The sequence below is a fragment of the Rhinolophus hipposideros genome, assembly GCF_964194185.1.
Source record: "Rhinolophus hipposideros genome assembly, chromosome: 1".
NCBI lineage: Eukaryota > Metazoa > Chordata > Mammalia > Chiroptera > Rhinolophidae > Rhinolophus > Rhinolophus hipposideros.
This window is the reverse complement of record NC_138047.1, coordinates 46742074-47030431: the sequence shown is the minus strand read 5'-3', so window position 1 is coordinate 47030431 and position 288358 is coordinate 46742074. Positions and strand designations below refer to the sequence as shown.

The 288358-nt window shown below is 32.4% G+C and overlaps 1 protein-coding gene across 4 annotated transcripts; it reads left to right on the top strand.

Annotated features, from left to right (window-relative positions):
* The first annotated feature begins 163089 nt into the window (after positions 1–163089).
* Positions 163090–271082, top strand: TECRL (trans-2,3-enoyl-CoA reductase like). 4 transcript variants are annotated; one of them, XM_081042316.1, is made up of 14 exons: positions 163119–163408; positions 183182–183307; positions 196076–196127; positions 224392–224436; positions 230810–230913; positions 238526–238641; positions 243017–243122; positions 244627–244699; positions 245530–245573; positions 250290–250347; positions 255863–255948; positions 256484–256529; positions 257369–257492; positions 269987–271082. In XM_081042316.1, exons 1-14 carry the CDS (start codon positions 163175–163177, stop codon positions 270045–270047), a joined length of 1275 nt encoding a protein of 424 aa, XP_080898442.1. In that variant the 5' UTR covers positions 163119–163174; the 3' UTR covers positions 270048–271082. The 4 variants fall into 4 exon arrangements, with proteins under 4 accessions (XP_080898443.1, XP_080898444.1, XP_080898442.1 ...); XM_081042317.1 differs by lacking the exon at positions 183182–183307 and having other exon boundaries at positions 163090–163408; XM_081042318.1 differs by lacking the exon at positions 269987–271082 and having other exon boundaries at positions 163103–163408; positions 230810–230898; positions 257369–258158.
* The last annotated feature ends 17276 nt before the right edge of the window (positions 271083–288358 follow it).

Below are 288358 nucleotides of genomic sequence, written 5' to 3'. Positions count from 1 at the left end.
AGCAGAAAGTGCACTGTCACCCTGCCATTGGGAGACCCAATAGGACAACTACTAGACACCCAAACAAAATCAATTTCTGAATTTGATGTCTCTTTCTTTTCACAGTTTTCGTAGAAGACTGTGTCCCAGGGACCAACAAAATTGTGCCTAGTCAGTAGTGGTAAGAGGAACAATGGCTGATGCAATTCTATAGCATGGCAGGGAACTTTGGAAAAGGAGGCGGTTTCTGGTGAAGACTTCTAAAATTTAGGCACTCATGTTCCTACGTCCCTACACTCGATCTGCTAACGGGTGTAGAAGGCCATTTGTTTATATCAGCATGGGTTAATGGGTTTTACAAGTGATCTTAGAACTGAGGTTTTTTGTTTTTTTTTTTTTTATCTCATAGTTCAATTTTTGTCCTCTACACATGACTCTCAAAATACATTGTTTTAAATTTTTATTTAAAAGTGAAATTATCATCAGTTACATGAAGTGTGTCCTATTAATGCTTGTCGTTGACAAGTGATAAATATACCTGTGTCAGATTACCATTGCCACATATATTCTGCATAATTAGAACATTATGGTCCATTAACAAACTCATTTTTTATATAATTGTTTACTAATTTATAACAGTTATTTAGCCATACATATACATGCCATACACTTATGCTCAAATTAAGATAAAATAACAGAACTGGAATTTATATTACTTTAATGGAAAAAACAATGTGATAATTAATAAAATATTTCAATAATTAGTATAAATCATTATGGACACATTAAAAATATCAGAACTGAATTAGAATATACCTATTCTATTCTCTTAAATGACTTCTAAGACAGTGACCCAGGAATCCATCCGAAACAAGAATGAAAGCAACCATTCCAAAACTACGAACAGTAGTAGTTTAATAGCTCACAGTAATGCCTCTTTGGAGCAAGGCAATTAAATATTGCATCCAATGAAAACTGCCATGAGAATTTAGATAGGTAAAGTGTAATTAACTAATTTAGATGTAATGAAAATGTTGCACTTAAATAGTAGAAGATTGTATAGAGACTTGATATACTATAGTGGTTTGTGGTCCATTTGAACTCCTAGATACAATTAAAAGACATTTCCTCTAAAAAGATCAAGGGATTTTTATCAGGGAAAATTGCTGCTGCTTGCCAGCTTTTTCCTAATGAACTTTAAAAATGCCCATATTGTACATGTGCCAATTGGCCCCATTTTGTCCTCAGGCAGGTGGTCGATGACATACTCATGTCACTGTTCTCTGAATGGTTACAGTGATTCAGTGGGAAGGAAGCACAATGTCCTTCTAATCAGGTTTCACATTAAAACCCTTGCAGTTAGTAAATATCCAACATTTCCAAATAAAAAATATTCAGGGTCTAGTTAGACAGTGATAGGTATGATATTAAATTAATACCATCCGTTATAATTTCAACTAACAGTCAATAAAATAAGCATATATATTTTTAGCTGTCCTTCAGGGTAAAAATTGTAAAACTATTACCTGTAAATGATTGCCTTTAAATTGATATTTAATGAAACCCATAATAAAAATGCATCTATTTATGCAGCTGCTATATTATAAAAAATACAAAAACTTGTATTATATTTATGGGGTTTTTATTGAGAATAATTTCACTTAAACTTTTACCTATTACCTGGTCAAAAATGTAGATATTTCAACTATCTCCTCATACTCCCCCCCTTCTACAGGGTTACTAAAACACGTCATACAGACTAAGTTTGGATGCATAATGTTGCCTGAATTTTAAGCTAATTTTTCCAAATCTTGACTATATATTGCAATCATACTAAAACATCCGGCCAGACTGTATTCTTCAGGAGACTGTTTGTCTGTTGGTAAAGTGAAGAAAAAGCCATGAGATCATATTTTTTAAAAAAATATATAGTTCTGCCTGTTTCTTAACTAACATAATTAATGGAATATGTATTGCTCAAAACATATGAAACATAAAAGAAAAAAAATAAAAATCAACATATTATTGTTTCATCCACAAACACACAATTTTTTGTTTTTATTTTAAACGGTATTTTATTTATTGCCCATCTAGTAACTCTCCATTATACTACATTTGTGGAAGAAACCATATAACCTCAGACTATCACCTATGCCTATACATGATAAAACTCTTCAAGAAAAACACTAACTATTCCTAACTACTTTTGTTTTAAATCTGAAATATTCCTTTTGTTGGTGTTGCTGTTAATGTGCTTATTGTCTATCTTTTACCTTTGGATGTTAAACATTGAAATAAGAGACAGTGGGTTATATACTGCTGTTTGTTTCAGTGTTTAACAGTGCCTGGAATGTAATATCTGGCATTCAGTAAACATTAATTAAATAAAAAAGTGTTTACCTTATCATCCAAAATTATATTTTAGTTAGAGATTAAATGATCAATTCATTTTTATTGTTAATGATATTTTTAGTTTCATTTTCTCTTGAAATTTTTAATACAGTAATTATGATGAATAAAATCAGTTTTAATACATTAATAGGAACATATCAATTTGAACAACCATACAATTAAAGTTGTATTATTTTGCTAAAAGATTACTAACAGAAATAATAAAATATTAATCAACATTTTAAATTTGGAATAAATTCAGATTCAAAAATAGTTTTCACAGGATTTTTAAAAAACTTATTTTTTCATGAAAAATATTTAAAACTGTACAAGATCTGACAATTCATTTTGCAAACTTGTTGCAATAATGTTGCTAAACTTTTCTGATATCAGAGGGATTATTCAATATGAATCTGTACCCACTGGACAAACAGTTAACTAAGTTTACTATTTGAAAGTGCTGTAAAGGCTGTATGAAACAGTTAGACGACCCGAACTTTTCGCCAACAATTCATGGCTCTTGCATCATGACAATGAACCAGCTCACACAGCACTGTCTGTGAGGGAGTTTTTAACATGTAAACAAATAACTGTATTGGAATACCCTCCCTACTCACTTATTTTTTTTTAATCCAAAAGTAAAGGAAATATTAAGAGGAAGACATTTTGAGGATATTCCGGACATCAAGGGTAATATGACAGCTCTGATGACCATCCCAGAAAAAGAGTTCCAAAATTGCTTTGAAGGGTGGATTAGGCACTGGCATCAGTGCATAGCTTCCCAAGGGGAGTACTTCAAAGGTTACCATAGTGATATTCAATAATGAGGTATGTAGTACTTTTTCCTAGGATGAATTCGTAAACTTAATCAATCGTCAAACCTCACATATCTATTAGTCAGAATTTTTGTGAGTTTTTGTGAATTTTTGTGAAATACAAATCTTTCAGAGAAAGAGAATGTGCTTTTATCTGAAAGAACTGAGTATTAATAGATGACTGAGTTAACAGACTTCTTATCTACAATATTGAAAGGTAAGAGAGCATATACAAATATTTCCAAAAGCCTGAGGAATATAAACTACGACCTTAGATTTTTTTACCTGACTATATTTATGAGAGAAAAGACAATTTTTGGACTGGTAAAGTTTTCATAAAATGTTACCTATAATGTTTCATAAAAATATAAAAGTATTTACCCATTGAGGTACTTAACTGAAATGAAAAAAAATTGATTTTGTGCTAAACAAATGTTAATTTAATTGTACACCCAAACCACTGCATTTGTGTATTTTCTAAACACAAAACACTGTATCAATGTAATAGTAAAGTGACTAAGAAGTAAAAGTTAAATCACACTCTTTGGGATTACTGAATGCTCAGAAATTCATAAGCAACAGAACCTGAAGGACTGTAGGACCAACATTTACCTCTCTTTTCCAAAAATAATTATGTAGCATATAAATTCTAAGTGCTATGATCTGGCAATGCCAAAAATATTGACAAGCACATTGGTGCTTCCAAAAGAACACTTCTCGTCATTGTACTTTTTAAACCTTGAAACTTACAGCTGGAAAATTAAAGAGAAAGAATCCTTCAAATTTACTATTTCTGGGATAAGCATATCCCCACTAACTTATATATGTGTCACATATTCTGCAGTTAAATATAAAGCCATCATTTTGCTCTGGCTAATTCTACTTCCAACCCTTTGTTACTACATAAATTTCAGTGAGATTTGTTACATAAAATGTGCTGCATGTGATGGAATTTTATTTATTCAGTAATCTATATCCACTAGGCAATTTCGCCTTCTTTCTATGTAGTCAAAAAGCAAAGGGGAGGGGGAGTTTCTTTCAAAATAAATTAATGCAGCAATTATAACTACCTACTCACGAGACTCAAAATATGTGCTATGACCATGTTTTGTTTTTGAGATGGTTGAGTAAAGAACTATCATATCCAGGAGGCTTTTATGAGCCAAACATTACTAGAAGCTTTGAACATTTAATATAAATAAACAAGTATATAACATATATTCCTTTTTTGGTTTCAAATATGACCAAGTAAGCTTAACCTAAATCCTAAAATAAGCATTTAATCATTTACATTAAACATAGCCAAACTATGTATTCTATAAACATAAAGTACACATAAGGCTTCTATAAAATTGCAAAAACAAAAAGTAGCTAGTTTAAAGAAATATTTTGGAAAATTCATGTGTTTGTGAAAATCACTAGGAATAATTAATTCTGTTTTCAAAGTATATAGAAGAATTTAGAAGTGCTGTGATGAGCCTAACAGTTTCAATTTAAATAACTTTTGTAAGGGTACGATACATCTGTGTCAGATCTTAACACATTGTCAGCTTCCAATTTTTTCTACCATATTGTCCTGCATATAGTAAGTTTTCAATAAATATGTGTGTATACTTAATTAAAAAATATAAAGCTATTCATTTATAATGGACAACAGGTATAGAATGCTAGGTTTCTCTGTACCATTACTTTGTTTGGGTAACGTATCAAGTAGTTACTCTGATCTCTTCTTACAAGTATAAAGGATTGACATAAAAAAAATGTAACTCTTTGTAACGTGTATCATTCAGGCATATATTTATCTCTTAAGTACCCATCACTTGCAAATGCTACATTTAAATTATTCATATCTATAAACATTCAGAACCTGGAGCTCTAGTACATCGTTAAGAAAATAAATGTCTCCTCTTTGAATTTTTAATATAACTTTAAGATTAAATTATTTTACATGTGTTGAAAGAAATAGTTCTCATTTAGCAGACATAATTAACATGAGTTTTGAAGTTCAAAAAAGCACTCAAGGTTTTTTTGGAATAAAATAATCATTTATATTTGTTGTATTTTTTCTAAAAGCAATAGACTTTCTGTGGAAAGTGGATTTCATAAAGTTTGTAGATTATTAAAAACCTGCTGAGTTGATCACTTTGAAAGTGATCATGAAGCAATCATCTTAAATGTAAATGCAGCAAGGGTTGGTAATATCCAAGGATGACACTTTAATAAAAATGATGTAATTTGCATCATAAACTAATGTAAAATGTACATTTGTATGTTCAATATTTTACTGTTACATATTCTAAACATCTATATTCCTACATATTAAAAATTAAAAAAAAGAACTTTTTAATCCAAGATTACATTTTAAGAAGAACAGCCAAGGAAGGAATAATGAAAATGTCAGATTTTGGATTTTATGAAAATAATTAAAATTACAAAAGTGATATTTAATTGAGCCGATTTTACAGAGTAGCTTGGAAGATGGACAGAGATAGAATTCATGCAACATAATACAGTATTTTGAAACACGAACAGATGTGGGAATTGACAAAAAGAACTGGTATGGAAAAGATACCTATTAGTATGGATGAAGAATTGACAGGACTTGGTATTTCAAAAGTGAGAAATAAATTTAAAATTACTTTTCAGATTTTATATGCTAGAGACTGTGATAATGGTGATGCAAATTATTGACAGTGGGATATCAGTTAAATGGGAAGATCATGTTTTTGTTTTAGACATTAATTGGCAATGCGGTTTGAGTTAAAATTTCACAAAAAACAATGTTTGGTTTCTCTTGTTTTAGTATGGGGTATAAGGAAATTCATTTTTGAACTCTAAAAACCAGATATGGATAAATAACCATGTAGAAATGTAGAATACCAAATAAGAACTTAGATTTTTGAGTGACTGTAGAACGTATTTATGTGAGGTCTTTCATTTAACAGGAAGCTGGAAGGTCACAGAGTTTAAGTGATGCTTCTCACATCCACACAGAGAGATGTTTAGAGAACTAGGAATGTAATACAAAAATCTCATGTTCTTGAAATTCAGAACTGTTTCCCCACTACCATGCTGCCTTCCAATCAATATCAGTTAGTGTCTCTGTTTGTATTCGACTCAGTCTTATGTAAATTAGATTTTAGAAAGCATACAGCAATAGCTATGGATAATATTTTATATCTTATAGGTGCTTTGTGATTTATCATAAAGCACTAAATTAGGCATGTGGTATAGCTTGAAAAATAGACATCCAAACTCAGTTATCAAGTCCGAGAGTAAAGGATAAATGAAGCCTTAGCTATATAAATATATCTATTTTAATAATGTAAGAACAAAAACAATTCAATTTGATGAATATATTATTTTAATTAGAAACTGTTATATTAAATAGCCTGTTATCACTATTCAAGCAGTTATTTTTGTAACTTAAAGGCTATCAGTTTTTAGTATAATTATGAACTAGAGTATTTAGATTTAGAATATCATATTCTTCAAAAATTGGTATGACATAATTGCATAGCATGATGGGGCAAAAATATGTGCTTTGAATAGCTATTTTCTTCTTTACCAGGATGATCAGTGTACACCTATTAAAATCAATTCCAATTAAGATATTCTCTCTGGAAACTGTAGGCACACAGTAAAAATACACAACAGAAATATATTTCCCCCCAAGGAAGTTAAGACATCCGCAACATGTTCCATATTTCAGTATGGCACAAAAAGTAACAGTAGCAAAGTCACTGCCAATTTCCAGTATGCCCTGTTATCATTCACATTTCAATATAACAACAGGATTTTGTGTCTCCATTAATATACTTTAAAACTTTAGAAAGCTAGTTAAAAACAGAATCTGCTATCTCTGGAGCCAAACCATCTGGATTTGAGTCATGCCTCTGTCATTCTCAAATTCTGTGACCTTGGGGAAATTACGTTAGCTCTGTCTGTCTCCATTTCCTCATCTATTAGTAGAATTGATAATTTGATAATACTATTGCTATCCCAATGGGATTTCTGTGAGATTTAAGCAAATTAATACATGCTAAGTGCTTGGAATGGTACCAGGCACATAGCAAGTATTTTCTTAATATTAGCTATTATTATAATTTAAAATGTTGATTACATATTGATGCCAAGTTTTCATCTTGTTAGTGGTACAGAGAAAATGTGGAAGGAGAGTGTGATAGGTTTTAATGTAAGCAATTGAAAATATGTATAAGACCATTTCCAGAGTCACTCATGATTTTCCAAAAATGATCCAAGTTGGCCTTGACCAAAATAATAGTTTAAACTTTCTGAATATAAACAAAAAAAGGAAAAGAAGTAAGAATCACATCCTTTAACAATCAGTCCATCATTAACAAACCCATTAACAAGCAAGTATTAAGGCTTTGCTAATGTGCATAATGATCTGAATTTGTATTTTAACATGTGAAAATACTTAAGAAGTGATGGCCAGTTTTTTTCAGTCTCATAGAATATTATCTAGATTAATTGTATTATTTGAGTCTACTTTATATAGAATTATTTCTGCAACATAAGAGCATTATATAGAATAGGAAAATAAAAATTGAATTGAATGTCAAATGTCAAAACAAAATTTGCCATTTCCCTCAACCCCCCAAAAATTCTTTGTTATTGCCCAGAATTGAAATATAAATTGCAGGGTGGCAGGAACAATTATGGCATTTGATTTAAAGAAAACATATCACATAAACTAAATAAAGATAAAAATCTCACAGATTACAAAGAAACACGAGTATATGTAGACAGATATACTATTTTTTATTTGCCTCAGAATGACTTTGAGCATATGTGTGTGGTATTTACATAAGAAAGGCAGAATCATAAATAAAATGTGCAATGTGTATATCACTGAAAAATCAGTAAGTCAAAGCACACTGTTGAAATTCTAAATTGTGTTTAACAAATATCGTAGAAAAAATTATCAACAGCAAAAATAATATAGGTGATGACAAACTTTATGATTGAAAAGTAAACCACCTTGTATATTTGTGTCAATCCATAAATTAGATTCATGAAATTAATTATATTTCTATTCTTAATGTTAGCTTGTTATTTATTTACTTTTCATTCCTTTGATTCAGTACTAATATCAATTTAAAGCATATTTGTGAGTGATATATCATGTTGCAGATTAAAACAGGAATTTTCAATGTTCTAAATATATCAACTATATCAAATATATCTAAAGATTTCATGAAAGCTTAATTTAAATCCCAAGGAATTTTTATGGTGAAATTTTATATCTCTAATTTAAAGTTTACATTGAAATGCAGATCACTAAAAATAGCTATTAATAGCAATATCTTGAAAAAATATGAACAAAAGTAAGGGACTTACCCTATCACATACCAAGACTTATTTTAAAGCTGGTTTTATTTTAAAGTGCAATATTATTAGGCAATTTTTTTTCTTAATCACTTGATTACACATATGGTACCAAGGAATCAGATTTATAAAAGTAACAAGCAATTAAGGTAACACTGCAATCAACATGATATAATTGGATGAGATCAAATTTTAAGTTGTGAAAGTGATAGAAAAGGAAAACCTTAGAGAATGCTATTATATTGTCAGCCTAAATTAGAATAAATTTCAAAAAGATATGTCATGACCTCTAAAGGTTTTTTAGAATAAACACTCATTTTCCTCCAACATTTTATTCTGGACATTTTCAAGCATACAAAAAAGATGAAGAATTGTTCAGTAAAAGCTCATTATCTATCAAATAGAATCTATAATTAACAAATTAACATTTTCTATATCTGCTTTATCTCAGATGTATCCATCTATCTCTCTATCCAGTCAGGTATTTACCTATCAATTTATCTTATTTTTGATGCATTTCAAAATAAGTGCAGACATCAGCACATTTCACTCCTAAACACTTTAGCACACACATCGTTACCTAGGGTTCAATATTTTGTAATGGTTCTTTTACATATCTGTCTACTTTGAACCACTATCAAGATTATTCGTAGCATTCCACTAATTTTCCTCATGACCCCCTGCCCCCTCCTATCGATACTCACATCTACTCACAAAGGCAACTACTGTTGTGGATGTTTGTTATTTTGCATAGTTTTGTCTGTTCTAAAACTTCATAAAAATAGAACTATACAATATGTAAATAAAAAATACATAAAATTAAGTGCAATGATAGGCAGTAGGGCTGTGAGAAAGAATATAGGGCACAGAAGTAAATGTATATGTACAATGACACCTGATTTATGATGGAGAATAGGGGAAAAAAAAATTTTCTCAATAAATGACATCGCATAGTACGCAGAACACATTAAGGTGGAAGGAAGATCTAAATGTAAGAAAATAAATAATAAAATTTTGAGAAGAAAAATACTTTCAAGGAATCAATGCAGTAAAAAAAAGGTCTTATAAGACACAAAAGCGGTAGAATACAGGGAGAAAAAGATAAATTGAACTTATTAAAATGTGAAACATTTATTAATTAAAGACAGATTGAGAGTAGAAAAGAAAACCACAGAGTGGAAGATGCTATTTCTAACGTATATAACCAACACGATGCCTGTATTCAGCAAATATAAAGATCTTCACTAAATAAATATGAAAACAGAGACAACCCAACAAAAAGTAGGCACGATACTTTCACAACAGAGTACCCAAACGGCTAACAAACATAGTAATAAAAGGTAGTCCACACATTAGTTTCCTTTTGAGATTCCATTTACACATTTATTTAGGCCTATTAGATATAGTACCTCAGGTCTCTAAGGATCTGTATTTTTTGTTCAAACATTTTTTTCTCTCTGTCCTTCAGATTGTTTAATGTCTATTGATCTATAATCAACCTCACCAATTCTTTCTTTAGTCATCTCAATTTGCTATTAAGCACACCAGTTAATTTTTAAAATTTTATATATTGAATTTCTCAGGTTTACATTTTTCATTTGGTTGTTTTATAGAGTTTTCATTTCTCAGCTTAGGGTCCCTGTCTGTTCTTTTATAATAGTCATTTATCAATTTGAATCCTTGAATATATTTATAATAGCTGCTTTAAATCATTGTCTAGATAGACAGCTACCTCAGGATGAGATAAAATAATAGGTACTAAATATATACTGCAGCCTGAAACAAATACAAAATAGACACAATATATAAAACAACCATGTTCCAAACACTAGACAAGAGGGAATGAAGAACAGTTATGACTGACAGGCAGTAGATAAATAAAGTGATCCCGTCCAAAAAGAAGTCAGAGAAAAGGGAACAACAAATTGTTGGAAATTAGAAAACAAATGGAAACTTAAATTTAAACTCAACTACATTATCAACAATCACATTTAATGTACATGACATAAACATAATTAAGAGTCAGAGATTTTCAGATAAGGTTTTAAAAGAAAAACATCCAAATGTATGTTGCTACAGGAAAACTGTTTTAAAAAATAAAGCCGTAAATGTGATAAAAGTCAAAAAATGAAAAAGGTGTACTATGGTAATATCTAATGGAAAGAAGCTACAGAGGCTGTATTAATATCAGATGAGATAGATTTCAGGAAAAAACTAAAATTATCATGGATAAAGTGGTTACTTGCACATTGGATTTGATGGAATTTTACTGTTTCCGTTGGGGAGGAGATGTGGTAAGTTTGTACTGTGGCAGTGCAGCAAACCACAAAATTGTGAGAATTCCCATCCCGGCAAAGTATCCGGTTAGGTTAGCTTTTGTTACAAGAGGCATTTTATATGAAATTTGAAAGGAAACATGAATTAATAGGCATCCCACGCTCAGAATGTTCATTCAGGGCATTGGGTACTGCTGTGGCTCACACGTCACTAAACTATGGGTGTGAGCAGCAGCCATCCAGAGGCTTCTCCAGCTCCTGCCAAGTCTTCTTCAGCTTCTTCGATTGTTAGGCCTGCTGTGTGTACAGCTCCATGACAATGGATTCCAGCTGTGCCTACAGACCACAATGTCAAAGTTCATAGCTTGGAAGTAGTGAGAGGATGACACAGGATCCAGCTTGTCCTCAGAATCTCCAGTTCGGTCTTTGGATCCTAATTTTAGGTCCATCTTTCTTTCCCTGCTATTTGCCCTCCTGACTTTTGAAGCCCAGCATTCCATCCCAGAGTAATGGTTGTATAAAATAAGCTGTTTTATATACATGGTTAATTGCCTACAAAAGGAGGCAATAATTGTCCATGAAAAAAGGTGTTTCATCAGGAGAACCTAAGAATCCTAAAGGACTTTGCTTCTATAACAGAGTTTTGAAGTACATGAAGCATAAACTGGAAGAACTGTAGGAAGATGTAGAGAAATCTGTAGTGACAGTCAGAGATTTCAACAGCTCTGTCTCAAAAATTGATACAATAGGTAGATAGAGATTTGGTAAATACATAAGACTAAGCAACACTACCAACCAACTTGATTGAATGAAATTTGTAGAATACTCCACATACATCATGCACATAAATATATACATTGTTCTACTCCACACTGAATGATTGCTAAGATAGACCACGTACTGGTCAATGAAGCTGGTGTCAATAATTTTAAAGACTAAAGTCATGCAAAGTATGTTCTCTGACCACAATGAGCTTAAATGAGAAATCAGTAACAGAAAGATGCAAGATTCCGAAATATTTGGAAATTAAACAACACACTTCTAAATAACCTATGTGTATTAGCTTGCTAGGTTTGCCATAATATAATACCAAAAACTGTATAACCTAAAAAACAATATATATATATATATATATACATATATATATATATATATGTATATATATACATATATATGTGTATATATACATATATATATATATATATATATATATATATATATATATATATATATATATATATATATTAGTTTTGTATGCTAGAAATCCAAGATCAAGGTTTTGGCAAATTTGGTGCCTTCTGAGGACTGACTGTCTCCATGGCTTGCAGATGGCCATCTAGTCACTGTGTCCTCACATAGCCTTTACTTTGCACGCACATATCCCTGTTGTATCTTTGTGTGTACACATTTTCTTCTTGTAAGGACACCTTCAAGATTGCAATAGGGCCAACACATCTGAGCTCATTTAATGGTAAAGGCTCTTTAAAATCTCTGTCATAAAATGTAGTCACCACATTCTTAGTTATTGGGGGTTAGGATTTCAACATATAAAGTGAGGGAGGCTGGATACAATTCAACCCATGAATATTATGCATCTAAGAAGAAATCTAAAAAGACAATTAGCAGTACATTGAACTGAATGAAAATGAAAATGAAACATACCAAAATTCAGTGCTTAGTGGGGATTTATAGCGCTGAATGCCTTTATTAGAAAAGAAGAAAGGTTTAAACCAACAACCTCAGTTTCCACTTTAGAAAGTAAAGAAGAGCAAAAGAAACCCAAATTCACCAAAAAAATAATAATTAATATTAAGAAACAGAATGACAATCAATAAGACAGACAACAAATAATGAAGAAAACCAATTTGGAAAATAAAGCCTATAAATGAGATAAAAATCCATAAACATCTAGCTAGACATAAAAAGGAAAAAAAAGAATATACAAATTGCCTATGCCAGAAATAAGAGAGGTGCCATTAGTATAGATTCTACAGATACAAAAAGAGAAGAAAAATTATGTACAATTTTATAAATTTTATAAATTCATCAACTTACATGAAATAGTAATATTACTTGAAAAATATGAACTACCAAATCTCACTCGAGAGATTTGAGTGAGGCAATAGATAATATAAAAAGGCCATTATTTATTAAAGAAATTAAACTTATAATTAAAAACCTTGGTATAGAAGAAAGAAATGCAGGTGCTGATGGCCTCACTTGTTGAAGTATTTAATAATGAAATAATACAAATACTATACACACACTTCATAAATTGAAGTAGAGGGCACATTTCTCTTATTTTCTGTTGCCAGCAATACTATGATATCTAAGACAAAAATTTAAAAAAAAACTACATTCTAAAATATTTCAAGATCACAGATGCAATATTATTTTTTAAAATAGCAAATAAAATCCAAAAAAAGGAGAGAAAATTACAAACAGTGAATTCTCATTTTTCATGGATTTTTGTATCTACTTATTTGTCTATTGCTCAAATTTATTTATAACCCACAAATCAATATTCATGGCATTTTCACAGTAATTTTCAGAAATGCACAGTTAGCAAACAATTGAGTCACCTGACACATTCCATCTAAGATTAAATTAGGAGATGCTTTGCCTTCTTGTTTTAGTTCTCATGCTGTAAACAAATGTCCTCTTGTTTTGTCTATTTAGTGCCACATTTTTAACATTTTTTGTTGATGATTTTACTGTTTAAAATGACCCTAAAGTATAGGACTGAAGTGCTTTCCTGAGTTCTTAACTACAAAAAGTTTGTGATGGAAACTATACATGTGTTAGATGAGTTTCATCAAGGTACAAGTTGGGCATGTGTTCAATGTTACTAGATCAACAATATGTATTAATTAGGGAGTCTTTAAATAGAAACACACATAAAACAATGTTATATACTGCTCAGTTAATGAATATGTTGTGGCCAGAGACTCACAGGAAATTATAATACCTCTGCAATTTCCCCGGAAACAATGATTCAGTATCTGCTTATTCAGTGTTCACGTTGACTTTATAGAAAATAACTACCAAAATCAACTGTACATTTTTGCTAAATAGGTATTATCCCATAAAGGCAAGGTTGGTTTATCACTTAAAAATAACTTCCTATAATTCACCACATTATCAGACTATAAAAGAACTTCTACGTATATGATCATCTTTGTATGTACAGTTGATCCTATGCCCATTCCTGATAAATAAATAAACAAACAAATAAATGAAACAAAAAGCTCTTAGCAAATTTGGAATAGAAGTAAATTTCCTCAGGCTATGAAAATCAATGTTTAACATTATACTTTAAAATGAAAGCTAGATATTTTCTACCTAAAAAAAAACAACAAGGCATAGGTATCTGTTGATAGGTCTTTTCTGTATTATACTGGAGGATCTAACTATTGCAATAAAGAAAAAAAAAATCAACAACAGGAAAAAAAACAACACTGTTTTGATTAGAAAGAAATAAGTAAAACTATATTTACAGATTAAAAATCCAAAGGTACTGACAAAAAAATCCACAAGAACTAAAGAAGTTAGCAAATTTATAAAGTTTATCAATATATAAGCATAAGTTGTATGTTTATGTACTAGCTGTAAACACATTAAAGGATGAGATTTAAAAGCAGCTAATAATTTATATTAGCATTAAAAATATATAATATTTAGGAAATAATCTGAAAAAGTTGTCTAAGATCTGTGAACTGAAAACTACAGAAAAGTCTGAAGAAACATTAAAGACCTAAATAAGTAAAGAGACATACCATGATAAAGGATCAGAAGGATCAATATTCTGTCAATTCTCCAAAATATGATCTGTAAATTTAGTTCAGTCATAAAGTTCTACCTGACTTTTTTCTTTTTTCTTATTTTTTAGAAACTAATACGCTGATCCTAAAATGACACAAATATTCAAATATTTAGAACAGGTGACTCATATTTCCAAATGAAAAACAAATGCTGTTGACTTGTATTACCTTTTTTTTTTCTCTCATTATAAAGCAGTGCAAGTTTATTGTAAAATATTTGAAAACTATAAACAAGAATAAGTACATATCTATGTATTTACTAAATAAAGGTCTTCTTTTTTTTTTTTTTTTTACCTTTTTGTTTTCCTAAAGCTACAGTAATAAATGTAGTGTGGTATTGGTATCAAAATAGACAAACAGATCAAGGATTCACAACTGAGGTAAAATATTTACAAATCATATATATAATAAACAACTTGTATGTAGAATATATGCAGAACATGTCAAAACTTAACAAAAATATAAAAATTTAGTAACAGAAAAACAAACATGGATTTTAAGAAATGGGCAAATGATTTGAATGTAAAGTAAATGGGGTCTATGCATATGGTTAAATACTATTCAGCGTGAAATAACATGGAAATTCTGCCATTTGTGACATGGATGGATCTGGAAGACATTATGCTAGATGAAATAAGACAGACACAGAAAGAAACATACTACATGTCCTTACTTATATGTGGATCCTAAAATAGTCAAATTCATAAAAGTAGAGAGGAGAATGGGGGGTTTACCAGCAGCTGGGGGAAGGAGAAAATGGGGACATGATGACTAAAAGATAAAAACATTCAGTTATGGAAAATAATGTTTTGGAGATACAGAATAGTGCTTATGGCTAATGATACTGTATTGTATATTAAAAATGTTTGTTGAAGTTATATTTTATATTAATAAAATATTTTATACAATAAAATAATAATAGTAACAATAATAATGGGAGGCAACTTTGGAAGGTGATGAATATGTTTACAGCTTTGATGGTGGTGATGTTTTCATAGTGTATACTTATCCCCAAACTCATTGATTTGTATACATAAATACGTGCAGCTTTTTACTTCAATGAACTAGGTAAAAGTCATACTTCAATAAGCTAGTTTAAAAATGCTATAAATATGGCAAATAAACACATGTAAACATGCTCAATATTATTAATCATTAGAACTATGAAATAAAACTGCAATTAGCTATTACTACATGTATACTAGAAGGGCTGAAATTAAAGAGTGAGTATACCAAGGATGGGTGAGGTTGTAGAGCAACCAGAGGCCCATACACTGCTAGTTAGAATTAAAATGCTACACACTTTTTGAAAAACAATTGGGCAGGTTCTTGTAGCGTCTGCATGAGGAGGGTTGTGGGGAGCGAGGACGGCATCGCAGGGTTAAGAAATACTATAGTCGAGAATAGTGTGCAAGAGGGGTCAAGGGACTTCAGCCTCAAGGACTGAGCCATGAATCCGGCCTATGCATAGCTTTTATTAGTTAGGTGAGGAAGTAAGGAGATAAAGCTTGTCAATTTCAAGATCTGTGAATCCCATACATTATAATTAGAAACTGATTCAAGTTAATCACCCTTGCCTGCAGGCAGCAGAACCCAAAGTCTCAGGATGTATGTACTTCCCCAAGGGACAAAACCTTTATGCCTATGAATAGATGGAGAGCACATCATTGAATCTCTTCCCCTGCAGGTTGTGGGAAGGAATGCAGCCACAGAGGTAGAGGCTCTCCTTAGCCGGGGGAAGGTGGGGGGCTGTGCCCACCTCTATCAATCCTGTGGGTTCTCCTGTTGGTCCCCACTCTGCTGTGCCTGGCTTGAGTTGTTCTCCTCCACACCCCTGTGGGGAATCTTACTAATCACTGGCTAACCAGCCATCTTTCTGGGGCCAAACAGGGAGACATAAGATGCAAGCAAAAAGGTGAAGCAAAGTCCCTGAAAGGATCTGTCTCACAAACTCTCTTTAGGGGCAGGTATGAGGAGACCGATGGGTAGGCTGCTGCGTGGCAGCAGGTTCTTATTTAAAATACCACATGACTCAAAAATTCCATGTCCAGATGCTTATCCATGAGAAATAAAAGTATAGGCTTATATAATAATTTGTACATAAATGTTCATAGAAGTTTATTTGCAATTGACTAAAACCTGGAAGCAACCCAAATGTCCATCAGTGGTTAATGGATACATATATTTTGATATATGAATACAATAGAATATTTGTCATTAATAAATACAAATTAATTTGGCACAGATACCAAGATGAATGTATCTCAAAATAATTATGATGAGTGAAAAAGCTAGACCAAAAAAGAGCTCATGCACTATGATCTCATTTTCATTAAATTCTAGACTATGTACCCCTATGTCTAGTAATAAAAAGCATTGGTTGTTGCCTGGAGATGGAAATTTGAGAGAAGCAAGAGGGAGCAAGTGCAAATGTGTATTAGAATATGTCAAAACTTATAAAGTTGTGTGCCTTACTATATGCAATTTCTTAATGTCAATTTTACTCCCATGAAGCTATAACAAGTATTTTGTTGAGGCATAGAAATTATATACAAAAATTACTGAGTATGATTTGATTTATTTGAAGGAAGTTCTATAGTACGCAAACCAATAGCTGCCTCGTATGGGAGGGTGTCGAGGTGGAAATTATTGGGAAGGTGCATGAGGGAACTTTCTGGAGTGATTGCACTCTTCTATATCTATATAGTATTTTGACTTACAACTGGATTTGTCAAAACTCATCCACTGATAAATTTAAGATTTGTGGGTTTTATTTATTTTCACTTTTCTTTCCAAAAAGAATGTAAAGAAATAGCAAACTCTAGTTTATGACAGGCATCCTGAAGTGTTTACTGGTTTTATGATGATGTCTGTAACTTACTTTGAGTCACATTAAAATTTCAAGATCAGTTGATGGATGCCTAGATGGACTCATTGATGGATAAAATGGTTTGGAAAAAAACCTGTAAAATATTAATTGTAGACTCTATATGGTGACTATGTAGGAGTTAATTGCACAGTTATTTCCAATTTTCTGAATGTTTGAAAATTTTATTTAAAATGTTCTTAAAAACCTCATACAGAAATGAGACTATATACTTACCAGAACATCTAAAATTAAAATACAATCTGTGGGACACTTTGAATTCTCGTAGACTCCTTGTGAGAACATAAGTTGATATTACAACATTGGAAGACTCTCACACTTTCTAACAAAATTGAACATATGCAATATGCTATAGATATAGAAATTTCACCTTTAGGTGAACAAACAGAAATTCAGAAAATTAGTTATCAGATTGTACATGGCAGCCTTATTCACAGCAGCCCCAAACTTGAAACAACTTAAATTTCTACAGAATGAATATAAATGTTGTAGTCTCTTAACACACTGCTATACACCAGTGTAATGAGATGGATTATAGCTATACAAAACCAAGATGAATCAGATGAACATTATGTTGACTAAAAAGAGCCAGATATAAAAGGTTAAGCAAGTGTATGATTCCATTTATATGAAGTTCCAAAATGACAAAACTAATCTATACCTTAAAAACTCAGTAATGATTACTTTTGGGGAGGAGGGAAGGTATAAAATTTGGACAAACCATGAAGTATGCTAGCGGAGCAATTTTTTATTTCCATATTGGCAGTGATTATATATTTGTGTTCGTTTTATGGTAATTCCTTGAGCTGAATTAATTTTATGTATGTATATGGGTCATATTTCAATAAATGGTATTAAACAATATTTGGGGTTTTATCCAATAAATAAACAGACACATATACCTCTAAGCTCAGCATTACATAAGTATATTTTACATTTTACCTGACTATGTCTGATAGAACAGGAGTACGCAAAATTGTTTCCTTAATATTTGTCAACACTATGGACATATAGGTGAATTAGGACGATTTAATAATAAAACAAACAAAAACAGGTCTACTTTTTCTCAAAAATTGTAAGATTGACTGAATGTAATGGAAAAGGAGAAAGGAAGTCAGCAGTGTTCTCAGAGTAACAAGTGGTCAACAGCAATGAAAAGATAAATGCAGATAAATGGTAAAGACTTGACCAAAACCAATCTGAGAAGGCTCTGTGATAACAACACATTGGAACCTACATGATTAGACCAATAACTCAGATAGAATGGAGGAATGAGTTGGAGGAATGGCAATCACACAAATAGTGGGGTTGTCAGGGGGAACAATGCGATGAATTTTGCCACAAAAATCTTATAGGAATTTAATAATATTTGCTGAAAAGATTTGAGACTGATAGAAATTGCATCAATGTGTGTGTATTCTGTGAACTCACATCAAGTGTTAATGGCAATGACAATAATAATATCTATATGCCATTTGTTTCTCAAGGTTGTCCTGAATGGTAGATCCTATTACTTCCATATTTTAGATGTGGAAACTAAGGCTTAGAAAGTATATGTAACATTCCTACAGTGAAGAAGCCACCATTTTTACATGGGTCTAGCTGATGCCAATGACTGTGCTGTGTGATTTCACTTATTTTTATATTCTATGAAAATCTGAAAACAAAGTATATATATATATTTTTTTTTTTTCTGTTTTTGTTTCATAGAATTTAGTCTAGCTGTTGAAATTGTGAAAATAAACTATAAAAAATAAACTGTGAAAAATAGATTCAAGAATTTACTCTCTTTCAAACAGCTTGCATGAGAGAGGAAGGATAAGAAGCTCTTTTTCGTTTCACCACCTCATAAAAACACACACAAATCAGTAGAAAAGAAATTGGTACAAGAAAAAATCATGGCATTTAAGCTGCCTCCCTGAGGCTTAATATATTATATTTACATCAAGTTTTTCTACTTTTCTGAGCATTTTCTATCTTTAGGCCTGACTCCCATATTTTAAGGTATTATTTGGAAACTCAATGCTTTTATTCTGTTTTATGAATGGCAGGCAGTAGTAACATTAATGGTTCATTACTGCCATCTTGTGAGTGCTCGAATTTCTACTATTTCTTTGAAAGAGCTTTTGCCAAATGGGATAAGCTGATGGATTGTACAAATCTGCAAATTACCTTTGATGATATCATACGATTGCAATTAAATAGTGCTTTGCAACCAGTAGTCATGCTTAATTACAAAGAGCTTTAAATAATTTCAATATGAATTTCACGTGGAATCACTCTTAGCTACTTAACTATATAATTTTAGTTATTTGTATATATACATACATAAAATATAAATTAGTCTAAATTAATACACATTAGATAAGACTTTTAAATGCATCATCTATTTTTTTAAGCTTTAAAAAAAGAGAACAAAATAATCCTGTTTTCTAATTGTCTCTTTATCTTTTCTAGTTGGCTACAATGAACAAATTTTGGTCAATGGTGATATAAAACTATTTATTGTTAGAAATTGTGTTTTAAGTACTGTAAAGAGTGGGATTCCATTGGAACCGGAATTGTTCATTTTATTTGGAGGTGATTTAAGAAAAATTTTCAAGGGATAGCTGTTAAGAAACAATAACACAGCAGTCTTTCTTCTCCCCCCACCCCGAAAGCTGTATTTTCTCTTGGAGTATTTGAACTGAATTGAATTAATAACATGTATCCTTTCAGATCTCTGAAATGTCTAATGATTCTTATTTTAATATATTCTCAATTTGAACAGAAGACATATCTTCTACATTCTTATTAATGCTTCACAGAGAATAGCATGCTTTATTTAAGAAAAATGTGTTAAGATATGTAGAATAATCTTTCCTTAGCATAGATAACACCAAATGAATAAAATGTGTGCAATTATATTATATACTGGCATTTTGACAAGAAAATCCAGAAAATTCAGAAATCTGAATTTTCACTTTATCAATACTTGGTCAAAAATCCTGACTGAATGATTAGAATCTTTGGATGCTTGCCCATCATTGCGATCATGGTGTCAACTTACACTAAGAAATCCTCAGTTATGTATTAATAACTTTACAAATTATTTTCCTGTATTGAAAATCAAATATACATACACATTAGTTCTTACCCATATTCTGTTTGTCTCAAATATTTAAGTGTCATTTTAAAACAGACCTCAATACATACAAAAAGGAAATTGGTGTCTTTAGAACATAAATCAAATTTAGTATGTGGTTTAACCTAAATAAAAATGTTGATCTTTAGAATAGAGAAATGACTAACAAATACTAAAATACTAAATCAAGTACATCTACAAATTTAGGCAAGATGGAGAGAGATTGTTTAGGCTTGCAGGAAGGAAGAAAGAGAAAGAAAAAAAGTAAAGTTGAAAAAAAGAAATGAGGAAAGAAGGAAGAGGGAGGAGAGAGAAAGAAAGAAAAAATAGGAAGCCTTTTAAACCTTTAACAGAGAGAAACGCATTTGCTTTTTGCAATTTACCTTTAGAATCCATTTAATTTTCAAAAACTACATCTAAGTCACATTTTTACTTCATAAAGGCAATGACATTTTTTTCAGCACAACATTTAGAGGAGTCAGAATGAAAAAGTGCTTTTCCAGGGCAGATTACTGTAAATCAGCTTTGAATCAAATGACTTTCGAGTGAAAAGCAAAGCCAATGATGACTATTTTAAATAAACGACTTAGTACAAGAGTGAACATAAGCCTTAAACTGTTACTACCATTGGAAAAGTTAAGAAAATTAAATGCTATATAATTTCCTGTATGAAAGAGTGCAACAACAGCAAAGAATGAAATAAAAGTGGCTATCAATGATATGCCTAAGTGCAAAATTACCAGAATGTATCTTTTTTTTTCCCCTCTATGCAGGTTGTTTTCTTTTTCTGTTAAATCAGCTAAAATTTCCTTCAATTTTTCCTTTTGTTAGGTCATGAAAAATAATGAATGTAGATTTCTGGTTCTCTTATTAAATTGTCTTGTATTGCAGAACTCCTGGAAAGATGTAAATGAATACATCATTTTAAAGATAGTTACAAATCCTTTTTTACATTCACATAGAAATATACAAAATTGTTAACTTATAACCAGTAATATAACACACACAAAAAAAAGAAAAAAAAAACTGGAATACCTCTAAACACCTAGTAAATAAACAACACTGGAAAAAAACATGTCACTACGTATAACTAGGGCTAAATAAAATTTAATTAGGGAGGACAACTTTACTTTGGGATATTTTCAATTCTATATCAACTATTTCCATTATATTTCAAATAAATCCCTTCTTAGTTAACATCAGCTAAAATTGAGTTTTGTCAATTTTAAATTTAGAAATCCTGATTATGACATACTTCTACATATAAAGTGAATATTTCTTTTACATATTTTTCTATAATACTATTATATTTTTCTACAATACTATTATCATTAAAGATTATTTGTGAGACAGCCAATTAACCAAATAGCTTTCTTGGTAGATTTGAGCTCACCTAAGCACTACTCTCCTGCTGGTTTATTTTCACAAATTTAAACAATTTCCAAGGAATCATATTTACCTGTTGAAATGACTCCATGTAAATAGCCACTTTTTCTAGCTATTATATTCACTTCTCAATATATGAAAATCTCCCAATTTGGTGATTTGACCTGTAAAATTACACTGAGGGATTAGGAAAATAATTGGAAGGGATGATTTATGTAAGATGGAGTTTTAGTTTCATTAGAGCTTTTGAAACTATCTGAAAATATTTGAATTAGGCAAAAATCCTTCTTATAGTAAATTACAGAATCTATTACTGTTCCTATGATTGAGCAGGCCAGAGTTTTATCTATGCTCTGCCTGATAAGTTTCTCGAATGAAATTTTATCTTATTTTTGCAAAAGGCCTGAAATTACTTGTAATATGTGAGACTCATCAGTTTCTATTTATAACTCTCTAATATTTAAGCCTGCAATGGGCATCAGTGCACTGAATACCCTACAGAGATTCACAATCTCATTTACATGTTGACCCAGCCTGGGCTGGCATTTGTGATAATGATCCAAAGACCTTTATATTCTTTACAAGACTCCCTAATAAAACACTGGCATTTGTTTGTTTGGAAGGCTGCACTTTATGGTGTTTTAAATATTGCTGTACATTACTGCTTTTTAAATAGCATGAGAGCATATTTGCTAAACATGCTATGGTTCTTCTTTAAAAAACTGAAAGAAAAATACAAAACGGTGATTATCCTTGTTACTCAAACATTGTAGACATGGATCTGTAATATAATTTACTACCTCCATTACTGGAAATTATTTTGCAAATCATTTACAGCCACTGTAATTATTTCAATTTTGTCCAAAACAGGTAATATATTACTTGTGCCATTTTATATTTTGTGTACTGTGGGGAACTATCACAGTGGTCACAAATTGCTTAAAATAGTAATAAATAAAAGTAGTTCTTTATGAATGATGTACCCTGACTTCTGAAAGATTTTCTATAATGTAATTTCTGTACTAATTAGATAGATCAATAAAGATGTTAGGCTTGCTTTTTTTGGATACAATTATTACAGTAGTAATACAAAGATAGGGAAAATAGCAAAATTATGTTTCCAATATAGGCAAATTAAGTGTTTAAATATAAGTCTTAGTGAGGGCATCAATATAGTATTACTGCTGAAATCTCACCAAAGAAATAGAAAACAGACAGAATAGTTGGACCATCTAAATCACATAACTAACATTTTTTTAAAAATTTTTTTATCGATAGCACTTCATTTAGATTTCTATATTTAGGAAGCAAAATCCTCATTAAAAGAAAAGATAGATTACAAGGTAGCAGTGATAGTACTGTAAAGAGTTATGGAATATTGAGACTCTCTATGTCCAACCCAAAATCAATAATTCACAACAAAGGATTCTGGAGACATCAAATGCTACCAGAATTCTCTGCTCAGCTCTTTTGGTCAACAGCTTTACAGAGTTGCCACACGTACTGCAAAGCATGTAGTTCTGGAATCATAGTGGTGTTTTATATACAACTTAGAATAACAAACAACATAACTATAACATGTGTTATTAGAAACTTCAAGTTCCATTTCTATCTAACCACTGAAAGTTCCTAGCTAAATTCTGTAATCCTTGAATGCACCATTTCCTTGTGAAATGGCACTGTTATTAGGAGTTCAGAAATTAAGGTTCTAATGGATTTTTAATGAAGTGAAACATCTACCATTATTATATGATCATTTTTCCTCTGCCGACATTCTTTATCTTGAAGTCTGTTTTTATTTATTGTCAATACCGCCACTGAAGTTTTCTCATGATTAGTGTTTGCATGGTACATTTTTTACCCTTTTACTTTCAACCTATCTAGGTATTTATATTGAAAATGGATCTCTAATATAGGACAAATTACCAGCCTATTAAAACAGACATTGATCTTAGTCCTGGAGCAGGTTCTACTTGTTGAAACATGCCTCAGGCAAGGCTAGCAAGGTTGAGGAAGCAGGAACTTGGACCTGTGGAATTTCCTGTTGCTAGTCTATCAGAAGAGGCCAGAAGGAGAACAAGTCCTTTATTCCTCTTCCTAAAAAAAGATGAGTTTCTAGAATCATGTTGCGGAATTCTGTATGTGCATTATCATAGAAATAATATTAGATTCATAAACTGCTTTTTTCCCCATAAATTACTGATCCATTATTTTATATAACCTATTTCAAGAATCTCTGATATTAATTGGAGTGTTCTTTCATTTACCTTTAATATAGTTTTTGATGTGGTTATGCTTCAGTCTGCCATTTTGCTATGTGTTTTCTGTTATCCCATCTTTTGTTCTTGTATCTTTTTCTCCTAATTCCTTCTGAATCAATGAAGTATTATACCATTATTGCTTCTTTTATGTTACACACATTTAATTTTTAGTTATTTATGTTTGTTTTATTTGTACATATTTATCTAGTTATTAATTATATCATAGATAAGAATATACATCCTTAATTTATCGCTCTACCTTGACTTAGTATCATACCTCTTCATCCATATTGCAAGAATTTAAAACAATATTCTTCCACTCACGCTACTCTTCTCTTTTGTTCCTTATCATCATCTACTTTACCTCTTATATTTTACAACATGAAATTCATTGCTATCATATTTTCTTTAAATTGTCAATTTTCTTTTAAAGAAATTTTTAAACTTAAAAGAAATCACATTTACCCAATTATTCTCCCAACCCCTCTCCCCCCCACCTTTTTTCGGTGTTTTTATTCCTTTGTGCAGCTCCAGGTATTTGTCAATAATCATCACTTCCCTTCATCTTGAATATTTTTCATTAGCATTTCTGGAAGTGTAAATCTGCCATTGATGAATTTCCTTTTCCTTTTTTATTTTTCAGATAAAATATTTTTATCTCATAATAATTTTTGAAGGAGACCTACTGCATTCAACTTGTAGATTGATAGTTATTGTTTTCTTTTTCTTAGTATTTCCAAGATGTGGATATGTCCAATATCCACAACTCTGTCACATCTAAGATTTTGATATAGATTTCAAAAATTCCCTCCTAAGTAATCGCCCTGAAGGTTGTGAATGAAGTTTCCAACTTATGCAAACCCTTCTAAGAAGTTAAATATTTTAAAATGCAGATCCAAACATGTCATTCTCATATATAGGATCATTCAGTAGCATATTATGAACTTCAATATAACATTCAATTACTTTTGTTTATTACTCAAGTTTCTTTCATAATTTACCTCTACCTTTTAAGCTATGTTATTCATCCTCTGACACAAAATATACATTAAAATCATATCAACAAATGTGTCATAAGCCAATGTTACCTGAATTAAAAATAATCATGTCAACCAATAAAATAACATAATTGCTAAATAAGTGTTGTAACAGCATAAAAAAAGGACTGAGGGATATAATTTTTCAGGAGAGAGTAATCAACTAAGGTGTTCCTTATGAGTGGAGTCTTTAACAAAAAAGTAGCTATGTTTCCATTGGGAAAATAGGGAAAGAACATATCAGAATGGTACAAAGAGCCATGGATGGAAAAAGGAATTTAAAGGAAAAATATAATGACATACTAAACTTAAACAATGGAAGAGCAAATTTAGAGGAAGAAATCAATAATAAACTTATCTGGCTTGGTAACTGATTAGAATTTTGAGGTGTGAGGGATATGAAAAATCTCAGATGATTCTCCTAGCATGTCCAATTATGTAAATAGAAAAGACAATCAAAATAAAAAATATAATAGAAGAACATTTCATGAGTTTAATAAGATTAACTTTCATCATGTTTTTCAAGTCTTGAGGGGTCTGTCAAGTACGAATTTAAAAACTTCACCTAGGGTATAGGAATGAGATTTGAAAGGTAGATAGAGTTTAGGGAATGCATGAGTATGTAGAGATACAGATTTCTCAAGATTAGATGTATAAAAAAAGATAAAAGATCCAACAAATATGTAAACCATGAGGAACATTATTATTCATTTGGATGATAGAGTAAAAAGATTCAGGACTTAACCTGGAATGAAATGACAGGAATAAAGGTGAAAAGATTCAGGACTTAACCTGGAATGAAATGACAGGAATAAAGGTGAAAACCTAAGAGAAGCCACTGGCAGATGCGAAAAGATTCTCTAAAGGAAAGCTATAATAATCTCTATCAAATAAAAAGAAATGCTTAAATAAAAAGAAAGAGTGGTGGCTGGATAGCTCAGGTGGTTAGAGTGCAATGCTCTTTAACAACAAGGTTGTCGGTTCGAACCCCACATGGGCCACTGTGACCTGTGCCCTCCACAACAATATTGAAAAAACCTACTTGACTTGGAGCTGATGAGTCCTGGAAAAGCACACTTAAATAAATAAAAGTTAAAGAGAGAGAGAGAGAGAGAGAGAGAGAGAGAGAGAGAGAGAGAGAGAGAGAGAGAGAGAGAGACCTATAAAAAAATGAAAGAGAAGTATTCTTTGTACATGGCACTTAGAAGGTTTTTAGTCATTATATCAAGATTTGTACATTATAGTAAAAAACAGTAGATTAATCTGCCACCAGGGGAAAAAAAAAGAGTATATTACATTATTTCAAGGAGTTTGGCAGGGAGAAAGGGAGAATTATCATGTGCTACTTAGGGAAGGATTCACAATTTAATAATTGCTATAGACTGAATGGCTGTGTTCTCCAAAACTCCTCATGTTAAATCCTAATGCCCAATGTGATGGTAGCAGGAGATGGAGCCTTTGAGGGCAATTATATTATGAGGGTGGAACCCTCAAGAGTTCAATCAGTGCCATTATAAGAGCGACCCCAGAGAGTCCCCTTGCCTGTTCCATCTTATGAGGACACACGAGACAGCTGTAAATGAACCAGGGAGCAGGTTCTCACTGGACATCAAATCTGCTAATGCCTTGCTCTTGGACTTCCCAGCCTCTAGAACTGTGAGAAATAAATATTTGTTGATTATAAGCCATCTAGTCTATGCAATTCTGTCATAACATCCCAAAGGGATTAAAGCAATAACTAATATTTGTAGTTGTAGTGCAGGTTGATACAGAAAATGTGGAAACAAATTGACAATAAAGGCTATAATTAAATAAGTGAAGCTTCCATGAGAAAAGAAGCATGGCTGAAAATATAAATGTTAAATAGGTCAAAAGGGAATGACTAAGAGCTTCCAGGAAGACTCAGATAGCACAGTTTTTAGCTATGCTCTTAAACCTTTCACTCATTGTTCTGGCTCCTTTTTTTTTTTTTTTTTTTTTTTTTTTTTTTTGTCCACATCTGAAAGCTCAGCCTCACTAGACTCAGCCCATTTCCCTAGTCATGTTCCTTGAAACATCCCCTAAGCAATATTAAGAAGCTAACCATGACTGGACTTGAGGAAATGCCAGTTCCTACAATGTCAGGAAGGAAAGGTCAGATGAGGAGGACTTCCTTTTTCCACATCAATAGAAAGATATGAGTTTCTCATATCTCAATGTGGGATTCTGTATGTACTTTACTAAAGAGGTAATATTAGACTCCCAAACTGCTCCCTTATATAGGAAAAATTATCAATACCTACATTGAATGTTGTAAACAAAAACCAACATAATATGTACTGAACCTATCATTTGTACATTCCTAAAGGGTATAAGACATTTCCGCTGTAGTAATATCTTAAGTTTTAGACATTTATACCTATGTGTATGAGGTCAGACAATTAAGATTGTGAACTCATCCTAGAAAAAGTGCTACATAACTGAATATCACTATGGTCACCTTCAAAATACTCTCCTTGGGAGGCTATGCACTGATGCCGGTGCCTAGTCCACCCTTCAAAGCAATTTTGGAACTCTTTTTCTGGAATGGCTATCAGAGCTGTCGTATTACCTTGATGTTCTGAATGTCATCCAAATGTCTTCATTTCAATATTTCCTTTATCTTTGGATAAAGAAAGAAGTCACTGGGGGCCAGATCAGGTGAGTAGGGAGGGTGTTCTAATACAGTTATTTGTTTACTGGCTAAAAACTTCCTCACAGACAGTGCTGTGTGAGCTGGTGCATTGTCATGATGCAAGAGTCATGAATTATTAACAAAAAGTTCAGGTCCTCTTTTTCACATAGCCTTTTCAGCACTTCCAAATAGTAAACTTGGTTCACTGTTTGTCCAATTGGTACAAATTCATAATGAATAATCCCTCTGATATGAAAAAAGGTTAGCGACATGGTTGCAACAAGTTCTTGAACTTAATTGTCAGACCTCGTATAGTTTGTTTATACATATATTACTAGAATATATATTACTGTGTATACACACCTTAATGTATATATATATACATATATATTTATATATACATATATATATTTATTTTTATAAATATATTTATAAAATAATATAAATATTTATATATTATTTATAAATAATTTATAAATTTATAAAATTATTTATTATTTATTTATTTTATTTATAAAATAATATAAATATTTATATATTATTTATATTTATATACATATATATTTATATATCTGTACACATACTCTCTCTTTCTCTTTCCCTCTCTCCACCACCCTCCTACCCCTCTCTCTCTTCCTCCTTCAACATGAATATATTATTTTACAGTTCTGGAGGTCAGTAGTCTAAAATGGCTCAGCAGGGCTATATTCTTTCTAGACCCTCTAGGGAGAATCTGTTTACTTACCTTTTCTAGCTTGCCGAGGCTGCCAGCATCCCTGTGCTTGTGACCGCACATTTCTCTGACCTCTACTGTCCTTGTCACATCCCCTTCTCTGATCCTCCAGCTTTATTCGTATAGGGACACTTGTGAATACATTAGGCCAGGCCAGAAAATCCAGAATAATGTCCCTATCTCAACATCCTTAATGTAATCATATTTTCAAAGTCTCTTTGCCATGTAAGGTATCCTCAGGATTCAGGGATTAGGATGTGGATTTTGGAGCACAGGTACATATTTCTGCCACCACATATTCAAAAAGGTAGAAAGGTAATATCAAAATTTTTATACTTAGATATGTTTGAAACACTTTTTAGTTGTTTTTCTCTAATCCATTAAAGTAATTAGGCATTAAGCCAGACTCTTATAGAGATCTGCAGTTTTTAGGAATTTCCATATAAAAGCCATCTTCAAATATATGATATACATATTAGTATGTTAATAAAGTCTATTTTTCTTTTTTAGATGTGTACCTAATTGAATGTTTATTTTTAAAATTCATTATGTTAATATTGGTAAGACCCATCAAATGTATTATTTCATTACCTTGAAATGACTCATTTTCCTCTAGGTGGTTTGTAAAGCCCCATTGCACAGTAATAGGAATTTAATGGCAGAACTCCTCAATTAAATCTCCGTGATCTCAGGAATATTCTTATCTTACCTTGCAAATGTTATTATCTGCAGATGTGCTTATTGGCTCAAGATTATTTTAAAGGTGGAAAGATCCTCATTATAAAGCCATAGGTTAAGAGGATAGCCATCAACCTGCTCCTAAAGTAATTTGAAGTAAGTGATTATGTATCCACATGCATGACCTTAATGATGCCATATACCAAAGTAGTTTGGTCTTCAAGCTTTTATTAGAAACTTGCTTTCTATCTAAAATGAGTTTTATACTTTCTTTGATTGTATCCTTTATATTTTGCAGAGGTTAAGCCACTCTTAGGATCATTAGTGCTATTTTGCATATTTATCCCACCAGTACCTTCTCCCTTGTATTATTTTCATCTGAATGACTTAGTCTCAGATATGAATATAATTCCCCATTAAACTGCAAGTCAAATTCTGGGCATCTATGTTAACCAGTTCAAGCCAGAAAATATGGACCAAAAAAACCCCACAAAAAACAAACAAACAAAAAATGCACTGAAAGGCAATGATTAAACATCTTTTGAAAGAGAAGGAATAAAATGTCAAAGATGGTATGACTTTTTATCAGAAAGAACATTTGAAGGGTAAAAATTCTTCATAATGCTATGTTTTTCTTTATCTTTACCAGAAATGTGCAACAAGCATAGATATTTGTGTTGAAATACCACGTAGGTGGTCAGACAAAAGACAATGCTATTTTAAGATTATATGACCTTGACTTATTATGATTCATAAAGAAAACGTAGTAAACACTTCCAAATGGCATGCCATTACAGTTTAGAATATCTAAGTAAGACTTACCAGCCTCTATTATGGTACACCACAGACTAACCTATAGTTGAGAAATGGTATTCAACAATCCTTCCACTAGACTGAATTCCTTGAAAGCAGGAAGAATTTCTTTAAACTTTTTATCTCCAGAATATAACAAAGTACCTGGTATCTACTTGATTTTAAAAATATTAAATGGTTAAATAAATAAAATGTATAAAATATTAATTTTATACTAAGAAAAGAGAAATACATATAATATATTTAAAAAATAACACAATAAGAAATTATATTTTCTAGTTCTGATGGTTAAAGAAACTTTGTCTTCTAAAAATATTTCATTTTATCAGTATTTTTTTTTCTCCTCATTTTAGGTATAAACATTTCTTTAGAACACAGGCTTCCAGCTCTGGCTTTGGACCAGGAAACGCTCATTGCAGGGGTTCAATTTCAGCAGGTCTGTAACTGACCCCATACATATTAATTATTTTAATGTTTTACAGGTGATTCTAGTGAGGACATTTTAAACTCTTGCTACAGTAGTTACCAAAAACTCTGGCTTTGAAACTGAAAAATGAATAATTTTTATTAGGTCCAAATTATTTGCAAGGGGTGCAGGCAACCTAGATTAGGGAGTCATATCCATTAGTAGGTAATCCCTTTATGAAAGTCTCTTTATATGAATCATTCGGGTGAACTCTTCCTTGTTGACATCATTTCCAATTGAAGTATCTTTGAAATTCAGAATATTGAAAAGCTGCTGTTGTCTATTAACCATCATACCTATAGAAGATTGTGCTGGTAGAAGGAATGATACGTATAGTCTGCCAGAATCCGTAATTTCTCATCACTGGCATTGTATAAATTTCTCCCTTCTGTTGCATCAGTAAGATAAAATTTTGGATTAAAAATTGAGACAGAAGTATTAAAAACATTTTAAATGTTTCATCGATGCAATTTTCAAACATTAAGTTGAATGTTTCATTTGAACCAAATGTTACATTCCTCCCTCGCATCATACCAAAGAGAAATTATTCATACACAGACTTTCATAAATAGATTCTATAGTGACAATAAATTTTCTTTATTTGATGTCCTCTTAAAATATACTAAATATTAATGAATTCCTATAAAGCACAAGAATGGACTAATTTGTGAGAAAGTAGGAAGCTATGGGAAGGTCCATGTCACTGGGAGAGATCAAAGCAAAACAAGGAGAGAAAGTCATTGGATACCACATAACACAGGAAGCAGTTGGTCTTCAGTAAGTACTAACATAATAGAGGGGACTCCTCTTAGTGGTTGTTTAAAAGCAGAGCCTTTTCTGACTCCCTGGGCATTCTAGTCAGTGTTTATCACTCTCTTAACATAATTGCTCTGAAGTGTCCCTACCACAGTGTGAATCATCTTGTTTGATTAGAAGCATTATGTCCGTTTTCTCTTTCTTTTTCCCGTAGCTGTTCAGACATATGTGCCACCCAGTAGTTACCAGAAGAGAATAAAATCTTCAGAGAGTACAAACCTAGATGCTACTCAATTACTGAATGTTTACAATGGTCCTTTTTACTTTGTACTTGTACTTTGGATTTTTCAGGACTGGATTTATCTTCATCCAATTTTTGTTCTGTGCAATAAATATCAATGGGTTTTAGTATGGTAAGGTACAGTACATTACCATAGTCTTACCTTCAGAATTTGTTTTGCATTTTGTTGGAATCATACAATAATAAATGCATTTATTTCTATTTAAAGTATTGTATAACAATTGTACATATTAAATATATACATATTAATGAGTTTGGACATATCTATACACCCTACCATCGCCGCGATCAAGGCATTAAACATATTGATCACCACCACAATTTTCTTCTGTTATTTGTTTGTTTTTGTGATAACATATTCTTTTAACATATTTTATAGTGTACAAAACCGTATTGTGAACTATATGTGCTATGTTATACAGCAGCTTTCTAGAACTTATTCATCTTATGTAACTGGAATGTTATAGACATGAAGCAAAAGCTCCCCGCTTCCTCTCCCCCCCGGCCACGGGGAACCCCATTCTATTCTCTGCCTCTATTAGTTTTACTATTTTAGGTATCTCCTGTAAGTGGAATCATATAGTATTTGTCCTTTTGTGTCTGGCTTATATCACTTAGCATGATATTTGTCTGGGTTCATCCATGTTGTTGCAAATGATAGGATTTCCTTCTTTCTAAAGGCTGAGTAATATTTCATTGTCTGTATATGCTACATTTTATTTAACCATTCATCTACTGATGAATCATTGGGCTGTATATAATAAAAATATTTATTGACTGATCGTTTTCCAACCAAATTTCAGTAGAGTAAGCAACATAATTAATAAATATAAAGCATAGACTAAAGTAACAAGTTAATCTGATAAATAAAAGTAATTATAAACGGAACCAGAAATAGCACAAGAATCCTCAATATGTCCCTAAGTAACATGTCAGTGTAATAATATCTTATGCTAAAAGATATATTAAACTAGTTTATGTTAATTGAGTTTTAAAAGATTTAACTTAGAAAAAGGAGGATGTTCTGCATCTTTCTCTTAAAACACAAACTTTTCTTTCCTAAAAATCAGTTAACTAGTAACTCACCTGTGATTCATTTGAATAACAAACTTCAAAATTAGTTTAAAATATCTGTTGATACACGTCACTTTAGACACTAGAAGATATCATAAATCTACTACAACTAATAAGAAGCATTTTTCTCAGTTCCCTGGTCATTTTATCTTATGAAATTATAGAAAAAAATGTTATAAACACATATTCTCTCTCTGTATGAATACCAATGTTTGTGTTTTTGCATGAAAATCACATTAGAATTGTTAAATATTTTTAAAAGTTGGGAATATTTCCAAGAAATTCTTGCAAAAATATTGTTTCTAACATCAAAAGAATTCAGATATAAAAGAATAGGGAGAAAAGTCATCTATAGATGTTTTAGTTATGTACTTTATTCCTGGATAATTCTAGCAATTTTTCCCTGTCTTTTTTCCACATTTACATTCTTTACCACTTTTGGGTCTTTTAGCATCTATATTGGATTGCCAGGCACTTAGTTCTAATTACATTTTCTTAAGCCTATCATAGTCCTCCTCTCCCACGGTTAGTTATATTCTTGCTGGTCATGCTAGTGCCTATATTATACTACTATAAATATCTCACTTTCAGGGTGTTAATCTCCTACACGCAACTCATAAACAGAGGATACAAAAAAAAAGTATACACATTTTAAGAAAGGAAAACTGTATTAAAATGGTAATACTCAATATATACTAATAACAAAGATGAATACAGATTAAATTTGAACTCTACAATTACAAGGGAGCCTCAAAGTGGTTACCATCAGCATCCAGACATTTCTGATTACTGTGAACTACTGCTTGAGCTATGTTGATCAAAATGTCATCTTGTATACACTTTTTTGTGCCCTCATATACTAGCATTATCATTCTAGTATTTCCTTTACTTTAAGACGGGGTGTCCAAACTGAGGCCCGCGGGCCAACTGCGGCCTGTGATCCATTTTTAATTGGCCCGCAGCAAATTCCAAAAATATATTTAGTTTACTTAAATAAACCAGATGAGGCAATACGTACTTCACCTCAAGTGAGTGGCCTGGCTGTTTGTGTATTTTACCACATATGGCCCTTGGTGGAAAATGTTGAAAAAATTTAGGATACCCCTGCTTTAAGACATTGAACACACTGACTCATCACTTTTTTCTATTATAAAGCATCTACACTTTTCTTCTTGATTAGACTTAGCTACAATTAATTTCATGGCAAATACTTATTTTCAGTCTCTACTTTTCTTGCTATACAGCTTTATTGTATGTTATTTTCTCTGTAAGATATATACTTTTGCTGTTACCCAACACACCTTCAGTACATCATCCAATCACAGCAACAAGCTCAAGCTATAGAATCTCATGAAAATCCCTACATCATGAAAGGTCCAAACACAACTTTCTGTTTCTCACACAGCTATTAGTTAAAAATACATGTTATCAATTTCCTATACACCAATTATATGATGGCAGAAGAGGAATAGGAAAACAAGAAATATTGTAATTTATAAGATAAAGAATAGGGGGCACAGAGCGGTAAGTAATCCACAGCATATGTAAAATTCTGCTCATCCCCTGTTCCTTGGTTCTGCTTCTAAGGTATTACTATTTCATCCATTGTCTCCATAGCTATTTTTCTGCTACTTGAGGGTGGGGAAAATATGTCTTTTCTTTTCCATGTAATCCCTTATAAATAAGGAATAGAACAATAGCACCCTTCCCCCACTTTGGTACAGTCTAGTAGCTTTTTCAGATAGTTTCCTGTCCATAGAAATTTGGATCCAGAAATCATTTTTTATATCTCGAACAATCTTTATATCTCGAACAATGTTTCCTATATTCCAGACTAGAGGTGATTTGTTAATACCATTATCTCAAACAAATTGTGGATATTTTATGAACTTTATTGCAGCTGATTATATGTACAAATAGTCCCATCCACCATTCATATGAAACATATCTCTATCTATCTATCTATCTATCTATCTATCTATCTATCTATCTATCTATCTAATCTATCTATCTATCTGTCTATCTATCTACACTCACTGTAATATGTATTTTTAATGAATTAGCTTTTGTGGGACCATGTTAAGCTTTGTAGGAGCCCTTTCCTTTTAATTGAAAATATTTAATAGACATAATTTTGATCTTTCCAGAATTCTTCTAAAAGTGTAGCTAGGCTCTACACTGAGGCCATGTTTTACAGTGGCAGCTTGCATTTGGCCTGTTTCCTAAGTCTGTGTTGTAATGGCCACACTTTTGATTTAGTGAAAAAGAGCTTCTTTTCAACCTTGCAATTTTTGAACTCTCTATATTCTCTCTAAATTTTGCTGACAATGGTGTCATATTTTTCTTATAGTATTTTATCAAATACAGTCAGTTAGGGACCAATAAAACTTTCAACATTCTGCCACACATTTTTCCTCTAGCACTAAATGTTTTAAGACTGCTTTTCTCTTCTTCCAAGTTAAGGTAGGTGAGTCTTACCAAATGTTTTGCCACTACTTAAAATGAAGCACCATTTTCCAAATTTCTAAAACAGTTGCCATGATGCCTACCACTGGTTCATTATGACAATATCACATATTATCAATATTTGTGACAACTTCTGTATAATTAAGATATATTCACAATAATGATTTTTAATAAACCATTCAGAAACCTGTGAGTTGCAGCTATAAGCACAAATTTATTTCTCCTGTCTTTCTTATTTGGCTGTTTAAAACAGCAAAGATTTTTTATTTCTTATTATTCTGTGGGTTGCCTGAGGTGTTTCTCAGCTGATTTTGCTTGGGCTCAATTAGGTTACTGGATGGACTCAGTGCTGCACTAAGTAGAAACAGCTAGGACGGGCGGGTCTCTTACTTATCCTGGAGCTCGTCAAAATGTGACAAATTTAGGGTAGAATTCCATGAAGGCAAAGATGGAAACTTCAATAGTCTTTAAAGCCTAGATTTATCATTTCTACATTATTTTATTGCTCAAAGGAAGAAAAAAAAAAGAGAGTTCAAATTTAAGAGAAAGGAAAATAGACCTACATATTGAGAGAGAAAAGGCAAAGCCACATATCAAACAAAGATGGAAGAAACTGATCTAACCATATTTGAAAACAATTTACTACAGTTATCCTTGTTTCATTTTATTTCCATAACCTTGTCAATTTCAAAACCATACACCTGGGTGCTGATGTATGTAAAAAAGACACACACACACACACACACTCACTGGTGCTAATATATGTGTTGCTGGTCTATGTATCAGCGTTACACTGAATCTATCAACTGGGGGATAATTGATTTATTTAAGTATTAGTTGTTCAATTCATGAACATGACACACCTTATGTATTTAGGCTGTTTTAAAATTCCATGTAACAATGTTTGAAATTTTAGTATGGGGTTTAGCAGACATTTTCTAAATATATTCTTCAAGATGTCCAATGAATAATTAAATTGATTTCATTGCTAGTGTATTTTCCTAATTTTTACAATATTATTTTATAAGTATTGGTACATTGTTTTATTTGAAGTATTAGTCCATATCATCAATATTCATATACGATAGTAGATCATACACAATATCCTCTTGCTATAATTTATATTTTTGTAAATGCTTTTCCTTCTTTTTATCCCGATACATTCTTGTCTTTCTGTCTCAGTCTCTGTCTCTATTTGTCTCTCCCCCCCTTCCTCCTATCCCTTGTTCTTTGTTTAAATCAAATTTGCTAAGTAATTATCTATTTATTAAACTTTTCAAGGTACCAACTTTGGCTATGTCAATTTTCTCTATTGCATGTTTATTTCTTATATTTTGACTTCTCCCCATGTCTTTTATATTATTTTCCTTCTCATCTTGCTTTGCTCTGCTTCTCTTTTTTAGTATATTGAGATGGAATATTTGTAGCCTTTCATTTTTTTAATAGATGAACTTATTGCTATAAATATCCTTTTATACACTGTTGTATCTTTATTTTAAATGTTTTGCATTAGCACACATTCATTACCTTTCACTAAAATATTTTAAAATGTTTAAGTTTATTTTTGTTTGATCCATAGCTTATTCGTAAATGTATCAGTATTAGCAAGAATTTGAAGATTTTCTAAGCATAAATTTAAAATTGCTTTAAATTTGTAGCTTAATTTCAATCTCTTGACAGTACTCTGAAATATTTCAATATTTTGAAATTTGTTGAGAAATTTTAATATCCCAATACATAGTTTATTATGGTAAATGTCCCATGTGCATTTGAGAACTATAAATCCTGCCATTCTTAAGTGTAATTTGATATATTTCAATTAGGCAGTTTTAAATTCTATTCATCAGATTTATATCATTATTAGTAATGTTGTCCCTGCTTCTTCAGTCAGCTATTGAATGCTGAAGTCTCCCACTATAATTGTGAATTTGTCTATTTTTCTTTGTAGTACTTTAAATTGCTTCTTTTTATTATGTGTTAAAGCTAAGCTATTGGTTCCGTTATAGTACATATACAAGATGAGAGTGATATATCTCTTGGAATGCCATAAAGTGAAAAAGGAGTTTAAAAAAATTTAAAAAAAAGGATAAGGGTGTAGCTAAGAAAAACAGGAGTCCAACCAAAAATATTCACAATGGAAAAGCTGGGGAAACTTGAGAAGTAAATAAAGAGATAATGTAGCATTAGAGTATATCTTCAATTGTAAAGTACGTATCCATGAGTTCATGCTAATATAAATAAAGAAATAAATACATGGAGAAATAGACACAAATCTGTCCAAAAAAGTTCTAAATGATTTATATTAATACTCTCTTTCTGGGGAGGTGGAGCTTAACTTCTTTATTTTTACATGTAGGCCGTCTATAGTGACTTGCTTCCAAATAGTAAAGTATGAGGCTTCAGTTGTGTTTAACAGTCCATATGAATCCAATTTGGCTAAAGGTACATGAGTGATTCTCTATCTTACTTAGATTTTTTTTTTTCCATTTATCCCTCAGTGGTGAAGGCAGGCTGTCTTGACTCTAGAAAAGCTCCTATATAGATCATTGCTTTTCACTGGTATGCAATGCTCTTCTCTTCACCCTAATCCTAAATCTTAGTTTTTAGCTACTGAGATTTAGTATTTAAGTACTTCACTTAAACATCCTCTTCTCTACAACTTTCAAATCTGTTCTCAATTGTTACTCTCCTTTTCTGCTTCCAAGTAGCAAATGTCCTGGTGAACTACTCTGATTTCCCTTTAGAATGGAAGCAACCACCCAGAAAAAGCTGACCTAATAAAATGGAATGGCCTATAAAACAATGGAATGGACTAAAGTTATATTACAAGTTCAAAAGAAACCCCATGAAAATACAGAGTTTTATCTTGAAAAATGTATACTTCAAAGCAGCAACAAATATATAGCACTATTTAACCCATAACTGGAATACATGAAACTGAGAATCAACGGATGAGAGGAAGAATAGATCTTCTCACTGTTAAACCTATCAACAATCCACACAACTGTTTCTTCCAGCCCTCAAAACTTATAGTTCTTCTTATCAGAAAATTGTGGTTTCCAAAGAAGGCATGTCTCCATCAGGGACCACAAGTAGAATTACACTGAACTGGAAGTCGAAATTGGCACCTTGACATTTTGTGCTTTTGTTACATTGAAGCAACAGGCACAAAAGGAGGTTATTCTACTCACTGGAGTATTTGATTATAATTAGCAAGGGAAAGTCTGGTTGCTACTTATTTATAGGGTCAGGAAGGACCATATCTGAATTTCAAGGGATTTTCTGGGTTTCTACTAATTCAATTTCTGAAAACATAAGTTAAGAAAAAAATTACAGCAAATAAGAATAGACAGGAACATGGAGGAGTCAGACTTCACTAACAAAATTTGGGGGTCTCCTTGACAGAGGAGGGGGACCAAATACATTCCTGAATGAGAACAAATAAAACATAGAATGGACTGTGAAAGAAGGAAGTTATAAATGACAACTATAGCCTTATTCACTTACAATAATGAATTCTATAGCAGAAATTTGTAGTTTTGTAGTAGACTGATTTTTCTAATAGATTGTTATATTAGTGGCTTCAAATGGCCCACACCTCTGAGTATTCACACCTTTCACTAGTTTCCTTTTCACTGACTGTGGGTTTCGCTCTGTGATTACCTTTGAACAAATGAGATATATTCAATGGGATGCAGGCAGAGCCTTGATAAATGCTTTTAATAGAGGGCTCCTTCGCTTAAAAAACTTTCTTCTTTTCTTTATCACTACCAACTCCCTGGATGATCTTATTTAATTTCTATGTTTCCATTTCTATCTATGTGTAAAGTAACATCAACTAAGCTACTCTAACCAGGATATCTTTCAGAAATATAGTATTTATTCTTAATTTTACCATTTACCCTAACAAATTACTTTAAAATATTTTCAATTTCTTTTTTCCTGGGAAAAGAATGATCACAAAAAAGTTTGCTTCAACAGTCTCATAGCTGATCTTTCCACCTGGTTTGTTATGTTGGTATCCCATCCAACAAACTCTCTGAAACAATCAAATCAAACCATCTATTGTGTAAATCTGATATCTCAGTAGAGAACAAGAAACAAATAGCACTATCAGAATTTTCAAGAAATTAATCTGGACAGGAGATAAAACAATTAAAGAAAAAAAGAGAAAATATTAGTTGAGGTTTCTAATCACACTAAAAATTATATAACCTGGTGAATTAAAAATTATTTTTGTTTTTTTGTGCATATAACTTAAGCATGTCATGAAAATATCAGTTTCTCATATACAGGAGATATTGAATAATTGTTACATTCTAAATTTAAATAATATTGCTTTAGGATTATATACTTTTTCTAAAATCAATGCATTTCTAATTTTTACTAAAAGTGACTATAAGAGTTATTTTCCACAGGTTATCTTTAAATTATTATATCACCATTATTATTATTGTTATTCACAAATTCAACTGTACTTATATAGCTTATATGTAAAGGTTATTTGTTTTTACATGTTTTTAAAGATCATATTTATACTGTTTCAATGATGTGTACACTATATCTTTTCATGTATTAGACTAAATTGTGCAATTTCAATCCAACAAAAAGATATAATCCTTGTAAATATTTATGCACTCAACATAGGAGCACCTAAATATACAAAGCAAATATTGATCAACTTAAAGAGAGAGATGAACAGTAATACAATCATAGTAGGGGATTTTAATATTCCATTGACACCAATGGACAGATCTTCCAGACAGAAAATCAACAAGGAAACAGTAGCCTTAAATGACACAGTGGACCAGATGGATTTAATTAATAATTTTAGAGAATTTCACCCTGAAACAGCAGAATATACATTCTTTTCAAGTGCACATGGACCATTTTGCAAGATACACCACAGGTTAGGATGCAAAGAAAGTCTCAATACATTTAAGAAGACTGAAATCATATCAAGTGTCTTCTCTGATCACAATGATATGAAAATAGAAATCAATTATTAAAAAAAAAACCTGAAAAATGCACAAACACATGAAGCCTAAATAACATGATCCTAAATAATAAATGGGTCAACAAGATCAGCAAAAATAAATAAATAAATAAAAATCTTCAGACAAATGAAATGACAATTACCCAAAATCTACAGGACACAGAAAAAGTAGTCCTAAGAGGAAAATTCATAGCAATACAGGCATACCTCAAGAAATAAGAAAAATAAAACAAAGAAACAAAACAAAACAAAACAAAAAACATCTAATGATACACCTAAAGGAAGTAGAAAAATTACAGCAAAGAAATCCCAAATTAGTAGAAAGAAGGAAATAATGAAGATCAAATTGGAAATAAACAAAATAGATTCTTAAAAAATACAAAAGATCAATGAAACCAAGAGCTGGTTCTTCAAAAAATAAATAAATAAATAAACAAAATTGATAAACCTTAACCAGACTTATCAAGAACAGAGAGAGAGAGAGAGAGAGAGAGAGAGAGAGAGAGAGAGAGAGAGAGAGAGAGAAATAGGTACAATCAAAAGTGAAAGAGTAGAAGTGACAATGGACACCACAGAAATATAAAGGATTATACAAAAATATTATGAACAATTGCACGTCAACAAATTGGACACTTTGGAAAAAATGGAAGAAGAAAATGAAAATCTGTACCAACAAATTACTACTAACAAAATTGAGTCAATAATCAAAAATCTCCCAACAAACAAATGTCCTGGATGAGATGGCTTCCCAGGTGAATTTTGCCAAATATTCAAAGAAGAATTAACGCCTATCCTTTTTAAACTATTCTAAAAATTTGAAAAGGGTGGAAACACACAAGCTCATTTTATAAGGCAACCATTATCCTGATTGTAAAACTAGACAAAGAATTACAAAAAAAAAAAAAAAAAAGAATTATAGGCTGATATCTCTGGTGAATATAGATGCAAAAATCCTGAACAAAATATTAGCAAACCAAATTTAGAATTACATTAAAAAGATTATAAACCATGACCAAGTGGGATTTATAACTGTGATGCAAGTTTGGTTCAATATCTGAAAATAATTTAATGAGATACACCACATTAGCAAAATTAAAGATAAAAATCATATGATAATGTCAATAGAGGCAAAAAAAGCATTTGACAAAATGCATCATCTATTTTTTGTAAAAGTAGGAATAGAGGGAACATACCTCAATATAACAAAGGCTATATATGACAAACCCACAGCTAATATCATACTCAACAGGGAAAAGCTAAAAGCATTCTCCTTAAGATCTGGAACACAACAAAAATTCCCACTTTCACCACTCCTATTCAAAATAATATCGGAAGTCCTACCCACAGTAATCAGACAAGAAAGAGAAATAAACGGCATCCAAGGCATCCAAATCAGAAAGAAAGAAATAAAGCTGTAATTATTTGCAGATGGCATGATACTGTAAATCCCTAATGATTCCACCGAAAAAGAAAAAAAATATATACATATTAGAACAAATAAATGAAGTCAGTAAAGTAGCAGGATACAAAATTAACATTCAGAAATAGTTGCATTTTTATATAATAATAATGAACTATCAGAAAGAGTACTTAAGAAAGCAATTAAAACTACAATTGCATAAAAAATAATAAAATAACTAGGAATAAATTTAATCATGTTGGTAAAAGACCTGTTCAGAAAACTATAAGACACTGAAGAAAGAAATTGATGATACAAAAAAATGGAAGCATATACCATGCTCATTAATAGGAAGAATTAACACTGTTAAAACGTTTGTACTACTTAAAGCAATCTATGCATTCAATGAAATACTATCCAAATACCAATGGCATTTTTCACAGAAGTAGAACAAATAATCTTAACATTTATATGGAACCACAAAAGACCCCAAATAGACACAACAATTTTGATAAAGAAGAACAAAATTGCAGTCATAATGCTGCCTGATATCAAATATATGACAAGGCCAGAATAAACAAAACAGCATGATACTGGCAAAACAGAGATGCATAAATCAATGAAAGAGAACAGAGAGCCCAGAAATAAATCCATGCCTATGTGGTCATTTAAGTCATTTAAACTATGAAAATGTTTGCAAGAATTTACACTGGGGTAAAGACAATCTATTCAATAAATAGTGCTGGGAAAACTGGAAAGATATATGCCAAAAAAATAAAAATAGACTATCTTCTTACGCCATGTACAAGAATAACCCCCCCCCAAATGTATTACAGACTTAAACGTAAGACTCAAAATCATAACATTCCTAGAAGAATACATAGGCAGTAAACTCTCTAACATTGCTCTTGGGATATTATTTTTCTGATCTGTCTCTTTGGGCAAGGGAAACAAAAGAAAAAAATAAACAAATGGGACAGCATCAAACTAAAAAGTTTTTGCACAGCAAAGGACACCATTATCAAAATGAAAAGAAAGACTATTGAATAGAAGATATTGACAATGATAAATCTGATTAGTGGCTAATATCTAAAATTTATTAAGAACTCATACAATTCAACATACAAAAACACTCAAACAATCCAACTAAAAATGGGTAGAGGACCTGAATAGACACGTCTAGAAAAAAGGACATATACATGGCCAACAGATATACAAAAAGATGCTCAATGTCGCTAATCATCAGAGAAAAACAAATTAATTCCACAATGAGATATCACCTCACACCTGTCAGAAAGGCTGTCATCAATAAATCAACAAACAACAAATGTTGGCAAGGATGTGGAGAAAACGGAACCCACGTGTACTGCTGGTGGGATTGCAAATTGGTGCAGACACTATGGGAAATGGTTTGGAGGTTCTTCAAAAAATTAAAAATAGAAGTACCTGAGACCCAGCACTTCCACTTCTGGATATTTATCAGAAGAAATCCAAAACACTAATTTGAAAAGATATATGCACCCCTATGTTCACTGCAGAACTATTTACAACAGCCAAGATATGAAAGCAACCCAAGTGTCTATCAACAGACGTTTGTATAAAGAAGATGTAGTACATATACTCAGTGGAATATGACTCGATCATAAAAAAGAAATGAAACTTTACCTTTTGTGATAACATGGATGGACCTATAGGGTATTATAGTAAGTGAAATAAGTCAGACTGAGGTAGATAAATACCATATGATCTCAGTTATATATGGAATCTAAAGAACAAGATAAACAAACAGACAAACAAAACAGAAACAAAACATAAACAAAACAGAAACAAACTTATATATACAGAGAACAAAATAATGGTTCCCAGAGGAGAGGGGGCTTGGGGAGATGGGTGAAAAGGTGCAGGATTCAAGAAATACAAATTGGTAGTTAAAAAATAGTCATGGGGGTGTAACATACAGCATAGAAAATATAACCAATAATGTTACAACAACTATGTATAGTGCCAGGTGGGTACTAGACTAATCAGAGGGATCACTACATAAATTTTATACATGTCTAATCACTATGCTATACACCTGAAATTAATATGAAATAATATTGAATCTAAACTGTAATTGAAAAAATAATTTTAAAAAAGGTTGTGGACTCCAAAAGTCTCAGCAAGAGTTAGATTGTCTGTAAAGAAGCATTTTATCCCAATGAGAATGTGGTTACATGTTTACAACATTCATAGATGGATCTAAAATAGAAAAAAAAAAACATCATAGTGATTAAACTAGATGTACTTCCGTATCTTATTAAAAATCAGAATAAGTATTACGTCAAATACAATGAGTAAAGTTATTACTGAAATCTGACTATGCATAAACAAGAAAAATATATCATCGAAGTGTTTTATACTTTTCAAATAATTTTATATCAGTTTCTTTGAGGATATAAACAAGTACAATAGAGTCTTAGCTAAAGAAATAATTTGTTTTTGAATCAAACACATTGTAGATTATGTTTTTTATTATTTGTTTACCTAAGTTAATTGCTGTGATAAAAAGTATCTATATTGTTAAAATACCTCATACATTCATTCTGTTTCATTGTAAAACTCAATGCAAGAGTATTTGATGATAGAGAGCTGATAAACCGGCTTTACAAATGGGCCATAAACCAAATCTGCTGTAGATGCTCTGTATCCAGAACTTCCTAGCTCTATACTTAATATCAATATCTATTTTTTTTTCTTAAACCTTCTAAGCTTTAGTTTCCTCATCTGAAAAATGGGATGAATACCATCTATTTCAAAGACCTATATTGAGGATGAATGTATCCATGTACAACACACTCCTTAGAACACTGCCTTGAAGTAGTAATATTCATTAAGTGTCAACTTTTACTATTGGGTTTGGTCAATGTATGATGAGGTTTTGTTTACAGATATTTCCACAGTAAAAGTAAATCCTGGGTAGTATTTTCATTTTACACTGAGCGTGGTAATATGTTTAATCTGTTTAGATAGGGCCCTAAGAAATATGCCTTATTTTAGCTCCTGCTATCCTGACATGCTGCAATCATCACAGATTAAGGAACACTGGTAGAAAAACTGAGCTATTTGTAATGAAACTGCTTTTTAAATGGTATTTTTGTTATTTTGGGGGAACTTTGTTACTGAAAAGTTTTCAGCATTTGTAAACAACAATGATATTGTCATATCTCTACGAGGAAAATAAGGGAAAAAGCACTACCTTGATTTTGAAAATAACTGTTTTTTTATTTTATTTTATTGGGGTGACAATTGTTAGTGAAATTACATAGATTTCAGGTGTAAAATTCTGTATTACATCATCTATAAATCCCATTGTGTGTTCACCACACAAAGGCCTGGGATTTCAGTTAATTAGTCCATAGTCATTCTATTTAGGAAAATATTTCTCAGATTTGATTAAATATAATAGCAAAATAAACAATAATAACTATAAATAACTAAAATACAGTAAGAATTTCACCATGCATTATTTATTTAGGTAGGCATTTTTTCAAATTCTGGTATGTTAATTATTGTGGTCTGAATGTTTGTGTCCCCCAAAGTGCATATGTTGAAATCCTAACCCTTAAAGATGATTGCATTAGGAGGTGGGGCTTTCAAGAGGTGCTTAAGTCAGGAGGGTAGAACCCTCTTGAAAAGGACCAGTGCCAAGTAAAACAGACCATTCAGAAATCCCCAGCCACCTGCATTATGTGAGGAAACATCAAAAAGATGGCCATCTATGATCTTGAACTTTGTAACCTTCAGAACTGTGAAAAATAAATTTGTGTTGTTTATAAGCTACCCAAGTCTGTAGTATTTTGTTACAGCAACCCAAAGACTAAAACATTATTGAACATCATACTAGGTTTGAATCTATAAGCATGATTATGATAGATACCCTTTTCCTGGGCCTTTACAAATGATTCTCATTTCTCACGTTTATGAATTATGATTTAAGGTTTTTTTGTGTTGACAGTGACTAAGTATCTTTTGGGAATTGGACCAGGGGCTGAACTAGATCATTTGTATGTATTACATCATTTAATCCTCATAACAATCTTGTAAAATTAATATTATCAACATTTCATAAAAACAAACAAACAAAGTTCAGTGGTCAAGTAACTTGTCCAAAGACATTCAGTTAAAAAGTAGCAAAACATGTCCTCATTGCTCTAAGTCTTATATTTCTGTATGTTTCATACATTACATATTTTCTTCAAATATATTCCACTTCATGTCTATGTATTTAATTTGTATATTTAAGTCATATTGCACTCTATTTAAATTGTCAAACTCTGAGGCTTAATTTTTAAAGAAGTGACTTAAGGTATAATTATTAAAATGGAAATGTGTCTCTTATGAAGGAGCATGCATTAAATCCATTAAAAATAGTATAATTATTGCCCTCAGATAAAATAGCAGAGCTCTCAAAATATGAGATGCAGGTTAATCAATGTTGCCTCATGGAGAGAACAACTATAAAATTTCCTGTAGGTAGTACGTTTCTACTAGAGTACGCGTAAGTGATTCATAGAACCAGGATTGGGAAAATATATGGGATAAGAGTAAGGCTGAGGGAATGAGTACAACAGAAAAGTATAGAATAGATTAAAACTGTCATATAATCATTTATTACTTTTATATAAATTAACTTATTCAGTGAAGTAAATATTGATGTGTATGTACATATATATGTATATATACTTATATATTTATATATGTATATATTTATATATGTATATATACATATATATACTACTTTAGATTTAAAATTAAATAAAAGGAAGAAATATTTTGTATTTTACAGAATTCAAATAGATTCAACTGAAATAAAACACTCATATCTTCAATAAAAAATGTTTCAACTATGAGCCGAAAGAAGTAAAAACCTACTTCTATCCACCAGAGGGGAGTATTGTAACACTGTAGTATCTCAAATATCCAGGCATCAGAAAAATTCTCAGCACATACATGTCTCAAATAATTTTATTTTTCTTTCTGAAAATTGGATAATGAAATACACTCAATTTAATTTATTTACTTCCACTTATATTTCATATTTTTGTAAATGTTTCTATGGTATTATTGAACTGAAAAATATTTAAAATCAGTAAATAAGAGATACATACATGCAAATATTTACTATGTTATAGGAACTTGTTTCTAAATGTCTTGGATGATTATTGCAGGAAACAATTGAAATGCCAGATAGAATGTAAAAATCTTATTGCAGGGCTAACATCATAGTAAGTATTTTACTTTGGCTAAAAATTAGAAGCAATAATTTAAAAGGCATGTTAAGTGCGATAGTTTCTTTAACTCTGAAAATTCATTATACACTCTGGAAGCCATGATCTTCACTTTCTTGCTTTGTGGGATTGGGTGACAAGACATATTGCCTACGTTTGCCCAGAGATAAAGAGAACTGTTAAATATCCCTCCCTCAACTATACAAAGCTAAGGGACATTTTTTGTATAAGCATAAGCAAAAAATTAATCTGACCTTCATAAGGGAGAACAATAATATACAATTCTTTCAAATTTGTAGTTGACAGGGAAAAAAGGAATATATCCTAAATGTTTGCATTTACAACACAGCCATGAGATAAGTTTTTAGTATGAATTGATACCCGTTTATCCCAGAAATCCCATGAGGACATTTTAATGTAAAGCGGTCTTTACATGCAGAAGTTAATTCAGATTCTTTTTGTAGGAACACAAACTAATCCAGGTTTAAAGTACTCTCATACTAAAAATATGAAAAATATTAGCTTGCAAATATATACAAAAATATAAAAAAAAACAAAAGAAAATAGAATATTAAAAGTGAAAGTGAAGAAAGGACAGATGACAGAATCAGAACAACTTGCTTTCAAATGGCGAGATTATCAGACATTATCAGAATATAAGGTACTCATATTTATTATGTTTATATCCTAACTCTGCTACTTATGAGATATGTGATCCTGGAGAAAACACACTCAGATTCTCACATTTATCATCCATAAGTCTCAGTCGTGATCCTAGCTCATGAGTGTTTTGTGAGGATTAAAAAGTTTATCAATGTGACACACCTAACACAATATCTGGCACATGGTAAAGGATGTGTAAGAGTTGCTATTATTATGTTCGTTTAAATAAAAAATAAGATTGGCAATATGAAGAAGATATAGAAACTGTAAAGAACAACAAAAGTAAATTTCAAAAACCAAGGAGAACATTTTACAAATAAAAGCTAAAAGAAGCAAAAGATCTCTGAGGATGGATCAAATCACTATTTAGAAAAAAAATGGAGACTAGTAAATTTGAAGATAGCTTTAAACTTGATGATGGAATGAAAGAATTTATACAGAATGAAGTAAAATGAGGCAAAGCAATATAAACATAAACAGACAATAGTTCATATTTTCATGAAGATTTTTAATCTACTTGGGAAATACAATAAACACGATGAATAAATAAATTGTGTGGTCTATTAGAACATAAAAAATCTATAAAAGGGAATAAAGAAAAATAGAGTATAAGGAAAACATGGACATGATGTATATAAGTTTTCAAAATATGGACAGGGAAGACTTCACTGAGAAGGAAACATTTGAAAAAAAAGGAAGTAGAACAAGAATGAGCTGTGTGGATATGGTGGGTGGAAAGCACATAGACTATTCCAGGTAAAGGGAACAGCAGTGAAATAACCTTTCTCAGCTATGAACAAGGGTTAGGAATCTGTGAGGAACCCCAACTAGGTAAGTTGGCCTGGAGTGGAGTGAATAGATCTGGGAGAAGTAAGAGAAGAGGTCAGTGACATAAGGGGACAGTTCAGAAAGGGCCTTGTAAGTCATTGTAAAGACCTAAGTTTTCATTCTGAAGATGGGACTGCGTTGAAGAGAAATGAATAAGTTGCATACTCAAAATTGCATATTCTATTGAGGCTATGTTGGAGGTAACAAGTAAAAGTATGTGACTTGTCTTTTCATTTTTATAACAGTGTCTTTTGAAGCACAAGGGCTTTTAATTTTGATGAAGTCTAACGTATCATTTTTTATTTTATTGTTCATGCATTGTGGCTATATGTAAAAAATGTTGCCTACCCCACGATCAGGAAGGTCTTATGCATAGATTCTTTTAGTTTTATTTTGTTCCATTTAGATCTATGACAGATTTTGAATTATTTATTTATGAGTGGTGTGAGGTATGGGTCTACGTTCATCATTTTGTATGTGGATATAAAACGTCACAGCACAATTTATGGAAAAGACTATCCTTTCCCCATTGTTTGCCTTGGTAGCTTTATAAAAATTAATTGAACTTAAGTGTAAGGGTTTATTTCTGGACTCTCAATTCAGTTCCATTGATCTATATGTCTATCTTATGTCATACTGTCTTGATTACTTTAGCTTTATAATAAGCTTTAAAATCAAGTCATGAAATTCCTTCAATTATGCTCTCCTTTATCAAATTATTTTGGCTATGCAGATGCCTTTAACTGTAGAGGGTAGGCATGAGCCACAGGAGGGGTGGGAAATAATGTAACTGGTGCATTGCACCACCCAAGTCTATTCCCAAGGACCACCCACGTCCAAACCCCTGGGACTAATTTTGTGGTTAGAACATCCTGATAAAAGGGAAGTAAAATCCAATCAGAATTATCTGCTTTTTGAAGCCTCTGAAGAATGTTAAAGCTTACCCTTGACTTAACATTAGCCTCATTGTAAGATAGTTACAATATATGAACATTGCAGTTTTTACCCCACCATTTGTGGCTTCTTCTGTACCTATTATGGGTAAGGGCATGCTCAGAAAGGAATGGGTTTTACTATAATCTACACATATCAGTCAAATGACCCAAGTCTGCAGGTCACTTACACAACTGGCCCAGAGCCAATAATACAAAGCGCAAGCCCAAAACCCTTCGCATCTATTGTCTCTCTTGACTTGGCCTGCACTTTCCTTAGAATATATCCTAATAAACTTTCCTTATCTATATCTTCATGCTTGCTGATCTGTAATTCATTACGGCATTGGCAAAAGGATCTGGCAGTTACCCCAGTAACTCTTGCATATACATTTCAGGACAATCTTGTCAAATTGTGTTGGGGGAAAAAAAAAAAAAGCTCAGTAAGATGGTGATAGATATTGCTTGCATTTGAACTACAGAATAATTTGGAGAGAATTACTATCTTACTAATATTGAATCTTCCAATTGATAAACATAAAACACCTCTCCATTTACTTAGATTATTTTTAATTTCTATTAGTATTATTCAGAACTGAGATTTTCAGAGTTCTTGAACCTATTTTATTAATTTTATTCCTTAATATTTTATACATTTTGGGACTATTGTGAATTAAATTATTTTCTGAATTTAATTTTTTGATTTTTCATTGTTAGTCTATAGAAATACGACTGATTTTTATCTGTTGATCTTATATTCCTTGACCTTGCATAACTTGTTTATTAGTTATTATAGGGGTGTGTGTGTGTGTGTGTGTGTGTGAGTGTGTGTGTTCCTAAGGTTTTCTACATTAGCATCGTATTATTTGAAAATTAAAATATATGTATATTTTTCTTGCTTAATTTAGATTTTTTTTGCCAATATTGCTGTAAGTTCCACATAATTTAGAATAAAACTTTTTTATTAAAGTTTACTGACAATTGTTAGTAAAGCTATATAGATTTCAGGTGTACAATTCTGTATTACATCATCTATAAATTCCATTGTGTGTTCACCATGCAGAGTCAGTTCTCCTTCCATCACCATGTATTTGATCCCCTTTACCCTCATCTACCACCCTCCTTCTTCCTTACTCTCTGGTAACCACTAAACTATTGTCTGTGTCTATGAATTTTTGTTTCTCATTTGCTTGTCTTGTTCTTTTGTTGTTTTTAGTTTATATCCCACATATCAGTGAAATCTGCTGGTGGTTCTCTGCTTTTTCTGTCTGATTTATTTCACTTAGCATTATAATCTCAAGATCCATCCATGTTGTCACAAATGGTCCTATTTCATCTTTTCTTACCCCAAATAGTATTTCATTGTGTGTATATACCACAACTTCGTTATCCATTCCTCTATTGAAGGACGTTTTGGTTGTTTCCATGTCTTGGCCACGGTAAACAAAACTGCAATGAACATTGGAGCACACGTGTCTTTATGGATAAATGTTTTCAGATTTTTTGGGGGTAGATATCTAGGAGAGGGACTGCTGAGTCATATGGTAATTCTATTCTTAATTTTTTGAGGAACCTCCACGCTGCCTTCCATAGTGGCTGCACCAATCTGTATTCCCACCAACAGTGCATGAGGGTTTCTTTTTCTCCACAGCCTCTCCAACAGTTGTTACTATTTGTCCTGTTGATGATAGCTATTCTGACTGGGGTGAGGTGATATCTCATTGTGGTTTTTATTTGCATTTCTCTGATGATTAGTGATGTTGAGCATTCTTTTCATATGTCTATTTGCCATTTGTATGTCCTCTTTGGAGAAATGTCTCTTCAGGTCCTCTACTCATTTTTCAATTGGGTTGTTTGTTTTTTTGTCGTTGAGTTGCATGGGTTCCTTGTATATTTTGGATATTGTCTGCTTATCAGAGGCACTGTTTGCAAAACTCTTCTCCCATTCAGTTGGTTGCCTCTTTATTTTGTTGATGGTTTCTTTTGCTGTGAAGAAGCTTTTAAGTTTGATATAGTGTCATTCATTTATTTTAGCTTTTACTTCCCTTGAGTTTGGAGTCAAATTCATAAAATGCTCTTTGAACCCAAGGTCCACAAGTTTGGTACCTATGTTTTCTTCTATGCAGTTTATTGTTTCAGTTTTTATGCTTAAGTCTTTGATCCATTTTGAATTAATTTTGGTACATGGTGACAGATAGTATTCTACTTTCATTTTTTTGCATGTGGTTTTCCAATTCTCCCAGCACCATTTATTGAAGAGGCTGTCTTTTCTCCATTGTATGTTTTTTGCTTTTTTGTCAAAAATTATCTCTTCATATTTATGTGGTTTTATTTCTGAGTTCTCAATTCTATTCCATTGGTCTACTTATGAAGCAGATATGCTTGTTTTGTTAGCCATCTTAGGGGCAAAGAATTCAGTCATTCACCATTAAATCTGATGTTAGTATACGTTTTTCTCTACATATCTTTTTTTTTTATCAGGTTCAGAGATTTCCTGGCTATTCTGAGCTTGTTGAGAGCTTTCATTATAAATATGTATTTTTATCAAATATTTTATCTGCATCACAGTGTCCATTGGATGATCAAATAGTTTTTGTTCTATTAATGTGGTGTTTTGCATTAATATATTTTCAAAGACATTACTGGACAAAATTTATCTTGGTCGTAGTGTATAATACTTTTTGTACATAACTGAATTCAGTTTGCTTTTATTTTATGAACTTTTTTATGGTCTATATCCATGAGGACTTTTATTTTGCAGTATCGTTCAGTATGATGACCTCTAGTTTTAGTATCAGTGTAATACTGGCTTCATAGAGTAGGTTGGGAAATATTCTCTACTCTATTTTCAGAAGAAGATTGTGAATAATTAGCAATTTTTCTTCTTTAAATGTTTGGTAGAATTCATGTGGGTTTGGGAGATCTTTGTAAAACAATTTTAATTATTAATTTAATTTCTTCATTTGTTAGAAGTCTATTCAGATTTTCTTCATGAATTATCTTTGCTATTTTGTGACTTTTAAGAAATTTTTTCCTTTCATTTAAGCTGTCTAATTTGTTGGAGTAAAGTTGTCATGGAATTCCCTTATAATCATTTTTTAAAGAGTAGTTAGCAACTTTCCCCTTTTCTCTTATAAATTCATTAATTTGTATCTGTCTCTTTTTTAATCAGTTTAATTAAATTATTTTTTATCATCATGTTATCATATGTGTCAATCAGTATTCTTATGGGTCTAAGATTTTACACTAATTGCAAGCTAACAAGTTAGCCTGCCAGAATATCCTAGGTGTGTACCATGGCAGGACAAACGAATACTGGGTGAGTAACAAAATTTATTTCCCAGGGCATAACAGACCTCATGTAGTTTATGTTTGCATCAGTTCACATTGTCCCATAAATCCTATGGAGACAAGGAAGAGTCATGTTCGTATGTATGGATGTCATGTACATAGTTGGCTGTGTCACAGCTGAGGTAACCCATGTTTAGGAAATCCTCCATCTGGTTGCTAGCAAGACTACTAATCTCTTCTAAGAGGCACATGTTGTGTTTATAATCCAGAACAGCACAAATTCTGCCCCCTGTGCCAGAGGCTGAAACTATCTCTATCTCCCAAGGTTGTTTGTCACGCGAACATTCTTGGAACAATAGTGTAGAACAAAGGTGATATAAGACATACAGAAAATCCATAAAGAATTATCTCTACTTTGCAAAAATAAATTACTGGGACTACTACATCAAACCAAAAATGCTTCTGCACTTTGGCTTTCTCATTCCCCATCTTCTTGCTAACCTTCTGGTCTATGGTTTGTCCCAATGGGTATCCAGATGCCAGACAAGCAGTGATGTTGGCCTTCTCTCATTACTTACCACTGAAAATGCTGCTGTTTTTTACAATGTCCCTGCCCATAGAATTTCCAGCATAATGTTCCAAATTAAGATAGCTCCCTCCCACCGTGATTATACTTGGGTGTTTAGACCATTCACATTTAATTGTATTGTTGATACGGTTACTATGGTAGGGAGCATTGTAAGACAGTCCCAAGATTTCTGTATCTATTGTACATGTCTTGTATATATTTTTGAATGTGAGAGTACTTATTAATATGATGATATTTCACTGCTATGATTAGATTATGTTTCATGACACAGTTTACTAAGGGATATTTTCCTGGATGGTTCTGATCAAATCACCAATGCCCTTAAAATGAACTGGCTTATTCTTGAAGAGAAGAATTGAACATAAGGGAGATTGTCTACTTCTAGCTTTGGGGATTGCCATGTGGCAAAAATCTCTAGGAGCTAACACTGATACCTAACCAACAAGTGCTCATGTTCAAGTAATCCTTATTTTACTTAATAATGGCCCCAAAACTCAAGAGTAGTGATGCTGTCAATCGGATGAGCCAAAAGGGGAGCTGTAAAGTGCTTCCTGTAAGTAAAAAGGTACGTGTGTGTATAGGTAAAAACAATGTATATAAAGTTCAGTACTAGCCACAGTTTCAGGCATCTACTGGAGGGCTTAGAATATATTCCCTGCAGATAAGGGGGGGCTACTATGTTAATTATAGCTGATTCCCCAATAGCCTGCATAAAACAATACATTCAAATACCACCATACGAGTATTCAAAAGTATGAATTACTAAACAGAGTCTGTTGACAGCAGCTGGAATCCATATTTTAGCATTAAAATAGTGTACTTTAAAGAGGTAAAGGAAGAGGATTGTTTTGGAGATGGTTTATAAGAGTCTATGTTTTCTTTAATACTTCTCATTCCCATGATGGGGATATAGGTCCTTCAAATCAAACCAAGTGAGAAAATCTTAATCTAAGCTACCTCTGGGAAGTATTAATATCTACCTGTCCTGTTTTTAAGGGGGCTTAGCATCTAGTGTTAAGAAAAGACCTCAAACGATGACAAGTGAAGGCTATGGCTTAGCTGCCAGGCTTTGCACTTTGAGTGCTGTATTTCCTCTAAAAATGGGGTGAAAATGCAGGTTTCTTGAATTCATTTTCTTTTGAGAAAGTCCACAGGTCCAGAAGGGCTTCCCACCAGGAGGTGACTGGTGATCAACTATCACGTGCAAAAGCTGAGAGGGATGTTTAAAGAAGCCAGCTCAAGGGCAGCATTACCCACATAAAACAAAGCTACCACTAGAGGACCCAGAGGGGTTGGCTCAGAAGAGCCCATGGAATCAGTTTAAAGGGAAAAGAATTATCTTTGAGAATTTGCCTCACCCAGAAAGAAACCATGCCAGACTACATACAAATTGCTAGGCAGCATAGCAGTTAATTTCTTTCCTACCTTTTATCTTCTCTTCTTGTTACCCCAGAGAAACCAGAAAGAGCCTCTGGTATTACAATAAGGAGAAGTATGTATCTGCCAGGACAATAAAGAAGCTGCCCACATTCTTATCTACCACTTCTGGTTTTCCAGCCTTAAGCCTGCCACAGTAGGAGGACAAAGGAAGCTTACATTAGATCAGTGCATGAAATTATGTTACTAAGATGCTTCATCGGACATTTCAATTATTAAAATGAGACTGTTCTTTGCTCTCAAAATGATCATAGTACTTTTATTATCTAAGAGGCCGTAAATCCAGTGATGTTTCCATCACTTCCTACAGTTCCCTTATGTTTCTTTATAGTTCACTCTCTCCTTGTTGGCAGCAGGCAACTACTGATCTGCTTTTTTTTTTTTTTATTATATGGTAGTTTGCATTGTTTTGAACCATATAAAAATGGAATTGTATGTTATATAGACTTTTATTTCTGACATCTGTTACTCCACATAATAATTTTGAGATGAATCCATGTTGTAGCATGGGTCAATAGTTGTTTTGTGTCATTGCTTTGGTTTTTTTAAAAAATATGTATTTAAAAAAATAGTATTTTATTGTGTGGATATACTACATATTTTAAAAATCTTTTTTTCCTTATTGGACAATTACATTGTCTTCAGTTTTTGCTATCATAAAAAAGATATGTTAAATATTAATGTATACATATTTTGTGTAAATATATCACTTCATTTATTTTGGCTAAGTACCCAGGAATAGAAAATTGGGTTTTATTTTAGGTGAACTTTTAATTTTATAAGAAAGTGCCAAATCGTTTCCCAAAATAGTTTTATCATTTTACATACTCACCAGTAGCATATGAGAGTTCACTTTTTCTATATCCTGGCCAGTGCCTAACATTACAAAACTTTTTAATTTTAGTAATTTTCATGGCTATTTTCTGGCATTTATCACTTTGATTTTCATTTCCTTGATAGTTAGTGGTGTTGAGCACTTTTTGTACTGGCCATTTACATACATATATTCTCTAATAAAACACCTGTTCAAAATGTCGCCTATTATTAAGATTTATTTGTATTATTATTGAGTTTTAAGAACTGCATACAATTTCTTATCAGATATCTGTTTTGCAAATATTTTGTAGCATATATTCTCAACATGTGTTTTGAAGAAAAAATGTTCTTAAATATCAATCTTAAATATCAATCTTAAATATCAATACAATTTATCAGTTTTTGCTTTCATGTTTTATAATTGTTCCTATAAACAAAGTTTTGCCTGTGGTAATATCAAGAGATTGTATACTATGCTATCTTCTGTGAGCTCTACAGTTTTGGCTTTTACATTTATACTTATAACTTATTTGGGTTACTTCTGTGATAGCTGTAAAGTAAGGGTAAATGTTATTTTTTTAAAATATGGGTATCACATTTTTCCAGCATCATTTCTTGAAAAAGATTTGTTGAAATACCTATAAATTGCAATACACCCAAACTTTGGGCCTCTTATTGTTGCTCATTTCTTTCTTTATTGCAAGTAAAACAACATTTAAATCAGCCTACTGAGAATTTTTTCTTACTTTCTTCCATCAGTTGGTCATAGTGCCATGGTTTTCAGACAGCATGCTGTCTGTCCACCTTGGAATTTTCATCCATAAACCAAAATAATTTTGTTGGTAAATAGAGAGCAGTCCATAGGTCACCACCCATTCCTCAGTAGGTTCCATGAGCTCTTCAGATGGTTCCAAAGTCAGTCCTACATGAAAATAGACTACCTGCTCTTGAATGTAATGAGTGCATCCTTTCATTCTTCCAGTAGCATGTTTGACCATGAACCATTTCCATTTTATTATGGAAATCTTCTGGACACTGCCTTCCTTATTAGAGTATTACTTTATCACCAGTCAAGGCATTATGGATATTTCAGATTTCAAGATTTTTTAAGATCTTCAGCATAGGTACAGTTGCAAATAATACCCAATAACAAACCAATAATTGTTTCTCAAACAGTGTGTACTATATACCACATCTGGAAATTCTCTGGTCCAATATTCCAGAGGTCACTTTGAGCTTTTTACATAAGTTCCAGTCTGCCTAAGTGCTAGTTGCAGATACTTCTAAAATTACATTTGAATAAGGATGATACAGACTGAAAGGCACTGGTTGAGTCACTACTTTTTCTAACTCAGAGATAGGTTGCTGTTGTTCACGCTCCATTCATATATGCTTTTTTGGGGGTGTGTGTGGGAGGGAAGTCTTATAGAAGCTAGCAATATTCTGAGATGTGGAACATAAATCCTCCAAAATCCAAAAAAAATAAAAAAAAATAAAATAAAACATCCTGATCAGCCTCTGTACTCTTGCTTAGTCCCAGGGGCTGGCAACGGTAGCAATTTACTTTTAGTTGCCTGTGAAAATCATGATAGGTTTTTGTCTAAGTCGTTTTAAAAATTCCATTTGGGCAAGCCCTTTATCTTTTTGCTGGATTTATTAACCAGCTTCTGTTAGTCATGTGTCTCTTCACTTTGTTAAAGTCAGTCCTAGCTTGCTTTTCAGTTTCTGATATTATCATAATATCATCTTTGTGGTTTATGATTACACTCATGAGTTGCATCAAGTCCAAATCCCTCCAAACCAAATTTTGACAATAATCTAATAAAATCAGATAACCCTGTGGTAATTCAATAAATGTGAATTGTATCTTTTCATATGAAAGCAAATCAAGCGACTTTTCCCAAATTCGTATGGAGAAAAAAGCATCTACAATACACCCAATTACCAGTCTCTTTTAACTTGTTAGATTTTTGCACTGAAGCCATTGCCAGGACTGATGGTACAATGCGTGGTATATGCTCAAGAGCTTAGCTGGGCTGGGAGAATTGAGCTGTCAGGTGTCTGTCATAGTAGCCAATTAAAGCAACAAGCCAAAAGTGAAAGAGTTAAAACTTTTAATCATTTGCTGTGATTGTAAAAGCAAGAGTCTAAAGCCCAAAAGAGGACACAAACTCTCCCTGGTTTCATTTTCTCCTATGGAACGGTGTGCCATTTGAGGGTCAGATGGATCAGCACAGATGTGGAGGTCATCACCATCGAGGGAGCCCTGAACAAAAAAGCTCTGCCATGTTTATGACACTGAGATGGAAGAAGTGGAGGGAGAGGAGGAGGAGTGGAAAAGCACTGGGTTCTGAGTCAGAGTGGGGAAAAGCGTCTTCGAGGTGTTCCTATCTATCCATCATAAGGGGGTCTCTACAGGGGTACCTAAAGAGGTTCTCTGCCCAAGAGATGAGATAAAAGCCTCAGAAATGAATTTGCTGTCAGGGATGGGAATGTAAATATGGGAAGAGCATGACCGGCCTTGGGACATCAGTCCTTTATTGCAACTCTCCTCAGAGACTCGGATGCCCTGGTTATGCCCCAAGTCTGGTGTGGGAACAGCAGATTCTTCCCTACGAGGTCTACCCTTTGCAAATCCTTTGTAATTGCTTTCCATCAGGCCTGGAAAAAAAATCACATACAGGTTTTTAACCAGGAGCTGAAATCTTTTAGTATGCTTTACTCACAACTCAGTAGTCTACTATTAGGTATTTATGAGACATCCACCTGTTTTATGTTCCACTTGGGGCTACTGTACAGAGAATTTGTTGGTACTATAGCTCCAACTTTGAATATGCCATTAATTAAAATGACAATCTCCTTTTGTCCAGCAGGTATTTTCTACTGTTTCAATTTCATGACCCGTGTGGGTTTAGGTAGTTCTATAGTTCTCTTTTAACATGTCCAATTAACACAGTACTTACCAAAGGGCAAACTTACATGCCTTATGTTTTACCACACTTGTTAGGGGCTCTGCTATCTAAGCAGATATGATACCAATGCCAACATTACCTTCAGTTAAAGAAGATACAACCACTTCATATAAAGTCTATTCAAACTCTCCCCCTGCCATCCATATTTGCTTTCTAATTCCATCAATGTTACATCCCATACCCCCCTTATCTAACTTTAGCCCCTATTAAGTCACACCAACAGTATTTGGAATCCCATGTCAAGGAATCCTAGAATTATTTTGTCTCCATCCACGGGCCATATTATCCACACTCATCCAAATGATCTGTGGTCTAGTCAAGGGACACTTTCCCCTCCCTCTATCTCCACCCTGATGAATTTACTGATCTATTGTCCCCAACAATTTGAAGTCAGTTCTCTCATCATCCTCTTTGCCTTCCAGCTTTTTAAATTATTCCAAAGTAGGGTAAATACAGTGGATTTGATTAGGGCCACTTTGTATTGAGAGAACAGAAGGGGATCACATTCATTCAGCAAACCACTAACTGTGTTGCATTAGATGTTTGTTTCAAACCCATCGATGACCACATTAAGTTTTGCATTTCTTAACAATCATTTAACAATTTCCACCATGATGGAACAAAACCTCATTCTCTCATAAATCACTCTACTTTTCTTAGCCTATAAAATAACCAGAAGTGGAAGCAGAGACAACAAAGATGATATGGCTTCTCAGACAGTGGCTTGATATTGCAGTCCTAACACCCATGGTGTTATAGGTTGCATTGTGTCTCCTCCAAAACTGGTATGTTTCCGTCCTAACCACAGAATGTGATCTTATTTGAACATAGGGTCTTCACAGAGGTAATCAAGTTAAAATTAGGTAATTAGAGTTGGTATTAATCCACCCTACTGACGTAATATGACTGATGACCTTATAAAAAGGGAAAATTTGGATTTAGAGATAAATATAGAGGGAAAACAATGTGAATACACAGAGTTAGAAGACAGCCATCTACAATCCAGGGAGAGAAGCCTGCAACAGATCATTTCCTCATAGCCCTTAGAATAAACCAACCCTGTCAAGTAGCTTGATTTTGCACTTCTAGCCTCCAGAACTGTGAAACAATACATTTCTGTTTGCACCATGCCGTCTGTGGTACTTTGTCACGGCATCCCTTGCGAACTACTACACATTGGATACCCCTACAAAGGGTTAACCATAGCATTTGCCATAAGTGCGTGAACATTTTGATCATCATAAAGCCAGTCCTGCCTGGCTTGCTTACACAGCATGTCGGCTGCTTCACCCAGGAATTTCCAGTTGGCTTTTAAAGGTGGGAAAGTTTAATTTCCCTTCTCAAGGTGGGGAAAAAAAAAAAAAGTTTACATAAACATTTATCCAGGCTACCAGGCCACTGTCCCCGGAGGAATACCTGCCACGTGTCTGGATCCTGTGTAGACATCTATGGTAGGTCAATAGTAATCTGTGTGTTCTGCCTTACCCTAAACATGCACCTCCATTCGGCAGCATTCAACACCAAGGAGAGTGCTTTTACGTTAGTCACTCTCAAAATCCACGTTAGTAAGTTTCTTTAGCAAGCTGATTACATTGATTCACAAAATAAGACAACTCCTTTACACTGTATCCCCTGGAATCAGGTTTTCAGGTTCAGGGTTTCATGGTGTTTCTGAGCCCCACCACTCAGAATACATTCTTGGTGACTAGAGGTACTGTGTTGTTCCAGTTTCATTTCCCCCTTTAGTAGCAGGTCTAAGGCGGAGAGCCCTCGTATGGACTCGAGGAAATATGAGCTCACCACAGTGCTATCCTTTAATTTTATTTTAGCTATTAGAGATAACAATAACTAAGTGATTCCCTGTTTAGCTTGTGTCTTGTTATTTCACATTTCCTTATGTATCCAATGAGCCAACTCCTGAGAGCTGGGTCTGTCATTCTTCAATTCCATTGCTTACTTTTTTCCCCCTTATTTTATTGACTTTGGTCACATTAAAATACCCCCTCCCCCATTGGTTGCTTTTATGTGCAGTGACTAATGTCAGTGCAGTTGCTGTCTCATGCCTGGTGATGGTGACTTGGTAACCATCCAAGTATCAAAAATTCATCATTCCTCACCCACTCAGCCTTCCTTTTCCTAAACAATGCTTTTATCTTGTTTCAGTGAGTCAGTGATGCTCATTTCATTTCAGCCTTTTTCCTTTGTTTTATGTTTGATAATTTATAATGTCTTCAACATCACTAATCTTTTTCTAAAGGATTTAATGTGCAATTAATCTCTTTCAGTGTATTTTGCTTCTCAGACATTAGAGATTTTATCTCTAGAATTTCAATTGGGTCTTTTTATAAATTCTTTTCACTGAACACATTCAAAGTTTCATCTAATCTCTTGAACATTTTGAATAGAGTTGTAATACTGCTTTAGAGTTTTTTCTAATAATTCTAACATATCAGTCAGCCCTGGATCTATTTCATTTGATTATTTTTTTCTACATGGGTCTATAATGGGTCATATTTTTCTGCTTTGTTATGTCTAATGATTTCTTATTGGATTCAAGCATTTGTAGATTTTTCTTTGTCGACTGCTAGATATTTTTTGTATTTATATAAATATTTTTGAAGTTTGTACAGGTATGCTCTTACATTACCTACAAATTGAGATGAGAGAATGACTGTCTTCCCAAATGTCTATGTCCTAATCTCCACAACCTGTAAATATGTTATCTTATATGGCAGCACAAACTTTGCATGTGTAATTAAATTAAGGATTGAGAAGGTAAGATTATTCTGGTGGCCCAATATAATCAACAGAGTCTTTGAGAGAGAGGCAGGAAGATCAAAGTAGAAGCGGTGTTGTTAAGGATGCGGAACCACATATATGTGTACCTTGGCAAAATTTCAAAATCCACTGTATAAAAAGACACTTAAAAAATTGCCCTGAATCTAAGCCTCATTATTCCTCAAGTTAGTAAAACTCCAATGTTCCAGCAATTAAAATCAGGATGCAGCCTCCCTAAGCTACTGTCCCTGGGAAGGTGGTTGTTACTCTGAAATTCAAGGCTTCTCTGTCTTGCAGAGTCCATGGAAGCCCGGGGAAATATTTGTCTGTTTTTTTTTTTTGTTTTTTTTTTGTTTTGGTGTTTTGTTTTGTTTTTTTCCTTCTCAGGTCAGCTGGGTAGTGTCTGCTAACAGTTTCTCTCAGTTCTCAGCTCTACCCTTCACTACTGATTTTGCAGGATACAGATTTCCTAACTACTGACGTAGCGCAGTACCTGATGATTCTAACCAACTCCACTCCAACTCCTGACATTAAATCCCCATCTCACTCCTAACACTGACCATTGTCCTTATATATAGCTGCCAGAAATTGAATTGGAGTTTACTAATGTTTCTGCAACTCAATTATCGTGAACAGTTATGTTAGAATATTCTCCTTTTATTCGTTCTTTGTCATAATTTGATTCTTTATTTTCAGATATTTTGCTGCTGCCTCTACAAGAGCATGGTTCAAAAAAACAGCTGACTCTAAATTTGTGGTAGGAAACCAATAATCATAATTTTGTTTTGAATGGACTTTCTAGTGTCAATTTTACCATTTACCTATTTATTATGTTTTCTTGGGGTGGCTATGAACATGCACTGTTCAGCTCTCCTGCTGTGAAGCATAGATGACTGGAGACTCCAGCTGTTGCCCCTCTAGATCCACAGTGTCATTCATTCCCTCTAAGCCTGCAGATTCCCTAGGCCATTCCCAGCCAGTAACATAGCACAGCTGCAGTGTTAGCATCAGCTCATCCTGAAGGGCTGTGAGACGTGAATAACGGATACCTTAGGCTCTGGTCTCTGCATTAGCCTAGCCAAAATTTTCATAATTGTGCTGAAGTCTTACTCTTTCTACACAATTGCCATTCTTTTATACTGTCCTGTTACACATGTGAGACATGCATTAGAGTCTGAAGACTATCCTGACCTACTCCTTCTCTCTGTTCTTTATTCTTCACAGTAGTTTCCTGCAATAAATCTCTTTCAGTACCATACTACCTTGGTGTTTGTCTCTTAGAGGACCCAAACAAGAAATCTGTCATAGAAGAAAGGTGTTAGTGTTATCTACATGAGTGAGTGTGTTAGTGTTATTGCTATTAAAATTTATACCATATATGAAAATAAACCACACTTCTTTTGACAGGTCAACAATATAAAGGCTGCCAAATAAGAATAAAAATTAAGCTAATATAATTCAACCATTTACAACAATTCAAATCATTTTAAAATTAAAAATAAGGAAACAAAGAACTTAATAAGAGAGATAAAAATAAATACCAAAGAAAAATGAAGGGAAATAGTAATCTAACATTTTGTTTTTTCCCAACATTTTGCCATCTCCTACACATATTAATTATCTGAGGAATGTGTGTAGCTACAAATAGTACCATATTCTAGAGACATATGCACTTTCTGTATGACCTGAAAAAGGCCAATATCACTCCTGCTTCCCTTCTGAAACCATTCATACTTCCTCAAACTTTCAATTATTCCACTTTCTTAACTATTTTGTGTTCTGTTCTATAGTAAATGCCTGCTGGAATCAAATTACCACAGTTCTTTACTAAGTAGAATTTGTTCTTTTTTTTTCTTCTAACTTTACCTTTGGAGTTTTCATCAAAATGATATATTCTTCTTAACAAAAGTTACATTGTAGGGGATTTCCAGTCAAGAAGGGGGAGTGGGTAAATGCTGTGCTCACTTCCTCATAGGACCACATCTATTACTACTAAACTACAGGGAAAACAAAACAAAACAAAACAAAACAAAACAAAACAAAAAACAAACAAACAAAAAAAAACAAACAAAAAAACAAAAAACAATGAGAATCGCCTGAAGTCTAGCTGAACTGAAGCCCTGAAGCCCTACAACTGTGGACAAACAGAAGAAGCCACCTCAAGACTGGTAGGAGGGGAAGAGACACAGAACAGGCAGGTCCCACATCCACCTGTGACCATTAAAAATCACAAGGGATATCTTGGCTGTGGAGGTACTTCCCTGAGGAGCGAAGGGTCCCAGCCACAACCCAGTCCATAGTTTCAGTGCTGGGAAGAGAAGTCCCCATAAATTCTGGCTGTGAAAACCAGCAGAGATTGTGGCTGAATGTGACAAAGGGCAGCTGCACTCCTAGGTGCTTTTCTTAAATGACCCGTGCACAGACTTGATGGTTGATGGAATCACTTGCTCTGAGCTCCAGAGCTATGGCAGCAGCTTGAAAGGCACCAAGGACATACAGGGATAAATGAATTGTCTGACATGGGGTAAGGGCTGGAGGGGCAGCTCCTCCCCTGTGGAGGAACTGGCAGAAGCCATTGTTTCTCTGTTGAGCCCTCCTACTCCCTGGATGTAGAAGCACACAGACACTGTATTTGTGTCTCCATCAAACTGGCTATCACCTTTCATCTGCCCTGTCCTACTAAGTCCCTGAGACCGCACCACAGCCAATGTTTGGGCACACCGAAACCACTTCCACTGGCTTTTCCATATAAACAACTTGCCTTGGCTCATGTGGCAGACTTTCCTAAAATCTCTCAAAGGTTCACAAAACCCAATTAAGCAGCATCTGGCTTTGGTGTGTCTCATACTACCGGCTGAGCAGCTCTAAGTCCAGCACTAGCTACAGACAGGCTTGGTTCAGTTTGGCCTCTCAAAGAACCTCCAAATAAAGTGCAGGTGGTGGCTATCTCTGAATTGCTTTGTGGCTCATGTCAGGTGGCCCTGGATAGGGCACAGACTGTGGCTGATCATGGAGTGCAGTACGTTCCCTTCCAGGATGCCCTGGGGCTGGCAAGCCCAGTGGCCAGCTTTGGACTGGGCCAGAGCATTACCTGGCTACCTTCAAGGATGACACCCAAAGGGCAGACTGGGAAGGCATCAGAGCCCTGTAAGGTCAGCCCTAGCTCAATAGCTCCTCCACTGTAGCCACAGCCTGTCCTCACAACCAATCAGCCTGAGGGTCAGTGCCTCCCACTGATGTGCAAACAAGTCTTAACTCCAATAGAAGTGAGGATCACCCAGCTCTGGAGACCAGGGTGACTGCACCATTGGGTCCTACAGGACACCTAATATGTAAGGCCACTCTACTAAGACCAGCAGGCATAGCAATGCTACATAGAAACAACACAGAGTGGCAGCCAAAATGGGGAGATAAAGGAACATTTCCCAAATAAAAGAACAGAACAAAGCTCTAGAAAAGGAACTAAACAAAATGGAGACGAGCAATCTATCAGAGAAAGAGTTCCATACACTAGTTGTAAGGATGCTCAATGATTACAAGGAGAACTTGAACAAAGAGGTAGGAAATGTGAAAAAGAACCAGTCAGAAATAAAGAATATATTAACTGAAATGAAGAATACGAGGTCAGACAATTAAGTTTGCAAACTCATCTTAGAAACAGTGCTATATACCTCATTGCTGAATATCACGATGGTCACCTTAGAAGTACTTCCCTTGGTAAGCTATGCACCGACACCAGAGCCTAGTCCACTTTTCAAAGCAATTTTGGAACTCTTTCAGGAATGGCCATCAGAGCTGTTGTTGTATTACCATTGATGTCCTGAATGTCATAAAAATTCCTTCCTTTCAATATTTCCTTTATCTTTGGGTAAATAAAGAAGTTATTGGGGGCCAGATCAGGTGAGTAGGGAGGGTGTTCCAATACAGTTATTTGTTTACTGGCTAAAAACTCCCTCACAGACAGTGCCCTGGGAGCTGGTGTATTGTGATGCAAGAGCCATGAATTGTTGGTGAAAAGTTCAGGTCATCTAACTTTTCACACATCCTTTTCAGCACTTCTGAATAGTAAACTTGGTTAACTCTTTGTCCAGTTGGTACAAATTCATAATTAATAATACCTCTGATATCAAAATAGGTTAGCAACATTGTTGCAACAAGCTCGAGAAATTAATTGTCAGACCTCGTGCATTATAGGGAATCACCAGTAGATTAGATGGATCAGAGGATCAAATCAGTGATTTAGAATATAAGGCTGCAGAAAACACCCAATCATAACAGCAAAAAGCAAAAATAATCCCCCCAAATGATGACAGTTTAAGGGGTCTCTGGGACAATATAAAGCATACCAACATTCGCATGATAGGAGTACCAGAAGGAGAAGAGAAAGAGAACCAGGAATTAAAAAAATTATTTGAAGAAGTAATGACTGAAAACTTTCCTAAACTGGTGAAGGAAATCGACATACAAGCTAAGGAAACTCAGAGCGTCCCAAACAAGATGAACACAAGTAGGCCCACACCAAGATACATCATAATTAAATACACAAGGTTAGACAGAAAGATAATCTTAAAAGCAGCAAGAGAAAGGCAGATAGTTACCCGCAAGGGAGCTTCTATTCTGTAAGATTATCACCTGATTTCTCAACAGAAACTTTGCAACCCAGAAGTGATTAGTACAAAATATTCAATGTGACAAAAAGCATGGATCTATAATCAAGATTATTCTACCCAGCAAAGCTAACATTTAGAGTTAAAGACCAGATAGTTAAAGCCCAGACAAGAAAAAGCTGAAGGAGTTCATCACCACCAAACTAATATTATGAGGAATATTAGAGGGACTTCTTTAAAACAACAACAACAACAACAACAACAATAATAATAATTAAATAAAATTATGAATAATATTATAAAATGGCTATAACTACATATCTATCAAAATTACTTTAAATGTAAGTGGATTAAATGTTCCAATCAAAATTTAGGTTCAATGAAAGCATAAGAAAACAAGCCCCTGACACATGCTGCCAACAAGAGACTCACTTCAGATCAGAAGACACAAATAGTCTGAAAGTAAAAGGATCAGAAAAGGATATTTCATGAACATGGAAATGAAAAAAAAAAATCTGTGGTAGCAGTACTTATACCAGACAAGATAGACTTTAAAATAAAGACTATAACAAGAAACAAAGAAGGACCAGTAATCCCACTTCAGAGTATTTGAAGAAATCCAAACTCTGCTTTGAGGGGGTGTGTGCATTCATATGTTCATTGCAGTACTGTTTACAATGGCCAAGATGTGGAGTCAGCCTGGGTGTCTATCGATGGATGAATAGATGAAGAGGAGGTGGTACATATATACAACGGAATATTGCTTGGACATGGAAGGGAATGCATTCTTGCCATATGTGGTTGCTTGGATGGACCTGAAGGATATTGTGCTGAGTACAGTATATCAGACAGAGAAAGACAGATGAAATGTGATTTTGCTTATATGTGGAATCTAAAAAACAAAATAAACAAACAAACAAAATAGAAACAAGCTCAGAGATACAGAGTACATTTTGATGGTTGCCAGATGGAAGTCGGGTGGTGTTCGGTGAAAAAGGGAAAAGGATTAAGAAGTACACATTACTTGTTAGAAAGTAGTCATGGGGATGTAGGGTATAACATAAGGATGATATCAATAATATTGCAATAACTATATAGGAGTCAGATGAGGACTAGATTTATTGAGGTGACAGAGGTTTGAGGGACAGGGTGGAAAAGGTGAAGGGATTAAGAAGTACAAATTGGTAGTTAGAAAATAGTCATGGTGCTATAAATTAAAGTATAGGGAATATAGTCTATGATATGGTAATAACTATGTATTTAGGTGAGTGGGTACTAACTAGTCAAGAGGATCACTTCTTAAATTATATAAATGTCTAACCAATGTATTGTATACCTGAAATTAATATAAAATATTATTGAATGACAACTGTTATTGAAAATTTTAAAAAGGAGGAAAATGTTGAAGGAAGTAAGAGGTTCAAATTTCCAGGTATAAAACAAATAAGTCATAGGGATGTAATGTATAGCATAGGAAATATAGTCAATAATATTGTGATAGCATGGTACTGTGTCAGATGGTTGCTGGACTTATGGTGATCACTTGTTTAGGTATATAAATATTGAATAACTATTCTGTGCACCTGAAACTAATATAACATTCCATATTAGCTATATTTTAATAAAAATATTGAAAAAATAAAAATAAATAAAACAAAATTACATTGTAATTTAAGATAAATTTTGTTAAGTATATATTTGATACTAAAAAAGGTGAGGTCATCACAAAACAAGAATTTATTTTATGCATTTGCTCATTTTCCTTTATGCTTACGTTTGCTACTTGAGGTGTTATTAGAAGCAATACTATACATGGACTATATATGAAGAATGTTGAAATCATTGAAAATAGTTACTGGTAAATCCAGTTTTCCATATATTCCTGTATTCTATGCTGTTGTCCATTCTGCTCTATCTGTTGAAAAATTCTCACCTATCTTCTCTATCTGGAAAACAAAACAAAAAGCAGCTAATCCTCTATGGCAGCTCTTATTCTCCAGGATTCCGACAATCCAACTGTTTCATGGCACAGGCCATTTTTACAATGAGATGATATGCTCCTCCTACAGAGAGCTAAATCTGCTGGATTCCATTTGCGTGTGGGTAGGCTTGTGCCTACAGTTAAGTATATTATGTAACTTCTAAGGTCACATCACAAAATCAACACCATCCACCTGCCTGTCTTTGGATGCTCACTCTTGAATCCTAGCTACCATGCTGAAGGTAGGTAAGAACAGCTTGCAAACAATGTGAGCGAGTCATCTTCAAAGTGGTTCCTCCAGTTCCCAGTCAAGCTACCCCAACTCAGGCCATATGCAGCTGAGATGAGCCTTCCTTGCTGAGTGTTTCCCAAATTACAGGTTTAAGATCTTAATTCTTTGTTATTATTTTTTGTTGATAATTGTTAAACTTTTATTTAAGGCGGTAGCTTTTGAGGTTGCTTTTTATGCAGCGACATTATATGGAACACCACTATTTAAGTCTGTTCAATCTGCTAGAACAAAATACCACAGACTAAATGATGAACAAATAATAGAAATTCATTTTTCACTGTTCTGGGTCTTAAAGTCTAAGATCAGGGTGCCAGCTTCGCTGGTTTCTGGTGAAGGCCCTCTTCCAGGTTGGAGACTACCAGCTTCTTGCTGTGGTCTAATGTGGTGGAGGGCCAGGGATCTCTCTAGGACCTCTTTTATAAGGGCACTAACCCCATTCATGAGAGCTCTATCCTCATGACTTAATCACATCCCAAAGGTCTCCCTTCCTAATCATCACATCAGGCATTAGGTTTTTAACATATGAATTTTGCGGGAGCACACATATTCAAACTATAGAAATTGCCCTTTAATATCCAACTCAAATTCCTCATTTGTGAACACTTTGTCAAATTCTCCATACCCCGGTATGTCATTGTTTTTTGTGTATTAAAACATAATTTCCACATCTGTATCATAATACTCGTTTACGTGTAGCTCTCTTACTATACTAGTATATCTTCCAAAGCATGTACGAGTATGATGCCTCATATATTATAGTTTTGCCACTCGGGTGCAAATCTCAGTGCAGGCAAGATTTACAAATCTGTATTTCCAAATCATACAGGGATTTGTAAAATGCATGTTAAATGAATAAATCTAAGAATATGTTAACAAAGGCATAAATTTTTGAAACAAGGAATAATTGAATAATTGTCAGACTTTGAACATCTTAATGTATCTGAATGTTAAAACAATAAACATATTTCCGTATTTTGCTTAACTATTTTTTTATATTTATCTCTGCTCTACTCTATGGCCTTGGCCCATTTTATGCCTTCATTTCCTGACTTCATATTAGAGTGTTAGGATTTAGAAATACATTCTGAATGACCTTAGACCTCATGAAATTGTTTTTAATTAAAAAAATCATACAGAGATAATAACAACTTATCCAGGACTATATACTTAATAAGCAGGAAAACTGGAGTATACTTCCTTACCCTAAGCCCATATACTTTTTTTGTAAAATTGTATTTCAACTCTCATATTTTATTGATGAGAAAACCATAACCCCACGAAGTTCAATATTTTGCGTTAGATCACAATGGTAGTAAGTGGCAAAAAAGATCTAATGAGTGTTAGAAATCAGAATCTGGTCTCCAAATTACAAATCAGTATCTCTTATACTCCCATGCATCCTATCTGCTTGTGGCTAACAATTTGTTTCAAATCCCAAATTAAGGAAGTTCATCAAAACTTGATAACTCAATATAGTCATAAATCTCATTTATTTAGAAAATTATAGCACTGTTCTATTTCCCCAACCCCTTTTATTTCACTGGTCATTGAAGCACTAGTAAGTCACACAATTTTTCTTGAGAATATGGTGCTTCAGTTGATTTATAACACTAAATATATACATTCCCTCAGCATATAAGTAAAAGGACAAGCCATAAGTTTGCTCCCCAAGTTAAATTTAAAATTTCACCTACATAAACTCACAAGGACTCATTTTATCACTACAGCACACATATTATACACCATATTAAATAATGTGCTGGCATCAGTAATGTGTTTTAAACATCTTTGGCTCTTTATTTACTTAGTTAACAATAGTTGATGAATTTCGTATATCTAAAATTCTACCTTAAATATTTTTGATAAACTTTCCTACGCTTGTAGAAGTTGTATGATCTGAATCATCTATTTCCTGCTATATATTTCACTTTATTGTTCAGCATATGATATATAGAGCAAAACTTCCAATTTTTGCTGTCCTATTTGGCTTTTATGCCACAAATTACTTTTCATAACATAGAAAATGTCTTGTAACCTTTGCGTGTTTTGCTTGTGGTGAGAATTTATCATTATTCTCTCAGAAAGTATTTTATGCTTACCCTATCATATTGTTTTAACTGTTGCTCTGTGCACTCTCTATCCTATTAAACATGAGTTATGGCCTTCTTTACACAGTGATGATGAAATAATTTTAAGCCTATACATAATAAACCATGTTTTGCCCATCATCTTGATCTTAAATAAATTCTGAAAGTTTGAAAAGCTGATTTTGTGGAAGTACTTTCACAAGAAACCTTGAAACAATATGGAAAAAAAATGATAAAACAAGAAAAACTAGCCATATTTCCATCACTCCAACATGAAACACAGTTTTAGTTTAGAGTCTTTCTTTTCTAGCCCTCCTCCATATCCACAGCTAAATTTTATGTAATAATCAATCTATACTTATTTTGAAGAAAGTAGAATATTATATTTGTTTGAAATTATATTTTATGTGACTATTGTATAAGATCTGTTCCATATATTAACTCTGTAAATTTCAATATAAAAGGAAAAAAAAAAAGAATCTCTGACCAGTCCTGATCTGTGGAATACCTATGAGAGGTAAAGTGACATTGAAAATAACATAAAATAACAGAAAAAAGCCAATACACTTTCCTGAGATAATCATTTGTGGAAAGAATATCCTTTCTTTATTAAATTGCCTTTGTCAAGATGAGCTGACTAACATTCATTTTTTTAAATGTTTGATAGACCTAAGTTGTGAAATAAATTGGCTTCGGGATTTTCTTCATGGAAATATTTTTGAGAACAAAAACAAATTCTATTGAAAATACATAAATATTTTCATTGTCTCAAGTTAGTTGCTGCAAATTTGTTCTTGTCAAACGTGTCATTTTTATAACATTACAATATTTAGCATAAAGTTATTTATAATATCCTATTATCATTTTAATATTTGAATAGTTTTTCATTTTCTTATTTCTGATTTACTCTGCCTTAGCTAGTGTGCTCTTGTTGGCATATATTTTACTTCTACATATATTTGGTCATCAGCTGATCTACCAAGTAAGACAGAATGTCACATACCCTGGCATCGAATCCGAGAGATAGGGCCTCATGGGAGCCCTTATTGCCCATTTATTTGCATTTAATTCTTTTCAAAACATATTTATTGATCTACCATTCTGTGACAAAGAAGTATAGTCAATCAACTTTTTCAGGCTTTAGGTAACCACATGTTAAGTATTCTTAACAGTTCTCTAAGTATTCCTATTAGCCAATATTCCTATTAGCCAACTAGGATGCATTTAAAAAATTTTTTTTCTCAGACCACATTGTTTGGGGAATGGTAAAATAATTAGCTATGGATATTTCAGCTCTTTTCCCCAGAATCTCTCAGTTCCAAAGGTTGACAAATTATTTTAAAATGGGATGGTAGGATTTTAAGTGTACAACCAAAGTTTTCATCATCAAGTTTTAATCAGTTGCAAATTTTTTCATGAATTTATTGTTCTTATTGGCATAAAATAACTGGCATTATTATAAATGTGTTAATTAAATTTAAAGGTCACAATGATTTGATACCATAATCATCCATTTAAACAAAGTTTGTACAATTCCCCTATCTAAATGTTCTCATCACTTTTCTCCCGAATTTATTTATATTTGTCCTTCTCCAAATACTAAGGAAAAAATACTTCAGTTAAAGTTTTAATATTTGAATTATTTGTTTTTAATTCTAGTGACCAGGTTGTTTTATGTGTTAAAAATATTTTAGATTATTATCTTATATATTGTTAATATACAGCTAATAAACATATCATATAATACAAATAATGGAAAACTGATTAAACTTAAAGTGGCAACTAAATGATAACTATTTTTCTTTCTTTTAGAGTTAACTTTTCTAGTAAGTCTGAAATTAGCTGAAAATAGATATTTAGAAAAATAAATTTAGATAACAAAATAGCCTTATAAAATTGAAAAAAAAAGTATTTAGCATTTTTATTCCTGTGGACTATGAAAAAAAGCCTATATGTTTATGTCTAATTTAAAATGCTCGGTATATGAGAAAAATTGTTTTATAAAGGCACATTAGATAGATATATGTACATCTAAGGATTGTTATACATAGAAGAGCAACTTTATTTCATGATTCAAAAGTAAGTTCTGAGTTACATATTTGGCAAAATTTGGTAGAATGCCAATATCTGAAAGGGATCAGTTAATGCTAATTAAATGAAGCTCCTTCCCTAAAGTTCAAGGCATTATGCCTTGAATGGAATTTGGTAACACTTGTATTGCCTCATACGTAACAAAGATATCCTACTGTTAAAAGTGCAATTCAAATGGCATTATGAAAGTCACCAACAAAAAAGAAAGAAATATTGGGTCACTGTAAATATGGGAATTAAATATTTTGAATTAACAGTATTTTGAAGTGCATTATTTATAGAGGAATTACTAAACTATTCCTTTTAAGTTAAGCTAAACCTAATAAGCACATGTTAAGAATGAATAAATATTGCAGCCGATAAAAGACAGGGAATAAGATGTTTATCCCAAAGTTAAAAAAATGTAATTGGAATATTCAATAAAGTTAATCAAATGCCCATAAATAATTATTTGTCACTCTAAATAAAAGAAATACGAGCGCTTTCAACCTGAAGATGTAATGTTGCTTTGATTTAATTAAATATGGAATTTCTCTTTCTTCTTCTTTCAGTCAAGCATGCATGCAAATGAGAAAGACGAGGACACAAGTGTATGATGGCAATTGTTAGGTTTTCATGTTATTGAGGATGTTGAAAGTGAAGAGAAATATTCTTAATAGCAAATCATTGTTTTCCAGTGTATTCTTTTACATATCTAGATTATGATTTTAAGATAGATAAATAGATTGGTAGATAGATGATAGCTGGATTGATAAATAGATGTCAAAATTTTTGGTAAGATGAAATAGAGCATGACATCTTTAATATTTCTTATTGCTATTTCATGAGTAATGTATTCAAGACTATAATTGGGATGGAAGAGGTAAGCTTCTTAAATTAAAAAAAACAAAAAAACACTCATTTTTCTTCCAAATGAGTGCAGCAATGTATTAAAACTACCTTTGTTGTATTTTTTTGGGGGGGAATCAAATTATATTTTTGTGGGCTGGCTCTTCAGAGTGGCTGTCATGACATATTTTTGGAAATATAAGCCCAAAGCACAATTTTAATCTAATATAATTCTCTACCATGTAATACATATAGCAAATTTTATCTTCACTTCGAATTTGAGCATAGTCATAGAACTGTAGAAATGTATCGACATTCATACACTAGTGTATAGACTAGCCGCCCATAAAATTTGAATTGTCAGTTTGCAGCTGAGTCCTCACCCAAAAATAGAAAATAAATATCAATATATTATGATCCACACTGATGTCTCAAAAGCCCTAGCAAATCCTAAAAGTTGCCCAGCTGTAGAAATGTAAGTACGCATGGCTGGGAAGATACACAAAACAATAAGACATTTCTCAGTTGTTTTGATAACAAAATATATTGATGTCAAATGGAATTTTGAAAACAACCTCATTATGTTTGAGGACTAATATAAGTCCTCATGTATAAAACCATCAAAGGGGCAACATTTTTTACCCTAGTTGTTACCAAGATATTCTTCTACCGCTAGTCTACCATCTCTTTATTAACAAGCTGAATGTTGAGTAAGCATAGATATTTGAGTGGCCAAAGGCCACCACAGATAGAATATTTTGTTTCCTGCACTTTATTAATAATGTTTACAACAGTGAGTCAATTATCTTTTTTTTTATTATTAGATGCGGGATTTGAATTTGTCTATAGTCTGTCTATAGTTCAAGTACCAGATTTGCCTGGTGCATTGTTTTGAAAGTATTTTTTCAATTCTTGAGTTGGTTTCTTCCATTTTGAATCCAAGATCTAAGATAATTGTCTCCAAACTAATGCTAATCGGAACCATTAGTTACAGAAATTAAACGTGTTTTCATGATTTTAACTGCCTTGAAATTCATACACTCATATTATCTCTAATGTTTTCTGAGAATTACTAAATAACAATACGTAGTGTGATATAATCTTACGAAGTTTAATTCCGCTGCCCAGTGAAATAATATAGATTGTATTATCCATCTTTACTCACTGTTTTAATTGCAGTTACTTTTTGAGAATTGACTAAATTTTAATACATATAATATAGGATAATTATTCTTTTTACTGCTGATAAGAATATTGCTGTGATATGTACAGCTTATATCCATTAGAATAAGAAACTGATAAACCAAAGTGGTGAAAGATAAAACAAAATTTCCATGACCTGTTTTTGCTTGCCAGTGTCAAATAAATAATATTTGTTCTTCCATAGAGCAGAGCTAGATGATTTATTTTCTACCTCAGATACTGACATTGAACCACAGTCCTGGCATATTATTTTTTTTTTCTTTTCTCTCTCTACTTTCTTCCAGCCTTTTTATTTTTCTTTCTTCCTTTTATTTTGATAAATAGGATTTAGTCCTATTAAGTGACATTTCTAGATATTGTGAAACTCAGAACTAAAGAACTTGCTGATCTTATCAGAGATCATTATGTGATAAATTAACAAGGTCAGGGACTAACTGAATAGTTACTTCCTGCACTCAATACTTTAACCACGGCTAGAAATTATTAATACTCATATATCAAGTTGTTTCAAAACTGCAGTTAATTGTTTAATTGTTGTGCATTTTTCATGTGAATTTACTTTTAGTCCTTATATTAGTAAATATATATCTTCTGCTCTCCTTAGGAGTGTTGATAACACATTAGTCTTATATGATTTAGAGAAATCTTTTTCAAAATAAAGTGGATTTATTTCCCACAACTCAGTAAGCTTCACCGATGTGTCTTACGTGAAAGACTATTCCATACTATTTTTCTATTTTTCTTCTTTGATACTGTTAAACATGCTGTCATTCTGAGGACAAACTTTGATGGTTTTTATAATTGCACAGTGCTCTCATTCCTCATTCTAAACCTTCTTCTTCCTGGATTCTTTTCCTTTTCCTGACATATCGCTGTGAAACATGGTTAGATATTACCTTGTTATCTCCACTCTACTTCTAACTCCAGTTCCAGACCAACGCTTTCAAGATAATTCTATTTATTTATCAAAGTGACATATAAAACTCAAAGTATCCCAATCCTGATTTTATTTTTAAATTTCCAAATTCTTCTTAGTCCCAAACTTCCAAAACACCCTGAATGTGAGGTCAGCTTACTTACATCCTCTTCTGTCATGCATGGATCAAGTCTTGACTCATAGAGACTGCAGTGGACTGCAGTCACCTTCCACAGCACTCCCTAATACAGGAGTGTTTCCTTTCACATTCTCAGTGTTTTCATTACTACCACCCTAGCCGTGGCCCCCATCATTCAATGTGGAATATCAGAGTAATTGCCTTCTGGAAGGCCTATATGACTCCAGGTTCTCTATTTTTCCCTCAGATGTCATACTTTATTTTACCCAAGTTTATACTGAACTGATTTCTATATTTGAATCTCACTTACTGACCCTCATTTACTCTTGGAGCTTCTGTTTTAGAAAATAAGCAGATTGTGCATCGTGGCTTTAGGGTTAAGTTCAAAATGTGTGCCTATTATTTTTGTGTATATATTCTTATGGTAAAAGGGAGGCGATTAAAATAGATTGTTTTAAATTTATTTTAGCACATAATATATGTTAAGAAATGTGCCAAATGTTTGGTGATTATACTTTCTTCAAATTGATAGTAGCTCGGTAAAATATTTGCACAGGTAACTTTTTGGATAGTACTTCCAAAGGATAAAGTGAAATCCAGGGTTCACCTGGAGATAAGGCTATTGGGGATGATTTTTATACTGTCCAGTTGTATTTATGGTACCTTGATTAAGTGGTTGGCCCGAGTACAATTTGTGGTAAGACTCTAGTGAAGGAGTAATGTGGGTCTTATTGTTTTTATATGGCTGTATTATAGAAGTATATAATGAATATAATGTATAATTATGTTCATACATTAGAATAAAGTGGAAGTCATGCCACAAGAATAACAATAATAATAATAATAGTAGCAGTATATTCCACATGGCCTTTACTACGCAGCAGGCACTATTCTCAGTTGTTGTTTATGTATAACCTGATTGAATTTGTACAACCATCCTCCAAAATAATATCAACATTTGTAAGATGAGAAAACTGAGTCACATAAAGGTCACGTAACTTGCACAAGGTCATATAGCAAGGAGCTGGTAGAACCATGATTCTAACATAAGCCAAGTAACAGCAAAGCTTTTACTCTCAGCTTCTAGGCATACAGCCACAGAGACTAGTGTGAAGAATTAATGGATAATGGCCTTTTCACTCTTTCACCTGGGATATGGTACTTTATACCCATGATATGTTTTATGGAGGCACCACACAATTGCCTGAGGACACCCTTCAATGGGATTGCAGATTAACCACAAGGAAAAGAATCGTTATTCAGTTTTCCAAATTCAAAAGAAGGAAATTTAGACTAAAGAGCCAAATGTTTCCAGAAGAAAAACTGTCCAATATGGAGGATTCTCAAGTTATACAAAATAATACCCACTGTTAGGTTTCAAGTATTATCTGCTGTGTGCCATGCTATATTCTTGGGATTTCTCCTGAGTAATCAGGGAGATAGCTAGGAGTGATTGATTGACTAGCCTTGTAGTAGGTATAAATGAGGTGAGGATTTTACCTGTAATAATTGAAACATTGTCGCTCATTGAACAATAATTATTTAGTCTACTTGTACATTTGATCTTTGAAAGAAAATTCAAAATAAATATAATTTAAGAACCATAGAGATAACTTAAATATAAAGTGATAGATCATACCTAGGACACTAACATATTCTTTTTATAGTTGTTGCATCTAAGGGGCAAGATGGCAAATGTGATAGTGAGACAATAACAAAATTAATTTTTTCTATATTGTTTTCTGTTCATTTGTTCAAATTTTAAATTCATTTTATAACTAAGTATTCCTTGGATATTTTTAAGTGTAAATTATTTTGTAGTAAATTGTTACTAAATTGCATCCTTCTATGAATCAAATATTTGTGTCCACTCAAAATTCATATGTTGAAACTCAAATCCTCAATATGATGGTTTTTGGAGGTGGGGCCTTTGGGAGGTAATTAGATCAAGACAGCAGAGCCCTCATGAATGGAATTAGTGCCTTTATAAGAAGAGATAATAGAGAGATAACTTCCTCTTGGCCACTTGAAGATAGAGCAAGAAGGGGGCCATCTGCAAATCAGGAAGAAGGCTCTCACCAGACGTCAAATGTACGAATCACTTGATCATGAACCTCCCAGCCTCAAGAACTGTAAGAAATAAATGTTTGTTGTTTAAACCATCAATCTATGATATTTTTGTTATAGCAGCCCAAGCACATATCCCTTATTATTGTAGAAGATGTGATTTTTAGACATTATCATTTATATTTGAATATATGGTTTAATAATATTTCCAAAAAGTACCAAAATGGTATGAATTCTTCTATAAAAAGATAAGGAGCTGTAGGGAAGATGCTGAGGAAAATTTGTCTTCATTAGCTGGTGTTAACTTCTATCTATTAGCTTTTGTCTGTTCCTGCATATGAGGTGATTTCTGTGCTGTGATGAGGGGTTGAATAAATTTCCGCTTTGGTCTCATTCTCCCGGGGCAAGGGAGACATGAGATGAGGTAGCAATTCCCCCTTCTGTCTCATTCCTGGCAGGGGAGATATGAGATGATGTTGCTTTTTGTCTTTTTCACCCGCATCAGCAGATGAAGTGCAGAAGTAGCTAAACTGTATCAGGATGACATAACAGGCACATCAAAAGGCCTTTTTGCTTACCTTGATGAACTGGCCCTTCAGCCAGATGGGCAACATTCATATCATTGACTGCTGGACCCTACCAGAACTGGCTATTCCTTGAGGGGAGGAAGAAACCCAAAACTTGGCTCTGGGGTGCATCTAAATATATATATATATATATATATATATATATATATATATATATATATATATATATACACACATACATATATACGTATATATATACACACACATATATATATGTATAAGACATATGTCTTATACATGTATATATATATATATATATATATATATATATATATATATATATATATATATATACACATGTATAAGACAGACCTCAGGTGGATTGGATATTGGATATTGATTGATTTCTGTTTCAAAAGATTGCTATTCAGAAGATTTGCTATTTCAGGACTGCTTTTCAGGATTCGATTGTTTCAGAATAAGAGATAGGAACTTGCATCAACGGACAGTAAAGACTTCTTTTGTTGGTGAATTGTCATCATTCTAGCATTTTTGGAAACTTATATGCAGCTTGAAGTTTACCAAATCAGAAGATTTCCTAACTTCCAACAACTACAACAATCACAACAACGCCAACAGCAGCAGCATTCTTGGGAACCAGCAAGCAGTGGTGTGGGAGACGCCTGAGTTTCTCTCAGATACAGACCTGGCAAGGTTTTGATTTATGACTTTTCCAGTGCTGTTTACTCTCCCCCTCCCCGCCCCCAGTTTGGTGAGCTTTTAGCATCTAGTGTAATAGTTACTATTATATAGAGCTTATTGCTGCTTTTAGATACTCCTTACTAAAGTTATTTGTCTATTTAGTCAAGTGATTTTCGATCAATAGTAAATGTGTTGGGATCTCTTAAACTTACATGTATGTGTACTCTTTGACATGACATTGTTATCAATATATACAGTTTAGTCTTAACCACCTTTACTTTCTGTCATTAGCATATTCTATTCATTGCCTTTGTTTTTTGTTATTACATATTGCTAAATAAATTGATTAGGTATTGCTAAATAATTCATTAGCTCCACTCTAGCGTGTGTCCCCCCCCCTCCCTTTTTCCTTTTCCCCGCTCATCATTACAGGAGCTTAGTTCATTTTGGAAATCACATGTATTTTAAAATTATTTTTTTCAATGGGTATTGCTTAAAACTTCTACTTTTCCTCCTAGACCTTGCGGATTATGAAAGAGAGAATATCCATGCTATAGAAATGGAACAAATAAGAAATAGCTAAATTACTTTCAGGATAAATATTATATCTACCATTCTTGTCTTGCTTGTTTTAAGTAGAGATTCCTTTACTACTTCGTTTAAATTGATAATTTCTTGGATTCTTGAAATAACTAATAGTTAAGTTTGTACTTGAGCACAGCATTCATTAACTCAAACAAGAAGAGATAAGGCAAATATGCTTCCTGTAGTTCATTCTTTTTTATCACTAAAATAGTTCAATCTGATTCTTAAGTTTTGGATCTAATGTTTAATGCAGTACCTTATTTCTGATAAAAATTTATTGATTTTTATGATGAAATCACAGTCATTAGATATAGTATGAGAATCTGCAAAGACTGGATAAGAGGAAATCAAATTAAGAAAAGGACACAGAAAGAAAGAGGAGCAATTTGATAAAGGGCAGAACAAATTGAAAGCACTATAGAAAATTGCAAAATTAGAACAAAGAAACAAAGGTACATGTGAAAAATAGAAATAAAAATGGAAATTAAATAGAAACAAAGACAAACCAAAGAAGGGATTATTTTTTACTCTCAATTCTCAAGATTTAGTTTTCTAAATGCAAGCTCTAATTACCTGTCTTTGCATGTCTCAGAGCCTTCACTCTTCACTTAGGATTAAGCATACGTGTATCCCAGAGTAGTTTTATAGTTTAGAGGTTATTGTCATGATTCCTTTTTCATTATATGAGAAAGATTCATCATTCAAACAGTAAAAATAATTTAAGATACATCATTCAAACTTAGGATACATCATTCAAACAGTAAAAATAATTTTTAGACAAGTCATGCAAGAAAAATCTGATTATATTTACTTTCAAACTTGAGTTCTCCATTAATGTGAGTTTATATTATCAGACAAAATATTTCCAATCCCTTCTCTTACTGCCAGTTTTAACTATCTAGAGAATTTTCTTTTAAGTATGAAATACTTTAATGGAAAGTTAGATATAATTATTTACTCTTCTTATCAACTTTGAAATACATAAATTTTCTATATCTAAACCAGGAATTGCTTTCACTGTAAGAAAAATGTGAAGAGTGGTATGCACAAGCAAAACTCTAAAACCTGCAAAATACAATGATTATTTAGCATAAATATGTATTCATTTTTACAGCAATATATCTGACATTTCCAAAACAGTACAGAGAACAATATCTACAGCTGAAAAGGCCAAGAATAGTTCCTTTTGCCATCAGCTAGATTGAGAAAAATCATAATTCATAATTCCTGGGACATTAGATAGAGTTCCCAGTTTGCCTCTGTATTGGGGAAATTTTAGCCTAAGCTTAAGCACTGTTCTTTAACTTAATAACAAAACTTAAATAAAAGATCCAAAAGGATCTTAACTGGGTCCAAAAATTATGCTTAATATTTTTAGAATAGAAAATGTCCGGTGCCCATCAGATGTAATTAAAATTATCAGACACCCCATTAAAAATTACCAGTTATACAAAAAAGAAGGAATATTCAATCCACCCTCAACCAACTGAAACCAACCAAGAAATAAAAGGATTATAGAAATAGTAGACAGAGACATTAAACAATTATTATGACTACAATCTATATACTTAAGAAGCTAAGTAGATATTAAGTAGAGACATGGAAGATATAAAAATGACACAAATAGAACTATTACAGATGAAAACTACAATATCTGAGAATACACTGGATGGAGTTAACAGCAGATTAGAAATTGACAAAGAATAGCTTAGTAAATATGTGGATTTATGAATTTGAAGACATACACAACAAGATGATTAGACAAAGATGTGGTACATATACACAATGGAATATTACTTGGCCATAAGAAAAGATTCAATACTGACGTTTGCAACAACATGGATGGATCTTGAGGTTATTATGCTAAGTGAAAAAAGTCAGACAGACAATGTCAAGAACCATATGACTTTACTCACATGTGTGGTATAAAACTGAAAGCAACAAAGGAACAAGACAAACACAAACTCATAGACACAGACAAAAGTTTAGTGGCTACCACAGGGTAAGTAGAATGGTGCGGGTGGTAGAAAAGGGAAAAAGGGGTCAAATATATGGTGATGGAAGGAGGACTGCCTCTGGGTGGTGAACATACAATGCAATACGTAGATAGATGGTGTATTATAGAAGTGTACACTTGAAATCTATGTAATTTTATTAACAAATGTCACACCAATAAATTTAATAAAAAAGAGAAACTTCACAAAAGAAATCAAAGAAAAATATAGAAAAAATTAAACAGAGCATTAGTGAGCTCTGGGAAAGTTTCATTTCAAGTGGCCTAATACGTTTGGAATTAGAGAACTCAAAAGAGAAAGGAGAAAAGAGGCAATAGAAAGACTACTTCAAGAAATAATGACAGAGTATTTTCCAAATTTAAGTAGACAATAAAACAGGGATCCAAGATGAAAAATATATGTCAGCAACAGTTCCAGGGCTAGAAGGGGATAAAGAAAAGTATACAGTTGTAGGATTCTTATTCTATATGTAAAATGCTATAATGTGCCCTGGGAGTAACCAGTGACATATTAAAGATATATACACTAAACTCTAACACAACCACTATTAACAAAAGTAATTATAGCTAAAAAGTCATCACAGTAGTCATTTATGACTCATTAAAAATGAGTCATAAATTATTTAAGCAAAGATAGTAGAAAAATAAGGAAAAGGAAACAAAAGACAGTCAGGACAAGTTGAAATTATATAGCAAGATGATATATACATATCCAAAAATTTCAATAATAACACTGCCTGAAAGGATCACACCAATTCAAACATAATGATTATTCAATGCATGCATTTTGCAAGAACCAATTATATACTGCCACCAAATAAAACAACTTTAAATGTAAAATATACACAGGTTGAAGTTAAAAGAATGGAAAAAAATATCCTATGGTTATATATCCACAATAAAATTAGATTGACAATATTAATGTGGACAGACCATTTTAACAGCAAATAATATTATGGGGGATAAATATGGCCATTAAATAATAACAAAGGAATCAATTTATCAAGAAGATATGGCAATCCAAACTATTGTATACCTAATAAAGCTTCAAATCTATGAAGCAAAAACTTACAAGACTACAAGACAAAATAAACAAATTCACAAGTATATTTGGTGTGTGCAATTTCCAACTCTACGTAATTGTAAAAATAAGTAACAGAAAATAACTATGGCTATTAAATACTTGAGTTATACCATCAATTTTCTTGACTTAATCAACATTTATAAGAACATTCCACTCAATAACAAAACAATAACATTATTTTTAAGAGTGAAGAAAAAATTCACGAAGGAGGAACACTTTCTGAGCCACAAAACAAATTTTAAGTCTACATAAAAGTCTTCAAATCATACAAAGACTGTCCTCTAATAAAACTGAATTGAATTAGAATTTAATAGAAAAGTACTTCAAAATCTCCAAGTATTTGGAAGCTATATAACTCAATACAAAATATTCCATGGGTTAAAGATGTAATTAATATAGAAATTAGAAAACAAAAACATTACTTCAATATTAATGAGATGCTGCTAAAACAGTGACTAGAGATATAATTTATCACTAACTATCCATTTCTGAAGGAGAAACATAAAAAAAAATCAATGACTTTGGATATTAACTGGAAACAGAACAGCAAGTGAAATGTAAAATAAGAAGGAGAAAGGAAATAATGGAGAATGGAAATCAACAAAATAGAAAACAGAAAAAGAACAGGAACCAAAGAAACCAAACTAATTTCTTTAAGAATTTTAATAATATTGATTAACTTCTAGTCTGATTGATCAGGCAAAAAAATAGAAAAGAAACAAATTACAAAATCAGGAATGAGACAGGAGTCATCAAAACAGATATTAAAAGTATAACGAGGAAATGTAGTGAGGGAAACAAATTCATGTCAATAAATTCAACAGATTTAATAGACCAATTCCAAGGAAGATACACATTTTTACTCATTCCATCAGTTATTACTATTGGACAATTATATGTCCATTCTTCCTGTGAATAGAACAAAACATGATCTATTTTCATAAAGATTGTATTCCAATAAATGATACAGAAAATAGATGATGATAGACAATGGACAGATAGATAGAAAGATAGATAGACAGACAGACAGACAGATAGCTAGATAGATAGAAAGCAATAGGGGGGCGTGTGTGTGTGTGTGTGTGTGTGTGTGTGTGTGTGTGTGTGTGTTACAGAGAGCAAGCAAGATAGAATGAGAGCATGGACAATGAAGAGGGTACTGATGCTTTAAATGTAGTAGTCAAGTGATAACCTCTTTGAGAATGTGAATTATTGGAAAGTAATAGAGAAGTTCACCATAAAATTCCTTCCTATTTTGAATATCCATACTATAGTACAGATCTTTACCTAAAACCTTGGGACTAGATGTCTTCTTGAATTCAAAAAAAGTTTGTTGTTCTTTTGGAAATTACAGATTCAGTGTTGTTGCTGTTACAAGTAGCACTCTAATCAAATGTACATAGTTACATAGTAAAACAAAAGAAACATTTCATACTAAATGTGATAAGTAAATTCTGGAGATAGTTTTGTTTCAGTGTTGTTACAAGTAACACTCTAATCAAATATACATAGTTACATAGCAAAACAAAATAAACATTTCACACCAAATGAGATAAGTAAAATCTCTAGAAAGTTTTGTTTCAGCTCAGGTAAAATTTTGATTCCATGTGATTTAAGCCAGGCTTCTTTCTCTCTCCTCTCTCTCTCTCTCTCTCTCTCTCTCTCTCTCTCTCTCTCTCTCTCTCTCTCTCTCTCTCTCTCTCTCTCTCTCACACACACACACACACACACTCACACACACACACACACACACAGAGAAAAAAAAGTCATCATGAAAACTTGTATCTGTACCATCTTTCTACACACAGGTTGGAAACAGTAGACTTTCTGCCTTTCTCAACTAGTTTCTGATAAGAGCACAACACAGCATAGCCACATTGGGACTGGAAATAAAATGTGTGTAAGAGACAGAGGAAAGTGAAATGCACCAGCAATTAATTATACCTAGCAATACAAAATAAAAATAATAGTTAAGAGTGAAGGTTCTGGAGCAAGAAATCTAGGTTATAAACTTGGCATCAACATTAATAAGGTATTAGACCTTGAACAATTGACCTAAACTATACAAAATTCAGTTTAACTACTTGAAATATGGACATAATAACACTGTTAAGAAAAGCTATGAAATCTTGGAAATAAAGTGAAAAAGAGCACAGACCCACCTGACAATGAATTATTTAGGAAATGTGCTTACTTCATTCCCTGCTTACTGTTTATTAAAGGTCCCAGAATTAGTAAGTTTATATATGACCAGCAGACTTCTGTCTGATAGATGAGAAACTACTTCTGTCCAATAGGAAATATAACCTCTAGTTTTTTGGTTCATTATCTTGGAAGATATTAACCACATTAATCAGTTTTGTATCTAGCTTATCAATCTTATTATATTATCTTTAAAATGCCTATAAATGGCTCAGATTCCCAAATGCATTTTGAACCAGCCATTCCATGTTATTGATTGTAGTATAAATGAATTGATGAAAATATTTTATACATATGAAATTTATATTAGTATAAGGGTCATACTTTTAACATTTTGAAAATTAGACTATAACGATACTAATATTGTAAAGCTGGTTCAAGAAGTAAATAAGATGATGTAGGAAAACAGTAAGTGCACAGTAACTTTGTATATGTTTGTTTTATTATCATTCTTATTATTTGATTTTATTTAAAAATGTTCTTGTGCAGTTGGTATATAAGAATGCAATTGTTGCCCTGTGAAGGATCTGTGAAGCATGTTATTAAAGAGATATAACTATTCTTTAAACTTCTCAAATCTCAGCAGAAATGCACTAAGTACTATATAGCCTTTGTGGGGAAGAAAGTAGTGATTTTCCTTTCAGAGAAGAAAAGAACTTAGGAACTGTATTTAATTTTGTCCATTTAAAGATTTTGTATAGCTTCAACCATGAAGAAGGCTGTTAAGTTTCAATTTCTCTGAAGCGTTTTGCAATCCTTTTATATCCAGACAACTCAGCTCTTAGGACAGAAAGGAGAAACAAACAAATACTAATGTTTTACTTTGTAGGCCCTGTTTATAACTTTTATTTTTATTTAATCTATATAACAACCCTCTGTGGAAGTTAATATCATCTCCATTTAGGGATGAGAACACTGAGGCTCAAAGAGTTTTATTTACTTAATATCATGAAACTCATTTGTTACAGAAACTGTATTTGAATCATTTGGCAGTCATCAAAGCTTATTTTCTTTCATCAATATTGTACAACCTTTTAGAATGCACAAAAGTACTCAAAATATTTTTTTCTTTATTTCTTTTGTTGCAAATTCTGTGTTTGTTAATTAGGACTGATGCTTTACCTGATCTAGTATAAAATTATCTTGCATCAAGGCAGGAATCTTTGTCTACTGATATAAGTATCTTTTTCCCCCATCAGACCAGAATTTTGCAACTCATGCAGTTAATGATAGCTATTATAAAACATTCACAATTCATTTCATCTGCATGTGGAATATATTATTTCCTTTACTTTTACTGCATTTGATCACATTCCATTTAAAAATTTAGATGAATGCTTGTAGATTACATGGATAGATCCATGGCTTTCCTGATTATGTTACTAAGTATTAGGCATCCAGAAAACAATACAATTTAAAAATGCATTTTTAAATAACTTTGAATGCTGTTTCTTTTCAAGAGAAATACACATAATAGGAACCACATATACACAGTTTCCATTTTTTTTCTGTCACATCTACCTCTATGTATTTACATCTATGTCTATACCTATAGTCATATCTATCTATTCTCATGGAAACTAATATTTGTTCCTAATTTGTTACTCTGGGAATTCTGATTGTTATATATTTTGGCTTTAAAATGTTCTCAATTGACTGGATAAAGCACCATAAACATTCAGGAATTCAAAGTAACTAACAATTAAATTAAAAACAGTTATTTCAAGCTCTTATTGAACTTGCATTCAAGTAAAACATAAACTCTAAATGTCTCAAGGCCAATATACCATTTATCTTCCTACCACATTTTAGTTACTTTTGGTCATCTTTGGAATGCCTTTGTTGGGGCCTGTTGGAGGTGCTGTGGGTTGAAAAGTGTTAGTACATGGCCTGGACAAAGAAGGTGTCTTTCCAAGCAGGGAGACAGATTCTGGTCTTAATGTTTGTTACTTAGCAGCTGTTAGACCTTAGTGTTGTTCTTTGTTAAGTTTTATTGTTTAACAAGTCAGAATTTCTCTTTCCAGAAAACAGAGATAATAATCCAGTAGGTAGTTGTATGAACTAAATTTTTCATACATACAAGGCCCTTAAGAACTCTCAAAACTGTGTTTTAAAATTAATATGATCAATAGCCATATTTTATACCAATTTAGGAACTATCTTTTTTCCTGTTTCTTGTCAATACTCATGGATAATATGATTTGGGGCTGCTGACTGTAAGTTTGAAGTATATTTTCACTCCTGTAAGGTATGTACTCAAAGAACCTTCTGTGAATTAAGTAATTCAAACTCAAAATGGTAAATTATTTGATTATAAAATGGCCATAGTTCATACAGCAGCATTTCTATCTTTTTGTTCTCTAGACAACAATATATGCAATACACCCCCAGAGGTTTTTCATCCACTCTGCGACTGAAGAACTTAGTTTGTGGCTTTGTTATCATGAGATAACCCTGCAGTTGGATTGAAGTTACAACACACTATTGTAGTTAATTGTCACTGTGTAAATGCAGATAATACTTAGCTATTTTTAAAGATAGCCTTGTATTTAAGTATACCACAAATCTGTAAATTGGCAATTCTCAAATGGCTGCCATAATCATAAACTCAGAGTTTATACATGCAATTTAAGAGAGCTTATTTTAAATTATCACTACTTTGCTTTTGTTGTAGACTGCCAAATGATTCAAGGTTTTGATTTTAGTCCTATTATTTAAGGTTCAATTTCAAATAATGCTGGCATGGGAAATAACGTTGCCATGTGTTATGATAAAACATAGCACATAATACTTAAAAATTTGAGTTCTACCCTTGGACTATTTGGCTCAATCTCGTAATTTCTTCACATTGGCTCTATGACCTTGGGCAAGCATTTAACCTCTAGAAAGTGTCAACCCATAAAATGGGAATAATAAAACTAGTTACTTTGTAAGTTAGGTTTTATGAGGACTAATGAGTTAATATTTTGAAATTGTATAGAAGAGTGCCGGAAAGAGTAAGTGCTTGATAATTATTATCCATCAAAAGAGGCTACTTTTTAAAAATTAAGATATACTATAAAAAACTATTAACTTGGGCTATTAGATTACAAAAAAATAGATTCTAGTATTGACCTTGGATTTTTGTATAAGATATGCAAACTTTTTAAACCTTTACTTCTTCACTGATTTGAATAGCATATTAATACTATGTGCACTGCTTATCTCACGAGTTGCTTAAGATAGGGTAAAATAATAAACATAAAATCTGTCAACATTTTGAAAACATTTCTATTTTCTATAAATTAAACAAGTGAGATAATGAAAATATTCTTTAGTGGTGTTTTAACAGACCTATTTTAACATATTTTCTAATACCAAACATAAGTAAGATCAAACTCAGAAAAATTTAAACAATAACCTTATTGAACTTTAGTTGTGTATACACTGTATTCCAGGCATTATACCATAAATTCCATGTTTTTTTTTTTCTCATTTCATCTGTTACATCGAAATATAACATGATACCACATCAATATAGAGTGTTTCTCATTTAATTGATAACATTAATATAGAGATCATTAGTATTTACATTTTACCAATGAGAAAAATGATGTCTAGAGAAGTTAAATCATTTGTCCAAAGTCATAAAGCTAGTAACTTAAAATGTCAATTCCATTTGAGTTGTGTTTTATGCCAAAGCTCAAGCTTTTACCACAACAAAGTACTATTTCTCCACTCTAGATTTATCCACTATGTAGGGTTCTTCAGTAAACCAGAGACATATTAATAAAAAACGCAACAAAAAGTCTTTCTTGTTTCTTACACCAGGACCTAAAATGACAAGAGCTGCTGCAAAGAGTACTTGGCAATACATTAGGATGAAAATATGCAGCTTCAGGAGGAACGAGCACACTTAAAGGTATAATACAATGAGGAAAACTAGTCTGGTAAAAATATGGATATTTTTAATAGGGAGTTAAATGACAGGAGGTAGAAAGCAGAGGTAAATACTGCATTGAAATTTACAAAAACACAATCCTGAAAATAAACACTAGTCCAAGACTTGAGATGTGAAAGGTGCCTGACTTAAAATGGAAACAACAGAAAAACAAGTACATAGGGTCTGAGATGATTGCTCTGTATAAACAAGACAGTGCTACTGAACATTAAGGATTGGGTATCTATTCACAAAATCTGAAAACATTTATCCATAAAAACATATGTGTTCCAATGTTCATTGTAGCTTTATTTATGGTGGCCAAGACATAGAAACAACCAAAATGCCCTTTGATAGATGAATGGATAAAGAAGTTGTGGTATATATACACAATGGAATACTATTTGGCCATAAGAAAAGATGAAACAGTATGGATCTTGAGAGTATAATTCTAAGTGAAATAAGTCAGACAGAAAAAGTAGAGAACTATATGATTTCACTGATATGTGGTATATAAAACTGAAAACAACAAAAGAACAAGACAAACGAATGAAGAAACAAAAACTCATAGACAAAGACAATAGTTTAGTGGTTACCAGAGGGTAAGGGGGAAGGAGAGTTCTAGAAGAAGGTAAATGGGGTCAAATACATAGTGATGGAAGGAGAACTGACCCTTGGTGGTGAACACACAATGTGAGATATAGATAATGTATTACCGATTTGTACACCTGAAACCTATGTAACTTTACTAATAATTGGCACCCCAACAAATAAAAAAAAAAAAAAAGAATTGGAAACTCTGTGGAGCATGAGCGTATTGGTCTGGTTCCAAAGTTCAAGTGGACTGATTTTGTGAGTTACCTACTTTAAATTTTGTGAGAGGGAAACTAAAGCCTTTAGTGTTTTCTAAGATTATAATCCACAATTAATATGTTCTTATATCATTGTTATAAGTTGGTGTAAGCACAATTCAATAGCAATTTTAATTATACAAAAATGTGTTTCTAAGTACCTCTTACCATATGGAGGCATTGTGCCTGTGAAATAATAGTGGATAGGATAGTTAATCTTTTTTAGTACCTCATATGTACTATCCACTCTGAAAATGGTAGTGAATTGAACTTTCAAGGCCCTCATTTTAAGCAGGTTATAGTTTGAAGACGGGGATATAAAAATGCTTACGTCATGAATAAATAAATGAAAGAAACTTGGATTTTGGTAAGATGATGCAGTAGGCAATAATTTGTCATTTCCATTTGAGCACAGAAGTGAGAGAATAAGCTTTGTGAGTATTTGTGGGAAAATGTTTCAGCCAGAAGGAATATTTAAAAGCAAAATTGGGAATGAGACTGGCTACTGCTATACACTGAATATTGCATGCCCCCCAAATTCATAGGTTAAACCATACCTCCCCAATTTGATGATATTAGGATATGGGCTCTTTGGGGTGATTAGGTCCTGAATTTGAAGACCTCAGGAATGAGATTGGTGCTCTTATAAAACAGACTCCAGAAATCTCTTTGGTCTTTTTGCCATGTGAGGACACAGTGAGAAGACAGCCATTTATAAACATATATAATAGAATCTGCTGGTGCGTTGGACTTGTCAGTCTCCAGAACTGTAAGAAACAAATTGTTGTTTAAGCCATCCAGCCTATGTTATTCTGTTATGTCAGTCTGAATGGACTAAGACACATTCCCAAGGAACAGTAAGGAGACTGTGTAAACTGAATTGTGGAGAATGAGGGAGAGTCTGGCAAAATGCAAGTTCAGAAAGGAAGTCAGGACTTATCATGTTGACCTTGCCTCCTAGAATAAAAAAAGTGGATACTATTCTAGTGAATGGTCAAAGATTGGTGTAAGTCCTATAATTTATGTGTTAGTAAATCCATGATCATTTGAGTGAGTTGTTTGGGCTAAATGTAGAAAATGTGTAGGTAAAGAAAGAGTTAGGTTGATACAAGATCCTAGTCAAAAGCTGATGATGATATGGAGTAAGTTTATGAAGGAAAGTTTAGAAATAGAGATACAATTATAGAGCTCAGATCCAGGATAAAAAATAAAATTGAGAATCATGAGTCATGATATAATGTGATAAGCATCACAAGAGATGTGTAGCCAAATTATTTAACAATCATTGCTAGCTCCGGGGAAATTTTTCAAAGAAAGTATCTTTGAAAACCATTTTTTTCAAGGGATAAAAATATTTAGTATTTATTGAGCATTTATTTTCTGCCAAGACCTTTACATATACTTTTTCTGGCTCAACAATGTAAACATTATGAAGAAATGGAGATACAGTGATGACACATTACTTATCAAGTCATGTAATTGTAAGAACAAAGATTGGAACCTGCTTTCATTTTTAGTTGACAAAAGTGTCCCTTCCCCTTTCTGCTACACAAATCCTTGGCTTTGTCCAACAAAGGAGAGATAAACTTCAAGAAGAGAAAAAGCAACAGGACAAATGCACAGTAGGAGATAAAGCACAGTTTGACTTAAGAACAGAGCTCTCTGTGAGCTGAACTGTGGTACATGTAAGGTTGGGGCATGTTAAGAGGTTGATGAAAGCCCTTGCATGGTTTGTCAAGGATTTTGGTCTTGATCCCATGCGAAATGTGGAAGCCATTGAAGAGTCTATGATGGGTATTGGAACTATCTAGATGGGGTTTCAGGAACATTGAGTATAGTGATCGCATGGAGAAGTAGCAATCTACATTTCTTTTTTGATGCCACTTAATTAAAATAATTGTATTTTACAATAAAAGATGGATTAGAAGAGTAAAAAGTTCACAATTAATGTCTAATGCCAAATAACATTAGAAATTCCCAAATACCCTGAAATACCCTGAAAATTTCTTAGAATGTAGTTTCTTCAGTTTTTTAGGTATAATCATCTTAAAAAAAATGAAATTCCAAAGACTATTATATGATTTATCATATACCATATGAACTATGATCTTTGATTATCATGTCATTACAACACATCATAATTATACAACATTTAGGAGATTCTGCAGTTAAAATTCAGACAATTTCTAGAAATCTGATGTTTTTGAAGAAGTAAAAATATACTACCTTTGGTCTATACTTTGTACCTATCACATAATATCGATAACTTCATATAATTTATGTATGCTTAAAATGTACAGATGTGATGTTTTACATTATAGATATTTAATAAAGCCTCTTAGAGCAGTGATCTCAAGCCATATATATTATATACATTAATATTAATCACATATATATATATATACATATATATATATATATATATATATATATATATATATATATATAAATCTCATGTGTACCAATAATTTGCTGACACCTTACTGATTTCCAAGTTCTGTGTACTGGGAATATAGATGAATAAACCATTTCTTACACCTGAGAAGCTGTCATTACATTTGCATACTTATTTTCAGACTCTGGAAGTTAAACATCTATATTCTTTAACAAACTACCTTTAGGAGGTAAATAGGGCAGTTTAATAATAAAGATGAGGAGAGGGTTCTTTAATATTCTTCTGTATTGAACTTAATTGTTTTTGAAGGACTTAAAATAATTTTATTTCCTGATAAACATAGAAATACTAAAAGTAAAAATAAGATATGGCATTTTTATAAATGTATTACTTGAAAAATTACTTATTACCTGTCAAATTAATTTGAATTTCTATGGTCTCAGTGATAATCATAATTCTCACATCACCACTTATTTTCCATACAAATACACATACACATACACGTACATACACATCTCAAAAAAAACAGATCATCTAATAGGTCAAGGTACATCACTGATAATTATTTTCAATTATTATTATACTGATTGTCTCATAAATTATAGCAGTTGAGGAACTAAATCTGTGAAAACAGTTGTATAGCTGTTATCCTTAACCAGATGATCTTTTATTTTACCAGTGTTGCTGTTCTTCCACTAGATGTCAGTTATACTCTAGCACTGGAGGATATTTAAACAAAGCAAAATGCCATCCACATCTGTTCTACTTAATGTGTTTTCCCAATAGGAATTTTCCTGGTTAATTGATAATAATAATAAAAAGGTATAGTTCTCTAATGACAATAGAAAAACCATAAACTGGAGTGAGAAGGGTATTCAAAATAAAAGTTCGCAAATTGATTTACAAATGCAATATCTACAATTGTCTAATCTCAATCCAGTCCTTTCTCTTTTGTTATAGTTAATGTATCATACAGAATTCTACATATTTTCTGCATTTGAAGACCCAGGGTCTGAAAAGTATCATTTTGATGATGAACAATGAAACATCATCTTTCCATAAGAGGTGAAAACACATTTAGGTGTCTTCCATTTTCAGTTACTAAAATACTAAGGAAAACCAAGCAATACCATCCAAGATATTGTTCCATTGCAGCACACCCGTAATTGATTGGTAACAATTCAGAATTATTACAAACTTCTTTCAAACAGAAGTTATTAGAAGCCGTGAATATAGATCATAAAGTCTTAGAAGCTTTAAAAGTTTATTTACACTTTTGGGAAGAACTGAAACGTCTGAAGTGACCTTTCAATAATTATAGCAACTTTTCTGCCAAGTTGAAGAGAATGATAGGAAGCCAAAAGAAGTCTGAAGTTTCCAGGAAATGCTGTGTGATCTTCAGGTTTGTTTTGCAATTAAAAAGGAAACACTAGAGGGATATAAATGATGAATGTCTAAGTATTACCTTGTCTTGTACACCTGAAACTAATAATAATAAATAAAAGAAACACTATTCCTTTTTAAAGGGGAAAAAAGAAGTGACAGAAGTAGAAGCAGTATGGCAGGGCAATATGCAAAGATTTGGAAGGGGCTTTAGACCAATCTTGGCCTATAGAGTAATTTTTCCACTTAGATTTTTCCTTCTAAAATAATTTGGTATGTGTGGTATAGATGTGAGAAAAACCTATATAGCTGGGGACAAAGAATATTTCTTTCACAATACTATGTGCTTAAAAGGTCATCTTTGATATATTGCCTCGTCTTATTTCTTTCATTTCTATCTTGATCAATTTTACTCTTTTACATTGATGTCTAGTTTTACTTCTTTTTCTTCTCTAATTCCCCCACCTTTTCTTTTTTCTTTTTCACTTTCTGATTTCTCCACACGAGAAATCATTTTTCCCTAATTTATTTAGATAAATACATTTACTGATTTGTCATGTTTGTGTTTGTACTTTTTGGTTTTAAAATAAAGAACCATTTGAAGAAGAAACAATGTGTAGGTATATTAGATCAAAGGTTGAACATTCATGAGCTCATTTATTTGTGTTTTGTAAATAAATTATTTCCTGAGAGAATGCCATGACCTTTGGGAAGCTACCACAGCTTTTAGGGTCTTCAGGCAAATTCAGTGTCCTTAGCAGTGATTTAGTTTAAAATACACAAAAATATAATTGATATAGATAAAACTCAAATTTTAACTTCAAGCACAAAGCATGAAAATGTTACACTGACAAAATATATAATTCTATTCAACAGGACCTACATTTCTGTTCTGATGTTATTCATTTTTATTATTTTCTCCTGGTCAAGATTCTTACAGCAGGGATGTTTGTATAATAATGTAAAATCTAAATGCCTGTGTTACAATATAGAATGAAACACCACAAAAGCTCAGGACATATAGAAAAATGCATCTGTAAGGGTGACACATAAGAAATCAATAACTTAGTAGCCTGATTCACCTCATAGTTCACTATTCAGCTGTTTTCTCTATTTCTCTCCCTCACTGCCCAATTTCATTGCTCTGTTTTCCCCAGCCTACATGCGTACCTTGTTAATCTAGCTAATCAGCAGAACACTAACTTGCGAGAAACTGAGTCAGCCCTCCAGACACCTGCAACCAGGCTGCAATTCTTGACTGCAATTCTTTGTCAGATAATGTATGAATCATCTATAAAACAAGGTTGAAAATTACCATTACTGAACAAACTGTCCCCCAGGAGATGTTCTCCCAGATGAGTCATGTAACTGAGCCCCCGCCTCCTTTCTTTTGTTCTGCTTCTTCTTGTATACCTATAAAACCTTCTGACCATTCTAGGAATGAGAGATGGCCTTTGGACTGGGGTCCACTATCCTCCAGGATTGCTGGCATTCTGAATAAACCTGTTTTTCTTTCCAACCTAGTCTCTCAAATTTTGACCTTTTCAAGTGGTAAGCAGGCAGACCTCAGCATGGTAACACATCCTTTACTGATATTACTACTACTACTATTATTATTATTATTATTATTATTATTAGTAGTAGTAGTAGTAATATAATTCTGCAGCAGTTCATTGTTTTATATATGTATATATAACAGCCCCCCGCCCAGGTCTCAGTCATTTGTATCTACTGTTTTCCTATCATTTTACAGAACTTCTTAATAGATTATTAAAAGGGTATTTCATTTATCTAGGCTTCGGAAATTTTAAAGTGTCCAAATTTCTCTGTGGCTACAATTTTGGGGCTGTTAGAGATGCCATATTTAGATTTTTCAGAGCAGTTTAAATAGTACTTGTTATGAAGCACTCCTAACAAGACAGAATGACAAGGAAAGTAACTTGGCGCTCTAATCCACTTTGAGTTCTGAGATATTTCTTGCTATTTCTGGGCATATATGTACAGCAGATGAAAATTGTGGATTTAAGAGTATTTAAATAAGGTGCAGTGGAGTAGTCACTTGCAGGACAAGAATAAGACATAAATTGCAACAAATAAACATCTTATCTTAGTGTTCCAGAAAAATCACACAAATGTGTGCATGTTCTGCAGTCAAAATATAGATAAGTCATTTTGACAAAAACAGATGCATGCAGACAAGAAATTCAAGAGAAAAACCACTGACAAAATTAAACTGACCGATATCAAGTACAGTCATGGAAACAAGAATAATAACAGCATAATATAAAGAAAGCTAATGGCCCTGATTTATCAATTCTACTTCATTACTTATAGGAATGATAGATCATCAGTAATGCCATTGAGGAATGAGTGAATATGTAAATCTTTGAAGAAATTGCCTGATACATGCTTGTAAGCACACAGTAGGTATTTAAATCCGTGTTCACAAACTCACAAACTCCTGTCTGTATGAGAGCTACCTGTTGCACAGCAACTCTACAACCTAAACAAAGAATCCAGAAAGTGTAAACTTACCTTTATTCTTCTTAATGGACTCTGCTTTTTTTTTCCTACAAAACAATTTCTTCATCTTAGCTGGGAAGTAAATTTCAATTTTACCAATAGTTAATTGTGTATTCACACATATCAAGTTTGAATGATATTAATTAGTTAGTTAATGTATGCATTCATTCTCTCATTTGTCTATTTGTTCAATAAATATTAAGAACACTATGTCAGGAAGAGTTCCAGGCACTTGAGACACAGCCAGAAACAGAGACCTGGTTCTTTTCCTTATGTGTTAGGGGGAGTAGGCAGACAACATGTAAATAAATTATAATCATGGCAAACATTAAATAAGATAGAAATGTTATGTGATAATTTTTCCATAGGAACCAGCTAAATCATGAGAAACTCTATTATATTATAAATTCCACATAAGCAGAAACTTTGCTCTACTCATCCCAGAGCTGAAGAGTTTATTTTTGGAAGAAGGTGAATATATAAAGAGTTAGATCATTGAAAAGTAAATGTGGAATGTTGGTTGTGCATTTTGGTGATTGCATGGAAATGACTATTAAAAGAAGAATTTATTACATTTCTACATAAATTCCCAAAATAATTAAATATCATATTTGCCCAGATTAAAAGATCTGGAATAGCAACTTCCAGAAAGAAATAAAAAAAATAAATGAAATGTATTTATTCTTCTACTGGTTTAATGACACTATATCTCCCTATCTTTTACTGAACATGATAATACAATCTTTTGGTCTGAAAGGACATAATTTCTTCAGGGATGTTTTCTCTACCTCTATGTGGGACTTACATTCCTAAAGCGGGTAAAGCCCTACTTTGCCATGGCGTTCCCTATCATTAAATTTGAAATTGTTTCTTCATTATTTTTCTTTCTAGCAGTTTATAAGACCTACATATAAAAGAAGAGCCTTCATCATCTTGTTTACAACCATATGCCTAGTGTTCAAAAACATTAATAGGTATTTAATATTTCTGGAATGAATGAATCAATAATGGTTGCAAATAGACAACCCTGATTCAATCTAACTCTTCAATTACTCCACACTGACTTCCATTTAACCTAAGTTAGCTGAAGAAAAACATAGAAACCTTAAGACTTTTCTTGACTTAAATTAATTAATACTTACAGACTCTATTCCTTTAGTCCTTTCACTCTTCCACTCTTTTAGAAGAACATTTTGTATTGTCCTCCCTCTTCAAATCTCTAATACCTTCTGTCTAGTCTCTAGTCACCACTCTCCACTATTTGTCTGGCTTCCTAGTTCATAGAGAAAATTGACTAAATCAGAGGAGAATTTCTATAAGCTGCGTACCACTGGACTGCATCTTTGCTCACATTCTCTGCCATTTTTTCTATTACTACTTTCCATGATCCCACTAATTTGATTCCTCTACTTGAGCACGTTATTCTTTTCTTCTCAATGATAAAGAATTCTTTTCTACTCAATGATAAAATTCCAACAGTCCTCACCTCCTTTTCCAAATCAGTGTTTTTGTTTTGAAAATTACCTTTCTCTACATTTGATGTCTCCCATCCATGCTGCTAATATTCTCTGCAGAAGAAAACAATAAATCTTACCTAGAGGTTTCATCCTTGCGATATCAATTTGTCTTTATAGTGGGGATTCTCAATACAGAGTTCATGCAACAGGACTGTGGATGGAGTTCAGGAAGTCAATCTACATGAATTAAAAAAGAAAAAAAAAACAATTTGATCTTTATTTTAACTGACTGAACATAATATCCTTCAATGATGCACGTTGACAACCCACCACAGTTTTACCTCTAACTAAATATTTTTGTCATGACATATTACTGCAATATCACAAAGTATCTTTTATATTCACCATCACTTTGTAATTAGAATAAGTACTACATGTTTCTACTATATTACTATTTAAAAGTTAAGAAATCTTTCTTTAGAGTAAGACACTTTGATTAGTTTGTTGATGTTCACTGGTTTCAGTTGCTTTTTCCCCATCCTTTCCAACCTCTTCCAGTCAGGCTTTTGCCCATTTTGCTCTACAAAATAGTTCTGTCATAATCACTACTAGCATGCCTTTGCTAAATTCAGTAATCAAATCTGAATCTTTTTACTTTAGGAAACATTTGTCACATTTTTTTTCTGTCTTTGAAACACTGCCTTCTCTTCCAAGATCACACTATTCTGTTTTCCATCTACCTTACTAGTCACTTATTTTTGAGTTCCCTGTGCAAGCTCCTCTTCAGAAACAGAACACTTTAATGTTGGAGTACTACATACAGTTCTTGCTCCTGAGACCTCTTTATTTTAAATTTAGTTTTCTCTCTACTGTGTGATCTCAAGCAGTTTGATGACTCTAAGTAGACTAAATGATGATGATTCCCAAATGCATACCTCTTCTGGACCTCACACCTGAACAACAGATTGCTTTTTCAAACTGCCTCCTCATATCTACCTTGAACGTCTAATAGATACCTCAAAACAAACCTGTCTAAAATTGAATGTGGATTTTCTTCCCACCCCCACCCCAAACCTTGAACATCCTCCCACAGTCATATTAATATCAGTTATGGGATCTCTATCTTTTTACTTTCTTAGTCAAAAATCTGAGTCATTCTTCACTCCTTTCTTTTTTATTTCACAACTAATTTAACAGCAAATCTTGAGAGTTCTACATTGAAAATATATTCTGTATCTGAGCACTTCTAATTTCATAAACAGCTGTTATGCTGACCCAAGCCTGAACTTTTTAAACCTAAATTATTGTAAAGGACCACTAACAATCTCACAATTTTCACCCATGCTTCCCTCCACTATATCCTAAAGGCAGAAGTCTAAGTAATCTTGTTAAATACAAAGTTAAATTGTCACATCTCTGCTCTGAACTCTCCAATTGCTTTTCATTGTACCTGGATAGAAGCAGAAGACTAGTACATATTTTGGTTACCCGTGTACATCTATGATATCTTCTATTACTTTTCTCCTGGCTTATTCTGAAAAGGCTGTACTAAACTTTTGATGTTCTCTGAACAAACAGCTATATCCCTTTCTCAGGATGTTTGCACTTTCTCTTCTCTTCAGAATATTACGATTCTATATCCATGTGACTTGATTTCTCACCTTCAGTCTTTATTAAATACCCACTTCTCAGTAAGGCCTTCTCTAGCCACTTTATTTATATTTTGGCAATCGCCAACCTCTCCATTTCTATTTTTCTTTGTCTATTTATTTATCTTTGTGAAAAGTTTTACCATCTGACATATATTTTGCTTACTGTATTTGTTGTCTGCTCCTCTTCCTGCCTCTAGAATCTACCTCAATGATTAAAATTACTTTGCCTATATTTAATATTTACATATTAAATCTTATATTAAGATTATTCTTTCATAACTCTTATGAGTTGTACCTCATTTATATAGTTTGACTAGTTTAAGGAAACATTTTAAATCCTTTACCTTTAATTTTCATTGTATTAACTATAGATACATTATTTAATCCTACTTAGATAAATTTCTTAGAATTTATAGAAACTATCTATTACTAAACAAAGATATTTATACAACTAACTGAAAAATATTCTTAAAAATGCAGATAGTAATGATTGAATTCTTCTAAGACTCATTACACGCTATTAGTCTATTCACAAATAACATTCTTAAATTAGTAACTTTCTTCAAATGCATTTATTTAAGGTTTGAAAAATATAAGCTTACTTTAGGTGATTTTAAAATGCTTTCAGGAACTATACAAATATTTTTCATTGTCATGTAGTGACTAATTGTTTTTCTTTCTAAATAATCTCTTTTAGAAAACATAACACTTACAAAAAAAGAGTATCTTATTACAACACCGATTAAAAAAGAATGGCCACAGGCTGATGTTGACCTTTTCTATCATTTTATAGTTCAATTATTTAGAAAATATTAAATGACATCTAGCAAATATTTCTTCTATTTAATTGGACAGAGAGAAAATGTCATACATGTTTCCATCAGTCAGCATGAAAATATAAACATTTATTTAGGATTTCTCTCATTACCAAATTTGAGCAGGATTCGATCTCTTAATTATGTTAAACACCTAAATATTTAAAAAACATATTAAAATCTTTGCTTTTGTAAAGTTTATTATATAACATTGCCCTATCTAATTGTGCTGATTTGAAAACATTTCAAGGATATAATTCACATATAGACAAAAAAAAAAAAGCTTTATACATAGGCATATTAAGTCTGTACAGGGGAATGTGAATTGTGGCATAAAAATTCTCCATTTCCATTAAATCAGATCTTTAATCATTCCCCTTCTCATATTTAGTTTTCTTTTAAATACACGTTTCCAAAATACTAATACAATTGATCACATGTTATTGTAAATCATGTGATAATGATTTCCCCTATATCAAGACAAAAAAGTGAGTAGATGCACTATATAATTATGTTAGTGTAGGGAGGAGATGAAGAGGGAGGCAATACAAGGCAGTCAATGCCTTATAGAATATTGCTCAAACTTTTGCCTCTGTCTAGGTAAAGTTTGAAAGTAAGTTTCATTCCCAGCTATTAGTGGCTACTGGGGGAAAATATCATTTCAAAAAGCTGAAAAGAATGGAACACTCCCAAACTTATTTTATGAGGCTAGCATTACCCACATATGAAAGCCAGATAAGGGCACTACAAGAAAGGAAAACTACAGGCCAATATCCCTGATGAATATACAAGTACAAATTCTCAACAAAATACTAGCAAACTGATTTCCACAGCACATTAAAAGGATCCTATAATATGGTTAAGTGGGATTTATCCCTGGGATGCAAATTGGATTCCACCTGCACAAATCGGTAAATGTGATATACCACATTAATAGAATGAAGTACAAAATTATCTCAATTTTTACACAAAAGGCTTTTGACAAAATTCAATATCCTTTTATGATAAAAACCCTCTATTACTCATAACTAAAAGTACTGTAACCATCTGGTAGAGTGTTGGATTTCTACATGATTTCTCCTTACAGAATAGATTGTCAGAATGTTTCTTTGAGAAAACTCTGGGTGACACATTCCAATTGTGGTAGAGCCCAACATGGTCTCACTAACACAATCAATCTGCTTCTAGTTCCACCTTCAGTCATACTATAAGCTTCATCATGATTAGAAATCTGTGTCCCCATCCTCTATAGTTTAAAATCTCCTTGGAGAGAGGTATACTCACCTAAATTAATCAACAAAATAAATTTTAATAATGTATCCTTTTGAATGATTTATTGATAAAGGTGGGCATAAAAGAATGGAAAATATATAGAATATGTGACAAGAACAGAAGTAGTTAGAGAGTAAGCAAACTCTTTAAGCATCAAATATTCTCAGTTGATTTTGCTAATGAGATAGAATGTGAAGTTAGCCTTGAATATATATGATTGGGTTAGAAATAATGGCAGGTGGGTTGTAGTTAGAAAGTGGGGCGATGATAAGATCTGTCTATTTATCATAGGTAGTGATATGAAGAAGAGAAGACCTACAAGAAGAGCTGTGAGTGTGGAATGGGTACGTGGAAGGCAGATAATGAAGAACTTTAAAATCCAGAGGCCGATGTTTAAATTTCACTCAAGAAGCAATGAGTAACTTAGATATACTCGTTAGCTAAGTTATAGATGATGATTTTTAAAAAGCCATGACTAATTAATAGCAATGACCATTTTTTATACATTTTCTATGGGCCAGATAGTATATAAGAACCTTGTATTTGAATCTCAAGGCTGAAATCTAAACCCAGATATTTTGTCTGCAGAACCCATGCTTTTTCCTGTACTATACCACTCTAAGCCTGAATTTTTAAAGTTAAGCATATAAGAAAATAATATCTATCACATTCTAACAAGAAATCTAGAATATTATTAGTATTTTACCTCCATTTTATGCATGTACTTAAACTTTTTAAAGAATATTCCAGTTGACAGAAACTGTTCTAATTTATTTATGGACACTAATAACTATCCTCATTATAAGGTTGGTATCCAGATAAATTGGACAGCATTAGATGGAAGCAGTTTCACAGGGAAGTGACAATTATACAGTTCAAATGCATGCAATTGAAGTCCAAGCCAAAACAATTTTCTCCTATAATGTCTTCTGGTGAGAGAATGTATTTACTGGAGTCCTTTCATTTTTCTTCCTGTGATTGTGATAAGAAAAAGATACCCATACGTCTATGTTTTTAATAAGAAAGGAATATTGGATATTACTCAAGTTCTATTTTCTAACAGACTATGTATATAACTACACAATATTTTAGGATATCTATTGAGATGGCACTACCAATTTTTTTCCTGGGTATGAGAAAATCCAATTAATAGCATCATGATGTCTAAACTTAGGAGTGATGAATGCTTACTATATGTAATGCATTATGGTAGTATTTATATGTTTTTTCTTAATCAATTTCATAAAAATCCTGTGACATACTTTTATCATATTGAGTATGAGAATACTTTGGCTCAGAAATGTTTACTAACTTGCTCAAGATGATATAGCTAGCAATTGGCAGAGTGTAAATTTGAACATAGGTGTTTTTGTTTTAATTTCAAGATCAATACTTTTTGCAACTCAATGACATAAAAATAGTGCTTACATTAAATTGGAAATCAAATATATTTTAACTCTCTAATTGTGCTTTTATATATAATTGCTACCATCACATATACAGTTTAAAACATTAAAATGTAAAGTCATGTTTATCATTTATAACTAGCAGATGTTAGTGGGAATTTCCATACACAAAAATTTCATTGATTATTGGTAACATCTTAGTTGAAAATGAACAAAAATATTCTTCATGATCAGAAAATAGGAAATGATCATGGACTGTATATTTAACTTCTTTCCTCTTTTTAAATAAAAATAATAAATGTTTTTAGTTAAGAATGAATTTCAAAATAAAATTTTGAAACTCATATATAGAGTTTGCCAAAAAATGGACACATTTTTACGGAAAGAAAACTTTATTAAAATTGTAATATATACCAATAACAAAAGATGAATACAGATCACGTTTGACTTCTGCAATTATAGGAGATGCTCAAAGTGGTTACCATCAGCATCCAGATACTTCTGGTTACAGTGAACTACTGCTTGAGCAACGTTGACCAAAGTGTCCACTTAGTACATTTTTTTGGCACACCTGGTATATTTCCAATGCACCTGTCTATAACTGTTTTCTCTAGAGTTTCCATTCATGTGTCTGCCATTTTACTATACCGTAGAGTTTCAAGGTGTATCTGTAAACTAAGTCCTACCTTTGCATTACTGACATCCGTTGTACTCATTTGTTGTACTAATTTAATGTTAATTTGGTTTACAAGTTTGCTTTTGTATTTGTTTATAGGGAGTTCATTTAAAGCTTACTTTTGTGTAAATACCTTTTGATGCACTTTTTATGTAGCTAACATTTTTTTTTCCAAAGAAGTTTACCTTATGGGTGAAATCAATTTTAGGACACACATACATTTTCTAACTGCATATTGTCTCATTTATTACCTAAATTTTATTTCTCCTAATGAAATATATTTATCCAAAATACAATACAGAGGTTTCTTTCACCACTTGATTCAGATTTTTGTAAAACAAATCAAATGTGTGCTATTAAAAATAAATTCAGAAGGTCTCAGAGTCCAATCTGGTCTCAGAGTCCAATCTGATTCCAGGTAATCAAATAGCAAGAAATAGAGGGTATGGATCACAACCTTTCTACTTAAGGAGAGGCAGTTTGCTAGATGGTAAAAAAAAAAAAAAAAAAACAGGCCTAGTATCCATCCTTACTTTCAATGCATGTGTCTACACATGAATGGCTTGTGTTTTTTTTTTTACAAAGTCACTTAAGCTCTCTGCCTCTGAGTCATCCATCTGTAAAATAGAAATACAGTTATCTTACACTTTCCAGGAAAAAAAAAAAAAACCACGTGGAGAGTATAATTAGTATATTCAAATAGATATAGAAGCTTCAAATTTAGTGTAGGTATAAAAATATATTGGCTTTTGCATAATTTATTTAGGAGTCTTAACCACAACCGAAGCAAAATATTTTTTCCAAGTAAATTAAATCACTTCATATTTTAAGAAGTACATGAATTGTTGGCAATATTTATTATCTAATAACATAAATGACTAATACTTGTGAGTAAGAGTTCTAATTTAAGCATTTTCTTCCTTCTTTCCTTCCTTCCTTTCTTCCTCCCTCCTTCCCTCTCTCTTTCCCTCCTTCCCTTTCTTCTTTCTGTCCTCCCTTTTATTCTTTCTTAGTTTGTACCATATGCTCCTGAAATACTCAACTTCTATGAGTTCAGCAATATTTCTTCTTTATTGCTAGTAGCCAGTCATTTGTCTACTGGACATTTAGAATTCTAATTGCCCAACAACCTGTGCTCCAGTAACAGCACAATGGCTCCAATAACAACAACCCACATTCCAGAAGCTTCAATGTCTCTTCTTTGGAGAAACTATCTTTCCCCCATTTTATTTATTATTTATTTACTTATTTATTTATGTATGTATGTATGTGTGTGTGTGTGTGTGTGTGTGTGTGTGTGTGTGTTTCAGATAGGAGCTGACAGATTTCTTCATGATTTCATTTTCTCTTCTTCCTATGACGGTTACAATTTGTAGCAACTTGGTCCAAACAAAGCCAGTCTTGATGCTGCATTCATTTGGCCACCAGGATTTGTTCAAGGACTGCAAACAAGCTGGATGAATAAAAATCCTACCTCAGGACTATACTGAAGTGGAGCTTGGAGAAATAACCATTGTAGTTTTAATAATTAAACAGTGGTTTTGTAATGGTTACGTTTCCATTTGCCACATGTTCCTATCATCACTACTATATCTTCATTGCATATTTCCCTATTAGTGTCGATAGAATTATAATAGAAGGAATAGAACAAGCATTGGCAAATATACTATGCTTCGGGGCAACAAACTATACAATAGAGTGATCAGAAAGACATTTATGACGAGAAAGAACACTAGCCTTTCTATTTTTTCATATTTATTTAAATACTTGAATATCTATATCTGAACATATGTCCTGATATCTATGCAGCTCAAGTCAAGTCAACCCAGAAATAAGGCCTGGAATGTCTGTAGTACTCATACTGGGTGAGAGTACCTGAGGAAGAATAAATAAGGACCACGGAGATATCACGCAAGTTGTCTAATGGCAATTTAGGTAAATCCAGTCACCCAGGTACCCACAATCCATGTACCTGGGTATGGTAGGATTAGAACACAGTGGCAGAATACTTTGAACTAGATTTCATACACATTTTCCTTTATTCTGAGTATTTTATGAATCATATTCTCAATATAATCTGATTACCTAAAGGAGAAAATTTACGGGTTAATACGTTTCTTCTGAGTGTACGAAAACCAGTTGTATCTATGATATTAAATCACAAAATACATAGTTTCATGTCGGGTAAAAACTCAGTTATTACTATGATAAAATTAAAGTGGGTTAAAATGAACTGCTATAGGAAAAAATGTTTTCTAGGAAGTTGGAAATATGTATGGAATATTTATCTGTGGATATGCATAACACAAAGCTAAAATACATTTTTTTAAATATGAATATTTAAGTCTGAGGTATTTTACTTTCTGTGGTCAAATTTTCTAATTGATTACATATTATTTAAAATTAAATTTGTTTTTCAATGGATTGGAGTGGAGAAAACTTAACTTTATGATTTCAAACGGTAAATTAGACATCCTTTTTGATATTTCTGAAAGATAATTATAAATGAGGATGGTTTAGGATAGGAATCAGAATTAAAAGTAAAAAAAAACTAGGTGATATAATTTAGAGATATTTAAGGTATTTAATTGCATGCTACTTGGTATACTAATAAACTTAACAATGAAATTTTTTCTTTATCACAGAAATTCATTTCAGAAACATCAAGACTTACTGCAATGCACTTTCTCACTCTTTGTCTCACTCTTATAGAAAATGCCCAATTATTATTGTCCACCATTTAACTCTTTCTTAATAATAAAGGGACATAATTTTTATGAAATATTAACCCATTGCTCTAAGAGGATTTTCTCTGCTTTAGAGTTTCTTGTGCTTTGCACTTTTGCTAACACTCTGTGACAGGTTCCTTATCTACTAAATCAACTATTGGTTGGGGAGAGAAAACATAAGGAATCTGTTGAGAGACACCTTGTCTCAATGTCAGTGCAGTGCACACCATTAATTTGATAGGGAAAGTGTCTTGCCCTGTTTTGTTCTGATAAGTTTCAGAGTGTCAGTGACATATATCATAATTTTCCATTAGAGAGACAAAAAGAATGAAAGGCTACAGATTAGAAATTAAGATTTTTATTCCATAGATTCTTGAAAGTATTTGATGTCCTTAAAACATATAAACTATTTTTCTTGCCTTTAAACCTTAACATTTTTAAGTGTTCATTAATGAATTAACAGTGAGGATATGACATAAAAAGAAATATATTTTCACTGGAATAAATTCATAGGTTTGCCAGTTATGAATTTAATTTGACTAGATCTGTTCATTTGGCTTGAATTCCTTCGGAGGAAACTTTGAACATTATCTCCAACAAGATAGTCTGCAATGAATGCATTCATTTTGGAGAAACTGAGTAGAATTAATAAAGGAATTTATAAATTTAATTTTATAACTTGAGAAATTAACAGCAAAATTAACAATCACAAAAAGGTTAATTTAGGAGTACCTTAAAAAAATTAACTATTTCACAATTATGATAACTTTTTCACGAAAATATAGTTATGTTATATAATTCTTAATAGACTATTATGTCACAAAAGTTACAGATAGTCAATGCATTACCTATACTATCACCATTAATTTATTCATACCCTTCATTCAACATCTGGTTTCTTTTGTCTACCTTCTTCCCATTATCAGAAATTCAGGAAATCTAAGTGGGCTGCAACTCTTTCTCATTTTCAGTTTAATCCTGAACCCATTATTAGTCCAAGTTGCACTAGAGTGAAGTTCTTTCAAAACTCAATTAATAACCACTTTTGCAGATTCCACCTTCTTTATCTCTTTTGCTTACTCATAAACCCTGGAATTTCTCAAGTTCTTTGCTTCAAACCTTTTACTGCTTTCCTCCTTAAATTTCCTTTGGGTGAAAAAGAATGTCTTTATTCTTAGTTTCTATTGCATGAAAAAGAAAACAAAGGCAAAAACAAACAAAAAAATTAAATAGCTATTCAAAAGCACTTAGATAACAATCAAATAACTCCAATAAGACTTTATTGGATAGCTTTATTTTCTTACACATTTCATTGTTAATTTAGAAGAAATGCAATAAAAAAGAAAAAGAAAAATTAAGCCCACATATAATTACATTCCTCAGTGAGAAATAATGTTAATAATAATCTTATGCAAAACTTTCCAGAGTTAATGCAATAATCATGGCTGTATTTATTGTGTTTACATAGTCTATTTTAATTTTTAAATGCTATTGTAACAATAGGATGAGATTCTCCATGTTGGAATCCTTTTTCTTGAATTTTTAAATCTTCTGTATCTACACCACATCTAGAACACAAATGCAAAAATATATATATATATATATATATATATATATACATATATATATATATAATTTGATGAAATATATATATCTATATATATTTGATGAAAAAATAAGTGAACAAAGAAGTAGATTTTGTCCATTTATTAGGTTTTAACTAATATTTATACACTTATGATTCACAAATTGAATGTGTTTTGGCTTCATTTTATCACATAATTTCAAAATTATACCCCCCACTGATAGTTCATTATGAATTCAAAATTAAACAGATTCATATTTAAGTTTACCTATTTAAAAGATAGGACATGTTTTATATGCTGTCTTGTACAACTATTTACCTTGTTTTCTATGCGACAAATCTGAAAATGTATCTCTGATCCCAACACTTGCATTCAGTCTTCCAGCACAATACTTCTACAATTTGGTATTTACTCTCCATGAGCACTATTGTGAAATAAAGTTTCAACTTCATTTCACTTTTGTCTAAATAAGCATAATATACAAATATTTATTTTTTTCATTTCTATTTTCTCTCATCTTAAATCCATTCTCTACAATGTTCCCATTGTTGTTTTTGTAATATACAGTTTGTAAAGCATGTTTTCCCTTATTTTATGTGGCAGAGACAGTATTATCTGTTCATTAAATAGTGTTACTTTTTTTCTTGGGCATATAGCTGAACAGTATATTTTCACTCACACTTTTGCTGCATGAATAGTTTTATGTGATCTCAATGGAGTATGAAAGGAAATAGTGTATACCATTCCTTGAACTGGAATCTAAAAGGCTGCATATGACATTCCATTTTTTCTTTCTCTGTCTTACCCACAATATCGGAAGAGAAGGCATGCAAAATCTTAGAAAGACCACATTGAGGTATCCAGTTCCTAGTGCCATTAATTTTAGAAGTGATGTCTGGAGTGGAGGTGGTAGCCAACCCTCATTTGGATAGTGCCATAAGTGAGCAGTACTCTCTATTGAGTTAAGCCATTGAGAACTGTGGGTTATGCTAACATAGTTTAGGGTATCCTACTAATACAGAAACTGGTACCAGAATGAGTGCTATTTTGATCCAAATCTAAAATATTAATACTTATCATTAGCCTAGTATTTTGGCAGCCAGTACCTAGGAACCAAATACCAGAGGCTAGAAACTTTGTTGTCCATATCATGCAGCAGCAAAACATTGTTAAACTGTCAACTACAATAATTTTGGAGCTTAGTATTTTGGCAGCCAGTGCCTAGGAAACAAATACCAGAGGCAGGAAACTTTGTTGTTCATATCATGCAGTGGCAAAACATTGTTAAACTATCATGTACAATAATTTTGGAGGCATAAAAATATGCTTGCTTGCCCAGCCTGATAGCTCTAAGAGTTAAAAAAATAGAATTTTAAGTAGTGTGTGCTGGCTGCTAATGAATGTTCTGACAAGATGTTTAAAAATAATGTACTGACTGGTTAAAAAAAAGTTCAGGAGTTTAAACTTTACAGGACTAGAAACTGTTCTATTCTCTATAGAAGGAAAAAGAATTCAAGAGAGTTTTTGAATAAAAAGACCCATGAAAATTGAAAAGTCACAGGCTAAAGAATGAAACTAGATTGCTATCTGTCACCATGTACCAAAATTAATTCAAAATGGATCAAAGACTTAAGCATAAGACCTGACACAATAAACTGCATAGAAGAAAACACAGGTACTAAACTTATGGACCATGGGTTCAAAGAGTATTTTATGAATTTGATTACAAAGGCAAGGGAAGTAAAAGCTACAACAAATGAATGGGACTATATAAAAATTAAAAGCTTCTGCACAGCAAAAGAAACCATTGACAAAATAAAGAGGAAACTAACTGAGTGGGAGAAGATTTTTAAAAACAGTGCCTCTGATAAGGGGCTAATATCCAAAATACACAAGGAACTCATGCAACTCAAGAACAAAAAACAAAACAAAAAAAAAGAACAAAAAATAAATAACCCAATTAAAAAATGGGCAGAGGTCCTAAAGAGACATTTCTCCAAAGAGGACATACAAATGGCAAATGGACATATGAAAAAATGCTCAACATCACTAATCATCAGATAAATGCAAATAAAAACCAAAATGAGATATCACCTCACCCCAATTAGAATGGCTATTATAAACAAGACAAATAGTGACAAGTGTTGGAGAAGCTGTGGAGAAAAAGAAACCCTCATACACTGTTGGTGGGAATGCAGACTGGTGCAGCCGTTATGAAAGGCAGTGTGGAGGTTCCTCAAAAGATTACGAATAGAATTACCATATCACCCAGCAATCCCTCTCCTGGGTATCTACCTAAAAAATCTGAAAACAGTTATCCATCAAGACACGTGTGCTCCAATGTTCATTGCAGCTTTGTTTACGGAGGCCAAGATATGGAAACAACCAAAATGTCCTTCAATAGATGAATGGATAAAGAAGTTGTGGTATATATAAAAATTGGAATACTATTTGTCGGTAAGAAAAGATGAAATAGGACCATTTGTGACAACATGGATAGATCTTGAGATTATAATGCTAAACAAAATAGGTCAGACAGAAAAAGCAGAGAACCATTTTTTGTTGTATACAAATCAAAAACAACAAAAGAACAAGACAAACAAATGAGAAACAAAAACTCATAGACACAGACAATAGTTTAGTGGTTGCCAGAGGGTAAGGGGGGGGAGGGGTAGTAGATCAGGGTAAAAGGGATCAAATATATGATGATGGAAGGAAAACTGACTCTGGATGGTGAAAACACAATATGAGTTATAGATGATGTATTACAGAATTGTACACTTGAAATTTATGTAACTTTACTAACAATTGTCATCCAATAAACTTTAATAAATAAATAAATAAATAAATAAATAAATAATAAAATATCAAAAGATAAAAATAAAAAAATTAAAAAAATTAACAGTTGAATAACTTAGGTTAAAATTTGAATTCAACTTGGCTTTCAAGTGTACCCTATAACCAAAAAATAGAGACACTTTGATATGATTCCCTACCTTCATGCATCTTTTTTTATGATAAAACAGCTTTAGTCTACGAGAACTTTGTCCTCTTTTTTCAACCAGATACATTTTTAGTTATTCTTCAAAAACAGATTTAAGGGTAATCTCAAATATAATGCCTCTTATTCCTTGTTTGATTATCACATACTTGATGGAGGGACCACATATTTCTTATTCTCTATTGTGTCCAATTTGCCCTCCTCACCAAAAATTGTGTTAGACACGCCATATCTGGAGTGTAGAGAGATTTCCTCTTTGAACCTTACATAATAGGCAAAACAATTTTTTGTGACTCAGTGTCTACTTTGAACTGGGCTTATAAAAGCATCTCCTTAACAAAGGTGGAAAACTTCCTAACAGGAATTGAACATTGGCCAAATTTTCTTTGTATTACTTTCCTTCAATCTTTTCTCTCATTCTCCTCTTTCTTACCATTCTTACTTTTGTTCTCTGTTTCTTCATCAAATGTGAATGAGTAAATACAACATTTTGTAATGGTATAACCATGTCTAAAATTCATTGTACTAGGAAAGGAACCAATTCCTCTTCTGCCTTTTAAAAAAAATAATATTGAATGTTTTACATTTCTAAAGGTTAACTATTTTTTTATGTTTGTAAACATATGCAATTTCATATTACATTTTTTATGAAGTTGGACAATTAAGTTCATGAACTTATCCTAGAAAAAGTGCTACATACCTCATTGCAGAATATCACTAAAGTCACCTTCAAAGTACTCTCCTTGGGAAGCTATTCACTGATGCCAGTGCCTAGTCCACACTTCAAAACAATTTTGGAACTCCTTTTCTGGAATGGCCATCAGAGCTGTTGTCATATTACTCTTAATGTCCTGAATGTCATCAAAATGTCTTTCTTTCAATATTTCCTTTATCTTCGGATAAAGAAAGAAGGCATTGGAGCCCAGATGAGGTGAGCAGGGAAGGTGTTCCAATACAATTATTTGTTTACTAGCTAAAAACTCACAGACAATGCCATGTGAGCTGGTGCATTGTCGTGATACAAGAGCCATGAATTATTGGTGAAAAGTTCAGGTCATTTTCGTCTACCTTTTTCACGCAGACTTTTTGGCACTTCCAAATAATAAACTTGGTTAACTGTTTATCTAGTTGGTACAAATTCATAATAAATAATCCCTCTGATATCAAAATGGTTAACAGCATTGTTACAAGTTCACAAATGTAATTCCCGACCTCTTATGCCTCTTGTTATTTTGCACTAAAGAAAGAGCACATATATGGTAGTATAACAGTCCAAAATGCATATCCAAAAATCAATGATAAGGAAATAAGACACACCCAAACTGAGGGAGATTAAACAAATAGCTTAGGGTCTTAAAAATATCAAATGTTTCAAAGACAAAAAGGGATTAATGAACCAACCCATATTAAAGCAGACAAAGAACAGAAGAAAAATAAACACAATGTGTAACGTTGGACAAGAAGAATTCTGAGAGGGAAAGATTGGGCAATTGGCAAATTTGAATAAAGTTGTAGGTTGTCTAATAGTATTGCATTAATGTCAACGTTCATTATTTTGATAGTTTATTATAATTACATAAATAATGTTTCTATCTTAGGAAATATGCATTGATGTATTTAGTAAAAAGGGTGACATGATGTTTGTAAGATATTTTTAGGTGGTTCTGAAAATAATGGTAAAAATAGACATATATGTGTATCTATATTTAGATATGTATATATACATGTACACATGTGACAGAGAGAGAGAGAGATTGAGTGACTCACATGCAGCAAAGTATTTACAACAGCTTAATCTTGATGAATAGTATTCCAAAGTTCTTTGTACTATGCTTGCAACTTTTATCTAAGTTTAAACTTGTTTCAAAATTATAAAACAAGTTAAATATTTTCATCAATTATTTCTCTATTTCCAAGTTATTTGAAATGTGAAACTTAGCTAATGTATTTTGAGGATGACAGAAAAAAAGAAGAGAATTTATTAATTCGATAACAACAACAAAAATTTAAACAACAAAAAAATTTTACAAAAGAGAAATACAATTTTAAGTAAATTGGTAGTGCAATTTAAGGTTAATATTGTTGGTTGTCTAGTCACATTTATTACTGAAATTTTTCACTCACTTATGGTGTATACCAAGACCTTTTAATCTAGTGAAAAAAGTTAAAATAATTATAATAATAAAGTTTTATGCAGTAGCAGGAGTGGAATTCAGTGAGATAGAAGGATGTGTCTGTCTCTCAGGATTTCTGAACCTCTTTTTCTATGTACAGCTTGCCTAGAGGAAATTGTATCACACTAAAATTTGCTAGAATGCCACTGATGAGTGCTGTGCACATTTCATCCTAAATTAACTTTGACATTCAGTCTACATATCCAAAAACTGGGTCTCTGGCACTATCATCAGAAGGTAGCATCATCTCCATGACCATGAAAATGAGAAAGGTAATTGTAAATTTTGAGAATGTAGGACAAAAAAGAAATATAAAACCTGTTACAACTGAATAACATTTTCCAACATTATTTCAAAATATCCCAGAGTCATAGTGTAAAAATTGATTTGAGTAATTTCTTTAAGATTCTCAAACTATCACATCAAACACTAATAATACACATGTGTTTAATGTGCACTAGTAATGGCTTAGGATTGGAAATTATATTCTTACTAATTATAGCATTAATTTCTCTAACATTATTGCATACATATTTTCAATTAATCATCTAATCAACACATTTAAGTACATACTCTTCATATTTGTAAATAATAATACATAGTAGGTAAAATATAAATGTATTGATTAAAAGTGTTTTATATAATGATTAAGATATAGAATTAATGTCAGAAAGTTGCATTGAACATTGATTAAAATGTGAATAAAGGGCTGATATACAATTAATATTTTATATTTATCTGAAATGTTATGTATTAGTTTTTCTTCTTCATGTTAATAAAATATACCTTTATATCTGGCATAAAATAGATTCTATTTGTTCTAAATTTTGGCATTGTTGACAACGTATGACAGCTTGTTTTTCTATAATCTATCTATTTATTTATCATCTATTTGAAAACTCAAGTTACAAAAAAGTCCATTGTTTCTCCCTTTGTTTATGCTTGAAAACCGCAGTAAGGATAACCTACCAAAGGAAATAACTAATAATAATCCAAGGTTGTTGTTTAATCTGCTTTATAAACAGCATTTGCATCCTTTATAGACTATGATTTTATTTCAATTTTGATAAAAGTATCAAACAGTTCTTAAAATATATTTTTCCTAAAATATTCTCTCTATTCTGCCTTATGTTAGAAAATAAGGAAGTAAAATCAATCAATGAATGAATATAATACACTAAAAGTCAAGAAAAATTAAAAGGATAAAAATGATTATCAATTTTGGTTAAAAAAATGACATTACATGCCAATCTCTCTCTCTTAATATATGTGTTTTCATCATCAGGATTCCGAAATTTGTGTTCACTGAATTGTAGTTGCCCACACACAGTAATAAACTGAGGCAGAAATTTGACAATCATTATGCTAATTAAATCAATTAAATTGAATACCTTGATAGTATTTCCTCATTTTATTAAATAGTATCTGAATTATTTAATTGATTGTCAGCATTAGTCAAGTCATTGAGGGAAACTTGATTTTGACAACCTAACCCAAACCACCCCATATGTGATGAGGACCTGTGCTACTTCACTCCGTGAAAGAACCCCGTTCTGTTTTCTGACACAATGTTAGGCACAGAACCTGATCAGAACGTGTTGGAGCATTGCAAAGCTGAGCTCACAATTTTTTCTGTCATATAAATGATGCGTAATGTCTAATACCAGCTGTCTTTTCATTGTGACCTCCCATCTAGCCTGTCAAATGGCTCAATCAGAAAAATCAATATGATGTGTTGTTCCCTTCACTGAAAGAAATGTTTCAAATGACAGTTTTGCAATCCTCTCTGATGAGTTTCATAAAGCTATTCTTAAAGCATATTTTCTTCTCTTACTCATCTTAATGGCATATTTACATGAGTCATTTTGATAGTCATAAGACAGTTTACACAATTTTATTTTATGTATTATCTTACAGATGACACTAAATTATCAAAGGGCCCTATTTATTATTGAGCCTAAATTATTTGGTAGGTCTATTTAGTTTTAGTATTAATGTTTAAGAGATATGCCTTCCAAAAGAAAACAAAACAAAACAAAACAAAGCAAAGCAAAACAAAACATTGGTTTCTCATTAATTTTAACTCCTGAAACAACTCTGTAAACAAATGCAAAATTCTCAAAATGGGGGTAATGACTCCTCAATTTACTGTGGCAATTAAGATGACCATCTCATAGATGCTATTTTGTGTAAATAACTTACTCTCACTTAACCTTCACTTTTGTCATTTTTATAAATGGTCTTAACATTATCAAAAAAATGTTATCTAAAAAAAACATTATCTAAAAAAAATAAGTACTTTGTTTTATAGGTTTTAGTTTTACAACAAAATTGTGAGGGATGTACAGAGACTTCCACATGCCCCCTACCCCCATACATGCATGGCCTTCCCCATTATCACAACCACTCACCAGAATGGTAAATTCAACAGAATGGTAAATTTTTTCTAAGGATAAACCTACATTGGTAATTATGCAAAGTCCATAGTTTACATAGGGCTCACTCTTGGTGATATACATTCTATAGGTTTGGACAAATATATAATGACATATATCCAACACATCAGAGTATTTTTACTGCCTTGAAAATCCTCTGTGCTCTCCCTATTTATCTCTTCCCCACACTCCACACCTGTCAACACTGAGTTTGTTTTTTTTTACTGTCTCCATAGCTTTGTGTTTTTCAACTATCATAAAGTTGGAATCATGTCATATGTAGCCTTTTCAGACTCTCTTCTTTTATTTAGTTACAGGTATCAAAGTTTCCTCCATGTCTTTTCATGGCTTGATAGCTCATTCATTTAGTGCTGAATCATATTCTATTGTCTCAATGTACCTAATTTATTTGTTCATCTCCTGAAGAATATCTTGGATGATTCCAAATTTGGGCAATTATGAATAAAACAGCTATAAATATTCACATACGGGGTTTTGTGTGGACATAACTTTTTCACTTTTCTGCATAAATACCTATGAGTATGTTTGCTGGCTCCTATGGTAAGAGCATATTTAGTATTGTAAGAAACCGCCAAACTATGACTGTCGTATTTTGCATTTTCACCAGCAATAGAAAGAGTTCCTGCTCTATAACCTGCCCAGCATTTGATTTTGCTAGCATTCTAGATTTGTGCTATTCTAATAGGTGTGTAATGGTATCTCATGGTTGTTTTAATTTTCATTTCCTTGATAACATAAGATGTGGAGCATCTTTTCAAATGCTCATTTGCCTTCTGTATGTCTTCTTAGGTGTGGTGTCTGTTAAGGTCTTTGGCCCATTTTTGAATTGGGTTTTTGTTTTCTTATTATTGATTTTTAAGAGCTCTTTGTATATTTTGTATAACAGTAACTTCATCAGCTGTGTATATTGCAAATATCTTCACCCAGTCTATGGGTTGTCTTTTTATTCTTTGATACTGCCTTTTTTTGACATTTAATATGTTTTGTAGTTTGCATTTCACAAACCCTAACAAGATAGCAGCTTTTGCCTGCCTGAGCTGACTCTCACAAAGAAGGGCAAGCAGAGGCTGCCATAGAGCAGTAACTCCATTACAGTCACTGCAATCATAGTTTGCTCATATTCTCTTACCATCCCACAAAGACAGACACATGCACATGTGTGTGCACACACACACAGATTCCTCCCTTTTCCACTGAAAATGAAATCTTTGCACCAAAGGCACTTGAATAATATTTGGAGAGAATCTGTGAAAGGTCTTCCCCTCACAGAAAAGTATGATCAACAGAATAGATACCAGGTACTCAGGATTCCATCTCTTCTTGACCAAGGGGTGGTGGCATAAGCTGATGACTTCATCATAGGTTAGGTTTTGTGTACATCCATATGGAGGCCTCTGCTTTCAAAGGATGGATAGCAAAGACCAGCCACTGGTTCATCACCAGGATCATGACACTGAGCAAAGTAGACAGATGAGAGGGTTTGGGAGCACTAATTCTTTTATCTGAATTCTGTACAAGCACCTTCTCCAGCAAATCGACAGCCAAAGGATTGGCACTAATAAATATATGTGCAAGGTTCATCCTCGGCATCTGGGTGAAAGACTGAGTGCAGTTTCCTGCCTTCAGCTTGCAGTCTTGTTCACAACTATTATATTGGTGCAAAGGTAATTGTGGTTTTGGACCATGAATGTTAAATCATTGTAATAACTCAGATCAAACACATCTTTAGTTATCAAAATAAGAACCATTACAATCAACACACTTTTGCCAACAAGAAATAAGTATGTTTATTCCTGTAGCGTAAAAATCCGTGCTTTGGAATTCAACAAAATCTTGGAAAGCATTTTCTGTATCCTGCTGGTTGTGGAAGCATTTTCCCTGCAAAAAGTTTTCAAGATGCTTGAAGAAGTGGTAGTCGGTTGGCGAGAGGTCAGGTGAATATGGCGGATGAGTCAAAACTTCATAGCCCAATTCCTTCAACTCTTGAAGCATTTGTTGTGTGACATGTGGTCAGGTGGGTGTTCTCATGAAGAACAATTGGGCACTTTCTGTTGACCAATGCAGGCTGCAGGCATTGCAGTTTTTGGTGCATCTCATTGATTTGCTGAGCATTCTTCTCAGATGTAGTCGTTTCTCCAGGATTCAGAAAGCTGTAGTGGATCAGACCAGCAGCAGACCACCAAACAGTGACCATGACCTTTTTGTGGTATAAGTTTGGCTTTGGGAATTGCTTTGGAGCTTTTTCTAGGTCCAATCATTGAGCTGGTCTTACTACTCATCGTATAAAATCAACTTCTGTCACACGTCACAATCAGATGGAAAAATGGTTCATTGTTGTTGCATAGAATAAGAGAAGATGGCACTTCAAAATGACAATTTTTTTGATTTGCGGCCAGCTCATGAGGCACCCACTTATCAAGCTTTTTCACTTTTCCAATTTGCTTCAAGTGCCCAATGACCGTAGAATGGTCAATGTTGAGTTCTTCAGCAACTTCTCATGGAGTTGTAAGAGGATCAGCTTCAATGATTGCTCTCAATTAGTCATTGAGAATATTTGATGCCCGACCACTATGCTTCTCATGTTCAAGGCTCTTGTCTCCTTTACAAAACTTCTTGAAACACCACTGCACTGTACGTTTGTTAGCAGTTTCTGGGCCAAAAGCGTTGTTGATGTTGCGAGTTGTCTGTTGCTTTACAACCCATTTTGAACTCGAATAAGAAAATCACTCGAATTTGCTTTTTGTCTAACATTATTTCCATAGTCCAAAATACACATAAAATCAATAGCAAGTAATAAGTCATTAGCAAAAAAACATAAAACAAGACATGCACATTAAAATGATATATGACATAACCATATTTATTTAAGAATATATTTCAATATCAAACAGCAAATTTCATCAATGCAAAAACCACAACTAGGTTTGCACCAATAGATTATTAGGTTTCAGGTCCCTGTGAATTATCTTGGCCAAATGTTCTGACTTGAGACCTCAGAAAATTTGGTAGATAAGGAACTAAACATCCATCTGTAATCTTCTGACATTTCACAACGTTCAAATGCGCCCCCATGAGATGGGTCACCAGATACACATCTATCATTGAATTCCTCCAAAGACAGTACAGGTGTGAAAACATCCAACAGACCAATCATATTTTCATGTTTCATATGTTTAAGTAACCACAGATCTCTGTAGGTCCTTTTGGCATGAATAATGGTCAGAAATGCTGTGGATGGCCTCTTCACTGCCACATGTAACCCAGTTTTTGTGTCAAAAGCTGCACACACCGAGGCATAGGTGCTGGGGCCCGCTGAGGGCAGGTTCTGGTAATGCTTAGGCACCTCCCAGACTGTCTTATTCAGTTCCTGCCAGTAGAATGTGGGCCTTTCCAGAGACATCTTCCAGCAGGGCCTCCAAGCACCTGTTTCCTGGCGTCTCTGGCCTTCCTTGCCCTGAAGGTGGGGCAGGAATTCTGCACTGGCCACCCTCGTGGGTCTAGCTGCTCTAACCCTTCTAACTCCCCCAAAGTTCTGTGTTAGCCACACTAACTGGGCGTGCCTTGTCTGAGGTGCCTTAGTGAAAGGGGGGCAAGTCCTGCTAAGGGCAGGGACACTCTCTGAGGATCAAGGTTGCGCTGCCATGCTCGCCCTGCACCCTCTCCTGGACCAGGCAAATTCTGGGCAGTGCCACGGGACAAGGCTCTAATTGCTGCACCCTCTGAGGTTTCTGGTATTGTTTTTTCAGAACAGCTTTTAATTTTAATGAAGTCCAGCTTATCAATGATTTCTTTTGTGGACTGTGTCTTTGATGTTGTACCTAGAAAGGCATCACCAGTCTCTTAAGTTTTTAATGCTCTTATCAATGCACATAGAAAAGACGTTAAAATACAGATATCCCTTTCCTTGTCATTAATTCATGTGTTGACTTTTCTCATTCAATCACCATTCAACATGTCTTTTAATGTACTACCTGTGTGAGAATCTCTGTTGTCATTTACGTGGAAAGTATAGGGAACAGAGAAATTCACACATCAAAAGTTTTCTTGGTTTAGGCTTCAGATTCAGAGGTCCACTAAAACCCTTTCTCAATTTTGTTCTAAAACACCTTACCAGTTGAGATATTATATGTTCTAGCAAATTAGATATTTTTGCACTTTATTTGACATATGAAACCGATAATTTAGTGGCATGGCCTGGAACAAAGTGTTCCTTCCTAGTAGTTCTCATTACTTTCTCACTGAATGGCACGTTAGTGGTCTGAAGGAGAAAATCAAACTCCCTAAGAGGCATCTGTATTTCTAGGAGCAAATTTGCCCTTCTGCTGTTAGGAAAATATTAAGATTAGATTCGTTACTATTATTCTAGGAATAAAAAAAAATAATACTTTTTAAGAACCTTAAAGGAAAGTAGCAAACGTAGTCTGGAATTAAATATTCATCTTTGTTAATCTGTAGAATTTTTGAAACAAACTGGGGTGAGCCAGATATGATTGCTCTTTGAATATATGTAGAGGAAATTCCCTATGCTGTAGCATTTTCAGCCTTGAATAATTTGCTCTTCAACTCCTGATATAAGTTCACCAGGGAGAAAGGATACTTTTGATAAACAGTTTTTCTATATTAAGCCATCTGGTTCTATTAGTTTCTATCTTTTGGTCACATTAAATCATTGCAAAGCCATATGCTTGAACCATATTATATAGTTTCCAATGAATGGGGCTTAACTCCTTTAGAGTCTATAGTCACCATTTTAATAAGTAATGAGTACATGCAATTTCTCAGTTTGTTTTCTCTGTACTTCAGTAGCATGAGGATATAAATAACTCTATGAGATGTTTCTCTGCTCTCCCAAGTTACTGACTACTTCAGTCCTTACCGTGGAGTTGGCTATGAGCTGCATTTATCTTAGGGCTCTACTAAATGATTCATTCTAAGCCTCAAGGCATAACCAATTTCATAACACAAACATGAAAGTTTATTTTATGCTAAAAATTCTGTACAGAGGTAAGGAGATCCATACCTTCATTCAACAAATATTTACTGGTTCTCCTTCAGATGCTAGGATATCAGAGTGAACAAAACAGGCTTTATGCCATCATGAAGAAGATAGACTTTTGAGGGTAAACAGACACTAACGATAGATGATAAATAGATAGATAGATAGATAGATAGATAGATAGATAGATAGATAGATAGATAGATTAGATAGATAGATGATAGATAGATAGATAGATAGATAGATAGATAGATAGATGATAGATAAATATTATATTGCAAAAGTGACAATAGCTGTGAAAAATTATCAAAGTGAGAGAGATTACAAAGGGTGCTGAAATTTGATGCAGGATTATCAAGGTAGTACCCTTGCTATTTGAGCACAGAGCTGAAGTAAGTGATAAACAAATCATCTGGATATAGGATACATATGCTACAGTATGCTTGAGCTGTGAGTATATTTGGAATATTTATAGAATTGCAATTATTACAGTGTGGCTATTGCAGAACAAACCATTGCAGAGGATGGTGAGAAATGCAATCAGAAAGATAGGGGTAAAGTCATTTATTACCACTTAGAGCCCATCGAGTCTCTTGAATTTCATTCTGTTTAAGAGGGAAAGCCATTTGAAGTCTTAGTTTGAGGATATAAAATAGAACAATAATAAAATTCCCTTTAAGATAGCTCTGAGCTTTTCATGATATTATTATTATTTTTAAAATTCTTGTGCTCTGTTTCTTTTCCAGATTTAATTCCATGAAGCCTCTAAAAATTCCCTCTACTGTTCAAAAAACCCATACTGTTTTTGGATCATATTTCCCACCAGTATAATAAAAGCCTAGAACTGTAGTCATAAAAAGTTATTCTGCTTTTCAAGATTAACTTTTGGTTGTTTCCCTAAACCTCCTCCCTCCTTCTAAACATGTTATCACATTGTTTACTTGCTAAAATAGGACAAATAGATTAGGTAAAACTGGTGGTTTTCAATGAGGTGAGAGTGTTTCGTGTTTCAGGAAATAAGATTCTATGTTCTGATCCTCCTCTCTGCCTCATTTTCTTAGGAAAGTTTTCTTCCTTTTAGTTTTATTGTTCTATGGGGCGTATGTGTTTTTATCCTTAACCATTGATAACTTTTGGAAAGCAAATGAAATGAAATGATTACTGAACTGCTAGCATTTCTTAGCTCAATACTGTCAGTTTTGAGACTGAAAAAATATTAAATGGTTAAAGTTTTAATTAAGCTTTATTGATTCCATTGATCTTAATCTACATCAGACACAGAATAGACCTGTGACTACACTCCACCACTTCTACGCCTTATTTTATAGGTCTAAATTACACAATGGAAGTAGATGTATGTATATTTCTGTTTATCTTCTAAAATATCATAACCTGTCAAAATATTTGTTCAATAATAAAATGCTAGAATAACATTCTCTGAAATTTTGAGAGACAGGGTTTCATGAATAAATAGCAGCTAGTGTATTTACCATGTCTGGAAGAGAAGTAACATAAGCACTTCGTGTCAATCAATATGAAAATGTAATTTAATCCAATGAGACAAAAATCAATTTTCCTTTCTCAAAGTTTCAAAGTAGTTAAATATCACCTGTTCTGCTTAATTAGTTTTTGATATTTGTACAAACTCACCTTTAATCTTCATAACAATATAGTTTTTGTTTGAGCTTCAGATTTCTTTTCTTTGTCCTAATTGCATTCTGTTTCAGCTGGCTAGAAAGGGGAAGGGAAAGTTTTTTCTGCAGAGAAACCATGTTGTTTTAACAATGGTGCATAGGATTTTCAGGCTCCAATGATTAGAACAACCCTCTCCTGCCCTGCAGTAGTCAGTAAATGAAGATTTGTCTGCAAACCACAAATTTACCACAAACCCAGCATGCATTTTGAAAAAGGTTAAGGATATATTTGAAAGTTATTGCTGTTGGTGTTTGTGAAAGCAGAAAGGAAAAAGGAACTTTTGCAATTTGCAATTGACATATTTGAATAATTTAAGAATTCAAAGCCTGATTTGAAAAGGTCTGACCAAATGAGATGTATAATGAATTAGTTAAAATTTAGAAATGGAACAGCTAAAATGGACATATCCAAATGTGCAGACTCATCATATGATATGGTACTTTTGGGGAAAAAAATCAATTCAGCTTTAGAGAGAATGAATACTAAGTCTCATAATTACTGCCAAAGTTAATTTGTATATCTCTGGAGAGAAATACATTTATGAATATAGAGAGGTACAACCCAGACTTTCCTTCAGGGAAGAAAGTATTGCCCTAGCTGCTGACAGCCTTCAGCTACTACAACTCTCAGGATGGTCTTACCTTTAGAGAGCACCCTTGCTCAAGGTCTTGCCCTTTCTGGGTAATGGAAGTGGGATGACACTGTGGGGGTGCAGAAGGTATTGGGGTTTCATCATTCCTATTCAACACAGGACAGCTTAGATGAACCATTTCAACTACAGAGCTCCCAGGGTTTGTCTGAGTTGTTGGGCCTGCCCTACCCTGCCTTGCTCCCTTTTCTTTTTTTCCATAGGTGTTGATAGGAAGAGTTTGTTCCAGATAAACATCCTGACACTAACTCTGACTCAACATTTGGCTTCCCTCAGGATATGACCTGTAAGAGCCCTGTTGTTCAGTCCAAAGACTATCATGGATCCTTGAAAGAGAGAGTCCTCCAGTATAATGAGTTTTTGTGTTGTCAGCAAAATGTTTTATATTTGGCCTTGATTATTGTAAAAAGAACTGACAATAGTTAGATTACATGAAGTTTTATTTACTAACATTTACTGTCATCTCTCTGGGAGTATACTTTTCTTCATCTTTACATTAATAAAACCTATCTTAGAGAGCTATGATTAGGATTATGGAATTAAGTTAAACTGACACTAATTAAATAAATGGATAATTTTAGAGAGAAAAACAGCATAGTTGCTAAGAAAATAAGCTTTTGTATTAGTCTGCTTTTGTTCAAGAAATAGCTTGGCCCCTTGATGATAATGAGTCCTGGATCAATTTGTTAATCTCCATTTCCTTTTCCATAAAATGGGGATAAGAAGAAACCAGAAATATCAATGTTTTGTGGAGATGATTAAATTGAATGATGTATATAAAATTTTTATATGATGTCTGGCTCTTTCTAAATCCTCAATACATATTACCTATCTTTTTAACAAAAAAATGAGGGAAAGTGAAATATAAGCTTCATTAATATTAATCCTACTGGCTTTGAAAATGTGGAGTTTATGATATATAAAAACAACATTGATAAATTATTGGATAGTAATGTTCAACCTATTCTAAAAATAGGGGGAAAAATGGCCCCAGACAAGTCTTCCATCCAGTAGAAGTGGAATTATGAATAAGGGTTTTTTTTCATGACTAAAAATATGTGCACTGGGTACAGTAATTCATCTCATTCTACATGCTGATTTAAGTCATTCTTTGTTACTACAATTCCTTCTAAATCACCATCAAAGTGATTAAATAAAAAAAAATACTACAAAATTTGGAAGAGAAATCTATAGCTATACCAGAAATTAGCAAAGGTGCTCTGCCAGTTATTTCCCATGTTCTTTATATACCGACTCTCTTACATTCTTTGTCTTGCTCTGTGCCTAAGAGGCTATATCCCAAGGACAGCATGATTCAGGCAGTGAAGAGTGCCTACAGGTTATGGGAGGCAGAGAGGATAGATAGATAGATAGATAGATAAGTAGACAGTGAGTACCAGAAAAATGTATACACATTTTAAGAAAAGAAAAAACAAGAGATGAATACTAGTCATGTGTATACATTTTTTGGCACTCCCAGTGTGTGTGTGTGTGTATATATATGTGTGTGTGTGTGTGTGTGTGTGTGTATATAATTTTATATTATATATAATTTTATATATGTGTGTGTGTGTGTGTGTGTGTGTGTGTATATATATATATATATATATATATATATATATATATATATATATATATGTATATGTATATATAATTTTTGTTTGTTTTTATTTTTGGGGGAACTCCCTTCCTGTTTCTGCCCAGCACTACTAGCAATAGCTGTGCCATTCCTAGACTGCAGCCCCTCCTCCACTTTTGCAGTTTTCAATGATCCCCAGTGACCCTGGTTCTTCCCTGTATCCATTCAGCCCTGGGATGGTTTTGGGTATTATGCTGTTGCGAAGAACTGATTACCTCACAAGCCCTTCCTTATTTCTTTAAACCTGCCTATGCCTATGAAAATGGTCCCTGTATTGAAGTCCTTTTGTTTGAATCATCTGGGGTATATTTTTATTTTTCTTGGGACCCAGACATATGACATAACCACCCCTTGTTTACATACAAGTATGTGATTATTTGTTGACTTTATAGTGTTGTACTGTAAGTACTTCAAGTACGGTGGTTAGACTAACACTAATTTTTTCTTCCATTCTTTGAAACTTCAATGGCACTTATACATAACACTCAATAAATCACTATATTAACAGATATAGTCTCTCATTTCGTTTTAGTGTAATATCTTTTTATGAAGGAATAATATGGAAGGCACTATATAGATGGGCATAATACGAAAGGACACTTAGCTCTCTGTTGCATGTCTACTGTCTTTGGTGCTTTCAAACTGATACTCATTTCTTTTTTTTTAAGCTTCACTGAAGATAAAAAAAAAGCTTTATATAGCAACAGATCTATTTTCAAGAATAATAATCAAATATGTCTCCAACTCAAAATAAATATAACAGAATTTACACCTACTTTCATAGTGTTCTTTCATTTGGCTGAGAAACATCTGGTCACAGCAGTTTTAATTTTCTGGATATGAACAGAGTTGACTAGTTATTATGATCCACAGTTTTTTTCTTAAAGAACTATAATCTGCTTTGCAGATTAGACAAACTCTCTAATTTTAGACAAATTGTAAAATTGGCTCTACACTTGCATGGTGGTAACTGAGTGATTGATTACCTGCTCATCAGTCTCTTAGTAAACTTTTGTAATATTATTACTTGGTAAAGATTCAAGAGAAAAATCAGTATGGCGACTCATGCTAGAAAAACAATGATACTAGGTGCTAAAAAACAATAGAAGGCTATTTCCAAATGAAGATTCTGCTATAAACACAGTCCAACTTAGTATTATGTCATGTCCAATTGTCCCCTGTTATTTCATGTCCTTTAATTTTATCTTTTCTAAACTAAACTAAATCCCTTTTGGATTAGAAGAGTTAACAGTTCCTACCGCATTAAATTTACTATATCAGTATTAATTACTATTGATTATTATTATCATCATTGCAGCTGTTTATTACTCTTTAGCTAGATGAGTTTCTCTTCCATCTGTATTTTTGAATTGGGGGCTATTTTCATTTTAGAGAACATATATTTCAATAACAAAGTAATATGTCACAAAAGCTTAATACTTTAAAAACAATGCCAAATTGTTCTTGTAAATAATCAATTATAAGTATTCATATAAGTAATCTATTACATTTTAAGTGGGTCTCATATATATATAAATTTAGAATATATACTAATATAGAATGTACATTCTAAATTTATTATATATTGTAACTTAGAATGTATAACTCATTAAGTACATTTCACTGAAATATTAAAGTAACTTTATTGAAATATGAAGTAATTAGGAAAATCTGGTCATATATTGTCTGATGAATACAGAGCTACACATTTCATGTTGTGTAAATTTCTGCCTAGTGGAATAATTAACTAGGATTTATGGCATTTCTAATATAATTGATTCCTTATTAAGTTTTTCCTTCAAATAATAGATACATTAAAATTTTATATTATATTAAAAGCATTTGCTGGGTAATTTACCAGTATAATTTCATGGGAAAAACCTCATGGAAATCTCTGTATCTGATAACTATAAGAGAGTTCCCAGCTCTTCAGTTTCATTAAGATTAGAGGCTGTTTGTGGTTGTCTCTAGTTGAGGTCAGCAGAGGACATCTTTACCTTGATAGAGCCACAGATCAGAACAGTGAGCTGAGGGTGTGTTGACAGAAAATCTTGGGATAGCAGAGGCCAGAGAAGAGGTGAAAGGCAAAAATAGAAATGATGGAGGCCGCAATTACCCAACCAGAAGCCAAGTTTGCTTTCCGAGATTATGTCTGACTCTCTTTGGGGATGCCCAGTTATATATTGGAGAATTCTCAGTGAGGGATAATAGTAGAGCTCAGATGTCATTTGATCTTAGTTTTATCCACACACTGATAAGAACTTTGAATATTTTAAATATTGATTTGGCTAATTCAGTCTTATTCTGACCTGGTTGCCCAAAATATAAGAATTACAATATAGGTTTTGATATCTTTATTATAAACTCAAAAATTTTCCCAAAGTTATAGTTTATGAACATAAGCTTTGATGGAATTTTTAAAAATAGTGTAGACACAAAAATGGCCTCGTACTTCAACAGTAACTTTCTATAGTATGTATCAAGTATTTTACATAAAGTACTTGGACATTAGATACTCCTTTCATGAAATAGAAGCATTCTTCACACTTTTAAACTGAGTAACCTATGATATTTATTGCATCATCTGAAAACGATGTGGCGAGCCAGCCGCCATGAGTCGAACAGTACCCGAAGGAGGGAGTGGGAATGAAAAAGAGACACTCACACAAATAATGATGGGCCGGTCTTCAGTGATCCTGAAGCGCCTGGTTTATTTACCTTCACCAATTTATATCCTTTGAGTACATGCAGTTTAACACTCACTGGCATGTATTATCTTACAGAAAGTAAATTTTTAACTTCTACAAAGAAACTACAAAATCACTACAAAACTCCCCAAAGTAATTATCACATGAATGAGACTACCAATTGTCCTGATAGCCACCAGTTATCTGTATCCGGGAAACCGGCCACTCCCACCTCATTCCTCAGCAACTTGCAAACACCCTCCAGGTGTTTTGCAGAGATAATGCCTTAAGAGCCAAAACAAGTTAACTATATACTGAACCAGCTCACAAGGCTCTAAAGCAACAAGAAATCATGGCTCCTCACAAAATGAAATCACTACAAAATATAAAGCAAATCTTATGTTTCATTTTTGAAAAAAAAAGATAGGTGATTAACTGTGGCATACATGACTCAAGAGAGAATTTTGAATTTAAGAAGAAATACATTTTAGAATTTATTTTACAGGTCATTTAAGATATACATAATAAAGTTTCTGCTACATTATGCTTAGCTCCTCAGATTCTTTTTTATTTAAATTTGTTCTCTGTACCAGAATGGAGACATTTTTCTTTACCTTTCCCTCCAGTTAGTGAAAACCATGAATACTTTTCTTTGCGTGCTGACCTAAATGATGCATAAATTTTGACCTAGTAAAGAGTAGTGAAGATTTATTGGATAACAATTTCAGAGTTTTTTTAAAAAAATCATCTTTACATACAATATAAAATAACTGTAAGAAAATGTATTCCTGCATACATTTCTTTTTGGAAACAAAATAGAAAATTATTAACACTAATAAAGTAGATTGTTTGGATATTACAATTCAGGGACTAAGTAGAGTCAGAAATTGTATTGGCTCTGGTGGCCTTGCAATATGTCAATTTGGCTACGCTGATCTATATGTCCCAGATTTATTCTCTATGGATGTTTCACTTTAAAATGGGCCACAGAACAGGTTCTTGTGCAAGATTTGGAGGGCTGAGATGAAGCAACAGCTACGATGTAGTTCATACCCACTGTCACTCATCTGCCCGCTTATCTCCTTAGCATGAGGCTGCAGCCAGGACTGCTACTGCTCCACTATTGCCTATATCCTCCTTTAGCTTATTCAACTTTTGGGCCAAGCATTTAGCTCCGTGGGAAAGAGTACCAGCTTCTACAGAACAGCCATGTTGTCAATATCAGAAGCAGCAAAAGCTGACATGGGTTTCAGTCCACCTTTATGGGATTCTGCCTGTCTTTGTTCTCCACCATTATATATATATATCCTCTTCCTCAGTACCTGCCTTGATTACTTCAGGATCCAGCATGACACATGGGCACAGCAACATTACAGAGTATGCCTGAGCAGCTCTCACAATTGTATCAGATCAAACTCCTGTGACAAATTCCATATAAATACCTTCTAGTGGTTTAGCTCCTCTGATTGAACCCTGAAACACCAGCTCCTAACATAAATCTTCAAAATATTTATATACTTTAATGATTCAGGGATATTAGGTTGGTGCTAAAGTAATAGCAGTTTTTGCAATTATTTTTAACCTTTTAAGCCGCAATTACTTTTGCACCAACTTAATAAAATATTTAGTATTTGTAAATCATTTCAAATTAAATTATTTGAAATGATTTAATTTCAATTAAATATACTGGGATATATTTACTTGACAATGTATAAAAATCTACAAATTAATGAAAGATAAAAACCACTGTAAGTCTGATGTCACATGTAAAACTTCATGGCAATAGTGTTCCTCCTCAGGTCACCTTATTTCCAAATCTATCCGCTATACATTTATCTAAGAATCCAATTTGCATATGAGATGTGTATTGATTTTGTGTTACATGGAGATAAGCTCTAGAATTATATTTTCTTGATTGTAAAAGTTCTTTAAAGTCCTTTGAATCACAGGTATACATTTTCTTTATTGAGAGCTTTGAGTACATAATTAGTGGACCAAACTAAAGCACAGATGTGACATACATCTCTAAAGGGATATATATCAGATAAAGTAGGCTAAAAGGTACAGTCACTCATAGAAATTACTTTGATAAAGTTGTATTTTGATTTCCTTACTAAGTATTAAATCTATACAAATATTAACCTGTTGTCAGAGATATATGTGAGAAACCTAAAGAGAATCAGATATCTCTTTCCCCCCCCACTTTATAGAATGTAGCTTACTTATATTCACTGGGTAGAGCTACATGAGTGGATTTGAAAATTTGTCATCATAGGAAAATTTTAGAGAACAAATGATTCTAAAAACAAGTTTCATGGAGTAAATAGAGTCAATATTTTTATTCTAATTGGAAACTTAGGTTTTCAATTATAATTAGGAAATGTGGGAGGGAAATGTATTTGTTAGGTTGTGATATTGATAATTTCTGAGAGAAGCAAAATAATTTTGCTTGCATTCAGAATTTATATTAGAAGCATGGACTAGAAATGTAATTATACAATAAAATACAAAAAAGGGGCGGCCGATTGGCTCACTAGTTAGAGCACAGATCTCATAACATCAATGTGGCCAGTTTAACTCCCACGTGGGCCAGTGAGCTGTGCCACCCACAACTAGACTGAAAACAATGACTTGACTTGGAGCTGATGGGTCCTGGAAAAATGACTGTTCCCCAATATACCCCAATAAAAATTAAAAAAAAAAATCAAAAGAAGAATTGGGACTAAGTTCAGTAATATCAATATAAACATCATTTATTTCCCAAATGTCTCTGTTTGGTACAAATGGACAAACTTAACTTCAATTTTCTTTTGGTTCAATTTCTAACTCTACCCATTTACCTGGTCTTCAGACAACTTATGAAAAAAAAATGTAAAGAATCCCTTATGACAAAATGTAAAGAATATTCTATCAGTTACATTCTTTCATTCATTATTTCAACTCTGTTCTTTCTCTTGCTAGGACTGAGAACAGAGACAAGCTTTCTGTGATTAAACAAATTAAAGTTCTTCCAAAACACAAATTGCTAACTATGTTTTTGGTAACAAATTTTTTTGATTAATTTATTTTTTAATTTTTTACTGAGGGATATTGGGGAACGGTGTTTATCCATGACCCATCAGCTCCATGTCAAGTTGTTGTTTTCAGTCTAGTTGTGGGATGTGCAGCTCAGCTTCAGTTCAAGTTGTTGTTTTCAATCTAGTTGTGGAGGGTGCAGCTCACTGGCCCATGTGGGAATCGAACCGCCTACCCTGGTGTTATGAGCACTATGCTCCAACCACTGAGCCAACTGGCCGCCCTGGTAACAAATTCTTCTCCTTAGGTGATTTTCTGTTAGTAGAAGATTTTTCTTCTTATCAAAGGATTTTCATACATTGAAGGTGCTTAGAGCCTCTGAAGTCCTAAATCATAGAGGAATTCTAAGCACAAAGCCATTACTGCATACTGGAATTTGGTAGAAAGGATATGAATGTGAGTAAAAGTTTTGAAAAATAAATTAGAGATAAAGAGAAGTAATGTCAGTATTTGCAAAGACAATATTTTTACATAAATATAATCTGATTTTTTTTTTTCTAAATGCAATACAAAATAGGAAGAACCTACTAAATATTTTAGTCCATAGAGAAGGAACCTATTTTAAACAACTTGTACATCTTTAGTTTTGGGAAATTTTAACCACCTAAAAATGATAAAAGTCCTAACACACTGCTAAATGATTACTCTAGTTTCTAGTAGTTTCCGTTTAAATTGTTTTTTATCACTAGATGACAACTTTGGCATAGTAGGACAACTCAGAAAATTCTCTCCTGGCACTTAGAAAGAACTCTACTATCAAAGCTTCACCACTTTTATTTTCTTTATTGTGTTCTGGACTATAACTCGTTTCTATCCCACTTTATGTTCAGTGTGTGACAAAAGTGCTCTGAGAAAATGTATATAATCCCAAGAATTATTAAAACATTTAATCAAATATTATTGAATAAAAAGGCAAATGTTAATAGTATTCAATATGACTGAATAATTTTGGCCTATTTGTCTTAGTATATCCATGTAACAGCAAGAGGTACATTTCCATATAGATGTATATTTGTTTCAGTGAATCATAACAATTACCTTTTTTTCCCTGTATGCTGTTTAAGATTAATTATGACAAATACTAACTATCACTACAAAAATGTTACCTACAGATGCATCTGAAACTGTGTCAGCATTTACTGCAGTGCTATTTATTTTTCTAGGTTTTTATGTGTCTTACTAAATAAGGGTTTTGAGAACACAGACATGAAACTCCCGGTGATCCCCATTTCTGTCTTAAGAGACAGGATATAATTGTCTTTCACATTTCCCTTTCTATCACCTCTTATTTTAGCATTTAATCCTTCACTCATTAAAATAACTGCTTGAAGATGGCATTTCTTATTAGAAAGCTATAGGTATGCTAAGTGGAGTGTGACAAATGAATTCCATAATTTGAAAACTTACTAGCTATGAGGTAGTAAGCAATGACTCTTGCCAGTTTTATTGACTATTAAAGAGACATTTTATAGCACATGCTGTTGCAAATCCTCTGTTTCCAAGTTAAAGCTTGCTGTGCTGAAGTGTACATTGAGTTTTTTGATATTATCATTCTAGAGCCAAGGCTTACATAGGTGGACAAAATAAAAGTTTTTGTCTCCCTGGGAAGAATACATTTCCTGTTGTTAAATTATCTACATAGGTTACAAATCTGGCTATTTTATCAATGCCAAACTTGTTAGGATTTTTTTTTTTAAATTGGTGAACATAAACATAAATATGTGTCAAAGTTTATTTTCATAACTTGGTAAGCTTTAATTTTGATTTATTCTGTAAGCAATGATGTGGTCTCTAAGTCTGTTGATGAATTTCTCTGGAAAGCAATTTGCATATTGCAACACAGTTCTTTGCACAGAGTTATGTGAAGTCTAATGGCAAATCTCAATGAATTTGATAATTTTAAGGTTTATCGTAAATTATACAAGGGCTTAGAATTGGGAATTTAACAGACTTTGTTAGTTACTAATTTTGTGCTCATGCCTCTCAAAGCCTCAAGTTTCTCACAAAGAAGTTTTATGGTTGGGGTAAAAGTTTAATTACATAAAAGACAACATATATTTTGAATGGTGGTTGAGACAGAATAGGCCCTTAATAAATATAAATCAATCTCTACTGGAGCATATATCCAGTGCTCACAACCTTCCTTGTAAATTTGTCATCAAAAAAAATTAAGTACCTATTTTTAATTCAAATCATTTATTCTTATAATCTTTCCAAGAGATGTGCTTGCTTACCATATGTCCCAGCAATCCCTCTCCTAGGTATCTACCCAAAAAACCTGAAAACATTTATCTCTAAAGATATATGTGCTCTGAGGTTTGTTGTAGCTTTATTTACAGTGGCTAATACATGGAAAAAACCACAGTCCTTTAATAGATGGTTGGATGAAGAATATGTGGTATACACACTTAATGATATACTATTCTGTCATAAGAAAAGATGAAATAGTGCCATTTGCGACATATGGATGGATCTTGAGATTATTATGCTAATTGAAATAAGTCAGACAGAAAAAGTCGCGAACCATGTGATTTCATTGATATGCGGGATCCAAAACTGAAAACAACAAAGGAACAAGACAGACAAATGAAACAAAAACTGATAGACACAGACAATAGTTTAGTGGTTTCCAGAGTGTATGGGGGGAAGGGGTGGTAGATGAGGGTAAAAGGGATCAAATATATGGTGATAGAAGGAGAACTGATTCAGGGTGGTGAACACACAACATGGTATATAGATGATGTATTACAGAATTGTACACTTACTTGATCTATGTAACTTTACTAAAAATTGTCTCTCCAATAAACTTTCATTAAAAAAATGTAAGATGGCTGATTTAAATGCAATAAACTCTAAAATTATTTTAAAAAATAATTATCAGCAAATGGTTGTTTCTTTTCTAAAAGGTGACATTGGTATTAATGTGAAATTTAATTATATGTCTCCTCCCTCAAAATTACAAAGATAAACTATCTGGTTTTCTCTTTTCAATTAAAGTATGAGACTTATTTTCAACTTACTACATTTATATTGCAATTAAGGTGAATAGTAGCTCTAGTTACATGACATTCTTTTTGAGACATAAATAACCAATATTTTAGCAATTATGATTTCAGTTTTTGGTGAAAATTATAGTCACTATAACCAGGTAAAGATGAATGTGGGTTCATCTAGGTATGCTTAAAATGACAATGTACCAACAGCAATAATGTACATTAATTTTATACAGTTTTCCCATAATTATCTATTAGTACAACAGTCATTTCATTAAACTCTTGCATATTGAATACAGACAATGTTTATTAGCTATAATTTTAAATGAAGTATTTTTTCTTTCCTTACCCCATCATACAATACTTATTAACTGAACAAAATTCCTTTTCTGATTCTACATGAAAATTCATATAGTCTTGTGAAATTTCTAAGCAATGTTGTTAAAAAAAAAAAAACTACTGTTTATTAATATCACCAAATACAGTCTGAATTCAGGTTTCTGCCTTGCTAAGTCATAGTATTTAAACCTTCATGTGCAGGTATATTTCTCCATCTTCCTCAAGCTAGGGTGTAAAGGAAACAAATGCAGACATTCTCTGACTAAAGCATATGGCTGGGCTGTCTAGAGTTCTGTTCAGTTGACAGTGGCCTTATTCCCAGAAGTGACATAGAGACACCTCAGGAAACACCAAATGAGAGAGTTTGGAAACTACTAATATGGAGGAAGGTATAAAGAGAAATATTAAGAGAGTGCAGACTATCTTATGATGTCTACTTTATGAGTAATAAAATACAGGTTGGAGAATCTGTTACTATAGCTAATCCTGGAAAATAAGCTGGGAATGAATATTCAAAAAAGTAGATTTGACTCTAATATCCTACACTGTCCTCTAAAAGTCTGAATAAAGCCTTCTTTGATATACTTGTTAAATGATTCCTCTTCTTTTCACCAAAGTTTGACGGCATGAGTTGTGTGTATCTCTTTCTTGTACCAACTATTTTTTTTCATGACCATTTATTTTATTTCATTGGCTTTCACTGGCTATTCTTATTCCAATAGTGCCCATTTACAATGTTTTCATCATATATTAATATCTACTAGGACAGAACTGCTTTCATCGCTATTCTATATTAAAATACATTGTATTTTTTATCACATAATGTATACTTTCAGAAGAATTCCTCTTGTAGTTTTCACTGGACTTACCTGCCATCAAGTATATATATATATATATATATATATATATATATTTATAAAATGTGAAAGCAATTGATCAAATTACAGCAAGGAAACTCCACCCTAGAAGCTGGGGCATTTACTAATTTATTGTATTAAACTGATTCTAAGACCCTCTTGTAAATAATATTTTGATATAAAGATATGTTTAAAATTGATGATGTCACAGTTTCACTAGGTTTTGGGCTCTATGATAGCAGTATGTAGCGTAATGTTGCCTCTCACAAAAGTATTTTAGGTAAAACAAAATGAGTTCTTTAATTTTTCTCTTAACTTCAGAATGCTTTGAAATTTTCTCCCTACCATCTACATGTTGTTTATTTTGCCCCCATATATTTATAATATTGTCACTATGAGAAATAGGATCTGGATATGTGTATTTGTGTATGTGTGTGCATGCACATGTGTACATCTGTGGATTCTTTTTCCTTGTAGTTGCTTTGAATCCTTCTAACAATATAAAGTAGACATTTTTACATGTTTTATATTTATTTTCTAACTTTGTTTTAGTAGAACAGTCTTCTCAATCATTTATATGATTTTTACTCATAGTATTTTAAAATATGTGTTGATTACTTTCTTTGCAGAAATTTCAGAGAAAGGAGAATATATGCCTGTGTTCAGATTGTCACCCTGACCAGGGTTTTCAGCAAGAGAAAGAAAATAAACATCACCGATTTTTACCCCCTTTCTTTCCAGCTTCGAGTTAAGGCTTGCTGTTGCCACTCTGCAATTGATTGAAATTGATCTAATGTCTAATTAGAAGGTCTCATATTCAGAATCTCAGGACAGGGGTACTGCCTGACATGTGGCTATTCTAGCAAGCAAGTGTCAAGTGCTTCCTTTTGGTAGTGCCTGCTTGCATATTAGTCTTGTCCAGGTCTTTTCTGAACATGCCATAGCAACTGTCTGTTACTATTTTTGTGTGCTGGTGTCAGTGTTCTTCCCACAGGGCTATCACACAGAGATAAATGCAAGAATGTAATCACCCCTTTCCATTATGCCAGTAGGCAATGACAAGAAAAAGTGACAGAGCCCCATGAAAACAAATGTACATTCTCTTGCTGAGTAAGTTGTATAAAGCAAGGCTCTTGAAATATTTCCCATTTGTGTTCCTATAAAATTGAAAACAGTAAATAAAATGAAACACGAATAATGTGCAATTACCTGGCAATTAAGAGAAATCCTAAGATATGTTTCTTTTTAGATACAAAGTTATCCACTTAGGATGGATTTTCAGAGATCCTGTGCTGATGCTGTTACTGGTGATGTTATTGCTGATGCTGGTTGTGTTGGTCTGTCCTTTATTACTCACAAATTCAAAAAGTTACATCAAAAATTGCTTCAAAGCACAGTATGTCTGAAGGACAGAAAGAGAACCAATGAACTAAACTAAAATCTATAAAAGATCACATGGGACTAGCTCGAAACTCCAGATGCTGATTTGCTCTAAACTAAATAAACTGTGTATATTATGGACTATCAGTTTGATATATGGAAAAAAGAAAAATATCTTCTTGGTTCAAACATTTTAAGCTCCTTAAACAATTCTTATCAGTGAAGCAGTATGTTGCGATCCCTGTCTTTCTGGTTTTGTTGTGTGACTTTGATTTTTAAATGTCATTAGACTCTGTATAATGGATCTGCTATCTACGCAGTGTGCCTGTAGTGATATTACAGGCCTGAAGCCTGTTATTATGGTTCTAATCAATACTGTCAAAAAAAAAAAAAAAAAGAAGAAGAAGAAGACCAGCTCTAAGATCAACCTGTCACAAGACACATGGACAGTTAGGCTAGCTCCCGTTACCTCCCACTCTTCCCTGTGTTATATACCATAATGAGTGTTTATCATCACTATCATCGGAACTAAATTAGGAATCAGGAAACCTGGGTTCTAATTCCAGATCTGTAACTAACAATCTAAAGCACTGTATAATCATGGCAAAAGTCTATAATCTATGTGAGCTCCAATTTACTTATATGTAAAATGAGAGGGATGCCAATAAATGTTTAAAATTGATCCTAACTTATAAAGGCAAACAGAAAAATACCACAGGATAAAAAAGGAATTTTTTATTACTCCTGAAGGAAACAGGAAAATGAAAAACATTATAAAATTAAGTGGTTGAGGATATAAAAAAGAACATACTTTTAAGCCTTGTAAAGAAGAGCCCTCCAAAAATGAAAAAGAAAAAATACTGCCATAGTCGACATTCCTTTTGGCCTAGTAATTCTACTTTTGAACACAAATCCCCAAAGAAAATATCCCCAAAGAAAAATCAAAGTTCTCTAAAAAAGAATCTCCATAGCAGCATTATATATAAGAGAGAAAAATTGGAAACAACCTGTAAGTATAAAAATAGAGGCACAGTTAAACAAAATCTGGTTTTGCTAACAAAATGAAACAAAGGCCTGTATAGCCATTTTTTAAATACTGAACTATTTTCAAAAGAGTGGGAATAGTCAACATGCTATAACACGAAATGTAAAGGTTAATCACAAAACAAAATACATTTGCACGCCTCATGATTTTACCAAAAAAAAAAAAAAATCTGATGAAAACCAGAGGAGAAACTGGAACGACAGTTCATTGGGTCCATTTTTTCTATAAAGCCATTGCAATGACAAAGAGTAAAAGGAGGATGGGAGAAAGGTATACTCTTTAAAAAAAAAAATCTGTTAATAACAAAATTAAAACAACCCGGTCAATAAAACAGTATTTAGCCAGAATGTATTGTGCATGTGGAAACATTTGGTGAACTAGGAATTCTCGAATCAACTGAGGTTTGAGGCTCAGAGGCACATTGTTATAGGACAGCTTATACAGGGGAAATGCAGAGGCTGTTTATTCTTTACAAAGATGGGTTATTGCATTAGAGTTTTGCTAGGGATAGGGGATTGGTTAAAAGTGCTTACCTCATGTCAATTTGGGAGGACAGCTAAAATTGTGTTTATGATTTTCAGAGTATTTATAAGAAATAACCTCAGTTTCACTTATGTTTATGACGTCAGCTAAATTGACTTTGCTTACATGGCTGAAATGGTTTTGTCTGCTCAGGGAATTATCAAGTCTGGTCTCCACTTTGTATTTAATTTTAACAAGACCCTGATGCTTGTCTTACTTTTCTAATTTATGTTTTACTTTTCCTTGATAATAGAGCCTTTCTCTGAACGCCCAGCCTTCTTTATTAGGTCCTAGAAGCCTTCTTGGCTGATGCTGTCTTTCTCCCCATGTCCCATTGTCCCAAGCTATTTAATTTAGGCTGGGGCATAGCTCCCAGTTATGTTTTTGATCATGATTAATTGTATTGCCACTCATCTCACTGTTGTCCAGTCACAATGTCCGTTATTCTCTATCATATTAAACCTACTGGATATAAATCAAGTGTAAAAAAATCTATCAAAAGTACAAAATTAAAATGTGACAACTTGGAATTAACACTTTTACAGTTGAAAGGTCAGCCCACGATTTGGTTCAGTTCCTAAAAGCTCAATTCTTCCTATTTCTGAATGTTTTTCTCCTTTTTGCTTATCTAAATGAGAAGTCCGAGAATTCTTCTCAGTCACAGAATGGTTACACCTCTTATTTGTTATATTTATATTACAGAATATTAATTACAGAGCCCCTATCCACATCCACAGTCCTAATATGCCCTCAGAGACTATGCGATATGTGATGCAGAATTTTCTCATTTTTTAAAAATGGTTTTTAGATAGCCCACCTGGAATACAAAATAATTCTTATGGTAAATCTGCTGATCAACTTGAACATGTTATGTGACTTTTTTTCTTTCCAATAAACAGAAATGGTTTGCCGATAAAATCTAATTTCCCACATTTATAAATGTATCCTCTACATATTCCATTTGGTCTCATGACTATTAACAGGAAAAAAAAAAGTAGTTATAAGATGCAATGATTTGGGAATTTTATTTTACATTAATGCATGAGAAAATCAGTCTGCATGCTTTCATCTATTCACTCATGTGTGCTTCTGAAATACATTTATTTAGGGTCTATTATTTGGTAATGTGGATCAGGAGTAAAATAAATCCACAGCCCATTTTTAAATCTAGAGCTCTGACCACAGAACGCCTATTACTGTATTTGTAGCCATAATTGGTTCTGATCTCTTGGCCAAAGATTATCTTGTGATTTGTTTTGGTTACAAATAAATACTCATCCTTTGAGACCAACATTTTTATAATTATGGCTCAAAGTTGTTGTACAATTTCTGAACATATTTACAATTTCTACACATACAACATAAATATTATGCAATCTGGAAAATATTAAAGATAGAAAAATATGTCTGATTCATTCTCAAGAACACCATTGGCATCAGTTTTGATTTTGTCTGTTGAACATATTTAAATAACAGAAATATTTATTATACATATATTTTATGCTAATAATTCAAAAAGAGAAGAAAAGTAAATTTCCATTTAAAAACTCACCTTAATTTGACAGGAGATTTTCAACTATGTGTAGCCAAGTACCCCTAAAATACTGATAATTATAACACGAACTAGTCAGTCATGTACCACATAATGATATTTAGGTCAATGACAGACCTCAGAAAGTATGCATCTCCACTTTGTATTGAATTTTAACAAGTGGTACCATAAGACCACAACGGAGCTGAAAAAGTAATTTCTCCTAATGATGTCGTACTCGTCATAATGTTATAGTGCAATGCATTACTCATGTGTTTGCGGTGATGCTGGTATAAAAAAAATCTACTGTGCTGCCAGTTGTATAAAAGTACTGTGTACTATATTTTTATTGTATCTTTTCTATGTTTAGATGTGTTTAGATACACAAATACTTAACTTCTGTTACAATTGCCTACAATATTTAATACAAAAGCAGCTTGTAGATGTTTGTACCCTAGGTATGTAGTAGGTTATACTATCTAGGTTTGTGTATGTGCACACTATGAAGTTTATACAATGAAGAAATCACACACTAATGCATTTCTCAGAATATAACCTAGTCATTAAGTGATACATGGCTGTGTATACGTGCGCGCGTGCACACACACACACACACACACAAGTATGTATATTTGATATGAGAAACTGACAAAGGTATTTACAATGAAATACTTATATACACAGGCCCAAAATAGTTTAATGGAAAAAGATAACTACTCGATATGACCAGGTGATAGCCAATTAATTTTCTATGAAGCCTTCTCAACAAGTATTTTTATAAAGTGTCCTTTTAAAATTAAATCAGCAAATAGTGTGTCTCCCCGAGAAGAGGATCTAGGTGGACAAACAGCTCTAATGCTTCTTTTAGAGAAAAAAAATTAATACAAGACCTGGTCTTATATTATATTATATAAGGCCTGGTATATTATATTACATTACATTATATTATACTATATTATATTATATCATTTTAATTTATTTTATATAAGACCTGGTCTTATATTATAGTAAAATAAGACTGGGTCTTATGTTAATTTTTGTTCCAAAAGATGCATTAGAGCTGATTGTCCAGCTAGGTCTTATTTTTGGGGAAACACAGTAGTTATTGTAGATTTTAATACCAATTTTTCCAACAATACCTTATTAATAAGGTTTTAAAAAGGTATTTTATATTTTGTTAAATTTATTGGGGTGGCATTGGTTAATAAAATTATATAGGTTTTAAATGTACAATTGTATAACACATCTATATATTGCATTATGTTCAACACCCAGAAGCAATTCTTCCATCACTATATATTTGACCAATTTCACCCTCTTAAGATGCTCTATATCAGTCTATTAAGCGAAAGGTAACAGAATATTTTTATATTATAACATTTCAAAATGAATCTAACATAAGTCAATTTTACTGATCTGCTCTTAAGTCTTTGTATGAAAATGGGGAATATATAACATCTTTATTTTCTCTAAGTTGTAAAAATTACAATGTTCCTTGTACACACCAGAAACACACAAAATCTTTTTCTCTTTTGTTATAAAATCTGTTTTGTAGCGCTAGGGAGGCTACATTCATTTACATGTTAATTGAAAATAAAATAGTGGAAAAATATTAGTAAGATGATCAAAAAAAGAAGCTTATTTATCCAACCTAAATTTAGGTGCCATTTGTTCATTCTTGTTAGACAGGAAAATCACAAGCCCATCCAATTAATTACAAACATAGATTGCAATTTTGCAGCTATCTGCAGGCAAAAATGAGAAATCTATTAATCAATGAAAATGAAATGAATCATAAGTTCCCCTGCCCCCTACACACAATTTCAAGCTTTGTTTGTCTGATATGGGCTGGGATTTTTATATAGATTTGAAGATGAAGAAGCTCATCTATTTAGTCAGATTTCATTCATTGAATGGTTTCATCTTTCTCTGTTGCTACGAAATCAAACTACTTTGGATAAAATCTTGTTCAGTTCTTAACACAGCAGACTTATTATCCCTAAAGAATGGCTAGAATGATGAAAACCAATATGTGATATGTTTATAACTCCCTGGTTTTCAGTATAATTGAGAATTCTATTTATAAAGTAGACGGGGCAGTATTACTTCATATATTTCATCTCACTGAAAAATATCAGGTAAAAATAATAGTAATATTTCCTATCTAGTAAACTTTGTATGGGGGGAAATACTCTAGCTAACTGATTTACTAAATAAAACTACCTATCAATTTCCTTTTGGTGGAAAAATATAATATTTGTAAAGCCATACTTATTTCAGATTGATTGTCTAAACTACTGCATACTCTTTTTTTCTTTATGTTTTGGCTAGACTGACAAATGCTTCACATTCAAATATGCAAAGGATTCTCTGCCTGATTACAACAATGATTTCAACATTCTGTGAAAATAATTAAGTGACATATATATGACTCATTCTAAGTTCATTACAGAAATCACTGTGATTTAGAAAGGGGACAAATAGGAAAATACCAGATCCTTCCATAGTATTAAATGTAATATTAAGTTAAGCAAATTGTGTCAAAAGCCACCTGGAAAAGATAATGTATAATATTAGTTGTTATGAGATAAAACTTAAATAGTAATATCAAGTTTCTAAGGGGGATCAAATATATGGTGATGGAAGGAGAACTGACTCTGGGTGGTGAACACACAATGGGATTTATAGATTATGTAATACAGAATTGTACACCTGAAATCTATGTAATTTCATTAAGAATTGTCACCCCAACAAATTTAAAAAAAAATTTCTATCTCTGGAATTTTATAAAATACATTAACATAGAAGAAGTCTATGAAGACATTTTGGAGGTTTTCATCAAGCCAATTAGAAACATCCCCACAAGCCAGGCCTCTGAATAGAGTTTGAAATTTAACCAAAAAAAGGAAAAAAATATGTAAAGACAGTTGCAATTATTTCATTTGGTATCCTGGAAAAAAATGTTTTTATTATGCCAAAGCTTGAAGACAAAATGTCTCATCTCTACTTATGTGATCATTGCCTGGAGATATTCTCTGAGAAATCCATCACCTTTAATGTCCCTCACTCTTTTACCTCCATGATATATCCATATAGATCTCAGTGGGATTTCCCCTTACTGCAACTCCCTTGACCACTTAAGGTCTACAACTCTCTTTGCTATTTTCCTGCTACCCTTGGGCTTAAAACAATTTTTCTCCTGGCCCACTACTGGTAAGCCTGTGAGGCTAATATCTATCTTTGTAAATGCATATTAAACCAACTTTTATCTGGAATCATGCTTTATCCTGCTATTTGCATAATATCCTGTTTCAAATTGCGCAAGTGTTTCTAAAAGTTTTACTTACTCCATGGTTTTGGGCCTGTGAAGCAGTATAAATGATTCCATTGTTTTATGTTTTATTAAATTTATTGGGGTGACATTGGTTAGTAAAATTATATAGGTTTCAAGTGTACATTTGTATAATTCATCATCTATATATTGCATTGTGTGTTTACCACCCAGAGTCAGTTCTCTTTCCATAACCATATATTGATTCCCTTTTTGCTTTTCTACTGCCCCTACTTTGCCCCTTACTCTCTGGTATGTGCAAAGTCAGTCGGAGTAAAAATGATTTTGCTTCAATCAAGCCTTAAAATGATGGGATATAAGAATGGTAAGAAAGGGAAAGAATCTCTCTCTCTCTGTCTGTCTCTGTCTCTATCTCCCTCTCTCTTAGCTATAAGGAATCTAAATTTAAGGAAAGGGAAATTCTATCTTTCCTAGGAAAAATAATCTCACATTCATTTTGAATAAAGAAAGTGTATTAAATTCCATTCATTTGAGCCTAAAAAGAAGTCATTACAAGTCATGGGTACCGATTTAACCATTCTTTTTGTCTATTTTACTCCCTACTCTGGTTAACTTCAAAGTATCATCTACTTTGCACCTAAATTTAGATAGGTGTATTTGTTTGAAAAAACTCATAAAACCACACTAATTTACTCACATTACATTCAGGACCATAAATATCTAATAAGTCCTAAGTGTTTCTTAATTTGCTTACTACATTTTCCTACTCCACTCTTCCACTTTCCTCGATGCTCTTTTCACAAATTCTATCATATCTTAAAGCCTCCAGAACCTCTTCTTCCATACCGAAAAGTCTATTAATAAACATGCTACCAATTTCTCAGTGAAAATAGAAGTAATCAGGAAAGATATCCTACATGTTTCTTCTACCCATAAATAAATATATTTGATCCCACATATATTGCTTTAAGTACCGTTAGGTTGAGTAAGCTCCTATACTACTATCCAGAGCAACCTCCTTTATAAATTAGATCTCATCCCTTTTTGCATACCAGTGACACTCCAGGAATTATATTCTTCTTATCCACGATTTGTTTTCTCTAGTGTATCACTCTGATTGAACCAACCGATGCTATATATGTAACAGCAAAAGATACTATAACATCTCCTATGTACCAAAAAATATGTATTTTCTTGACCTCATAGTCCCATTCAGCAACTATTTATTTCCTCTTCTCTTAAAACCAAAACTACTAAGTAAACATTGTCACACTCACTATCTCCATTTCTTTACTTTCGATTATTTCCTGAATTCACTCTAATCAGACTTCCACGTCTACTAGCTCAAAGAAACTGCATGTTGAGGACACATGTGGCTTCTCTACTGCCAAATCCAATGCAAAACCTTTAGTATTCATCTTCCTGGAACTACGAGAGCATTTGACAGAGTTCATCACTACCTCCTTGAAAAACTTCATGTTATTTCGGGAACACCAGTCTCTTTTGGATTTCTTCCTATCTCATGGGTCATGTCTACTCAGTTTCTTCTGTTCTCATTTAACTTCTAGGATCTAGGTCTTAAAATGCCAGAGACGCCTAGTGCTAAGGAAGAAGCCATTCTCTTGTTTTATTTGTTCTCAATACTGAATTTCTTGGGTCTCATAGCTACAAATACCATTTACATGCTGAGGATTTCAAACTTTGAGTCTTCTACCTAGAATCTCACTTTAAACCCAGGTTTATGTGTCAAACTGCAAACATGATATCTCCATTTAGAAGTTACTTCAAGCTTAAATCCCAAACAGATATCCTTCCTGCCAAACTATTCTCTCACAATCTGCCACATCAATTGATGAAAACTGAATTAGCTAGTTACTATGGCACATACATACAAATGCATGCAAATACACTCAAATTGGAACTATATTTTCTCTTTTACCCCACATATATGTCATCTTAATATCCAATATATATTTTCTTCAAATATACACAAACACACACTCCAGTTACTCCTTCCATTCTGGTGGAAGCTAAGATAATCTTTTCCCTGGATTATTTCTGTGTACTCTTCACTGTTCTCCCTGCTTCCAGCATGCGGTATCCACATAACAGAGATCTTTTTAAAACAAAATGAAATCATATTAACAGTTTTCACAAAGCACTGCATACAATGATTAATTATATGTGTTAACTTGGGTAGGCTATGACACCCAGGTATTTGGTCAAACACCAATCTAGATGTTTCTGTGAAGGTGCTTTTTAGATAAGATTAACATTTGAATATGTAGACTTTGAATAAAGCAGACTACCCTATTTTATGTAGGTGGTCCCCATTCATTCAACTGAAAGCTTTGACACAAAAAAAGACAGTTTCCTGTAGGGAGAGAAACTGCAAAGCTTCCCTGGGTCTCTAACCTGCTGGTTTAGCCTGCAGATTTTGGACTTGCCAGCCTCCACAATTACATGAGGCAATTCTTAACATACCCCTCGCCTCTCTCTTGCTATAGATGTACACATGTACACACACACACACACACACACACACACACACTATCTTGTGGTATGTTTCTCTGAAGAAACCTAATATATAACGGGAAAATTCTCAATTACCTTTCAAGTGAAACATATTCTGTGACCTGCTCCATTCTGGATATCTGAAGTGGTTATAATAGGTTTTCCTAACTAATTTCCCCACTCTTTTCCTCACGACTTCTCCAACTTACTAAACATGGGTAATGATCCTTCTGATGCTGGAGCAGTGGCCAGGCCAGGTCCTAGCTGACTAGTCGTAATCTGTCACTGATGTTATCTATAAATTGGTAGGTAATCAGTCTCTTGTGGAAAGGTCCACAGAGGTCTCTTGTGGAAAGCTCTGTCCTCCACTGGGGATCTCTTACCTGTTTTTCACTGAAAGGAATTTTTCCACCAGATGGCCAATTAAAATTCCTCCCCTAACGCTCCAGATAGGGCCTATGGCTCCTCAAAGCAGTCAATTGAGAAAGATTTAAATATAGCTGTCCTCCACCCACCCCCTTTTTTTTCACTCCTGAGTGATAGCCCTAAGCATTCCCTGTCCCAACAAACTCTAGGTGCTGTCATTATGAATGTATCTTTCATGAAACTCTCATAAAGTCCTCATGACCCCTTCTGGTTCTGTAAGCAGACTGAAGCAGACAAATATCAAATTCTGTTTGGTCTTTTCATAAAGCCCCTTTGACCAGACTTGATGTCAGCTTGGAAATTAATTCTCTCCCTTTCCCCATTGTAAGAGAAGACAATATATCATATAATTGTGAGATTTACCAAATAAATTCTAATATACAATTTATAGAGATTTTTAACTTTTAATAATTTTATATCAACAATCAAAATGAGCTACTAGTGTCATAAAAGCAAAATTGTGAAACCAATGTGCAGCAAAATATTTTCTTTTGATAATTTGTTTCTTCTGTACACCTCAAAATCATCAATTCTAATTCTTAAGCTATAATACGTAATTTTAAATATAAATATTTATCTTATCCTTTCTATTCCAAAAAACAGTACTGATTGTACATGTACACACGTACACGTAGAGTATTGTGTATGTGTATGTGTATGTGTGTTTTCACTTTTAAATTTGCTCATTTCTAGTATAGAGTTATTCTCCCTCATTCCTTAAGGGTTTAATTATGTGATTCTCTCAACCAGTTGGAACATAAGTACACACGTAAATATATGAGAATACATTTAACGTAATTTAACAATTGTGTAAGAATCCTGGCAGCTTATACTGATTACCTGAAATACGGATGAACTCGGATGACTGACTTTATGGTCACTGAAATTTAGAAAATGAAACTGGGGCTTGGGTGTTAGAAAGTTTACATACAAAATAAATTTATACCCATTAACAATACACATAAAACAAATGTATGTTGGAATCTAAAATGTACATTTCTCTTTTTGAGTGTTACAATATATATTTTCCTTTCTAAGAAGTTTTCACAAAATTTTGAAAGGACTTTGTGAGAGGTAATTTTGGTACCTACAATCACTTGAACTTATTAAACTTATTTCTATGCTGAGGTTTTAATGAAAAAAAAAATTCTCAGTTAGAAAAAATCACTAATATGTGTAATGAACATGATATTTTTTTAAGTGCTAGTTTCTCTTATAGCCTGTGTTTTTATGAGAATGTAGCCAGATGGCTTATCTTGTAAATTTCCCCAGAAGATAACATGTTTGTCAAGAAATAGAGTAGGGTCAAGAATCTAATTTTTATTAGTAAAATTGTACCATCTCATATGAAAACATATATAAATATGTATTGATTTATTTTATTTAAATTTGGAGCAAAATGCATTTTGTTGTTTATGCCACCCTTGTTACTGTTAAGACATAAACTAATGACCTACTTTGATTTTTTTTCTGAGTAATTTATCTATTCCCTCCCTCTTCTTTTTTCTTTCAATATGCTCTAAATATTTTCTTTTTATCTTTAGTTTTGAAGTTTCACTAAGATACATCTGGCTATAGATTTCTTTTTATTTATTCTGGGAGTCATTACGTTAACAGACTGAGAATTGGTGTCATTCACAGCAGAAATATGTGAAAAGGAGACTAGAAAGACAATAGAAAAGATCAATAAAACTAATATTTGCTTTTTTTAAAAAATAAACAAAATTGACAATTCTTTAACTAGACTAAAAGAGAGAGAAGTCTCAAATAAATAAAATAAATGAAAAAGGAGACTTTACAACTGATACTGCAGAAATATAATGGATCGTAAGAGACTACTGTGGACATTCATACACCAATAAATTGGATAACTAGTTGTATGACTAGTTATCACACAACTAGTTGTATGACTCCTACACACTGGATGACTGAGAAAATGTCCCCATTGAAATAGATAGTAAAAGCTGAGACACGCTATATCATAATCTCTCTCCCCCATGAAGAGCCTTACAGTGGGAGGGAAGTCCCAACTCCCTTTTTCTTCTTGAGAAAAGGGTTTGGACTGCACATTAACCGTCCAAACTTTTATGGCTGCCACCCAGGGGACTGGTTCCCAAATTACCTGATGAGGTTCTACATTTGCCAGTCATCTAGGGACCACATTAAACAAAGAGGCAGTTTGAAACAAAATTATCACCACCACCAATGCAGAAAAAGCAAGCCAAAATGCAGTCTCCCAGTTTCTCCCTGGGCAGACTTTTACTGTATACTTTCCCAGCTGCTGCCAGTGTCAAGCTTCTAATCAGCCTGCATCTGGGAGCTGACTGGGATCTTCTGGAAGTCTGAATGGGCTGCTTTCTCCTCCAAGCGCTCTCCCTGGCAGCCACATATCCACACATATAGCATCCAAACTTCAAAGGCTGCCATTCAAGGGACCGGCTACTGAGTCGTCTAACTTAGGGAACTGATAGAGCTGATTTTTTTAGTTTCCCAGGACACAGAATAAAGAGGCAGTTTTACATGGACATAGAAGCTCTCCTCCTGGCTATTCCCCCAGGCTTAGCACAGACCTAGTTGGCAAAACTAGGTCTCTCCCTAAGAGAAGATATACTGCATATCTAATATCCTGACCTTCACAGCTGCTGCCTTACAGTCAGGCTTCCAGAAAGCCTGTAGGAGCTGACAGGGCAGGCAATTAGTAATCCTCAAGGAGTCGGAATATGTGTAGGATTTCCATCTCCTTTGGGGCACTGACTGGACCTGCCATACCTTAATATCCTATGAGCCCACTAAGAACAAAAGCATGAATATGGAAAAGAACAAGGCATCAGAATATTGTACCAGCCTAAAGGTGTTTGCATCGATATTCACCAGGAATATTGGCCTATAGTTATTTGTGTTTTCTTGTGGTGCCCTTATCTGGCTTTGGCATCTGGGTAGTGGTGGCCTTGTAAAATGAGTTTGCAAATGTTTTCCAAAAAATTGAATTTTTTGGAAAAGTTTGAGAAGGATCTGAATTGATTCTTTGTTAAATTTTGGTAGAATTCACAAGTGAAGCCATCTGGTCTTGAACTTTTCTTTGTTGGGAGATATTTTAGTACTGCTTCAATCTCTTTAGTCTTTACTCATTTGTTCAGATTTTCTGTTTCTTCATGAGTCAGTCATGGTTGTTTCTATATTCCTAGGAATTTATCTATTTGTTTTAGGTTATCCAATTTATTTTTCTCAGAGGGAACTGGGTCATGTGTGGCTATATATTCAGTGTGTCCATGAGAGGAAAGGAAGACAGGGACCTCCTATTCCACCATCTTGCTGATGTCTCTCTCACCATTTCTTTTTAAAAATGAGTAATAAGTTCCAACCAGCAATATAAGAAAAACAGAAAAGCAATGCAAGTATTCAAAATATCATTGTAGAAAATTCAGATAAAAGATACGAATCATAAGAAAATTATAAAAATTGATAAAATGTTATTTTCTTCAAATTATAATTACAATCAAAATGTTTTTTTTTCCCCCAAGGGACTTTATAGCATAATCCCAAAATTACTATAAATGAGAAAAGAGCCAAACATACACAAGTTAAATCTGCAGAACAACCAAATGGGATTTGTCCTAGTTTTTATCATGGCTACTTATAAGGCTATAATAATAAAAATACTGTCATAATCATACAGGAATGAGACATTTACCAATTCACAGAATCAAATCACTATTTATTTATATGGAAACTTCATATATTGAGAGCTGGTTTTGTAGCCTAGCAGGGTCATAGCAGACTATTAAATAAACGGTATTGGGTCCACTTGTTATCATGTGGGTAAAACATGAACTCTTTGTAATAACATAAAATATCAATTTATGACGAATTATGGAGATATATTTAGAAATCACATTTTGAAAACCTTTAGAAGAAAAGCTTTATCAGTTCAGCAAATAGAAAGTTTTCTTAAAGATACCAAAATAGTTAGGCAAAGAAAAACAACAGATAAATTAAATCACTCTGAAATTAAGAGTTTGTGTTTACTAAACACAGTGTCAAGAGTAAGATATGACAAGTCAAAAGACTAGTGCAGATATTATCAATATAAATAATCAGTGAAGAATTTAAATATAGAAACTAAAGATATAATATAGCAAATTATTTGAAGGAGCAAATGATTCAATAGGAAATACAAACAAAAATCGAACTGGTTTTATCAAAAGAAAAAACATATTATCAAAAATCTATGAAAATATGGTAAATTTCATGAATATTCTTGGAAATGAAAATTCAGATCACAGCAAAAAATTATTTTACATACACTATGTTGAAAAAAATAAAGTATATGATAATATCAAGTACAGAAAAGATTGTGGAGCAATGCAAATTTTAGACACCTCAGCTGAATACTTAAATTTTACAAACACTTTGGAAAATAATTTTAGTTTCCCAGTACTATTGCTATGCCTGCATTTATGATACAACCATTGTTCTCCTGGGTGTTCAACATAGCAAAATACTTCCGTGTGTACCACGAGCTGTGTACATAAATTTTATTGCAGGATTATTTGTAAAAGAAAAAAAAAATGAAAACGACAGCTAGAAAACTTGCAAACATATAGTAAAAAATATTGTGTCCAGTCACATTTAAATACATTTTACTACATACAAAAAATATTGAATGATATAATCTGACAATGTGTGGTCTAATAATTAGCGACCATTTTCTTCTATTGGAATCACTGCTGACAATAGAATATTTGGGAGAGCAGACAAATCATAGAAGAAAAAGAACTTATATGCATATCAAAAAGCAGCCCCCAAAACTCCACAAAATATATTGACTAAGGATAAATACTATAAAATTAAAGAAAGGTAAACTGAAGGAGAGAACAAGATGTTTTTGTGGAGGAGCACAAAGAGAACTTTAGATGTTACTTTTTAATGTTATGTTACAATACTTGAATTTTTTTGTTAATACACTTTAAACTTTAAAGCTGTATTATGTGCAGTATTTTGTATTCACAATATATTTCAGAAATAAAAATAATTGAAATCCACAGGTACAATCACATGTTTAAATATGTATATTTCCTTTTATACCTACACAATACCCACAATACCTATTTAAACATGCACAAACACAAAGATTAGAGCCTGTTAGGATTAAATCCTTAACATGCATCTTCCATCATATAGGGCAATCTTCTCCATTTTGTTTAGATTGACAACCAATAAGTATTAGTTCTTCTATATTATACTCTTCCATAACTTAGTCTGTCTGAAGTATCAAGAAAAATAAAATTTTGGAAACTCTTTCAAACGAGTCAGAGGGGAGATTTCCAGTCAAGACGACAGCGTAGGTAAATGCTGTGATTCCCTCTGCTTATGACCACCTCAAAATTACAACTAAACTACATAGAAACCATGAATGGGAAGTGCCTGAAGTCTAGGTGAACTGAAGCCCTACAATTAAGGACATATACTTTTATTATTAATAATTTTTCTGTCTATAGTTTTATATATGTTTCACACATGTATATGTACTCATATATGCATGTATATATATGCATATACACTCATTTTCACACATGTATATATACTCATATACATTTTTCTTTTTCATTAGCATTCAACATTCAAAACTTTTAATTTAATTTTCAGTGACATTTCTGCTCAAGAGCTTTTAAGGTCAAGAGGTATAATAAGACTTAATAACAAAAGTGGTAATAAACATAATACTTATTTCGTGGATAAACTTGAATAAAGTTAAATATCAATATAAACATAAATATAGAAACATACTAAACTGTATTATATCAGTCAAGAGTGAAATGACAAACACATTAATATTGATCACGTAGAAGATGAACTATGTGATATTTAGAAGCACATTTTAGGGAGTTTATAAAATCATCCTGTAGATTTACTATTATTTATAGACAAAAGAAAAGAGTCATGGAAATATCTATAAAATTAGGAAAAAACAATGATTATTGTACAACTTTTTTTTATAGTTCCTGGTATAAGGTAGTTGGTGCAATGTGAATTCCACAGTGATTTTATAGTAATTATTCATCACTCTAATTTATTGAGTGCCCTTTATGTGCAGACTGCACTAAAATATAAATGATGTGATATCTTAACAGTGAAACTCCTTGCTATGAAGACTAGCCAGGGAGCAAAGCTACTAATATATTTATTAGGAGTTTAAAAGTTGCAAGACGTCATGGATTTCTGGAATAAAACTTTACATTCCTACCAGATTCTTTGTGTGTGTGTGTCTAATCTCATTACAAATGAGGAATACATTTTAAGTTAAAGGTTGTATCCATATATATTTATCTTTCATATTTACACTAACATGTTGTTTAATATACATTTCATTGTTTCTTCAATTACCTCAAATTCATATTTTATACCTAAGACGTCATCCAATCAAGAATTCCTATCTAATCCTTCATCCAATCAGGAATCAAATATTACATACTGTTCGTGTTTCTTTACTCTTTCTTCATCTGAAGCAGTCATTTAGTCATTTTTTACACTGTAACTTTTGAGGAATTTAGTTCAGATGTCTTGTTTATTTTTGTCTGATATTTCCTTATAATTAAAGTGAATGATTATTTGGGGAAGCAATACTACAGAATTAATATGTCCTCAGTTCATCATATTAGGAGATAAAAGATATCAGTTTACCATATTTTTGCTGATGTTATCATAGACCACTTATGGTGATGGTTACCAGGTATCTTCAATAAAATATACGTTTCCTTCTATAGCTAGTGATTATTTTATGGGAAGATACTTTGAAACAATTAAATATCCTGTTTTGTTGTCTACTGAAGATTACTTCCTTAAATATTTTTAATATCATGGTAGAAAAATGGTGTATTTATGATTCTATTATGCCTTATTAGTTGGTATTATACTGTAAACATTTTTCATTCTTCACTATTTATGTGATTGCATAGACCAATAATACAGGAGATACAAAAAGTGTCTGATGTATTATTCTGTGAATATGAAGTAGTCTAGTTTACACATAACTATTTTTTTCTATTTAGATTAAACTATGTGAATTGTAGCATAAATGTACCAAAATCTAAACAACATGACAATTCCAGACAATCATAAAGCAAGATGACATTTCAAATACTAAAATAGTCGATCTTTCTGCCTCCAGTTGAAAAACGTATCTCAAACATTGCAAGACATATTATTTAATATTTTAAGTATGCATTAAAACTTAAATAAAAATAATATTACTTATTTTTAAATTATGAGAATTAGGAGTTAAAACTCTCACTCTGTACTGTCTTAGTCTTGCTCTGATTTCTTGTTTTAGTCTAGTTTTCTTGAAGACCAATGAAACTGAAGGAATGTAATGGCCTCAATCCCTCATCCCATGAAAAAATCAACTACATATGATAAAAAAAGACACAGCAAAGTTCTTCATTGTCAAATTGAACCTTAACTTTTCCTTTGACCATTACTTTCCTACAACTTACCAAAGTAGAGAGCAACTGCATAAAAAGTGTTTACTTTTGTTTTTAAATAAACAGATCCCAAGTACGGGGATTTTTCTTTCTCTTAAGTTCTTTCAACGTTGATAAAGGAGCTCTCTAGTCCACACCATTCAAAGCAAGAGATCCCTGAAAGGAGAGAATTAGGCATGGCCTCAACTCTCAAAATAAAGGTAAGTACGTGCCAACACACATGCTTGAGAGAACAACTGTAATCACAAGACAGACTTTGCGGAAAGGCAGGCCTGAATGATCTGGAATCCTCCAGGGATGATTTGGAAAACACAAGGGAGGTCATAGACAACTGTCCTAAGAAAAAGGAAAGCATGCAATTAAGAAAAATGAAGCAAGCAGAGCTGAGTAAAAACTGAGATTGAATGGTGTGTGGTGAATTTATAATTTGTATAAATGGTTCATAAAAAAATTTAGTAAAGATTCAAATCAAAATAAAAAAAATAGACAATCAAGATAAACAGAAATACATGGCCTGTTTGAAACTGAATAGAAACGTAAATTCTGTCTCCTTTTTATTTTTTCTCTTCCAGGGAAATACACACAAGATAAGACTGTGTTTTCCTCAATTTTCTTTAAAAAAGATTAAATCTCTATCCAATTGATGTGGTTTTCAGGAAACCATTTAATTTCACCATAGTCTTGGTGAAGTACAGAGACTTTCACCTGAGTCTGTTTTATTAATTAATAATAATGTCATAAGATTTCACAGTACATTTCCACATACATTACTTTAATTGCACAATAACCTTGTGAGGGAAGGACTGTTGTATAGGTTGCATTTCTATTTTTTACTATTATTGATTTTAACCAGGAAATACACTTTTAAATATTACTTGGAAATCATAAATAGAAGGATCATTAGAGATCATATCGAGAATGTGCTCATTTCATGAATGATATGACTAGTGTTAAGAGAGGTTCCCAGTTTACACGATATCACATAGCACACATAGACAGAGTTAGAACAAGAATCTACATCTCTGACTTTAACTCCAGAGCTCTTTCCCTTACTTTTCAGCTACATTGCCTTTTTCAATAGAGCTTATCTATTTGAACAGATTTATTCTTTTTTATTTCTTACTGATGATTATCTAGATCAACTCTCTTAATCTGTTGGCCAAAAATGTAAAACTGAAACTTTGTCATGGTAAGAACACCTATCCCTTTCCTGCTAACATCTCTCCTATCCGTTTCCTGCTATCACAAGTGATTTATTTCATGTAACCAAAATAATTCTTCAATTATTATGTATAATTATGTATTAGTTGAAATAGTAACATTAGCGACTTTAACATTTTGTAGTTTAAGGACTTTCAGAAACTTGTGTAATAGGTCAGGATATAAAATATTCTTTGGGGAAAGTGAGTATACTCTGGAGACTCAGAAAATAATTTATTTTTGTATTGCTAAGGTCCTTTCTATTTGCTTTCAGATTGCTGATTCAGAACCCATTTCATAGTTCATTGGTATCACTGAAATTGGGCAAATAGAAAAAAAAATAAGACAATATAAACTTTACAGGAGAAGAGGATATAATATACTTGCAGATATCTTGAGGTGTTAATTAAACTAGGTCAGAACTGTGTCTACCTGTCAGTATGATTATTCTGAGTAAATTTCACTTTCCTGTGAGCTAGTATCATAACCATTTAAATTTAGAAAGGTAGAGAACATGTATAATCTGAATGTTTGACTAGGTGATGCTGTGAAGAAAGACATAGATATAATTTTGGGAGGCATAAATCTGATTTTGGAGGCCAACACTCAGGAAATACATTATATATATAATACATTATATATAATATATATATACATATATTATATATATGTATGCATAATATATATACATATATGTGCGTTACACATATGTACACACATATATATTTATACACATACATGTGTGTATATATACACATATATATGCATATATATGTGTGTGTATGTATACACACACACAGCTTCTATTTTTGAGAAGCTTCTCTATTTACTTCATATGTGTTGTTTATCAGATTTCATAAAAGTCTTGTGAAATCCATAATGTTATCAAAACATAAGAGATAAAGGAAAGCTTGAGATCACATATCTATTTAATTACAACAAGAACTTCCTAAACCCATACTATTTCACTAAACAATGCTATTTCCTACATACCTATTACTTGCTTATATATCTGTCTAGGTCCAAATATAGTGTATCTTTATATATGTTTTGATTTTCTGCTCATACTTTAACTTCCTAGACTCCAATTCTTTGTACCTAATACATACGAGTTTCCCATGAGAATTGCGGAAAATAAATATCCATGACAAGATATTTAAATGACAAGTAAATATAACAAATGATTCTGAAAACAAAAAGATGTCCCACATCATCTATTATTAGAGAATTGCATATTAAAACATCACAACTATTAGATTTAACAAATCCACATCACACCTATTAGAATTACCAAATCTATAACATTGACAACACCAAATTCTGGTGAGGATATGTAGCAACAGAAACTCTCATTCATTGATGGTGGGAATGCAAAATGGTACAGCAATTTTGTACATGAGTCTGAAATTTCTTACAAAGCTAAACATAGGTCTACCCTTCAATCCAGCAGTCATACTCCTAGTTGTCTACTCAAGTTAATTGAAATTTATATCCATGCAAAAACCTGAACATGAATGTCTATAGCAGCAACCAAGACATCCTTCAATAGATTAATGAATAAACTGTGGAACATCCATACAATGGGGTATTACTCAGTGATTTAAAAAAGAAATAAATAAAGAAAAAAATAACAACCTCTAAGATAAGAAAAGCCTGGAGGAAACTTAATTTCATATTGCTAAATGAAAAAAGCCAGTCTAAAACCACAACATACTACATATGATTCCAACTAATGATATTCTTTTTTTTTAAATTTATTTATTAGTTTCAGGTGTACAAGACAAGGTAATACTTAGACGTTCATCATTTATATCCCTCACACTGTGAACCCCTCTCCCCCCAGCCACTATCCCTCCGACCTCACACTGAGCCATCACATTATATATATAAAACTAATGATATTCTTAAAAATCCAGAACTATGAAGAAAGTAAAAGATCAGCGTTTGCCAGAAGTTCCAGAGGAAAGGAGTGGGGAGGGGTGGATAGGTGGATCACAGTACATGTTCAGGTCAGTGAAACTATTTTGTATGTTATATCATGGTAGATACATAACTTTTTGCATTTGTCAAAACTCATAGAACTGTAAAACACAAAGACTAAAGTCTAAAGTATAGACTTTACTTAATAAATATCTATCAATATTGATTCTTCAACTGTAACAAATATTCCACACTAATGCAAATATTAATAATAGGAGATAATTGTGTGTTGGAGGTGATGGCAGAGAAAAGAGTTTATGGGAACTTCGTACTCTCCATTATTCATTTTTTCTGTAAATTTTTCTAACGGTGCTCCAAAAATAAGTCTATTTATTACTTAAAATGATCTAAGAAGAAGTAGCACTTCATACAAAAATTAAATTGAAATGGAATGCTTTCTCTCAAAAAGATATGAAACATATGAGGGTAAAGAGAAATGATATTATAACCCACCCTTCACATTTCATTATTAATAAATGCAATTATAATAAATTGCATTTGATACTGCATCTTTGTTATAATAGTTTACTATAAAAAATATATATATGAGTATATTACAATCTAGTTTAAAAAGTAGTATCCCAGTCTAGTATTAAACAAATATCAATTCAGGGTGTTATTTTCATTGTGATCTATAGAGCAATAACTTCATAAGAATATCTTAGCAAATACAAAACATTTTATTTTAAAACAACTTCAAAATGTATAATGAAATAGTAAATCGCATAATATCTGAAATGACTTTTATTCTCCAAATGTTTACCTTTGTAAAAATTGGTACAGACAAAAATCTGCAATTTTCCCCATTTAAATAATGCTGTTTACTCCCAATTTTTCCTCTTTCTACATTCCTTGGTGTGTGTGGGAGGTGTGTGTTTATGTTTTTATTTTGGAATAATTTTACAACATCAAAAATAAAGCACAGACTTTTTGTGTGTTCTTTTTATCCAGCTTTCCTAACATTAACATTTTGCATAACCATGGTATATTTATGAAAACTCATAAATTAACATTTATACAATATTGATACTGATACAAACATAATACTGATACAAACACAAACTATATGTTATTCTTATTTTACCAGTTTTTTTCATTAATTTATCATTCTGTTCCAGAAAAAGGTCAGGGTACCACACTGTATTTTCTAGCCATGTCCCCATGTACATATTTTCTGTCTGTCACTGTCTCTCCATTTTCCTTATATTTTATATTCTTGACAGTTTTAAAGAGTATTTGGTATTTTGTAAAATGACCCTCAATTTCTGTCTGCCTGATGATTTTCCATGGTTATACTGAAGTAATGAACTCTTGGAAGAATACCATAATAGTGAAGTGTCCTCTTCTCATGATATCAGTGGGTACATTATATGATCATGAATTTTCATGGTGATATTAGATTTAGCCTCTTGATTGAAATGCTGTCTGCCAATTTTCTCCACTATAAAGTTTCAATTTTCCCTTTTCATTCATTATTTTTTTTGTAAGTGTGTCACTATGTGAAACCCACACTCAAGGGGAGGATATCTGTATGTATTATTTGAAATCCATGTGCAAGAATATTTTGATCCCTATCCCCATTTATTTATTTATTTATTTATTTATTTATTTATTTATTGTTTATTTAATCATTTATTTATGACAGTGTGTACTATTGTCCTTTTAGTTTATATTGCTCTTTGAACTAGAATTTATTATCATTAGTATTTATTTTCTTACTTGAATTATTCCAACTTAGGAAATGAGAGATCTTTCAGTTTAGCTCCTATGTCCTTTTGATTATTCCTTTTCCTAAATATAGAAACTATCAAATTTCTGGTTCTCATGGTGGAGTAGGTAAATGCTATGTTTGCATCCTCAAATGACCACATCAAAATTATAACTAAAGTACATAACAGCCATTGCTGACAATTGCCTGAAGTGTAGCTGAACTGAAACCCTACAACTAAAGACATATAGAAGTAATATAGAAGTTACTTTAAGAGTGGTAGGAGGGGCTGGTCCCACAGAAGCATGTGACCATTAAATACTGGGAGGGATATCTCAGCCATAAAGACACTACTCTTAAAGTGCTCATGCACAGGCTTACTTACTGACGGAACCCTTCCCTCTGATCTCCAGCACTGGGGCAGCATCTTGAAAGGTGTCAGGGACATACAGGGAGGAACTGAATCGTGTGGCATCAGGGCAAGGGCTGGAGGGTCAGCTTTCTTCTGAATGGAGGAGCTAGCACAAGCCATTGTTTCTTTGTTGAGCCCTCTCCCCTATTGGCATGCAGATGCAGGTAGCCACCATAACTGAGTCTCCATCAATCTGGCTAACATCACTCTGCCCTGAGACCCACTCTATTCAACATTCTGGACCAAGTACGCCACTTCCAGTGGCTTTTCCATACAAACAGCCTGCCTTGGATAATGCTGCAGCCTTTCCTAAAATCTCTCAAAGGTTCACAAAACCCACAGAAGGATAATCTGGCTTCTGTTGTCCTATACCTCTGGCTGAATAGCCCCAAGCCTGGCACAAATGACAGCCAGCCTTGGTTTGAGGCTTGGCCTCTCAAGGCACCTTAAAGCCCAGCAAGTGTAGCTGCTATCTGCAGATTATGTTGTGCCTCATGCCAGGTAGCCCAAGGCAGGACACAGGCTGCACCTGAACTTGGCCTATGACAGGGTCCCTACCAGGAGGCCCCAGGGCTGGCACACTAGGTGGCCACCTTTGGAACAAACCAGCGTATTACCTGGCCTCCTCCAAGGATGACACATCCAAAGGATAGATCAATTAGGCACCAGAATCCTGATAAAGCAAATCATGCACTGTAGGGTCAGCCCTTGCATAACACTCCTCCACAGCAGTCACAGCCAGTCTTCACAACCAATCAGCCCGAGAGTCAATTCTGCCTACTGACATGCCAACAGTAATAAATGTTCAACTACAACAGGAGTGCACCTAAGGGACTGCATAAGGGAGACACTTGGAGTTCATGGCTCAAGTGACCAGGAATGTTTCTCCACTGAGTCCCACAGCACACCTACAATATTAGGCCACTCTGCTAAGACCAGGAGACATAGGAGCCCTGCCTAATACATAGAAACAAACAAAGGGAGTCAGCCAAAATGGGGAGATGAAGAAATATATACCAAATAAAAGAAAAGAACAAAGCTCCAGAAAAAGAACTAAACAAAGTGGAAACAAGAAATCTACTAGATGCAGAGTTCTAAACAATGATTATAAGTATGTTTAAAGATCTCAGGGAGAACTTCAACAATGAAATAGCAAACATAAAAAAAGAATCAATCAGAAATAAAGACTACAATAACTGAAATAAAGTATATATTAAAGGGAATCAATAGATTAGATGAAGCAAAAGATCAGATCAGTGATTTAGAAGATAAGGTAGCTTAAAACACTCAATCAGAACAGCAGAAAGACAAAAAAAAAAATCCAAGAAATGAGGATACTTTAAGGGGTGTTAACATATGCAATATATTGATATGAAAAGGAGAAGAGAATGAGCAAAAAATTTAAAACCTATTTGAAGAAATAATGACAGAAAACTACCCAAACCTGCCAAAGGAAACAGACATACAACTCACAGGAACAGCAGAGAGTCCTAAATAAGATGAACCCAAAGAGGTCCACACCAAGACATACAATAATTAAAATACCAAAGGTTAAAAACGAAGAAAGAACCCTAAGAGCATCAAGAGAAAAACATTCAGTTACCTATAAGGGAGGTCCCATAGACTGTCAGAGGATTTCTCAACAGAAACTTTGCAGGACAGAAGAGATTGTCATGAAATATTCAAAGTGATGAAAAGCAAGGACCTACAACCAAGATCACTCTACCCAGCAAGCCATCATTTAGAACTGAAGGATACATAAAGAGCTTCCTAGAAAAAAGAAATGCTAAAGGAGTTCCAAACTAGAATTACAAGGAATCTTGGAGAGACTTTTTATGATTAAAACAAACAAACAAAAGAACATAAATAAGGAACTATCAACAAAACAGGTAATCAACCAAATGGGAAAAGATATTAATATTTGCAAACAACTCCAATAAGGGGCTAATATCAAAAATATATAAGGAACTCATACAACTCAACACCAAAAAATCAAATAATTCAATTAAAAAAAATAGGCAGAGGACCTGAATAGACATTACTCCAAAGAGGACGTACAGATGGCTAATAGACATATGAAAACACACTCAACATCACTAATCATCACAGAAATGCAAATAAAAACCACAGTGAGACATCACCTCATACTAGTTAGAATGGCTATCATCAACAAAGCAAGTAATAACAAGTGTTGGAGAGGCTGTGGAGAAAAAGAAACCCTCATACACTGTTGATGGGAATGCAGATCGGTGCAGCCGCTATGGAAGGCAGTGTGGAGGTTCCTCAGAAAATTGAGAATAGAATTACCATATGACCCAGCAATCCCTCTCCTGGGTATCTACCCCAAAAAAATCTGAAAGCATTATCCATTAAGATATATGTGCTCTGATGCTCATTGTGGTTTTATTTATGGTGGGCAAGACATGGAAACAACCAAAGTGTTCTTTGATAGACGAATGGATAAAGATGTTGTGATATACGTATATACTCAATGGAATACTACTCTGCCATAAAAAAGATGAAATAGTGCCATTTGAGACAAAATGGATGGATCTTGAGATTATTATGCTAAACAAAATAAGTCAGACAGAAAAAGTCGAGACCCATATGACTTCACTGGTATGTGGGACATAGAACTGAAAACAACAAAGGGACAATATAAACAAATAAAGAAACAAAAAACTTAAAGACACAGACAATAGTTTAGTGGTTACCAGAGGATAAGGGGAGAAGAGAATAATGAAAGAAGGCAAGAGGGTCAAATATATGGTGATGGAAGGAGAACTGACTCCAGGTGGTGAACACACAATGTTATATATAAATGATGTATTACAGAAGTCTACACTTGAAACCTATTTAATTTTACTAACAATTTTCACCTCAATAAATTGTAACTTATAGAAATCATAGATATGAAAAATAAAATGGCAATAACTACATATCTATCAACAATTACTTTAAATGTAAATGGATCAAATGCTCTAATCAAAAGATAACGTGGCTCAATGGACGATAAAATGAGACCCTTACATATGCTTCCTACATGGACTCACTTCAGTTCGAAAGACACACAGACTGAAAGTAAAGGGATAGGAAAAAGATAATTCATGAAAATGGAAAAAAAAAATTGGGGTATCAATACCTCTACCAGACAAAACAGACTTTAAAACAAAGGCTCTAACAAGAGACAAAGAGGGACCCAGTAATCCAATTCTGGGTATTTATCCAAAGAAACCCAAAATGCTACTTCAAGGGGACATGTGCATTCATATGTTCATTGCAGCGTTGTTTACAATGGCCAAGATATGGAGGCAGCCTGGGTGTCTGTCAATGGATAAATGGATAAAGACAAGGTGGTACATATATACAATGGAATACTGCTCAGCGGCGGAAGGGAATGAGTTCTTGCCATCTGTGGCTGCATTGGCGGACCTGGAGAGTATTGTGCTGAGTGTAGCATGACATACAGAGAAACATAGATGCAATATGATTTCACTTATGTATGGAATCTAAAGAATAAAATAAAGAACAGAAACAAATTCATAAATAAAGGTAATATTTTGATGGTTGCCAGATGAGGTATTGGGGTATTGGGGAAGGGGTATTAGGGAGGTGGGTGAAGAAGGGGAAGAGGTTAAGAAGTGAAAATTGGTTGTTAAACAGTAGTCATGGGGATGTAAGGTATAGTGTAAGGGATATAGTTAATAATACTGTAATAACTATGTATGGTGTCAAATGGGTACTGGATTTATTGGGGCAATAGATGGGGGTTTGGAAGCAGGGTGAAAAGTGAAGGGGTTAAGAAGTACAAATTGGTAGTTACACAATAGTCATGGAAATGTAAAGCATAGGGAATATAGTCAATAATTTAGTAATGACTATGTATAGTGCCCGTTGGGTACTAGATTAATCAGGAGTATCACTGCTTAAATTATACAAATGTCTAACCCCTATGATTTACACTTGCAGTTAGTATAAAATAATATTGAATGTCAACTATAATTGAATTTAAAAGAGGGGAAGGTGAAGGGGAATAAAAGCTTCAAATCTCTGGTTTAAAACAAATAAGTCATGGTAATGTAACGTACAGCATGGGAATTACAGTCAATAATATTGTGAATAATATTTTAAAAAAATAGAAACTATTATATTGTGAAAATACATTGTATGGGTTGCAGTTATGTCATTTTATATACTGCAATAGTTTACTCCAGCCATGTTGGCATCACATCATTCTGCCTACACCTTCAAGACACATTTATCAATTATGTATTTATTAATTTAGTACATGTTTATTGGGCACATATTGTGTGCCAGATGCTATTCTAGGCATTGTAGATAGTTTAGGGGATGAGAACATATATACATATAACAAGATGCTAAAGAAGCAGAACCTTGTAGACTTCACAGAGAATATGCAAAAGAAAAAGCATGCCCTGCACTTTATTGAGCAGACTATTGCATTATCTGCTTCAGTATAGATACTGGTAGCTCTAGCTGTTGTGTTAAAGAGAAACTATAGATGGGTCAATGTTGCTATAGGAAGACAAGTTAGGAAAAGCAATACAGGTGAGACTGATGCTCTGAAGTTAGCTGTAGGGATGGAGAGAAAATTGTTTTGGATTACTGATGGATTAGATCTGAGGTGTGGGAAAAAGGGAGATAGTAAGGATGATTCCATGTTTGGAGTCCGGAACACTTTGGTGATGAAATTGCACTCACATGTGCATGTGTGTGCATGTGCAAGTGTGTGTGTAAATACATGCACACACATAAATACATGTATTTCTCTTTTATGCTTTTTTAAACATTGAATATTGAGTGTAGTGGTGGTCTAAAGTATGAAAATGAGAACTGGATAGTGTACAAGTAAATCTCCAGTGCATAATGTGTAATAAAAACTAAAAATAAGTAATACATTATTTAATTAAAAAAAGTAAAGATTAGCCTCACCTAGATATACAGATTCCACGTCTGTAATTGTAGCTGTTTTCCTTTCAGTGTTTTCATTGAAAATAATATCCAAGATATTTTTCTGTAATATCATTTTGAATCAGTAACAATATGTTTTAGATTTTTTTCAGTTGTTTCTTCAAATTTAACAGGTCTCATAGTACTTGGAATCTTTTTCATAAATTTGTCTTTCCAGGTTGATTATTATTTTTCATTGTTTATTCTGAGATTATTTGAATTTACCATAATTTAGTGTATTGGTAAATGTGATGTTTAGTATTAATTTATTTTATGTATAAGATCAATGATTTTCCAATGATATATAATGTATAGAAATGTTAAAATAAAGTTAACTTCCTTTTACTTAATTTATAAAACTATTCTCAATTTATGGAGTTAAGAATTCATCCATTTTGTATCAGATAGATATATATTAAAAACACACCAGAAGTCTTTATTAGGAAACATCTATAAAAATTTTTGTTATGTAATATTACACTAGGCATTTTCACATTTAATTATGAGATAGCACTAATCTAATTTTTAAATTCATTTGAATATGAACATGTGTATAATAATATATGTCCTTGAAGATTAATGCATCCAGAATTCAGAGAAAATAAAAATTCTGTCTACTGCTTTCTTGCTTGGAATTTCAGATTCTACTGGTCATATTAAGAAGCAGAGATAAAAGGAGAAAGCAAAAAATAATTGAAATGCTAGTAAAGTAATCCTCTACATTGCAGCAATTGACAATGGTGTGTTATATATAGAAAAAAGATCAGTCATTGTTTTTAACCCTGCTAAATAAAACTGAACTCTTGGAATGGCAAGCCACTTGACCTTTCTGGTTTCACCAGCAGTATTTAACTGGTGTAAAGGAAACACACTTGCAAAGTGTCTCCTGTTGACATGACAGATTCTCCTGGTAGTTCACACAATGTTCATAAGGCCCAAGTCTCTTTCTTCAGAAAGCAAGAGGGAATTATTTTCCCAAGGAGCTACCCGGTCCATGCTGAAGAATAACATGAGAAATTTTCACTCTTTGTCACAACTCGTACTTTCAGCAGGCCCTCTGAAATCAACTCCAGCGGTTAAACATGCAAAAACTTCTCATTTTGAGATTGAAATACTTGATGCTCAAACAAGAAAACAGATATGTATCGTAGATAAGGTGAGTTTTATTTATTTATTGAAATTTATCTGTCTTATCTGTCCCGATGATGATTAATCACTTGCTTAAAAGGTGACAAGACTGTACAAAAAAATATTCCTGGCTTTTAGTGTTAATTTTTTTGATGAGCAGGATATTTTATACTGTGTTTTAGTAGAAGATATTTGCTGCATCATTCTTAATCAATTTAAATGGTAATTAACAATTACTAGGTTCTGGCTGTTTTGCTAACATTGACCATTGTCGGGAGACAAAATTTCCAGGGCTCACCTTTTCAGTCTACATGAAAAACAAAAGTCTCCAGGTTTTTCTTTTCGTGTACTTCATTGCATATTCATATTATCAGAGCATTTAATAGTATTTATAGAAAATAGCAAGCAAATGCCACTAAAGTTACAAAAAATTCTATTTTGTGTATATGATAAAATCATCATTTAAAAATTTGATTTACTTGTCCTGAAAAATAAGATTCTCACTTTTGATAAAAGGTTTACTCATTTCAAATCAACAATGCCCATGTTCCTAAAGATTGTCTTGCTTAATTTTACCTATTTATATTCATATCACAAATGCTTCACTAAGGAAAGATAAAATAGATACTTCCTAGATCACACAAACATATGTGTACATTGTAGATACACATATGTACATACCATATTTCAAACATTTTGTTTTTCAAAACTTAAAGACACTAGTAGTTTAATTTATTATATGAAAGATTGATATTTTAATAAAATGTATTTCCATTTATTTTTCTTTACTGACATGTTAAATAATATTTTTGCCATTCTAAAAATAAAATTCAATCACTGATTCCATTTCACTATGCTCTAGCTGTTTTTCCACATAAAAGGGGGAGCGTTTACTGTTTTTAATTGCCACGAGATAACATATACTTTCCTAGTTAGTAATTATAACACTATGACCAGCCTGTTATTTGGGTAATATTAACTTTCATTTACAAATGGAAATGAAAGATAAAGAATTTTCACAAGTTCATACAGGACATAAGTGGAGGGTCGGAGATTCAAACCACTTTTATACAATTCTAAATCATATTCTTTTTCTATAGTACAACTGGGAACATATATAAATGATGAATATATATATTGTTTATAAAGAATTTTAACTTATGAATTACATGCATGGTATAATTTACTTCTATGTTAGTATCTTAGTAAAGGTTTTGCATTTCTGTGTCATACAGAAATAAGACAAAAAAGAAATTCTCATCCAGAAGTTGCTGATATTTACAATATTTCTCTATCAAAAATATAAAACTTTTAAGAAAGATACAATTAAATCAGGGGAAACAAGGAAATAAATAGAATGGATATTAAATTGGTCAAGGCTTTATGAGCACCAAGATACTAAACAATACTGGTTTTGTGTCCTTTCTGATGTGTCTAAACCTTGACACAAAATCCACCTTGAAATAATGAGAAAATGATGGGCTTCTAATTATTTTTCTCAAACATTTACATTTGTATAATTGAGATTTTATTTGAAACTAAGGCATGGAGTTTTACGTTTCTAGCATTAATTAAATTGAAAAAACATTAATCATGCCGGAAGCCTGCATTCTTTAGAGATAAGGATTTTGCTCAGGAATCTCACATTTGAACTGTAAGAGTCCTGGTATTTGCATTTGCAGTGGCAAACCTTTGGGGAAACTCAGTAGTCTAGATAGGGATTAATTTTGGATTCCTCACCAGCCTTTACTGCACAGTCAACACCGTATGATGTGCAACTTACTATACCCAAATCCTTGTCAATAGAACTGGATTTTGTCTTGTCATGTTTTAGTTAAATCATCTCTTAATGATGGCAAGACATTTAAAAGAAAAAAGTATAGATTCACTTTCTTTTTTCATTATTATTATTTTTTTTTTTGCTTCATGATTCCTAACAGTTCAAGTTTGTAAACCTGGGAAAGGCTGGTTTTGTTTGTTGTTCAAGATAATGTTTTTCTTAACAAATTAACAGCTATATAAATAGTAAGGTCATGTCAAGAGCCTTTTGTTATACTTGGTTCTACCTATTATACAAAAGAAGTGTTGCTTATGACTTAGTACCTGTCTTTCAACAAAAAATGTACTGCCTTATAAAGTCATAAAAGTTAAAGGTCATGTACTTTGGAACTAAGCATATCTGGACGAACTCCCTGTTACATCAACCATATCTAGCAAGGCTCAGTAAAGTCATTGAATTGTTGATCCCCAGGACCCTTATTTAGAATATAGGTTAATAAAATATATTTTTAAGCTTATAATGAAGAGTAGGAATGAGATATGTAACATGCAAAGCATAGTGCATTAAACACAATATATATGTTCGAATATATATGTGTATATATACATATATATGTATGTGTGTATATATGTATGTGTTTATATGTATATATGTATATATATATGTATATATATGTATATATATATACACACACAGATATGTTTTAATAACTATTTGGAGAGATAAATTTATGTGTATAAAATCCAAGAAACAGGTAAGTGATGAATTTGTGATACTGACAGAATTTAAATTTGACTTCTTGAGAATCATTCATTGACATGACTTGTTTTAATGCTTAGCTTAGACACAAATTTTCAGATATCTTGAGTGGACTGTATTTTAGTAATAGGTACATGCTGAGCTCTAGTAGAAATCATGCTTGCATCTAGATATTATAACTTCAGAATGGATAGAGCGTGTACACAAGATATTCATGTAACAAAAACATTGAGAGAATTCCTGGGATTAAAGAAAATATATTGAAACATGTCCTTTTACTTACACACACACACACACACACACACACACACACACACACCAAACAAACAAACAAACAACTTTCTATGCCTTCAGTATCTTCTGCAGGTTCTGTCCATTCCTCTCATTACTTTCCTCATGTTCATTTTGTCTGCCCACGTTTTACTTTTCACATTTCGTCATAAACCCACTCCATTCAGACGTTTGCCTCCATCACCTCTCAGAATATAAAATTGCTGAGGTCACCAGTGAGGCAGTGGTAAATACCCTGCTAAATCAAAGTTCAAATCTCATACTTTATTTTACTCAGTATATCAGCACCATTTGCCACTGTTAAGAACATCCTCCTTAAAACACCTTTGCTATATGAGTTCCAGGATAATACCACACACATTTTTTTTTAAGCCTACTTTATTGGCGTCTCCCTTTCATCTTGCTGCTTCTTTATTATCTGACTTATTGGGTATGGACTGTCAGCAACCTTGTCATCAGAAGTTCTCCCCATCTTTAGTTATTAATCTTACTGAGTCCCATAGCTTTAAATGTCATCTGCCTATTGGTGACTCATAAACATGTAACCACAGCGTATCCTCTTCCCCTGAACTGCAAATCTACTTACCTTTGTATCTATGTATGCATCTTTCTATGTATCGATCTACCTACCTATTTGGATATTTACTAGGCATCTTAAACTTCATATATCTAAAACTGAATACTTGTGCTTCCCTAAATTTTTTTCCAGTTCAATAAGTAGAACTACATCCTTCCAATTGTTGAAGACAAACACTTAAAGGCATCACAACTCATCTCCTAATCTCATAACCCACATACAATCCATCTTCATGATGATACCTCACATGTATCCAGACTGACAAATTTTAACCTCCTCTACTGCCAGCACTCCTAAATCTTTCCTGTTTCTGCCCTTAGCACCTTCCATTTATTTCCTACATAGCAACAGAACTAGCCTGTTACATTGCGTCAAAGAACATCATTCACTACTCAAAACTAGTCAGTATACTCCTTTAGGTCTTAAATATAACCTTTTTTCTTGGAGACTTTCCTTACTACCTAGTTAAAATGGCAAAATCTGGCAATGTTTTATATTACCCTTCCTTGTTCTATTTCTTTACTAACACTTATTTCTTTTTCAGTTTGTTTATTTGGCCTACCCTTGGTATGCCAGCTTCACAAAATCTGGGATTTGATTTTTATCACTTGTGTATCTCCAACAGTGCTTTGCACAAAGAAAACATTTAACCAATATGTATTTAATAACTCAATGCCTGTTCAAGGGATATGTGGATTTTATAATGCATTCACATATAGCTCTGATAGTTTTGGAGTACAGGAGTATAATACTTGAAAATACGTATTATTATTTTCTAAATCAAATTACCATTGTAAATATATTCAGAGGAAAATACATTAGTTAACCCTTTCTACTGAATGTCCAAATTCCTGACTTGCTCCCAACAATGATATATAAAATTTAACTTTGTATTAGAGTGTAAGTTACTAACAGATAGTCATGTTCTGACTATAAAATCTAACAAGCTTTTCTTAAAGAAGACAGTGCAAGGGGGATATTTAACTAATTTAGTTATTTCCTAGGAATGATTAAGATAATATGACTAATCAAGGATAAAAATATAGAGAGAAGAATTAAAACATATTGTTAATATCATTTTAAAGAATTATTGGAACATCAAAATACATACAAAAATACAAATTAAAAAATAACAATGAATTATTTCTAGTTGCTAACTATCCATCTCACTTCTATATTATAAATGTCAGAAGCTTATCTTGCGATAAATCGATGATTCAAGACCACAGCAAGAGCTCCAAAAGCTAGAGGTGATAAACGTTTCCAATAGCATCCCATACTTTTTTCTCTGATCTCTTGTCTAAGGAGCTTGACTTTAAGAGCTCCCTTTCCCTTATTGTTTAATTTGCTCTATGTCAAAGCTCTCAAAAGCCTTTTAAAGCCTTTTTACAAATAAAATAAAACACTCAGTAATTCCCCAATCCTTCTAATGGTAAAAATACCAGTGTTGGTTTTTTTCCCCCCTCCCAGAAAACAGTCGATAGAATTATAGGGTGATAAGACTGCATAATTGCACTTTTAATATTTTACTTAGAAGTTTGGAGAATTTTCAATTTCTGACTTGCTACTATTCATATTTGATCTTGGACATGCTATTTAGCATACTTATGTCTCAAATTGTTCATGTGTAAAATCTGCTTTAAAATGATCGTGGCAGATTTCAAAATTTCATGTATATGTAAATGACATCCCTCTTCTTCTTCCTTTTTCTTTTCTGTTTTCTTCCTCCTCTTTTCCTCCCATCCCTGCCCCTTTTTTCCTTTCTTCTTCTTCAGTCCCATTTCTCCTACTTCCCATTATGTAGTATGATATTTGAAAGCTTATAAGTTTCAGAGTCAGACAGACTAGAATTTTAATATAAATCTGACTGCTTTTTCTTTTTCCTTGGACATGAGCCAATATCTCTGCCCTTTATTATTATTTTCTATAAAATGATTTACTTATTATTATTCTTGATCTTTACAGAGGAGAAGCTGTGGTACAGCGAGTTGAAAGGAAGAACTTAGTGTATGTTAGAACCAAGCTTTGAACCTGGCAATGAACACATATGTGCTGTGCCTTGCTCTTAACTCTTATACACCTACTTGACAGAATTTAATGAGTTTCACTAGCCAGGATTCATGTGTTCTGTTTAATTTCATTATTGGGGCATCTGGCTTTTGACACAGTGTGTTTCAGGACAGAAATTCTGTTTTCAAAGGAAGTCCACTTGCCCTTCCATTTGAGACAAAGGAAGGCTCTTAAGCAGTCTTTCTATTTTGTATATATAGACATAAAATAGCATCAATTAACCTTCAAACCTAGAAATTAATATATATTAATATAAAGTCTCTTTTAATAATAATTTTTTTCTCCATTGTATGTTTTTGGCTTCTTTGTCAAAAATCATTTGTCCATATTTATGTGGGTTTATTTCTGGGTTCTCAGTTCTATTCCATTGGTCTGTGTGTCTGTTTTTCTGTCAATACCATGCTGTTTTGATTACTGTTGCCCTGTACTACAAGCTGAAATCGGGAAGTGTGATACCTCCAGCATTGTTCTTTTTTCTTAGGATTTCTATGGCTAGTCGGGGTCTTTTGTGGTTCCATATCAGTCTGATGATTTGTTGTTCTATTTTTCTTTTTTTAAATGCCATTGTGATTTTGCTGGGGATTGCATTAAATTGGTATATTGCTTTGGGTAATATGACCATTTTAACTATATTTATTCTTCCAATCCATGTACATAGAATGACTTTCCATAAAGAAGATGTAGTATCTATACACAATGGAATACTATCTGCCATAAGAAAAGATGATATAATTTCATTTGCAACAACATGGATGGATCTTGAGATTATAATGCTAAGCGAAATAAGTCAAACAGAAAGTAGAGAATCATATGATTTCACTGATATGTGGTATACACAACTGAAAACAACAAAAGAACAAGACAAACAAATGAAGGAACAAAAACTCAGACAAAAACAATAGTTTAGTGATTACCACAGGGGAAAAAGGAAAAAGGGTGATAGATGAGGGTGAAAGGGAGTAAATATATGATGATGGAAGGAGCACTGATTCTGGGTGGTGAACACTGAATGTGATAGCTGATGTATTACAGAATTGTACACCTGAAACCTATGTAACTATTTTTTTTAAATTAAACTTTTATTTAAAAAATCAAAAAAAAAATCAACACAATGTGCTATCAAAATTTTACAAATTACAAAATTGAGATGAATGGTTTCTCACAAAATAGGTAATGAAAATATTCATTTCTGTGAACCCAGAGGTGCCCCTGTACCCACTCCTTTTTTTGGATGTGCTTGGGAATTTCATAATATTATAGGCAGTTCTATTTTTAAAAGAAACAGTGTGCTTTGCTTAATATTATTTTCTCTGACTTAGATTTCTTTCAGAAAAAGTAGTCGTATTATATTTAACATGGAATGTCATGACAGGCAATGTGGTAGAGTGGTTTATGCTCTGAGGTCAGATATTTATGCCTTTATTTGACACAAATTATTTTTTGCATATTATTATGAAAATTTGAAAATTGTTGTTTTATCATTTTAACATGTTACTTAATTACTCTGACTCTTGGTTTTTCTTTATCAAAAGTAGGGTAAATATCTGTCTTCCAGGAGTAACTAAGGGTTCTATATTTGTTTGTAAATTGTAGCACCGTGCATACACATGATTAGCTGTCTGTAAATTAATGTAATATTTTAGATAGGGCCAATACATTAGAAACATTATTGTTCCACTGAAGTGAGAAAAATTGAGTTACTACTTCTCTATTCTTCCTATAATAATTAAAGCATTTTAAAATCATAGTCATTATCTTTTTCTGAAATTAATAGAAAGCCTGTCAGAATTAGAAAACATAGCCACAGAGACAATCTTTGTAGTATCAGTTTCTAGCATTCTATATCCAATTCTCATACTCCAAATAATGTACATCTGTTTATTATACTATGACATACTATGAAAGCTACCAATGAACATATAAGCACTGCACACGATGTAATTACTAGAAAAAGAATGAATAAACTCTAGAAAACTATTCATGAATAAAATTTATAAAACAAATATAGTCTACTATGAGTATTGAATTAAAATTTATCTTCATTTTTCTATTTAAATATATCACCATGTAAGAAAATTGGTTTGGTTTAGGGTTAAGCTATAAAGAGGATGTCATTTCTATCTAATACATGAGATACGATGATAGTCCATTTAGAAAGTTTACATATATAAGTTTGAGAGGATGCATCTAAAAAGAATTGAAATTTACCAGATTCAGTGGTCCTACAACTCTCTATTTTGACACTTTAGCACGTCACAATTAGGTATGCATTAATTCAATAAATATTTGTTGAGATATTTGTCTAGTACTTTACCAGGTGTTTGAGATAATGCAATAAGTCATATAGATGCAGTGCCTATCTTCATAGATTTTGTTCTCTCCTGTGAAAGACGAACAGAGTAGATGTAATTTTAGGTCCAAAGATATCTACATAGTAAGAAAAAAATCAAGGTAATTTTGAGTGTTAAACACAGTGAGATAAGTGTGTGGTGAAAGGAATATAATATTCTATTACTCCTTTATTTCAGTTACATTAAGTTTAACCAGGGTTTTACTGTTTGGATTTCTAATGAATTAATGAGTTGTAATTAATGAATTTCTCTATATGTAAATCTGTTATGAATTTATCAAACTATCACTTGTTAAGTGTAGCACAGGTTGCCAGATGGTGAGCTGTGGTTCAACAACAGACCGCAGGCGGAACTGAAATAGAGAAGTTTCTTCCAGGTCTTGGAGGAAGTACAAGGCATACACCTCAAGGGGCCACCCTGGGAGGTCAAGGCAGAGTACAGACAGACAAAGAGGCAGTGCCTGCCTGGGACATGTTACTTTATTAAGGTCCATGAATGAAATGCTTTGGGGTCCCCAGATACAGCAGAATTTGTCAATTCAAATAAAAATAGTAGGATTTAGGTAAACCTGAATGAGATCTTATTTAAAGTGTGCACAAGGAAAAGGCACTGGGGGGCAAAGGAGACTGCTGATAGCGAGGCTATTGGGAAAGTCCTATCAGGAATGTACAGTTTCTTGTGACTCTGAGGGCCACTATATACAGTATGCACTTACTTCAGGGTTTGGTGTCAGTTTAAGGTCCTGCAGGAGTCCTAGTGAAAGAAAAGGGGTGCCAAGGCAGCAACACCATGCTGTCACTCAGCTAATCTCTCAACAGTTGAAATTTACCAAATTCAGTGGTCCTCCAACTCTTTAGTTTGACATTTTAGAATGTCACAATCGAGAATTTATTAATTCAATAAATATTATTTGAGATATTTGTCTAATGCTCTATGAAGATGTGCATGCTCTACTAATTATAAAAAAGTTCACGATGAAGGAATTTATAATTCTTTCATGATCTAACAGTTCAAACCCAAAAGATAAAAACTATGCTTGCCTAAAATATTTCTGGGAAATAATTTTGGCTTGACTTTACTAGGCTTTTGTTTGATTCTTTAGAAATTAAAGGAAAATGGTATATTAGATATGTATCTTGTCCAGATTAACATTTTACTGGTCCATTTTTGTAGCTTCAAAAATAGCTATTAAAACAATTACCTAACTTGTGCTGATCTTAGTGTATACTTAACCACAACACACATTTTTTGTTTTGTTTTGTTTTGTTTTCTTTCACTTACCTTAGTGCTCAAAATGATCGAGTGACAACTTGTCTGCAGTGGTTCCTCATAAAATTAGGGTTTAATAAATGAGCAATAATTTAAGGCAACATTAAGAAATAAAAATCCCATTACTCTATATTTTAAATTATCTAAAGACTTTAGGGAGAGAGGTATGAATGGGACAATATTGTAGCAAGTGGATACTAATATTTGTATCACATTAAGACTTTTAGTATCCTCATGCCACATTTCTGGACACACATTTATGCTGCCTGAAGCCTGAAGTTTGCATTATTAGAAGCATAAGCACAGGAAAATTCATATTTTTATTAGAATCGGTGTAATGACAGCATTTAAGCTCAATGTCATCCCAAAGTATAAATGCGAGTGATCTTAGATTTACGTATTTTTATATTGCATCTTACTTCTGCTGAGAAAATTATGTTATTTGAATGGCTACATGAGAAGAGCTCAAAGGTTGATTGGGCAATAATTGTTTGAAGCTATTACTCCTAAAATGTTCTCAATTCATTATGATTAAGTACTATCTACAAGAATATCTTGCAGTGGCATAATCCTAGAGCACTGCATGCTTCCTTCATCCCTCTTCTCTCCTTTTCTTCTTTCCTGTTTATTTTTTTTCTTCATATACATTGAAGAATACCAATCAATCTTCCAGTTGCTAGGCACTGTAATAGACCCTGGGAACACTAGCATGAAGACCAAACCAATCCAAACCAAATATATTCCTTTCTTTTCAGATGTTTAGAGTGTTGTCATGGGTAATGACACGTAAATAGTCCAACACAAGATAATATAACACAAGCTAAAATAGAAGGACCCCATCCAAGTACTAAATAGGCCCAACCCTGCTTAGCTTCTGAGCTCAGACGAGATCAGGCGTGTTCAGGGTGGTATGGCCATAGACTGACTCAACTTAACTCCAAAAAAACAAACAACTCAATTAAAAAATGGACAGAGGACTTGAGGAGACATTTTTCTAAAAAGGACGTACAGAAGGCAAGAAGACATATGAAGAAATGCTCAACCTCACTAACCATCAGAGAAATGCAAATAAAAACCACAATGAGATACCACCTCACTCCAGTCAAAATGGCTATCATCAATGAATCAACAAACAACAAATGCTGGCGCAGATGTGGAGAAAAGGAAACCCTTGTGCACTGTTGATAGGATTGCAGATTGGTGCAGCCACTATGGAAAACAGTATGGAGGTATCTCAGGAATCTGAAAATGGAACTACCCTATGATCCAGTAATTCCACTCCTAGGCATCTACCCGGAGAAATCCAAAACTCCAATTCAAAAATCTGTATGCACTCCTATGTTTATTGCAGCACTATACACAATAGCCAAGACATGGAAACAACTGAAATGCCCATCGGTAGATGACTGGATTAAGAAGCTGTGGTACATTTATACAATGGAGTATTACGCAGCCATAAAGAAGAAATAAGTCTTATCATTTGCAACAACATGGATGGATCTATAGAACATTATGTTAAGTGAAATAAGTCAGAAAGAGAAAGACAAGTACCATATGATCTCACTTATATGTGGAACCTAAAGAAAAGAATAAGTGAATGAACTAATCAGAAACAGTTTTGGGGACAAAAAGAGAAAACCCGAGAGTTGTTAGACGGGCGGGGGTGGGGGTGGGGATAAGGGGAAAGGTGAAGGGATTAGGAAGAGCTGGTAACCAGAAGATGGCCTCAGAGTTTTTGAAAATTAATTTGGGGAACATATGTTGTAAAGATTTTGTTGGGTATCCGATGGAAAGGTGTCCTATTTGGGAGACCACCTCAGTGATACCATGGATGCCTGATCATGGCATTGTACACCAGAAGCTAAACAATAATGAATGCCAACTATAATTTTATATATATAATGTGATGGCTCGGTGTGAGGTCGGAGGGATAGTGGACGGGGGGAGGGGGTTCACAGTGTGAGGGATATAAATGATGAACGTCTAAGTATTACCTTGTCTTGTACACCTGAAACTAACAAATTAAAAAAAAAAAAGATTTCCAACACAGGGAAAAAAATAAAAATAAAAAATAAATAAAAATAAAATAAAATAAAATAGAAGGACCAACAAAGTGCTGCTGAGCCCAGATGAATCATTTTTTTTTTTTCCTCATTTCTACTGAAGAAAATGAGAGTGGCTTCAGATATCTCTTCCAGTTATAAACAGTCCCAGCACACTGAAGGATCATCATAGGGTTATTTCTAACAATGAAAGGTAATTTCCTAAAGTAGAAATTATGTCCTCGAAGTGTCTTACATCCTTGTCCTTGCAGGCTTTAAAGGAAGGCACACTGCTATAGAGATACCTCTGGAGAATTTAGGAAGGAAGGTAAAGATGAATTCCCTCCCCACACCAGAGTTACAAGTGTGCAAACTTGTCAGGCTCCATAGCATTAGTATGTAATATTTCATTAGTGGATTTTAAAATTGACAGTCTTCAAATAATTTTCAATCCCTGTTGATCTACTGGGATTCAACTGAGTAAACTGAGCCACCAGTTAAAGCCAATGAATGTAGCAGTCATTCATTTTCCTATGAGAAGTTGTTCTCTTTTAGATGAATTTATTTTGAACGGCCTAGTACACCTAGATAACATATATTTTATTTGAGAATTGATATTTCTCTTAAATCAAGGAATGCTGCACATCTGCCTTCTTATAAACTCACCATTCTAAAATAATTTTGTGAAAAGTGAATTATTATTGTCTGTCTTTTTTCCCTTATTGCAGTTTAAGTTTTCTCATTAAACATTTTTACTGCCGCCAAAATAAGCATTTAATATTACTTCATGTTTAGGGAATTTCTAACTTTGCAATTATCGGTTATTTGATTTTAAAAAAAATCAAATTGTAATATAATTAGCAATTTCTCTTAACAAAACATTTGATGAATTACTGGATGTCTAATACAGTCTTTCATTTTTCTATACTTGTCTGTGTGCCATTGAATACAGATTTATCATTTGCCTCTCATAAGCTTCAAAAGCAATTTTATCTAGATTTTTTTAACTCAACATGATAAGAAAAACATAAACAGCTAGAAGATCAGTCATAACCTGTGACCTACTGATTGTTAAAATAATATTTACTTCATTTCAAAATGCGAAGAAAAAAATCTGCTTTTTTCTAATTAGAAAAAATAGATTAATACATTTACTAATTTGCTTTTACTTTTCAATCAACATTTCTGGCATTGCACAGACAATGTCTTCTTAGACCTTTGTTGGTAATAGAATCCCTTTAACTTAATGGTTCAGTATGTTATAGTTTAAGTATTTAAATACAATTTGGCTGAAGTACCTAAGTCTACAGCTGTTTTAGGGGTTATACTGTGCTACAATAAAAAAGAAATATCTGAACTCAAAGTTTAGCTTTGTTTCAGCACACAGAGACACCTATTTCTCCTTCGCCTGATTATGTCTCTTCTAATTACTCACGCCACTCACCATCACATCAGTCCTAAAAGCAGGGACCAATGTGTGGAGTTCCATAATACATAATACATAAGTGATGGAATGAACATTTTTTTTTTCAGATCTGTCCAGGCTCTTGCCTCATGGTTATGAATCACTGCTAGCATACGGACTGATCTACCTGGGTCTTTACTGAACACCCACAGGATCTGTAACAAAACAATGAAGATACTATAGTTTTTATCAGGTGTAGTTACAGCCCATATGTTTCACAACATCACTAGGTAAAACAGAATTGAAATTATTACAAGTGAAATGGTTTTGTTATTGTATTACCATTTCAATTGTCACCTAGAATCTGTTTAATTTACAAAAGCCAGATTGATTTTTGTCTTAAATTTATTAGTTTCAGGTGTACAAGACAAGGTAATACTTAGACGTTCATCATTTATATCCCTCACACTGTGGACCCCCCTCCCCCCATCCACTATCCCTCCGACCTCGCACCAAGCCATCACATTATATATATAAAATTATAGTTGGAATTCATTAATGTTTAGTTTCTGGTGTAGAGTGCCATGATCAGGCATCCACAGTATCCCTGAGGTGGTCTCCCAAATAGGACACATGTCCATCGGATACCCAACAAAATCTTTACAGCATTATTGAATACTTTCCCCAAATTAATTTTCAAAAAAACCCTGAGGCCATCTTGTGGTTACCAGCTGCTTCCTAATCCCTTCACCTTTCCCCTTATCCCCTCCCCCCCCGCCCATGTAACAACTCTCGCTTTTTCCTTTTTGATTTTTTAAAAATCTAAGTTATATTATGTCACTCCTCTAATGAAAAGCCTCCAACAACTACACAACTTACTCAGAAGAAAATCCAAACTGCTGTCCTGTACTTTAAATGGTTATGGATTTATCTTTGCAACCTCATCTCTCTGGTCATATCTTTAACCAAGCTGTCCCTATCTCATTCTGCTACAAACACTCTGACTCGCTTGCCATTTCTCAAACTCTCGATGTGATGATCCCTCACTGTCTCTGCCCTTGATTCCTCTGTCTGGAAGAATCTTCTTCTGGATATCTACATAATTTTCTTCCTAGCTAAGGCCTTTACTCATATATCCTTACCTTCCAAACAGAATCATACTTCTGTCGATCATTTCTGATCTCTTTATATTTTCTTTTTAGAACTTAATCACCCTCAGATATATTACATAAGTATTTCTTAGTAGTCTGTCTCATTTCTTCTAGAATATTAGTTCAATGTGTGCCATTGCACCACAGTGTTTTAGCACATAGATTTAGGTACATGACTGCCTGTATTTAATCAAGCTCTGTGGCTTATTGGCTGTGTGACAGGGTGCAAACCTTGTAACATTTAAGTAAATCAGTTTCTGCACTGTCAACTGGGGATAATAATAGTACCTAACTCTTTGGGTTGTTAGAAGTATTAAATTAGTTAACTGCTTAAAAGAGTATCTGGTACATAGAATACAATATATATGTACTGATTATTATGTTAAAACAGAGTAATACTCGTGTGTGTATGTGTGTACGTGTATGTGTTTACACTCCGATATGCATGACATATAACAAAGTTACTTGTCCATAATTCATACTCAATTAATATTTTTAATGAAACAGCAAACTATGATAAATATTTGCCATATTATATTAGTTTAGCTTTGGGTAATGATTGATTTGTTTTATTAACGGTGATCAAGTTTATGTTAAGATCTAAGTTATAATATCTGAAATAGGTATGAGCAGCAAGGCATATCTGGGCAGTGAACACTTTCTAAAAGGATTTTATTTGTATTAATTAACTAATCAATGGTGTAACTTTAAGAAGACATATTTCATGACCATGATTTCTTCATATTTTAAAGAGTCTCAGTATCACATACTTCATGACATTGTTCATAATGGCCAAGTATTATCTAACTAGAGTAGCTCCTACATAGTACTCGTAAATACTCAACACATTTTCCTCCACCTCTCATCTCCACTTTTTTCTCCCTCTCCACTACATTGTACAGTAAGGTTGTTAGGTACAAGGTTTAAACTAGATTATTTGGATTCAAAGTCCATCCTTGTAGCTTATTAGCTGTGAGTTGGATAAATTACTTAATCACTCTGAGTCAGAGTTTTCTCATCTTAAGAGTAAAAATAATACTGTATCTTAAGCCATAAGGATGGTGTGAGAGTTCAATTCTTTAGCAAAGATAAAAGGTCTTCGGATAGTGCTGTACTCTTACTAAGCATTTCAATGATGTTACTTACGACTGCTAGCAGTATTAATGATCTTCAGTGCTATTTCTCTCTGACAAATTAAGGTAAAAGACAAATGAGACAATTATTTAATTATAACACAAAACTAGCTAGCAAACTCACTTCAGTGATAAAATATTTCCATCTATATAAAAATAACAGTATTAATAGTATTAGCATATATCGAGCTTTGAAATTGAACGATTTCATAGGATTCAATAACATTCACTGTCTTTATAAGTCCATAGCAGTTATATTAGGACAGTTTATGTTCAGAAAGGCAGAGGTAGAATTTGTTATCTATATCATAATTTTTATCCCTGTTTCTTGGTGTGTTTATCAATAGCACGTTTTTACATTTAATATTGTTTTAATTGGGATTATAAATTCTATGGTTATCTTTTCTACATTTAAGCTGTGAGATGAATGCAGTCTAAAAGGCTGTGACCTGCACAAGTACTGAGGATCAGATTTTCTAGTTTTGTAAGACTGATAAAATACTGATAAAAACACTAGCTACACAACATGAGGATAATGATGCTGTTATAATGCCTGATCGTTACCACTTTTGGACCATGAGTAACAGAGGCTAAGCTTCCTGCTATATACAGTAGGAAAGCAATTTTTATTATTACTTGCAATTATAATTTTAAGTACACTATATATATTAGGTCATGTTGGTGATGGAGGTCACTTTATATCTTATGTAACAAAACCGTTGATCTTCTATTTATCTAATATTGTATGAGCTATTTTTATTTATGTTATGTGCCCAGGAAACTAATGCCTTGGTCAAGGATAAAAAGCATACATCTTGTGAGAAGGACAGAAAATGAATTAAAGTTTGTATCCTAACCCACCCCCCATACTGAAGGAACCTGAATTTTCCAAATATAGCATATATACATATATATGTGTGTGTGTATATATATATATATATATATATATGTATAAATGTATATGCATATATACATATATATGTGCATATATATGTGTATATATGTATATATAAATGTTATATATGATAACATTTGAAATATATAACATCTATGCATTTATATCTATCAAGAGCTTAAAGTAACATGATTTATTAAAATGCATGATATATTCTTACTTAGCATGAAGAGAAAAGATGGGAATAGTACCTGGTTTTATGGTTTTCTATATATTAGACAAGAAAATAAAATTTTAAACATTTGTGGAAACTGACTTTATGAGTCTTAAAATTACTGTTTTCTCCCCAAACACCTATGGGTAGAAAGTAGGCTCTAGGAGAGCAGACCTTGTCTTTTAGTTCATCGGTTTTTGGTTTAGATACCTTATAACATTGAGACACCTTGGATTTTGAGATTGAAATCATGACTGAAAGGAATGTTTCACTGCTTCCATGAAGATATTGTGTGTGTATTTTGAAAATACAGAGGAAGAGGACCAAATATTTCATGATCAGAAGGGTAGGCTCTGGTAAACGTTAATGTTATTTATTCAGATTGTTTTTGCTGGTTCTCACACAGGAACATGGTGGTTCCTACTTCTCTGAAGTAACGTGTTTTGTGCTTTGAAATACGGGTGAAAGGCATATATTTATATCTGGAGGGGAACTTTAAGCATCTAATCTAATTTAACCACCTTTTTTCAAAGAAAAAGAAAAGCTTCTGCCTTGAAAACAAGCAATATTCCACATGTGGTCAGTTTTTCCAGTATAGATACTAAGGTGAGGAAAATTCAGAGCAGATCTACCAGCCAATCTATGGTCTACATGTAGTCTGCGAAAAATAAGCATATATTATTTAAACCACTAAGATTTTGTCCCAACCTAGATTATTCTGACAGGTACATTCAATGAAACTTGAATTACATGGCTTGCATTATTTTGTCAATTTGTTATGAAAGATCATCCCATCATTAGCAAAACTTGTAAGAAAGAGAAAGAGAGAGGATAGCAGTTTTCTATATCATTGTGTAATTTTTCCTCTTAAACCTTTACATACACATCAATGTCATTAATCTCATTTTAAAACGGTAAGTTATGACTACTTGAAACTAAAATGTGTCTTCACAGCAAGGTAAACCATTAACAAAATGAAAAGGTAACCTATTGAATGGGAGGAAATATTGGCAAATTACATATCTAACATGGGGTTAATATCTAAAACATATATGGAACTCATACATCTCAATACAAAAAAAAAGAACAAGAAAAAGAATCCCAAAAACAAATATAAAAAACAAATAACGCAATATAAAAATAATTAAAGAACCTAAATAAACATTATTCCATTCCAAGGAAGACATACAAATGACCTACAGGTACATAAAAATGAGCTCATCATCACTAATCATCAGGAAAATAGAAATCAAAACCACAATGACATATCATCTTATACTTGTTAGGATGACTATTATCAAAAAGACAAGAGATGGCAAATGCTGATGATATTATAGAGAAAAGGGAACCCTTGGATAGAGAACGGAACTCTTATACAGAGAATGGAAAACAGTATGGTGTTTCCTTAAGAAATTAAATATAGAACTGTCATATAATGCAGCCATCCCATTTTGAGGGTATATGTATACCCCACTTTTGGATATATATATGAAGCAAAACCATTATCTCAAAGGGACATCTGTAGTCCGATGTTTACAGCAGCATTATTCACAATATCCAAGTATGGAAACAACCTAAGTGTCTATCAACAGATACATGGATGAAGAGAATGTGGTGTACATATACAATGGGACATTATTCACTCATAAAAAATAAGAACATTTTGACATTTGCAACAATATGCATGACCTAGAGAGTATTAAGCTAAGTGAAGGACAAATACTGCATATTATTACTTATATGTGGAATTTGAAAAAAAAAAAAAAAAGACCACGTCAAATCAGGGGTTGAGGGGTAAGGGAAATAAGGAGAAGTTGGTAAAAGTTACACATTTTCAGTTGCAAGATGAATATGTTCAGAGGATCTATGGTATAACATGCTAAATACAGCTGATAACACAGTATTCTATAATTGATATTTGCTAAGAGAGTAGAACTTAAATGATCTCACCAAAAAACAAACAAACAAAAAAGGTAAATATGTGAAATAATGGATGTGTTAATTAACTGAATGGGGGGAAGCTTTTCATAATGCAGATGTATATCAAATCATCATGTTGTACACTTTAAATATCTTACTATTTTATTTTTTAATCATACCTCCATAAAGCTAAAAATGAACTATTTAACAAACAAAACACATGAAAGGCAGATTTATAAAATAACAAAATAATTTAATAAATTGACTATATTTGATACTCAGTCTAGCCACTGGATTTTGATTGCATCAACAAATGCTTAACGAGTACCTAATATATACTAGGATTTCTAGTAGGTGATACTGAGAAAAATAGACAGCAGAAGTGGTCTGTTTCTAAATATACAAGGTTGAATTAACAGAACTCCCATATTTCACAGATCGTGAATTTGGCTTAATGTGGCTGATATAAAGATTCTGGTTTAAAAAAAATGGAATACTGTTGTCATGAATGGAGTAGAAGTAGTTCTTGGCTTAACACACAAAGTATTCAGTTCTGGCCATTTAAATTTGTGATCACTGTTAGACATCCATGCATAAATATTAAAAATCAAGTTTTACATATACAACTGCAGCTATGATAACAAGTTGGTGCTGGAGATATACACTTAACAGTATGGAAATATATGGCATTCAATGTCATGGGAATAAATGAGATTTGCTTTGTAGATAAATAATGACTTACTTTTTACACATGATCACGAAAGTGATACAATGTAGATTTCGAAGCTTCATGCCTCATTTAATCATCAAACATTTTTCAGAATATCAGACACATTAAATAATAAAATTTCCATTGTTCTCAAAGGTGAAAAATACTCTGAATTTGTTCAATTTTTGTGGATGAATTCTTCCGTGAACATGAAATAGCCACAGTGCAATCACTTTCAGGGGCTGGCGCTATGTAATAGCATTTATGAGAGGAGTGAATTAATGGTGCAGAAATAATTGTAGCATCTCTATCTGTGGTTTGCTGTCAAACAATCCATTAATTTTCTGAAGTTGATTTTCCTTCCTAATTCTTGTTTCTTCAAACTCATTTCACATTCTTCATATTTTAAATAATGTAACATAAATCTCGAAGTAAGTAAAAGAAAATGTATGACCATCACTTCAACATTTGAAGCAATCACTGATATTTTGGAAGTCATTTTAAATCTATATCTATCAAGGTATAAGATATGAGGTCCCTTCACATCAATAAATTTAATCCAGTTATCTAAAAAAAAAATCCTGCCCTTTTTAAAAATATATATATTTAATACATAACAGTGCCCTTCAGGCTAAACTAGGTAATGACTCCAAATAATCAATGAAGTAAAATAAAAAATAAAAATGTTTAATTATCACTCATATGACATGCCCAGTGGTTGAGCTATGGCTTTGCTCTGAGTGTTCTATATTCTGGAACCAGGTAGATGAAATAACTATTGTCATTTTCAGGTCCAGGTAGAGTGAACAGAGAAGTGATATCTTAGTTTGGGCTACTATAATAAATTATCATAGATTGGTTGACTTATAAACAACAGAAATGCATTTCTCAAAGTTTTGCAGGCTGGGAGTACAAGATCAAGGTGCCAGCATGGTGGGATTCTGGTGAGACCACTCTACCAGGTTGAAGACTGTCATCTTCTCATTGTATCTAGCAGACTAAATAGCTCTCTGGCATTTCTTTTATAAGGAAACCAATTCCAGCATGAGGGCTCCACTCTCATGACTTAATTACTTCCCAAAGACCCCACTTCCAAATACTATCCCACCATGCATTGGGATTTCAACATATGAATTTTGAAGGGACACAAACATTCATTTCATAACAGTTGGTGAACTACACACTGGCTCTTAAAGCTTCTGCTTGGATGTTAAACATGTTGTTTCCTCTCACAGTTCACTGGGCAATCAAGTCACATGACCAAACCAGAGTTCAACATGGTGGAGATACAAACGACTACCTCTGGGAGGCCTGCCCAGGGAAGAACAACAAATATTTTGAACAATTATAAATCTACCAGAGTAAGCAAAGACACTTCAACAAAGATATTTACTCCTTTTTTTGTGCTAAAGTTTATTCATTTTAATCATACATAGAGCCTCAATTTTTCATTCTAATTCTATTAATTTATATGTTTAGTTGGAAAAATCTTAGCTGCCTGGTATCTATGCCAGAAAGACAAGTGAGACCTGTAGCAAGCAAGTATGAGGACATGTCCAAGAAATAAGAACCAGAAGCTTCCAGAACACATACTTATAGTAGAAGTTAGTAGGTCCTAGATGGATATGTGAAAATTCATATTACTTTTAGAAGCCTAAGGCTTGAAATAGACATACTGCTTCTTCTGCCCACATTCTGTTATCCAAAGTAAGCCAAAGAACAAAGTCCAACATCGACCAATATAACTTACTAGAGAAGTGGAGGTGAGGAATAGAACAAATATTTGCCAAAATGATCTATTTTGCTACAAATCTTCAGTTTCCAAGAACCATTTAAATTACCCTTCTCTTGGTAGGACAAGACATATATTGTAGGGAGATGAGTATTCAAATCAGATAGATTAATAATATTTGATGTTTAAAAAGGTAGGTAAAATCCTATTTTTTTTAGAAAATTGGCTACCAATCATAAATCATTTCCCAAGATATTTTGTCTGTCTTAACATAGCATTTCTTTAGTCACCAGGGGAATAAACCACATATTGAAAAGTTTTATGCATAATAATTTTGAGCCTGTGTGAGTGTGTGTGTGTGTGTGTGTGTGTGTGTGTGTGTGTGTTTTGTGTGTGTGATTGCTGAAATTCAGTTTAACTGCATTGTACATTTTTCAAAAGCAAACATTAAGTATCTTGAATACTAATGTTAAGTATCTAATATTTAGGAGTCACAGTTTCAGAGTCATTATAAAACTGAAAGTATGACATATATCAAGATGGTACCATGTTAGTTTCATTTTTGTATATAAAATTTGAAGCTTGAATACATTTTTTAAAATTAAAATTAATCAACATATCTGTTAAATATATCATCAGTAGAAGACAAGTTAAGCAAATTAATTATATAACAAAGTTAACTGCTCAGGTGGTTTAAAAACCAGATGTAAATTTTAAAAAAGTAATAACCACCCTACTGAATTTGGTTTTAATTTGTACAATGAAATGATTGAACTACAGTCATGTACCACTTAACAATGGGGATACATTCTGAGAAATGTGTCATCAGGCGATTTCATCATTGTGTGAATATCATAGAGTGTATTTACACAAACTTAGATGGTATAGCCCACTGCACTCCTAAGCTATATGGTATAGCTTATTGCTTCTAGGCTAAAATTTTGTATAGCACACCACAATACAAAATGACGTAAGATTAAATTAAGCACAAGACAAAATTATGCAATCAACAGACAGTAAACTCAAGATGTATGAGGCTGCTACTGGCATAAAAAGGCATACCTTTTACAGCAAATTTTCTTTTTATAAGTAGAAAGAGGATGATCAAAACTAATAATGATTAAAAAATATAGCATAGTAAATACATATACTGATAACATAGTTGTTTATTATCATCAAGTAGGTATTACACATTATACATCATTGTATGTGTTATACCTTTATACCACTGGCAACACAGTAGGTTTCTTTCCACCAGCATCACCACAAACATCAATGTGAAGAACATCAATACACTATGATGTTAAGAAAGCTACTATGTCACTAGGTGGTAGAAATTTTTCAGCTCCATTATAATCTTATTTGACCACTGTCTCATCTGGTTCATCATTGACCAAAACATTTCTATATGGTGCATGACTATGTATTTCTCTTTTCTCCTCAAAATGATTAATATTTTCATAGTTCTTTACTGCTTGATAACAAATTACTAAAAACTTGCAAGGTTAAAACAAAGACCATTTATTTATCTAATTATTCTGTTGTTTGGTGATTTAGATCTCTGCTAGGCTCACTCAAGTATCTGCAGCGAGCTGCCAAGTAGCTGGGTGACTGATCAGGCAGTTAGCTGAAGGAATAGGGGCAACAGGCCCATGTGTCTGTTATCACTTAGGAAGCTAGCTCAGGCTCCTTAACACGACACTGATCAAGGGTGTTATCAGAATAGCAATACACGGCCTATTGAGTGTTAGTTAGATTTGTAACTTGCACAGCTGTATGTTCAACACGTGTTTTTTTTTAATAGAACTTATTTAGATACCTTTATAATGTTACATATGTCTAAAGTAAATATTTTTTAAATAGAAAAGGCAAAATTAATTTATACTGTTAGAAGTAATGACACTGATTACATTTGGGGTAGGGTAATGACTGAAAAGCGTCATGGGGGTGAGAATTGTGGGGTACTGGAAATGTTTCTTGAGCTAGATGCTGGTTACAGGGTGTATTCAGTTTGTAAAGATTCACTGATATATGTGCATTGTTCTTTACATATATTATACTTAAAATTTTTGGAAAAGCAAAACATGAATTAAAATGGTATTAGACCATTCCATATTGTATTACCTGAAGCATTGTGCTATTTTTTAATTTTTACATATTAGTAAATATTTTCAAATTCATAACTAATATAAGAAGTGGTTCTTCTAATTTCAATGTTGTACAAGACCAATTATTTCCTAATTAACCTGATTTATTTAAAATAGATGCATCTTTGAGGGATTAGAAATAATTTTGAATGTAACTTTGATTCCGTTAAGAGTAAAGATGGCTAAATGAACTCTTTAGTATAGGACATTTAAACTGTCTCTATCAGGTGAATCAAAAGAACCAAAAAACAAGGATGTGTGTGTGTGTGTGTGTGTGTGTGTGTGCAACACATGTTTTTGATTACAGCAAATCAAAAGGTCAGCCTAAATTTAAGTCCTGCGGGAAAAAAATTACCGCTTGATAAGAGAATCTACAAAATACTGTGGTTGTTTGTGCAGTCACCACAATAGCATGAGATAGAACAGTATATGATAAAGTACATTTTTTTCTAGTAGTCTATATCCATACATGCATACACACAAAACAGTTTGATAAATAATAGTGTCACCACAATTACTTTAGCATATCTCCCAAATCCTAGTACTAATGAGCCCCTTATTACTTATAATTCTCATTATTTTCACTACATTTGAGTCTTTGTTCAAGATATATTCTACAGCAATACTAATTGAAGGTATATATAAATGTTATCCTTCCCATATACAACTGAAGACAAAGTGAATTTAGCAAATGTCCCTATTATTGTCACTGCAAATCATTAAGTAGAAATCAATTATGTTTTAATCAATAATTTTTCAACAGACTTATAAATCCATACTTATTCTAAAAAAAGCCCTTTGATTCTGGTCATTGCAAGGCAATTTTATCTCTTATTATGATCCCTGAAATATTTTACAGATTATAATTTAAAAATTCAAACTAGATTTAAAACTTAGACATTTTCTCCCTCCAGTTTCATTTGCATTATATTTTAATAAACTGTGTTATTGATGTAGAATTTTTGTATTTAAGAAAATACCACTTTTTTCAACAAAATAAATATGAATTAACTTGAAGTACACACACGTACATTTGGTCTTTCTTCCTATGATCATGAAGCTAAATGATTCATTTATTAACTACTTTCTTCACATAACAGTTTTCATACAATAATACCTGTGACTATTTGGAAAAGAAAATTACTGCCATTTGAGTACTAGAGTTTTTAACAGATTTTTTAAAAAAAAATATTAGTTATTAGTTTTCTCAGAGGTAATACTCGTATTTGAAATGCTCCTTCAGTATTTATACAGAAACAATTTCATTTAGTGACTTGGGTTTCCCAACTTATTTCAGTAATGCCATGTTACATGTAAACTTTCCTGACTGCAAGAATATTTCCTTGGCTTCACAAACTTTCAATAGAAAAACATAATCAAAGTCATCTAAAAAATAATCATAAATGTTAATTCCACTAGGCTTTATTTTATTCTTAAAAGTATGCTTTGAATTCTGTGATCTTTATGGTCTCATCCTGTCTTAAAATATTCTTATTTAGGTTGTAAACCATATATTCTAAAATTATTCCGGAAAGAGTATTAAGATTTTTGTGTTCTCAAAATCTGAATAATTTTCTAATTTACAAAACATTTCTTTATATTTTCAATGTTATTATTTCACATATATGCATATTTATTACAAAATAAATAATGTCTAGGGTATGCTCCTTAATATTTATATGTAATTTTCTGGGAATAAAAGTATTTATATAAAAGTGTATTATTCAGATAAATATATTTTTACAAATTCCTATGGTGAATATTTAAATAAATTAACTTATACATTTATGTTTATTTTATTTTTGAATGGAAAAGACAGTAACCAAAGGTGCTATTGCCACATATAAAGAAACATGATATGATACAAAATTTTGAAACATGTGTTTATATATGTATATATATAAAATTTTGAACAAAACAAAGAACTCATTTAAAATAATTAGTTGTGGTATATACAGAAATACAATTGATATGATATAATTTTCCAATTTCTTAAATAATGAACAAAATCCAGTTAAATTTAAAATATTTAAACCTTATTAGTACTGATTTTTTGGCACATGAATAGTGTGGTGTCAATTTTATTCATAATGATAATTCTTGATATTCTATAAAATATAATACATAGTCTGTTGTAAAAATATATGTATCTGAATAATATGCTTTTATATAAATACTTTCATTCCCAGAAAATTGTATATAAATATTATTAAGGAGCATACCCTAGACATTTATTTTGTAATAAATATACATATATGTGAGATAATAACATATTGAAAATATAAGGAAATATTTTATAAATTAGAAAATAATTCAGATTTGGGAATAAGAAAAATTAATACTCTTTCTGGAATAATTTTAGAGTATATGTTTTACAACCTAGATTAGAACAAAATCTAGTTAAATTTAAAATATTTAAACCTTATTAATATTGATTTTTTTGCACATTCATAGTGTGGTGCCAATTTTATTCAGTGAAAATTCTTAATATTCTATAAAATATAATACATATTATGCATTTGTAAAAATATTTTTCATATAGATGGCTTATTTATAGTTTAGGTACAATCTGAAGATTACTTACTAGTAAAATAATATTTGCTTACTCAGAAAATTCCTTTCCATTCTGAATAAAATACATGCAACTACATAGTCTATTTAGTAGTGTAAAACACTCTAATGGAAATTCTCAGAGGTATTTTTCCCACTTTCCTGAATTAATCAAACTTAAAATATGATTCTCTAGGCTAGTTTAGTTTTCTTCCTTGTGTCCCCAAAACTGCAAAGAAAGAGCTCTTGCCAGTTAGAAATTCTACACTGGATATTTTGTGTTTTTGTGTGTGTGTGTATGTGTGTGTGTTTGTGTGTATTTTCACACTCTATAGTTAATCATTTCTATTTATCTTGCATTCTGTTTCTGTGTCTTTATTGGTAGGCATATTTCTTTTCTGTACCATGTTTACTGACAATTTTTGGATTGCACATCCCAATTTCTCTGTTAAATGAATTTCAAGAGGTTGTTGTTTTTCCTTATCTTTTAATTATCATTTCTCTAGACAGGAGAAACAGTATTCTGGAAACATCTGTTCAGTTCAAAGAGTTCCTGAGAAAGTGGCTGAAATACTGTTTTAAAAGTAGCAATAGTACAAAAATGTATATTTTGTGTGTAAAACATTACAGTAACTTTATGTGGGGCAAATTCAAACAGATCTTACATTAATCACTTGAATGTGAAAAGTTTATTCTAAGTCTATCAATTTAAATGTTGGATAAAGTAATGATAAACCAAACTTCCATTATGAGGTTTATTTACAATTTAGAAGTAAATTTTTGGTTCAGCTAACAAGCATCATTTATCTTGTGTATTTAATATTTTAAGATTTTTCTCGACAAGAAAGAAATGTTAATGGGAATTTCAGAATTTCAGATGTAGGGGTATCTATTTCTCCCATCTGCAATCAATTATGATATATAAAAATGCATACATTATTGTAATGATAGTTTGACCTGTTTAAGTGATTGTAAAACTGGCTAAAAATTAGAAGTTATTATGAATAAACTTCATGGTGAAGCTACTGAGACACCAATTTAGCAATCAGAAAGTCTTATGTGCTCTGTTAATTATCATCTTTTTTTCTCTTTGTGCTCTGAATACAACTAAAGGCCAAAAAGAATTTATCAAACAGAGACTTGTGGCTAATTGAGCAACACTGTCTAAATCATTTAATGTTAAATTGTTTTGCGGGATTTAACCAAAATTGTTCCTAAAAAGGCAGTTCTCAAAGAAAGATTTATTCAAAATCAGCACTTTTCTAACATGGGATAGTCAAATGAAATTTAAAAATATAAATAAAATTAAAAACTTGGTTCAATACTTATAATAACAACCCTCTTCCACCAGGAAAACATAAGCTTAATTAGGAAAGATTAGAAATTCACAGATAAATGCATACATACATCAAATTAGACTATAATTTACATTTTTCTAGTTTTAAGAAAAGCGTATAGCTTTTACACACAGATCTACTTGTAAAAGACTTTTCAGAACAGATTAAGGGACTACACGTTTTCACATGACTTTGCACTCACAACTTTATTTTTCATTTCAATAAAAGTTACTTTAGATTGTATTATATGCTATATGGTGTCCTATATGTAGAAACACAATATACAGTAACACTAGGCCATTGTCCTCAAGGAACTTATAGATTGTTTGAATAGTCAGTATGTAAACAAAAGATAATGTGCTCTCAGAAAATAACAGCTGACACATAGCAAACCATAACAGAGGAGTTATTAATGATGACAATTTTATGTTTTTCCAAATCGGATGGTCCTTAAAATGACTGACGGGTAAACATTTGTTACTCTAGAGAACTGCATGTGAATTTTAGGCATTCCTGTTAGTAGAAGAAACATACGAGAGTGCTTTATGATTAAGTAACAGTAAGATAAAACAAGGAACATTGTTAAGACAAACCACCAGTTTTTACAAATATAAGTGTTGAATAATCAAAATTAAAATATATCACATGCTCAAATATGTATATATATATATATATATATATATGTATATATATATATATATATATATTCACTGTCTCTAAAAACTGTTTTTCAAATATTTCCTAACATCTTGCAGAGAAGTGTCATGTTACAAAATATTTGAAAATTTCATACTCAGAGAATTTTTATGGTCCTTTTTTATTTATAGCATAACAGGAATGAAAATTAATATCATTCTCCAATGCTTAAATCTTATAATTTTCTTTCTTAGTAAACCATATGCATAGAAGACATCAAAAAAAAAAAATCTGGAGAGATCCAAGATGACAGAGTAGAGAAACACTGTGCATGCTTTCTTCCAGGAACACATTAAAATTACAACTAAATTATAGAAAAATAATCCTAGAGAACCATCTGAAGTCTGGCTGAACAAAAGTTTTATAACTTTATATATAAAGAAGAAGCCAAGTTGAGATTTGTAGGAGGGATGGAGATGCGAAACGCAACAGCCCCAAACCTCCGTGAGCTGGTTGAGAACTGGGAGGGATATCTCAGCTGTAGACATTCCCCTCCAGAGGAACAAGAGACCCCAACCCCACAACAGCCTCCCCAGCCCAGAGTATCAGTGCCCAGAAGAGGAGTCCCCACCACATTTGGTTGTGAAAAACAATGGGTGTCCCATCCAGGTGGGACAGAAGGCCGCGGGAAGCCCATGCGTCCTCTTAAAAGGTCTGCACACAGATTGTCTCACTCCCAGGCACTCACCTTGGGTTCCAGTGGAGGAACAGTAACTCAGGGAACATCGGAGACATACAGGGGTCAGAATGAGGTGTGTGGTTTAGGAGCAAGAGCTGGAGGACAGCTGCCATTTTCTCTGTGAGGGAGCTTCCTCCTGTGCAGCTGACAGGTGAGAGCCATCTTCCTGTGTTGAGCTCACCCCCACAGTCCAAATCTGAATCTGATTGGCCTGGTGAGCTCTGCTGCTCCGCCCTGCTGACTCATTGGGACTCTGCTCGACACATCTTGCCCAACACCTGAGGCACTTTCTCCAAGAGAAGCCAGCACTGCTGGCATTGCACTCCTTCTTGAAAAACTATTGGAGTCCGCAGGACCCAGGTGGTCAGCAGCTGGCCATGGTGTGCTCTGAGAGTTTTGCTCAGCACCGGCACCAAACCAGAAAATACTAAATTGGTGCAAAAGTAATTGCGGTTTAAAAGGTTAAAAATAATTGCAAAAACTGCAATTACTTTTGCATCAACCTAACACATTAAACTGTTGGTCACAATTCTTGTCACTCTAGTGACTCTCTGAGGTGCTGCCTCACCCAACTTGTGTACCAACAAGGCTTTACCAGGGTCTGATCCTTAAGGGAGTCAGTAGGCAGAAACTGAACTCAGGGTGCCCCAGCTTTTTGTGGAGTTACCTTAGGCCTGGTACTTGTGTCAGTGTGGGGACAGAGTCCCAGAGAGCAGTTTCCAGGCTCTCGGTCTCAGGTGGAAAAATGCTGGCTTGGGTAATAGATGACCATGAGCTATAACTAGTTGGCCATCAGCTGTAACCAGTTAGCTATTAGCCACTGATATAACCGCCATGGCTACACCGGGGGGTTGGTTGGTTGGTAGAGAAGTGGATGGCAGGCTGCAGATCATGGGGCTCTTGCTTTCTGTGTCTCCAACCCAGATGCCATCGAGAATATAGTGGTATGACTCCCCTATCTATGGCGCTGTTGGTGTTCCTTTTTGGCCTCACCATATCCTATGTTCTTGTGCAGGGAGCAGGACTAGAGTTCCTGCATAGCAGGCAGCCATCCTCAGTTTGAAGCGTGACCTCTCCCATGCACCTCCAGGGTTAATACAGGCAGCAAACAATCACAGTTTGCTTTGGAACTCTTACCAGGTCGTTGCCAGTCAGTCATAGGCAGTGAGTAACCTTGGCCTGTACCACAGCCCCTCACAAGAGGCCCCAGAACCAAAATACTCGGAGGTTGGTTTTATGCCATAACGGAGCAGCACCCAATTAGCCCCACAAGTGGCACAGCTAAACGGTGGTCTCAACAGGCACCAGACCCACTAGAGCAAATACCATCCAGTGTGGTGAGCCCCTTGCAGAGCAGCCTCTAAGTTGTGGACTATCCAAACCCCACAGCCCATCAGCCTGAGGGTCAGTCCCACCTACTGCCATTCCAAAAGCAATCAAGAATCAACCATAAAAGGAGGGCACACAAATTCCACAGAAGGGAAACTCTTTAAGCACCTAGAGCAGTTGACTAGGGAGAATGTGCCAGGGCCCCATAGGGCACTTACTACATAAGGTCACCTGGCCAAGACTGGGAGACATAGAAGATCTACCTAATACATAGAAACAAACACAGAGAGACAGAAAAAAATTAGGAAACAAATAAATGCATTACAAATAAAAGAATGGAGAAAAATCCAGAAAAAAGAACTAAGCAAAATGGGGGCAAGCAACCTACCAGATACAGTGTGCAAACAATGCTTATAAGGATGCTCAAGGAACTTAGTGAGAACTTCAACAGAGATAGCAAGCATAACAAAGGACATAGAAACCATACAAAAAAACTAGTTAGAATTAAGAATACAATGACTGAAATGAATAATGCACTAGAAGGAATTACCAACAGACTAGAGGATTGAATAAGCAATGGGGAAGACAAGGTAGTGGAAAACACCCAATCAGAACAGCAAAAAGAAAGAAAAAATATCCCCAAATATTGAAGATTGTTTAAGAGACCTCTGGGACAATATCAAGAGTAACAACATTGTCATCATGTGGGTGACCACAAGGACAAGAGAGAAAGCAAGGGATTGAGAACTTATTTGAAGAACTAATGACAGAGAACTTTCCTAACCTGGTGAAGGAAATAGACACACAAGTCCAGAAAGCAAAGGTAGTCGCAAACAAGATGGCCCACAACAAAACACATTATAATGAAAATGGCAACTGTTAAAGACAAAGGGAGAATCCTAAAAGCAGCAAGAGAAATGTAATTAGTAATGTAAAAGGAGATTGTCAGCTGGTTTCTCAACAGAAACTTTGCAAGATAGAAGGGGTTGGCACAAAATATTCATTGTGACAAAAAGGAAGGACCTACAGCCAAGATTACTCTACCCAGAATTAAAGGACAGATAAAGAGCTTCCCAGACAAGAAGAAGCTGAAGGAGTTCATCACCACCAAACCAGTCTTACAAGTAATGTTTGAGGGACTTCTTTAAGATAGAAAAATAATAATAAAAAAATTATGAATACTAAAATAGCAATTACTACGTGTTTATCAACAATTACTCTCAATGTTAATGATTAAAACACTCCACTCAAAAGACATAGGGAGTTCTGAATGGATAAAATAACAAAATGCTTACATATGCTGCCTATGTGAGAATAAGTTCAAATTGAAAGACACACAGAGTTGGAAAGTAAAGGCACGGAAAAATATATTGCATAAAAATGGAAACAAAACAAAGCAAAACAAAAAATCTGGAGTAGCAATACTTATACCAGACAAAATAGACTTTAAAACAAAGGCTCAAACAAGAGACAAAGAAGGACCCAGTAATCCCATGTCAGGGTATATATCTGAATAAACCAAAATGAATTTCAATGGAACATGTGCATACATATGTTCATTGCAGCATTGTTTACAATGACCAAGATGTGGAGGCAGCCTGGGTGTCTGTCAACGGAAAAATGGATAAAGAGGTGGTACATATATACAATGGAATATTGCTCGGCCAGGGAAGGGAATGGGTTCTTGCCATTTGCGGTGGCATGCATGGACCTGGAGGGTGTTGTACTGGGTGGAGTGTAATACAAATGCAAGGTGATTTCACTTATATGTGGAATTTAAAGAACAAAATAACAAACAAAACAGAAACAAACTCATAGATACAGAAAATATATTGATGGTTGCCAAATGGGAGGGAGTTTGGGGGTGAGTAAAAAAGGGGAAGGGATTAAAAAGTACAAATAGGTTGTTACATAGTAATCATGGAGATGCAAGGTATGTCATAAGGAATATAGTCAATAATATTATAATAACTATGTATGGTGTCAAATGGGTACTAGATTTGTTAGGGTGATAGATGGGCGGAGTTGGGGGCAGGGTGAAAAGGTGAATGGATAAAAAAGTACAAACTGGTAGTTACAAAATAGTCATGGGGATGTAAAGTAAAGCACAAGGAATATAGTGAATAATATGGTAATAACTATGTATAGTGCCAATAACTATGTGTGAGTACTATACCAGTAAGGGGGATAATTTCTTAAATTATATAAATGTCTAACCACTAGGCTGTACACTTGAAATTAATATAGCATAATATTGAATTTCAAGTGTAACTGAAAAATTTAAAAGCCTGGAAAATGTGAAGGAGAATAAGAGGACCAAATTTCTAAGTATAAAACAAATACGTCATGGGGATTTAATGTACAGCATATGCAATATAGTCAATAATATTGTGTTAGCATTGGACAGTATCAGATGGTTGCTGGACTAATTATAGTGATCACTTCTTTAGGTATATAAGTGTTGAATAAATATGGTGTAACCCTGAAACTAATATAATATTGCATATTAGCTATATTTACAAAAATCTTAAAATAAAAAAGCATAAAAATAATAAAATAACAATGGAAAAAATTGAGTTGTATAGTACACCCTTGGTTATAGTTCTACTAAACAGAGAGTGGAAAATGGTAAAATAAATGCATTCGTTGTTATACTTTTTATAAAAATATTAAATATAATGTAATAATGTAAATAAGAACTGTATGAGAATTACTATCATTATTCCTCTATGCATGCTATTTTTCATTTCACCTTTTGAAACAACCCTGAGTAGATGTCAGTGTAACAAAAATAAATAAATAAATAAATAAATAAATAAATAAATAAATAAATAAATAAATATTTCATGTACACAATATTCTTTACATGTTTAGACAAAGAGAAAATATTTTTCTTACATGATCATGACAATGTCTTTTGATATGAACAAGTTAGAAAGTCAAACAGTCTTGTGATGGCTTGAAGTATTTGGATAGAACTATCCTTATCACGAATTTTCCAATTTAGACGAAACATTTATTTTATTCATTTTCTAATATTATAAGGAGTTAATTTGAGTAGATTAAAACCAAACAATTGGTCAAACCACTATGCATTTAAAGGATCCATATTATATAGCTATCATGGATTTTGACGGATTGATAATAATTTTGGATGGCAGTTTTAACAACATAACTAACTAGTGGGCTTAGATATAATTTTTTTTTTCTCATGATTTTCTGAAGTAAACATGTCCCTCTTTATCCATATAAACCAATTTCACATTTCAGCCTCCTCGGTCATTTACTCATTACCTTCTATCTATCTTGTGCACTTACTCACACTTTTAACTGATAATGTCACAAATTTGAAAACTAGAAATTGAAAATTATGAGGAAATTCAAAAATATATTTTAGACATATATATTAGGATGAACTCATATAATAACATCATTATTGCTATATACAAATTAAAATTTTGGAAAAGGTATACTGGTATAATGTTTCAAGTTGTCAAAGCAGTAGTGACTGAAAAGCTAACCAAAACAAATAGGATATTTTGTAATAATTTTACAGTTTAAACATATTAAATTATGTTTTCTTAATAAACAAATATACAGCAAACAGATGAATCCCTTTTCTTTGTAATTCTCTGTCTCTATTTTCTTCTCCTTTTTAGGTGATGCAAACCTCTACTATTCATGATGTCAAACAAAAATTTCACAAAGAATGTAAGTTTTATACAGACTTTTGAATTTATCTTATAGTCTTATTTTAATCAAATTGGCCCACATTTATCTGTAGGAATAAGTTGCAATATTATGATGGATAGAGTGTGTGAAAACTATATTTTAATGTGAAACTAGGAAGTAATATTATGCTAAATACCATTCACATTCTTGTATCTTACTCTCAAATTAAGGCTTAATCCTCAAAATTTGTTTGTTTTTTCACAAAACTGTTTTCTAGTTCATATTTGAACATTTTTCATTCTAACAGAACACTTCCTATATATAAAAGGCATTAATCAACATAGCATATTTCTTAATATTTAAGCAAAATATTAAGCAAAGTTTTTACTTCATGTGTTTATATCTATCAATTTGATTCCACATAGGATTTCTTTTTAAGATTTTATTGGGGAAGGGGAACATGACTTTATTGGGGAACAGTGTGTACTTCCAGGACTTTTTTCCAAGTCAAGTTGTTGTCCTTTCAATCTTAGTTGTGGAGGGCGCAGCTCAGCTCCAGGTCCAGTTGCCATTGCTAGTTGCAGGGGGTGCTACTCACCATCCCTTGCGGGAGTCGAGGAATCAAACTGGCAACCTTGTGGTTGAGAGGATGCACTCCAACCAACTGAGCCATTTGGAGCTCAGTGGTAGCTCAGCTCAAGGTGTCCAGTTGAATCTTAGTTGCAGTGGGCGCTGCCCACCATCCCTTGCGCAACTGGAGGAATTGAACTGGCAACCTTGTGGTTGAGAGCCTACTGGCCCACGTGGGGATCAAACTGGCAGCCTTCAGAGTTAGGAGCATGGAGCACTAACTGCCTGAGCCACCGGGCGGGCCCCACATAGGAAATTTTTATATATTTAAGTTATATTATTTAATTGTATTAACAGATAAATATAACTTATTAAGAGATCTCTTATTATTATTTACTTGGGAATATTTTTATGAAGTTAATTTAAATTAGAATTTTTATTTTAGAACTTTTTAACAAAGTTTACTCATAACTTATATTGAAAATATTTGTAATTACTAGGGAGCATTTTTTTTTAAAATAAGCTTTTCCTTTTAGAGCAATTTTAGATTCATAGCAAAGTGGTATATTCACATCAGAAAAGTATCCTTTTTACAACTCATGAATCTACATTGACACTTGTTACCCAAAGTCCATAGTTTTTATTGGAGTTTATTCTTGGTGTTACACAGTCTATGTGTTTTGCTAGGGAGGCTTTTAAGTTCTTTGGATTTAGTTGAACATTTTTTTTCCTGAAAATACTAAAGCTTACAAACTAAAATATTAAACTGTTTAACACCTTAGAGTAAAATAAGTACAACTGTTTTATTATTTTCATTATTTTCTTTCAGGAAAAAAATACAGAATATTTACTGAAAACTTTCTATACATATGGCATTATGATAGTAGGCATAATGACTAACTGAATGAAGGAAATAGACATCTGCATAGGCCTTCAAAAAATAGCCTCCTGAGGAAGATATTAAATGTAATATAAATATATATTATATCTACAGTATATTAAATATGGAAATCAAACAATGTATCTAAAATTTTTAAACATTTTGGGGGGAAGCTATAATTTTTAATAAGAATAGAAAGCATAAGCAGGTTGGAACAGAATTATTTGAAACACGCTTCAAATTCTTGTAGAAGGTGAATCCTGATATTTTACCATATAAAGATGTGTAAGGTTTGAATATGCAGAAAACAATCATAATGGGATTAAAATAAGAAAAAATAACAAAACAATATAAAACAGTAAAACAAAAGATCTGTCATAGATTAATTCTCTAGTTTTAGCATGATAATCAAATTATTTTTCCATTTATGCCAATATTTTATAAATTGAAAAAAAATTTCAACTCCAAACTTGTGTCTTTTCACATAATCTATGTGAACCATTTTACTCTGTTTCTCCCCACAAGCATTTCCAGTTTATTTGCATTCTAAGTGTATTTATTTTGAGTTATTTGTATGTTTGGATAAAATATGGTTCTCAATAAACTAGTAATTTAATTGACCTCTCGAAAAATGTAGATCAATTTTATATAATAAAATATTTTCAAAATATTTAAATTGTAGTAATAAGTGTGAAGACATTTGAAAATAACTTTTTTAGTTGAAAGCAGAATGATGCAATAAAATATTTGCATTTAAATCAATATGACAATATAAGAAACATAGAAACATGTTATTTCTATATTTGTCTGGAAATGAGGAGATGAATCAAAGGCTAATGTATGTGTAGAAAGAATGTGCAGTCACCTTGAGTTGTGATTCTGCGACTAGATTTATGATAGCTTGTATCTACATATAGACATACATGTACATAACAATTACACAGAATACTAAAATTGTAGAACCGGAAATTCTGTATTTATGTGATCCAGAGACTATTTCTATGTATCAGGAAAGTGAGTTTGGTTATTTGTGCAAAATTATAGAAATGTCCAGTTTCAAAACTGGACAATTAAATATATGTCAATAATATGGGTAGTTTTAATAGCAGCTGTATGAAGGCTTATGGTTTCTTGACAACTATTATTTTACTTTTCTGAGCACAGTTCTAATTTTTAACAGTTTTTCATAAATTGCAATGTTCTTCACTTTTTCAAAATTACCTTTATCTTGAAAGTGTATCCACCACTAAAGAAAAAATGATATTCAGGAAAATTTGCATTTATTATACTATATTTTAAAAACTTATTGGTCTTCAGGTTCTACAGAACACAGAAAAACGAAAACAGTTTTTTTGCTTATATTACATTACAAAGAAGTATCTCAAAGCAATTAAACTAGACATTATGTTTAATATATTTACCAAATAGTAAAGTAAACCAAAGAAATGTTGTTAATACTAACAATATGTGACTGTATGTACAATGGTAAAAAAAAAAAAAAAAAAGAGTTATGTGTTTATTGCCTTCATATTTTATCTCTGTAGCATATTTTAAAATCAGGTAACATTGAGTATTTTATTCATATTTATAAATATATTACACCAATAATAATACATCATAGATGTGGTTATATTTAAATAACTACAATTGTTAAATTTGTATGAACTTCTTCACTTTCTGACACCAAATTATTTTTTCATTATAACATTTCTGATGGTGTTTATTTTCAGGCCCTGGAGTTAAAATACGAATTGTTAATTTTGCAAGGAAAAAAACCTTATCAGATGACTGATTGACTAGTTTCCTGAGGAGAGAATTCCCCTTACATGTTATTTATGTGCAATCTTTTCTCTCTTAGGTTCAGAGTAATCTTCATTTCTTATCTGCCTACTATTTTTCTGACTTCCCTCATCTTTATATTTTTCTTAGTTTTATTTTGGAACATTTTTACTGTGATTGTTCTTTTCCTGTAAAATGCCTATCTGATGTTTTTCCAAGGTTCATAATGTTTCAGTTCTGTTTTTTTTTGTAAGAGTCATATTTTAGATTACCCTGGTGTAATCAGACTGGTGAGGAAATGGAAAGGGGTGGAAACTCCCATTGCAATCTTAGCTGTTAAGGCAAAAGGGAATGAGTTATGGTTTTCATGAAAAAAAGATAGCTATTCAACTGAAAACTATTTATATGCATATACACAAACATGAACACAAATATATTACTTTCATCTATTTCTCCTCTCCTCATTTAATATACCAAAAATGGTGAAATGCCCTCAGCTACAAATCCTCCACTAATTTTTCTTTATCTTCATCTATTTATTCATTATCCCTTAAAATTATTGTTCTTGCTTGTGTCTTTAAGTCTCTCCTGTAGAGCTTCAGTGATCTTCACACTCATATCTCTATAGATCACCCTCATTCACCCCCATCTCACAAAGGTTGCAGAGAGAAATTAAACCTTTTCAAAACTGAGCTGAGAAATTGGGAATTATACAAATAAATGGAAACATATACCATGCTCATGGATAGGAAGAATAAATATAGGTAAAATATCCATACTACCTAAGGCAATATATAGATTCAACACAATTGCTATCTAACTACCAATGACACTTTTTACAGAACTAGAACACATAATCCTGAAAATATATGTGGAAACATAAAAGACCCTGAATAGCCATGGTGATCTTGAGAAATAAGAACAAAGTAGGAGGTATCATGACCTGACATCAAATCATACTGCAAGCCTATAGTAATCAAAACAGCATGGCACTGGCATAAAAACAGACACATAGATCAGTGGAACATAATAGAGACCCCAGAAATAAATCCATACCTATATGGTCATTTAATCTATGACAATGGAAGCAAGAAGTTACATTGGGGTAAAGACAGTCTATTCAATAAATAGTGCTGGGAAAACTGGACAGACACTTGCAAAAACATGAAGCTGGACCACCTCCTTATGAGAGTAAATTCAAAATTGATTAAAGACTTAAATATAAAATCCAAACCATAAAAGTCCTAGAAGAAATATAGAAGGAAATATAGGGAGTAAATTTGCAAACATTACCCTTAGTAATATTTTTACTGATATGTCCCCTTGGGCAAGGGAAGTAAAAGAGAAAAACAAACCTATGGGATTACATTAAAATAAATTTAAAAAAAAAATCACAGCAAAAGAAACCATCAATAAAACAAAAAGGCATCTTACTGAATGAAAGATATTTGCCAACAATACATCTGATAGTGTGTTAATATCCAAAATATTGCATACCAGTTTCGATGATTCTGTTTACTTCAGACCATATGCATACCTGGCTAAATGACTTGAAAGAAGTTTTTTACATCTGCATAAGATCCACTCCTATCCCTGAAACCGTTAGTGAGAAGCTAAGCCAGAATGGCAGGAAGGGGTTGGCCATAATGTAATCAGCACTTTGTACTGCCTAGTTCTGCTCCACAGGGACTGCCCAAGTCAACCCCCTCGGACTAATTTTGTGGTTAAAACATCCTGATAAGAGGGAAGTAAAATCCAACTAGAATTGTGTGGTATTTGATGTCTGCACAGAATATTAAAGCTTACCCGTGGCTTAATTTAACATTAACCTCATTATAATATAGTTGAAGTAAATTAGCATCGCGGGTTTACCCTTTTCCCCACCCCCATGGATTTTTTCTGTGTGTGTTATGGGTAAGGACATACACAGAAAGGAATGGGTTATATAACCTACACATATCAATCAAATGACACAAGTCTGTACCTCACACATAGATCTGGTCCACAACCAACAATATAAGCTAAGCTCAAGCCCCAAACCTTTTGGTGCCATTGTATCTCTTGATTTGGCCTGCTCTTCCCTTAGAATGTATCCTAATAAACTTTCCTTACTGTAAACCTCATGTTTGCTGATCGGTAATTCTTTACTGAGTGGGCAAAAGGATCAAACTATTACTCCAGTAACACAGCTACCTTGTATTAGAGATTTATAATAATACAAATATAAAATACTTTTATCAAATACTCTGTTACAAGTTTCCTAAAATATTTCCATGTAAGAATTTTTTTAATACTCACAACAATTCTATGATCACCTCGTAGTATAACAAATGAAAGTCTTCAAAAATAATTAGATAACTTATCCAAAGTCATAACTAATAAGTGGCAAAGGTGGAATTTAAACTCAGAGAATATGACTCTGTACCCTGTACTCTAACCATTAATATTCATAGCCTCTATTTTACTGAGTGATATTTTTCATTCATTTATTCTGGTAAAAATGCAAATAATACCAGTTTATTTTACTTGGGAAAGGCTACCATTAGTCACTGTTTGCAAATAGAGAATAAACTAGAAAGTTATTTCTTCAGTTTAGTGAAAGAATCATAATTTTGAAGCTCAATAATGCTTTGATAATTTACAATGTAATATTTCACAGAAAATGTTTTATAAGTTTCCTCATGATTATCTTACAACATAATGGCTTAATCTGTTTGTATTATCTATTTCATCTTATAAAAAATCTGGGCTGAGACATTATCAAAATGGCGGCGTGAGGTGAGCTTCTGTAAAGCTCCACTGGAATTTACAACTAATCAAACAACAATAACTCCACAATGGACTCTCTGCACAGCACACAGGCAAGACAAGGAGGCCCACTACTGAATTCACCTAAAGAGACCTGGCGCCCTATGACCCAGGCAAACTGTTAACAGAGGAGAAGCCCATTCCCCAGGGAATCCCACCATGAGGTGAGAACCTGGAATAGTGCAGACAAAACATAGCACTACTGTGTGAAAGAGGGAAAAAAACGGCTGAGTCAGAGAGAAAATAAAACATTCTACCAAAAAGTATTGAAAAACAAAACTAAACAAAAAAGACCCTTCCTATCAGCCTGTTGCAGAAGCCACTCCTGTAGATGTCTAGGAAGAGAAATAATAAATCAGTAATTGCCATGAATAACCGAGGCAACAAGACAGCTCAGAAAGAAAGTGAAAAGACTCCAGAAAAGGAACTTAAAGATATGGAAATATGTGACTTAAATGACAGAGAATTCAAGATTGCAGTTCTGAAAACACTCAATGAGATGCAAGAAAACACAGAAAGTCAATGTAATAAACTCAGAAATGCAATCAAAGAACATGAGCATTTTATGAAAGAGATTGAAATTCAAAAAAAAAGAACCAAAAGGAATTTCTGGAGATTAAGAACTCAATGGAAGAAATTAAGAATGAAATAACCAGCTTAGGTAGTAGAGTTGACCATATGGAGGAAAGAATCAGTGACATAGAAGATAGAAACCTGGAAATTACACAGATGGAAGAAGAAAGAGACTTGAGACTTAAAAGAAATGAAAGAACTCTACAAAAACTTTCTGACTCTATCAGAAAGAGCAATATAAGAATAATGGGCATACTAGAAGAAGAGGAAAGAGAGAAGGGAACAGAGAATATATTCAAACAAATTGTTGATGAGAACTTCCCAAACTTGTGGACAGAACTGGTTCCTCGAATCCAAGAAGCAAACAGAACACCTAATTACCTAAATACCAACAGGCCTTCTCCAAGGCACATTGTATTGAAGCTGTCTCAAATCAATGACAAAGAAAGAATCCTCAAGGCAGCCTGGGAAAAGAAGATGGTAACCTACATGACAGAGAATTCAAGATTGCAGTTCTGAAAAAACTCAACAAGATGCAAGAAAACACAGAAAGTCAATGTAATAAACTCAGAAATGCAATCAAAGAACATGAGCATTTTATGAAAGAGACTGAAAGGAAAGCCCATTAGATTATCATCAGATTTTTCAGCAGAAACTCTACAAGCCAGGAGGGAGTGGAACCAAATATTCAAACTATTGAAAGAGAGAAATTATGAGCCAAGAATAATGTATCCAGCAGAGATATCCTTTATATATGAAGGAGGAATGAAGACCTTTCCAGCCATACAGGAGGTGAGGGGATTTTCTAATACACGACCTGCACTACAAGAAATACTAAAGGAGGGCATTTGACCACCATCAACAGGGACAATTTGTGGCAACCAAAACATAAAAAGGGGAGAGTAAAGGCCTGAACCAGAATATTGGAATGGAGAAAGTAAGCGTGCTAAAGAAAATGGAATACTCTAAATATCAAACATTCTTTTACATAAACTTAAGGGTAAGCACTCAAAAAAATCCAGAACTTAAATATATACTGTAATAAAGAAGAAACAGAGGGAAACATCATAGAATACCACCACACAGAAATAACAGACAACAACAAAAAGGCAAAGAAACAATGGACACAAAGCCTTACCAGAAAACTAAAGATAGAATGACAGGAAATTCTCACGTATCAATAATCACCCTACGTGTAAATAGACTGAACTCACTAATAAAAAGGCACAGAGTAGAAGATTGGATCAAAAAAACTAAACCCAACCATATGCTGTCTCCAAGAGACACATGTCAGCTATGAGGACAAGCATAGATTCAAAGTGAAAGGGTGGAAATAGACACTTCAAGGAAATGATACCCAGAGAAAATCAGTTCTACCCATACTGATATCAGATGACACAGATTTCAGGGTGAAAAAGGTAACACGAGACAAAGATGCACATTTAATAATGGTAAAGGGGACTATACAACAAGAAGACATAACAGTCATCAATATTTATGCCCCCAATCAGGGAGCACCGAAATATACCAAGAAACTACTAACAGAACTAAAGGGAAAAATTGACAAAAACACAATTATACAAGGGGACTTAAATACATCATTGATAGCTGTGGATTGATTATCCAAACAGAAAATAAATAATGAAATAGCAGCCCTAAATGACACATTAGATGAAATGGACATAACTCACATATATAGAACACTTCATCCTAAAACATCAGACTATACATTCTTTTCTAGTGTACATGGAACATTCTCAAAGATAGACCATATATTGGGAAATAAAATCAGCCTCAGCAAATTTTAGAAGAGTGAAATCATACCAAGCATATTCTCTGATGGCAAGGATTTGAAATTGGACATCGACTGCGAAAAGAAAGCAGGAAAAAACACAAACACATGGCGATTAAACAACATACTTTTAAAGAACGACTGGGTCAAAGAAGAAATTAGAGGAGAGATCAAAAGATACATAGAAACAAATGACAATGAAAATACATCCTACCAAAATTTTTGGGATGCAGTGAAAGCAGTTTTAAGAGGGAAATTTATATCATTACAGGCCTATCTCAAGAAACAAGAAAAATCCCAAATAAATAACCTCATGTTACACCTTAAAGAACTAGAAAAAGAAGAACAAGTGAAACCCAAGGTCAGCAGAAGAAAAGAAATAACAAACATCAGAGCAGAACTATATGAAATAGAGAACAAAAAGACAATAGAAAAACATAATGTGACAAAGAGCTGGTTGTTTTAAAAGATTAATAAAATCGACAAACCCTTGGCTAGACTCACTAAGAAAAAAAGAGAGAAGACATTAATTAAGAAAATCAGAAATGAAAAAGGGGAAGTTATCAAGGACACCACAGAAATACAAAGGATCATGTAAGAATACTATGAAGAACTATATGCCACCAAATTCAATAACCTAGAAGAAATGGACAAGTTGTTAGAAACATGTAGCCTTCCAAGGCTGAACCATGAAAAACTGAAAAAACTAAACAGACCAATCACCAGTAACAAAATTGAATCAGTCATCCAAAATCTTCCCCAAAGCAAATGTCCGGGCCCAGATGGCTTCATTAGTGAATTCTACCAAACTTTCAAAGAGGATCTAATACCAATCCTGCTCAAACTCTTCCAAAAAATTGAAGAAGAGACAGTACTCCCTAACTCATTTTATGAGGCCAACATTACCCTGATACCAAAACCTCGTAAGGTCAACACAAAAAAAGAAAACTACAGACCAATATCTCTGATGAATCCTGATGCAAAATATAAACAAAATTCTAGCAAATCAAATACAACAATGCACTGAAAAGATTATTCATCACGACCAAGTGGGGTTCATCCCCGGGGCACAAGGATGATTCCACATCCGCAAATCCATCAATGTGATACATCACATAAACAAAAGAAAGGACACAAATCATATGATTATATCAATTGATGCAGAAAAAGCATTTGATAAGATACAACATCCATTTATGATTAAAACACTTAATGAAATAGGTATAGAAGGAAAACACCTTAACATAATAAAGGCCATATATGACAAGCCCTCAGCTAATCTCATAACTAATGGTGAAAACCTGAAGCCCTTTACTCTACGTTCAGGAACACGACAGGGCTGTCCCCTATCACCTCTGCTTTTCAACATAGGGTTGGAAGTCCTTGCCATAGCAATCAGGCTAGAGAAAGAAATAAAAGGCATCCAAATCGGGAATGAAGAAGTTAAAATATCACATTTTGAATATGACATGATGCTATATATATAAAATACTAAAGACTCCACCAAAAAGCTGTTAGAAACAATCAACGAATACAGTAAAGTTGCTGGCTACAAAATAAACGTACAAAAGTCCATTGCATTCCTATATACTAACAATGAAATCTCAGAAAAAGAAATATTAAAAAAAAAACAATTCCCTTTGCAATTGCAGCAAAAAGAATAAAATACCTAGGAATAAACTTAACCAAGGATGTGAAGGACCTATATGCTGAAAACTATAAGACATTTTTGAAAGAAATTGAAGAAGAAACAAAGAAATGGAAAGATATTCCGTACTCATGGGTTTCAAGAATCAACATAGTTAAAATGGCCATATTACCCAAAGCAATATACAGATTTAATGCAATCCCCATCAAAATCCCAATGGCATTTTTTAAAGAAATAGAACAAAAAATCATCAGATTTGTTTGGAACCACAAAAGACCCTGAATAGCCAAAGCAACCTTAAAAAAAAAAAAGAACAATACTGGAGGTATCGCTCTGCCTGACTTTAGCTGTACTACAGGGCTTCAATAATCAAAACAGCATGGTATTGGCAGAAAAACAGACACACAGACCAATGGAATAGAATTGAAAACACAGGAATAAAACCACATAAATATGGACAGACAATTTTTGACAAAGAAGCTAAAAACATACAATGGAGGAAAGACAGCCTCTTCAATAAATGGTGCTGGGAGAATTGGATAGCCACGTGCAAAAGAATGAAACTGGACTGCTATCTGTCACCATGTACCAAAATTAATTCAAAATGGATCAAAGACTTAAGCATAAGACCCGACGCAATAAACTGCATAGAAGAAAACATAGGTACTAAACTTATGGATTTTGGGTTCAAAAAGCATTTTATGAATTTGACTCCAAAGGAAATGGAAGTAAAAGCTAAAATAAACTAATTGGACTATATGAAACTTAAAAGCTTCTGCTCAGCAAAAGAAACCATAGACAAAAAAAAAAATTGTCATACTCAATATATACCAATAACAAAAGATGAATATAAGTCATATGTATACATTTTTTGCACCTGGTGTGTGTGTGTTTGTGTGTGTGTGTTGGTGTGTTTGTTGGTGTGTATATATCTATATATTTATGTGTGTATATATCTATATATCTATAGATATATAGATATATACACACATATATATGCCCTACTCCCGGCTCTGGTCAAAAAAACTACACTTGGTCATTCATTATTGTTTCTTATTTTGTACTAGGATTTTTGCGTGTTTCACATGGATGTCATTGGCCTACAATTTTTCTTTAATGTGCAAATCTTGTTGTAATTAGGCATTAAGAATATATATGCACATCATAAAAAATTAAAAAAAAATAAAGAAGCAACCAACTGAATGGGAGAAGATTTTTGCAAACAGTGCAGCCGATAAGGGGCTAATAAAATATACAAGGAACTCATGAAACTCAACAACAAAACAACAAACAACCCAATTGGAAAATGGGCAGTGGACCTGAAGAGACATTTCTCCAAAGAGGACATACAAATGGCAAATAGACATATGAAAAAATGCTCAAAATCACTAATCATCAGAGAAATGCAAATAAAAACCACAATGAGATATCACCTCACCCCATTCAGAATGGCTATAACCAACGAGACAAATAGTAACAAGGATTGGAGAGGCTGTGGAGAAAAAGGAACCCTCATACACTGTTGGTGGGAATGCAGACTGGTGCAGCTGTTATGGAAGGCAGTGTGGAGGTTCCTCAAAAAATTACAAATAGAATTACCATATTACTCAGCAATCCCTCTCCTGGGTATCTACCCCAAAATTTTGAAAACAATTATACATAAAGACACATGTGCTCCAACGTTCATTGCAGCTTTGTTTACGGTGGCCAAGATATGGAAACAACCAAAATGTCCTTCGATAGATGAATGGATAAAGAAGTTGTGGTATCTATACACAATCGAATACTATTCGGCGGTAAGAAAAGATGATATAGGAACATTTGTGACAACATGGATGGATCTTGAGAGTATAATGCTAAGCGAAATAAGTCAGACACAAAAAGCAAAGAACCCTATGATTTCACTGATATGTGGTATATAAACCAATATATAAACCAAAAACAACAAAAGAACAAGACAAACAAATGAGAAACAAAAACTCCTAGACACAGACAGTAGTTTAATGGTTATCAGAGGGTAAGGGGGATGTGGGGAGGGAGATGAGGGTAAGGGGGATCAAATATACGGTGATGGAAGGAGAACTGACTCTGGGTGGTGAACACACAATGGGATTTATAGATGATGCAATACAGAATTGTACACCTGAAATTTATATAATTTCATTAATTATTGTCACCCCAATAAATTAAAAAACAAAAAAAACAAAAAACACTGGGCTTTTTTTGCTACCTGAGTCACAAAAATATAGTCATTTAATTCCACTTATTTCAACAAATAGTCGTTAATCAAGTTAAATAATCAGGTGCTATGCTACACTACTAAAAGATGAATATTCGTAATGTATCTATCAAGCATTTCTAACATGCAGATACAAACACGTGTGTATACACACATACACACACAAATTGAATGATATTCTGGAATTGAATAATGTTGAATGCATTAGTGAAGAACTATGAAATTTTTATTGTACATTAATCAATCTTAGTCTGTATGGGCACAGATCATCTCTTGATGCTAAAAGTAGTTGACAGGTTATTTCCAGCTCTTTTTCTTAAGTAGATTTCAAAATAATACAGCAACTTTATATATTAATGGAGAAAAATGTTAAATCATAAAAAAGTAATGCTAGAAAAAGATGGGTTCCCTAATCTTGAAATTTCAAAAAAAAAGAAAATTAATTTGCTCTTAACGTGGCAAGTTGAGATTAAAACAAAAAAAACAAAACAAAACAAAAAAAACACTAAGTAATTTATTATTCACCAACATGATATTAAGAGCTGCAAACATACTAAAATAATAATAGTTAGAGAAGAAACTTCATTTGAAATCTCTCATTATGCTATGTAGTATGTACTGTAAATTACAAAGTCCAATAACACATTGTTGAAAATATAGTTTCTTACTGTATCTCATTAATGTTTTCTTTTGAAATTTAGTAAAGACACAGAATACTACAATTGTGTTGTCTCTAAGTTCTCTTAACTGACTAAATGACCTTTTCCACAAATACATTTCTTAAATTTCTTGCGTTGGTGTTTTCTTTGTGGCTTCGATATAAACCACAATGGAAACCACTGGCACATATTAATTTGCCAGTATTGAAAATAGATGTCTTCTCACTATTACTACTTTAGAATACTTGTCAAATTTAGAATACTAGTCAAAAATTGTTGTATACTTACTGTCATCGATACAGAAGTGTTGAGAATTCTTTACCTATATGATATATGATGGTTTGCAGTGTCTCAGGAGATCAAAATGAGAGGAAGTGTTGGCTTTTTTGCCAGTCCATATTTGTGTAATAAAACTGTTATCATTAGTACAATTCCTAAAGTTCAGGAGGTGTGATCCTATTTGTAAATTGTTTTGTTTGTTGTTATAGCACAGCATTTAAACTTGTGCATTGACGAGCAATATCAGGGTTATTTTGATTCATCTTTTATGACAGGACTATGTTTCCCAAGCCTGATATTCTGAAATAATTTTGTTTTGTAATCCTCAAGAATCAAAATATTTGGGTCAGCAATATTTGAACTTGAGCAAATATAGACACATCAAATATTAGAACAGATAGTGTATTTACAGTAAATAATTGATTTCCAATTTATATTTCAATATGTGACTGTGTGAGGATATTTAAATTTCCAAGGAACATTCATCTCTAGACAGTGAGAAAGACTCGTCATTCTTTGCTAAAAAGGAATGGTATCAACAGTATCAATCCAGGAAGCACACAAATCACTAAGATCACTGGTACAGAGTCAAATTTTAATGAACATCTGATTTTTTTTTCCTATCCCTTTGTTTTTCCCCCCTGTTTAATCACACATACGATTAAATTGCATTCATTAACAGGATTATGGACATAATGTATGATGAGTAATATCAAAAAACAAGGGAGCATATTAAGGTATAGCTTGAAATAGCATTAGTCTTCTCTCATTCTTGAGATTTTCTTCCTTATGGACATTTTAGAAAGATACAGAATGCATCACAATGTCATTCTATGTAAATAATCTAAAAACAAGAACATGAGTATTTTAAATGAAATATAATTGATACTTCATTATTGTAAGAAAATATCATAAAGGGAATCGTTTTACACATTTTGTCATCTATGTAGTTGGTGAAAATTATTTTATTTTTCACATTTCATAAACCAGTTTATATTCAGACAATTACTCAGATCCTATTATACATTGTTTGAAAATAGAAATAATCTAATTTTAAATCCAGATGGACTAAATTATATCACATTATTTTCTATTGTGTTTCCCCGGAAATAAGACCTAGCCGGATGGACCATCATCTCTAATGCGTCTTTTGAAGCAAAAATTAATACAAGACCTGGTCTTATTTTAGTATAAGACTGGGTCTTTATTATAAGACCGGGTCTATAATATAATATAATATAATATAATATAATATAATATAATATAATATAATTAATATAATATAATATAATATAATATAATATAATATAATATAAATACCAGATCTTATATTAATTTTTGTTCCAAAAGATGCATTAGAGCTGATTGTCTGGCCAAGTCTTATTTCGGGCAAGTCTTATTCCCAAAAGATAACAGTGAGCCAGTATCTCATTTTCATGTATTATTTTTCTTTGATTTGTATATATTTAGTTGGCACAGCATCAGATTTAATAAATAAAATTATTTTGGCAAGGTCATAGAGCTTCATTTTTTAGTATAATAAAATGATTTACAAGGTAAATTCCTAAAAATATAAAAACTTACAATGAATAAAGCATTATCTACCTATTATTATTTTCACTAACGTCTAGAGATACCTCTGTGCCTATATATATAATTTCACATATTTTAAACATTGTCCTCTAATAGTTTTCCCAATAAACATATTGTTGATATATTTTTGTATAAATACATATTGATCTACATGATCAGTATTGGTGGAGATGTACTTTAGCTTGGGTGTGCAAGGTACATTCTCGGGATACACATTCTAATTCCTTCTATAAAAGCAATATATGTTTGTTTGTTCTAGGATATTTGTTGAATGTTGAAAATTGTTTATTGAACATTTACCATGTACCATGACTTGTAATATTCACCAGAATAATGCATGTCTGTGAACTTCTTTAGTTATATTTGTAAGAATAATAGAGGGGGAAAAAAAACTGTTATAAAAAATTAGCTCATTTGCAATTCTAATGTGTATTGCCAAGTTTTCTCTCACAATTTGCAGACCTCAAAGCAGTAACTCACAACGTCTTCTGTCCCCTTTTCTCAATAAGACTGGATGTTAACAACTTATTAATTTTTGACAATTATGAGTGGAGAAAAGATTTTATGTAGTATTAGATTCCATTTATTGGATCATTAGTGAATTTTTTCATACTCTTATTTGTTACTTATATGCATTTTTTTCTGGAAATTGCCTGTTCATTGTCTTTATTCACATCTTTTTCCATTTAGATGTTTTCATTGCTATATCACATAAGTTCTTTATAAATTAGTATACAGGTCACAGACACATTTTCTCACTTTTGCTGGAAAATTAAATTTTATAGATCTAAATTAATCAATTATTTATTTTATATTTTCTGTTTTGTGTGACCTTTTAGTAGTATTTTCTTCCTTTAATCTTTTAAAATGTTGACTTATGTTTTATTCTCACATTTGTAAGTTATAGTTTTATTTTTTACATGATCATTTCTTAATATCTGAGATTTATCCTGGTATAAGGAATGGAATGAGGAATCTAACCATTTTAATGATTTTTATAAACAAATTTTAATCATATATTATTAATGAATTTATATAGCTACTTTCTCTATGTTAGATACATTTATATTATTTGTTTTTTAAAAACAATATCTAAATCTTAGAGAATTAATTCTACTTTAAAAGTATTTCATTGGTCATTTATTTTATATCATTATTCTTCCATTCTTACACCGATAATTTTGATCAGGCAACTTCTTGTCAACTCAGTTTAGTTTTTAGCATTCCATAAATTTGAATTCCAGCATTTTCAGGGACATGATATTTTGCAAATGTTATAAGCCAAATATTAACATAATACTTTATGACTATATTTTATTTTTCAATAGTTACCAAATATGACCCTGTATAGCACTATTTTTACTCCATTTATTTTAGTGGAACTACTTGTCTTCTGAAATGTGTTAGAATAAAATATTTATAAAATATATCCACATTGACAAACTTTTTAGTTATAGTGCCATCTAAAAGATAATAGAGTAAAATTATGTGGTATTATATATGTACTATGTGCATTTTAATATACAGACATTAGGTGTGAGTGTGCATGTGTATGTGTGTACTTGTATGTGTGTGTCTCTGTGATTATATGTCAGGGCATTTTCATAAAGTAAATATATAGTTAAATATTTATCTTTTCTACTATAGATCCACGAATGTATAGAGATGATCTGAAGTCCGTTTTCAGAAAATTATCAAACGCTTCTATATGAAATAAGCAATCATTTCTGGCTGTCTTTAGCATAAACAAAATATTTTTTAGAAACTCCAAACAATAATTAACAATATTCTTAGGTAGGCTATCTTAATTCCTTATCCCAGTACCTTTTGAGTTTTAAAGTTTGTGTTAGTCATTTTCAACACGTACCTAAATAATGTAAAAATATCAAAAGTAAAAGATTTAATCTGGAAATAATATTTTAGGAATATCCCTACAGTATTAGTTTGAGGTTGACTACAGTATTAGTTTGAGGTTTATCAAGTGAAATCAATATATTTTGTAACAATCCACATTACATCATTCATCTAGTTTACTTTTAAAATTTAAGTAATTTTTCTCCCATAAAATCCCTACCTACTATAAGTTTCACGTCATTCTAGTATATTACCTTTCAATTATTTTTGTTTGTTTGTTTCTACTTACCTACCCGACCTTTCTCTATTTTCTTTGAGATCTATTGTATCAGGCTTAAAGATTATTTCCTTCATTCTAAGCCCGGGCATTACATTGAAAATTACATCTAAAATGATAACCATCCAAATATACCAATCACAAAATGACTTGGTTCTCTGGAACTTTTACTTCCTCTCTGCTTTAAGTCTTTACCCACTTATTCACGCCGTGATTTGCCATTAGTTATAATTTACTTTTAATATTTGAATCTCTGAACAAACTACATGACCATCTACCATTCCAAATATCTCACTCTTGCTTCAGAATGCCAGGTTTCTGGGACTTACTGAGATTATTTACAGTCTCTGGAATAGCATCTTTCTTCTGAAGTGTCATCTAGTTTAAAACTGTATTTTGTACTTTATCTAAACTTGCTCTCTTACTGGTTGATCCATATCAAACTCTTAGCTCCATTATGCTATCCTCCCTACATTCTTAGAATATTCATTCCTTTTACTCTCATTTTGTCTATATCTTCAAATGCTTCTTTATTCTTTTATCAAGAGCTTCCCAATTTACACACCAATTTACACTTTACCCAATTTACACTTATAGCAATATCATCATTTCTTCACCTATCCATCATTTAGCACTCACTTCAGAACAGATTTCTTTGCCGAGATCCATCTAAGGCAGTGGCAGTTCTTTTGTTTGTTTGTTTGTTTGTTTGTTTCTTTTTGCTAAGGCAGTGGATCATATGTGGTCATGTGTAACTTGAACTGTAAATTACATTTGACATCTACACTACTTTTCTCATGGTTTGATTCCTTTTGTCTGTTTGTAAGTCTCTGCCTACTTGATTCTAAGATATCATACTTTCATTGTATTCTCTCACCCCTCATTCTCAGACTCCTTTGTGGACCTCTCATTATTCTTTGCCTCTTAAATACTAGTTATTACTTCTGAGGCTCAATCTTCAACATTCTTCCTTTTTAATTCTACATTTTTTTTCTCTTTTTGTGTGCTCTCAATAATTGCCATGGTTTAGAAAATATGACTAATGAATGAATGAAATCAAAACAGTCTCCTTCCCAGAAGTTTCAACTGTATATTAAACAGCCAATGTGGTATTTCAAAATCGTGTATGTATTGCAGACACCTCTGCAGGGATTCATTAGAATTTAACATGCAGAGTTGGGGGAACAGATTCATTCTGAAAGCTTTCAAGGATTTTTTTCCATTTTTTTTTAAATTAGATTTATTGGGGTGACAATTGTTAGTAAATTTACATAGATTTCAGGTGTACAATTCTGTATTATATCATCTATAAATCCCATTGTGTGTTCGCCACCCAGAGTCAGTTCTCCGTCCATCACCAAATATTTGATCCCCCTTACCCTCATCTCCCTCCCCCCACCCCCTTTACCCTCTGGTAACCACTAAACTATTGTCTGTATCAATGAGTTTTTGTTTCTCATTTGTTTGTCTTGTTTTTGGTTTATATACCACATATCAGTGAAATCATAGGGTTCTCTGCTTTTTCTGTCTGACTTATTTCACTTAGCATTATACTCTCCAGATCCATCCATGTTGTCACAAATGCTCCTATATCATCTTTCCTTAACGCCGAATAGTATTCCATTGTGTATATGTACCACAACTTCTTTATCCATTCATCTATCGAAGGACATTTTGGTTGTTTCCATGTCTTGGTCACCGTAAACAAAGTTGCAATGAACATTGGAGTACACGTGTCTCTATAGAGAAATGCTTTCAGATTTTTTGGGTAGATACCCAGGAGAGCGATTGCTGGGTCGTATGGTAATTCTATTCGTAATTTCTTGAGGAACCTCCACACTGCCTTCCATAGCGGCTGCACCAGTCTGCATTCCCACCAACAGTGTATGAAAGTTCCTTTTTCTCCACAGCCTCTCCAACACTTGTTACTATTTGTTTTGTTGATGAAAGCCATTCTGACTGGGGTGAGGTGATATCTCATTGTGGTTTTCATTTCCAAATTTTAAGAATTGGTGAGAACTGAAATGAAGCAACTCTTGGGACAAGAAATAGTAAAATGTACTTCATACTGAATTATCTCGCAGTGTAAAAATGCCATTAAAATGCCTGGAATTTATTGACATGGAAAATTTTCAACTTCTGAACTATTTATCTGCCTCCCCTGAAAACTGTCTTTGGACCTCTCAGTATTTAAAGTAGTGTGATAATGAGAAACCATAGCCACCCTAGGCATTTTATTATATTTGAATCTATTGGTTTTAGTGGATGGCAAATTAGTGTAAACTTTCCTATACTCAAAACAAATGAAAATGCCTTGATTATAAGAACAACTATTTGTGTATGTGTATATATACATGTGTAAGTATGTGTATATATAACCATCTTATAAGTATATTTATTAAATTTTTAGATTGTATGCTGCAATACAATATTTTGAAAGAGGCCTATGACTATTAAGTAAATGATGACTACTAAAAATAAAAACAAACAAACAAACAAACAACAGAAACACATTACCAATTCTATGCCATTGGCATATCTGAAAACTCACAGTTCAAATATCTGGAATTTTTAATGTAGGTACTTATAATAGTCTCCTATTAGATACATTTTCTCATATACTACCCATATCTCATATTTCATTCCTATTACCCTACTACCCCCAGCACCAAGTTCAAGCTCCTTATGACATATGAGGACCTCATACTTTCCTCATACTCTATATGAACGTATGTATATGTTTATCTTGGTAGGAGCAGAAGCAACAATAACAAACTATCAAATAGATAATTTGAGGGATGGGGTGGGGAATGTTTCCGTGTTTTTGTTCTTGTTAAACAGCCACTGAATTTTGACTGTGAAATTATCCATACTCAATTATTTATCTGCAGTATTTGTTTCTGTAACACTAATTAGTTCATATATGATGGATAAATAGGGTAATGATATTAGCTTAACGTGGAATTTGCAGTTTTTCACACATACTTTTTTCTCTGAACAGGATCATTTTGCATCACCAAGGAACAGCAGCTTAAAGCAAAGTACATTTCAGAGATACATGAAACTGTAGATGAATAGACACTCTATCAGGACATCTATTTTTTCACCTAGCTCAATTTGCCCATGTGTTCTGCCTTGGAAATGGTTATTGCCTTTGTTAATTTCAGCAGTCACAAATCTTTCTTACACATATTTCCATCAATCTTTCTTTTACTTTTTAAAAAGAAGGTAAAGACTCGTATTTTCAGTGTTATTTATTTATTAAAAATGTACTACTGGTGATTTTATTATGATTATTATTGATGTCTCAGTGATCACAATACTGTTTCTCTTAGACAACACAATACAGAGTTGTACAGATATTGCATAACCTTCCCTAACTCTATTTTCTCATAACCCCCGTTATTTTCAGTGTAATTTTTCAGAAGAGGTGTTTCAAGAATGCATATATCATATTTTAGCAGAAATTTCTCTAGCTATACAAGTCATTGAAAAGTTTTGCTTTGTTTGTTTTAAAACTAAAATTAACAATACATTTTAAATTTGTTCTTACCAGTTTTTGGTAATTTGCATGCATTATCTCATTTAAGGCTCATGACATCCCTGAGAGTTAGATACCTTTGTTGCCCCTCCTCTTTTCTTTTAATTTATTTGCTTAACAGATGAGAAAAATATGATTCAGAGAGGTAACATGCCCAAGACCAATAACACGACTAGTAGAATATAGTCTCAAGATTTAAACTCAGTCAATGTCCACTGACTTTTCAGTTCACTAGCCAAAAAAACATTGACTCTTTATACAGGGATAACATTTACTATAAATAACTAATCTCACATTTGAGTAAAACATCATGTACATATAAATTCTACCAATTCTTCTTCAATTAGAGGCCACATATTTAGTCAAATAGTACAAAATCATACTTTCCTCTGTGCCAGGCAATCGTGTAATCACTGAATATGGAGATGTAATACAAATGATCATGACTACCTGTTCTCATGGATGATGAATAATAGTAAGAAAAAAATGTATACTAAACATCTTATGAGGTACATAACAATTTCAGATAGGAAGATCAAGAACGGGGTAATGGGAGAAAGTAACTGGGAAGTAATACTTGTATTTGCTCATTCTGTTAGTATCAGGGAAATTCTCTCTGAATAAGAGCTATTCAAAAACTCAAATTCACACACAGAAAATGGAATAGTTGACTATAACAAGGTTTAATGTTTTCTAAGTAGTGAGAGAGAAAAAGTTGGGTAAAGTAGTTAAGGCCATTGATGAAGGTGTGATTACAACTATGGATCCTAGAACTGACCCTAGAAAAGAATGACAATATGGGAGAAATAATGAACTTGTCATCATGAAAATAATAAGACAATTTTTGAAAAATCTTTGAAGAATCAAAAAATATTTGAGCTAGAAGTACTAGTTCAAGTAGGAAGGAAAAGTAGAGGTGATGAGAAAGTAGGATGTTTGATATTTGTATTTTGGATGTGGTACATTTATTGCTGAGCATGAGACCCTAGGAAAGAGTAAGAAAGTACATACAGTCATACATTGTTTAATGATGGGATATTTTCAGAGAATTGGGTCATTGGGCGATTTCATCACTGTGCGAACATCATAGAGTGCACTTGCACAAATCTAGATGGTCTAGCCTATTGCTCCTAGGCTACAAACCTGTACAGCATGTTACTGTACTGAACACTATAGGTGACTGTAGCACAGTGGTAAGTATTTGTGCATCTAAACATAGAAAATGTAGTAAAAATGTGGTATGAATGAGAAAATATGGCATAGCGGTGTAGGAAAGTTACCCTGAATGTAGCTTGCCGGACTGAAAATTGCTCTGGGAGAGTCAGTAATGCATTGCACTATGATGTTACAATGGTTATAATGTCATCAGGCAATAGGAATTTTTCAGCTCCCTTTTAATTTTATGGGACCACTGTCATATATGGGGTCCCTTGTTGACAGAAATATCATTATGAAGCACATTACTGTAGAGGATAATTGGATGAGTTGATCCAGGAACTAAAGGACAGAACATTAAATTAATATTAAAATCACCAGCAATGATTAATGAGTAGTCATGGATAGCATATTCTGAGTTATAATTATCAGTGATTTAGGTAGAAAGCTCAGTCCATCGTAGCTGGCAACAAGAGAAAAATAATATTAGATTGTAAACTCTGGTGATTTGCATTCCATGAGGAACCAAAACAAATGGTTTGGATTTAACAGCAAAAAGGATCCCTAATACACTTTTAGTTCCACAATTGGGCAGGTTTGATGTGAAAAAAATAAATGCCAGTTAAAGAATATGCAGAGAAGTTTTATATCAAAGTAAGAAGATAGAGGAATTTTGAATGGAAGTTGTTGATTTAGAAGGTTTTGCTGATGACAGGCTATGAGTGCCCTAATGTACACTGGAGAGTTCGAGACGGCATGGAGAGGTGGACAGTCAGGTCTGATTAATAGTTGTGCAGAGCAAAAATGGTAGAAGTGTCATTGTGATGGTGGATACTCTGGGAGAATTGGACAGCTAATGTGTCTAATGTAAATGGAAACATAGGCATGATGATCAATCCTGGGAGGGTGGGTAATTAGGTGAACAAACTGGTTATAAACTTAAACAAGTGAGGATACATAGTTTGGTTGTACGCTGTACGCTCTTCTTCCTGTCTCACATTATTCTTGCTTTGTGTCTTGTACTTTACTGAATTTGTTTGTGAAATTGGCTTGTTACTTTATGCCTATTGCTTTCATACTTTTTTATGTTATAGTTTTTAATATCTGCTCATGCAGCTTTTAAATTTTCCATTTTTAGAACCACGTGTTTTCCTAAGAAGTCTTGGTTTGCACTAGCTGATTATACAGTGTTATAACGCTCTTTCATTCTTATTTGAGTACTTTGTAATAACAAACTCTCTAGCAGATGTATTTTCTTTTCAAGGTCAGCAAACTTATACATGTTGGTTGGTGCTGGTTGAGTGTTAAAACTTTGCTGTTGTTGGGTATGAAACATATAAATACTATCACACATATCATATCTTGCTGGTTTCCTTGATTCCACTTTAGTTTGATCACTTAATTATCCAGGTGACATTTATATGACTGCAAGAATGATTTACAGGGAATAAAATGGTTCATTTAGTTCCAGTGAATTAATGTAATGCAATGTAATGAATGAATGATTTCTAACAAATAAGACAACTGATTTCACAGTACTAAATCAGTATTTTAGTACATCAAGGCAGAGTTTTGTATAATAATGCTTGATTTTTTTTGTTTGTTTGTTGTTGTTGTTTTTAATGAAACGGGAAACAGAATTCATGTGCCTGCCCTTAGGTTCACACTTCTAGGTTTTTAATGTTTGAAAACAGTATAACAATACTACACTAATAAAGCAATATAATCAAAATGGTAATGCAATGCACACAGAACATTCTGTCATGTCATCATGTTTCCTATTTAGCATTCCATTCCCTCATTGAGACTCCCTGTCCTTTAGTTTTGTGCATATTAGAACTTCCCATTGGGTCAGGCATTTACTTGACTGAAAAGAAGAAAGTTGTATACGTATTTGGATGCCAGCACAAGGAAAATAGGTGGAAGTTATTAGGATACATTTGGCTTCACAGAAGTATGAAATTTTACTAATGAAACTTTATTTTTTAAAAAAAGTCATTTTATCAAAATCTAAGATTAATCCTATTTTTACTTCTTCCCAAATACAAAAGCTATTCAAGATGCTCTAAATCCAACCACCTTCCATTTTGTATATTATAGTTGTTCAGCATTTTATTTTTGTATGTGAATATAAATTATCATTATTTTATATAATCATATATATATATATATAGTTATTGTATATAGCATTATCCACATATATGCTAGCTTCTTTGCTCAATATTGTTTAGTTTATCTCATCTCTTAGCCCTGGAATATATTACTTTTTCTCAAAGTTAGACCTTTAGATGTTCATCTGCTCAGACAGAAAGTATCTACTGAGTATAAGATTTGTCTGTCTAATTATGTCCTTATTTTACATTTTTATTATAAGACACTCTATTTCACTTATTTCCTCCTACATGAAATTCTGGAATATTGAGGCACTGAACTGAGCCAAGTAGAAACTTGTAGATCATTGTTTTACCTTTCTTCCACTAAACTTTTGAACAGAGTCAGCTCTGCATAGCATACTTCTCAGAACTATATCCTGTTCCTGTTTCATCACACTTGCCACAGATAGCACAGGATGTAAACAATAAAAGTTGATCACCATTTTTTTTCTTCCCCAAAGTCTCTGTAGTCCACTTTAATATCCCGTCACATAAATTAAGTGTCACCTTTAGTTTAATTCTTAATTGCTCTCAGAACTTCTCCTTCCTACTTGAATTGGTGATGTCTGGAAAAGTGTTGAGGCTAGTGGACAAGTTTTACCTAGAGTCTAAAATGAGCAATCCAAGGTACTAGGTTATCAAGGATACTAATTGTTTCTGAAAAATGTCTCCACTATATTTGCTTCTATGTTTCTTTTTTTCAGCAATAATATGACACATAGGCTTCAGTTTACTATTTAATACCATCTATAATCAAGAACTATAACTAATAATTATTAATATCTTGCAAACTATATACTACTCTAAATAACTTTATGTATGCTTTAGCTTTTGTCTTGACTACTAATTGGCGTTCTATTTTCATATATGCAAAGATATGCCACCAGTAAGTCAAAAATAAAATATTTCATTTGTCTATTGCCTACTTTTATAATTTCTAAAATCGGATCTCTGAAAACATGAGTAATGCATTTAAGTTAAAATTTATACTGTTGACCAATATCTTATAGGAGAAATTCTAATTGCAATAAAAATGATGGTAATTAACATGCTCTTAGGTTAAAAGAAAACAAGAGCAGGCATCTAACATATATACTTGAATGAATATGGTTTATAACATATTTTAGATGATGTATATGTAATATAATTTATATTATTGCCCTTTTCCTTAATTATTCATAATTTTTAAAAAAAGAAAAAAAAACTTTTTCAAGAGGTGAAATATTCAAACCCTTCAAATCTGTTTTATTTTTGAGGATTTAATTCAATTATGAATGCCAATTTTTATGTAAAATCTTTATAATATATAGTTTTAGAAAATTAAAGAGAGAGAGAGAGAGAGAGAGAGAGAGAGAGAGAGAGAGAGAGAGAGAGAGACCCATGGATTTCAAACTTCTTTGACTATAGAGTAAGAAATGCATATTAGTCTTATAAAAACGCATATATATTCATGCAATTGAAACTATTGAAACAGAAGTTCAAAAAACAATACTTAACTGATCTAGAACTTATTTCAATATGTGGCATCCAATGCCATGACAACCCATTTCTACTCCTATTTCATTCTATTCTACTCTACTCTACTCTACTCTACTCTACTCTACTCTACTCCACTCTATTCTTTTCTACTCTATTCTATTCCTTTATATAATGCTGAGAATAACACACTAATTCTATTTTTTAACTTACTAATGGGTCAAAATCAGCCATGTGGAAAACTACCTTATTAAAATACAGAGGGTGACAAAAAACATATACGCACTTTAAGAGATGTTACCTATGCTCAAGCAGTATTTTGCTGTAATCAGAAGTGTCTGGACACTGATGGCAACCACTTTGAGCACCTCTTGTAATTGCAGATGCCAAATGTGACTTGTATTTATCTTTTGTTATCAGTATATATTATTAAAATTAATACAAATTAATACAGTTTTTTTTTCCTTTCTTAAAATGTATATATATATATATGTATATATATATATATATACACATATATATACACACACATATATATAGGCACCCTCTGTATATTTAAATTACATGAAGACATTACTTATTTAGGATGTTATTATATAGTGATATGAACACTTCCAAGTATCAAGAAAAGAACTCTGAGGCATAGTTAGAATATGATAAGTGCTACACAAATCAAGTTCTGCATCTTAAATAATTTCAGATATTGGCAGATGCATTAGATCTACTAAATAGTTTTAATTCAGCTGTGAACCAGTTGTTGAAGTTCAATTTACTCAGCATTATAAAAAATCTTTTAGACTACTTATACATGCTAAAAATTATCATGCAACATGTATCCTTTATCCTTTATAAACTGTCTATTTTTCTGTTGTTCTTCTAGCCTTCTCTACCTCACTCCAAAAAGTATAGAACACTTCAGAAAAATGTATGTGTGTTCTTTTAAAGAACGACTGAAACTACTCTAAAGACTTAAGATAGGCAGTTAGTAACTCTTTTTCACTAGGACACAATGTTCAAAAATTACAACCATAAATACCAAGTTATTTCATCAGCACATTTATAGTTTATCCATGTTGAAAGAGTTGGAAGAAGTTAGAGCTTCTAACTTCTCTGATTCATCATTGTGTATTCTGCCAATATTCACTCACATATTTCATAACCATATTTACTTCCTTAAAATGATACAATTAGTTCTGCATTGACATTTCCATTATTAAAGGCATCATAAAGCACTAGTGAGAGTGATGTCTTACATGGATATTATTAGAATGGTCAGAACATGACAGCTTATGTACAATAATCAGAGGTGCTCAATGGCTATCAAATATAAACAGATTATCATAGGTTTGTATTTTTTCCAATAAACATAGTTGGAAACTGAATTGCAACAAAATGGGTTGATCTTGAGATTATTATGCTGAGCTAAATAAGTCAGACAGAAAAAGTCGAGAACCATATGTTTTCACTGATATGTGGAATATAAAACTGAAAACAACAAAAGAACAAGACAAACAAATGAAGAAACAAAAACTCATAGACACAGACAATAGTTTAGTGGTTACCAGAGGGTAAAGGGGGAGAGAGGTGGAAGATGAGGGTAATGGGGATCCAATATATGATGATAGAAAGAGAACTGACTCTGGGTGGTGAACACAGTGTGACATATAGATGATGTAATACAGAATTGTACACCTGAAATCTATGTAACTTTACTAACAATTGTCACCCTGATAAACTTTAATTAAAAAGAAAAGAAAACAAAACAAAACTGTATATGTCTCCATTATATTTATTTCCACTATATTTTCTTTGGCAAATTTTCACTATGAGTAGTAAAGTTAGCTATTTTTAAACATTTTTCATCAAATAATGTTAGCATATATTCCAGAACAGCAAATGGTTATATAATAATTGTATTAGTAAATACAAAAAGAAAATACAAATAGTGTCTTTATCTAAATATTTTCTAATTTAAAAAAATCAAATGTCAGAGTTAAATATTTGCGCCTTCCTCATTTGCCATGCTATTACTAAATTTTGTTTATATGTAATCCTAAAAAGCTTTTAACTTGCGATGACAGTTTTTGACTTGTGAGTTATTTGTCCATTGGAAGTTACATGTATAAGTTGTCTTTTTGTTGACTATCTATTGCCATAGTCTAGTTATGTCACATTATTATCACTCCTTAAAAAATAATGACACTTTAAAAAATAGTGTTTTGAAAAAAATAATCGTGAAATATTCCTTTCACAATACTCTTCTTTTAATTTATTATTTAGCAAGTTAATTTGCTTAAAATTGGACGTCAAACTTAAGAATTAAATTTTCAGTAAAGACTTTAAGATAATAACATGGAATTCATTTTAAAAGACTTATACTCTGGTAATTGTGAACCAAGTTTTATCATGGCAGTTTATAATAAAGATGTTTTGATTTTCCTATCCAGATAGAATTATTTAGCAATCTATTTATTCCTAATGGTAGTATAAGTAGAAGATAGCAAAGGAATGTTTGTACTATGATCAATATGCCTGTAATATTAAAAGTCAAGAATGCATATTATTCTGATAGAGTGCTTTATTACTGATAGAGAAAATAACCCACTTTCACATGTCCATATTAAATGTATTTTACAGGAGAGCAAATTCTCCAGTTTTAAATGAAGTTACCTAACCTTTTTAACTGAAGAACAACTTGCAAAAAGTACACAAGGCATAGGTCTTGTGTACTATATCCACAAATATACACAAATATCTTGGTACATATCCACAAATTGAATGCAGTTGCAGATCAAAAAGCAGAAAATTACCACCAAAAAACTCCCATCAGACTTTATTTCAGAACTATCCACCTCTACCCTTCAGCACCCTACCTACCAAGGGTAAACGCTATCTCCATTTCTGATACTGGATAACCATTTTATTCACTTCCTAATACCTAATTTGTCTTCCAATGAAAACCAGTACATTTTAAATTATGTTTGCTCTTGTGCTAACAATTAAGTGATATTATTTTTCATTGAATAGATCCAAAGTGGTACCCTTCCCGAGTTGGCCTGCAGCTAGAAAGCGGTAAGAACTTTCGCTGATCTATTTACTTAATTTGGAATCCTTTGTCTGTCTCCAATATCTAATACTTATTTATAATTTACTACACTGTAATAAATGCTCTAACGATATTATCTCATGTGATACTCCCAACAAGCTATCGCTCCACTTTTATGGATGAAGAATTTTAATCTCAAAGAGAGATAATTTTCGCCATTCACTGTCAGTGTATATCGGAGGCAGGATCTGAACTTACATCTTTCTATCTCTAAAGCTTTTACCACTCATTCTTCTGCCTTCTAATATGTTCTCAGGGATCCAACTTAGCTCTCTCTCTCTCTCTCTCTCTCTCTCTCTCTCTCTCTCTCTCTCTCTCTCTCTCTGTCTCTCACTCTCTCTCTCTCTGTCTTTTTTGGCTGTTCTAAAGCAGGATAAGTGAGGTAAGGAGGAGCCGATACAGATGAATTATAAGAAAAAGTATTATATCCATTAAGAAGCTTCAAGTTTCTCAAAATATCAAACCTTAACCTCCATTCAGAAAATTTATAGATAGATATACTTAAAAATGTGTCCTCCTAAGAATCATTGTTATTGATATTGGATCAACTTGACCTTGAGTTTGGACTTGTGAAATAAAGGCTGTGGGGAGAATGTAAATGTTGGAGGAATAAGTAAGAGAATGTAAAATGTTGGAGGAATAAGTCAAAGTCCATAATAGTAAATCTACTAGAAGCATCTATTAAGGAATTTCAATCTCTTGACGTTCCTATACAATAGTAAACTGTATTTTTTCTGGTGCTTTATTTAATATTAAGGCTTTCATTTTTCAAGTATCATATATTCATGTAAAGAAACATGATGATTTCCTGATATCTAAGATATGCTAGCTCTAACTGCTTGCTGTCTTAAACATTTGATCTTTCTCTGAGAGCTCTATGTCACAAAACATAGGAATCTATGGCATTTTTAAAAGTCACACTTTCTTGATGATCTCAAATTCTTTCAAGTTCAAATGTGCAAGACAAATTCCCATCTGGCTAGAGTTTAAAATAGAAGAATCATTGTCTTGTTTATTTTTGTCTCTGTGTAGCCTACTACTATATGCCAATCACATAAATGCCTTTCAACACATGATGCTGAAATAACATAACATGAAATAGGGGTATCCTTTTCTGAATTTGACTCATACAAAAAAGACTTAGAATGCCACAGGCATCAATGTCAAATGTAATTTCAATTTGAAAGCTATTATTATGAACTGGGCGAATTTCTGTTATTTCAACCTTTCTGGTAAATGTGAATTTTTACTTTCATTTTACATTTATTTTCCTGGTTATATGTACCAGGGTGTGGTCTGAATAAATTATAGCCAAGTGTCCTTGGGTAGAAATGTGATGATGTATTTGAAAAAAAATAGTTACTTAACATAGTACTATAAGCAGAGTATGGTGCAAAGAAGAGGTTATTTGGAGTACCTCAGAACTTTAAACCTGACTCTTCTACTTACCTATTTATAGGATTTTCCTCTATAAAGTAGAGGCAATAAAGACCCTAAGTTATTTTTTGTAAATATTAAATACGATTATGGTTATAAAATACTATACTGATTTGCATATGGTAGATGCTTTATCAATTATAGTTACAACTATAAATACAGTTATACTATTAAAGAAAAAAAAAGACTCAACTCCAAAGACAAAGCAAGGACTGAATGTTTACAGATGTTTGGTGTCAGAATATGTTTGTCAGAATGGTTATACTATGAGTAATGATATGTGGAGTTAGAGTGTTTTACAGTTTCCTCACACAAAAGACATGGTTAAAATATAAATAAAATAACAAGCATTGATTTTTATGAGAAAAATAACAAACATTTGTTGAGCTCAATGGTTCTGCTGAGCTGGACTAAAACTGGCCTTAGGTGGTAGGCTTACTCATGCACCTGTGGTCAGCTGATTGGAGACTGATTGGTCTAGGATGACCACAACTGCAACCACTCTTCTCTGTTCCATTTGTTCTTTCCTGCTCCAGCAGAATATTCTGAGCTTGTTCTCATTGTGAAATCAGGGGTGTAAACAAATGAGCACGCATACTCAAGAATTCCTGAGGCCCAGGCTTCAAACTGGAATTTGATCTCTTGGCTTGCATTCTGTTTGCCAAAGTAAATCACTAGGCTAGCACATATTCAAAGGGTAGGGGAATAGACCCCAATTTTAACAGGAGGAACTAAAAGTCATATTGTAAATTATATGGCTATGGTAATTGTGAAGAATTGCAGCCATTATTGCACTAAGTCTGTCATACACACTGGTTACTATAATGTGTTCTCTCGTCCTTTATTAATTACCAGGACTTCATAATGTATTGGAAGTACAAGATTGAATTTCCAATTCTTAGATTCATAACATTTCTACAATAGAAAGGTAAAACATGGGTAGAGTTGACCCTTCTCTTCTTATCACAGGTTGCAAACATCCACACCCGTTATACAATAGCCTTGACAAAGTCCTAGGTTTAGATGTATACACCTTAGTGTCTGTCACACTCTTGGGAGGAAATGCCAAAGAAAGATGTATTGCTTGAGGAAACTCAGACAGGAAATTCAGGGGACTTCAGTGGCCGAAGCACGATACAGAAGGAGATGGATAGGGCTCCCATTAGTCATGTTATCTTGGTCCTACATATTCTTTCCCAGTTGGAAAAGGATATAAGCATGGAAGGTTAAGGACAGGGGCCCTGATAACTGAATCTAACAGTGGTATGGTTAATGATATATTGAATTCTATCAGCTTGTTTTACCCAAATATGATATTGACGGGACAACATTTAAACATATAATGCCAATACTCTGTTCCTCGAAGTCAGCAAAGGGAAGAGAAGAGTAGAAACTAAACCCCGCCACAAAGGTGTCAATAGGGACATGGTGGAAAGATGTTTTCAGCACACTTTCAAGTGGTACAAAGCCATCAGAATTATTTGTCCTTATTACCATTTCATGTTGTTATACAGGATTGTCACAATGACATTACTGACCATTTGGGTATCAAATTCTTTACCTTGATCTACATTGCATTCGCTTCCTATAGCTGTGTAACAAATTATCACAAATTTCGCAGCTCAAAATAACACTCACTTATTAGCTTTAAGATATAATATGGCTGGGTCTTCTGCTCAATAATCTTTGCTGTATATTTCTCTTCCAACTTCAAAATCCCAGAGTGCTAAAAAGCTTAGTTTCAGTTTCCCTTATCTTTTAAAACTGAACACACAAATAATCTTATCAAGCCCTATGGTTTTAAATGTTAATGACTTTGAAATGTCTATAGATACATTTACCCAACTATCTACTTGACAGCTCTACTTGAATGTCTGATAGATATCTCACACACTTAACATACCTTAATAGAAATCTTAATTTTTACCTACTAATTCTGTTCTTTCCTCAATGTTCAGGCCAGAAATCTAAGACCAATCTTCATTTTACTGAATCTTCTCTTCTTAAGATGAACCCACTCTGTGTTAAATTATATATGGATTGATCCATTTTTAATGTTTCCACCTCTGCCACCTTAATCCAAACAAATATCATCCCCTACTTGATGAATTTAGAGTTCCTCCTATATAATTTCCTTCCTTACTTTCTTCCCATTTTCCATACAGTATCCATAGTGATCTTTTTTTTTTTTTAATAAAACATTTTTTTAAATTTCTTGTAGTGGAGGCTATATTTCTTTTTAATGGAATATTCCATGGAAGCCTTTATCTCTAGCACAAAATGGTGAAGCTTCTGTGTTTGGAAAGAGGGTTAGGTTAGGATCCAGAGTCTGGGCTACTCTTTCTTCCCTTCTGATTCCCACAGTGATCAACAAAACATTCTTGTGGGGAACCTGGGACAACCTGGAACGTGATTTGGGAAAGGTTGGTGGATGGTTTCCAGGGTCATTTCTAGTGATTTTGCTCTCTGAGGCAGTTCAGTGATATCAGCCAAGCCATAAGAATGCCATAAGAATGTCCACATTAATTAAGATCTTATGGAAGGCCAATCACATGTAACTTTTTTTTTCCAGATGGTACTTTAAGAGGGACAGAATGAAGGAAGGAGCTGTTCATCTGGGAATGTCTAAATGTTCCCTTATATTTGGAGGATGGTTTCACAGGATATAGAATTCTCTCTGTCTCTCTCTGTCTCTCTCTGTCTCTGTCTCTCTCTGTCTGTCTCTCTCTCTCTCTCTCTGTCTGTCTCTGTCTCTGTCTCTGTCTCTCTCTCTCTCTCTCTCTCTCTCTCTCTCTCTCTCTCTCTCTCTCTCTCTCTCTCTCAACACTTTGATTACACTACCCCACTATCTTCTGGTCACCATGGTTTCTAATGACAAATCAGCCTATAATTCATATTGAAGATCCTTTGTATATGATTGCGTCTTATCTATTGCTGCTTTTAAGTGTCTGTCTTTGATTTTTGACAGTTTAGTTATTTTGTGTTTGAGCCTGTGTTTCTGAGTTTTTTTTTTTCTTGGAGCTTATTGAACTTCTTAGATACACTTTTAAGGCATTATTTTTTCAAATGTTTCCAATGTCTGGGCTTTCTCAAGGATAGTCTTTATTGCATACCCTTTCTTCAACATAGTATATGGGCTAGAGCAAAAGCATAAAAGGGAATCTGTGGAATAAGAAGTCCAAAGGGGGCTTTGAAAAGTACTGACATATTCCACAAAATCTAGAAAGTCATGCATATGCACATAAGACTCCACAGAATCTAGGAAGTCATGCATGTGCACATGCTCAGGGATATATAACTACTCAAGATATACAGAAGAGGCCCTAAGCTCTTACATCTGGATAGTTTTGATTTTTAGCAGAATCAGGAGAAGCAGAAGGCTAAGTCAGGGTTGTTAACTGCTGGCAGAGTGTTAAAGGTGTGCCCCAACATGTACACAGAGCTCTCAGTAACAATTGAAGACTGTGGGGTCTAAAATTTTAAGGAAATCTCTATCTAATTATTAGCTAACAAGCAATTTAACTAAGAAGAGATTTTAGTAGCTACACAACAAAAAATTAACTCAGAAAAGTCACTAAACAAATAAACAACAACAAACCCTGAGCAGGGGGGAGAATCTAATTTACAGTTGTCACATTTATTTAAAATATCCAATTTGAAAGAAAAAAAAAAGCATGAGACATACAGAGATGCATAGTGATCTTTTAAAAAGTTAAATCATGCCTTTCCCCTGGTGCTTTGCAATGATCACTGAAAGCATTTTTACCCCAATAAATTTATCCTGCAATAAAATCATTGAGTACAGTTGAAATGTAAGTCTACTGACACCCAAAGTTATACTGTAAAAGGGTAAAAATCATATTATCATCTCAATAGATGTGGAAAAAGCATTAGACAATTAGCTCTTTATGATTCAAACACTTAATAAAATGGGTTTGGAAGGAAAGTACCTCAACATAATAAAGGCCAAATATGACAAAATCTCAGCAGTATGGAGGTTCCACAAAAAAATAAGCATAAAATTACCATATGACCCAGCAATCCCTCTTCTGGGTATATACTCAAAAAATCTGAAAAATGTTATCAGTAAAAATATATGTACCCTTATGTTCACTGAAGCATTATTCACAGTAACCAATACATGGAAAACAACTGGTGCCCTTTGATAGATAATTGGATTAAAAATGTGGTATATATACACAATGGAGTACTACTGTGCCATAAAGAAAGATGAAATAGTGCCATTTGTGACAACATGGATGGATCTTGAGATTATTATGCTAAGCAAAATAAGTCAGACAGAGAAAGTCGAGAAACATATGACTTCACTGATATGTGGGATATAAAACTGAAAGCAACAAAGGAACAAGGCACATAAAGAAATAAAAACTCATAGTCACAGACAACAGTTTAGTGGTTACCAGGGGTCAAATATATGGTGACTGAAGGAGAACTGACTGGATGGCAAACACACAATACAATAAATAGATGATGTAGTATAGAATTGTACACTTGAAATATATGTAATTTTACTAACCAATGCTACCCGCAATAAATGTAATAAAAAATTAAAAAAAAATTCAAACAAGTGTGAACCAAAAAAAAGTTACTTTGTATTGTATTTGATTATAATTGTCTAATGTTACATTTTCATAGAAAATAATAGGATAGTAGCTAGGGGTAATAAGTGCTTTAGATATTATAGCAAAACTACTATGCATTTGAAAATTTGCTAGACATTTCAGAAAATTGATTTGGTCACAATTTATTTTACTTTAAAGTTATACTACACATGAAATTTTTATGTGAAATTAATCCTTAGCTTTCACTGGTTTCACATTAAAAATTGTTTACCATTATGTCTTGAAATTGTATTAAAATAATATTTCTTTATGATTTAAGGTGGACCTTTTTTGAAGGACTATATAACCATTCAAAGTGTTGCTGCTTCCTCCATTGTCACACTCTATTTTACCGACCTAGGTCAACAGGTCAGTTGGACTACAGTAAGTATCAATTTGAAAAGCAACATACATGTCCCACATTTTGATGTGAATAATTTGTTGACAGAGATGACAAATTCTGTCAAATAAATTCATAGTGAAAAAAATATTGTACTGAATGTATTTAGAATTTTACATTGTTACTATGATCAGTGGCCAAAATTTCATTCAATAATTGGATTGATGGAAATACAGATTTTAAAGAAGGAAGTTTTTTAAAAAAAGTCAGTCTGTCCTATGACTTTTCTCCCCATTTCTACTTATCCTATGTCTCATCCGTTAAATAGTATTTCTTTAGTTTTTATTTCTAGAAACCTGGGATAATGAAGACCTTTTCACATTGGAAAGAGGGGAGATAAAAATGTTCAACAAAAAAATGTTCTAAGTCAGGGGGAGGACAGTTTAGAAACAGAGTGAAGTAGTGAGACTTCTTTGATGGGTGCGTTGACGCGGTGGTGGTAGTGTTCTTTTGGTTCTACATGGAGGAGGAGCTTTCAAAAGAGTAGTGACCACTGAATCCAATGGCATTAGAAGAATGAGACTACATTAAAAGACATGGAGGATTATAAAACAGAGAACATACTTGATATTAGTTCAAAAGTATTGAACTATTCATGAGGAATAGAATAGATGGGATAGCTTTAGTAGCAAGAGGAAATACGATGATAATTAGTGAAAGAAACAATGAAATTGTTAATCTGACATATAATTTTGACACTGATATACAAAGAATAGTGCAATCATTCTACTTTTCAATTAAATTGAACTTATATTGTTTTGATTTTAAAGTATTTTTGGATTACATTCTATTCCATATGTGATTCCATTTGGAATGTGATTCCATTTAATTTGTTATGTGATCACACGTTTAATATTTTCTATTTAAAATTGCTTTCCTGTTTTCATTAATGATCAACGCTAGGGGTAATAAGTACTTTAGAGACTTTATTTTCCCTTTATAAACAATCTATTTTTAAAATTAATATACACACAAGATAATTCAGGCATTATTATTTAATTCTTGAGAAGAATAATTCAAGTTTATATTCATTAGTTAAAATATAGTCACACCATTTACTTTTTCCTTTAACATATATTATCTCCTTTCACTTAAATAATTATATTTATTTTATCTTTTTTGGTTAAACATGTGCTTCAGTTTCCATAGTTTGTTGAGCCTTAGAGTACTAATTAGCTGCACTAAAAACTGTGTCTATGACATTCAGAATCCTTGTGAGGTGTATTAAAACAACTTATTAATGCAGGCATTGTGTAAGAAAAACATTTAATACTTAAATGTGATATCTGCAGACTTTTGCTAAGAGAGATTTTAGACAAGCAGATTTTGGTCTTCAAAGGTTAAAATATTCAGTGTTTGTCCACATTTATGATGAAAAGGGAATTCTGTCTACAGAAGTTTTGTCAGGGTGAGCGGCATTAACTGTGAGTTCATTAGAAATTCCAGCTGCATCATTTGGATAAGCACTGAGGAGAAAAAGTGCTAAGGTGGAATTCTATGACAATTGTACCAGAAATTATAGCTTATTTGAGAGGAAAGTCATTTAGGTGACAAAGAGAAGTCTGCAAATAAACTGGATATTTTTAAGCTAACCCTATGGTTCACACACTCTTCTGCAGCAAATGAGTTGTTCTATTAAATGCTAAAAATATACACACTCCATGGCAATCACACCCACTTTATATCAACTGAATTATACAATAAAAGCAATATTTTATCACACATACCATTGTTATACTTATAAAATATTAAAATGTGCTCTTATAATAAAAGCATTCTCATAGTGTTTTTCTTTTTCTTTTAGAAACGATATCTTTAATTTAGCAAAGTCAAAATTAAGACTATAATAATATTTTACATCAAATAAGAATGTCTTGTCACAGAATATTAAGACATTTCTTGCCTCATTGAACTTATTGAAAGACTTAGGAGAAAGGATTAATATAATATGATAGCAATCCTCATTATATAAATCCTATTAACAAGACTAAAGATGTTATTCGTTTTTCACCATTTTTACATTCATTCATGTGTGTATGTGTAGTTCTATGCAATTTATCTCAAAGATTTATGTATCTACCACCAAAATCAGATACAGAATTGTTCCCTCCCCACAAAGGCACTCCCTCATGTTACCCGCTATAGTCACTCACTTTCTTCCCTATCCTGGGGCAACCACCAATCTGGTCATCTATATATTTTTGTCACGTCGCAAATGCTATATAAACAAAACTAAACAGTTGTTTTTTTTTTGAGATTGATATTTATATTTCTGTGAGCATAGTGCCTTTGGAACCCATCCTAGTTGTTTTATGTATCAATACTCAGATCCTTTTTATTGGTGGATAGTATTCAGTTGCATGGATGTAGCAGAGTTTGTTTCACCATTCATACATTGACAGACATTAGGGTGGCTGTCAGTATTTTGCTATTACAAACGACACTGCTATCTATTATTGTAGAGGTATTTGTGCGAACATAAGTTTTTATTTACCTGGGACACAATGTTGAGTTTCAAGAGTATAATTTCTGTTCTGGATGCAAGTCCTTTGATACGTGGTTTATGAACATTTTCTCTCACTTTTTAATTTGTCTGTTCATTGTCTTAACACAATGTTTTTGTTGTTATGTAAAAAGTTTTCAACTTTAATGCAGTCTAATTTATTGATTTTTTTCTTAAGGGTCTTGCCTTTGTTAGCACGTTAAAACCCTTTCTTAGCCCTGGATCTGGGAGGTTTTTCTCTTGTTTTCATCCAATACTTAACAGTTTTATATTTCATATTTTAATTATAACCTATTTTTATGTAAGGGTTTATCTATTTTTTTATTGCCAAAGAATATTTTCTTTCAATTTTCCTCATGTGTTCTACAATTCATTTTCTGTTCTTTTTTCCTTGTCTCATTTTGGATTAATTGTCAAACTTTCTTATCTATTAGCCTATTATTTTGATAGTTATATCTTCTTTTTTTAGTAACTGTAAAGGTCACCCAAGAGATTGCAATGTACATCTTAAAATATTAAACACTAATTTAAATTGTTTAACTTAAGTTTACTAATGTAAAGATACTTCATAGATAGTTGAGTGACTAACATATTTGAGCTCCTCCTGACTCATCTTTTATTGTTGTGGTATATTTTAATTTTCCATATTTCTAATGCAAATTCACTAGTATGATTTTATATGGCCAACATTTTTTCAGATTTATCATTTTTTTATTTCAATTTAGTTCTTCCTTTTAACGCTGAGCTTTCATCTGGTAAAATTATCCTTCTTCCTGAGAACACCTTTCGTGCTTTATTGTAGCTCTGCCATTGATGAATTCTTTCAATTTTGTTCATGTTAAAATTTATTCATTTAACTTTCATTCTTGGAGAATATTTTTGCAAAAAAAAATAATGCCATGTTAGCAGTAGTTTTTGGCTTCACTTCACAGAACTTTATTATGATTTTTGACTCCTATTGTTTCTGTTGAAAAATCCACTATATTTCTTTGAAATTAATGTGTCTTTTCTCTGATTTTACAACTTTCTCTTGCTTGATTATTAGCAGTTTGACTAGGATGCACACAGTTATGATTATGTTTTTATTTATGTTAATTTGAGTTTGTAGTATAATCTGAGTCTATGGTTTGATATTTGTATATCTCTCTATATATAAATTTATATATTTAATTTAGAAATAAAATAGGATATCTCTTAACCTTTTGATTCTCCATTATTCTCTTTGTATTCTCCTTTGGAGCTCATATTACATTTCTATATTTTTTTGCTTTAGGGTTTTCAAATATTTGCTGAAATTCTCAACCTTATCTTTTACTTATTTAGACATACAAAATACAGTGTTTAAAAGTATGTATCTGTTGATTCTATTAGGTCAATCTTCATTTCATCTGTTTCTCTAGGTTTTGGTCACAATATCTTTACTCCTTGCATATACTTGCATATTTCTGCCTTAGTGCAGGACAATTCATGTAAAAAAAATTAAAAATAACATGAGGATTAGAATAATGTTATGTTCTTTCAAAGATAATGTATCATCCTGCAGATGGACTAAGGGCATTATAGGGTTCCTAGTCATCTTAATCCAATCGATGATTGAAACAATTTAAAGCTGAGCTTCAGTATCTGTGAAGATAGATCAATTTCTGATTCATCTTCACTCCTAGGGTATAACTCCTAACCCAAATTCTGTAGGTTATATAAGGCCACCTTCAGCTTTGAAAGATATCAAGCAACTGTTTTTGTCATTCCATTTTCAAGCACCCACAGAAGATTTGATTTTCTTGTCTGGATCGTATCAGGCTTCATATCCCAAATTCAATAACTACTCATAAGCCTCATTTAAAAAATCTTCATTTGTTTGTCTCGTACTTTTGTTGTTTTGTTACTCTGTTGTTTTCAGTTTTATATACCACATATCAATGGAATCATATGGATCTCAACTTTTTCTGTCTGACTTATTTAAAAACTCATAGACACAGACAATAGTTTAGTGGTTATCAGAGGGTAAGGAGGGAGGAGGATGGTAGATGAGGGTAAAGGGGATCAAATATATGGTGATGGAAAGAGAACTGACTCTGGGTGGTGAACACACAATGTAATATATAGATGATGTATTACAGAATTGTACACCTGAAATCTTTGTAACTTTACTAATAATTGTGACTCCAATAAACTTTAATAAAAAATGCTATTTAAAAAAATGTTAACTTTCTAATTCTTCAAAGACTTAGTAGTTCTTTGAAGCTTGAAAAGCATTTTGCTCAATTTTTCTTTCTGATCTCATTAGGATGGTTTATTTGGAAAACTTGGAATAGAATTCTTTATTATATGTTAATTATGTAATAGGTAGACTAAACAAACACAAACGTCTTCTACTATCAAATTAGCTTCAATAGTACTCGAGTACAAAATGATTATTACTATTAGAAAGTGCTTTCATCATTTTATTTAGTAGCGCTCCTATCTTTAGAAGATTAAAGCAGTTGTCACTGCTTTATTAAGCAGTTTAAGCAGTTTAAGCAGATTAAGCAGATTAAGCAGTTGGCACTGCTTTATTTTTGTTGGTAATTTTCAACAACTGTGAAATGTGCAATTCATTTTGCTCTCAATTGTCAGTTGTAATTTTAGAAACATGTAAAGCCAACATCACCCTAATAATGAAAGGATTTATATATGTGTGTGTGTGTGTGTGTGTGTGTGTGTGTACGTATATATACACATATATTTTTTTTTTCAATAAAGAACGAAATGCATTAAGCACAGTCTAAGCACAAAGGTCCTGTTCAATTCATGATTCATTTGCACAATTTAATTTTCATTTTCTAACAGAGCTTATTGCTTTCTTCCTTTTTGAAATTTAGACATATACCAACTGGAATAAGCCATAGAAGTTCCAAAAAAATCCCAATTACCTAGCTTGCTTAGTGGAAGTAGTGAATTTTACATTTCATGCAACACATTAGTTCAATACAGAGAGTTTTCCATAAAGGGGAAGCATGAAAGTAATTTGATATTGGAAACAAACTGGAATTTAAAAGTATTATATATCTTCAAAGTGAAAAAAAAGTGTATCTGTTTATTTTGATTATAGAATCTCTACTAAATTTTTGGATTATAATGGAGTTCCTAATCTTTGTAAATTTGTTTGATTTGTTAGGCTTATACCTGGCATATTTGCTTGTTATTTTGGTTTTGGTTTTTCTCTTTGTTTTTGAAAAAGATTAATTCCTTTTTTAGAAGGCTGTTATTAATATTTGTCAATCTGACCCTTCTTTTTATTTATTCAGAAATTATTTTCTGATTATGTTTCACGTTTATTAAAACTTACCTGCCCTCCTTTCTTCTATTTGCACCCAAATTAACTTTTTTTTTCTTTTCTTTTTTTTTTTTTTTTGATAGATGCATTGTCTGAAAGTTATTTCTTATCATTTTCTAGTGCTTTCAGGTTAGGATCTATTCTTCATACTTGGGTACTGTTTTAACTCCCATGTTTCAGCATGAACAGTATTTTTGACAAAATATTGGGTCTCCTAGAACATATTACTATAAATTGGCAGTCTCTCTCAATTTATTTTTAGAAGTTGATGGAGATAAGATTGTAGTTTAATTTCCTCTGATCCAAAGAAACTTTATATTTGTGATAGCATCTTTATGAACTTAATAAAGAGTGATGTTTGGCCAGGTTAACTATTATTCACAACATTTTTCTTTTTTTTTCTAATTTATTGGGGTGACAATTGTTAGTAAAATTACATAGATTTCAGGTGTACATTCTGTATTACATCATCTATAAATCCCATTGTGTGTTCACCACCCGGCATCAGTTCTCCTCCCATCACCTATTCACAACAATTTTTACATCTGATATAATACTAAAAAATTTACTCAAATTTGGCTTGACTAGATCAGATGCAATTAAATAAATATTTTAAACTTTTTGTTGTAATAAAACAATCACTCTATTATTCTAGAGTATTAATGATTCTTTATTAGTAGGCATTCAAAATTGGTAATTTTCTTTTTATATAAATAATCAGGCATGTTATCTCCATAAATTAATATAGTCTCTCAGTAAAAAGATCACTTTTATACTGAATTTATCAGATGTTGCATTGCTTTTACCCTCACATACAGATGATAAATATGGTTAGAAGAATTATAACTTAAGAAACCTAAATATATAAATGATAATATATGAGTACCTATATACATGTATATGGTTACTTATATATGTGCATATACACATAAAACTATGTATAATTTCTAATGAGTGGGTACACCTGTATATTTGAGAAAAATGTGCAGCTCTACATTTTCTTCCTTAGAAAATAGTGAAAATCGGTGAAGACAAAGTAGTAATGGCAGTTGAATTTATCATTGTAATGTATGTATCCTTTCTGTTTTCCTTGAGTGCTCAAAGGTAAATTATTTTCCCTTTTCTGTCTGAAAATTCTGGAGAATAACTTTAACTTGGTTTTAGCATCAAAATAAAACCAAAAAATGGTCATTTACCGGAGTCAAAAATTATCTGAAACCTGTCAGCTGAATAATCTTTTTGGTCTTGTTTCCAATGCTCTTTCCAAATCTTATGATTGTCTCTCTATAAATCAGATATTTCTTTCCACATATATGGTGGCCCTTCAGCTCCAGAATCCAGAGGGCAACCTTTTAATTACCCACTCAGACTCTTGAGAAATAAAATGTGAAATTTCCAAAAGAAAGGACTAAATTATTTCAATTTGAATCAGGGTCAAATCATTCAGTGACCACAGGGACAGTTCCCATAGAAAATTAATTATGTATGTGGCTGGGGAGACACAAAGAAACATGTTCATAAGAATTTGGTAGTTAAATAGAAACCCATTGTTCTATTTATGAAGAAATCATTATATAAGTTTAATATTTATTTTTATTTTAAATTACATTGATAATTGTCCTCATTATCTCTTGGCTCGTTCATCCAGGGAAGACTTCTTGTTATTTTATTAGTACAGGGTCTAACTCTTCTGAAAGAATATGCTCAACTGTCCATCTCACCAGTTCATACAACAGGCTAATTTATTGTTTAACCTAAATTACTTTCATATTTTCAGGTATTTTTGGCTGAATACACAGGACCTCTGTTAATATATCTCCTCTTTTATTTGAGGATTCCATATATATATGACATGAAAGAGAGCTCAAGAAGGATACGCCACTCTGTGGTACAGTAAGTAATACATATAGTACATATAAATATAAAGGTGGAGATGAACTAGTATGCAGATATTAGTTAGTAAAGGGTGTTTATAAAACTAATTAGAATGGATTCAATTTTAAGGAAATATGTTTTAGGTAACAACAAAAAATATATACACACCAACTTGTACATTTGTAAAGAGCTATTAGATATACTACCTTAAAGTAGAGTTAATTTGTTTATAATAATTATAATTAACAAGAGAATTCTGGAAATTTAGAAATAGAAGAAGCTTAAAATTATAAAGAAAGATCATGTATAAGTCTCAAAATATAAATACTTCTTTAAAAGCATGGGCAATATTGCATAGGAAAGAAATAATGATGTAAGTAATAAACAGGAAAACATATTTTACAAGTTTCCTTTAGTAAGTCAAAATCCAAACTAAAATTTGACTTTGAAGTAAAACATAAAAAACAAAACAAAAACTAGCACAGTTATAAAAAGTAGAATATCTCTCTCTCTCTCTCTCTCTCTCTCTCTCTCTCTCTCTCTCTCTCTCTCTCTCTCTCTCCTCTCTCCATACCAAATTAAAGAAAAAGAGAATAATTCAAGATGCTACATTGAGATGTAGGATTAGCAATAGGTACAAAATAAAAGAACTAGATGAAGTGACAAAATTCTAAGTGAATTAAGAAGCAAAATTTAAGTCTTAGGAACAGTAGAAGACAAAGAATGATTTGATTCCTGACTTTGTCATCTCTAATTAAGCTTTAACTAACCCTTAATGTCTGTACTCCAGCCACACTGACCTCTTTTATCCTTATATGTACCATGCTCTTTTTCACACAAGGGCGCTTTTGTAGGCCATCCCTCTTTCTCCATCCTCATTACCTCCTTCCTTATCTCTCACTCAAACTACAAGTAGACCCTAATTATTTCTTATTCAGGGCAGTCATTGCTATTCTCCCCAAGACAAATATGATACTAAAATATGGTACTTTTCCTTTATACATTTTTTTACTTTAAAATTATATATTCATATAATCATTTGCTTGTGTCTCTATAGAGTTAATGTTTTATAATTGATGCACTTTGACATCCAGTCTATCTTCACTGCTTAACACATTACCTGATTTACAGGGAATACTCAATATAAATGTTTTGAATGACAAGATAGATGAACAAATTACACACATTGGTTTTTTACATTGGTTGCTTTTGGAATATAAAAAGAGAAGAATCTGACCTTGATGGGAGTTCTGGGATGGCTTTTCTAAGAATGTTGCATTTGAACTATTTTCTTTTCTTTCTGGAGGGATGAGTCAGATTTTAAATTTGAGGATCTTCATATGAAAATTTTCTGTGGTACAAAGCGGTTGGTGCTTTGTAGAAGCATAATGAAAGCTAGTAGGGCAGAGGCACAGACAAGCAAGGGCAGATTGACCAGGTCAATGCAGGGCAGGTTGTTCAGGGCCTTTTTGGCATTAACATCTGTCTTTCTTTTTCTTAAGTGGAGAGAATGCTCAATTCACTTAGAAAGAGTACAGGATGGAGAGTTTACAAAGAGAATGTAATTGCACTCAATTTTTAGATAAAATATATAACATATACCAGATATATAGCACAACATGAAAAAAAGAACACTTTTATTTCCAGTGGTATTCTCAAATGAATTGACTGACAGTTGGTTACTATTCTTAAACACAAACGCAGTATGGTTTTATAACACCTCAGTGATAAATGTGTTTTGCAACATAATTCCAAAATAGCAAATATTGTTAAGGTTATATGAAATCATTCCAGAGCAGATGCACACAAATACACAAACTACTTCTGAAATTTGAATGTCGAGTAGAGATTTATAAAATAATCACAAGGCTTTTAAGGCAATCCAATTTCAGGATGGATGATGGCATTTCTCAAGGTTAAAAATATAAAATTTAAAATGCTATATCCATTAGCCACATATTCCAATATTAATTCTCCAAAAGTGCTTTGAATCAAATCACAAGGTCAAAAGTATTGTTCAGCTGGGTTCAGATCTATATGTGACTCAACTGCCACCAAATTCTTTGGGATTTCTTGGAAACCTCTACACACTAGAGCTAGTGTCAAATCTGCAGGATATCTATCCCCATCTGCAGTAAAAGGTGATCCACAGCCTGGTGTAACACAGATGTTCTTTATGGAGTTGACAGTATTTAAGATAGAAAACACATACTCAAAATTATCATGGTCCTTCCCCTAGAGGGATTGAGTGAACTAGTTCGCTGGGGCTAAGACCACACCTCCTCGGGGCTTCTAACAGCATCATCAGGGATGGAAAAGCAGCTAGAGATGGGTGCTTTAGAGAGGGATGGAAAAGCAGCTTGCACTCAGCATTCAGTTTAATTATCAGCCTTAACTATAAGAGGATACTTCAGATATTAAGATACTTTATCCCTCTTTAGTTCACCCACCTCATTAACCCCACACTTTCAGGTTTCCTTCATCTCTCACACTCCATCTCAATAAACTCTCGTCCTCTATTTGTTGCCTTCCCCGAATCCTACTCAACTGCTGGAATCCTTCTGCAGTGCCCTCTGCAATTCAAAGTTTATTATTAGCAAAATCTCTTATATCCTCAACCTTTAATCTGAATATTGCCTTTATATTCTTCACCAACAGTAGCAGCTCTGTAAAGGTGAAACGTGTCATCTTTCACAGCCCTCACATCTTGAAACTCACTTAATAAAGGATAATATATTTTCAAAAATTATAACTGGAGAAAATAGTTGAACCAAGCCTATTTATGGATGTTCAGTTAGTTAAGTGCAGAACAGAGAGATGATCTTTCAAAGGAAGTCAATCGAAATTAAATAGGAATATTTTGAAATGAAATCAAACTTAGCAAGATGTCAATAATGTGCAAAGTGGCATATATCCAAATGTAAAACCATAGCAGTATATGCTATTTTGGGCTCTATGCTCTCATAGTATAGTATAAAATAAGTAGGTGAACTAACTAATTTAGAGGTATCATAGCTTGAAACAGAATTTCTCATTTAGGGCCCTGTTACATTGCTGGGCATAACCTAATTTTTCTGCTTTCTGACAAAATGGAAAACTTTATTACTCAAGTAATTATAGAAATATTTGTACAAAAAACCCAACAAGTTAGGACACAGACCAATTCCCTCATCAGTCTTTTGAACTCATTCAAGGCAACTTCCTATATCAGGACATTTGCTTTTGTTGGTCTTTCTGTCTAGAAAACTCAACCCCCAGATATCCGCACTGTTTGTTCTCTCACATATTTCAGAAATTTTCTATTGTTCATAGATAAACACATTACATAAAACATGTCTCTCTGATATAGGTGCACAATTATATGTTTATGAATTAATCAACAATGACAAATTCCCTCATGACTTAGCCAGGTGGGCTTGTGTTTATTTGTTTGTTTTCCTTAAAGTCATTATTATTAATCCCAGAAATTTATGTTAAAATAAACTTCCAGTGGAGACTCAATATTCATTTTACATAGAGTAAATAGCATGCTCAACCTTTATTGGTTAGATAATGCAATTTTTGATCCATATTGATTTTCTTGAATAGTAGCCAAAGTTTTTGAAATTTTATATTTTTACTTATATCAAAATAGACACTTATGTTAGTGGAAAATATTGTTTTAAATATGAAAAAGAAAATATAATTCTGGAAATCACATTTGATATTTACTTTTCAAATAGTATTTATATATAGTATAAATAGTATTTGTATATAGTATAAATATTATTTATATATAAATGACAAGTAGAGGTGGCAACTTAGAACAACAGCAGCAAAACATACAGAGACAAACAAAATATTGGAATATGTTAGGCTGGTACAAACCAAATATAAACTAAACAAAACACAAGTTGCATTGGCTCCATAGAAGATTAAATTCAAACTTTTAATTTATGGTACTTGCTAAGGAAAAATCAGATAATGAAAAAGTTACTCTTAGCATTATAAAATGTCAAATACATTCTAAGTAGATTTTGGACATTTTTAAAACTTTTAAATTATCTGCTTCAATTTAGAGGCATTTTGATATGAACACATTAACAATTATTATATCCATACATATTCCTGGAGCAGGTGTGAACAGACAACTTATAACTAGTATTATAATATATTTCTAGTGTCATAAGAAGTAAATTTATAGAGACTGTTGTGACATTACTTATTAAAAAATTCAGAAATTTTCTGGATTAAAAATATTATACTAACCACTTGTGTTTTGGTTACTGGAATTAATATTTCCTATTATAGAATATCAGAGTAAACTAAAAAAGAAATGAAAATGTTTTATGAATAAGACAAGCCAGATTTTTGGAAGGAAATTTAATGTGTGTTTGTTTTGTTTGCTTTTTAGCTTGGCATGCTTCTGTCATTGTATACACTATATCCGATACCTTTTGGAAACTTTGTTTGTTCACAGAGTTTCTGCAGGTCATACACCTTTGAAAAATTTGATAAAGGTAGGGATTGATAAATTTTGTAATTTTAATTATATTGAGATATTTTGTATTTCGGATTATCTGCAAAGTAATTCAATCATGTTTATTTCTCTCAAGCCTAGTTTCTTTTTGTTTAACTATCACATATCAAACATTCTGTTCTGAAATGTCATTTCCTGGTTGACCTATTTCTTTGGAGCTGCCTTCACCCAACAATCCTTCATAGAAAGATTTACCAAGAGCTTGTGTTACTAGGTGCATATAATCAGGCACCTTTTAAAGTTGGAAATACTTAGTATTAGATTCAGATTCCTTAAGTATCATTTGAAGAGGAAGAATCTCATATTGAACCCTCCTATAAATATACATCTGTGTGATTAAAATAATGTTGTACCCATGTTTATGATAGTTGTCAGTGTATGACAGTATCTTTGATCTTCAAAAATGGTGAATACAACAGTGATTAACCAACAAATAACTATTAAAAAAATAGGACATTTTTCTGAACCATTGAAGTGGAAATGTACATTAGGTAGTACCACAATTCAATTTTCTAATTCAAATTATTTTTTTTTCCATTTAACATTTATTTTCAATATTATGTCCTTTCAAAAATATTCCTTTTTTTTTGGCAAATATCTGTTTTCCAAAAATATGGACAAGACAGCCATTCTATTATTGTCATTGTAATGAAACAGTAAACCCTAGAACTCTAGAAACTCAGAGACTCTAGAACTCTTAGAAACCTTAGAAATCATTTAGGCTAGCTTTTCTTTTGACAGAAGTATTCAAATTTATCATACAGTGCAAGATTAGTGTTATAGCCTAGGACTTCTAAAACCAGCCCCTTGCCCTTTGTAATAAATTAACATGCATTATTACTAATGGTTAAATAATGCATTTTTTTATTCATTTACTGTTAGGAAATAAATATCTAATAAATACTTTATTTTTTTATTGCTTCATTCATATTTCTTACTTGATAGACAAAAAAACATTCTTGAAAAACCTTCCTAATTATACTGTTACATTTGCCCTATATCTTGAACACCCATTTACATTAATAAGTGTTGAACAAAGGAATGCACTTTTTGATTGATATTAAACAGGTACTTTTAAAATGTTGATTTACTGGGTGAAGAAGCATTCCATTTATCCAGCTTAGAAAATTTGTACCATTTTTCATGTAAAACTATTGCAGTGTGGCACCTAAATGTATGGAGTTTAAATATGTGATATAGGGGTGGCTGGTTAGCTCAGTTGGTTAGAGCGCGGTGCTCTTAACAACAGGTTGAGGTTCTATACCAACATGGGCCACTGTGAGCTGCGCCCTCCACACCTAGATCAAAACAACTATTTGACTTGGAGCTGATGGGTCTTGGAAAAACATACTTAAATAGATAAATAAATAAATAAATAAATAAATAAATAAATAAATAAATAAAATATATGATATATATTATATATCGCATGCTACATGTAAACCTAACTTTCACTTTGTGTTATTATTTTGTATTATTTGTAGGGCTGTGCCTTTTATTGGGGATTCACTTCTTGGATTGCCTACTACATTAATCACCCACGGTATACACCACCATGTATGTAGAATTTCTTCTTAACTAAATTTCATGTATATACACTCATATAAAAATTAGAAGAAATGGAATTGGTAATACAGATGATGAGTTTATCAGCTAAGTCTATCATTTAGTGGTTTTGTATATTCCAACTTTTCCACCATGAGCAAGGTGACACGTAGTAGGACACTGTATTAAATTCCACTTTGTCCATTACTCTTTATATGATTTGAGAAGTTATATAACCTGTGTTTTTCTTTATTTTAAGGAGAACAATAAAACTTGTCTCATATAATTGTTTTTATATGAATAAATATAAAATATTTAAAATATGGCCTGTTACAAATCAATAGAAAAATAAAAATTATTCATATTTTTATTGTTAAACATTAAAAAATCAAGAGATATTATTGGGTGTTATTATGTGCTAAACCATGCTGATTGGGTGATTTTATTTATTTTTTAATATTAAAAATATATTTATTTCAGTTTCTGATTCGGCACATGTATTAAAGAATAATCAACATAAAGAAATAAATACAACATTAATTGGAAAGTAACAAACAAGATAGATTAAATCTGTGTTCAAAGAGCTTAATAACACAAATTAAAAATGAATTTGATCTGTATTCTAAATATAATTAGGTTACTACAAATAAAGTACATGTGGAAAGTGAAAATATTTACATCTTTTCAGATTGCAAAAATATCATCCTAATAGGTCAATTACATATGAGATTACTTTTGATTAAAGAATAGTGATATCCAATAAACCTTGCCTGAATTATGTGTGTAATGTGACAATCCAAAATATAAGCATTTGCATAACATCTTCTTTACCTCCTTTCTAGCATTTGGAAACAGGCAAGTTACGGTATCTGCTATCAATTTTCTCGTATGTATTATTTATATTATTTGCTATTTATGCTCTAAATGTGATATTATTTAAAATAAAAAAACATTATTTTTGAGGATTTACCATATAGATAATATGATCTATTTTTATATAATATACATAATGGTATTAAATGAAGTAAATCAAATAACTTCCCATAATCAAGTCATTAGCTCTCTAAATTTTTTAATCAAAATGTTCCTCTCATTTATGAATGAGGATGATCAGAATTATTTTAAATATAGTAAAATTTTGGATAACTATAATCACTAATTCTTTTTATTGTCTGACATTTACCAACTTACAAACTTCTAAGAGCAAAAAGTTTTACAAGTCTAACAGATGAACAACCAAAAACCACTTTGGCATAATTGTTAACTAAGTGCAGATGAAAACATAATCTGCTTTTTTGAATGAGATGTGGATCATTCTTAATTATTCTCAGTCTACTTCTTTAAATCATTTTATTTAATTTCAAATATTACTGTTTGAATCGGATACATATCCATCTGAGTACAACTGAAGCCTTTTTATTTCTGACAAGCATTATTTTATTAGACATATTATTTAGTCTCATACACCACATAATTCCATGTTTTCATTGCTTGTTCATGTTCTTCCCTCTTTCCTGTCCTTGATAGATTAACTCCCATGATAAGAATCCCTGAGACATTGATTAACTCCCATGATTTGTGTACAAGTCCATATCCTTTATGTGGTTTTTACTGAAAAACCACACTTCATGAAGTACCTATGCCTAAAGCATAAAGCATGGGAAGGGGCATCATTCCTGCTTTTATAATTGAAAAAAAAAAAAACAACGACCTAACCTCAAAAAAAAAAAAAAAAGTGTCTTTTTCTGTTGTTATGTAGAGCCAGATTATCTCTGGTAAGAAGATGCTGTATTATAACCCTGTGAAGTATTATTTTAGTTAACTCTTAATTACTCGTGTATGAATCATCCATTTTGTGGACTAACCATTAACAATTATAATTTTCTTTTCTGCTCCCTCTGTTTTCTTTTTATTGCAATTCTGATTTTCCTAATATACTAAACAAAATATATTGTAAGTATAAAACATACTTTACAATGCATACTTAATGTACTATAAAGTTAGGTAATAATACCCTGTGGAAAATCTTTGATTTTAGCAAGTTTTGCCATGTTTACACTATATCCTGAGAAGTATTTTATCACTTTTCCCTTTGTGTAATTTTTTCTGACTTTATACAACTTTGTTTCCTTAAATATGTTCTGTTATTACATAATCTATAAGAAAAAAATCAAACAAACAGAATCAAATATGGGAAAATTTATAAAGATATTAGAATATCTTTCCCTATAAATTTTAGGTGCAATTTTGTTTTCCTGCTGTAAATATTGTAGACACACTATAATCCAGCCTTTTCATATTTCTGTGACCCTCTTTCCTCTGACTCCAACTCCACCTACAAACCAACAAATAAAAACACCAAAATCACAACTGCAAAACAAAATATATTTTATAATTTTTAATATTTTGTTATTTTATAAAATAAAATTATGTTTCCTTTATCCACTCTTCCTCTCAACTTGATATTGACTCTGCAGAAGCAATTATAGTTTTTGATAATTCTGTGTACATTGAATATTGCAAACTACTGAAAATAACTCTTCTCCCTGGTTTCACCTCTGTGTCTCCAGTCTCATCACTATTTATCCATTCACTCACTTAGGTTAACATTTTTTATTATTATTATTAAAATGCAAATAATCTTGGAGAAGTAATAAATTATACTCTTATCAAGTAGTCACACCTTCTCTTGTAACATTTAGCTGAGAAGGACCTTGGGCACAGAACAGCAATTTTTGATTAGGGGAGAGGATGCTGGGAACAACATATCATGGCTTTTAATAAAGGTAGAGGAGACTTACTGCTGTGGAAATCACAGAAAGGCCAGGGAACTGCTTGTGAATACTGGGTATTTGTGGGTGAGTTGAATGAGAGAAAAAGTGTGCCGAAGTTAAGTGCTTTCATTCTCAGCAATATGCTAAAGTTTGGTTATGACAATTTTTTTGATCCTTTGCCTATAATTGATAAAAGTATTTACATTTATATTTTATTAAAGACTCAAAGAAAAATCTTGGACTGTATGTTTTCTCAGCATTTGCCATTTTAGTTTCTTCTCAAATCCCCTCCGGGACTGGGTGAAAAAGGTGAAGGGATTAAGAAGTACAAATTGACAAATTAGTAGTTACAAAATTGTCATGTGGATGTAAAGTACAATATGGGGTATATAATCAATAATATTGTAAAAAACTATATATCATGTCAGGTGGATACTGCAGTGATTGGTGGAAACATGTCTTAAATTACGTAAATATCCAACCTCTATGCTGTACACTTGAAACTAATATAAAATAATATTGAATGTCAACTATAATTGAAGAGAAATTGTCACAGGGATGTAAAGTACAGGGTAGGGAATATAGTCAATAATATTATAATAACTATGTACAGTGTCAGATAGGTAATAGATATTGGGTGATCATTTTGTGAGGTATATAAATGTCTAAACATGTTGTTTTCTACACCTGAAATTAATATAATAATGTATTTTAACTGTAATTGAAAAATCATTAAAAATTTAAAATAATTTAAAATTTAAATAATATAAAATCAAACTTAAAGACAGCAACTGTCCCACACTTTATTAAGTGGTTTTGTTAAGATATAATATGCCAAGTGAAGACATCTAAATTTAGTAAAAATCAACCCAAGAGAAATGTATAAATTATGCCGAGAAATGTTCCAGTGATTCACATTTAATATGTCCCTGGAAGTTTAATCAGTGAAAGAAATATATTTTGAGTTTGTAGCACTGACTGGATTTTCTAGTCTTACTCAGCCCTGACCCTAGAGGAAATTATATCAACCATTTTTATCTAGGTCAATTAGTACTGCAGATTGTATTGGACTTACTTATTCACCAGGGTTTTAAAGCCAATGCTTAAGGTGAAAATTATAAATTGTCACAATTGCTCTTAAAAATCCATTAGGGAGTTGTTAAATTGATGATAAACGAAGCATCTCCACGCATATAGATATAGTTGGATTTTTTTTCTCCCCACTTCCAGAATGTATCTAGATAGTCATTTAGTCACTATAACTACTGACTGGTTTGGGTAAAGATCACCTAATGATAATTTGTGACATTTGTATAGGTCTGCTTTACTGGTCTAACTGAAACCAAAATGCTGTTTTATTTATGCCCATACTTGGTGTAGATGATTAATGTTTTAATATTTAGTTCAGTTGTGGTAAGTACAAAAAAGAAAATATTTTGATGGTTGACTGAGTAAAAAATATTGATGAATACAAAGTAAGTATGTTTCACCTGAAGAGAAAACAATTTCTAATATAAAATTTGTTCATAAATATTTGGTAAGTTAATTTTCTTATAATACATATTTTTTATCATATATCTCATTTTGTGTTTGGTAACGTGAATGATGAAAAATAAGTATGACGAGGTGTCAGGATGGAGGGCTGAGCAAAAGATTTCAAGTCCAAACAAATATATAATAAATAATCCATTTGGTAATTAAGTGTTTTGTAATGCTGACGTGTGAGATAGAAATTTAGAGAAGTAAGATGAAGTTTCTGCAGAAGTTTTCATTGGTTACATGGGTAACTAAAATTATCATAATAATTTTACTGAACAATTCATGAAAATACTTGATTTTATTTAATCATCATAAAATATCTATAAGAAAGGAATTAATATTTTCATTTAGATGAAAACACACAATTTCAAATGTCTAAATTGCTTAATCTCTAACAAAGAGATAGTGAAATATGCAGGATTGGAACCCAAATCCCTCCTACTAAAAGCCCACATTCTTAAATAGATTCACATATAAATAATTTCAGCTATAAAATTCTTATCTAAAATGCATAAACTGTTATTAATGATCAGTCTTTATAGTTATTAATGAACAGTCTTTATATGTTGAATATGTACCTTGTATTACATAGGATAAGGTATATGTCGCAGACAAAGAAAAGGGTCTTATCTTCCGAAGATATACGTTGCAAATTGGGAGCATTAGCCCCAGGAGATTTTGGTGAGGCCAGAGCTTCTTAGAGGGTCATGGTGGCCTATTAACAGGGACAACTACTAGTACAGTATACATGAGCAAGTTGTCAGATAACAGACGAGCATCAAGTGTCTTTGTGGGACAGTACTACTTAAAACGGGTCTTCTAAACTGAGTTGAAACAAGCTGGGAATCAAACTATCAAGCTTACAGTAGAAAGGTTGCTTCTGTGTTAATACACATAGAATATATAAATCTATGTAAACCTATGCCACGTGTATTTTCAGCAACGTCACTTGTCTCTTCATGACATGAAAATGTATCCACGGTAACAAGTACAAAGCAGATAATCAGCACAACCTGACTAACCAGGCAATTTGAACCTACTTATCAAATGGAATCAATAATATCTTAAGAATTTCTAACACAGTGTGACTCACTATTTTTGATTCTATATATGCCACTGACAAATTCTTTCATTACTATAATACAAAATTCCCTCTCCTTACAATTAGAATAAAAATATATCAGTTGAATCTTAGGGATTAATATGTTACATGGATACAAATATATCTACAGAATACACTTTTTAACGAGACAGAGGTATATCACACTGTAAAAAAAAATGTTTTACAGATTTGTGAAGCTGGAAATCATTTCATCAATGTAGTGCTGGCTCATCCCAATCACACAGGTTAGTCCCTTTTCTTTTAATCTTTTCTAGAGTGAATTATGTTGATTATTATTTTAAAAAGCCTTAAAATCAACTATTTTAAAAAGGGAAATAGCAATAGGTGGAAACATTTATGATAGCATATCTTATTCCTTACCTTATAATGCCTATGTCTTCCAAATATTTAAACAAAATCATATGCCTTAATAATGGCTTCTCTAAAGTAAAGTGTGTATGCACACACCCACACCCCCCTCCAACACACACATCTCCCAAACAATTTCACTTGAAAATGTGCAAAATTAAACATATGATTAAGAAGTAAATCACCATGAAATCCTTTGAGGAATACCCAGGTTACTTAGGTTAGTTCTCAAACTTGATCTAATTTGCACAATGATTGACGCAAGCATTGCCTAGGAGAGCACTTGGAATTTGGTAGTTAGCCGAAAATATGTTAAAACACTTAAATCTATATCATTTAAAGATATTTTGAGTAAATCAATCCTACCATTCAGGTTCAATTATCAGTAGAGATTCACAAATGCTTATTGTACACAATATGTAATTTAATTGTACATTTCAAATAGTAATGATCAACATTTGGACTTCACGTTGTTATCAATCCAGCTGAAAATATAATAGTATATGTTTCTCTTCAAGTTTGTTTTAATTTTTATCTGGAATTGTTAGAAATTGTCAGAATCTTACAACAGAATCTTACAAAAATCTTAACGATTTTTTTTTTTTGTCTTGCACATTTCTGGCAGGCTGAAGTACGTGAAACACTTTCCAGAAAAATTTTTATATAGGCGTACAATGCAATACATTGAATCAGAAATGGAATTTGTTATATTACAATATTTGCAAACATGAAAAATGCTTAATATAATAAATGCTATTATATATTATTAAAACATCAAATAATATTTTGATAACAACTTATCTTTTTTGAGTATCAATGACCATAAACTGTATTATTATATATGGATATGTAAAACTACAATATGATTTAAAAATATCAGTTCTGACTCTTGCTGAAAAAAATTAACAGATTAATCAAATGCTATTGTGGTTTGTTGCATGCATTTTTATAAAAGTAAAGCCTACATTTAATTATGAGGTTGAATGTCATTTTTATCTGATCCAAATTCATAAATATGCTGAATTCTCTTTGAAGGTATGTGAAGCCCAGATGAAAAACTGATATTGTGGTTGTTTTTTGAGTGTTGAAGAAAAATACAACAGCATCTTACAAAAATTCTGAAATTGCCAAAGTTAAAAATATCACAAATTTTAATCTTGACTCTTGACCCTTTAACAATATAACTGTGCTCAAGTTTCTTCATCCTTCTGCAATATGTTGTTATTTAAAAATGAAAATGTTAAGCCATCATGTTTTCAAAGTCAAACATCACTTTGAAATTATTCATGTAACAAAGACTTTGCTTGTGTCTCTGTTACTCCACAGTGTTTTTTGCTTTGAGATATCAGATGTCAACTAATCTTTTGTTAATTGATTTATTTTTATTTATTTATTTTTTTTTGCCTGGAGACTCAGAAGACATTTCTTTATTATCAAAGTCTATTAGTTTTGTAGGGCATATCTTAGAGTTGACAATTTCAACTCCATTTCCCCAGGGACATGATGAAATCATCCAGTAGATTGATTCATGTCTTTTTTTAGTTCGGGAACGTTTTCTTTTATTAAAGTTTTAAAATCAATGTGTCACATTGTGGACTGTGGGAGGAGGGTGATGTTAAAGTACCTTATGTTATATCTGCCTCTAACATATATCTATCACTTCCTATTTATAGTTTTGTTTTTATTTTTTTAATTTGCTTGTTTTTGTTTATTTACTTAATGTTCCTTATTCTATTGAACATTCAATCCTTAGACAAACTGAAATATGTTCAATATTATGGGGATGACTTTTTTTTCCTATCTTTTTTAAATACCATCAACTCTCATTTTTTCTACTTCTTATTTTGCCCACATCTATTTTGAGTTATGGCATTTGTTAATGGTTATGTTTTTTGGTAACTGAAAATGCTTCTGGGTATGTGTGTTTTATTTATTTTTTTGGTTTCTATTTGGGGGATTATTTTTATCAGCAGGAGGTTCTCAATTTCTATTTTATACATGTAGAATATTTATATGAATGCAGATAAACTTAATGTTTATTTTTAAGTGCATTGTTATTGAAGAGAAATAACATGTTTTTACAGATAGAGTGATGGTATTGAAGTCTCTAAAAAAGTGTGCTCTGGAAGGGATGGAGGGTTCATTGTGTCTTTTGATTCTCTAAACACTTTTCTGTTTTAAATTCCTTAATTCCCAGAACTGTTTCCATATTTCCCTTCTGTAAGCCTCCAAGCAATATCTTCCCCATCTGAGCTGCCTTCCTATACCACTGTGTCCTCTTTTGGAAGTACTGCCTCCTAAGACAAAAACCTCTAGCCTCCCTATGAAATAATTTCACTTCAGTTCTCCATATCCCATGTTGAGATGTATCAGGTCTCAGACCTTTTTTCAGGATGGACCCTCATCTTTTGATAACGAACTATAGATAGCTACACACTCAAAATATTATTTTTCTTTATGTGAAATCGTTATCCAACTATCAGTTCTTGTGTCAGCTGTAAATGAATCTCTGGTGCTCTTGGATTTTTATTCCCCCACTTATAAATTAACTGAGGCTTTTAGTAATATCAACTAGTTAGATTTTCTTTAGGTATGAGTTATGTATAGGATGATGTTTAACGTTGAGTGTTTAAACAAGGTGTCACAAAACATGTTCCCTGGAAGAAATAATTTGATACAGAATAAGCTTAAAAGAAACTTATTACAAAGTGTGAAAAAGAGGGAAGGGAGAAGAATTGTGCCAAGTGGGAGAAACTGAGCTTTGATGCTGTCTCAGCAATGGTCTCAGTCAATTCTATAGAGATAGTTGAAACTAGGATAACCCTGTGGAGATTTCCAAAGTTGGAGTACTATAGAAATGGTTAATTGAATTTGGGTCTCCCTGGGAAGGGTGAATGATCTAGGATAACAATTCTGTCTTTAATCAAGACCTTCCTTTCAGCGGGTCTAGCAGATGAAAGCTTTCTGCTACCAGCATTCTCAGCAGTTATGGAAGAAATCCATTATTCCTGATGGGGATCTTAGCAGCATATCACAGCATCCACCATAGTCCCCTGTTTTACTTCACAGGTCTATGTATTTGTATACTTTCTGGGAACACCCCCATAGTATGCTAGTGGGTCTTTCTTTCTGGGGCAAATTTAAAAGAGATATGCTAGTGGGAAATTATACAGCCTTCACCACTGCACATGGTTTTGGTATAACGACTAATTTGCACCATTTTCCTCTTCCACAAACCCCTAGATTCCCTTTACCTTTAACTGGCATATTTAACATCTCAAGGATTATCTGTTAGCATAACGTACAACCTCATCTTGAGGTTCTGAGATTATGTCTCTATGTTCTTATCAGGACATAGATGTCTATGGGTCAACTGAGTACCAAAAGTTGTCCAAGGATTACAGGTAAAATATAATCACTTTACCCTATTGTATAATAGCAGGTGTACCTTCTCTTCAAGATAAGGGTCAATTATCCTGCCAACAGTAGTGATTCTGTCCCGACAATTACAGGATCTTCAGGTTTTAAGATCCTTCTTTATAAATGGGGAATGTCCTGGTGTCAAGTACTGTAGCTTTAGTTTTCTAGAATGCAGATGAGATGCAGATTAGCATTCAAGAAGTTTGCTAGGGAGTGACTTTATGGATGGGAAGAAAGAAATCATATTTGTGTAGGAAATTGAGAGCAATACAATATCAATGAGAGTCTCAGATAAACCTATGGGACATTACAAAGCTGGGATGAATTGTCAATGTTGTTCTGAATTGAGACATTAATTTGCCATATTGGTCCAATATTGGATTAAGGCTAAAGCAGAAATTGAACGTGACCTTGGGTGAGGTCACGCCCTTCAGCCAGGCAACCTCTTAGGGGGTGCCGAGATTTGAAGGTTCTCTGTCAGCAATACTTCCTGAAGTTGTTGAATAAATGCTTGATGCCTGAAGAATTGAAATTATAATATAAAAAAATACAATATAAAAAATGTAACATAAAAAATTCTTCAGACTTTTAATAGAAACTCTGCTGTAAATAGTAAGTATAGTTTGAAAAAAAAACATATCATGGGAATGTAAGTATTAAATTGGTAATGCCTAAATTTATTATTATAATTAACAGCGACTATGTATGCTTGAGACAACACCTATATACATGTGTTTTTCTACATCACAAGACACATTGGTTATTTCATTCACAAACTACATCTGGAAGAAATTTGCATTTGTGGCCCCCTGATCACCAACTACTCCCAGGGCTGCACAGTCTTAAAGTAGAGGCTTTAACCCAGATTATTTCATATGTATCTTCCACCTCTGAAATTCATGGATATAACATGAAAGTTTCCTCAATTATCTTTCTGTTGAAGGCTACATGAGCATTATACAAAAGTGTTTATATAAATGTTAACCACATAAGCTGTAATATTAAATAGCATACATGTTTATCCTTATCTTGAAATGAGCAGTGCATAAAAGCTGCACAGACCCTAATATATTTGTACCTTGATGTTTTACCAATAGTTATGATTTTGAAAACATACTGACATTTCATTATGACTTTAGAAGTATAACTAGAAGAGATTAGTTTGTGTTATCTGATTAAATCTTGCTATGGAGAATAAACAGTAATTTTGTATTTCACATTTACAAATGTCACAGCTCAAAGTTCAACTTGAAATCATAAATTTGTTATCTAAAATGTTTCTTGAAAAAATTTGAAAGGCAAAAAATTAGTAACAAAAATCAGTGACAATATGCGAAGTATAATAAGAGCTGTAAACAACAATATTGATTGCTGAACAGAAATAATTTATGTGGTATTTCTGAATATTAACTATACCAATATTCACTGTAATCCTATCATGAGAGATTTTCACACTTTTCTCATATATATGATATCCTTATAAATTCCCTTTAGATTTTCACAAATTTAATAGAAAGGGAGGTCTGAGGTATTTAATATCAATCCAAATTATCATCTTTGACACTGAAGGAGAACATGAAGAGGCATACAATCGTTAAAATGTATTTATTAATATCAGTAGGCAATACTGCTGTAACTATTATGATATGCAAAGTATTATTTATATATTTTATTAAACTCTTAAAATTTGATTATCATAGTATATTTTGAAATTTTATAGCAATATAGCTATAGATATGGTCAGAAAATTACAGGTATTCTATTTGAGTCAAAATTCATAACATAAAAAAATTCATAACATTTGAAATTGGTTCTTTTTTGAGTAATCTGTGAAATAGGTTTCTATAAATATATGATGACATTTCACGTGGTATATAGCACTTGATCTAGGGAATTTAGAATTATATAATAAATATATGATCAAATTTGCAATATGTCGCATCATTGACATTTTATTCTCCTTTCTAAAAGGAACTAATGCCTGTTTTCCAAGTCCAAATTATAACCCCTTCACATGGATGTTTTTGCTGGTTTCATGTCCTAACTACACCTATGAGGTATGCTATTTTTAAATGTAAATAATCGAACTATATTTGCTGATATATTAAATGCACGCATTTGTGTGTTTACGTTTATTGTACATTAATATATGATATGTATGTTTTTTATTTGTAGATATAGCATAGACATAGACATAAATTATGATATAGATTTCAATTCAAGTTATACGTATAGGAAATTGGAACATTTCAACCACAATTTTCCCTGGAAAAAAGAATGCACATATATTTACCCATATTTATATAAAATTCTGCAATCTTCATATGAAATATCTTGAGATGTTTCAGGATCTTTTTATGGAAATTTTTAGAACAAGGTCTTCCATTTTTCTCATTATACTGTTTTATAGGATTGGTTATGATTTTACAATGAAATTATTATTTACAATGAAATTATTATTTGGAGGTAATTTACTTCTAACTGTAAGTTTTATACTGTGCTTTAAGCTTTCAATTAGCTGTTTAACGACACAAATTAGCAATTTACAAGATTACTCATAGATATTTGTTAATTTATGTTTTAATCTGACAGATTGGATCATGGATCAGTTTCACAATTATGACACAAACACTTCCAGGTAAGACCAAGGTTTATTGACAGTTGAAGTAAATGTATCTTTAGAAGTGATTTCTGAGAACAAGTTGCTCTAGTACTAAAGTTTGTCATGTTTAGAAAAGGATTTTACACTCATTTTTATTTTTGATTTCTAAGCAGTTTTATAATATATTGAAACAATATTTACTCTGTATCTCTGTAATTGTGGCCTAATCAAAGATAGGAAATATAGTTAAAAAGAAGAAGTGGTGATAACTCATTTCAATTGAAGCTCTCTCCTGTGCATAAGCACAGTAATGCATGTGCTGTGTATGCTAGTGTCCTTGAATGTCTTTCTAGGGCAGGCTGGGGGCACGAATGTATAATGTTGAATGCTGGGTATTTTAACACATGCAAGGAAGTGACATGTCAAAGAACTCCACGTATTAGTGGGGATATTTGTTATATATAGCCAGTACATCTATTCTGTTCCACTGTTTTGAATTCAAAATTCAAAATTTTGAATCATAATTAATGTGGTTTGTTATATGCATTTGTGTGTATGTGTGTAGATGTATATTATATGCATATGGAAACTAGTATTGAAACATTCAGAGACAAAAATATTTCTCATTTGGAAGTATTTTGTGGCAATGGGATATAAAATATGTGGATTTATTTTGACCTCTGCTATATACTTTCTATGTTTATTCAACCATACAATAAATATTGAGTGAACACATATTATGCTAGGCAATCAATAATGAAATCTAATAGAGAACTATGCAGCATTTGAGACATATTTTAAGAGGTGGATATGAGTTCTCCCCCTAATATAACTTGCTATAGTAAGAAAGGATAATCATTTCTTTTTTCTTCTAGTTGGAATTTTTACACTTCTGATGAGTATCCAGATGTCTTTGTGGGCACAAAAGAAACATAAGATTTATCTGAAGAAATTTAATTCTTATATGCATAGGAAATCAGCAATGATTCCATTCATACTGTAAGAAAAATATAACTTATATATATAGAAAAATATTTACATAAACTCATAATTCAGACTTGAGGATGTTTGACTATTATGTTCTGGAATATCACAATGCACAAATTTATATTGAGTAAAAACATAAAATAACAGAATATTGCTAAATTTAGAGTATAAACTTAAGGCAAATGAAGAATAGAAAAAATAGATATAAATAATAAGAAAAATAGCACCCAGTCCGTTTGGAAGGAATTGGTCCTTGAATATGATTTTCTCACTTCTTTAAATGTTCCATAACACTATTTGCTTAAGACAATTAAATTATCTGAATTCTAAAGTAAATATTTTTAGAAGGTTAGACATTTAAATCATTTGAATTTTACACATTATATTCATTGTGGTTAAATTTTTTCCTCATTGTTCAAAATATTATTGAGAAGTATTGAATATCTTATATCATATTAGCAGTTCAATTTCTTGTAAAATACTACATTAAAAGTGAAATACTTGCAATTAGTTATGTATCTTATTTATTCATAATACGATGTTATGTGCTATCATTCTGAAATTATAAAAATTAAAATAATTTATAGACAATATTAAATTATTGGAATATGTAATATATATTTATATACACATCATGTTTATGTGTAATATATATTAAAATATATACAGTTCAAATGGATTATATGTGATTATGAAGGGAGAGGGCAATTGGAGATTTTTTGAGATTTAGAGTGAAAATGTTTTTTGCTTTATTTTACTTTTTTTAAATTAGTTTCAGGTGTACAAAAGAATGCAATAGTTAGACATTTATATCCCTCACAAAATGATAAACACCCTCCCCCAATCTACTACCCCTCTGACATCGTACATAGCTGTTACAATTCCACTGACTCTTCCGTATGCTGTACTCCACATCCTGTGACTATATATTATATATTCTAGTTGTCAATCATTATTATTCAGCTTCATTTTAAAGGCTTATGCCCTCTCAAAGCCTTGTGCATGCATAGATGTGTGTATGTGAATATGCACATATATTTTGACGAGATAACTGATATTACAAAGATCAAGTACATATTAGTTGAATGTTTAAAAGACATTCTCAGTTTTCATCACTTTAAAATTGGAATTATTTAGATTAGTTAATATCTAGAGATTTACCAATTCTCAGATATATAGATGGAAATGGAAATGATGGAGATATAGATATAGATTGATATTGGTATATATGGAACAGAATATCTTCATTAAAGTTCTTAGATTATATATGTATTTGACAAAATACCCTTGGTAAAGGTAGGTCTTTATGCTCTTATTAATAATAAATACTCTGTGGGTATTTATTATTAATATATGTAGTCAATTATTCAAGAAGTAACAAAAATACCTCTTAAAAGCATGGTTATCATCCCCAAATATAGGGTATTAAAATATATCAGGGGACGACAACAACAAACTTTAACTCCCTAAAACCTATTCAGCAAAATATCATGGAATCATGCAAAAGTCTAGAGGAGGCACTAACGCATTATACCATATACACCTAACACATCTATGTAATTAACTACCTGTGATAAATGTCGCTTTGTTGAAAGACAAAGAATAGTTTCTGTTTTCTTAATTGGATCCTGACTAATGCCAAGCCAAGAAGTTTGCACATCCTAGCAGGATTAGATCTTTGATGCAGCAAGGACAGTGGGATACATATACTAATCCAAACAAATCCTAGAAATAATCTTAAGCAAGAGTGCAAAGATATAATCACAGATCGCAGCTTCTACCTCCAAATTCCTTAATGTAATGATTATGATCCCTGACAAACTATAGCTTTGAACTCTTCATTAGGAGTTTCTTAAGAATGGTAGTCAAGAACGTCAATATTTAAATTTTATAAACATAATTAAGCATATAAGATTCTAAATTAACACCAGAATTTTCTAGATTTGTTACTACATATTATATTAAAAAGAAAACGCATAGCTCATTTAATCTAATCATTACTCTAATAGCTACTTTTTCAATAATTGTCTGGAATAGTACTTTTTTTAACCTAAAATAAAAATTTACAAAATAATTCTAAAACTCAAATAAAAACACAATGGCCCAAATATAACCAAAGTAGCCTGAAAGAAGGTAAAATAAAATAAAGTGGAAGTATGAATGCGAGCAGGAAACATGACTAAATTAAGACAAAGTAGGAGTGATGCAAGGTTAAACCCAAACCAAAACAAACAAACAAACAAACAACAACAACAATAAAAGTCTGGCCAATGAATAGAATTGTGCATACCTGAAATAGAATCTCACATGTGCAATCATCTGATTTTTGATGTTATATACTGCAATAGGCAATATTTTTCTTTATAAAAAGTATAGGATGTTGGCTATCTATGCGATAAAAATATATTTTGGCCTCTGTATAACTCTGTAGACATAAACATCAGTTTCAGGTAGATTGCAAATCTACATACATAAGATAAAATACTAAAATTCCCTGCAAAAGTATAGATAAGCATGTTTATGACATTGAAGTAGACAAATAACCTTTTAAAAAGACACAAAGTGCAATAATTGTAAAATAGAACAAATAAGTAGACTATGTTAATATTAATAATCACTAAAATATGACTTGAGGGACCAGAAAAGCAACTCCCAGTATAGAATATATTTTCTATTTTGATAGCCCCATAGAGGAATAGATAAAATAAATGATAGAGTTAGAGAGTAGACAAATAGCTATATAAAACACAGAACTCACAACTTGAATACATAAAGATTCCCTACATATTAATAAGAAAGAAAACTCAATAGTTTTTTGGAAAGAAGACAAACAGCAATTCACAAAGGAAGATACCCACATGATTATTAAGCATATAAAAAGGATAACTTAATTAGCTATCATGAAAATGTAAGTTAAATACACAATGATATAGCCAACCAGAATGCAAAATGGAAAATACCACAGGTTGAAAGAACTGACAGGTTCATGTCTCAGAATCGTATATACATTAGTTCTGTGTGTCAAATACGTTCTACCTGCAATGCTTTACCTGGCTAAATACTCTGCAACGTCAACTGAAAAGTCATCCCCTTGAAGAGGAAAGATTTCATTTCTCAAACATTGAAAGAGTATGAAAATATGTCTTTTATATTTCAAGAAATGAAATCTGGGATGATTGTAGATACATTTTAACTTTATTTTAGTAAAGTATAGTTTATTAAAATATTTTACAATATTAGTTTCAGGTGTGCAATATTTTACAATATTAGTTTCAGGTGTGCAATATTTTACATTAGTTTCAGGTGTTCAACATTTATATACCTTATGATGTGATCACCACGATGAGTCTAGTAATTATCTGTCACTGTAAAAATTTATTACAATATCATTGACTATATTCCCTGTGCCATCCTTTACATCCCCGTAGCTTATTTATTTTATACCTGGAAATTGGTACCCTTATTCTTCATCTTTTCCACCCATTCCCTCCCTACTCTTTTCCCTTCTGGCAACCATCACCTTGTTCTCTGCATCTACCTATAAGTCTGCTTCTGATTTGTTTGTTATTTTTTTCTTTGTTTTTGTTTTTCAGATTCCACATATAAGTGTAATCGTACAGTATTCTGTTTTTTTATGACTTATTTCACTAGTCAAAACACCCTCAGTTACATTTTTAAAAATATTTCAGAGCAATTTTTCCTCACGTTTTAAGAAGCATTACCAAACTAAAGTTAAAAATTAAAATCACATTCTAGCAGGGAACTTCTGCCTTAGGAAATAGGTTTGTATATTTCCTCAACCAAACCTTCTCTGAAGGAAGGCTAATTATAGGCTTCAATATACACCTGGGTGAAAATTAACTTTGAAGCAGCCTTTCAAATAAATGGTTTTCAATTATTATCATTATGCAAAGACTGCATAAATGCCTTTAATTCTACTTACATTTGCTATAATCACCTCTAATATCGGGGAGCAGCCAAAAGTTTTTATTATTATTATTATTATTATTATTATTATTAATTATTTAAATAAAAATAGAAGAAACCCTCATTATTGATTCACACGTCAATTTATTTTATTTTACAAATTTAAATATCATAATTGAAATATATCAACTGCTAAAATTTAATCTGTACTGAATGCTAGTTTCTTAAAATTGAACTTAATATATCTTCAAAATATGTTTAATTACTAGAAGATTAAAGGTAAATATATAAGGTATTCAACTATAATATTTAATTTTAAGATTTGATTAGGCTTGGATTTTTGGCATAACTTTTATTACAGAAAAGTAAGGTTAAATATTCACATTTAAAAAATGAGAATGTGTTATATTTATGTAAAAATTTTTGATGCTACCATGTTTTCATTAACTCTTTTAGGAAATGCTATTGCTTAAAAATGTGTGTGTGTGTCTGCTTGAGTCTGAGAATAACTTTTCACAAAACTTTTGCTAAAAGAAAAAAATGCACTACATACAAGTCTATTTTTATTCAAACTTAGCCAAACAATTTTTAGAACACACTTGTAAATAAACCAAAAATATCTTTAAAGTAGAAGTTTGATGTAGAAATGATGAATGTACGGGGAAGAGAGACAATACGCTATGATAATGTAGACTGGTATGGCAGTTGATTCAACATTTTTTTTCTTTTGATTTTTTTCCCTTCTCCAGCCACTTTTAATAAGAAATATGTGAGAGATTTCTTTTTCTTTTTAATTAAAGTTTACTGGGGTGACAATTGTTAGTAAAGTTTCATAGATTTTAGGTGTACAATTCTGTATTACATCATCTATAAATCCCATTGTGTGCTCACCACCCAGAGTCGGTTCTTCTTCCATCACCATATATTTGATCCCCTTTATCCTCATCTACCACCACCCAAATAAACTTTAATAAAAAACAAAAAAGTATTATTTTTGCTATTTTATTATTTTACTTTTTTTTTTTAAATAGCTGTTTCTCCCTGCCGACTGATTCTCCATACCTGTGATTAATTAGAGACAAATAGGTACATACACTTTTAAATGTTAAGACCTTGATTATAGTTACTTGGCACTATCTGTTAAGCACTTACAACTCAATTAACATGTGGATATAATGTGAATTCAAATGTGAGTGAAAATAATGTTCTGCCTTCTGGTAGTACCAGGCTCTAAGCCAACCAAACAATGAGGCCACACTTTAATATTCAAGAAATCCCTTAAGGGTTGGTGTTTATCTAATCCAACTTTCACCAGCATTCATCTCCATTAGTGTGTGTGTGTGTGTGTGTGTGTGTTTGTATGTGTGTGTGTGTACATGTATTTATATCAAAATATGACAAATCATAAAGCTACGAAATTATCTTTAAATATCAACCAAATTGACTTCTCTATAAAACTTTCCATAACCTTTTTCTTTTTTCTCCCCTCTCTTCTGGCAATTTCTGGTTGTTTCTTTTGGGCTCCTAAATATAACTATTATACTCTATTATACTCAAATGTCTCCATTATAGTAGTTTCCAGATATTTTATCATATTACATCCACTTATTATTTCCCTGTTCTAATATCAGTATATTTCATGCATTTTTGAAGGCAACAATAAAGCCTTAATCATCCTTGCACATGCATTGATGAGCAATAATTCGAGGACACTACAGGGGATCAGTTTACAGACGACACACCTGGAAGAGTTCAATGCTAGCACTTTCTTTCTCTGTTTATCAGTTAGGAATGTTGAATCTGAGTTGCTTATATAAAACCAGTTTCTGTTTACAATAGTATAATTCAGATGAATTATTTCTTTTTCTTGTAGCTGCTACATGGATAAAAATCCAGTTTTAAAAAACTGACAATTGGACTGTTTATTTACATAAAAAGGTCATTTCCATCTATTTGAACTCAATTCATGAAAGAACACTAAATATGAACATGTGCAACAGGCTACTAGGAAATGCTGAGCAAAGTAAGCAGTTTAGTGTTCTGAGGAGTATCCAAACACATAGCACATGAGAAAAAAGAAATCTTAACATTTTGACATTGCTAGAGAGACTGTAATGGATGATCACACTGTACACTATTATTTGTGAATGATACCGGAAACAAGACAAACAAAGAAGCAAAAACTCAGAGACACAGAGAACAGTTTAGTAGTTACCAGATGGTAAGGGGGGAGGAGGGTAGTAGATGAGGGTAAACTGGATCAAATATATGGTGATTGGAGAAGAACTGACTTGGTTGTGAACACACAATGCAATATATAGATGATATATTATAGAATTGTACACTTAAAACTTATGTATTTTTGTTGACCAATGTCACCCATTAAATTTTAATTAAAAAAAAGAAAGTTAAAAAAAAAAGAATTTTGCACCTGAGAAGCACTAAGAACATTATTTTTCCAGAAATATTTCAAAAATAGTCATACAATTTTATTTCTCAGGGCAGTCAAACATTTTGTTGAGATATGCACTCTACAAACAATTTATAATACAGGGAAAATTATAGTATCAAGAGTAAAGAAAGTGGACTAAGGAGAAGAGTGATTTATGGGGCCTTTGATGTATTAAATAAACTAATGGGCTGGTGATATACTAGGCAGGTTGCTAAAATTTGCCAAGATATGGATAAATGTTCATAGTTTTGAATAAAAATGCTAGGCAGCATTAAATAAAAATTAAAATTAAGTAAAATTGCCATTTCAATATTTACCTTCAGATACCATTGATACGAAATTGAAAGATTAAATGAATCTATGATTTTTTTCTAGTCTGCCATGATTAAAGAAACATATTTTTGGAGCTTTAATTCCATTGTGTATTTTTCTGAATCTTTTTAACTCTTGTATTTCATGCAAGTGTTAGTTAATGTTTCTCACAAAGGATGATGGTGGAAATGCAAAGGTAGAATTCACACATAGCCTTATGTCAAAATAAGTGTGCATCAGAAGTTCTATAAACAAACAAACAAAAAAATCATCAGATCTTATGAAACTACAAAAGACCTCAAATAGCCATAGCAATCCTAATTAAAAAGAGCAATGCTGGAGGTATCATATTCCCTGACTTCAGCTTATGCTACAGAACAACAATAATTAAAACAGTATGGTATTGGCAGAAAAAGAGACACACAGACCAATGGAATAGAATTGAGAACCCAGAAATAAACCCACATAAATATGGACAGATAATTTTTGACAAAGAAGCCAAAAATATGCAATGGAGAAAAGACAGCCTCTTTAATAAATGGTACTGGGAGAATTGGAAAGCCACGTGCAAAAGAGTGAAGCTAGACTGTTACTTGTCACCACGTACCAAAATTAATTCAAAATGGATCAAGGACCTAAGCATACGACCTGAAACAATAAACTGCATAGAAGAAAACATAGGTACTAAATTTGTGCACCTTGCGTTCAAAGAGCATTTTATGAATTTGACTCCAAACATAAGGGAAGTAAAAGCTAAAATAAATGAATAAGACTATATCAAACTAAAAAGCCTCTGCACAGCAAAAGAAACCATCAACAAAATAAAGAGGCAACCAACCGAGTGGGAGAAGATTTTTGCAAATAACGCCTCTGATAAGGGCTAATATCCAAAATATATAAGGAATTCATACAACTCAACAACAAAAAAGCAAACAATCCAATTAAAAAATGGTCAGAGAACCTGAAGAGATATTTTTTCCAAGAGGACATACAAATGGCCAATAGAAATACGAAAAAAAGCTCCACATCACTAATCATCAGAGAAATGCAAATAAAAACCACAATGAGATATCATCTCACACCAGCTAGAATGGTTATCATCAAGAAGACAAATAGTAACATGTGTTGGAGAGGCTGTGGAGAAAAGAGAGCCCTCATGCACTGTTCGTGGGGGTGCAGATTGGTGCGGCCGCTGTAGTGGGCAGTGAGGAGATTCCTCAAAAGATTAAAAATAGAGTTGCCATGTGGCCCAGTAGTCCCCTCTTGGGTATCTACTCCTAAAATCTGGAAACATCTATCCATAAAGACATATGTGCTCCAATGTTCATTGCAGCTTTATTTATGGTGGCCAAGACATGGAAACACCAAAAATGTCCTTCGATAGATGAATGGATAAAGAAGTGGTGATATATATACACAATGGAATACTATTTGGCCATAAGAAAAGATGAAACAGTGCTATTTGCAACAACATGGATGGATCTCAAGATTATCATTCTAAGCAAAATAAGTCAGATAGAAAAAGTAGAGAACCATATGATTTCACTGATATGTGATATATAAAACTGAAAACAACAAAAGAACAAGACAAACAAATTATGAAAAATGGAATCAAATATATGGTGATGGAAGGAGAACTGACTCTGGGTGGTGAACACACGATGTGATATATATAGATGCTGTATTACAGAATTGTACACCTGAAACCTATGTAACTTTACTAACAATTTTCACCACAATAAACTTTAATTTAAAAAAAGACAAAAAAAAAAAAAAAGAAGCTATATAGTCCCAGATTGATTATTGGGACTCTCTTCAGGCCACTCAATAACATGGCTTCTCTGAAGTACAGGGGGACTACATTCAAAATAAACAGACTAATAAAAGGTGAATGTAAATGTAGATAATTCTTGTGAATTATCAAAGAAATGCGATGGAAAAGGAGTACCATTTAATATAAATTTAATTCAAAATATGACAAAATATCTGAATACATACTTCGAAGAGACTCAGATGAAGACATGTTATACTCAAACTGTGGAAAGATAAAGACAAAGAGAGACTCTTGAAAGCAGCAATAGACAAGTAAATTATCGCATACAAAGGGTCCTCAACAATATATCCCATTAGAAACTTTGGAGTTCAGAAGGCAGAGGGTTGATGGATTAAAATGCTACAAGAAAGAAACTGCCAAACAAGAATGTTGTGTCTGCAAAACTGCCCTTCATAAATAGAGGAGAAATGAAGACATTCCTAGATAAACAAAAGCTCAGGGAGTTTATTATCTGTAGGCTTGTCCTGAAAGAAATTCTAAAGGTTGTAATGAACGAATACTAAACCCAAAGACATATAAAGAAATAAACCCAAAGACATATAAAGTAACCCAAAGACATATAAAGAAATAAAGATCTCAGTAAAGTCACTTACATGGGGAATTATAAAAGCTAGAATTATTGTAACAAGGGTTTACAACTCTATTTTTTTACATGATTTAAGAAACTTACACATTAAAATCCTATTAGTCTAAAAGCTCATATTATTGTAACTTTGGCTTATAACTCCTCATGTTGTTTTCCAATTTATTTTAGAGACTAATGCATTAAAATTATTACTTTATCATTTGGGACACACAATGTGCAAATATGCAATTGTGTGATATCACTAACTGAAAATAGTGAGAACAGAGCATTAAATGAGCAGTTTTTATATGTTATTGAAATTAAGCTGGTATAAATTCAAATCAGAATATTATAATATTGTGATGTTAAATCTAATCCCCGTTACAACCAGAAAGAAAATTACCATAAAATATATACAAAAGTAAATGAGAAGGGAATTAAAATGTTTCCCTAGAAAAAAAAATCAGCTAAATGTAAAAAAGACAGTGAGGCAAGAAATGAGACAATAGAAAAGCTATTAAGCATACAGAAAATAACAAAAGTCCCTCTTTATCAGTAATTAATTTAAATACAAAGAGAATAAACTTTCTAATCAAAAGAGAGATATCTGCATAATGGGTAAAAAATAAAATGATCCAACTATACACTATCTACAAGACATTCACTTTAGATCTTAAGACAAAAATAGTTTTAAAGTAAAAGGTTAGAAAAATATATTCCATGCAAATAGTAACCAAAAGAGAACAGGTGAGGTTTTACTAATATAACACAAAGCATACTTAAAAAAAAAAAAAAATTGCAAGAGACAAAACAAAACAAAAAAAAAACACAGAATTCATTAATAAAAGATTCAAGACATCATGAAGATATAAAAATGACAAAAATTTATATCTGTAATAATAAACCATTAAAATATGAGGCAACATTTTCCATAACTGAAGGGAAAAATAGGCATTTGAACAATAGGTGGAGACTTCAATATACCATTTTTAATAATTAATGGAATAAGATACGAGACAAGTAAGGAAGTAAAGGACTTGAACAGCACAATAAACCAACTAGATCTAATAGACACTATTCCTCTGCCAAGAGCTAGTTACCAATCCAAGGTCAGGATTCCCATGAGTGGAGGGATTGCACAAACCATAACAATGCGAACCTCCAGAAGTAGGAGCTCACATTCAACGATCAGTTCATGCCATTTTCTACAGGTTGGGAGTAGTCAATGAAGAACCAACACACGTCACTGGTGGACTCCTTTACTCACAGAATGGAGAAGGAATGCAACAAGATTAGTTTCTATAGAGTGTACATGTCTCCCATGGCCAGCAAGCTCCTACTGATAGTTGACTCAGGACTATGGACTGTTCACACCCCTCTGGTTATACAAGTGAAGATACTGTTCCCTACCTCCAGGGGGCAGGCATACTGGTGGCGCGGGCCAAATGCCATGTCTTAGGCAATATAAGGAAGTTTACTGTGTACTTAGAACAGGGAACATTTTTCTCTCAATAAGGAAGAAAAATCTGTGTCCAACCATAGATTGGTATCTGGTTTCCATATATATAGAGGGTGCCGAAAAATGTATACACATTTTAAGAAAGGAAAAAATTGTATTGAAATTGTAATACTCAATATACACTGATAACAAAAGATGAATACACGTCATGTGTGTACATTTTTTGGCACCCCCATATAATGCACCTGCCACATAATAAGCACCCAGTAATACTAGTTACTTTTCCATTCATCCCCATTTAAGTCTGACAATTGATAAATTCCCAAGGCTTTAGCACAATAAGCTTTAATCTTTCCCCTTAACCTCTACATTCTGTCTCTAAATAATTTGATGAACATTATCTTTATTCATGCTTTATGTCATTTTCTTTTGGTCTTAAATCCTGACTGAACATGTAGTCCATTTGGTGTTAAGTGTTTATTATAGACTCGTATTGCTGGTGACCTGAAATTCGCATGTCCAAATGAGTATTAAGTTAACCAAATGGAATGTGTGAAATAAACACTACAATGCACTACAATGTATAGCCCCCCAATTTTAACTTCCATGTACTACCATTCCTCTGCCAACAGACTACTAAGTTATACAACTATGTCCACTTGGTTTGAATGAAATGGTTTGCAGTCTCCACGAGGCTTTCAAGAAAAGCCTTGAAATTTAAAAAAAAAAAAAATCATGTCAATAATATTTGTATTTCTGGCTGTTTCTGTCTTATATGAAAGTATCAAGGTAACTTAGGATTTGAAGGGTTTTATTCTTTAGGTTATAACTTTCTACTTCTTATCTAATCATCAGATTCTCAATCACAAGCAAACCTCAAATTAGGGGAAAGTGCTGAAATGGACTGCAGAATGATTATTTCAGTTAAATAACGTCCTTCAATAAGATACTTGCATATTGCGTCTCTCTTTTCTCACAAACAAAGTGAATTTTTTGAACTAAATCGGTTGTTTTTAAAGACTGTTTTTGTTTTTTTCCAAACAAAATCTTATACAACTCTTAGTAATTTAAATAAAACTATGTAATCATAGGGACAATTTTTCTTGGTTTTCTATTAAAAGAAAAAATCAGATTTCTAAAGAGTATTGTAAAATAATTTAAAATGTTTCTAGGTCCCCTGTAAAGTCACAAAATTGGAAATCAAAAGCACCCAAATATGCATGCATTTATTTTTTCAAAGGCTTAATTATAGTTGTAGCTCCTCTCACAAAATATGAGTATTTTGTGTATCACTTTCATTTTCATTTCTCTTTCTCTTATATTCCAGCTCTGCTATTTTTCTTCAATGAGGAGATATAGGATTTTAAAATGTAAATCAGTTTACATGTTCAATTTATATATTCATGTATATAATCACTGTTCATATATTCTACCCCCCAAAAAAAATAAACCACAATGCTCAAAGTTCTTAAAAGAAAGACTTGTATTAAGATTAAAAAATCTTAGATATAATTAGTCCAGTAAAGGTAATCTAAAAGCACATTCCAACTGACCATAAATGATAATAAAGAGAAGATATGTTGTAGCTATTTCTATCTCTTACATTTGTCCTTCTTTTCCACAGGTGCTCTGTATTATATTTGTATTTCATAACATTAATTGCTCATGTTTATTTTTAAATATATTTTGATGGAGGCAACATTCTCATTAGCATCCTTGAACTTATTTTAAAAATGTTGACAAGATATAGCTTAATATTATGTTTCTAAATATGAGTGATTACTTGTGCCATTTCAGTGAAAAAGGAGGGGTCAGTTCTTTTGGTATGAATCATATATACAAAAAGAAAATAAACTTTCATAACTGAAATAGTTACACATTTCAATACTAAATTCACAGCCAACTGTTTCAATATAGTATAGTTAAAAACAAGAGAATTTGTGTTATTCTTTTTCAGCAGATCATCTCAATTTGGAAACTCACACAGTTCTTTCACTTCAGAAGATTCATGTCTCTAATACGCCTCTATTGTAGTCTATTGTTCCTCTTGATCTATGGCACTGAAGAATGTATGCATCATCCCATCCAATTATGATATTGGAAGTATTGTTCTTAGGTCAATTTGATAAGCCTGGAGGAAATGATGGGTCGTGTGCCTCATTAGCATGAGACTGTGTGTTCCTTGTACAGCATTATTGATTCAAGTACACAGGACCAGTTTCTGCTCAAATAAATTTACTGGATAGCTGAAATGAAAATATCTGAGTAGCTGATGGTTGGAACTGACCTTTGGTGTTTAATAGCTTGATTCTTCTGAGAGGGAATCACTGTACTCATTACATCCTATTCAATCCATTATGCTGATCAATGCAGTATTGTTTTTATGGTTCATTTGTCAGACTTTCTTGAAAATGACATTATAGAGTTTTCAAGCTAGAAGAGAGTTTATAAATGATGGAACTAAGAATACAAAAAGGTTAAGCTTTTTATTTTATTAATTCGTCTGAAACTAGATTCTTTTATTTTAACTTGAATAGTATATAAGGATAATTAGAAATATGCCATACTAGCTCCCTTCTTGCCTATTCCAGACCTATTTGCTAAATGAACATGATCTAAATGCTTGCTTTTGTGGTTTAAAAATACTTTAAAGGGGAAAGCTTTCCAAACAACTAAATCAATCAAGAGGCCAACAAAAACTTTTTTTAGGCTTTTACAAATGGCATATAGTAAAAAACAGTTGCTGCCTTGGCACATACTTTTGAAAAGCTTGATTTCATGACAACCCTGAAAAGAACTTCTTATAGTTATCCTATATCAGAGGGTCACGTGTTATTATTACAAGCACAATGAAAAATACTGGCTTACAGCATATCCATTTGTCACATAATGTTTATTGATTTTAGCAAATAGCATGGTTCTGCTGTCATTTCTCTTTAATCTTATTCAATACCTTTCTGCATGTAATATGAATGTAATACAGATATTATCTTTATTTAAATACTAATTTAAAGGCCTTAATCCAGAAATAAAATGATTTACCTCACATAGGTAATCAAATTTTTTAAGATTTTTATTAAAAACATACAAATATTGTATGATTTTCATACAATATTAAAAACATACAATATTGTATGATTTTCAGGTGTACACCATAGTTATTCAACATTTCTATACCTAAGGAAGTGATTACTATGATAAGTCCAGCAACAATGTCACACTGTAGTATACTGTAATAATATTATTAATTATAATCCCTATGCTGAACATTACATCCCTGTGACTTGTTTTATACTTGGAAATTTGGACCTCTTATTCCCCTTCACCTTTCCTCCCCTTTTTAATTTTTTCAATTACAGCTGACATTCAATATTATTTTATATTAATTTCAGATGTACAGCATAGTGGTTAGACATTTGCATAATATAAGCAGTCATCCCCCTGATTAGTCTAGTACTCACCTGACACTATACATAGTTATTACCATATTGACTATATCCCCTATGCTTTACTTTACACCCCCATGACTGTTCTATAACTATCAATTCATACGTTTCAATCCCTTTACCTTTTTCACTCTGCTCCTCAATCACCCTCCCATCTGGCAACCATCAAAATGTTCTCTGTATCTATGAGTTTGTTTCTGTTTTATTTGTTTGTTTTGTTCTTTAGATTTCACATATAAGCAAATTCTCATTGCATCTGTCTTTTTCTGTCTTACACTCAGCACAATACATTCTAGGTCCATCCATGACACTTCAGATGGCAAGAAACCATTCCCTTCCATGGCCCAGCAATATTTATTTGTATATATGTACTTCTTTATCCACTCATCCCTTGATGGACACCCAGGCTGCCTCCACATCTTGGCCATTGTAAACAGTGCTACAATGAACATATGGATGCACACGCCCCCTCGAAATAGTGTTTTGGGTTTCTTCAGATAAATACCCAGAAGTGGGATTACTGGGTCCTTCTTTGTCTCTTGTTATAGCCTTTGTTTTAAAGTCTATTTTGTCTAGTATAAAGATTCCTACCTCAGATTTTTTGTTTGTTTCTATTTTCATGAAATGTCTCTTTCCACGCCTTTACTTTCAGTCTGTGTGTGTCCTTTAGTCTGAAGTGAGTGTCTTTTAGGCAGCATATGTAGGGGTTTTGTTTTCTTATCTGTTCAGCCACACCATCTTTTGGTCAGAGCATTTAATCCATTTACATTAAATGCTCTAATCAAATGTAATGTATTGTTAGTTGTTGACATTTTTTGGTTTGTTGGTTTAGTTTATGTTTCTGTTTTCCTTAAAGAAGTCCCTCTAAGATTTTTTTTTGTAATTCTGGTTTGGTGGTGATGAACTCCTTTAGATTTTTCTTGTCTGGGAAGCTCTTTAACTGCCCTTTGATTCTAAATGATAGTTTGTTGGGTAATATTAATTATAAGTTCTAGCTTTTCATAACTTTGAATATTTCATACCAATACCTTGTGGTCGGCAGAGTTTCTGTTGATTAAACAGCTTACAATCTTATGGGAACTTTCTTATAAGTTACTAGTTGCCTTTCCCTTGCTGCTTTTAAGATTCTCTCTTTTACTTTAAACTTTGTCATTTGATATATGATGTGTCTTGGTGTGGGCCTCTTAGAGTTCATCTTGATTGAGGCCCTCTTTGCTTTCTGTGCTTATATGTCTATTTCCTTAGCCAGATTAGGGAGGTTTTCCATCATTATTTCTTTAAATAGATTTTCAATTTCTTGCTATCTTCTCCTTCTGGTACCTCTCTGATGCAAATGTTGATATGCCTGATGTTGTCCTAGAGGCCCCTGAAACAATCCTCCTTTTTATGGATTTTTGTCTTTTGCTGTTCTCATTGGGTGTTTTCTGATTCCTTATCTTCTAAATTGTTGATTCGATCCTGTGCTTCATCTAATCTACTATTGATTCCATTTAATGTATTCTTAATTTCAATCATTGTATTCTTCATTTCTGACAGCTTCTTTTTTATGTTTTTTATCTCCATTTTTATGTTATCTATTTCTTTGCTGAAGCTCTTTTGAGATCAGTGAGCATCCTTATAACCAGTGTGTTGAACTCTACATCTGATAAATTTCTTGTCTCCATTTTGTTTAGGCTTTTTCTGGAGCTTTGTTCTGTTCTTCTATTTGGGACATGTTTCTTTGTCTCCCCATTTTGGCTGCTTCCTTGTGTTTGTTTTTGTGTATTAGATAGGTCTTAGTAGAGTGTCCTTATGCAGTTGGTGTCCTGGGGGCCCAGTGATGTAATCTCCTTGGTCTCCTGAGCCAAATGTTCCCTTGTGTGTTATGTATCCCTTCCTGTTGTAGTTGAACCTTGGTTGCTGTTTGCATGTCATTGGAAGGGATTGATCCTCTGACTCATTGGTTTTGAAATCTTGTTGTGACTACAGTGGACATTTTGTGCAGGGTCTGACTCTGTGGAGCAGGATTCACTTTGGCAGGGCTCTGCTGCTTGCCAAGTCTGCCCTTTGTACATGTGGTCCTTGTAGGGGTCTGTGTGATGTTCCAGCTTGGTCCAAAGCTGGCCACCATCCATGCCAGCCCCAGGGACCTCTCCACAGATCAAGTTTAGCCTCAACCTGTGCCCTGCCTGGGGCCACCTGGCAGAAACAATTCACAGATGGCATGACACACAAAGCAATCCATAGATGGCAGCCACCCGGGCTGGGCTAGAAAGTGCCTTCAGAGCTGAGGCCAACTGCTGCTAGTTGCAGGGTTTGAGGCTACTCAGCAAGAGGTATGGGATATGCTGAAGCTAGGTGGTGCTTGGTTGGGTTTTGTGAACCTTTGAGAGATTTTAAAAAAGTCTGCAGCATAAGCTGAGACAGTTTGTTTATAAAAAAACATCACTGACAGTGGCTTGTGTGTGCCCAAAACTTGAAGGGTCAGGGGCTTAGTTCTGTTCCAGGAGATCACCAGGGCTATTCGAAAAGTGTTAGCCAGGTGGATGGTGTTTCAGATATAACAGCCACCTGAGTCTGTATGCCAGGAGGGGGTAGGGCTCAACAAAGAAACAATGGATTCTACCAGGACTTCTGTCTGGGACAAAGCTGCCTCTCTAGCCCTTGCCCTGATGCCAGACAATCAGTTCCTCCCTGTATGTCCCTGACATATTCGAGCTGCTGTCCTTGCCCTGGAGCTCAGAGCAAGTCTGCCAGCAAGTAAGTCTGTGGGCCTAAGATGATCGCCTGGGACTGTAGCCACCCTCCTCTTATCCAGCCACAATCTCCGCTGGTTTTCACAGACAGAAGTTATGGTGACATCTCTCTCAGGCACTGAATCATCAGCTTGAGAGAATGTTGTGGGGCTGGGACCCCTTGCTCTTCTGCAACTGAGACATCTCTCCTGATTTGTCATGGTCACATGTGGGTGTGAGTCCAGACCATTTTACATTTCTGCCCCTCTTACTAGTCTTGAGGAGTCTCTATGTACCAGAAATAAAACTATTTCTAAATGTTAATTTAACGACTTTCGATCCAGATATAAAATATTTTTAGAGTCTAAATTATCACATTCAAGTTAGAACATGCTCTATTGTTATTATTATTATTATTATTAGTAGTAGTAGTAGTAGTAGTAGTAAGGAAAATGGAAAGAAAAACTTTTATTTTCAATCCTAATGTCATAACAATCATATTGCTGTTAATGTGTTAATGATCATTTTGGTCATGAGTTCCACCTTTTAAAATTTATATATATATATATATATATATATATATATATATATATATATATATATATATATATATGTATCTTTTTTATCCACCAGAAAAAACATCACATACACAATCATACATACAATATCAGGGGATTTAAAGATGCTAAAATGCATTCAGGTATATCAGTGAACCACAGATTTAAAAATACCTGCCTGAATTAAATTCAAAGATGAAAATATCACTATTTAATTACAAAGATGATGACATTCACTTTATTTATTTTTTAAATTAAAGTTTATTGGGGTGACAATGGTTAGGAAAGTTACATAGGTTTCAAGTATACAATTTTCTAATACATCATCTACATATCGCAATGTGTGTTCACCATCCAGAGTAAGTTCTCTTTCCATCACCATATATTACCATCACCCATTTACCCTCATCTACCACCACCCTCCCTCCTTACCTTCTGATAACCACTAAACTATTGTCTATGTCTACAAGTTTTTGTTTCTCTATTTGTCTCATTCCTTTGCTTTCAGTTTTATGTACCACATATCAGTGAAATCATATGGTTCTCAACTTTTTCTGTCTGATTGATTTCACTTAGCATAATAATCTCAAGATCCATCCATGTTGTTGTAAATGGCACTATTTCATCTTTTTTCTATGGCAGAAGAGTATTCCATTGTGTATGTATACCATATCATCTTTATCCAATCATTTATTGAAGGACACTTTGGTTGTTTCCATGTCTTGGCCACTATAGATAAAGCTGTAATGAACATCGGAGCACATATATCTTTACAGATAAATGTTTTCAGACTTTTGGTGTATATACTCAGGAGAGGGATTGCTGGGTCATATGGTAAGGGGCTAATACCCAAAATATATAAGGAACTCATACAACTCAGCAACAAAAATCAAACAATCCAATTAAAAAATGGCCAGAGAACCTGAACAGACACTTCCCAAATAAGAAATACAGATGGCCAATAGACATATGAAAAGATGCTCAACATCACTAATCATCAGAGAAAGGCAAATAAAAACAACAATGAGATATCATATCAGACCTGTTAGAATGTCTATCATTAACAAGACAAATAATAACAAGTGTTGGAGAGACTGTAGAGTAAAAGGAACCCTCATACACTGTTGGTGGGAAAGCACACTGGTGCAGCCACTATGGAAGGCAGTGTGGAGGTTCCTCAAAAAATTCAGAATAGAATTACAATATGACCCATGAATCCCTCTCCTGGATATTTACCTGAAAAATCTGAAAACATTTATCTGTACAGATATATGTGATCTGATGCTCATTACAGCTTTATTTACGCTGGCGAAGACATGGAGACATTGCCTTTAAATGCCTGAAATTGAAGCTCATTGTAATTGAACAAACAGCAGTTGCAGTTGACTGATAGTGCTTTAACATTTTTTAATAATGCCATGTCATGTGGAGGAAAGAATACAAATACTCTTCATCAGTCACTGTTCAAAGTCAGTACATAGTGACATAAATATTCAATAGTAGTTTAAGTCTTTTGTGTTGTCAAGAATGGATTTTGTAACTTGAAATGTAACTCTGCCAGAGAAGTTTGTAATATTGCTCAAAATTCACATTAGCAATGTTTGCAGATAAATACATTTATTAGTTGAACAGCATAAATAATGGGAGTGGATTTAATGATCTACTTTTAAGAGTTTGGTTATGGTATAAGAAAGGAACAGCTGGTTGTGAGCAGTGTTTACTGTGACTTTAACAGAAAACTGCAGCTCCATGGTGCAGTGTTAATGAAGGACAGGCTCTAAAGCTGCCTGTGTATACAATTAAAATGTTTTGTGAATGTCACAGTAATTTGTTTTCTTCTAAGGGTAACCAAATAAATCTGAGATTTCATCTCCTAAAAGAAATGAAGTCCATAAGGTGCAGATGTTAAAAATGCTTTTCAGGCTCTCTGAACACTAGTTTCATTCATTCATTCTAGTTTTCATTTCTTAAATGCTATGTTATTAGCATGGAACAAAGGGAATAAATCCTCACATTTGATTGACAAGCTAAAGTTCAGTACTGTGAGGCTCCATCAATTTGAATTTCATGTAATACTATTACCCTTAATATTTTACCTTAGGGGGATCCTACAACCCCTACCAGATTTCAATAACAAATATTGGAGGGTATTTGGAGCATATAATAAGTTAATACACAAGAGACTGTGAGAGCTTAAGTGGATATAACTTGTCAATTGATATGTGGAATTAGACTTTAATTGGAAATGGGCTGATTATTTTAAAAGTAAAAGTGTAATACCTAAGTTATTTTGTGTCAGAAGGAAGATGCATGTGTGATAGAAGTTAGGAAGTAATGAATGATAAAGGCAGGGAAGTATAATAAAATGCTTTTGTACATAGCAGATTTGTAAGTTGAAATTGAGTAGAATCCAAAGTAGAATAGATTCTCAGGATCTTCTCTTTTTAGTTGTTTCAACATTATTGTTTAAACCACATTTCAACAAACTATGATCCATGGATCAATTCTGGACTACTAACATTTTTTTTTGTTGTTTGTGTGTGTGTGTGTGTGTGTGTGTGTGTTTCTTGTTTTGTAAATAAAGCTTTGTTGGAATACAGTGACAATCATTTATTTATGTGTTTTCTATGGCTAATTTAGTACTGCATCTGGAGAGTTGAGTAGTTTCAACAGAGACTATAAGGCTTACAAACTCTCCAAAGAATTAATTATCTGACCCTTAACAAAAAACATTTGCCAACGTCACACTAGATGTATGAAAATCTTTGAAGGTTAAATTTATGTTGTTTGCTTTGCATATTTCTTATGTTCAAGATTTCATATCCAGTGATATTATCCTTTAATAAAAGCTTTGGAAGTAAAAACAGGTTTATTTTTGCCACAGATATTTTAATATAATTGGTGATAAATTAATAGTTATATAAGTCAAAGTTTTATTAGGACAGTAGAACAATTAAAATGTGATAAAGCTAAAAAGTTTACCATAGAAATTAGGGTTAATATGAATTTGAAATGAATTGATCAAGGGAAAGTCACTAAGAACTGTAAGATAAGGTACAATCCTGTCAACGACAGGTCGAATCACTAACATATTTGGGCAGATGTGAGCTTTAAGGAAAATTCTAGAAGTTGTCATATCTGGCTGTCAAAGTGTAACCATAAAAGGAAGCTGGTGGAGAAATCTGTGCAATTGGCTATCTTTGAAGCAACTTCAGTGAAGGGCTTAGCAGGTGACTTGAGTCCACTATTGGCCGCCAGGGCCAGTCCTCTGAAAGACCATCTCTATTCTGGAGTTCACTGTACACCTCCTTGTCTCTCTTTCAATCTGACTGGATCCTGGGATCTTTGGAAAGTAATGGTTTCTTCTTTGTTTCCCACTTTCAATTCTTATTCATTTTCCTGTTTTGGTCAACTCCAACTAAAAAATACACATGAAAGAGGAATATGGGAAACATAGTTTCCAGTTTTAACTAAGTTGACAACTATTATGCTCACAGATTTTCTGAGTCTGCAACTTGGACAGGGAACAGCAGGGAATTTTTTTTCTTTACTCTGCTTGGTAAGTTCTTTACAGTTTGAAGGCCAGGAGAGAAAATCACCTCAAAACACATTAACTTATCACTCTGGTTGTTGATGCTGGGGAAAAAAAAAAAAGGCTAGCACAGCTGCAGATCCCTGTGCATCTTTGTTTTATGAGGGTCTACAGCTGCTCTCTTCTGTGAAGAGGCTTCACAATATTTGGACTTTTTACATCTCAGTTAATGTTTCCCATAGCATCTTTCGTAAGACAGTGATAAGTCAGTTGGAAAGTCTATGCTTTTCATAACCAAACTTCAGAGTTGACCTATAATCATTCTGCCATCTTCTACTAAAATAAATACTCACAAGTTTCTGACAAGATTCAAGGAGAGCAAATGAAGAACACATCGCTTGTTGAGACAAGAGTCAATCACATGTTGACAGAACACATATTACTTCAACCAGCTTTGGAAAATAACATATGCCACCGTTTTTAACTTTTAAAAATTAAATTGTTAGGGTGACATTAATAAAATTACGTAGGTTTCAAGTGTACAATTCTCTAATATATCATCTGTATATCACATTGTGTGTTCATCAACCAAAGTAAAATCTCCTTTCATCACCATCAGTTGGACCCCACTTACCATTTTCTATCATCCCCCATCCCCTTTTCCCTCTGATAACCACCATATTGTTGTCCATGTCTGAGTTTTTGTTTGTCTTCTTAGTTGCTTTCAGTTTTATATGCCACATGAGTGAAATTATATGGTCATTGACTTTTTCCATCTGACTAATTTCCTTTAGCATAATATTCTCAAGATCCATCCATGTTGTCACAAATGACAGTATTTCATCTTTTTTTATGGCTGAGTATCATTCCATGGGACATATGTACTACATCTTTATCCAATCATTTACCAAAGTACACTTTAGTTGTTTCCATATCTTGCCCAGTGAACATAGGGGTACATATATCTTTACAAATAAGTGTTTTCAAACTTTTTAGGTAGACATCTAGAAAGGGACTGTGTCGTATGGTAATTGTTAATATTTTGAGGAACCTCCATATACTGTTTTCCATAGTGGCTAGACCAGTTTACATTCCCACCAACAGTGTATAAGTGTTCCTCTTTCTCTAAACCTCTGAAACATTTGTTATTACTTGTCTTTTTTATAATAGCCATTCTAAAAGGAACCCTTTTACAGGTGGTATATCATTGTGGTTTTGATTTGCAATTCCCTATTAGCTAGTGATGTTTAGCATCTTCTCATATATCTGTTGGCTATTTGTGTGTCTGCTTGGGAGAAGTGTCTGTTCAGATCCTCTGTCCATTTTTGAGTTGGACTTTTTATTTTTTGTTGTTGAGTTATATGTGTTCTTTATATATGTTGGATATTAGCCCCTTATTGGAAGTGTTGTTTGCATATCTTCTCCCATTCAGTTATTCATCTCTCTGTTGTGTTTATGGTTTCTTTTGCTGTGCAGAAGCATTTTAGTTTGATATAGTCCCATTCATTTATTTTTAATTTTACATCTTTTGCTTTTGAGATCCAATTCATAAAATCCTTTCTAGGACCAAGGTCCTAAATATAAGACCCAAAGCAATAAAATACAGAGAAGAAAACATAGGTGCTAAACTGTTTTTAATTTTGTCATTATTTTTGTAAATTCCTCACAAGGAAGTAACAATACATTTTTATTCTTTCTTATTTTTTGCTACTGGCACTCAGGACTATAAATGTTCCTCATGAACAGCTCATATTTTAAAATTTGGTTATTGTTGTTTTCTTTGGATCATGAGTTATTTACAAATATAAGTATTCATAACTGTAAAGTCCCCTCATAATGTAGCTTATAGTATTTTATAATTTTATTGCTATTCTTTCTTTAACTCACTCATTATTTACAATTGTGTTTATAGGTTTCCAAATGTACAGTTGTTTTAAATTTGTTTTTCTTCATCATTAATCCAAATTTTGTTATGGACGGATCATGTGATGTACTGATTATCAATCATTTAAATTTATGAACTTGCTCCAATGATCCTGTTTGATTTCAATTTATATATCTATTATATGTTTAAAAAGAATGTGTATTATTCATTAGTTGACCTCACCATATAGACACATGAGATCAATTATGTTAATTATGCTGTTTAAACTCAGTCATTAAAGAAATATTTATTGGTACCTTCCATATCCTGAGCCTTGCTTTTTATACTTGGGAAATAAAGCAGAACTCTTATTTTTGATTGGTAAACCGGAAGTATGATATTGTAAAGGAAAACTAAGTCAGGAGGGACCGCAAATATAGAATATAAAAAAACAATAACAACAACAACAACAACAACAACAAACCCACCAGTGGCTCACTATTGGATATTGAAAGTTTTGGATGACAATTGAACTTCCAAATGGAGATATTGAGTAGCAAAAGAGTGGGGTTTAGAAGAGAGGTATGGTCAAAAGATATACAACTGTGAATTGAAAATTCATGTCTGGTATTTTACAGAAGGAGTTCAAATGAGTTCATCAAGATAATGATTGTAAGTAGATAAGAGAAGAGGAATTCTTATCTAGGACATTGCAATGATTGTGGAAACATGAGATAACGGAACAGAGAAATTAAGAAAGGGTCAGTAAAATAAGACGAAAAAGTAAAACAAAACAAAACAAAAACAAAAAGCATATGGATTTCTTAAACGTTAGGTAAAGAAAGTGTATCTACTAGGAGTGCTAGTCAATTTTAAATTGTGCTTACAGATAAAGTAAGAGTAATGATGAGAAACAATCAACATTCTGTTTATTCTCTGTGACAATCCCTATGTAACATATGGGTGTAGAAATATCTATATCTTATAGTAAATTTGTTTATTTTTCTATCAACTTATAAAATTTTCTGTTATAAAAATACTCAGACATTTATTAAAGCTAAGATATTTTTTTTAATTTATTGGGGTGACAATTGTTAATGAAATTACATAATTTCAGGTGTACAATTCTGTCTCAGTATGCATATGTATACACACACTCTAGATTTATCATCTTTAAATATACTCATTTATATTATATATGAGTGTACCGGGGGTGCCAAAAAATGTGCACCCATTTTAAGAGATGTCGTCTGTGCTCAAGCAGTAGTTCACCAGAATTAGAAGTGTCTGGACCCTGATGGTAACCACTTTGAGCACCTCTTGTAATTGCAAAAGTCAAATGTGACTGGTATTCATCTTTTGTTATTGGTATATATCGAGTATTACAATTAATACCATTTTTTTCCTTTCTTAAAATGTGTATACATTTTTTGACTATATATATATATATATATATATATATATAAATATAGTCATATATATATATATAGTCATATATATGTAGCCTTAGAATTCCATATAAATGGAAACAGAGTATCTGCTCTGTGTTTAAGGTTTATTTCAGTCAGTATAAAGTTTTGTCAGTCATTTAATTTGCTGTGTGTTTTTCTACTTAAACACTTCCAATTTTCTATCAATGGATGTCAAAGTTGTTTATAGTTTTTGGCTACTAAAATAAAGTTCCTGTGAAATTCTTGCACAGATCTATTGTGGAATACATTTTCCATTTTCCTGGGTAACTATCTGAGAAATTGCTGGATACAGTATAAATTTTATAAGAAATGTTTATTTATTTTTAGTTTTATGAGAAATGGTTAAAATCTTTCCTAAAAATATTTTAACTTTTACACATCTATGGACAAGCTATGAAATTTCCAGTTGCTTCACATCCTCATCACTTTAGTGATTCTATTGGGATAAGGTAGTATTTCATTGTGGTCTTATTTGCTTTGCCTGGTATCTAATCATGTTGAGTAATTTTGCATGCGCTTACTGGAAATGTATATCTTCTTTAATGAAGTGTCTTAAAGTGTTGATAATTATTTAATTTAGTTTTTATTTTTGATATTATTGACTTATAGGTATTGTAACTACTTTAAATCAGTATACTTGAAATCAATATAATTATTTATTGTCATTCTTTGTCACATATATTCTTTATAGATAATTTTACTCCAGTATGTGGTTAGCTTTTACTTTTTCTTCATTACCATGTTTCCCCGAAAATAAGACCTAGCCGGACCATCAGCTCTAATGCGTCTTTTGGAGTAAAAATTATGTAAGAATCGGTCTTAATTTTTACTCCAAAAGATGCATTAGAGCTGATGGTCCGGCTTGGTCTTATTTTCGGGGAAACATGGTAGTTTAGTTTAATGAGTCAATAGGTTATAATTTTGATGAGACCTATATTATCATTTAGAACAAAGAAAATAAAACAAGATTATGGTTATTTTATTTTGTTATTTCTTAAGGAAAACTTCACATGCCTCCATACTACTAGGATTTCATCTTACCTTTTACTTTAAAAGCGCTGTGATTAATTTATATTTAAACTAATGTCAATTTTTTTGTGTGTATAAGGTAGAGTCAAAGTTTTGTTTTCCTCTTTGTGGACACCTAATCATGCCATTACAGTAGTTGAAAAAGTGTTCCATTGCTTTTTTTCCATAGGAATGATTTTGTGCCTCTGTTAAAAATCAGAATGTTGTAAAAGTGAGAATCTATTTCTGGACTCTAACCTAGCCTAATGATCTACCATATTTTGCTGTGTATAATACCCAGACACATTTTTGGCCCAAATTTTTAGGGAAAAAATATTTTCTTTTAATTTTTTAATTCAAATATTTATTTGTTAAATTTAGGTACTTGTTTTTTGTAGTATAAATGAATTTTAGCATTTTAAACATATTATGGTACAATAAATTTTATGTAACAAATAATTACAAAACAGAAGAACACATACAAGGTACAATAAATTTTATGTACTGGTAACAAATTTAGGATATTTATGCATTATATAATGCCAAGAACTCTTCATATTTGCAAGTTCATCTCTAAGTTCAACAAAATCATTTATCATATTCCAGGGTACTATTTTGCATATGGATATCGTTACTGATTTCTAGAATTACACTTTTAATTCACAAGCATAAATAAAATAATTAAATCATATAGATAACGGAATTAGCACTACCCATGTAAAATGTGCATCCTTACTTTTCCCTCACAAATTTAGACAAAAAAGTGCACACTATATATGGCAAAATATGGTATTTACCAATTGTTTGCCAATACTATTCTGTTTTGACCAATATAGTTTTATAATAAGACTTGAAATAAGAAAGTGTAAGTTTTCAAAGTTTGTCTTAGTACTATTCCTTTTATTATAAACAATATTTCTCTTTATCTCAGGAACTACTTTTTGTTTTAAAGTTTACTTTATCTGATATAAATATAGCCATTCCATCTTTCTTTCTTTTTTAAAAAAATTAAAGTTTATTGGGGTGACAACTGTTAGTCAAGTGACATAGTTTGTAGATGTACAATTCTGTAATACTTCATCTATATGTCACATTGTGTGTTCACCAAGAGTCAGTTCTCCTTCCTTCACCATATGTTTGATCTCTTTTACCCTCATCCACCACTGCTCTCCCCCCTCTCTCCATCCTTCTTAATCTTTTTGTTTGTATGGTATATCGATTTCCTTCTATTTATTTTTAAAGCATCTGTTTCTTTATATTTAAAAGCTATTTCTCATGCATAGTATATAGTTGGAATTTGTCCATTCTGACAATTTGTATTTCATTAACATTAAATGTAATTATTGATATGGGTAAATTTACATTTACCATTTTTTAATTTCCTTTGTTTATCCCCTCTATGTTTTGTTTTTCTGTTCCTCCATGCCTACATTTTTTCATGATCATTGCTGATATATTTTAGAGTTCCTTTTTTTTTATAGCGATACCTATTTGCTAATATTATTATTGGTTGTTTTATGTATTACAATACGCAATCTTAACTTTTCAACATGTACTTGCAGTTCAATTATTTACTTTACGTAAAATATAGGTACCTTGACACTGTATAGATCTATATTTCAATTTCACTGCCCTTTATGGCATGTAGGTCATATGTATATGACCTACAAACACACATATGTTTTTGTATATATATATACAAACACACATATATATGTGTGTGTATATATACATAATTTATTTATTTTTATTTTTATTTATATATATATATATAATGTTATTAAGTTTGCTTTAAAAGAATATGAGAATTTGAATTAAAAGAAAAATAAATGTTTTACATCTACTATAATATATGCTATTTCTGATGTTATTTTACTCCTGAGGATTTGATTTTCCCTCTGTTATGATTTCACTTCATCTAAAAAACATCCTCAGCATCCCTTATAGTGCATATTTGCTAGCGATGAACCTCTTGGTTCCCTTTTATCTGAAAATGTCTTTATTTCTATTTAATTCTTTGTTGACATTTTGGCTCAAATCATTTTTTTCTTCCCCCCCACAGTAGGTTCATTGTTCTATGCTCCATGCTTGCATATTTCAGAGGTCAATTAAACACTTGGATAGGGTTTACAAGCAGATTGTGGGCTCAAATCTATGATGTTGCTTTCCAAAACATACTGACCCACTCTCCAGGGGACATCACTACCTGAATTCTCTCATCTGTTCTTAGGCCAGAAAGACTGTAAAATATGAGTTTTATCTGCCCCATGTAGTGCTATAGCTGAGGTCTAACTACAGGCAAAAATCAAAGGAAAATAGAAATTCACTTTATGCTGAATATTTTTATACATGTATATAAGTTTTATCAAGATATAATTCACAATCCATAATTGTCAGCTCATGACTCAGTTTTTAGTATATTCACAGAGTTTGCAATCATCCTCACTATCTAAATTTAAAACAGTTTTATCATTCTTAGAAGAACTCCCTGTACCCATTAATAATTATTCTTCATCTTTGAAGTTTTGACTGCCTTCCAGAAATAGCTAGTTTCAGTTCAGTCTCCAAAACCTCAAGGTAGTTCTAATTGTTTTTTATTTAATCCAGACTTGGAGTTATTCTATGAGGGATAGCCAATCAGTTAGGCATTCATTCACCCATACCAGAAGTTGAATTGCTGTCCACATCAATTTTTGCTTTATAAATATTTAAGGCAATCATGTTAAGAATATACAAGTTTATATGGTTCTACCTTCCTGTTGAATGTTTTTCCCTTAACTAGTGTCTACATTTGTTATTATCATTTATGTAGAGAAGCAAATATTTATATTTATATAGCCATATAAGCTTTATTTTTATTAATATTCACCTAGGATATCCTTAAATCTTTTTAATTTCAACTTCAGGGATTTCATTTAGGTGTGCATATGTGTGATAGCCAGAAATAGCTGTTTTTTCTTTTTTATTCTTTTCCAAAAATCTATTGTTTTTACTTTTATGCATTTTTTGCATTTTAGCCCATTTGCAATTCTAGTGTTTATTAATACATTTGGACTCGTTTCAATCATCTTATTTTTTTTTCAATTTTGTGTATTTTTATTTCACTATTTTCTTCATTTTATTACAATGAATTAGAGTTTAAATTTGAAGATTGAATTTCTTTTTACTCAATTTTTTCTCCTGGTTCAAAATTTGTATACTGCACTCTTTATAATATTTAATCTTGAGGTTTTGCCAAGAATTTTATAAATATACAAATGTAAAGAGAAATTATACCACCATTCCTCTCATAACTAATAGTGACTGTAGAACACAGACAGTACCATTTTCCCCCAGTACATGCTTTTTTTCCCCAGAACTTAAGTTCTTTTTTTTAAGTTTCCAAAGTGACAAACAATTTTATACAGTGTGTCATTTAAGTAAATATATATGCATGCTATTTATTTTTTTCTTCATTCCTTCTTGCTTCTTAAATTATGATTCAAGAACTGTCTTCCTTCACTAACAAATGCATCTCAAGTTACTCCAGGAAGTGTCTATTTGTGCTGTATGCTCTCAGTTGGCACTAACCAGTCCTTCCCTTTTTTCAACATCATAAGTGGTACCTTATTCTCACATTTTCCTGATTACTAATTAGTTTAATCATGGTTCCATGTTATCCTTAGCTTGTTTTCTTTTGTTGCAAAATTTTCAAGTCCTTCATGTATTTTATTCCATTCTGTTGCCTTTATGTCACTTGACTACTTTCATACATTTTAGATATTGCTCCCTTGTCATTTTCATACATTACAATGATCTTCTCAATCATATGCTCATAACTCTATTCATTATGCCTTTCAATAAACAGAAATCATTAAGTTTGTTGTAATTAAATCTTTCATGTATTTGCCCTCACATTTATGCTTATAAATCATTATCTATGTAGCCCTTTTGGACATCTTGTCATAAAAAAAATTCTCATATATTTTTTAATTGATTTTAACATTTACGACCTACTATTAATTCTTATGCATTTCACGTGTGTATGTTTTCTGAAGGGATTTAGTGTTTTTATTTGTTTGATTTTCCTCCTATTTTTAGCCATTTTTCCAGCATCATATGCTAACAAATCTTTATTTTTCTCCTATTATATTATTGTACAAATTAGAGCATGTATTGATTGCCCATACTTTTATTTATTAGGCCATAACAAAGATATGCCTATATTATACTAATCTTTTCAAAGACCCTGGATTTGGTTTTATTAAATTTCTGTACTTTTTCTCTCATCTCTGTTTCACTTATTTCTGCCTTTTTATTTGACATTGCTTTCTCCTTATTTTGGATTTCCTGAAATATTATTTTTCCTATTTTCTGAATTGACTGCTCAGGTCATTATTTTTAAATCTCATTTGACTACTGTTAAATTTACATGAAGTTATTTCATCTAGGTTCTAATTTATTTTGTCTTATAAATTTATTTTCAGTAAACTATTGAAGCATGACAGAACTACAGAAAACTGTAAAAATCTTTAGTGTACATTCAATGAAATTTTAGAGTGAAAATACTCTTGTAACAACCCCACAGATTAAGATATAAAATTTTACCTGCATCCCAGCAGCCTGAATCATGACATTTCATGTCCCTAAATTGTTTCTCCAGTTTTCATTACCACTTACTAGATTTGCCTGTTTTTGAACTTTTCATAAAGGACAGATAATACTGAATATGATTTTGAGACTGACTTCATTTGCTCATTTTTATGAGAGATGTAAACATGTTGTTTATTGTTGCCCTAGTTTAGTCACTTTTACTTGTATAACATTCCCACATAAAATTGTACAAAATAATATCCATTCTATTAATGGTTGCTTTGCACATTCAGTACAATCAGTTACAAAGTCTGTTCTGCTTTCCTATTCAGGGTCAATCATTTTCCGAAGTAATTGTAGCAACTTACAGGCCCCTTTTAATGTACACAAGCACAATTACTCTGTATCCTTTCTAAATCCATACTGACTTCATTTAATTGTCTTTGTCATATCTCATTTAATTTGTATTTCACTTATAACTATCAGTTTAGAATACACACACACACGAGAGTATATAGAGTATATAGAGAGCAATAGAGTATATATATAGAGAAAATATACATGTAAATACGTAAGTGTGTGTGTGTGTGTGTGTGTGTGTGTGTGTGTGTGTGTTGGCCTTTTATATCTTATTTTGAGAAATGCCTTTTTAAATATTCTGTCCATGGTGGACTGGGGGTGAGGGCATTCAATTGTAGTTTCTTATTTGTAGAAGTTCATTAAATATTCTGGTTTCAATATCTATGTGAATATATATATGTATATATATATATATATATATATATATATATATATATACATATATATATATATATATATATTACAAATACAATTTTCCTATCAATGGGTTTATTTTTTTTCATGCCCCCATGGTATATGTGATAAATAAAATTTTAAAATGTTGAGAAGCAAAATTTATCAATCTTCTATAGTTAGTGCTCTTTATAGTGAAAAACAGTTTTTTTTCCTCATTCAAGTTATTATCTTTTAATTTTTCACTGTTGTTCTCCCTCACTTAGAGCTGCAATAATTTGTACATGTTAAGTAGGAATTAAATTCATTGATAATCCATAAAGCTATTCAATGAACTTAAATATTTAATAAAGTAGCATCATTTTTCTACTACCCTCAAGTAGAAACTTACTAGTGAGGCAAATGATCAAA

Bases quoted from the DNA above. Each gene is read 5' to 3' on its own strand.
- TECRL (XM_081042316.1), top strand. From the start codon at position 163,175: ATGTTCATAAGGCCCAAGTCTCTTTCTTCAGAAAGCAAGAGGGAATTA. The intron at 250,348-255,862 runs GTTAGTCCCTTT...CCTTTCTAAAAG, and splicing joins GGCTCATCCCAATCACACAG to GAACTAATGCCTGTTTTCCA. The intron at 256,530-257,368 runs GTAAGACCAAGG...TTTTTCTTCTAG, and splicing joins TATGACACAAACACTTCCAG to TTGGAATTTTTACACTTCTG.